The sequence below is a fragment of the Xenopus laevis genome, chromosome 1L (assembly GCF_017654675.1).
Source record: "Xenopus laevis strain J_2021 chromosome 1L, Xenopus_laevis_v10.1, whole genome shotgun sequence".
NCBI classification, from domain to species: Eukaryota; Metazoa; Chordata; class Amphibia; order Anura; family Pipidae; genus Xenopus; species Xenopus laevis.
In genome coordinates, this window is record NC_054371.1 from 86,461,818 (window position 1) to 86,750,175 (window position 288,358).

A 288,358-nucleotide genomic window follows, 5' to 3' on the forward strand; every position below is an offset into this window, starting at 1 on the left:
ACCTGTCATCTGCTGTTGTGCAGCTTATATTCAATGCTGGATGCTACAGCATGTCTAATAACTCCCCTAGATGATCCAGACTAAACTAATCATCAGATTGTCATTTATAGTGTTATAGACACTGCAGACACAACAACACCTTAGGTGTTGTCTTATTTGAATGCTTATTTTGATGTTGTGCTTATTACAATTATTTTGTATTTTTGTTGTTTGACAGAAAGCGAAGAAAGCACATTTTGAGATACAATTTAAGATGTTTGCACACAACACGCAGCATATAAAGCAAAATCAGCTACTGTTGACCATACAGTTCCACTAGAAATATCCATATTGATTGTACTGTACTGCTAAAAATACACACTGAAAGGGGCAATTTACCTTCATAAAACTTATTTTAAATTAGTACCACTGATAATGACTATTTTCAATTACTTTTTTTTCTGGTGAGCCCCTAAGAATATACACGGCAAAGCCAGTGGGGGCAGAATGATCTTACTACTGAAAAAGCAAGGGTATGGAGTGTCAGAAATATGCATTCACTCTTTGCAATTGCAAACAGATTTTAGTCACCCCCTTTAACATGTATTTCCTCACTCTTTCATCATTTATGTAAGTGTATAGCTACTGTTCTTTAACTTCTTTCAGAACAAGTGAATAGTGAGAGAAATGCTTGTTTCCACCTCTTTGAGCACAGAGATACAGGAGAAAATTCAAGTTTACAAAAGCATTATTTTCGTATTCGAGCAGCAAATGTAAACAGTAAATTGTTCCTTATTTTCTGCATGACAGATTATCTGCACAGGAATTTCATTTCCATTCTTTCCTGTAAAATTATGCTGAGTTTTGGGTGATAGTGATTTTTGCAAGTAAAAAAACCTAGTAGTTGACTGATGTAAACTTCAATCATTTCAAACAGTCTAACCCTTTATGTCCCAGATATTTTTCCCAACAGTATAAATCCCAATGGTTTGAAAGCTATAAATCCCAATGGTTTAAAAGTTAGAAATTGTCTGGTCAAAAAATAAAAATGCTATCACGTCGCTGAGTTGGGAGAAGTAAAATAGGAAAGTTGTGACCTCTGTCCCAGCTTTACTTTGGGCTATGTTTTATTGCTTTCTAGAAAAGTGAAAATATCAACTCTTTGCACTAACATCCTTCTCAATTCCAATAACCAACTACCCAATAACCAAAATAATTATTATTCATAAGATTTTAGATAGTAGGTAGGTAGTTATTTGACACAGAATCCACATGTATCTGTCCCACTTCCACATACAACTTCATTTCTTCCCCTAAGGCCAATGTCTATAGGGCCGGTCCAATGCGGAGAAGCAAGGAGTAGTTTGACACCCTAGATATTTGGAATATGAATAGTAGAAGGCCTGATTACAAAGATAAGTAATATAATTAAAGATAACAATAAGCACAACTTCACAAAGCAATAATGTTGTGGTTAGTGCACGTCATATTAAATTCAATAAGAGGTTAATAAGGCAAATCATTCAAAAACTATTTGAAAAAATGAATTAAAACATTGTTAAGAATATGACATTCTCTACTAAAATCTAACATAAGCTGATCTATCACTTTAACTGTGAATAATCAAAATAAAATTCACGAGTTGATCAGCTACACAGGCACAAATGAAAGATGAAGGTTTAATTGCTAAGAGCACTAGTAGTTTAACAACTATAAATAACGATAAACTGAATTTGAACATCTTTATGTATGAAAAATTATTCAAAGTATCTAACATAATTTACTGTATAAAGTGTGAAAAAAAAAATAATATACTATATAATAAATAAGCCTTCATAGTCTGACACTTTTTTGTAAATGAAAAGCAGAAATGAAAGTACAGTCTATATAGAGTACAATGGGTGATTTAGGAGTGCAAGTGCAGTGTGTAATGTTTGCTATGTTTGAATGCAAATTATTTTTTTCCCCATAAATGCAGCAATTCCCATAATTCAAATTTAACTGAGGATGACTGAATCTGTCCTGTTTCTTTTTGCGAACTGCATTAAAGTCAATGGGCTTTTTTGTGGTGACCACACAACCTTTTTTTTTTGCTCAACTATTCTAGGGCACAATACAATGGCATTTTTTGTAGCAAAATCTAATGAAACTACGATTTCCATTACATTACATTTCAGAATCACTTAAGAGATCACTAGATCACTATTTTTCCTATTGAACACAGTGTATTATTTCCATAATAAACAATATTTATATATATATATATATAAGATAATCAAAGGACTCACACTCCAATTCCTTTTTCGTGAATAAACGTGTTAATTTATTTTTAGTTGCATTTTTCCAACGTTTCGGCCCACATTAGGGCCTTTATCAAAGATTTATCAATATATATATTGCTTTTAAATCAGACACTAACGTTATGGTGTTTCCTCTACTGAGCTATGCTACTTATATTGAATTTTAGGGGCCCATTTACTTAGTTCGAGTGAAGGAATAGAGGAAAAATAGTTCGAATTTCGAATGGTCGAATATGGCTACTTCGTCCATCGAATGGGCTACTTCGACCTTCGCCTACGACCTTCGACTTCGAATCGAACGATTTGAACTAAAAATCGTTCGACCATTCGATAGTCGAAGTACTGTCTCTTTAAAAATTTCTTCGACCCCCTAGTTCGCCACCTAAAACCTACCGAGGCCAATGTTAGCCTATGGGGAAGGTCCCCATAGGCTTCTTAACAATTTCCTGATCGAAGGAATATCCTTTGATCGATGGATTAAAATCCTTCGAATCGTTTGATTTAATCGTTCGATCGTAGGAATAGCGCAAAATCCTTTGACTTCGATATTCGAAGTCGAAGGATTTTACTTTGAAATCCTTCGAGGGTTAATTAACCCTCGATATTCGACCCTAGGTAAATGTGCCCCTTAGAGTCCTAGTTCGAGTAGGGAAAGAATTCTCATTGTTGCAGCAAGTAAAGCTGACCTGAGCCCAAATTAAAATTTTAAAAGATTTTCTGCGGGAATGATATATCGGGCATGTACTGTAGGGGGCAGATTTATCAAGGGTCGAATTTCGAAGTGAAAAATACTTCGAAATTCAACCATCGAGTTAAAATATTTTGAATTCGAATATCTAAGTCGAAGGTTTTTTTACCGAATTTGGCAATCGAACTATCAAAGTAAAATCATTCGATCGTATGATTAAATCGTTCGATTGTATGATTAAATTTGAATGATTTCAGCGATCGATCTAAGGATTTTCCTTCGACCTCTAAAGACTTTGAAAACTGCTCTAGAAGGTCCCCATAGGCTAACATAGCACTTCAGCAGGTTTAATTTGGTCGAAGTTTTTTTAAAGAGACAGTACTTCGATTATCGAATGGTCGAATATTCAAATGATTTTTACTTTCAATCGAAGTCGAAGTAAATTCAAAGTCGTAGTATCCTATTCGATGGTTGAAGTATCCAAAAAATTACTTTGAATTTCGAATTTTTTTACTTCGGAAATTCCCTCTAATTCAATTCGACCCTTGATAAATCTGCCCCTAGGTGTCTGGTCCTTTTGGCCATAATGTGTTTTAGTTATGATCAATATGTATCAAATTAGCATGTTGATTTGATCAGCCTGTTGGATTCTTTCCATGAAAATCAGATTTTTTTGGAAATCCTATACTTCCATATCAATTCATAAATGTATTGTGCTTTCTTAAACCTATGTTTCTCTCCTCTCTCTAAGATTCATAGTCAAATATATCTCAAAACCCCTAAGTCCCTTAAGTGTTTAGTTTAAAACAAATAAACCTACTGCTCCTGCCATTAGTGTTTTTCTTAAATGCTTTGTGACTTTTTTTCCTTTTTATATGTTGCAGAACTTCAAAAACGGGAGACCAGTTGGGGTGAAAATATAAAGTTTATTTGACACGAGCTCTGTCGATTTTGAACTTGCAGCCTCGGTCACAAAGAGTCAGAACCCCAAACAAAGAAATCACAGAGTTTTTATAAACTTGGGAATGTATGGCATAAGAACTAACGGGCATAATAGGGTGTTACCATTGCTATAGCATAGAGATATCGCTTCACAGCACAGAAAAAAACACCCAAAATTACCAATGATATGTTTTTTTCCTCAAGATCAAGGTACTTCAGGTATGGGATCTGTTATCCAGAATGAACCTGGGGTTTTTCCAGATAATAGATCTTTCTGTAATTTGGATCATCATGTCTTAAGTCTACTAGAGAATCATGTAAACATTAAATAAACCCAGATTTTGCTTCCTATAAGGATTAATTATATATTGGATCAAGTACAAGGTACTGTTTTATTACTAGAGAGAAAAACATTTTGATTATTTGGATAAAATGGATCTATGGGAGCCTTTCCATAATTCAGAGCTTTCTGGATAATGATTTCCATATAACGGATCACACACCTGTATTACCAAGACTAGCTTGAGAACAAATTCCATCCAAGTCATGGGGCCTCCTAGGGGAATCTGCATACCCAGAATTTTATTATTTCTCATATATTAATCTGGAACATTCTCTGTATTTGAGTATCCAGTTAAGATGAGCTTGTTTGTGCTCTCCTCATGTAAATTTACTTTTTAAATCTTAAGATGGTCATACATGCCTAGATTTGGTCGGACAGTTTGGCAGATGTACTTATGTTCAGTTGATAGGCGGAGTAAAAAGAACAATTTAAATGTTGCCATACAGTACATGAGTGAATCTGTCCCATTTCACTTCACTGAAAAACTGCTGAAAAGTAAATTGGCAATTTTTCTCAACTTATTTCTCACTCAAAATGCTTTAAAGTCAATGGGTGTTTTTCTTATGGTGACTTTTTTGTCTTGGCGATTATTTTGTAACAGCAACTTTTTTGTCCCAGGGAATTTTTGATGCAGTTTAGTGAAAAACTTTTCAGATGGCAAAATGTAGAATTTCACCACGAATCACTAGAATCACTAGTGTACTGCCCCAGTATGGTATCTGGCCATTTGGCACATACTGTAGGTCTGTCAGAGTATTGTTTGGGGCAAGCCTGTGTATAGCCATCTTTACACATATCTCGGGCAATAAGGACATCTTTGATTTACCCAATGCTTTTGTATTTCTGTAGCTAATGAAAATCAGTTTGGATTAGTTTTCTTCTTTAACCCAAATAACAAGAGTTGTAAATCCTTATTCTTTTTAGAGCTCTTGTCATGAATAGCAGGAAGTATTCCAATGCAAGTTTTGAAGAAATAGGTCATCTAGTGACGGCAATAGTCTCTCTTGCAGAAACCTGCTGTGCTAAAGAAGCTGCTGCTGATTGCTATGACAAAAAGGTACCTTACTGCTTAGAATATTGTATTGTATTGTATTGATGCTTGCAAAAAAATATGTTTCTATTGATCGAAAACATAACTTTTCCATGGCTACACCACTGAAGCTGCTGTTCTACAAACAAAAGGTAGGACAATAATCCAGAGACAGGCAAGAACTCAATTTGCTAGGATATTGATGAATGAATTAACAATGTAGCATTTTATTCAGCTTTCAGTATGAACTAAATACTATCACTTTCCCTTGACATTTTCAGAAACCTAGATAAATATGAAGTGGGGTGATATATTTGTAATATACTGTGGCTCTGGAAATCACTTATCAAGTCTATTTTTCTTTTTAAATACAGTAGGGATGAAATAGAACAAAGGCAAAATACATATATTTAATATCAGATATCTGGGCCTTTTCATATCCATAGGGAACATAATATACTGCATTTCAATGGAGTGGACCCTTGAACTGTTGTCTTTTAACATAATATAATTTAGTGGTCTACTATTACTGATTCACTTAGAGTTCAAATTAACCTAGCAGCCATGCATTGATTTGAATAAGAGACCGTGACATAAATAGAAGGCCTGAATAGAAAGATGAATAATAAAAAAGTAACAATGAAATGTTTAGCCTTACAGGGCATTTGTTTTTATATAGGGTCAGTGACCCCTATTTTGAAAGTTGGAAAGAGACAGAAGAAAAAGGCAAAGAATTCAAAAAATAAAAAATAATGAAGACCAATTGAAAAGTTGCTTAGAATCGGCCATATTAAGTTAATTTAAATAAATACGTTAATTTAAAGGTGAACCATGCTTTTATATAGTCAACATATTTAGGTAACTGTATGGTCACAATGCCTACAATGTAACCTTAATATAATCAGTATAATATAATAATTTTGTAAAACTGGTATTACAGTTAAGCTTCAAACACAATTTGTTCCCAACAAAATTTGTTTAGAATTTTACTTAAACAGAGAGGTTACTCAACCCCTGCACTTTTCAGGACACGTATTCAGTGTACCTGTTGGACCTTACTCTACCCTTTAGCTTACAGTTCTCCTTTTGTACAAAACTAAATCCGAGACTCACTGAGCAAAGGAAATCAAGTTAGAATTTATTTGGCTATACAATTTCAACAGACTTGTTAAATTTGTTTTGTTGTTTATTCTCTAAAGGTAGATGCTTTGTCTGTTCAGTCTTGTGATCCAAAGGGGCAGATTCCCTAAAGTGTGAAGTGACTAACGCTAGCGAAAATTCGCCAGCATGACGTCATTTCTGAACTTCGCCGATTCCCTTATGGGCGCAGGCATCACTTTGCTAGCGAAAGGAGATATGCGCTAAGTGTTGCTGCGCACTCTAACACCAGGCGAATTTTCACTCTGGCGAACTGACGTAACTTCGCAAATTCACTAAGATGCGGATTTTACTGAACATTACCTCATTCGAAAGACTTGCCTTCGCTGGCGTCTTTTCCTTTTTTCTGAGTGATAGCCTGCAAAGGTCTGTAAATTTTTTTGGGGTAACCAGGTTCCCCTCTCCATTTTCTAACATATGGAACATTAACTATACACTGGGCTCATGTGTAGTGATGGGCGAATTTATTCGCCAGGCGCGAATTCGCGGCGAATTTGCGCGTTTCGCCGCCAGCGAATAAATTCGCGAAACGCCCGCGAAAATTCGCGTCAAAAATTCGCCGGCGTCAAAAAAAATTTCCGAAAAAACGGACGCCGGCGCCGTTTCGCGAATTTTTCGCCATTTCGCGAATTTCGCGCGAAATTCGCGAATTTTTCGGCGAAGCGAAACGGCGCAAATTCGCCCATCACTACTCATGTGTAGGGCATTATAGCAACTCTATTTTATTTATTAAGGTTCCCTGGACTTGTGTAATGTAATGTATTTGCTGCAACATACACGTCCATGTAACTTTATAATTTCCCGTCGTATACAAATTAGGCAACATTAGCGCATCTTTGATTTGATTGGCGAAGTAATGCTAGCAAAAATTTGCCATCATTCGGCGCCCTGGACGCAACTTCGCACTTTAGGGAATTGGCATTGTCCTAGCGAATTTATGCCGGTTAGGGAATTTGCCCCTAGAGAGAAAGCTGTGCTTGGCAGATGTGAAGCAGCCTCCGAAAGAATTTCTAACGTTGAATCATCCAATGAAAAGTTGTGTGAATCTTTCAAAGAAAAAGCTTGTGTTTTCAGCCAGGCAAGTATAAAATGAATACAGGTATGGGACCTGTTATCCAGAATGCTTGGGACCTGGGGTTTTCCAGGTGAGGGATCTTTCCATAATTTGTATATCCATACTGTAAGGGGCAGATTTATCAGGAATTGTGTTTTTTTCCAATGAAAATTAGAGTTTTCTAAGTTCATTTTTTGGTCAAAAATCTAATTTTCGGATTATAAAAAACTCAAATTTTTCGAGGTTTTTTTATATCCCAACCTTGAAAATTGCTTGTTTCCAAAAATACACCATCTAAAACCTGGCGAGCTCACGTAGAAGTCAGTGGCAGAGGTCCCTTGAAGATGTTAATAGCCTTCATTCCAGTTTTTTTCAGAGGGTTTTGCCAGAAAATTCAAACAATTCGATCAAATTTTTTTTCACTGAAAACTTGATTAATTCAAGTTTTCGGGTTGTTAACCCTGAGCTCGCTGAATCCTGTTTTTTCCATTCAAGTTTTTTCTTAAATTAGGAACCATTCGAGTTTTGAGTTCATTTGAGTTCATCCGAGGTATAAAAATTTCTAAAATTCAACCTTTGATAAATACCAAAGTGCCTAAAAGTTAAGGGGATTATTCTGACAGCAGTAGTTTAAAAATCAAAAGCTTTATTTCAGGCTATATTAAAAGCAGTGAACAGGCATCTTCATGAAACATACTTCCCGTTCTATGACATGTATGGTCATCTGACACGTTTCATGCCTCGTTCTGGCACTTTCTTCAGAGGTAATGTCAGCAGTTACTCTATGGGACAGATTTGCTAAAGGCGAAGTGGCAAATGCTGGCGATAATTCGCCAGTGTTACTGCCCACAGGGACATCGCAGATTTACTAACAGGCGCAGGAACCATTTTGCTAGCTAAAAACCAGGCAAAATGCACTGGAGTGTATAGATCTTCCTCAATCTTCTGTTACTTACATCATATTATTTAGTGGAAAGTTCAAAAAACGTTGGCATCTTTTCCTTTTTTCAGAGTGATAGCCTGCAAAAGTCCTTAAAACCTGCCCCTATGTCTTTTATAGCAACATCTATTAAACTTCAATCAAGGTCATATCTGTTTGAGCAAGTATTTCAATTCATTTCAACATTATTAGAGAATAAGAGGAGTGTTAAAGGTTACTCGAGTATATACTCGAGTATAAGCCGAGTTTTTCAGCATCCATGCTGAAAAAGTCTACCTCGGCTTATACTCGGGTCAGCCAGCAGTAGCTGAGATTACAGTCACTTTTAATCATTCCTATACCAACAGTTCGTTTGGGGAGAGACTGCAATATCACACAGCGCCCTCTGTTGGTTATATGAAAAAATAACAGTGCGCCCTCTGTTGGTTATATCAAAGAATAACAGTGACTGCAATATCACACAGCGCCCTCTGTTGGTTATATCAAAGAATAACAGTGTGCCCTCTGTTAGTTATATGAAAGAATAACAGTGACTGCAATATCACGCAGCACCCTCTGTTGGTTATATCAAAGAATAACAGTGCGCCCTCTGTTGGTTATATGAAAGAATAACAGTGACTGCAATATCACACAGCACCCTCTGTTGGTTATATCAAAGAATAACAGTGACTGCAATATAACACAGCACCCTCTGTTGGTTATATCAAAGAATAACAGTGCGCCCTCTGTTGGTTATATGAAAGAATAACAGTGACTGCAATATCACACAGCGCCATCTGTTGGTTATATGAAAGAATAACAGTGACTGCAATATCACACAGCACCCTCTGTTGGTTATATCAAAGAATAACAGTGCGCCCTCTGTTGGTTATATGAAAGAATAACAGTGACTGCAATATCACACAGCGCCATCTGTTGGTTATATGAAAGAATAACAGTGACTGCAATATCACACAGCACCCTCTGTTGGTTATATTTAAGAATAACAGTGCGCCCTCTGTTGGTTATATGAAAGAATAACAGTGACTGCAATATCACACAGCACCCTCTGTTGGTTATATCAAAGAATAACAGTGCGCCCTCTGTTGGTTAAATGAAAGAATAACAGTGACTGCAATATCACACAGCGCCATCTGTTGGTTATATGAAAGAATAACAGTGACTGCAATATCACACAGCACCCTCAGTTGGTTATATCAAAGAATAACAGTGCGCTCTCTGTTGGTTATATGAAAGAATAACAGTGACTGCAATATCACACAGCACAATCTGTTGGTTATATGAAAGAATAACAGTGACTGCAATATCACACAGCGCCATCTGTTGGTTGTATGAAAGAATAACAGTGCGCCCTCTGTTGGTTATATGAAAGAATAACAGTGACTGCAATATCACACAGCTCCCTCTGTTGGTTATATGAAAGAATAACAGTGACTGCAATATCACACAGCGCCCTCTGTTGGTTATATGAAAGAATAACAGTGACTGCAATATCACACAGCGCCCTCTGTTGGTTATATGAAGGATTAACAGTGATGGCAATATCACACAGTGCCCTCTGTTGGTTATACGAAAGATTAACAGTGATGGCAATATTACACAGCACCCTCTGCACACGGTAGTGGGACAGTGGGAGAATGCACACAGTAATCCTTTTGGCAATTCTCTGTCACTTTGCAAAGAAGTCCGGTTGATCGCTGGGGGGGTCTCTTTGGCGGTATGTACGCTGCTGGGAGACGGCTGTAGTTGTGTCTAGGCTTATACTAGAGTCAATAAGTTTTCCCAGTTTTCGTAGGTAAAATTAGGTACCTCGGCTTATACTCGGATCGGCTTATACTCGAGTATATATACGGGTATATGCATATTTATAACTATAAAAAACAGTAATAAATATACCTGCAGCGTGGCAAACAATATGTGGGTAGGACATATAGATCTCTTAAAGAACGGGCCAGAGAGCACCTTATACTTATTGATTTGGAAAAATTAGAGCAGGACAATTCTCACAACAAAAGAGTTTCAGCAATAGGTAGACACATTATGTACAAACACAACGGTGATTTTGATCAAATTATTTTTCAAGGCATAGAAAGTGTCAAACTAGGAGTAAAGGGAGGAGACATTTGTAGAATAATTGATCAAAGAGAGGGGTATTGGATATTTACTTTAAAAACACGTTACCCACAGGGGTTAAAGTGATTGGGAAGTCTCCTTTTTTTTCTAGTTATTAATATGCATATAAGTAACCTTTAACACTCCTCTTATTCTCTAATGATGTTGAAATGAATTGTAATACTTGCTTGAACAAATATGACCTGTAATATGCAAAAGCATTGTTTCAAGATGATTGATTTTAATAGATGTTGCTTTATAAGACATATCAATATGTAAATAAATATCCTACTAGTCTACTAAAAAAAATAATTAAATACTGACTAAACCGAGTAGGCTTGTTTTGCTGGATCAAGTACAAGGTACTGTTTTAATAATAATTAAATTATTAAAAAATAATAATGAATTACTTACTTAAAATTGAGTCTATGGGAAATGGCCTTCCCATAATTCTGGATAACCACATTTCCAGGCAAGAGTTCCCATACCTGTATTCTACACCATGATGTTTTGGATGAACTGTGTAGCAACACTGGGAGGGTCACACACTGGACATCTGTAAGTTGCAAATAATTGCAACTAAAACATGAGCTTGAGTGTACCTGTGACTCCTTCTGTTTTATTCCAGTTCATATCATCGTTCAGGTATGACTATCCCTCCACCAGTGCCGGGCCACGCTGGGCAGGCGCCCTAGGCAGGCCGGGCAGTTGCGGCACCTGTTTGGTGTGCGCATGCGCAAATTTACGCTCGCGTGCGCATGCGCGTATTTGCAAAATAGTGCGCATGCATGAAGTTTGCATGCATGCGCAGAAGCGCAAAAGAGCGTGAAGAAACGGGCAGAGAAGGGAACCGGACTTGGGGTAGACAACAGAGGAGGTACGTGCCTGGCGAATCTTAGTTGGATCAAGTACATTGTGCTGTTCTATTATAACAGGGAAAAGGTAATCATTTGTAAAAATGTGAATTATTTGAGTAAAATAGAATCAAAGGGGTATATTTATCAAAGAGTGTAGTTTGAGATCGCCACTGTCCACTAGAGTGAAATGCCGCCACTCTCCGTCCATTTCTATGGGATTTTGAAAGGCGTATTTATCAAAGGATGAATTTTCACTTTCACTCATTGATACTCTTTTAAAAATCCCATAGAAATTAATGGAGAGTGGCGGAGTACATAATATATATTCATAGAGATGAAAATAATTCTCACTTATTTCAGATTTTGGCAACAGAATTTCATATAATTTCATAATCATTATTCTGTTGCCAAAATGTGAAAAAATTTGATAATTATTTTTATCTCTATGAATATGTAGCAATCTCTAACGCCACTCTTTGATAAATATACCCCTATGGGAGATGGCCTTCCTGTAATTCGGAGCTTTCTGGATAACAGGTTTCCAGGTAATGGATCCCATACTTTTTACCATAATGTTAGTCTACGGATCTGGTATACTGTACAACTGCTTAAAATTAAACATGTGCATTGCTTTACATTCAAGTGTAGGGACTAGTGAATTTCCACGTATCATCTGTGGCAAATAAATTCGCAAAACTGCCGCAAAATATTTTGATATTGGAATATAAATATCTGTATACCTAAAAGAGTGCAAGAAGTACATAATAAGAACAATCAAAACAGATTTACAGATTTTATTAATGTTATTTGTTTTGTTTTTTTTGTTATTAATGTTTTTTGCTTGTATAGATTTCTCTATGATTATGCTAGCAATTACACTCAAGCTCCTTTCCTTGCGGTGGTAAATTTCATTGAAAAATATTTAAATATGATCAGAGAATGCTGCACTAAACCCAGACAAACACTATGCTTTCTGAAACAGGTTTGTACACTCCTGCTTGATCCTTTTTACTGCAAAAATATGCTACAAGATTTTGGGCCAATGTCCTAATATAATTATTAGTTTAGGATGGAAATAAAGGTTTTGGCAATCCAGATTTTGTAAAAGCAGCAGCTAAGATATCTGTACTGGCATTCAGGTCTGGACTGGGAGTCACAATAGGCCCTGCCATTTCAGGTACACAGATGCCCAATCAGCTGCCCACCAGCCCACTAAATAGTGAGTGCCTATGGCATCTTACAGCAGCACCTCTGGCATTTGCCAGAACCCACAGATGGCCAGGCTGGGCCTGCTGGCATTCTTTGGTGAACACAAGGCAATGAAGAAATCATAAAGGGGTGTCCCACGAACAGCTTGTGCAATGACCACCCTATACAGTCTGAAATGAAGGATCAAAAGCAGAAACAGCAAATCTGGAGTGTTCCCTGTAATGCCCCTCCCCTTTTTGAAAATGTTCCACCAAAAGATTCACAAGGGCCATTAGGCCACAAAGTCATGTATTCTGTTTATTTCCTTATTACTGTAGAGGCCCTGAGGGTTAAGCATCTCCACGGGCAGTTTTCCCCTTCCTGGGTTCACTGTAATTTGAGCTGATTAAAACACTGCCACCTACTGGTCAACTAATAAAGTATAAAAGGGAGAGCACATGTGCTTATAGCTCAGTTCCCAGATCCCACCTTGCAGGGAGGCTACATTACAATCACACACTATAGTCAATGAAATCAGGAACCAAGCAATGAACATAGTTTTTGCACTATGGAAGGAACCCAGCCCCCCAAAAAAACACAAGGAGAACCTAAAAGCACCATGTAGATAGTGTAAATCAAACTCAGAACCTCAGTACCATAACACCACCTTGCCACAAACACAGGCTTATGAAAGTAAGCACGAACAGGGGTTTGTACCACAGCAACATAGAAAAGATGGATAAATAAAGTGATTACAATTATATATATATATTACTGTAGTAGTTGCTTTTCTATTTTGTTCTAATTATTCCCTACACCCTTAATTAACTAAACTGTTATCCTTAGAATATATTAACAAAATGAACAAATTACTAGTAGGGGCACATTTACTTAGCTCGAGTGAAGGAATAGAAGAAAAAAAACTTAAAATTTCGAATGTTTTTTTGGGTACTTCAAGCTCGACTATGACTTTGAATCGAACGATTCGAACTAAAAATCGTTCGACTATTTGGCCATTCGATAGTTGAAGTACTGTCTCTTTAAAAAAAACTTCGACCCCCTACTTCGCCACCTAAAACCTACCGAACCTCAATGTTAGCCTATGGGGAAGTTCCCCATAGGCCTTCTAACCTTTTTTTGGTCGAAGAAAAATCGTTCGATCGATGGATTAAAATCCTTCGAATCGTTCGATTTGAAGGATTTAATCGTTTGATCTAACAAATTGCAGTAAATCCTTTAACTTCGATATTCAAGTCGAAGGATTAAACTTCGACAGTCGAATATCGAGGGTTAATTAACCCTCGATATTAGACCCTATGTAAATCTGCCCCCAAATATACAAATTATTGTTTACTTTACAGCCATTGTTCACTATCCCTCTGCAAAGCAGCTCTAGGTTAATCCGAAAGCTCTTTTCTAGCTCCCTATTGTCTACTTATGCAGTAGTTTGAAAAGGACACAAGTAGAATTACAATTTAATGTACTCAAAGTATTATTCTTTTCATAAGGAGAAGAAAAGTTATTTAAAAGGCTACTACCCATTGCCGATTGTAGGACAATAAAAAGCCACATTACTTTTTCCAAGTGCTCACTTATTTTTGTTGATTTAGCAACCCAAATTTATGTTTTTTGTGCTTGATAAATGCCATCTTTATGGGCCACTTTGCACTAAATAAAGATTCACTGCAACTCTGAGAACAAACAAATCTTGGAACCAAGCAGCATTCATAAATTTTGCATAAATATTGCTTTGCGTATGCACTGGCCCTGGATGTGGATTTCACTATATGATATCATCCCAGTCTAAATTTGTTGAGGCGTAAGTTCGCAGTGAATCTGTACATGAGGAAATTTTGCTCAACATTAAAAATCCCCATATCTGATAGAGAAGTAATTCAGTGTATGGGGCAGATTTATCATGGGTCGAATTTCGAAGTGTAGAATACTTCGAAATTCGACCATCAAATTAAAATATTTTGAATTCGAATATCGAAGTCGAAGTATTTTTCACCGAGTTTGGCCATCGAACAATCGAGGTAAAATCGAATCGAACGATTTTAGTGTATGGTCGAACGATTTTACTTAGATGTGTAAAGACTTAGAAAATGGTTGTAGAAGGTCCCCATAGGCTAACATAGCACTTCGGCAAGTTTATTGAAGTTGAAGTTTTTTTTAAAGAGACAGTACTTCGATGGTCAAATATTCAAACGATTTTTACTTCAAATTAAATTCGAAGTAAATTTGAAGTCGTAGTATCTTATTCAATGCTCAAAGTATCCAAAAAATTACTTCGAATTTAGAATTTTTTTACTTAGAAAATTCCCTCGAATTCACTTCGAACCTTGATAAATCTGCCCCTAAGAGACTTCAGTTAAAACCGCTTCACTTACTGACTGTGATGTCTAATAGACTGTGTGGACGCTATAACATTTATGGAGAGGAGAAATTTACATTTGAGTAAAAGCATATGCTTCTATTTTCATTTATTTTTTGCCATTTTGAAATGATTTAGTCAAGGATACAAAAAACACTGAATTGTAGTATTCAGCCAAATACCAAATCCACCAAAAATGCCAAGCTGATTCCAGGACTAAGGATTTGGCTGAATTCCGAACCAAATTCAAGATTGGGTGCATCCCTAGATTTCACTTTTCTCTCCTTTTTTTGTTTTTATATTTTTTTGTGTTTATATCATGCTTTGTTTGTTAATAATTTTCTTCTTAGTGCATCAATAAAGTTAAGCCAAAAAGTGCCATCAGCAGAGTTTACAGAGGTGATGCCAACAGTGTGGAAAGATCCTTGCTAAGTGCTGCAATACCTTAACTGATGACTGCATGGAGAATGAGGTGCAATCTTCTACTTGTGACTATTTGCTATGAAAAATTGTTGTTGGTCAGCAGCATGCATTCTATATCATCCCATATATCTAATGAAAGCAGTAATTCAACAATTTGACTTAGTCAAGTATGGCATTATTCTTAAATAGGTCGTATTCTTAGCAACTATTCAATTCATCTTCATTTTCAGTTTTCAAATGAGGTCACTGACCCCAAAAGCAAAAATAACTATTGCTCTGTGAAGTACCTTTGGGTAAGGGTTATTTGCTCTTTCCCCTAACCCTGTGACTTTAAATCTGGAGCCACCAAAAACATGGCTGCTGCTTGCACTGCAGTGAAACAGTTTTCAGCCACAGCCTGGCCAATCACAAGAAGTATTTGTTTCTGACCTTGTGACCTATCTGAAGGAAGTGACAGAGAAAACTAGTAAACAACTTCTACTGGGAACACTATGTTAAAAAATCAACTTATTTGCAAATATGAATGCATAGTTGTATTTCACCAATTTTAAAACACAGGAACAAAGAAAATAAAAATTGTTACATGTGCAAATGTATGGACACCTTTTCCCCTGTCCAATGACAAACACTGTGCAAGGTCCCTGGCCTAAGTTCATCTCCTCTTGACTCATATAACATCAAGAATTCCTTCTGATCAGCTGGAGAAGGATCAGCTGGAGAAGGTACTTCTGCAATAAGTCAGTAAGGGATAAGTAAGGGTATCAGGGAGAGACAGACTGTAGAACTCCAACTCATATTCTGGACTCCTGTTTATCACATGTACAATGTATCTGTAACTAGACTTTAATTTAATAGTCGCTGCAAGGTCTCAAGAGACAAAGCTTTAGTCTATGGTTAAGTCCCCATGATGGCATGGATTGTTTTGTTTTTTTTGGAACACAATATGATTTAAAAAATATATATTATCTAAACTTATTATCAAAAATGGATAAACTGCATGAGGTTTTGTTTAGAAAACAAAGAGAGAATGTCTGCAGACACCAGACATTATAGCTAACAGAATAGAATGCTCATTAACTAGCTGCAGGGCAAGTTGCAAAGTCCAAAATATGGGCTCAATACACATGATGCTGGCTACTATTTTACTCCAGGTAGTGGCATCATGACCTGAACTTCTTCCTGCATAATTTATAATTATATTGACATCATTATATACGACAACGTAATTAAATGGAACTAGAATTGAGAACTACTCAGGATTTCTCAACAAATAGGCTTATTATAAATTGCTGATTTTTAAATACTATATCAAATGCAGGACTTATTGTATCTAAGGTTGCTTGTCAGACTCCCTCAGTTTATTACATAACTCCACAGGCTCTTATTATATAAATGATCTCTTGCACTTGGGCACTGTCATTTCTGTGATACATTTGAAACATAGGTTGCTTTGCCAGCAGCTCAGCCATGCTGCATGAGTGTAGTGTAAGGGAAGTATGTGGTACTGGGGAGCTGCAGCTGGCACATTTAATGAAATAAAACTTAAATTTCAGTTACTTTTTATTCATGTCCTCACAGAAAAAACATTATAATGAGCTCAAGTAGGACACTGTGCTCTTTCAGTGGGGTACATTGCTGTATTAAAAGTCCTTAAAATATGTTCTGTTCATACAATACGTCTGTATAATAGACAGTTGTATACATCACTTATACTCATTCAATACAAGGACTGACTGAAGCAGGAGGTAAGGTGGCCTTGCTCATTACAGCTTACATCACTTATACTCATTCAATACAAGGACTGACTAAAGCAGGAGCTAAGGTGGCCTTGCTCATTACAGCTTACACTCTAAAAAGAGAGACAAGTAAGTTGATGTGTGTGTATAAAATGAAAATTCTGAGGCATGGGAGAGATGTAGGGAAAAGAATGCTAGGGAATTTAGCAGAATGTGCGGAAAAAATAACTAGAGGGGTGGGAATGAGGCATGCAGAGGAATAGAGACACAGGTATAGTGGAGATTAAATATTATTATGTGAAAAATGAACATGAAGGGCTGGGTGTAGGAAACAGGGCAAAAAGGTGACATAATTTATGTAGCATTTTTATTCTGTGGCGTTATATTGTAATGGATTTGAGGTGGTTAAATGGTACTGGTAACCCCCATAATAGATTTTTATGTGACTAGGGAATAAGCCCACAAATCAGACTGACACAGATACCATTTCCTACTTGCATTCAGTAGCAAAGTCTCCGCAGTACTTACTTTAAAAGTGACTGCTCTGAGACTTGTCTCTTGTCACTCCTGCCTGCATCCTAATTCTCAGAAAAGAGCTTTATGGCAACAGATAGCACGTGACACAAACTACTATACAGTATTTAGAGGTCTTGCAGCTAAAGTATAATACTTTACTGAAAAGGATGACTGTCCTTAGAACATTAGAACACTTCCAAGCAAATTGTCACATTCATGTTGTTCAGGGTTAGGCTGTCCCACCTGGATACTGTCTTGCTGAGCACTGCTGACCTCCTGCTGCCACTGTTTGGAAGACCACGAAAGAAATTCAGGAGGGGTTTTGGCAGCAGGTGCACTAATGTTATGTGAACCCTGGGGTGAGGTTGAATCAGACACTATGTAAGAATACAAACTGGACAATATGATTTACTGGTCCTTTAAGAAGAATAAAAAAGAGTTTTTACATCCCCAGATACATACTTGAACTGGCACGCCGAAACACAAAACTGCCGATATTGTTTATCAATAAGCTTCATGATTCCTTAGCAGAGCTTGTAAATGGATGTTGCATTTCCCAAACACCTGACATCTGCCTGGAAAGCAAGGTATTATAGCAGCTTGTGACAAATGTTTGGGTTATTGAAGAGCTGGTTATTGAAATAATGATGGTTCTGATATTACAAAACCCTGAAATACCTATATGTGAACATGTACATATTGCCTAATGAATAATAAAACTGCATGCTTTTCTGGAATGAAGCAATACACCCAGTCAAACCCAGCTGAGCAGTGATGATCAAAATTCTTGCCAGGTTTGGATTAGTGGATTCGTTACCATCAAGGTGCTGTTTTATTATTTCAGAGAAAAAGGCAATCAATTTTAAAAATTTGATTTATTTGATTAAAATGGACTCCATGGGAGTTGATCATCAACATTGACATAGGCATATGCTGGCATAGACTACTGGAAAATCCAAGGCCCACAATATGACGAATATCATTCAGGACCCTGGTTGGCTGACCACTTTATTAACATACTTAACACTTTTAGGCTGCGCCCCTCCTGTTTAGTTGAGATTGGGATTATGAACACAATATGAGACCTGTGGGTGGTGATAATGAGCATGTGGCCAATAAAACAAAGGATATTTCGGCAAGTCTAGAATGGCAGCCTGAACAAGAAATAGAGAAATAGAGAATATGGAAAATTAATATATATTCGGGTTTTACAGTTTTCATCAGGCTGATCCACAGGAAACTATAGGAAGGTATGCGGGTCCTTTACATGGGAAGGAAATGTCTGTTCCCTTTTTTCAGAAATCACAGCTCACTGAGGAAATGAATAAATATATCAACCAGGCAAAATTGAATTGTGTGGAGACTACCATACAGTAAATACCCTTTCAAAGAATTCAAGGAAAGGTAAAACTAAACAAACGTGTTTTCTTTTTGTTTTACCTATACCTCTTAAAAAAAAGTCTGTTTACCTTTAAATTAACTTTTAGTATTTTGTAGAGAGTGATATTCTGAGACAACTTGCAATTGTTTTTCAATTTTTATTATTTGTGTGTTTTTTTTTATTATTTAGCTTTTTATTTAGCAACTCTCCAGCTTTGAATTTCAGCAGCTATCTGTTTGCTAGGGTCCAAACTGCTACCAGGTAGCAGTTTGCATGCAAGACTGGAAAAAGAATAGAAGAATACCTGAATAGATAGACAACAAAAAATAACTATAACATTGTAGCATCCAGAGCAACAGTTTATTGGCTACAGGGGTCAGTGACCCCCATTTGAAAGTCAGGTTGGCAAAATATTCAGATTTAGTACTTACAAAAGCAGACCTATTAGTGAAAAATGGTCAACATGATCCAAAGGTAATTTTTTGTGTTACATTAATATTTTGAAAAGTTGTTTTTTAGTGTCAGCATCCCTTTAATTCACCTTTAAACTTTTATTATGTGTTAAATGAACCTTTTCTAAGCAATTTTTAGTTGGTTATGTGTATAGTTTTTTAATAATTAGCCATCTTACACTTTCTATTTTCACCTAGAAACTGAACATGGTTGTTAGGTCACAGTCCCCCCCCCTCAAAAAACAGATTGACTAAAAAGCTCCAATTATATTATTTTTATGTTTTATTTTTCGAACCAAGCCCTATACTATTCATTCTGCATTTTTCTTGAATAATTAAGCCACAGCACACAAAAAAGACACAAAAAATGAAAATTATTAAATGCAAGTTGCCTTAGAATATTATTCTATATACCATATACAGTTAACTGTACCCCTTAAGAATCTACAAGCAGTCATTTAGCCCACTCTCCAGCCAGTTGCTTCCTATGCAATTTAAATATACATTGATCATCAGCTGATTATAGGGCCGAAAGGGAAAAAGTAAATTAACACAGTATGAACACAGACAACTGCATTGGAGGTGGACAGCGGTGCTTATTTATTAACACTAGACAAAGTTACCCTTGGGCAGTTACCTATATCAACCAATCAGTGATTAGCTTTTTAAACCCAGCTGCAAGTAGAACAATGAATGCAGCAATTTAATTGGTTGCCAGGGGTCACTACCCCCAGTGTGGCTTATCTCCATACAGGCTTTTGTGTCATGCTAAGGCAATATTATAAGACACAGGCCCCAAATCAGGATGCATTTAAACACTCTCAAACACAACTCTGTGGGCACTGATCATATCTACATGACCTTATAGTACATTCGAAGAAATAGAGAAATAATTTTTAACAAATTTTGTTATACATTCATTTTTTATATATGTATATATTTTATAAGATCAAAATCTGTAATGAGGCAGCACAGAATCCGGCATTCTTTTTTAAGCCTTTTCTAATGAATGTGGATCTGTTTGTTGTTACAGACTGAACAAAGCTCTCAGCAGGAGAGTTCCCAAACTATCCACAAGCCAAGTGAAGGAGATGGTGAAAGCACGCTCAAGCCTAGCATCAACATGCTGTTTAATTAATGCTCCTGCAGTTTATGGCAGGGAGATGGTAAGTTAAAAGCAAGGAAGCATATACTATGGCCAATTTACAAGCCAGCTGCATCCAAAGCAAAAGCACAGGCCAATTACTAGGTGCTCTGTCGATGAGCATTTTGTGACATTCAAGAAAATATATTTCAGTGTTTCTATGACAAAATTATTATTATTATTACTAATACACATAAAGCTCCAAGTAAAACATCCACATTGATCCAATCTGAATCTTAGAGTGGCAGAGCAGTACTACTAAATTCATGGCGTTGGCAACATTTATGCAAGAAACATGTTAATTTAAAATGTAATGTGTGGGTTACAAAGTCTGGTCTTTGGCTTTCTACATTATTATTTATAAAAATAGGTTAGTTCACAGTAAGCGGAAAAACCCCAAAAGGGAAGTTGTCTTTCCCATAATGAGGCATGATGCAGCACAGATTTTGAGCGTAACAGGGCCTTTGTTAACTAAGACTAAAAAGCTAGTAAAGGTGTTGGAATTAATCAGTTATCACCTGTAAAAAATGGTAGGCCAGGTACTGAAGTTTGCCCAATAAAGTTAAAAAAAAACGGAGTGGTGCATCTGAGAGAGCTGAGCAAAACACACCGAAAAATACTGTGTGTGAAATATTTATTATTTATTGGTTTGAAGCATAGTGTGACTGACTGAAGCAAAACACAGGTTTCCCCAGTGGACTTGCCTGTTCTGGTTGTTGAAGGATGAACATTAATTTGTTTGCATAGGCTGTATGGAATTAAACAACTGCCCTGTTTTGTAGAAGATCCTGATGTGACTAAAGCACAGATACAAAGCTGCTTTAAGTTACACTGGGTGTCACTGTGTTTTCCTATATAAAAGGTATTGCCACCTCTGTTGTTTGAGAGAATGTCCATAGTTAGTAGTTATTATTCATAGGCTGTAATTATTTTATTTACCTGGATCCTTTACAGTTCTGCATAAGTTTAGGGCTTTACATTAGTAGTTTAGGTGTTTGTTTGCATCATTCTTTCAATGCTCAAAATATGGTAAACAAAATGTCAATATCGTCCCTTTGCTTCCTGTGAGAATCAACATCACATCAACCCACATGAGGAGCAATGGAGGAAATTTCTGGTATTTGTCTCTGCTTTTAAACTTAGAATAGCCTCTGCACATCTCTTAGAGCATGCTTTTAGATTTTAAACATTTTAAAACATACCTTACTTTATTTTTACCTTATAGATCTTTCTGTTTGTGCTGTAGTATTTTCCTAATTGTCGATGTGCTTGAGGGAATTTGAGGGGTCATTTACGAACGTAAATGCAGTGTGCAAAAATCACCATGTTTTTATCCATAATACAGCGTTTTCCCCCTGTCTTTGTTGCTGCAATTGGACCCAATGTGTCAAAATGATATGATTGCCCATGTGTTTTGATGCAAATCATGTTCGGTTGTGTCAGAGTGGGATTTGTATTGCTCCCAAGCATGTGTTCAAAACAGCTTTTGCATCCCAATCTCTGGGTTCATATTTGGTACGTCTATTGACACAATCCACTGTTGGGGTACATTGCAGTTCAGGGTAGAGACATGGTTTTTCAGCATCAGTAGATGCAGTTGCACACCTTTTTATGCCACAATTCTCCCCATCACCCATAATCATCCCACAATATATGCTTATATTGTACATGCCCATTTGTATCATTTAATCTTGTTGGTGATTAATCTTTTGAAAAAGCATACCACAACTAAAGAATCCTTCTGGGTATTTCTGAGTTGCACAATGGTGAAATGCTATTTGCATGTGCTGGGGTCCTAGGTCTGATTCCAGCCAGGGCACTTACCCCAAAGAGTTTGTATGTTCTCCTTGTGCTTCTGCGGGCTTCCTCCCACACTCCATAATCATACAGGCAGGTTCATTGGTTCCTGATAAAACTGATCATAGTGTGAATGTGTTAATGTGATAGGGACCTTAAAGTTGGTGCTATATAAATAACTTTGAAAGTTTTATTAAACAACAATGGCATATTACAATCTTAGCGTTGCTGTGGGTCAAGAATCTAAACTAGAGCAGTGTAGTGAGCAAAGCCCTTGTCTGTCCTCATTTCACCAGGGAAACTTTTACTATGCCAGTACAAAACTAATCTTCCCTGGCGTCCCATTACTCTCAAATGTATTGCTAACACTATTGAGAGCTTACATATCAATTGAATGACCCACTGCCACTGAATCATTAAGTTCCCCATGAGAACATGGTTTAGCAGTCCCCCCAGAGACAGTAAAGACACTGTAGAAAGTGTACATTAACCACTATGGTAGGTTAAAACGTGTAGCAGGATATCTAAGAGATATTAAAGAGAATATCTAAGATGCAGTTGACATTACCATTCGCTAGTTTGAGGTGTCATCCTACCTGTAAATACAAAATAGCATTTTTTGGGAAGCTTAAGCTAAGTTTTAAAATTATAGTAGTCATAACTTATATATGTGTGTAGAGTTGGAGCAGTTGGAGAATTTATAAGAGTGAGGTGGTATTGTACATAATTTAGTGTCTTTAAAAAAGAATTAAATGTATAATCACTAGTTGGGGGTGCTATAATGTTAGGCACCCCCCCAGTGATTATAATTTAATAAAAATGATAATAGCTTACCAATCGCAGTATCATTATGTGCCTGAACAATCAAGCAAACTTTACTATGGAAATACAACCTGACATCACAGTCTTCTACTGATATATAACAGCACACTACAGATTAGCATGTTTCCCAATTTTCTCCGTTCATTAATTATCTTTTTCTTTTCATTCTTTCGCTGTTTGGAATAGGTATAAAAAATCTAATTTGTGCAATTACCCAGCTATTCACAAGGTTAATAAAGTAATCTTCATGGTTATTAAGTTGTTTCCTTTATAATGCAAAGAAAAGTGAAAAACGCTCATCAGATGGTATAAAGATAATGTACCCTTGTGCTCAGCCTGCAGAACCAAAGGAAAACGGAAAACATATCTGATTATTTACAAATGCATAGGAAAAATGCATTTAGGTTTATTCATTATATAACTCGCATCTTTGAAACTGCTATAAAATTTTAACAATTTTTATAATTGATTTTAAACAATTCACCTTGAGTTGGACATATTGTAGAAGGAAAGCTTTATAGCTGACAATGTAACAAAAGAAGTAGCAGACCCTGTGGCTTCAGGTGGAGCAATGAAGCACAACAGGGAACAAGCTAATTACTTACTACATGTTCTACTTGGATAATCTTCCCAGAGGCATCTAGGGACAGTTTCTTAAAAATGGTAGAAGTCTAAAGAACACTATTCTTTGGGTCCCAAAAACATTATTGTAAGCCCCTGTTATTAATGCTATTTAAAAAAGGTTTGCAAAAATCTGAGCTTCATTTACTAACATTGAGATAATTTGCACCTGGGCAGTAACCCATAGCAATTACTAAGTAATGCCTATGTCTCTTGGATGCTACTGAAAGCTCCTTTTTACTTAGGGGTGTGTAGGGACCCCTACTGGGTAATCTGCCCTGCAGCTTTAAGGCCCCCACCTTTTTTCTTAGAGTGATCTGCCAGGAGAGAATGACACTCCCCTGCTACACTGCTATATAGTGTGTGTAAGGAGTGGCCACTTCCTCTTTGGCCTGTGGATGGTGATCCAGCTGGGTGAGCTCAGGGGAGCCTGGGCACAGCTAGGCCCAGAAAGGCCCATGTGCTTTGGAAGAAGAAGTCGGGGACCAGGTAACCCCGTGAATGAGGAATAGTTACACTAGGGCAGACTTGTCATAGTCTCTCTAGGAGAGAAAGGCAGAGAGGTTAGAGAGAAAGAGCAGCTGAAGCTCCAACAAGGATTTGCAGTAAGGGAGTAGCTTCCCAGAGGCTTTATGTGTTGCCTCCAGTCAGGGACCTCAGTGAAGAGGGACTGTAGGGTAGAAGCTGCTTTCCTGACAACTTCCAGGAGGGAATGTGTGAATACTGCAAATGCCTAATGGAGACCTTTCCTCTGTGAGAAATGCCTAATGCCTGCAGCTCTGTGTGAGATATGTGCTATTGCCTCAGCTCCTGTGTGAGTACTAAACCTGTGGTCACTTGCCTTGTGCATAGTTAATAAACCGTTTTCTGTTTTACTGCAAGAACCTCCTGGCGCCCATCTTTTGTAGTATGCACAGTAGCCTGGGGGGGATGTAGTTGCACTACACCATAGAGGGAACACTTCCACATGGCGAAGGCCCTGACCCTGTTGTGTGAAGTCGCGTGTAACCCATGCTTCTACTGCTAGCTGGACAGTTTAACTATTTGTGTGCTATGCAGCCCAAATAGGTGTTACATTTGGCGCCCAACGTGGGGCTTGATTCCCTAAAACCAGGCTGTGCATTGTTTTGTTCGAATCGTACGAATGGATGTACGAATTTGTCGGAGTGTACGAATGGATCGTACGAATTTTTCGAAGTGGATAAACGGAACGTACGAATTCTTCGAATCGTATGGATTTCCTTCGAAGTATTTGGCCGTGGGTTCGGGCTTGGAGGTTCGCCCCGAATTTCACGAAGGCCTGCGGATGTCAGTTGGATGGGAGGAAGATGGATGTCCCGGATGGAGCCATTTCCTGCTCATGTGTGATCCCGGATCATGGATCTGGAAGAGGAGAACCTGGAGGATGGATTCTTCTGATGTTTGCTACAGCTCTTCTATGGACTCCTGCAGAGTGAGATGCCTAGAGTGCTGCTTGCTTGTTTTTTGTGGCTGGAAGGACTGCTGGACTAAGTGGGTTCTAATTCAGGACTATTGATCCCCACCACCATTTCTTCTGCCTTCACCTACTCGCTGAGTAGTGTTTCTGCACCCAAGGACTGGCCTGTGTGGACCCTTGGGAGGGGGAGAAGTATTTTTGCTGATGTGTAATAAAGTTGACCAACTGCAACTGTTTATTATGCAATTGAAAATGTTTGATACAGTATTGTGCATGCTGTGTTTCCTTTACAGTGACCATTGTTACCAGGTATGCCTTAGGAGAGGATACCAGAAGTGGATGTGATGGTACTGTAAGTTGATATATGTTGGGGATGTTTAAACCATTGTCGGGACGAAATGGGTTTTTCCCCCGGGTGTATGTAGGGACCCCTACTGGGTAATCTGCCCTGCAGCTTTAAGGCCCCCACCTTTTTTCTTAGAGTGATCTGCCAGGAGAGAATGACACTCCCCTGCTACACTGCTATATAGTGTGTGTAGGGAGTGGCCACTTCCTCTTTGGCCTGTGGATGCTGATCCAGCTGGGTGAGCTCAGGGGAGCCTGGGCACAGCTAGGCCCAGAAAGGCCCATGTGCTTTGGAAGAAGAAGTCGGGGACCAGGTAACCCCGTGAATGAGGAATAGTTACACTAGGGCAGACTTGTCATAGTCTCTCTAGGAGAGAAAGGCAGAGAGGTGAGAGAGAAAGAGCAGCTGAAGCTCCAACAAGGATTTGCAGTAAGGGAGTAGCTTCCCAGAGGCTTTATGTGTTGCCTCCAGTCAGGGACCTCAGTGAAGAGGGACTGTAGGGTAGAAGCTGCTTTCCTGACAACTTCCAGGAGGGAATGTGTGAATACTGCAAATGCCTAATGGAGACCTTTCCTCTGTGAGAAATGCCTAATGCCTGCAGCTCTGTGTGAGATATGTGCTATTGCCTCAGCTCCTGTGTGAGTACTAAACCTGTGGTCACTTGCCTTGTGCATAGTTAATAAACCGTTTTCTGTTTTACTGCAAGAACCTCCTGGCGCCCATCTTTTGTTGTATGCACAGTAGCCTGGGGGGGATGTAGTTGCACTACACCATAGAGGGAACACTTCCACATGGCGAAGGCCCTGACCCTGTTGTGTGAAGTCGCGTGTAACCCATGCTTCTACTGCTAGCTGGACAGTTTAACTATTTGTGTGCTATGCAGCCCAAATAGGTGTTACAGGTGGTTCACCTTAACTTTTAGTATGTTAGTATGTTAGTTATTGAATGACTGACTAATTTTAAGCAACTTTACAATTAGCCTTGGTTTTTATAATTTACTTGCCTTCTTCTTCTGACTCTTTCCAGTATTCAAATTGGGGTCACTGACCCCATCTAAAAATGCTTTGTAAGGCTACAAATATATTGTTATTGATACTTTTTATTGCTCATCTTTCTGTTCAGGCCTCTCCTATTCATAATCCAGTTTCTAATTTAAATCAATGAATGGTTGCTAACAGATTGCTAAAAAAAAATTGCAAACTGGAAAGATGCTGAATAAAAAGCTAAATAAACACAAATAATAAAAAAATGAAAACCAGTTGCAGCCACAGGGTCAGCGTCTGTTTCTGGTGAAATTGACCTCTGTGGGTCTGAAAAATGTTCCTGCATTTTTCATACATTTCTTGCTGTGCATTTTCTTTTTATCCCATTAGTCCACTGAGTGTTCAGGAGCTTGACACCACTTATAGTGTATATTGAATGAGACAGCATATTTTCTATGAGCCACTATCTAAGAGACATTAACGGCCTGAAACACAGTGAAAGCAAGACCCCCTTATAATGCTCTGGTAGGCTTCAATTGTAAAAGCAATTTAAGTGTGTTGCATCACTCAACTAACAGAGACATTGTACTTCTTGCAAAACGTTAATATTGAAATACATGCCAATTTGAAATTCCGATAAGCCGGGGTCATCACAAGGTGACAGTCAATGTATGTATTTTCTACAGAGATAATACGTTTTTGGCTCTATATCAGTTTTAAAATCACAAAAATGAAAACGTTGAATATTATCTTTCTTTGGTTTCATATCACGTTTCCACGGCTTTCAGCCTACCACCAATGTGAGACTTAAAAGGTTAAGTATTCAGTTTGCAGTTTAAGGATATATTTACCTCCAACTGTGGATGGAACATTAAAGAACAACATTTTCTGCGGCTTAAATATGAGTTTTAAAATGACATTACTATTGATCTGCAAGCATTTTCTGGCTGTGTCTGTAGAAAATGTCAGTCTGTTTTACACATTTGCCTTTATTAATAGCAGTGAAGTTTGCTGAAACACTTATGCACTGCATAGATTCAGGATAATGGAGATCCGTGCTTTCTCTAATGAGTTTAGAGTAGGACGTGTATGTTAGTGCTATAGACATCTTAACATCATTAGTGGCCAACTGGGTCAGCGATAGTTTAATGAAGGACCTGGTCACGCATGTTTGCTTAGCAGCAAGTTCATCCTGCAAATCTAAAATATGCTGATGACTATAACTTGAAAGCAAGTGCCTGAAAGGACCACTAAAGTTGGAATATAATGTTTTCAGTTATTTATTTACTCAAAAGGATGTTATGTGTGTTCTACAATAGAAAACCACACAGATTACCACAGTCCAAATGGCACACAAGTTGGGGAGCACTGTCTGGGGCAAGGTGCAGCCCCTTCTGCCCATAATCTGACCCGTGATCTTTGCACACATATTGGTGGATTACCCAATATCCCCCTGCCTCACATACTTTCGGGTCAACCATGATACCCCCCACTCATAATATCAAGGAAGCAAACACCAGCCGGGCCTCTGTAGCCCCCTGAAGCTGCTGGCTCTGCTTCCTCAGTAACCTCAGCAGTTACGTTACTGACTGCATCCTTTAGTGCTCAATTACATACACATGAGAACAGGGCTTAAATAAATTGGGCCTCTTTACCCAATAATTGTAGATTAGAGCTGAACAAATACATTAATGCAGTGCCAGTGTATGTGTAAAATGAGCACATGGGCTTCAAAACAACATTAATTAGAAGAGGTACTCGTGATATTATCTTTTTTTAAAATCTGTAATTCAAACTGTTGATATTTAAAGCAAGAGTTTTCTGTAAATATTTATTTGATGCAAAAAAAATCCTTATATTCTAGTTCTAGAATGAAATATAAATATTTATAAAATAGAAAACCTTCATTAACAGAAGGTATAAGTCTGGAAACCTTTTACTAGTTACAATAGCTGCAATTCTGAGTTTGAAAATGAGCCCTAAAAGGTGGCCATAGACATAACAATTACGATCTTTCTTGGAAAAGATCTTTCCTACACGTGTAGAGCTGAATCTTCAGATATACAGGTAGATATACAGATAGAAACAATAGAATTCTACCTGTATCTGATGATTCAGCACTAACAATGGGTGATGTTTGGGTGTCTTCAAAGGCACCCGATCAAAATTTTCCGTCCAGCCCGATTGACGAGCTGACCGATATTCAAGTCTTCTGTTGATATCGGTTGGCTCTTTTCCCACAATACACGCACCGAATATCGTATGAACATTTGTTTCGTACAATATTATCTGTGCGTCTATGGCCAACTAACAGTGCTTCACAAAACAAAACCATTTTCTAAGCAGATTTCCAGTGGCTGGAGGGGGGGGCAATGATGGGGGTAAGGTAATAACGTAGCGGCTCCCAGTAGGGGTAATCCGGACCAAGGAGGAAGCCAGGGGTTAAGTCCAAGTTCGCAGTACAAATAGGGATCAGGCACACTCGTAGTAAAAGTCCAGGCAAGAGTTCAAATAGGCAAGCAAAAAAGGATCAGAATCAAAATCCAGGTATCAGTTAGTTTTGGTGTAACACATCTTGAATTTGCTGTGACCGCCGGGAGGGTAAGACGCGCCGCTGGGCATCCTGACAGTACCCCTTCCCTCACAGGGGCCACTTGACTGCCAGGAGTTCACGGTTCCCAACTTCATAGTTTTGCTCTACAGGAGAGAATTTCTTGGAGAAAATGCACATGGATGTAATTTCCCATCAGCAGAATAGCACCGGCCCCAACCTCGGAAGTGTCCACCTCAATGAGGAAGGGTAACACAGGACCAGGATGTCGGAGAACTGAAGCAGAAAAGAAAGCATCCTTCAGGGATTGGAATGCTTCTAAGGCTGGAGGAGGCCAGGAGTTAGGTTTCCCCCCTTTTCAGATAAGAGCAAGAATGGGAGAAATGCAGGAAGAAAACCCCTTGATGAACTGTCGTTAAAAGTTCATAAACCCAATGAATCTTTGGATGGCCTTGGTGCTCAATGGAAGAAGCCATTTCTGGATCACAGCGACTTTGGGGGGATCCATCTCAAAACCTTCTGGGGAGATGTAGCCAAGAAAAGGGATCTTGGACACCTGGAAGATGCATTTCTCCAATTTGGCAAAGAGAGAGTTCTTCTTCTCGAAAGATGTCTGTCACAAACTCTTGGAAGACGGTAGGGGCATTGCAGAGACCGAAGAGCATCACAAGGTATTCATAATGCCCATCCCGGGTGTTGAATGCCGTCTTCCACTCGCAAATATGGATGAGGTTGTATGCCCCGTGCAGATCCAACTTAGTGAAGAACTTAGGCCCTTTCAGTCGGTGAAATAGTTCAGTGATCAGAGGAATTCTGCAGACTTTTTACAGAAGACATCAGAGAATTCTTTGAAGAAAGACCATAGGCCTTGCAGATCTGTTGAAGGTATAGTCACCCAGTGGAGGGGAGTTGTGGGTAGACCATGTTCTTGACAAAATGGACTCCAACGAGAAATCTGCCCAGAAGACCGGGATTGTGTAAGCGAAGCCAGGGTAATCCCAAGCCAACAGGAACTGAAGGGCAGGAAATAGGAATGGTAATTTTTCGCAACCTGCACAGGCAATTCCCCCGTAATCATGGAGATTATCTCAGACGTTAGAGGTCTGTCGTCAAGTGCTGTTACCCATAGAGGTGTAGACAATGGATACAGAGGAACGTCCATATATTTGGCAAAGAGAGCTTCCATTAAATTTCTGGCAGCCCCAGAATCAAGGTATGTAGAGCCGACGATTGTCTTAGTGGCCAGACGAATCTGTTATGGCAAAAGAAACCTTCTGCGAATTCTCTTGGGTTTTACGAGGAATGCCCCCCACAAGTGTCGTCATAGGTTTACCTTGAAGAAGAGAACCCTTCTGCTTCACAGGGCAGGAATTGGCAAAATTAGTTTGGCCGCCACAGTACAGACACAGTCCAGCCAAACGCCTCCGAAGTCTTTCCTGCTCGGGGAGGCGGGCTCTTCCGACCTACATGGGTTCCTCTGGGAGGATAACAGATGGCTGCTGGAAGGACGAAGGCAACAGGGGTCTTTGGAAGCGGGGAGCCAAAGGTAACTGAAGTCTTTTACCGCGCTCCCTGTCAGATTGATGTTCCCTGAGCCGTGTATCTACCTTGACAGCGAGAGCAATAAGATCTTCCAACAATTCAGGCAGGTCGTTGTTCCGGGCCGTTTCGGCCATCACGGTTCTGAAGTCAAAGGCATACTCACTGACGCTGTGATTGCCTTGCCGAATCTGTATAAGTCTGGAAGAGGCATTTGTGATCCAACCAGGAGCATCAAATACAATGCAAAATGCTTGGAAGAAGGCCTTATCATCGCAGGTCAGAGGAGAGTCTTTCTCCCAAAGTGGTGTTGCCCACTCTATCAGTTTTCCCTCTAAGTGAGGCATCATGTACTCCACCTTGGCTTGTACACTGGAGAACTGAGAGGGTTGAAACTCAAACTGGATCAAGCATTGCGTCACAAAACCTCTGCAGGCTTGAGGATCCCCATTGTAGCGGGGTGGTGGAAGAATACGGGGTTCACCAGACGATGAGGCCGCTGTAGGAGAATTACCAGCTGCGTGAGGACTACTAGCAACCGGAGACAGTGGGGTCCATGGCCAAATTATAATGTTAGGGGGCCTAGCGACTCCCAGTGGGAGTAATCCGGACCAAGGAGGAAGCCAAGGGTTAAGTCCAAGTTCTCATTACAAATAGGGATCAGGCACACTCGTAGTAAAAGTCCAGGCAAGAGTTCAAATAGGCAGGCAGAAAAGGATCGGAGTCAGAATCAGAGCAAGAATCAAAATCCAGGGATCAGTCAGTTAGTATTAATGCACCCAGTTATTCACAGAAATAAAGACCTATAATTGGGCAACAATATGGCGACTTGGGCGTCCATTAATTTTGAATTTTGGCACCGGCGGTGACGTCATCACGACTGCGTCACTGCGCCGGTGCCACAGCACCCACATGTAACCCATGGGCGCGGCCATCATGAATTCGCCGCAACCGACAGTAGGTCAATGGTCATTTTTTCCCTACAACTTTTTCTGTGCAAAATACTTTGGAGTAAATAGGTGTTTTTTCAACATAGAGTTTTTTCACCATAGTCGCCGATGGTGAAATGTGAAACACTAATTCACTAAAATGCGAAGTTGCGACCTTTGTTCCGAACGCTGGGGACTTTTGGCTACCGATACTTCTTCAGTGTGAGCATTTCATAGCGAAGATTCACTAGTGTTCGTTTATGCTTAGCGGAAAGTCGCTACTGATCTTATGCTTAGGTCAATTTGAATGGTGTGGATACTTTAAAGTTGTATGGAGGTCTTTTTTAGAGATGTTGGAGCAAATGCTGGTAATGGGCACTTTTTATTATTATTTATGTCCAAGGGACCTTAATAAAGACAAAAGAAATCATATAATGCCCTAGACATGAGCCCACTGTAAAATCAATGTTCCATGGCCCTCAAATGTCTGGGGAAAAATGTTAACCCAAAAAAGTTCAAGTTAGGACTTTTGCAGGCAATCCCGCTTAAAGAAAAGGAAAAGTCGGCAGCGTTTTTTCAACTTTAATGCATTTTCGGCAGTCAGGATTTGATGTAAGTGACATAAGCTTAATATTCTGACAAACTATTTTCCAAAATCCCTTAGGCTCACAGTGTCATGTGATGTCTCTCTCACCTTGTTCTATTGTGAAATGATGGGTTCTGGAACAATAAGTAAATCTGCTCTCCATAGTGCACAACATCTCAGGAATCAGAAACCCTCAGTTCATAATGCAACAAGGTGAGGGAGGGGTTTTATCTTAGGTGCCCAAGGGTGGGAGGTGGGAAGTTGGTCCATCATGCCACACCTTATGTGTTGGTGCCAAAGTGTGCTGCAAAGATTGGGGGCAAGTATCTTATGCCAGGTTGGAGGATGTCCAATGTGCATTTTTGGCAAATTTATTTTGATTTCTGCCTTTTATATACACTTTGCCCAGCATGATATGAGCTTTTTCTTGATTCTGTATTATTATTATAAATATCTGTAATGGCTGAATTTGATAGACAGCCCGAATTAACTATGTAACTAGGTGATGCACCCGGAAAAGTTTTTTTACTGGGCCTGTTTATAAAGCTGTGTAAAATGCTCTACACTGACAAACAGATATAAAATAAAAGTCATATTTATGAAGCTATACATTTAATTTAGACGTTAGCACTCATTTATCATTGCCGCAAATGCAAAAGTATTCATGCAAAAGCACACGTTCCATTCTGGTCCAAATATACTAACTGAGGCTTGTGATTTTACACTAATCATCATAAGCCCCGCTGTCATCCATTAAAAAGAGCTGTTTGCATATTTTTAAATATAAAGTATTTATAACATTCTCATAATGTACTGCATGTGAACTTTGCCTTTTATTGTGCTTCAGACCTGCAGTGATTTTAATATCAGATCTATTGAGAAATTCCCATATTGTAAATGGCTTATTGAGATTGCCGGTGAGTCAGTGAGGCTTATCTGGCAAGGTGGTGCAATGCTTTTTTCATAACTGTGTCGTAATCAGTGTTCTTATGATATGATACATAAAGAAGGTTATAGCAGACACAATATTTGGTTTGGCTATACTACCAACTACTTAAGTCATACCATCTGGACAGAATTTTATGTGCAGCGCTTCTAGCATACATTTAAATGAACCATTTTCATTTTTTAGTCATTCAACAGTCTATTTGCCACATAAGCATTTTACTCATTTACTGTTTATTCCCATTTTATTCAAACACACAATTGTTTGCCATTTTCTCAGTGTAATTATTTTATTGCAGATAAGCAAGTTTCTGAACAGTACATGCCTGCAGAAATCATGCCTCCTACAATAGGTAAATTATTAAAAATGTGCCAGTACTTATTTTGTATTGCTTAGCCACTTATTTGAATACGTTTCGTTTGGTTTTTTTTAGTACCTAAAGCATTCAAACAAATAAGTTTAAGGCCAAACTGGACGTTATATTTACTATTCTATTGATTCCTATTTGTGTTTATGCTAGAGTTGTTCACCTTTGAGTTAACTTTCGTATGGTGTAGAGAGTGATATTCTGAGACAATTTGCAATTGGTTTTCATTTTTTATTATTCGCGGTTTTTGAGCTATATAGCTTTTTATTTGGTGGCTCTCCAGCTTTTTCATAAATCTGGTTGCTAGGATCCAAATTACCCATGCACTGATTTGAATAAGGGACTGAAATATAAATAGGAGAGGGCCTGAATAGAAAGATGAGTAATAAAAAGTAGCTATAACAATAAATGTGTAGCCTTACAGAGCATTTGTTTTAAGATGGGGCCAGTGAAGGCAGTGAAGGCTAGAAAGACTCAGAAGAAGAAGGCAAATAATTCAAAAACTGTAAAAAAAAGAAATAATGAAGACCAATTGAAAAGTTGCTTAGAATTTGCCATTCTATAACATGCTAAAATTTAAGTAAAGGTGAACCACCCCTTTATTAGTTAAATAATGCCAAGCAAACCTGCCAAGCATATTCAGAAACACAGATATTAACTTCTAGGATGGTGATGGCTTTTGGCTGGTACAAAATCATTGTACAGCAATTTTAATTCATACCTCCTGCACTGGTCCAAATTTGTATTAATCACATGTAATGTATCCTTCAGCCAGTTCTCTATCCAAGTACAAATGTGATGTACATAGGCCAAGTGATTTGCAAGCTTAGAGCTTGCCTTTTTCGTAATTAAAAGATGTAACATCAAATTTCCCACACCATGTTGGGTACATCATCTAGTATTTTTATGTTTATAATTATTATACTTTAACATACAAGTCGGCTCCTTTTACAAGAGGAACATAGACTAAGTCAGGCACCCACTGCCATTATCATAAACTGTTCAGTTATTTATGATTCTGCAGTCATAAATAAATAATACATTAGTGCATCAAGGAAATCAAGGGGCTAATTTTGTACCTATTAATGGCTGTGCTTTGATCTTGTTACAGATTAAATATTTGGGGCAAGGGGCAGAATACAGAGCTGTCAGGTTTATGGCACCTTTATACTTAGTATACATGTTAACCTTCCAAACTCAGTTCAGTTGTTTGCAGATTGCCTACCAGAAATGCAGACTTTTTTCAGTTGTTTTCCATGTTTTATTTTTGACTGACCCGGCATCTAATACATGTCGAAGTCATGTATAAGTCAGTAGCAAATATCCCTATACCAATTAAAAGATATCGTGGTCTGCACTGGGTTTAGCCTGATAATCTGAAAAATTCAGGGTTTTCAGGGGAAAAGATTGAGCTGTTGAGTCCTAAAAATTCATATCATACAAGTTTTCACTTGTTGTTTTCCTGACCCGACTTGGAGTTATTTTATTGATAAATAAGGTAAAATCGTGGAAGGGGTTTGGTTGAGCTTTGTTTAATTACAAAAATGATTTTATTAAATAACTCCCTTAAAGGGCAATTAAAGTCTAAAATAGGATAATGTTAGAAATGCTGTATTTTTTATACTAAACATAAACCTGAACTTACTGCCCAATAAAACAAGTGATTTATGCTTTTAAAGTTGGAGCAGGGGGCTGTCATCTTGTAACTTTGTTAAACATCTTTGCAATACCAAGACTACGCACATGCTCAGCGTGGTCTGGGCTTCAGTTGGGAGGTTAAGCTTAGGGATTGTCATAAATGATCAGAATAGCACAGGTCAAATATCTGCCAGAAGCCGATACAGCAAGACTGATTAATAATTAGAATATACAGACCAGGTCCGGACTGGGAGTCAAAATAGGACCTGGCATTCCAAGTACACAGAGGCCCAAATAGTCCTCCACCAGCCCACTGAATAGTGATTGTGTATTGGGACCTTACAGCAGCCCCTCTGGCATTTGCCAGAACCCACAGATAGCCAGTCCGGGCCTGATACAGACTGCACTGGGTCTGTGGATACAAATCTACACAGTTGTTACAGGAAAACAAACAAAGCTGCTCGTGTTCTGGGAAGTAAGGTGGGGGGCTCCCCCCTGTCAAAAAGTAGGATTGTTTCCCTGCACAGCAGTTAGGGTCATCTGAAGTTTCCTAACTGCAGCTGTCACAGCAAGTAAAACGAAGGGTGAATTTCACTGCATACAGTCAGGTTTCTTATAAACACGGTACAGATTTTTAAATTAAAGTATATTGAAGATAGGTTTCTTTTTCATTAAAGAAAGTAAAAATGGGATTTTATTTTTTTGCCTTTACATGCCCTTTAAAGTTTAATGTTTCTGGTGTTTCAGTCTGGCAGCTCAGTAATTCAGGTGCAGATTCTGAAATGTTACAATTTGCTACATTAGTTTATAATAGTGATGGCGAATCTGTGCTTAATCGAAAAATTCACAAAAGGCGAAAATTTGCAAAATACATTGAAGTCAATGGGCGTCAAAATAATTTTAACATGAACGTAAATTTTTATATGTGCGACTATTTGGTCCAAATTTTGCATGTCAACATTATTCGAATATCCATTCACTTGAATGGGTGTCCGAATAATGTTGACACTCGACAATTTTTATGCGCGCAGCTATTTTGAAGTTTGTCAAATTTTTTTGGGGTGCTGGATTTTTCTCTGATAATTGGCCCCGGCAAATTAACTCGCTTCCTGCGAAACGTGGAAATTTGCTACAAATTAGTGTCTGGCTAATTTATTCGCCCAACACTAGTTGATACATTTTTCAGCAGCATCTCTGGAGTATTAGCAGGGCTGGAACTAGGGGTAGGCAGAAGAGGCACGTGCTTAGGGAGCAACGAAGTAGGGGGCACCAAGCAAGTACCTCTTCTTTCACCTACCCCTGGTCCGGACCCTCTCTCTCCCACCGGCACTCCAGCGCAGCTCTGTGTGAACTCTCTCCCCCTCCAAGACTTGAATAATCAGGCGTGCATGCACAGTACTGGACGTGCGCGCATTTGCACTCAAGGCCGAGCAGCCAATGGGGGGTGAAGTGGTGGCCGGGCTGCCTCGAGCGCCCAGCTGCTTTGGCCTGGGCCAGAGTATTGGCAACTATTGTATCAATTCTAACAGCTGCCTGTAATAAAACTCATGGATTCTGCCCTCCAAGAGCTGCTTTTGAAAGATATATGGTGAACTGTTTAACTTCAATAATAGAAAAACGGTCACAAATACAAAGTGGAAAAAGTCTTTATTTCTGGTAAACAATCTGAAAAGAACTGAACTGGAAAAAGTGTTTAAACAACCCCTTCAAAAGTTTTAGTATTATGTAGTATTATGATATAATTTGTAACTGGTCTTCATTTTTTTAAAATATTTTTTGTGGGTTTCAAATTATTTAGTTTTTGTTCAGCAGCTCTACAGTTGGAATTTCAGCAGCTATCTAGTTCTAGTTTAACCTTCGCAAATAGGCAGTGGTTTGAATAAGACACTGGAAGGTGATTGGGAGAGGGACTGAACAGAAAGATTAAGTAATAAAATGTTACAATAGCAAAAAATTGTAGGTACCAGAACAATTGTATGTTGGTCAGTAATCCCCATTTTTAATTCTAGGGCAAATAATTCACAACAAATACAAATAAAGACTAATTGCAAAGTTAGTAGGGTGCAGGGTGTTATATAGCATATTATAAGTGATCCCAAATTGAGCATTATCCTGGGATCCCACAGCGTTTGCTGTTTAGTCTTTCTTTTGTACACTGTATGAAACTCTTACATAAGCAATATTACTATGACGATTTTCATTCATCCAGGTCATGGTATATCTAGTATAGGTAAATCTAAAAACAACTGGACTTGCTGAGTAATTATTGAAGACGTTTCACTACTCATCCGAGCAGCTTCTTCAGTTCAACTGACTGGTGTGGGAAATTCTCAGCATATAAACTCTTCCGCTAATCCAATCACAATGGTACATTGTAACTCTTCAAAGTGGTGACATCTGATTATTGATTGTGTGTAGTTACTGTGATATGATTACCCAATGTGTCATGCAACTCCTAGAAACAGGTGTTACTTATGAGAGTTGCATGAATGGATGTGTGAAGTGTTCTGAAACCGCCGGGGTATAAATGTTAGAACAGCCCTGTGTTCAGGGATGGTTTCTCCATCTTGACATGAATCGCCTCTTTCAAACCAGCGGTCTTCTTTTTCCAAGATTTAGACATTGCTATCTTCAAAGGTGTGTCCCCTGTCTTTTAGGTGTAGAAACAAAACATCAAAGGTAGAAGGCGCACACTCCCCAATAAAAAATCAAAAGCTAACAAAAGTAAGCATGTGCGAGGTGCTAATCCTCCAGGACACTACCCATCTGTAGTTTCCAGAAAATCATGCATGAAAATCAAAAAAAAGAGGAAAGCACACTCTATAATTAAATAAAAACGAATTTTATTGCATGCTAGTTAACCCACATGGCAACAGCATGTCGCCCTACGCGTTTCGACCTATGGAGGTCTTCATCAGGGGCACAAAAATAAAAAAAAAGGCAGAAAGAGCAGTACAAGCAAGACAGTTAAATACCTTGTGGCACATACAGTCAATCAGTGGCAAACGATCGCACATCAGCGCGTGTGACGTCACTTCCGGTTTGCAAAGTGAGCAAACCAACCCCAATGCATTATGGGAGTACTTCCGGAACGCAAATGCGTTCCAAAAACTGGAAGTGAACGGAACTCGCGCGTTTAATAAGAGAAGAGGAAGCTAAACACAATAATTGTGGTGCTATCATATGAAGAATGCAGTAATATAGTGTTCAAACCCATTTTGATTATGTATAACGCTCCAAACTGCAATTCTATAAGTCAAGATGCATTATGGGATACCCTCTGGAACGCAAATGCGTTCCACCATCTAAAGGTTCCCTAATAAATGAGAATGAAGGGCCATAAATGGGACATTCAATAAGTATGAAATCTGCAGAAAATCTACAACATGTGAAACAAGCATAAGAGGCAATACATCTCAAGCATTAATGCTTTAACACTTCGAGTAACGCGTCCCTTTGGTCCAACATCTCACATGGGTACATAATCAGCATGTAGTGGGGTAATGAGTTTAACCCCTAAAACAGAAAGAGAAATTATGTTATTAAATAAAATAAGTACGATATTTACCACAGCCATTGTATATATCAGGGCAGTCATACATACCAGGAGGTATATCTCTTATGAGTCTTAGAACATCTCCAAAGGCTGAGCATAGGCCATCCAAGTTACCTGGTCTGTAAAAAGCAGGATAAATTCAATGTATCATTCAGACCCATAGGAGTGACGGTGTCAAGGCGGAAAATCCATTCAGCCTCTCTCCTCAAAAGTAAGGTATTCTTGTCAATACCCCCCCCCCGGGGGAGATTATTTGATCAATTCCCATAAGACGTAAGGATGATATGTTGTGATTGTGTTCTCTACAATGTGTCACTAGCGGAGTGGTATCTTTCCCAATTTTTATGACACTTTTGTGTTTCAAAAATCTATCCTTAAGTTTCTGTATTGTTTTGCCTATGTAGTAAAGACCACATGGGCAGACAATTATATAAATCACATGTGTGGATTGACAAGTGATTCGATGTTTGATCTGAAATCTTTGTGCTGTTCGTGGATGTGCAAAGGATGTCCCTTGTAACATGCTATTGCACACCGAACAATTATAGCATCTAAAAGGTGTAGAAAGACAGCTGAGTTTTGTCCTGTAGAGTTCCCCTCCTGTGCTGAGCCATTTGCTTGGTGAGCAGTTGTTTTGTCTCCCCAATGTATAGATCTGTGCACTCTTCGCTACACTGGACTCTGTATAACACATTGCTTTGTTTTTCTTTTGGTGTTGGATCCTTTTGGTGTACCAGTGTGTTGCTAGGTTTGAAAAACACAGGTACGTGGTGTTTGTTGAAAATCCTCCTGAGTTTCTCTGACACTCCAGCTACATATGGGATGACTATGTTTCGCCTACTATGTGTCTCTGGGCGGTTATTTCTATTGGTGTTCCTGTTGGGCTTGGTTGCTGCTGTTTTGACAAAGACCTAGTCTGGGTAGCCACACGCTTTCAAAGCTCCTCTGAGATGTTTTTGCTCTTTGTCTTTGGACTCTGTATCAGTTGCCACACATTCCGCCCTGTGGTGCAGAGTTCTAATGACACCCAGTTTGTGTTCCAGTGGATTGTGGGAATCAAACAACAGATATTGAGTTAATGTCTTCTGTAAAGCACATTTACTGGCACCATAAGGTCAATAAACCCCTGTGAAGCAAGTCCTTTGTATGGACAAGATCCCATTGTACTTTTGTTCTCTGCTACCAGCCTACTGCTAATAAATAGAGGGTTGCCAAACGCAGGCAGGATTGTTTTCATAGGGGTAGCCACAATTATTTATACAAGGACCTGCCGTCCCAGGTGTGTCCTAAAGTGTGAAGAGGGACACACCTGGGAAAGTAGGATGAGACTTTGGTGCTGCTTTTATTCTCCAAACCAGTCCATTTAAGTAAAAAAAAATGGATGCATTGAGAGGTTCCTAATATATTTCCAAAACCGATAAAAGTGGGCTTTCCTTGTCCTTTAATCTGCAATGCAATTCACTTGCCTGGAAATGCATTCACAAAATCATTTTTCATGCTAGAATGATATACTGGTAATGCACTGATACCGCTCATCACAAAAATAATGATAAATAATAAATTAGATCCTTAATGTAGAATTAATATAAGGACTGCTGAGTGCAAAGTTGGAAGTTGAAATGAAGAAAGCAGCAAGCATATGGGTCAGAAAGGAATACAGGGCAGTTTTCTGAAAGAAAGCATTTGCAGCTATGAAGTATCACTTTGGGAAATATAATTAATTCATATATTTGACCCAGCAATCTCAAGAAAGCATTTATTTTAGCTACTTGTCTTTTGATTGGTCATCTTGCTAGTCAGTTGGCTGCAAATAGAAATCAATAGTGCATAAATTCAAACTACAAAGGGAATTTAATCTCCTTGAGACTTCTCTCCTTCCACCAGTATTACTTACATGTGTAAGAGAATCGAGCTTTCTAACCTGCTGATTCCTTGGCCAATGTATAATGATTTATAGATATCTATTATATTAATAATAATTTTTATATGTAACCTAACAGTATTGTAAGTGGCACAATCTGATTCTAATTCAGTCAAGTGCCCAGAACTTATAATAATAATAGGGAATGGTGGGGGCTAGCTAGCAATGATAAAAGGTTATTTAAAAGTCATTTAATAAAATACACACTGTTGAGTACAATCTGCAGCATGCATTTGTGCAGGTAACTCATAACTTCTTGACTAATGAATGACTAATGTGCAGGAATAGACAAAGATGCAACCAGTACTCAAAGCACCTACACATTCAAGTGTGCCATATAAAACTTGCCATACTTGTTCTATGAAAAACTGTATGCATAGGGGTTGCAAGGAATTTTGTTGGACCACCCCAAAATTCCTACTAAGCAAAACTGCAGGTGGATCACTGAAAATATTTTGAGATTGCAAAATCCAAAATAAATATGAAAAAAGTAAAGTAATAACAATTTACCTAAAGTCTTTGCACTGACATAAACAGATAACAAAGCTGCAGAAGTATTAAACATTGCAAGATGACATCTTGAAGATTTGATGTGGATTTAAAACACCGCCTACAATGAATTTTCATCTGCAGACATTTTGATAATGAAGAAATACCAACATATTACAGTATTAATAGATTATTTTCTTTATGGGCTCAAAAAAGTAGTTATGCGACAGAGGTATATGCTTGCCATCCATATAATTCCTTTACACTGCATACACACAGATAAGTGTTATTGTACAGGATCATGTAGCAAAGGTAACTTAATACAGGAAAAAGCATTTGTCACCCCAGTTAGATGTGTTTTTTGAAAAAGGGAAATATTTATACATAATTTGAAGCACAATAGAATATAGAGGAATATGATTTTCCCACAATAATATTAAAGCACAAGTTTTTAATAAGAAGAACTATTGTTTCTTCTATCATCTCATTTGATATGACAAAGACGTCTTCATTGATTACTCAGCAAGTCCAGTTGTTTTTAGATTTACCTATACTAGATTTAGTGCTACTCGGAATTCTTCCATATAAGTCCTGAACTGTATGTATGGGATACTGCAAAATTATTCAAAAAGAAAAGTTTCCAGCTATTTTAGAAGGAAGTGGAATTCTATGCTTTACAACTTCCGATAAAGCTTGTGTTTTGGGAGAACATGCAAAGTATCTAATTTAATCTCAAGGGTGCATGAAAACATATTAAGATTGTTTACAGTGTATACAGGGATATTATTGTCTTGGAACATCACAAGGTATAAGGTATATACATATAAGATGTATTGAATTCCATAATAGGTGTGTTGACTCCCATTTGATGACTAATATCATTAAGAGCTTGCCACCATGTTTAAGGCATTGTGGGCTGAAGTATCCTTTGGCTTTCTTCAAACCTTCCTTCGAGCCCTTGCTCATTTTTATGTCATTTTTCTTTTTTTAAAGCTCCCAAAAAACTGCAAAGTCTTTATCAATTTTAACCCTTTTCCTGAAATGTGAATGCATGTTCAAAAGAAATGTAAACTCTTGAAATATAATTAGAGGGGTTGTTCATCTTTAAATTAACTTTTAGCATAATGTAGATATAGCTATTCTGACACAATATGCAATTGGTCTTCACTTTGTCCTGTCATTTTGTTTTGAATTACTTAGATTTTTGGCACCCTAAACTTTCCTTCTCTTTTTATCCATCTTTCTAGCTTTACCCTATTAGTCCCGTCATTTTGACTAATTTTATTTCCAATAATTTTATCAGTTTGTGCAATGTCTTCCATCACTATAAATATGTTTAACTAAAAATTAGATTCCTCTGGCTTTGCTTAGCTTCTTTTTTTAACACCACTGTTGAGAAATCCTGTTCTAAGGTTACCATTTTAAATAGAAAATTAGAGATACCCATTCAAGTTGAGGGACTGCACCGATTGCAAACTGAAATTAAATGTATGTGCAGTACTTCCAGCTGAATTATATAAACATGTCCCTTATATTTTTTACATTATCCTATTCTGCAGCCAGCAGATAGACCATTCATGGTTTACTAATACACAGCTGAGCTGATCTGTAAACTCATGCAACAGCTAATAAAAAATAGAAATGCAGTGCCTACAAATGGCATTTTAGAGAATAAAAGCATATGCAATAATTGTAACTTCTATAATGTCTATGTTTGTTAGGCACATGCCTAAAAAGCGCACCCCCTCAATATTACATTTATTTGGGGAATTTAAGGCATTCATTTATTTTGGAAATAATCTCTTAAAATTTGCATAAGCGTTCCCAGTGGACTCCTATAATAAGATTAATGTGATTATTAAAAAGGAAAACAGTGGGGAGGGGGGTATTTCATGAAAACAGCAGAACAGGATTGGCAACAAGTATATGCAAAGGCACATTTATATATTTGGCTTGTTTCCTACAGCTTATAAAATACGAGGTAAAAAAAGACATGCCCTCACTTGGGTGCCTAATGGAACAGAAAATAGCACTATAAACTTTTAATGTTAGTGAATCACGCTTTTTGCATGACTTGTTCTTAGTATTGTTTTATCCTTTATTTAACCTTTGTACAGCAACTAAAGCGATTGAATGTGGAGTGTGTAAAACAGATAATAAAAAAATAAATTATTGTCTAGATCACAATTAAACTCAAGCTAATACTGTCAAATAACTTATTTGCTCAATAAAATACAGCAAATTTATGTTGGAAATGTTGCATTGCTCTTCTTTTAATGATCACAATATAATATCCACAGTGCCAATGGGGCTTATGTCATACATGCTATTTTGACCCTAACAAATATCCTTTAAAGTAATACAGAATGCTTGGGACCTGGGGTTTTCTGGATAAGAGATCTTTCCATAATTTGTCCATTAACTTTCCATAATTTCCATAATCGTTATATATTAACTCTAGTAGCAAATCAAGTAAACATTAAATAAACCCAATAGGTTTTGGTTTTGCTTCCAATAAGGATTAATTATATATTAGTTTGGATCAAGTACAAGATACTGTTTTATTATTACAGAACAAGAATAATTTTTAAACATTTGAATTATTTGGATACAAATGTCTATGAGAAACATTTCCTTAATTCTGAGCTTTCTTGATAACGGGTTTCCTGTATTAATCTCTCTTATCATAGTACAGGTATGGGATCTGTTATCTGGAAACCCATTATCCAGAAAGCTCCGAATTGTGTTTATTTCATTTTTACATGATTAGTAGACTTAATATTATTATTTAATAGGCCCTGCAGCAAGATCATTTGGTCTCTAAATGTACTCAATTTACACAACGTATGCTACAACTTTCATAACTTCCATAGTAAGCAATGACATGGCAGAGCGATGTGACAGGGGGCAGGCAGGTAGGGATAACATTTATGATTAATTGCTCTGACCCAAATGAACTGGTAGTCTTATTAGCACATTAATTAATTGAACTATTTTTATGAATGAATTATTACAGGAGTATCATTAGTTGTTTATATTGGGATCTGTTTACTGAATTACATGAATTACATAAGCTGTCACTATTTGACTAGTTATTGGGACCCACAGCAAGATCATTGGGCCCGAAAGTTTGGGAACCAGGCATTTTCCTTAATCATATATTGCAGCTACTTATCAGTCAAAGTCTCACAATGTCTACAATGTTTTGGGGGGTTGTATCATAGTAGATGTGGCTGAAAAAATTCAACACATTTATCAAGTTCAACCTTTTTTCCAAGCAAAATCTACCTACCTGGCCAAAAATGTTTCTACTAGGTGCTTCTGTTAATGGGAGGGGCAGATAAATAACTTCAAAAATTTTGATGGTGGTCCTGCCTGCTCCTACAGATACTGCCTCTGTACCTTGGACTAGGTGCTTTCTGCATGAGTGTTAAGGGGTGTACTCTTGCACTGCAGGGTCATTGTAAATGAATCCTATAATGTAATAAAAGACTCCAGCTCTACAATCCCCATGTCAGTGAATACAATGTTTGGTTTCAGATGTCCAGCATGCTTGCTATGGGTTGCTAGAACTTGACAAAACATTGTCTATCATTTACGAAACCTAAAGTGGGGAGTAGATTAATCTAAAGTTGTTATTCACCTTTGAGTTAACTTTTAGTATGATGTAGAGAGTGATATTCTGAGACAATTTGCAATTTTTTTTATGTATTATTCAGAGTCGGACTAGACTGGCGGGACACCTAGAAAAAACCCGGTGGGCCCCATTGGTCCAGACACAATTCCCACATCCGGCAGCTCCTGTACTTCCTGACCTCCCCGATCGCATGATGAAATGATGGTCAGGTAAGTGTTGGTGGTGGGGTAAGGGGGACAAATAGAGATTTGTGGCTGGGCTGGGGGGCCCCATGGGGATTTGGGACCGAGGACTGTGTGGACTTGCGGCTGGGGGCACGTGGCGCATGGAGATTTTTGGCTGGGCCTAGGACGATGGATGGGTCAAGGGGGGCCCTGATGTGGCAGTCCCGGTGGGCCCTGAACCCCCCAGTCCAACGCTGGCTTATTTATTTGTGGTCTTTGAATTATTTCAATTTTTATTTAGCAGCTCTCCAGTTTGCAATTCAGCAATCTGGTTGCTAGGGTCAAAATGAACCATGAATTGATTTGATAAGAGACTGAAATATGCATAGGAGAGGGTCTGAATAGAAAGATGAATAATAAAAAGTAACAATAACAATAAATGGGTAGCCTTAAAGAGCATTTATTTTTCAGAGGGGATCACTGACCCTCATTTGAAAGCTGGAGAGTCAGAAGAAAAAGGCAAATAATTCAAAAACTATAAAAATAAATAAATAAATAATGGAGACCAATTGGAAAGTTCCTTAGAATTCAATTTTAAATTTAAAGTTAGCTTAAAGGTGAACCACCTCAATACTCTAATATTATAGAACACAAAATTCTGAAAACTCTGCAAATAATTTTCTTGTCCTGACTTTTTACTTTTATATTTATTGCAACAACATCAATGTTCTGTGAGCAGGAACACCGCTAAAGCTGGAGCCCTCGAAGTACAAAGTGCACAAAACAACACTGGAGAAAAGCAGAACATTTATTATTTAATATGTTATTGGAAAGTTTGTCATTTTTTCACCTTAACTATAAGAATGTTATAGAAATAAATATACCTGCTATAAATATAATATGTCTAAGGTTCAAATAGAAAACTCAGTGACCCACTAGATGGCAGCAAAATGCTGTCTGAATGTTTTACTGTAGCTTGTGTTGTATATTTCATAAATCCAGATGTATAACTACAATGGCACGTAACTGTAACTACATAGTACAGATTTAAGCCTCCATCCCTCAACCTTAATTTAAATATATAGGAATAGTGATGGGCGAATAAATTTGGCAGACATGGAATCACAGCGAATTTCCGCGGTTTGCCGCCCACAAAGGTTTACACAAAACTGGGTCAAAAATTCGCCACTGAAAAATCTGCTGTGAGAAAAATTAATTATCACATGTAAAATTTGATGCTTGCTTCAAAATTATTTTGACGCATATTTACTTAATTGTGTTTCGCAAATTTTTGCTGTTTTGCAAACTTTTTCACAATTTTGTTAATTATCCTGCGAAGTGAGACAGATTCGCCTCTTTCACCAATATAGAATATTAACCAAACTACTAAAAAAACAAAAAAATTTCTATTTTTTTTTTTTTTTTTAAAGTCAAGGTAAGGTCATTAAACTCTTATTTTGCAACAACGCTTCTTTTTTTCATGCCTTTGGCATTGCCTTTTACTATAGCACTTTACACCTGTAAATTGTCAACTTAAAGAAGTGTTTTAAGATAGGGAAAATTTTTTATGCAGTACTTAAAGCTGATTTTTTTTGTCCTCTTTGACATCACAAGAAGTGAATGTGTGTTTTTGTGTCTGTCAGCAGCAAAGAGCAGTAAAGCAATTGTCAGTCATTAAGGCTTTTCTACTGCACCTTTGTAAGTCAGTGAAATTAGCACCTGAGATTAAATACCCTAAAGGGCAATGTATTGGTGCTTTGTGTTTAATTATGGCACTGGGTGCAGCTCAGACCCATCAAACAGCGCCCTCTAGCCAAATTATCATGAGAAAAATGGATATATAAATGCTTGTCTTCTACTGATCAATGTTTTGAAACAACGATTTCCGATTTATTTGGCGAAAAACATGCTAGTATTTACTCATTTCTAATAATTATCTAAATGGCCAGGTAAAGTCCCTTTAGTAATATGTTTCAGACTAAAAGCACTATATTAATGATACAAAAGTCTGTTTAAAGTATCTTAAACGAAAGTAAAGCCAAGAGTCCACTGCAAAGGCCTTCGTTATACTTGAAAGGGCTGGATGCCAACCCTGCTACCCATTTTAGGTCAAAGGTACATGGTAATGGGGTGAAGTTTGTGAATTTGATGGAGTGATTGGGGAAGGGGAAGGGTAGCTTGTGAAGAGGTTCTATTTTATAAAAAAAGACTTTACTTCTCCTTTTATAACATGTTATACTAATGTATTAGTAATGTTTTTAAGCCTAGTTTATACATGTTATCATGAATATGTACACTTAGTCTGTTGGACTAAGAAAGATGTTAAAGCACAATACAGGTATAGGATCTGTAGGATCTGTGGTCCAGAATGTTAGGGACCTGGTTTATTCAGAATAAGGGATCTTTCCGTAATTTGGATCTCCATACCTTAAGTCAGCAAAAATTATTTAAACATTTACTAACTCCAATATGAATTAATGCAGCTTAGTTGGGATTTGGGGGGCCATTTACTTAGCTCGAGTGAAGGAATACAGGAAAAAAAACTTCGAATTTCAAATGTTTTTTTTTGGCTACTTCAACCATCGAATGGGCCACTTCGACCGCTATGTTTTTTTGGTCGAAGAAAAATCGTTCGATCGATGGATTAAAATCCTTCGAACCGAACGTTTCGAAGGATTTAATCGTTCGATCGAACGAATTGCGGTAAATCCTGCGACTTCGATATTCGAAGTCGAAGGATTTAAATTCGGCAGTCGAATATCGAGGGTTAATTAACCCTCGATATTTGACCTTAAGCAAATTTGCCCCCAAGTGTTTCATGTTTACAGAGAAAAATGAAATCACTTTTACTTAAAATGGAGCATCCGGTAATTTGGAGCTTTCTGGAAAACAGGTTTCCAGATAACGGATCCTATACCTGTGACTAGGATTTGGATTCCTATAACTTAGGTTTTATTTGAAATTGTCTGTTTGCTGCTCCTCCAAAATTCACCTATGGGCATATTATGAATAAGAGACAAACTTCTTTCCAGCATAGTATGAAACATTTATTGCTTGTTTTTTACAAATTGAAATGCAATGACTCTTCTTGCTTGTTTTGCTGCTTTGCTAACATTCCTGTATGGCATTGCTATTTCACCTATGATGACAAATGAGAAAAGCATCTCTGCTACATGAGGTCATGAATCAAATCCATTGATTGCATAGTTAATAATTGCTACATTTAAAAAAAACATCACATTGATTTTGTGCTTGCACTGAGATATATGTTAACCCTCAAGCAGTCTCAGTTTTATTTTTATTGTTTTTGTCCTTTTCTTCTGCTCACATGTGAACCATATAAACAATTTAACAGACATGGGTTACAGAGCAAAAATATGATCAGAGGACCCAACTCACAAGAGCTTAAACTCTAAAGGGTTAGGGTACATTTGAAACATAAGGAATATGGAAACAATTGGTTGTTCATGATGTTAGGGGGTCATTTATTAAAGTTTGAATGCCAAAAACTCAAAAAAAATCGATTTTGTTTTTACTATAAAATCTGAACTTTTAGTGGAAAAAAAAGTACTCCAACTCAGAGCTGCCGAGTTCATGTAGAAGTTAATGGGAGAAGTCCTGAAGATATCCTGATCTGCGCTGGATTTAGTACAATAATCTGAAGATTTTGTGGTTTTTCGGGCAAAAATGTTTTGGCCGTTGGACGGGCAAATACAAATAATTCGTACAATTCAAAATTTTCACATTTTTTTTCGTTTTTTCCCGCACAGGAAATTTTCGGGAAAATGTACCTGTGAGGATTTGGTCGGAGTAGCTTTCAGAAAATATTGAGATATTTTCAGATTTTGATAAATAACCCCATAAATATCTGATCAAGATACATTGAAGAAAGCTTCCCTTAACAGGTGGGCCTTTTGGGAGAGTTTGGAAGGAAGGAAAGAGTGATACTGAAGCTCAAAGCAGAGAGTTCCAGAATACATAGAGAAGACTTGCAGTCTGCAATGGGATGAAAAGATGAGGGGAGAGTGGTAAAGATCAGAAGCAGAATGTATGTTGTGTAAAGGAGTGTATTTCAGAGCTGAAATAAAGGGAGAGGTTTCATTGTTAAGATTGAATGTGAGTAATCTGAATATAATCGAGAGGAGATTGGGAGCCAGTGAAGGGATTTGCAACCCATCCCCTGGCCCCCTTTACTACCAGCTTCACACACCAAACTACATGACCATGGCCGTGACCCACCGAAGATCCCTGTCCCCTTTATATACCCACTTTAACCCTACTGGTATATTTTACTTGAACATTGGTAACCCTAGCATCAAACTGAAAGGTTGGTTCAACTTACAATTTACTGCAAATATTCCATTCCCTAAAATAGTTTGCGGTTAAAATTGTTCACACTTACGTTTACTATAAAAGATATAATTAGAGGTGGCTGTGCACACTGGGTAATTTAGGAAAAAGGTCTATATTGTCAGAATTTGCTGACAGTGCAAGAGACTAGAGATACCAAAATTATACATGAAAAAAGAGTCTCAGTTTGCACTAATTTTGCAGATAATTTTAAAAAAGTTCATTACATTTTATTCAAACAATTCATTTCTGTTAATCACCCTTACCGAACCCAAGATCAATTAATTATTAATAACAATTGATGTATTATTTTAAGTTAATCTTTATGCTGCAAAATGATTTTAATTTAAACTATGCATATTCAGACATTCATTTATTCTAGTATTTTTTTTAAAAAAATGTATTTATTTATTAGACCACATTTTAAGTTAATCAATGCCCAATTGCTTCTATGCACAGTAAATCACTAATTATGGCATTTCATATACTGAATTGATTAGACCGGACGTTTACTATAAAAATACATTAAGCATTTGCAATCACAGACACTGATTGTACAGACTATTTATCCTCTCTTACCTGATCTTTTCTGTATTTGCCGGTACGCTTTAAATCCATGTAGTTAAAAAGGTTATTTGTAAAACCTAACATTTGTAGCAATGCATAATAAAGGAATGACAGATTCCTGCAAACTCGTGACATATATACCTGTTTGTTTTGTATTGTAAGACATTACAGATATGGGATCTGTCATCTGGAAACCCGTTATCCAGAAAGCTCCGAGTTATAGGAAGGCCATCTCCCATAAACTCTATTATAATCAATTAACTCGAAACTTTTTTATATTATTTCCTTTTTCTCTGTAAAAATAAACAGTACCTTGTATTTTATCCAAACTAAGATATAATTAATCCTTATTGGAGGCAAAACAATCCTATTGGGTGTATTTAATATCTAAATTATTTTTAAACTTAAAGTATAGAGATCCAAATTAAAAAAACATAAATTATCCAAAAAAAACCCTGGTCCTAAGAATTCTGGAAAACAGGTCCCATACCTGTTTGAAAACTGTTAAGGGTCAAAAAGATATCAAACATCTTTTTGACCCTTAACATTTTTGTTTGTAATGTCCTGCAATGTAGTGTATGGATTAAATAACCCCACAAGCATTTCATTGTTTCTGTCTATTGTAACAAGTGTAATTGCATATTAAAACTTTTATGACAGTCCTTTGCATTTCTGGTGCTTCAGTGTCCCGGGAACATTGTACTGAATGATTTTATATCTTGTCAGCGGCTTTATGAGCTTACGGGACAGAAATAATATAAGGCAGCAAACGGAGTCTTGAATACCGAATACCTAGATTTCTAATATAATCAGAAATGAAAGTAAAATGTGTGTCTCATTGTATTAACATTCAAGTTCAGCATCACCTTCTTGAGAGGAGTGCGCTGTTCTGTGCTGGCGAGCCTTGGGCACTATATTTCGTTTTCACGGAAGAGGTGATATAACCTCATAAATAAAACGTTGCTGTGTTATGTGAATCAATGTATTATGTGAAAAACAAATGTACACCATTATTTTTTTTTGAAAGTTACTTTTCATTGTCATTCCCTGACCCCTGTACATGAATAAATCCTTAACCTATAACTTAATAGCATTTCTTTTGAATAAGGCTGCTGATTTAACAGAAATATTCCCGGCACACCTGAAAGCTCTGACAAATGAAAAATTATCGTGACCTTAAAATAACAGAGGAGTTCATTTTGCGTTCTGAAACTTTGTTTTAATAGAACAGTCAGCAGGTTTAATTCTGAAGATAGTGATGCTCAAATATAATAGAAGACAGGGGAATTTATGCAGCAGAACCAAATCTTTTATTATTATTATTTTTTTTTTGCACACATTTTGCTACTGGATTTCAGATATAAGTCCACAGGTGACCCAGTCATTGTGAAAGTACTGGAGTTAATTACTTGAAAATACCTTCACTAAGAAAATGTATGACACCTCATTAATTCCTGCTGGAAAAGAACAATTCAGTATAATCCTGAGCCATGTTAATCATTTTCTCCAAGTGACCTTCAAAAGAAGGAATCACTCAGCAGACCTTTGTCATTTTGACATCTAAAACAGCCTTTACTAAAGCTAAAGTAAAACTGCAAGTCAAGGTTAAAGTCTGCCATAACTCAAAGATGAAAATTCCTTTTCTGGCCTCAAAAGTTCAACTCTCTCTCTATTAAACCCCCAAACTACAGAATAGTCTGTCCAGTATCACAAGATCCTTCTTACAAAAGAGAACTAGGTCACAACACTTGATGAAGTAAAGGGCTTCCTTTAAAAAATAATATATAGATCACTGCTTTCTACACCATAAAAAATTAAAAGCGTAAAATGACATAGTTACTGTACATACTAACATAGTTTAGACCACACATACAGGCATAATTGAGAGATGTATATATTAGCTACACAATGTCATTCAAGAACATTATGATTTCAAGAACATTAGGAAGTGCTGCAAATGTGTGAAGTTCTGCATGCTTACACAGGGATCCTCAACTTTTTATACCTCTGAGCCACATTCAAATGTAAAAAGAGTTGGGGAGGTGATGAGTAAAAAATTTCTGCATTTCACCGGCAATGACACGCATAAAAAATTTGCCACACAGCTTGTTTGCATTGTGCAACAAAAAAAAAAAGATGCGCTAAGCACACGACAAAGAGAAAGGCACTCCAGACAAACGTATACGTAATTTTATCCTTCTCCTTCCACAATGGGATCTGGGCCATTCCACTGTATGTAGAAGGACATACACAAAAATATATGGTTTATATATTTTAAAGTGGTATAGAAAGGAACCAGATATTATCCATTGGTGGTCAGATTTATTCTTCGTTGTGCCTTAGTTAGCTGTGTTTGTAAGCTATTAGTAATATATAAACTATAGATGGTATGTTTTGCTTTAACATCAACATAGTGTAGTAGTAGATACCATTACCAGTGGACCAGAGGTAATCACAGGCAAAAATCACAGACATGTTTTTAAGAAATTGGCAACTTGAGAACAAAACATGCCAGATTTGCTCAACACATTCAACAAGACTTAAAAGTATGGAAAAATTTTATTGGTAGCCCAAAGCAGAAACAAGGTTCCATGAAAGACTCTAATGTAGTTTGCTGCAAATATATTGCCCAACTTGTTTGCTGTTTCAGGACATATTGGCTCATCACTATTGGGGAACAACTCAACCATGAATAAAGTTCCTGGGGGTATGAAATAGAGCTATGAATGGCTATTTTGGTGTGCACTTGCAGCCTCCAGTAGACTCTGTTTGGCAGTATACCTGGTTTTCATACAACCAAAACTTACCTCCAGGGAAGTGAAAAATAAGCACCTGCATTGAGGCCACTGGGAGCAACATCCAAGGGGTTGGTGAGCAACATGTGGCTCATGGGCCACTGGTTGGGGATCACTGGTCTTACAGATCTTGGGACAAGAATACTCATACAAATCAGAGTACTAATCATCACAGTGAGTGTAGAGTAGTGATGAGACACTTTGAAACACTTTGAAACACTTTGAAGTCAATGGACAAAAAAGTAAAAAACACATTTCTGACATGCATTTCATTGGTTTATGGATGGTGGGATTATAGTACATAAAATTGCTGCATTTCATTCATTTTGGGATGATACAATATATATATATCAAATATATAATATTTCATATATCACTAAAAAAACATATTTTTCTAAAAAGGGGTTCTTTATACAAAACATGTTTTAAATATGGACTTTCCATGCAGGGCCTGAACTATTGAAATAAGGCTATTGGACAAAAGTGCTAATGAAAGGCCACAGCTGTAACAGAAGTATTGATTGGTGCTTCAATGCTGAGAACAAAATTTGAGTTTAAAACTTTGCCTGCCAAGCACGTATGGGATAAGTGCTGGCAAGCAAGTGCTCTAAGTGCAGAGAACATATTGTATTGGATATGTTCTCTGCACTTCTCACAGCTTTTGCCACTTCTGCAAATAATCCAAGGGGGCAATAATCCAAGGGGGCTGCCAAGTTGATACACAGAGAAGGAAGATCCCGACTTCAGCACCCCCCAAAGCCCACCTACTCACTTCCTGCTGCATACAGAAATGGTAGGTGGCTTTTCTTTACACATTTACACACACATGCATGCATTTACACACACTACACATTTTAATACAGTTAGCTTTTTTTGCTTCTATGTCTTTTTTTCTCTTTTGCGTACTCTTGTACATATTTACACACTCACATACACATGGTTACATAGATAGTTACATAGTTAAATCAGGTTGAAAAAAGACAAAGTCCATCAATTTCAACCCCTCCAGATGAAAACCCAGCATCCATACATACACCCCTCCATACTTTCACATACATTATATATACCCATATCTATACTAACTAGAGTTTAGTATCACAATAGCCTTTGATATTATGTCTGTCCAAGAAATCATCCAAGCCACTCTTAAAGGCATTAACTGAATCAGCCATCACATCACCCAGCAGTGCATTCCACAACCTCACTGTCTTGACTGTGAAGAACCCCCTACGTTGCTTCACATGAAAGTTCTTTTCTTCTAGTCTGAAGGGATGACCTCTGGTACGGTGATCCACTTTATGGGTGAATAAGGTCCCTTGCTATTTGTCTATAATGTCCTCTAATGTACTTGTAAAGTGTAATCATGTCCCCTCGCAAGCGCCTTTTTTCCATAGAAAACAACCCCAACCTTCACAGTCTACCCTCATAACCATCCCTCTAACCATCGCTCTAACCAGTTTAGTTACACATCTCTGCACTCTCTCCAGCTCATTTATATCCCTCTTAAGGACTGGAGTCCAAAACTGCTCTGCATACTCCAGATGAAGCACTCATGTTCACACGACACACACGCACATAAAGGGGGAGGCGAGGTGGCCGGCCTGGTTGCCTTGGGCGCCTGCTCTAAGCATCAAACTGTTCAGTACGCCCTTGGCATTCATATTTAGGGTGGTTTACCATTGTATGTAAGACATTGGGTGAGATAAATACAGCAAATTGCTATATTTTTAGGCAATTTGCAGAAATGTCGTAAAAACTGCTACCTTTACCGTAGCTTTGCAGTTTAGTAGTTTGCAGTAGAAAGACATAATTACCCATTTTGAATTCAACAGAATGTGTCCTTTACAAAAATATATGGTTTTCAGGGGTCACCATCATTTTGTGTAGCTTTTACCACACCTAAAACTGTTGTAGTTCATAAATTAGGGTAAATGTAAGCCTTCAAATAAGTATGCACAAGGTAGATTTTGGGGTCTTTACATGCCATGTACTTAGATAAACATATGTACACTGGGTATCAAACTATTCAGTGGACCACAGGCATTAATATTTAGGGTGATTTATCTTGGTACCTAATGATATGCGGGAGATAAAATGTTGCAAAATGAAAGCTTTCAGGTGATTTTCAAAAATGTAACCAAAATCACCAAATATAGGATACCTTTGTGGTTTGGTACTTTGGAGTAAAAATAGATTTGTACCCATTTTGGATTCAGGGGAATGTGTACTTTCCAAAAATATATGACTTTCTGGGATGAGTGTACTTTTTTGTAATTTTACCCCACATACAATGCTCTAAATGTGTTGATTTTGCAGTGAAAGGATAAATCATATGATTATATTGGGCATCAAACTGTTCAGGGGACCACACCTGTTCATATGAAGGGTATTTTATCTTGGTACTATGTATGATATGCTTCAAAGTGGAAGCTCTGAGGTGATTTTTGGAAATGTCACCAAAATTGCCATATTTAGGAAAGCTTGGTATTTTAGAGTAGAAAGACATGTGTACCCAATTTGGATTCGAATTTCAATGTGTACTTTCCAATTCCAATTTTGGGGCAGCTTATGCCACATACTTAGGTAAACCCATGCATATCAGGCATGAAACTGTTCAGCAGACCCAGCCATTCATATCTAGAGTGTTTTATCTGGTTACCTAATGATATGTGTGTGAGAGCTGTAGACTGGAAGCTTTGAGGTCAGTTTTAAAAAATGTCACAATTTTTGTATAAAAAATTATAACTTTATGAAAGAATTGCAACTGGTAGTTTGGAGTTCAAAAATATATTTACCCATTTTGGATTCATCAGAATCTGTTCTTTCCAAAAATGTGTAGTTTTCTAGGGTAAACCTACTGGAATGTTTGACCTTGAAATCAGAAGTATGCCGTTTTGTGGAGCGGTGCTTTGGAAATTTGGTAGTGTTCTGCTTGGAGATTTTGACCTATACAAGTGAGAAATCTCCATAAAACTATACATATTTGGTATTGGCGCTTTCAGGAGACATAAAACTTTCCAAATCTGTTGTGTTCTTATGCATAAAATAAATGTTGTTTCTGATATATGTTTTTATGTTATGGTAAACATGATTTTTTAGACAATTGCAAGTACACCAAAATTCTAGCATATTTTGAAAGCTTCGGTTGTCCTGAAAAAAACGATAGATTGTTTTCCTGGGTAAACTCATAGAACCCCAGGAAAGGCCCTTAAAGTGGAAGAGCGCAAAATGTTCTGGCAATAACAGTACCAAGTCGGCCAAATTGGTGAAAAGGTTTAAAGAGACATGAGCTGCAGTAATCTTGTGTGCTCTTCTGTGGCTAAGCCAAATGACATGGCATCACTCTAATTCTCTATACTTATCATTAGATTATCATTAGTTTTAAGTGCCCTTAGACTGCCTCCCTTCCCCCAATAAGGGTCAGTTTAGGTTCAAGTCTCATTGGAAAACAACTATATTGGTTCTATAATTTATACAACAGTTGGTACAAATATAAAGTCATATTAGCTAAAATGTTACCTTTGAGGTGCTTGTTACAAAATACATTATAAATACCTTGTAAATGCTGCCTACAATATGATTATTTATGGTATGATATTGTTATGCCTCAGTCATACACCTGCACACCAGTTTGTATTACTAAGCTACTAGAGGCAACTTATTTGCTGATTCTAGTGCATAAAAGGTTAAAATCTCCCATTTAGAAAATTTCCCTGTTGAATATGAAAAAAAACATGAGTCCAGATATCATGAGATAGTTTGAAAGATATAACACCCATATAATGAACCAGTCTATATAACACTATGATGATGGAAGACAAAACATTAGAGAATACTTTTGGTTCCTTGAATCATTTAGAATTGTCTATATCCAGAATCCATTACCCAGAAATCTCCAAATGACATTCAAGTAGAGTCCTCTTATCCTCTTAATTGCTCTATAACCGTTATTTGGTAAATTATTGTAAGAATCCTGTTTGTTATAAATTAACTCTGTAAATTGCTGGCACTCTATCAATAGATGATGATGCGGCTGGGCAGCCACTTGGAAAGCATGGGCCCCAAGTAATCTAAAAAGCTCTTTGCAGGAATTATCATTTCAAAGACATGACAGTAGGGATGGGTGAATTTTTTCGCCTTGTTTCGCCAAAAAAATGACGCCCATAGACTTGTATGGCGTTGTGCGTCAAAATAAAAAGACGCGTCAAATTTCGCCGCAGCAGGTGTTGCCGACATTTCGCCGGCGGCGAATTTTTGACGAAATGAAACAGGTCAAATTCGCCCATCCCTACATGACAGAAAATGTGTTTTGTCATTTCATTAATAGATTTATGTTTTAAATTCTTGATAAAGTTTAGTACAATTATCATTATTATTATCTCCCACCACCAAGAATAAGCTGAGTAATTTTCTGAATAAACAAACCCCTCCCTTCTCCTATTTGCTGCCTCTTGTTCACAGACACAGAAGAGTTCATTATATATTGGAAGGGGTAATTGCCCAAAATAAAATTGCATAAAAAATGGTATATGAATTAGCATAGAAAACATAGTAGCTAGTAAAATTGCAAAAGAAATATGCATAATGTAACTAATCCAGTTTCCCTTATACAGCTTTGCTACTGATAATGCCAATGGACCATTTAAGGTGGTGCCAACTGTAAAATTGTGTAAAACTGTGTAATAAAAAAATTTATTGCACAGCAGCTTTATAAAATTGCACTTTTTTTTGAGACCGGGGATAATGAACAATTGGGGAAATCGATCCAGAAAAGCATAAATCCTCTGAGTAGCAGGGGAAAATATTGTCATAATAAAGTGCCCAATGCAGCAACCCCAGGTATTTGTATACTTTTTTTTTTTTTTACAACATAATTTTTTTACAACATAATTTTTAACATACTTCTTTATGTGCAATGCCTCTGACATCCATGCCTAATAGCTACATCAAATAAGCCTGAAATTTGCCCCCAGCTCCATCTGTGTTTAAGTTTTAATGCAGGATTAATAAAAACAATATCTCCCATTGCCCCTAATTAACTTTTCAATCTGATGCTGAGTTTAATTGAAACTGTTGGCTCTTTTTGCCCATGATGTTACTGGCTCTGATATTACATTTGGTTGTATAATAATCTGCAGTTAGTTCAACATTTAATTTCATAATAATACAAGTTTCATCAAATGCATCTATTATTAAAAGGAACTTTTATGATGGCAGTAAAGAAATTGAGAGCATGGGAACAGAACTAAAAGTATCCGTGTTAGATCAAAGCTTGCTCTAATGCAGACTAATTGCGAGCTATGGGCATAATCTTGTATTATCACAGGTCAATCTGACATTGTAAATGTGGGAAGGCTTTTGCAATGCCATGTCCCAAGGTAAAAATGTTGCTCTCCCACATGGTTTCTCATGAGCATCATCAGTCACCTTTTGTTCCAAACTGGTAATTTGACAGACTGGCCTTGTGCTTTGCTGCTGATGAAATGAATTTTATAAGTCATGAATTATGTGACTATTTCAGCTATTATCAGACATAATATAAAATGGCCTGTGCAAAAAAATCTAAATCACAAGTTCTATAAAATCAGATCAAATATAACATTTTCTGTTAACTTGGTAATATTGGTTGTTCATGGACAGGAAAACAGCTAATTGATTGTGTACAGAGGGTGGTTGTCAATTAGTGATGGGCGAATACATTCGCCAAGCGTGAATTCACTGTGAATTTCCGAGTTTCGACACTGGCGAAAAAAATTCGTGAAACTCCCATGAATTTGGACTATTAGCACTATTAGGACGCCCATTGACTTTAACGCCGGCGTCAAAATTGCTGTGAGCGTCAAAATTTATGCAAATTGACGAGGGCGTCAAAATTTGATGTGGGCATCTAAGTTCGAGTTACGCAAATTTTTCTTCGTTTCGCGAATCGAAATGGGAGAAATTCGCCCATCACTATTGTCAATGGTACATTCTTTCTTTACAGTAGGGTTTTATGTAGGGATCTACATTAGTTAGGTCCACATTAATGAATAAATTTAATTTGTATATTAATAACAAGGTAGTTAATTGAAAACAATTTATCTGTGCTTGCAGATAACACACAACTATGCAGCTCAATTAATTCCATCCAGAATTCTTGCAGGAGCATATGGACAAACTGGCACTTTGAGTGACTAAGTGGCAGATGATATTCAATATTGATAAAGGTAAAGTCATGCACCTGGGATGTAAAAATATGTAAGCACTAGGGAAAGGAGAAGGACCTAGGGGTACTTGTGAATAAACTTGACTGTAGCAAGAAATGCCAGCAAGAAGGGCAAACAAAGGTTTTGATATGGAGCAGAGGGGTCATACTGCCTCTTTGCAAAGCATGTAAAAGGGTGATCGAGTGTTGAGTGTAAATGTGTATGTGAGGTATGTAAGTTGTATGAATGTGAAATGTTAAATGTCTATGTGATTTAATTGTGTTTGAAAATAAAAACAGTTGCGTAATTGCAGCTTTTACAATATGGACTTAGTGGAATAAAACACTTTTTATATCTATATAGGGTCACTTTCTCAAAGTTCCCCTTATAAAATCCTTTACTTTGCAGTTTAATATAGCATTACAGAACCCCCTATAAAAAAAACACTTTACCTATATAAACTCTTACTCCTGCCCATGGTCTGTAATGTAAAGTTTAAAACAAGGGAGCTCCGCTTCTCTGTTCCCTCCTGTGTGTCGTTTGGTATGGCACCACCAAACATCATGTCCTGTGTCACCATGCCTAATCTTCTGGCTGGACTGGGGCAGAGCAAACTCCTACACGTTTTTTCAAGAATGCCGCCTAGGGCTTTACTTCCCATCAATGGGACTGCGTCTCCCATCATGCTCAGCTTGTCCACACTAAGTTCTATACCAGGAAAACATACTATTCCCAAATCATAATACGCAATTAAACAATCCAAATATTACTGCATATACTTAATAAAACCTTCCAAACAATACTGCATATTCGCCAATTAAACATTCCAGGTGTTACTACATCTTCCCTTAATACATAGTAATGCCTGATACATACTGTTCACCTAGAGGATATCTTGTGAATATTTAAAGGGATACTGTCATGGGAAAAAATCAAAAAGCATCAGTTAATAGTGCTGCTCTAGCAGAATTCTGCGCTGAAATTAATTTCTCAAAAGAGCAAACAGATTTTTTTATATTTAATTTTGAAATATGACATGGGGCTAGAAATATTGTCAGTTTCCCAGCTGCCCCAGTCATATGAATTGTGCTCTGATAAACTTCAGTCACTCTTTGCTGCCGCACAGCAAGTTGGAGTGATATAACCCTCTCCCCCCCCAGCAGCCTAACAACAGAACAATGCGAAGGTAACCAGATAGCAGCTCCATAACACAAGATAACAGTTCCCTGGTAGATCTAAGAACAGCACGCAATAGTAAAAGCCAGGTCCCATTGAGACACATTCAGTTACATTGAGTAAGAGAAACAATAGCCTGCCAGAAAGCAGTTCCATCCTAAAGTTCTGGCTCTTTCTGAAAGCACATGACCAGGCAAAATAACCTGAGATGGCTGCCTGCACACCAATATTACGACTAAAAAACATACACTTGCTGGTTCAAGAATTACATTTTATATTATAGAGTGAATTATTTGCAGTGTAAACAGTGTGTTTCAGAAATAAAAACTACATCATAAAAAATGTGTGGTGTTCTGATATAAAGTTGCACTAACCTGGTAAATGGCACAAGGCCTTATAAGAAACTGCAACCACAATTGAGTGCATATTAAAACATCAGGACACAATTGTGTCATGTACAAATCTACAGGAGGCAAGTTTTTTTAGAATTGAAGGAATGAACATTGGATTTTGGGAAAAAGCATGGAAATTTGTGTCTAAAATTGCACTATTCATCCTTACTTGTGGTCAGATAGATAGATGAGAGAAAGATAGATTCTAAATAGAGACAGATGCTAAATATAGACATATACTAAATAAAGACAGATGCTAAATATAGACAGAGGCAAATGGACATAACACAGATATCTCATAGATACTGTATAGATAGACAAAGAATATAAATAGATGACGTGCTGTCAGATGTAGATAAAGACAGACATAATATAAACAGCTAGATATGGAAAGATCCATAGATGATATCATTAGCAGCAGTAATTGCAATAATTTGTGGCTGGCTGGTACCTGTTCTCTCTTCCGCACTGTTGCACTTTGACATTTTGAAATGCTAAATGAGCCATGTGATGACCATTAACACATCATACACACAAATAAATAATATTGGCAGAGATCTTACATTCTTAAACAGCTCAATTTAACCCAAGTTGACATTTTAAAATCACACATTAACCAAAGGCCAAGGCACATAATATCTGCAGTTTTAAGACTAAAGTGCCATTGACCTTTATGAAAAATCTGAAAATGATTGGAGATTATAACATTTGTAAGAAGCAAAAATTAATAACACAGAAATAAAATTTGTGTTCCTCATCTCACATGACGCTCTTAAAATCACTGTTGTTTTAGAAAGCACCAGCAAAAGGTGTGAGTGCAGCAAAGATGCATACTTAGTACCCTAGGACTTGTGTCTATATTGTTGGTAAATGATTCCTTTTGTCTTGTATGGCTTCTTTGAACATGCCAGGTGGGTCTATAGTGGTCTCAGGCAGGCAAAATGAAGCAATAGCTGGTGATAATTAGTATAATGTACTTGTTTCTTGGTTATTTTGTGCAGCTGCAGCATCTTCATCCTGGATCAGTAATGGATTTCCTGGCAGAAATATCTAGGGGTGTATTTATAACTGTGTAAGCACAAACTAAATAGCTTTTTACAAAATTCTGTAGCAGAGTAGCAAGGAAAGCTGCATTAAATGTGTCATTTGTTACAGAATTGTAGCTTCTATCCTTGTTCTAACACGGTAACTGCTTGAATCTAAGGTAATTCTGGCATACGCAGTTTTCGAAATATAATAATTTGGGACAGCTGAATCATATATAAGGTACAAGGAGGCCAATAAATCGTGCAAAGAAGCTATAATGCAAGCGAAAAGTGATATGGAAAAGGATATTGCAGCAAGCAGTAAAAAAATCCAAAATTATTTTTTAAATATGTTAATATTAAAAAAATGAAGTAGGAAGGGGTGGGACCTTTACTATCAGAGGGGGGTCAGCTGGTTGATGAAAACAAAATAAAAGTGCAGATTCTGAAATTCAAAAGAGACTAGAACATGTTAAGATTAACAAAGGTCCAGGGCCAGATGGTATTCATCCCAGGGTACTTAGCGAGCTTAGCTCTGTGATTGCCAAACCTCTTTACTTAATTTTTCAGGATTCATTGAGATCTGGCATAGTGCCGAGAGACTGGCGAATTGCTAATGTGGTGCCTCTATTCAAAAAAGGATCCCGTTCTCAGTCTCAAAACTATAGGCCAGTTAGTCTGACGTCAGTGGTAGGAAAGCTTTTCGAAGGGTTAATAAAGGATAAGATACTGGACTTCATAGCAAATCACAATACTATGAGTTTGTGCCAGCATGGTTTTATGCATAATAGATCTTGCCAGACTAACTTCATTTCTTTTTATGAGAAGGTAAGTAGGGACCTCGATTCTGGGATGGCAGTGGATGTGATTTACCTAGACTTTGCTACAGCATTTGATACAGTGCCACACAAAAAGTTACTGGTTAAATTAAGGAATGTTGGCCTGGAACATAGTATTTGTACCTGGATAGAGAACTGGCTAAAAGATAGACTACAAAGAGTGGTGGTAAATGGAACATTTTCTAATTGGACCAGTGTTGTTAGTAGAGTACCGCAGGGATCTGTACTAGGTCCCTTGCTTTACAACTTGTTTATTAATGACCTGGAGGTGGGCATTGAAAGTACTGTTTCTATTTTTGCAGATGATACTAAATTGAGCAGAACTATAGGTTCCATGCAGGATGCTGCCACTTTGCAGAGTGATTTGTCTAAACTGGAAAACTGGGCAGCAAACTGGAAAATTAGGTTCAATGTTGATAAATGCAGGTTATGCACTTTGGCAAAAATAATATAAATGAAAGTTATACACTAAATGGCAGTGTGTTGGGAGTTTCCTTAAATGAGAAGGATCTAGGGGTTTTTGTAGATAACAATTTGTCTAATTCTGGGCAGTGTCATTCTGTGGCTACTAAAGCAAATAAAGTTCAGTCTTGCATAAAAAAGGGCATTAACTCAAGGGATGAAAACATAATTATGCCTCTTTATAGGTCCCTGGTAAGGCCTCATCTGGAGTATGCAGTGCAGTTTTGGACTCCAGTCCTTAAGAGGGTTATAGATGAGCTGGAGAGAGTGCAGAGACGGGCAACTAAATTGGTTAGAGGGATGGAAGACTTAAATTATGAGGGTAGACTGTCAAGGTTGGGGTTGTTTTCTCTGGAAAGAAGGCGCTTGCGAGGGCACATGATTACACTTTACAAGTACATTAGAGGACATTATAGACAAATAGCAGGGGACCTTTTTACCCATAAAGTGGATCACCGTACCAGAGGCCGCCCCTTTAGACTAGAAGAAAAGAATTTTCATTTGAAGCAACGTAGGGGGTTCTTCACAGTCAGGACAGTGAGGTTATGGAATGCACTGCTGGGTGATGTTGTGATGGCTGATTCAGTAAATGCCTTTAAGAGTGGCTTGGATGATGTTTTGGAGGGACAGAATATCAAAGGCTATTGTGATACTAAACTCTATAGTTAGTATAGATATGGGTATATATAATTTATGTGAAAGTATGGAGGGGTGTGTGTATGGATGCTGGGTTTTCATTTGGAGGGGTTGAACTTGATGGACTTTGTATTTTTTCAACCCAAATTAACTATGTTACTATGTAACTATGTAATGCACAGAGCCTATACTGGAATTAATGCCAAAAGGGAAGGTTAATATCCATAAATAGATATTAATATTTTACACACAGTTTTTGTGTTAAACGAAACACAAAAAACACCCTAGTGTCTAAAAGCTATCACCACTGCATTGTAGGAATCCTGTTCTTATTATGACCAGACCTTGAAAACTGTCACATACCAAATGATACAGTTGAAGCACAATTCTGGGAAATGGCTTTTTGATTAAATCTTTAAAGATTTACTCATGATGCAAAATCTGTTATAACGTTAAGCCAGTACTGCTCTGAGCATGATCACCATACAAGAAGATCTGGGCCCAATTTGGTCACCCAGAAGCTTGGCCAAATCAGACTAATACAATCAACTTTTTCCCATAAAAAGGATCACCAGAGGCAATCCTTTTAGACTAGAGAAACAGAACTATCATCTGAAGCAGTGTAGGCGGTTCTTCACAGTGAGGACAGTGAGGTTGTGGTTGATCTGGCGAGGTAGTTAGTGGCTTAGTGCACAACTCTCTTACAATCTGATTTGTCAGACTGATTATTTACAAAACTGTGAATACTCATATTGAACAAATTGCCCAAAAGTCTTTAAGTCTTTCATCGATTCATCAATCCTAGATTTAATTTATCAACAGTAACAATAGTTGCTGACGAGGAATGGAACCGCAAAAGAGTCATGTGAATCCTCTATTCTATATGCATCAGGGTTAGTTAGATGTTTGGGTTGCAATATTGGGTAAACAAAAATGGCGGTGCCTTAGGTGAAGTCATAGGTAATGTAGGTTATGTAAGTGTAGGTTATGTAAGTGGTAGGACCTGGAATAGGTTAGGGATAGAAACCCTGGTAGATAGGGGTGATGGGGAGGACAAAGTATAGTTGTACGTTAACCCAGGTTAAGCTATGTTAAACTATTTGGTCATATGCAACTTTCAATAGTTAATGGATACATCCATTAAGTTTTTTAAACTTTATTGTTTTTGATGGTTGAATAGTAGTTATGTTTGCCATCAATTTTATTTCCAGTTGGTAAAAAAAAAATCAAGTTGCCGCCTTTCCACCCAAAGCTGCTGTCATCACATGTGACAAATTCATATAACCTTGTGGAACAAGATTCTGAATACTCTTGGTAACTCAACAGAAAAATGGGATTAAATTAAAAAATGTTTTAGAAAACAGTGCAGATACTAACACAGGCCACCGGGTGGTGATGTTTGACTGCAAAAAATACCTTCATGCTTAGAATTTCAGATGTTCAAAGATTCCTGAGCATTAATTTACACTAATAAAGTGGATTCATTTTCAGCGCTTGCAGTAATTGAATCTACTAATGCTCAGATTTGGGACCAAAATGTTTCCTTGATAATCTGTAATAAGCAAAGTGGTTCACCTTTACTGTTTAATGAGCTTCAGCCTCCCAATCTCTGCTGTCTGTGCCAGGCATAATATGAAGTTCATTCTGCAGGGTGACTGTCTCCGTTACATTTGCCTTTTGATATTTCTCAACACCAATGTTATTGTACAGGGATGGGACCTGTTATCCAGAATGCTTGGGACCTGGGGTTTTCCAGATAACAGATCTTTCCATAGTTTGGATCATCATACCTTGAGTCTACTAGCAAATCATGTAAACAATTAATAAACTAAACAGGCTGGGTTTGCTTCCAATAAGGATTAATTATATCTTAGTTTGGATCGAGTACAAGGTACTGTTTTATTATTACAGAGAAAAATGAAAGCATTTTTTAAAATTTGGATTATTTGGATAAAATTGAGCCAATGGGAGATGACCTTTCTGTAATTCGGAAATTTTTAAATAATGGGTTTCTGGATAACAGATCCCATACCTGTACTTTAAAGGATAATTATACCCTTAATTAAAAAAAAACCCTACCCTCCAACCCTACATAGACCCCCTCCCTGCTCCCCCCAGCCTAGGTATTACTCTGGGTAAATTCCCCCCTAACCTGCGGCTGCAGGGGGGCCCAGGAGGTATAGGGGCCCCATGAGGTCCTAATTGATATACAGTTTCAATAAATATTGGTAAAACAAGTTAACCCCTAGACATTTTGGGGGCCTGAAAAACAATTTGCTGAGGGCCCAGTAATATCTAGTTACATTACTGCAGACTGCCAGGGTAAAATGATATCTACAACTTTCTAGAAAGCTTTCAACTGCCAAATTTGTTATAAAGAAGGAATTTTTCAACCAACTTGAGATTTAAACCAAAAGAATCCTACAAAACTGATCTGACAGAAAGAAAACCAAAAGTTTTCAATTTGGACAATTTTGATTTCCGTCTTCCAAACGAATTGTGTAATCTTAAATTTATAAATGTAATTTCTGTTACAGGGTATTCAGTTTACAAATGGACTTTTGTTGGTGAATGTTATTTTTCAAGCTGTGAATGGCAGATAATGTTTTTGGGTTTTTTTGCTTTAGATTCTTATACAGATCCACCAAATAGAAAATCTATGAAAATGTTATTGCTGCAGTATGTTGCACTGAAATGCCCAACTCATTGTTCTCACCAAATTGGCGGGCAAAATATGTTAGTGAGTTCTGTGTTTACTGCCTGCCCATTCCCTGGTCCCTCTTTCTTTAGTAATTATCTGTGCAAGTACATATATTTTTAGATTTTTATGTTGTAGTCCCTGCATGGTTGCATTTCTTGGGAAAAGTGTCTGCTGATCAGGTCACAGTCACAGGGCTAAATCCTCCCCTGCCATTAGCTTTTACAGGAGAGATGTTGCCAACACCAAAGCACAGGTTGCACAGCTTGCAGCTTTTATTATAGAGAAATTGCTCAGATCACCACCTGTTTTTAAAGGGCATAAGACCTCCATTAAAAGTATTGGAGTGGGGGTGCAGATAATGGTGGAGAGGATCAAGCTTGTGACTGAGACCAATGCCCAGAGCAGGAGACACCTTTACATGCAACAAGGTACCAGCTTATGAAAAATTTGACCAGAAGTAAAAGTCAATTTTATTATCATAAAACCCATGTTAAGTCCCCACATTTTATGTTTTCCTGGATTTTACACATATTTTTGTGGTCCCTGGGAAAAAAGTTCAGAATCTGCTCCTGGAATACTGACCTGCCATACTAAAACACCAAAGACAGGAAATTTAGACTTAGATTTTGGAAAAATGGTAAAAAAAAAAAAATAAAAGATGAAAAGTTATTGGAAAAAGTCTTTATTTCTGGTGAACAATCCCAATAAAACTGAACTGAAAAAAGTGTGGAAGGTGAACAACCCTTTAACAATAGTTAAACCATGCTGGATGCAAGATTTAACATTGCTCAATAAGTGAAGAACTGCACAGGATATTTTGTAGCATATCGTCAATATGATAAATTGCAAGTTAGATGTGGCTGTACATGTAAAATAATAGTTTTGATATTAAAGTGATACTGACACTAAAAAGCAACTTTTTAAAATATGAATGTACATTAAAAGTTACCTAAAGGTCATGCTGATTGTTTTTTTGCAGAGAGTTTTGTTTTTGTTATTGTTAGTTATTGTTAGTTGAAGTTCCTAAACCTGACTGTTTTGCCAACCCGACTGTCCCATCTCAGCCTGTCAGTTAGAGCTTCTAATGCTAACGGACTCCTGCTGCACAAATATGGCAGCCCCCTCATAGGTGATCACAGGGAGTCAGTAATGTAAAAGCATTGGGCAAATAATTTATGGCAAAATTATAAGAAGCATGCAAAGTCAATTTATGGTAGATTTAATAAAAACTTACATTTCTGGTGTTGGTATCTCTTTAAGGGGTTATTTATCAAAGGTCGAGTTTGTGAGTTTTTTTGTACTTCGAATAAACTCACAACATGAATGTCTTCTAATTTATGAAAAAACTTGAATGGAAAAAACTTGAATTTGGGGCGAAAAACCTGAATACTGGAATTATTTGAGTTTTCATTGAGGAAAAAAAAATCGCTCAAGTTTTAGTTTTAATTAATCAAGTTTTTAGTCTAATATAAGTTTTCGGTCGAAACCTACTGAAAAAAACTTCATGAAGGCTATTAATATCTTCAAATAGTTCAAGGGACTTCTGCCATTGACTTTTACATGACCTCGACAGGTTTTAGCCAGTGTATTTTCAGATTCGAGTTTTCTTGAAAAATTTGTTTTTTTTTACAAAAAAATGAAAAAACTAGTTTTTTTGTTTAACCTGAAAAATGTAAAAAAAAATTTTAACCGAAAATCAGAATTTTTACTGAAAACTACCCTTGAAAACTCGAATTTTTCAGGAAAAAAAAAACTCGACCTTTTATAGTGTTGATAGGTTAACAACCTGAAATTTGCCATGCCCGTTAACATGACTGAGGGAAAGGCATGCTGCTTTTTCATCTAGCACGATAAAGTCTGACTTGAGCAGATTATTTAAATGCAAAGGAAAGGTACAACGTGAATAGGAATCACTCACATTTTTCTCTATCCTTTAACAATAGTTCCCTCTAGCGGTGGGGCTGGGCATGCACAGGGCTGGGCTTCACTCTTCTTCACTCACTAAATTTGTTTACAAACACTTGCTTTAAAATATATTATTGGTTTTAATACAGCCTAGCCTCATAATCCAGCAAGCAAATGACTCAAATACCAATCTCCAAACAGCTTACTTATATATAAGTAACAACTCAATTATATATAGTGGAATCAGCCACAATCCCACAATGATAAGATTTACAGTGCACCATCCCTGGCGATTTAGTTGTTAATCTGCATCTTAACACGCAGAAATCACCCACAAATTGTTGAGTAAAAATGTATTTCAAGATTGTTCTACTCTAGATTTACAATAGCAATGCACCAAATCCAGTACACAATCAGACCCCTTCCAGTATCATATATAAGATTTGGATTGGCTGAATCTTTATTGATCATCCAAATTGAAACAACTGTGCTACTCTAAAGCTGGGCCCCCAATGTTTTTTACCCATGAGCCCAGCGCCGGATTTCCGACCAGGCGGCCGCGCGGTCCTAACGCCCACCTCACCTCCCCTTCCCAGCGCGCCGGCGCAGCTGCTGTAATTGAATGGGGACGCACGCGTCCCCATAGTGCGGCTGGGCCCTAGGCCTGGGCCTATGCTTGCCGCAAATATGGGCCTGCATGAGCCACTTTCACTTGTAAAAGAGTTGAAGAGCAACACAATCATGAACATAGTTCCAGGAGGTCCCAAATTAGGGCTGTGGTTGGCTACTTGTTAGCCTGTAAGTGGACTGGCGACCTACAGGAGTTGGCTACTTGTTAGCCTGTAAGTGGACTGGCGACCTACAGGAGGCTCTGTTTGGCAGTACACCTGGTTTTTATGCAACCAAGACTTGCCTCCAAGCCAGGAATTCAAATATAAACACCTGCTTAGAGGCCACTGAGAGCAACATCCAAGGGGTTGGTGAGCAACATGTTGCTCTTAAGCCACTGGTTGGGAAACACTACTCTAAAACATCAGACAACTGAATTTGACAATTTTTTAAATTATTGTGAAATATATATTTTTTCTCTTAAAATATCAACAGTAACACTACAGGATTAATTTGCCTTTAAATCACTTATATATAGCATTTGTCTAAAAATACACTTTTACACTGGTTAGCAGGAAGCCGAAAATACTCCTGAATCCAATTCAACCCAGACACTGATGCCAAGACAATTTTAAAAAAAGAATTGTTTTAAAATAATTGTTGGTTTAAAGTCCAGAAAACGTAATTATGCACATTTCATTAAGAATTCTTTATCGTTAAATGGCCTTCAGAGGGAACCAGAGAACCTTAAACTTTGGTCAAGTTGATTACAGTTTAATCAGAGGCATTTCTTTAGAACTCTAAAGAATCTTAATGTAGCACACATTGTGTAATTTGCATTTGCTTCCAATGCTCTTATAAGATAATAATGAGAACTGGGCAACTCCTACAACACAATTTACCAGTGCAAACTCATTTTCTAATCCCATGGGTTAATATTAACAAGAACTGAGTTAACAAAAAAATGAAGATCAATATTATATGACATGTGAAAGAACGGAATTGGCATTGTTCCCAAGCGTTGCAATAAAAGGCCAAGAGGAAAGGTAATCAAGAATATCGTAAGATACTCCGAATGGCTTGAATGCTGTAAAGGTCAATGCACTGCAATTTTGTTATTTTTGTAAAAATATTTCTCGCCTTGTTCCTGCAATATCCAGAAATAAGTAACTTTTGTTGATTTGCGGTATTTTAGGTAACTATTTTTATACAGTATATTGGGAGATTACATCTACAGAACATAGCCAAAATAATTTGCTAAAACAAAACAAGGTGCTCTTCCCGTTAAATTCTATGGAAATTAGCATTACTCTCCTGTATGTAAGTATTCTGCAGCTGGATTTGGGGTAATATGGCCAGGAGAAAGCACAAAGTTCACTGAACTCCTTGCAAGGTGTAAAGCAAAAGCTGCTTGAAGTGCCACATAACAGATTAAAGCAGTGACATGTGCAAAGGGCCTGTAGATTCATAGGAATAATACAGATGGCTTTGTGATTGGTTATCTTGTAAACATGCTTAGTAGTGAAAAGGCAGTGATTGGAGAGAGCAGGCAATAGTAAAAAAAATTATAGCAAGATTTTTTTGTGTGTGTGTGTTTATATTGTATTGGGAATAAATCTTGGTAGTACTCTTGGATAATCAAATAACACAAATTATTAAAGAAATCAGTTTGTTATGTCCCGTGGCTGAGAGAATCATAACGCTGGTGGGATTTTCTTTAGTGGAGTTTGAAATAATGTTTTTCATCAGGAATTATGATAATTCTTTATCCTGTGTTTAAAAGAAAAATATCCATTCAACATGGGTCTTATATTTACAATATGCACATTGGTGGATTACTGTTTATCTGGGGAGTCTCTGGGTAGTCCCTAGCGGCCAATTGCTCAATTTCAGCAATTATTCTGCAAGGTAAGGCAAGTGTGACTTCAAATTAGGAGTCAAGCATAGGCTGGGAAAAGGGTGGCGCCAGTAAGCCATGTTGACAGCTCAGACCAACTATTAATATATCCTGATACACCCTTATTATAAATAAAAGGCTTTTATTGCTTATTTTTAGGGCATGTACTGTACTTGAATTAAGGACATATTATTAAGGATAATTATACTGGGTACACCCAGGCAGAAGATTTTCAGTTCATTTTAAGCAGGTCAATTTCTATAGGCAAACTATGTGTGAAACATCAAACTAATATTATGGCTCCCCCTCCACGAGTTGACCCATGCCATCGTAAAGTGGAAAACAGAGTAAACACAACTTGTTTTAATCCATTTGAGCTACTGGGCAAGCCATGTTTCCAGGAAGGATCAGAAGACCACAATACTAAGCAAATGAATACTTGGGAAAAACCTTTTAGAGTAGAAAGACAGTACACATACTTTTAGTGAGTATTTTAAAATAATTCCAGCACACGCAAAATTTCATAAAGTTACTTTATTTTCAATGTACATTTAATTTCAAAAAATATAAATGCTAAAATATCAATTTCTTCATTCTTTTGATTCCATAAAAGTCACATTAGAAAGTTTCATAAAATAGCAATATACTAAATAGACATAATTAGTTCTCGTTGTTATAGGAAAAAAAATCACTACAGTCTGTTTCTGCTGCTTCCTTCTATGTATTTGATCATTCTTTATTTAATAAAATTAAATACAAAATAAAACTTTATGTCCAATAAAGGACAAATATGTTGCTTAACCCCTTATGTGACAGAGTTGCCCAAAACAGATTAAGTGGCAATTATTTATGGACCTCTCTAACACCGGAGGATATGTGTTTGTTTTTTACCAGAAAGTGCTGATCTCTCCCCAACCTTGCCCCAGAAAAAAAAAAAATAGTTCTTACAGTAGCCATGTCATTGACTATAAATTACAGCAGTTGTGTTAACACTAAATAATCAGTATAGGTATGGGACAAAGGTGTTTATAGCTCTTAAAATGGCTCACGGAAAATGCCCTAGCCCTAAGGAAATAAGATGTCTGATTTTTTGGAAGATACACAACGTGGTAGAAAACATATTTTCTGTTGCTGCAAAATCCAGGCCTAGATTTCTAAGTAGCAACTGATTTTTCTGGTATTGAAATGTGCCTGTGAGAAGAGGTCCTAGTTAGCAAAAAATGTAATTATGTCAGTGAAAGAACATTTGTAACATTTAGAGACAGAATTGCAGACTGTCTCTAACAGAAGACATATGCATTATCCAGAAAGCTACAAATTACAAGGCCATCTCCCATAGACTCCATATAAATCAAATAATTAAAATGTTTAAAATTGATTTATTTGTGTCTGTGATATTAAAAAAGCACCTTTAACTTCATCCCAACTGATGTATAATTAACCCTTATTGGAGCAAAACAATCTTGCTGGGTTTAATTAATGTTTAAATGATTTTTAGTAAAGTTTAAATGATTTTTATATCATTCACGTAAACACCCCTTATCCTGAAAACCCCAGGCCCAGAGCATTCTAGATAACACGTCCCATACCTGTATGTGTTTTTTAGCATCTGGGAATGATTTATGTTCTACCTCTAGTTTTCATATATTTGGTATCTTAGCATGGTTCACATGTTTGTATAACAGGGTTTAAGGAGGCCTTATAATAAGATATTACATACTTTTATTTAATTTTCAAGCTTATCATGCTCGGAGATGAAATAACTGTGCAGCCATAGAAACCTTCAACTCTCCAGATATTGTGGAGCTGATGTTTCCAGAATTAATTTTTGAGCAACTCAGAGATGCTAGAGTTGGAACTTTTATGTACCTGGCAAACAGCAAAATGCTCATCCTTGTATTAGTGCTAAGAAAATGATCCTTTTCAGTAAGGTGTCACATATCAAAGGATGTTAGTCACAAGCTTTGTCCCATACCTACACCCAAACATTGCAGCACTCCTTGCATTTCATGTAATAATACATTACACACACATGTCAGCAGTTAATACAGTTCAAGTAAATGAAACATGATTTCAAACTGGAAGACTTATAAAAAATATTGATGTCAAGGTAGTTTCTTACAACCCTTGTACATGCATATAATAGGTGTGTGTTCAATTAAAAAAGGGAAACCCTAGATATTATTGTTGTCTGAGCAAATGAAGTAGCACTAATTGTAGATTCTATAGGTTAATAATATTTCCATTGACGGGTAAACCGGACAAAATGTGTCCTATTTCTATATTTGTCAGGCTTTTTATAATAATCCTTCAGTGCTCTCTTGGGACCAGGTGACTTAAATCCAGTTTGCATCTCAAGTGTATATTTACAAAACCTCAAGGAAACCCTAACTAGTTGACAGTGATATAAAAACTCAGTGATATAAAAACTGAATCCCTAAGTTGGATAATCATATTAGAGAATGGGCTTCACAGAAGAACTGAATGAAATATATAGGCATATTTTATACCATAAGATGTCTGGTTACGTAAAATTGATCCTTAACATCCTTGCCCTTGTCGCCTACCCTGGTGGGCACCTTGATTAGTCAGTAAGTGAGGTACTGCAATTTGGTTTTAGATATCTAAGCTAATTATGCAAACAATGGGCCCCAAAAGACAAGATCTGCTCTTGATCCTAAACCCTTGGTGGAAGGATTTCTCAATCAAATAGATTAAGCATCCTTGGATGCCATTACTAAATGCTATGTGGTGCTGTTGACTATAAAACTCCTCTTCTCCTACATTTTGCAGGACAATAAAATAACTTCAGGAAGGAAATATTCACGGTATATTATTAGCCGCAGCAGAAGGGTTTTGAATTAGGCATTAGAATCAGAATTCCATTATTCTTGGATGATCTCTAAATTCTGTTTCTCACACATATATACATAATTAATGCATATCAATAAAACACAAACTTTTATTAGTGAAACTGTGTCAATACTGCAAATAAAATTACCCATTCAATACGATTAACAATGATTTCTTTGTTGATCCCTATTACCAGTCAGTATTACCATTTATTGCCTACATACAGTGAAAAATACTTTTGGAACCCACAAAATAATGGATTATACATTAGTGCTGCCTCCCTCAAGGTCTATTAAAATTAATCGAGTCGACTGATTAGTTCAAATACAAAACTTTTCAAGCATTTAATCACTTGCTTAATATGGAGATCAAGATATGTTATAATCACATTGTACACAAAACATTCATACAGAAAAATAAAAGCCCAGCTCCTACATATAAGAGGTAGAACTACTTCAAACTATAAATTTCCTGCTGCAGGAAAAAAAATTCATTTTCTTTACAGTCATTAAAAAAGTTTCTTTAAAAAAAAAAAAAAGACAAATTATTATAATATATGTTCAGTGTTAGGCCCCATAATTTAAAGACAAAATCTAGAAGGTATTAAATATTTTGCTTCATTTTATACAAAGTACCAAAAAGTATTTCAAAGAAGATACAAAGACATTGGACATTTATTATATGGCAATGCATGAAGCTGTGTATCTATATTTATTTTATAGACAGAGTCCGAACATGCATTTATACAGGATGGCATGTGGGACTCTTACAAAGATCTGCATAGTTACTCCGCTCCTAACTTTAAGCATAAACATAAAATGGTGTGCTTTAGTTTCAGTAAAATGAAAAAAAGATAAAAAGCATTTACAGAAGAGATGAAAGTGGTGAGATTGGTTAAGATCATTGTTTAACAAAACGAAGGAAGCGCAGAATATTTACAAAATGCTATAGGCAGAAGCTTTCCACATTATTTGTGAAAAGTGCAAAGATGAATTCATATTTGGCTAGTGACCAAAAAACTGTGAAAAACCAAAAAAAAAAAAAAAATTGCAGGCTATGGTTCACAGCTTTATAAAGTTGTTTCTGTTCCCCGGCTCCTCCAGAAATAAGAGTCATCATCTGGCTCGATCTCTATTCTAATTTGAGGCACTATTCGTATTGGAGTACTTGGTGGGCTGTAATAAAGAGATAATATCAATTGTAATAAAGAAAAATATTATTGGAATATGTTTTATTGGGAATAGTCAGCTTTTCCTAGCAGAGCTTATGACCTTGCTGAGCCAGTGTAAACAAGTCTCCTAAGATTCTTAGCAATCATAACCTAAGCATTATTTGGAGATATAATAAGATAAATATTAGTGGAAATAATCTATAAAAGTGAAAGTCTACTAAGGAAACATCTCATATTTGCACTAAGCATTCAGCTAAGCAGAGGTCAATGGGTGGGTAATTTAGCCAATTCCAAAAAAACAAATGAATAGATGTTAATTTGATCTTCCCAATGGACAGTCGAATAGTACTGATGTGAAAAATGGCCTTACATTTAAAGATCAGCTTATTTCATACAAGATATATAGTTAGTTTACACACATTCTTCATATCAAAATAAATAACTTATTACAATATCAAAAATAATTTGCCCCTTTTCTTAAGTGTCCACAAGTTAAGAAAGCAGTAATACCATTCTTTAAATTTCAAAGAGTTGCAACAAGTAAATATTTTAATAAGTTGCTGGTTCATAAAATCTTTCATAAAAAGCTTTCATACCTTGGCATATGTGACTGAAGGAAAGGTATTCTTTCAGCATGACGTGTGTCGCTCAAGGAATGTAAAAGGTTTTTCGCCTAGAAAAATAAAAATGAATAGAAAAAGGATAGCAGATCAAAAGCTGTGTCTTTCAGATATATTTAGATGAAAATAATGAAAATTCTGGGCTAAATGCTTAAATGGCATGTTGGATAATAATCTCAATTAAATTCAAGGGAATTTGATTCATTGAATTTATTGCAAGAGCTTCTTCCAGCAGGGTATCATGCTGATGGCTGAAACATTAGCTTTTCCGCCTAAAATTCTATATAAAAAAGTGCAAAAGTTAGTTATAGCAAAAAGTGATCCTTTAACATTAGAACAATCTAAAGAAGTCCAGCATAGACTAAATATTCAAATGAATAATAATACTGAAGTATGATATTATATTTACATAAAAATGTATTTTTAAATCACTCCATTTTTCCATTGAAACTGACATTACTATAACCAATGCATCACATTGGCTCAGTATGCAATATAGCTTGAAAGTTTTATATATGCAGTCAATATATGCAATAGGCATATGTTACTAAAATGCATAAATCCTGACTGATAACGTTGCTAAACTGCTACATTATTACAGCCATTTAAACAAAAAGGAACAGTAGAAATAGAATTGATATATGAATGAATGAATGAATGAATGGAAGAAAGGATTAATTAATTTCATGATATATATTTTTATATACATAATATTGATAATTTAATACTTGATATTAATTAGTAAAACAGAAAAAATGAGTAGAAAATTAAAAAAAGGTAAAATCACTGACAGCTAGTGGTTTCCACCAATATTGTTTTTGAGGAGCGAAACAACCACAGGGGACATCACACATTATACAGACACTATTCCAACACCATCATGCACCTCCAACATGCAAAAAGTCCCCAACCTCAGACTTATTTTTGTTTTTACATGCAGATTGCAGTGTTTACATGAAAAATAGTTATTACCTCTCTAATACATGCTAAAATAGAAATGCAAAATAAATCCTGTACAATTAAACCAAATCAGTATTTGATGAAGCACTTGATCAAGATGAATAACAGTATTTTACAGTGATGTATTAGGAACCCAAGAACAAGAGACAGTGATGATGATTTTGGCTAATTTCCTGTGCCTTTTATGCAGAATTGGTTAAAGCAAATGGCAGAGCCATATTATCCATAAGTGTCTATAGAAAATCTTCAAATTTCACAAATTCTTTTGACTTTAGTTAATACCGGCATGTGGTGGTGACATTTCATTTTAAAATGATTTGAAACAAAAAAACACCATGGATAAACCTGGCCCTAATATATTACTGAACAGAAAAAAAAGTTAGAACAGTAAAAGCGTTAGATTGGATCGAAAGAAAAGGTGATATTTGGGTGCATGCAGTATCGAAAATTAATATTAATCTGAGAGTACCTTTACAACTTGAGCCTAGTTTTTATTATAAAATGCATTGCAAGTGACGTTGGGTTCAATGCAGACAGGCCATGCTGGAAACTAGAGGGACTCTCTGGGAAGCTTTCAGTTGCAATAAAGAATTGCAATTATTTAGGCTAAAAATGCTCAAGGATAGAGGAACAAAAGTGATAAAAGAATTTCATTTTTGGTGAACATCAATACGTTCAGTGAAACAGGAAAAAAAGATGAATAATGGTTAATGGTGAAGTGAGGTGTAGCTTGTTGCTGGCATGCAAGAGGTTAGAGCTACTCACTGTCACTAGGTTTGCTATCACTTAGGAATGGTTCCTTTTCCATGATGTCCATAGGAATTTTAATACTTGGTACTTTTTCTGAATAAGGAGTGTCAGACTGCGGAAAAAATGTGTAAAAGTGCTTAGAGATTATGCATTTGTGTTAACTTTCCCAACAGTATAAATAGAGGGTCTGTCTCCTTTTGCTGCAAAATGGATCAACACTGCACAAAATTACATTAAAAATGTTACACATCTCAGGGCTGGTTCAACCATATTTAAATGCTGCATTAAGTCCTCATGTATCGATTAAACCTTTGCTGTAGTTGTCAAGATTCCATGTAACACACATAATGAACATTCATTTTATTCTTTCTGGCGGACAAAGCAACAGCAAAAGTTTAAATTTCAATTCAAAAGCTTCAATAAAACCCTTACATAGACACAGGATCAGAAATCAGCAGGAATATTTTATCTGGCTTTATAATACCTGTGCTGGGGGTCAGTGGCATAACTAGAGTTTGGGGGGCCCCATGCAGACAAACAAGGGGGCCATCCCTACCTCAAAACGCACAGCCATCTTTGATTTATTCCGGCCAGAATGGCAATGTGAGACAGCTCTGTTTAAAACCTGGCAGCGGCAGGGGACCCTCAGGACCTGGGGCCCCCTGCTGGGGGTCATTTGATGGGGTTGAACTTGATGGACTGTTTTCAACCGAACACAATTTCTACAGCTATTTAGACAGGTCAGTCACATTAGGTTGATTAAGATGCACAGCCAAAACATGGCCATTCAGAAATAACTGTACTAGTTTATTTTTAGTCCAATAAAAAAAATGTTATATGAACCTAGAAATATATGTTTTGATTAAATCATTAATGTTTCTAGGGTGAGTATTGGCCTGAAACATTACATCTTTTCAGATCAAAGCCATGAGACCCTAATAAAGGCTTTTAAAATATACAGTATATTCCTTAATGGTGCTGTCTTCTACATTTTTTGTACTTGGAGCTGGTAAAAGTGGATACCGTGTTATGTGCACCTGTATATTTGGAAGTTGAAAACAATTGGTAAGTGCTAGCTGCTTGCTTTTCTTCAAATTGATGAAATCATTTTCATGTAAGCAATATAGCAGCAAATTATTTAAAACAAGGTCCAAATGTTGTTGCTCCACAATACTTCCCAAATTTTCCTAAACCACTAAAACTCCATGGAATTAAGGAATTTATATTATTTTTGTTTATATATGATATATGCCCTTTACCTAAATGTGTAGCTTTAGCCTAGGAAATAATGCTTATTTCTTCATGCTCTTTATCACAGGTAGGTTACCATGATCTCTGCAAATACAGTGAAATATCCTGCTACAACTGAAAATCTTTATTAAAATGGTTCGGTTTCTTTCTCCTTGAAGCTGCTTTACCCGCATAATTTTGAACCCAGGGGACAAAGGTTAACAAATACTGTCATATAAATAACTGTAGTCAATACCAACTAAGGTCACAAGCTAAAAAATAAATTACACAAAAAAACAACAGGATATCTGATCTGGTAGCAGCTTCCTTTTTTTTTTTTTTAAAGATATTACACAAAGGATAAGACTTACATCTTCATTGTCACTGTCCACGCTTCCTTTCTTTTTCTTCTTTTTTTTATCATCTTCCTTTTTCTTCTTGTCCTTCTCAGGGATAACATCATCAAGGAAACTGAGGTCATGTTGGGAAAACAGGTAATCCATGGCCTTTCTCACTGCCACAAGTGCAAGGATCTACACAAGAGAAAAATAGGGAATATATGTAATTATCTAATAAAAAATAGAATAGTAAAGATAAAGACACAAGGTTTTCAGTTGCAAAGATATCAAGGGAGTAGAAGAGAACATTTTGATTGCTGCGTAAATCAAAAAATGTCATGGATCAAAAATGCCATGTATCAAAATTAACATTTTGCATAATGGAACAATAACATTTTAATTTCTACTGAGACCTGATGTTAGGCACACCTGTACAGACGCACTTTTCCATACATCTCCCTTGCCATCCTCCCTCCCCCTTATGAAGCTCCTAACTGCTAATGTAGCCCCAGCCTAATAAACACTCTGAGTGTCAATATTTCTTCCCCAACTTGTGCAGCATTCAAAGCTGTACAATTACCTTACAAAACCATGGGCCGCAAAAAAAATGTACCTTAGCTACTACCAATCCATTGGTGCTCTGAACAGTATTTGAAATATAGGTTACATTCAATATTGAACATCCGTAAGGTCCAAACACAGGATCTAGCATCAGAAGACAGCCTCTGCTTTGCTGAATCAGCATTTATATAAAGTGATAAGGCTGGCATTAGTGCAACAAAGAAGTACATTGTTAATTTGCGTTGAATGACGAAAATGTATATAAAAAAAAAGCTCACTTAATTTGGGGGCATAAGCCCTACAATATAAAAAGTGAATGAAGGGCTATAAATGGCATGTGAGCAATATTTTCTTCAATTTGTAATAGGAGGCTGTAGAGATTTTAATAATACAGAGCCAGATGTTGAGTAAGGGGAGAGTGTTAAATGCATACAGTATAATTTTCATGCATTCCCCCACAGCCATGATGCACATTACAATATTATTATTCTTTAAAACCTCTTAATGCAGTGTAGCAATTTAAACAGAGTATGATGTGTTCAGAGGCAAAGTCTGAGCAACTTTCAAATGATATGATCACCCAGTTGTTTCCACTGTTCTGCTTAGAATCATTACTAGAGAATAGCTGAGAGCAATTCTCATACATAAGCTGAGATCACTACCCAGAGAAATGTACTTTGCCCCACCCCACCCAGACATGGAGCATATGCAGTGTATAATCCTGGATTTAGCAATGACATGAGTAGTCCATGTATCGGCACTGAGGACAAACAGTTCAACATTTTGTATGTATTTGCACCCACTGCCCTCCCTGATCAGTAAAGTTTTACTGTTTTCAAATACATGTAATAGCACAAGGGGTGTAAATATATAGACAAAATATGCACAATTAGGTTTTCTTGTGCTTTAAAAAAGGTTTTTATTTTAAACTGATACAAGAGAGTGTGCGTGCAACCAAAGCTCCTATTAGGGCACCTGGTTTCAATCTGGACATTTCCGGGAAAACAATTACACATTTGAAGACTTAAAGAAGAATGCAAAGCATGGTCATTTAAAAATGCATTCACAGTGGTAGTGTGGCTCATTTACTTTGGGAAAAAATGCTGCAGGTTGAATAAAGAAAGCAAATAGCTAATTTTTAATTTGGTTTAGAAATGTCAGGGACCTTTAGGGGTCACTTTGCTGTGGCTGTCTGAGCAGTTCCTGGCTTTTCACTATGCTGCCACTAAAAGTCGGTAGTGGGTTTTTTCCTCTATCCTGAACTATTATGATTATGCAGTGCTGCTAGTTATTGTATATAGTCTAGTATAACAGAATATTTTTGGTTGATGACTTTTCCCACCCCCAAAAAAAAGAAACTCTGTGACTGAAACAAGATCTGTATTTGAACATTAATTTTATAGCTTGAATTCTGGACTCACCATAACTGGGAATATTATAGCAGCCACAGTTGATTTGAGTATCCAGAGCAGTGCCAGGCATAAGATCTGAATGAATGTGAAGAGATGTACCCGGCGGAGAGGAACATGGCGTAGGTAGATGAAATCTGGCTGATGTTTTGCAGGCATCAAAAGCAGCTTGAGACGGTCCATGAACTAGAGTAATGAAAAGAAACCAGTATAGACTATATGCAGAATATACCCCAAGGGCACTGTAAGGAAACTTGAGCATTTTGAGCTCATTTCATATTATAATCATAATCATGCTATTGTAGTTCAGTACAAGCAATCCGTTTATTAAGATACAGTTTGAGCCCTGTTCATGGCACTGCATTTTCCATTAAGCTACAGTATACAGTTTTGGTGTAACTATAATTACTGTTATGGTTTGAGTTCCAAACTGACCACCACATGCCACAAAAGGCACTGATTAACCAAGATAGAAGGGCAATATATGGCACTAATGCAAATGTACAGTAATGAAGCAGTAACTGCATTGCAGTATATTAAACACAATGACAATGCTGTGTGCCAACCCAGCTTCTAATATGCTCTAATGAGGGGCTGAATGCTTAACAGATTTAACTAGCGCTACATAATTAATTCTAGCTCACAAGCTTAAATCCTGGAAATAACTTTGTACCAAAAGAGGTCATGCTGCTCTGAGTCTCTGTTACTGCCACCTTAGGAAATTCCCATAAACTGCACATTTGTACATTTAAACATCACATTTGTACATTTTGATCTAAAATGTTGTCTATTTAGGACTTTATCATTGACAGTGGCATTGCATATCACAAAATGCACCATTCTTGAGTTGATAAATAATGTGGGAATAATGGACATTTAACTCTTTAACTGATACAGGATTTTATTTATTACAGATTGCAAGTTGTCTCTGGCATTAACTAGAATGTGGCCTAAATGCAGATATTGTGCCAATGGCAATCTAATTCTATGTGAAAGTAAGGGGTTAAAACTATTATTTTAAGTGATTAGAAATAATATTTGCATAATGCTGGTGCAATCTGAAGCTAAATATGCAGTAGATGTACTAGAACAGCTGGACAGAACAGATTTGGAGTGAAACAAATTGCATACCTGAACTCCATTTAGAGATGCCACTCCCATATACAGGAAGACTCCATACAGCACAGGCATAGGGATGAACTAGAAAATGTAAACAGAAGAACACTTTTTTAATATTGCTTAAGTGCAAGCATACAGATATACATATAGCTAAGTTTTTATGTTTATTAAACTAATTTAAACTCAGGCTATGCAAGATAAGGTAGATCAGTTGTGGATTACTATAAGGGGTTGGGTGTTGGCAAAAAGGGGCAGAGTTGGGGTTGGGGACAGGGTGCCACCCAAGGGCATAGCAAACATTAGTCCACTCCAGGGGTAGACATGAAGTTATGTTCCAAGATTGTCAAGCTCATTTGGAACCACTCCTTGTAGCTTATATTCAAGAAAAATTTTAAGATCCAGATAACCCATTTATCTATGGAACTAAAAGGAGCAGCAACCTTACATGCAGTGAGCTGCTTTGTTCTTACCTTGTTTTGGTAACTGATCTTTATAAAGAAGTGTGGAACCACATACAAACACGTTTGCTTAATCTAGTTTGATTGTTCTGCTACAGCCAAGAGAGCATATTGGTTACATGCACATATGCTTACCTTCACCCCCCCCCCAATATATACACAATGGCTCATGCTTTCAAGAGTTTTAAAGAGGAGGTTTTCTAGTCCATACTTCATCTACCAAATATGATAACCTGCATTTACCATATATCTCTGTGAAAAGCTAAAACAAGATCCTAAATTCCGTAACAGTGTTGTTACCCCACATATCATCTAGTTTACACGACTAGTAGTTGCCCAAAAAAAGACTAGAAAGGTAAAACTTTAATTACCACATACAAAAACATTATTTTGTCTTGTGATATTGTAATATTTGTACAACTACACATCGGTTTTTGGTGAGCTTGTATTCTCAAAACAATTAGCCCTACAGCCAATCCTTTTACATTGAAATCTACTTTAAGTTTTTTTCACAGTTCAGCAAGTTTCAGATTATTTTGTCTTTTATTAATGCTTCCTGCGATCAAAAAGATCACAAACACCTGATTAAAGAAAAAATGACTTTGCCCGATAAGTAAATTAACTCACTTGCCAATTTTTTTGTAACCTTGACAGCTAATCTGCTCCTAATGTGAGAGTTTGATGCCAGTAATTATATTGCTTCTGAGTCAATGTTTTTTTTTTAGTGCTCAAGATCAGATTGTTCCAATAAGTCATTTAATTCCATTTACAACTTTGTTTTTCTAGAAGAGATTACTTTTACAGCCTAAAGAAACAGCGGGTAGGTAAGTAAGTAAGTAAACAGCTTCTGAAAACATTTTTATTTAACATGTATATGTGTTTGTGTAAAAACGGTTATATTCCCACACATCTCAGTTTTGCCACTTGAGGGCAGCCACATCATAGGAAATCATCAGCATTAAAGCATTATATGTTTCAGTGGTTGCCTCCTTGCTTCTTAACAAATGACGTGTGAAAACATTATATTGTCAATGATTCTTTTAAACCCCAGCTGGATGATAGGCTCTACTTTCATTGTTTTGGACACCACTATGGGAAAGTACCGGATATTAGTGATGAGCAAAAAATTTTGCCATCTACATATTTGCCACAAACCGCTGCGTTTTGCCAGTGGCAAACATTTTCGCAAAACTGCTTAAAAAATAGTTTCGCTTTGCGTGACAATACAAAAGTGGCATGCAACAAGAAAAATCCTGCTCAATAAACGCATATGTCATTTTATCCTTCCCCTCTCCTTCCACATCAACCAAAGGGATCTGAGCCGTCCCACTGTCTATACAAAAATTATACACATAAGTATATAATTTATTCATTTCAACGTGGGATATAAAGCAAACAGATAGTATCTGTTGGTGGTCAGATTAATTATTGGTTGATAGTTATGGTGTAATAGTAGATACCATTAGCAGACGACCAGAGGTTAAAATCACAGACATGTTTGGCAACATGGGAGCCTCTTTTTCTATTGGAAAGGCAGTTAAAGCATAGTGAATAGGAGGTTCCCTAACAATGTAGGGCGTGTGTGTAGCATACTGCAGTGGCATAACTAGATGTTACTGGGCCCCACAGCAAATTCATTTTAGGGCCCCCAACATATCCAGAGGTTGTTCTGTTTTATCAATATTTTTTGAAATTGTATATGAACTAGAGCATCATGGGGCCCCTATACCTCCTGGGCCCCCCTGCAGCCGCAGGGTCTGCTTCCTCTATAGTTACGCCCCTGGCATACTGAGTGAAAAATGCATGTGCTTTTGCCCTCCCAAAGCAGAAACAAGGTGCCACGAAAAAAGGGCCATAGACTCTAACGTAGTTTGCTACAAAAATGATGCACAACAAAAAACATTTTGTAGCACTGTAAAAAAATGTTGTAGTGCAAATTATTTTGGTGAAACTGGCCAGACTTGCTCATCACTACCAGGTATACATCTCTTTAAAGAACTGTATAACTATAGAACAATCCAGAGGTGCTTTAAGGCCTTGGGGGCCTGCCAATCATATTGGTGGGCACCCTTCACCCAACACCTAGCTACCAGCATCAACAGTGACAGTGACTGTACAGATAATATGGCTACGGCTTGGACTGGGCAGACAGGGATGAGCTGGTAGCGCATTTAATAATCACTTGGCAGTGTCACGGCCGGCACCCGATACCAGAACAAGTGCCAAGCACCCTGGTCTCGGCTTGGCTTCACCAGTAGTGTGACCACTGTTGGGCTTCGGGAGGAGCCCTCAGCTTACTTGGGTGCCACCTGGACTTAACGAGGGGTGCAAGGCGAGGTGTTCTGGCTGGGGCACAGCTGTTAGCAGAGTCTTTTGGGCCGAAGGTCACGGTACAAATGGAGCAGACAAGAGAATCGTCAGACAGGCAGGGTCGAGGCAGGCAGATATCAAGAATCGTCAGGCAGGCAAGGGTCAAACCGGGTAATCAAACAGATGGGGTCAGGCAGAAAGAGTAGTCGAGATGCAGGCAAAGGTCAGGATTCGGATAACAGAATAGTCAGGAACAGGCAGGGATCAAAACCGGAATAACAGATACAAGTTTCACAGGCACAGAAAGCACAAGGCTTCAGGAACCACCAGAATCAAGATTCTATCACGGGCATCAGTCAGCAGTCTGAATGAGCCTTTTATAGGGCAAGAATTCCACGCCACAGAACGTGCATTTTCGCGCCAGAACGCATTGGCGCAATCATGCCAGCGTGCCTGCGCCTTTAAGAGGCGCCCTAATGGCGCTGGGAGGAGGAAGAAGAAGGAGCGCGGCGGCATGGCGGTCGTCCACGCCGCCGCACCGCTAGACCACCTATGGGTGTCAAAAAAAATTGTTGCGCGGCGAAAAAATTTTGATGCACGTCATTTTTTTTTGCTGCACAACTCTATACAAGTCTATGGGCAGCATTTTCGCGGAGAAACTAGGCGAAAAAAAATCGCCCATCCCTACGTTTGACTGATGCACCTGCCTGCCACAGTGCCACTGTGTAAACCATTTCTGTTTGCACTGGGCTGCAGACTCAAAGCCACAAGGGTGAGATTCTGCTGGGGAAACCAAAGTTTGGGAATGCATTTGTGAACAAAATTACACTCAGTTCTCCGTGGGCACTCTGGGTCCTCTTATTCAGTTGGCCCTTTTGTCCATTTATTAAGCTGGCCCTAGAAAAATCATTGATAATACAATGTCTTAATATATGTGTAACTTTAAGAAGCAAGGAGGGTAACCAGTAATATATACAATGCACCAAAAAGCAAGTAAAAAAGCAAAAACACAAGTAAATGATAATAATGCATCTAATTTTTTATCTACCTTTAGGATAGGTGCCATGAAGACAGACACACCAGTCAAAAGGAACACCATGACTCCTGTAACTCTTTGTTCCCTACAAAACAACACAAAATGTGTATTACTGCATATTCTGACCTGTTTATTAATTAATTTCTCTTGGTAAAGTATTGACATTACTCTGTTTTACACTGTCATTATGATGCTCATGTTACAAAGATGATAAATATACAGTACCTGACACCCAAAAACTTTGGTTGTTCTCCTGGGGCTGATGTTTCCGTTTCCATTTTCAAGCTGTCAATGTGAGCAATGGAGATGACAGTAGCAGCCACATACCAGGGAAGAGCCATGAAGGAGCAAACAATCATCAAAACAGCCACCCAAAACAAGTCCAAGTGATAGCCAGCTCCTTTCTAAGGAATTCAGAAGAAAGGCAGCTAAGACATATTGCAAACTGAACATAATTTTTTCTTAATTGAGCTGCACTTTATTGCAACATAAAACACAGTACATTATTCATGAAGGTGGGCTCAACTCCCTGCACAGCCTCAATTACACTGAAAATCTGGCAAAAATGTTGGTAAAAAAATGGCAATTTGCACAGCATTGGTAAATTACCCCTGGAGTATCTATGACACATGATTCCAATAGCACATGGTTCTGTTTGTTTCTACATATACATTGGATATAACCAGTATGACCAATCAGTGGGGGTATTCTATTAAGTTTTAGCCCACTATACTAAGTGATAGACTTCAGAAAGACCAACCATGTAATACTAGTGAATTCCTTTCATGTTGGGGTCCCTTACCAGTTTGTCTAAATCAGAACCCGTGTTTTCAAATACATCAGGATTCTATAAACAATTAATAATGGCATTTACTAGGAACTTTTTGGAAAGGGTCAAATATAAAAGTCCCAATTAGATGAATGTCTGGATAGATATAGCAGTTAAGGGTTTAGTTAATAAACTCCGGTTAGGCTTAGGCAAAACTCAAATTCTTTTTTTTTTTAAACTCACATTTTTTGGAGATTTGTTAAAGCCTGATGTAGCAAAAAGCTTGACTTTGAAAATCCGCCATCTCAGACCTGCCGAGGTTGAAGTTTCTGTGTATTATGCTAGAATCAGCCCGAAAGTCCAACCATTTCAGACTTTTCATGCCAAAAGCCGAAAAATTTGGAATTTTATCGAGTTTTTAAATCAAGCTTTTTTAATGATAAATAAGGTAAAATTGGGTATGGAAGTTTGATTTTTTTTTTTTTTTTTTTTATTTAAATAATGAGATGACTTTGGATTTTAGTAAATAAGCCTCTTAAGCTATGAATTCTGATTGGTGTATGTCACCTCACATCTAAACACCAAAGTTGAGTTCTTATCCACAGATAAACACATACATTTAAAGGCCTTTGCTTACACAGATGTTTTCTTGTTGTAGAACTAGAGGCAGACTTAAATTCAGTAAGCCTAACATTATGAAGCTATTGTTTTTGATCACTGATTGCATTTAATGGATAATGAGAGGTATACTATGCCCGAAATCGGAGAGGTCAGGAAGCAACGGGTAGCATATTACATAAAAGAATCGGAGATGCCTTTGGCATGGGTGCAAACTTAATTTTCAAGAACACAATGCAGTCTGGGTATCATTAAAATTCTCATTATGTTTTGCTTTTAGTCATGCTCACTGGTCACTAATTTCCCAGGAAAGCGATCTAAGGACAAGCTTCTGTAAAGCGTAATTCACTAGGACCTCACAACACGTCAGTTCCACTTTGTTCACCTGAACAATCCACAGAGTGTGCAAGACTAAAATTGGATAAAAGCTCTGATTTCATCCTCAGAATAGGCAAGGATGTGACAGAATTAAATGAACAAGCTATTTCTATATATATGCTAATCATTTAACATAATGTATGATGTTAATGGAGTATTTCATTTTTGCTCTAAATCTTTTCTTAAGTTTAAAAATGAAAAAGAAAACAAGGAGGCAACGGAAATGTGCAGAATACAAAAAACTGATACCAATACATGGGAAATGTGGCAGTGCATAATATGGGGTATATTTATCAAAGAGTGAAGTTAGAGATCACCACAGTCTACTAGAGTGAAATACCGCCTCTCTCTATTCATTTCTAAGGGATTTTTAAAAGATTATTTATCAATGGGTGAAAGTGAAAGTTCAACCTTTGATGAATACGCCTTTAAAAATCCCATAGAATTGAATGGAAAGAGGCGAAATTTCAACCTAGCGGACTGTGGTGATCTTTAACTTCACTTTATTTATTTTTTATAACTTCTCTTTATTTCAAGCAGCAATTTTGCATAAAATAAAAGCATTTATACAACATTGGTCTTTTCTTTGTCACTTTGTGTATCTTTGTACAATATACAGTACTTGTATCAGAGTTACAATTCAGGTCATAGAAAACACTATAATCTGAGGCAAAGAATAAAGCAAAGGTTGAAGTAACAGTAGTAATGCCCCAATAAGCAGTTCCAGTGGGTCAATTAGAACCCTGAAAACTGAAAATCCATAGGAATCAGGTCAATACGGTCCTTAGGGTCAGCAAGGTCCACTTTTGCTATATATTACTAAATAGTGTTGCTTAACACCTACTGTAACTAACAACTTTGGGATCAAGGGGTAGACACTTGAGTTGGGTTGCGGAATACCTGCCAATCAGACCATACTTTGTCATATTTTGGAATTCTATGTTTGTTTCTGGCTGCCATAAATTGCATGTTTGCTCTAGAAGAGTCAATTGAGATCAGTATTTGCTTAAAGTCCAAACTAGTTTTCTAGTTTTTGGCAATCATTAGTGTTGTTGCGTTAAAGATGTGGAATAGTAGTTTCTTCTTTTATTTTGTTACAGTGTTTGGTAAGTTTAATAGCAGAGCTGAGTCTGGTGCGCTTGGAACATTGTATTGTAGGTCATCATTTACAAGAGTAAAGGTTCTTCTCCATAGCTCAGCCACCAGGGGACAAGACCACCACATGTGTAGTTGGATCCTTGTTGTCCACATCACCTCCAACACGTAGAAGAGTATTTCCCTGTTATTTTGTAGAGCTTTGTTGGCATGAGATGCCATCTATATAGTAATTTTTTATATGCTTCTATATGGTTGGTATATCTGGTGGCACCCACAAGTGTTTATTGTATCTCTTACCATTGCTCAGGGGATAAATCTATATTTAGGTCTTGTTCCCATTTAACAATATGTGGATGCTTATAGTCTGGTGGCAGGGTAAGTAGAAATCTGTAGCAGTCTGAACTCCTCTGGCTTGACCACCTGTTTTGCATAAATATTCAATTCTGTTTTTTTGACGTAAGGTTTTATAGGTTGGTGAGACCTTACTTAGAAAGTGCGTGAGTCTGAGGTAGGTGTAGTAATCTTTCTCTAACTTCACTTTTTTTCCAAATATACCCCTTTGCCTCATTCAGGCCCAAAAAGAAGCACAACCCACTTTTAGGTGATAGTTAAATGGCAATTACCTGTACATAAAAGTATTGGTGGGTGCTCTCTGTGCAATATTTCTAAATGTGTGTATGTAGTAATAAAAACAATGAATCCCTTAAACTACATGTCTGACTTTGTTCAGTATATAATGAATAAATGTTGAAGACCAGTTAAAAAGATGTTGAAAATAGGTTGCTCTGTAACATACTAAATGTTGATTTGAAAGTGATTTAAATGCTTAATACAAACAAGTATCATGATATACCTTATTCTATAAATTATATAATGAGTATGAAACAGGGCCCTTTATATGAATACATTAACATATATTGATCATCAAACATACATATTGTTCTTTTCTGCCATACAAAATTCTCCATGAACATGTTCTGATCATATTGTAGCATATAGTGCAGTTGGATAATGTCTTTGAGGACATATATGTTTAATGAGCACTAACTAAGACAAAATAGAAAACTGTTGAAAATATGCAAGGGCAGGAAATAGCTTAAGGACACCAGCAAATTGGGGATGGATTGCAACTACTGGAGAAACTATCTGTAACAAAACCTCAGTCCTCTGCATGGAAACTCTTTTCTGTGCAGTCATGAATAAATAAAGTTGGTATCTGTAGCCTTGTGTTTAATTTTTTAGTAGATGAGACAGTGCTGTTAGTGGGAGAGACAGTTTTTGGGACATGCTGGGTAGCACATGGACAACGCTAACCTTGAGTTTGTTTTCATTTCTGTTGACAATGACAGCTGTGATCTGTTGGTCCATGAAGATCAAAATAGTCACAAGAAGAGCAGGAAGACTTGCAGCAAGGTATACCCACCAGGGATTTCCTCCAAATGGTGGGACAAACCAGCCTCTGTGAGGACTTGTGGGCTGAAAGTCATAGACATTATAGATATTACAACAGATGAACATTTTCAAAACAAAATGCTGAACCACTGGGCCTAACAGTCATTGACAGCCTTTAGCTTTTGAGGGTTGATGAGGATTGTAGATCAGTAGCAATAAGGTCAGCAGTGGAGCTTTATATATGAAAGCTAGTAATATATGCTTGTTATACTGCACACACGTGGATACTCTGCAACATACTAAAAGCATTTTAAATAATAAAAAAAAAATGGGATGAGAAGAAATGATTGTATACACTTTGAGATGACACTGCTGCAGGCTAAGCAATGACAGCTGTTAAGAAGCTACTGAGAACAAATGCTATTTTGATTTCACTACAGGACATGTGCCTTATTAAATAGCCCCCAAGGAATGTAAGTTAGCATTATACATAACTTAAAAGATTTGTGTTTAACAAGAAGTAGAATATATGGGGTAGTGCAATCTAAATTGTAAACTTTTTGTTCAGAAGTTATGTAAAATGTTAGCAGAATGTATAAAAGCCATGAAATGTCTAAATACCATATTTGAAAGAACAATGAGCAAATATAAAACGTATGTACTGTAGTTCTAAATATTGCAGAATACACAATTGTTCATTTATTTAGTTTGATTTTTTTCTAGCTAATTTGTTTTCCTTATGCAAGACAACATACTGTTTTAAAACACCCAACAATGGGAGCCACTGGGAGCATAAAAGTATCAACTCTTTATAATACACCCCCATAAACAGACTGAAACTAATTAATGTCAGCCTTGCCACATTATGAGCAGTGTGCCCTATAACATTATAGTGTGCATTAATTAAGAGGACAGGTCCAAAATCTATTTATTGAATAACATGACTGCCAGTGATAGCCAAATAAGTGCAAGATTTTCAAGTTTTTTGAGCTTAACTATTACCTTAAACTCGCTGGGCACAATAAGTTTTGGGGTGTCTACTCCAACAAGTGCATCTATTCCGCAGAAAATTAGGATGGACAGTATGATGGCAAAGTCACTGATCAGCTTCCGTGCCTAAAATAAAACACATCAAAATGTAAATGACAGCATCATTTTCCATTCTATTCCAGAGGATTGAGTCTCCAAGGCTACTGGCTAATGAACAGGTCAATACTCCCTATTTCCCTGTAAATCTGAAAATGTGTGCTTTCTTTCCAGAGGAAAGAGAGAAAGAATATTGCTTAAGGTTTGGAGTGTTCTGTTAGTTGGACCCCAATGACAGAAATTTTTAACAACATTATTTGTCAAGAAGTTTTTGGAAAGAGTCATGTAGATAGATCATTTGACGTCTGGCAATTTAATTAAATGACTACAGATAAATTGTAGATCTGGGTCACTCTGGAGGTTATATTTCAGCTGCTGAGTAGTTCCCCACATGAATACACACCAATTTCCAATCTGCAAAATGATAGTGTCACTTACTACCCACCGGGCATATAGAGCAGAACACTAAATAAGGGCTAGCCAGAAATGAGATATGGGAATGCCATTTTCAATAGTGTTCTGTTTAAGCCAATACCTGCAGCTTTTTTAACAGCTTATTTTTTTGTCTGTAATAATTGATACCTTTGGTAATTAACTTAACCTAAACCAATGTTGGTGGCAAAACAACCCTAATGTTTAAATGTTTTAGAAGCCTTATGGTTTGGTGATCCAAATGTGGATCCATATGTGGAAGTATAAGGATTGCTTATTTGCTGCCTGAGCTTATATTTTATCCTTATCTGTGGTCTTTACAGATGGCTTTGTTGCCACAGTAATTCCTACTCATACTGTATGTATAAATGCAAACATATAGAAAAGGAATACTCTGTGTGCAAAGTAAGAGTTTTGCATTTTGAAAATAAATTCAATACTTTGAATCTAGAACATGAATAACAATTTAATGATTTGCTCAGATTGTACTCCATTACCATACTATAGGTAGTGACCATTTAATAGAGACATTGCATTAACTTACTGCCTGCTTCACTAGCTACATTCTTTGGCAGGTGAAGCTGCAGATCCTTAGCTACTTACATTTGAAACCTTTGACTAGTAATATAAATCACCAGATGATGTGGGCTACACTGTGATTCTGCTCCTCTGCACTGTTAACATTTGGAAAAAAAACATTAAGTGGCTCTTGGAAACAATTAAGTGCTGGATATAAATCATTGCTCTCATTCATGGCATCTGTATACAAAACATGTCTCTCTCTCTCTCTCTCTCTCTCTCTCTCTCGCTCTGCAGCTTTGGGCTTCCAAATTATTTGAGTTATGAAACTAAGTAAAGTACACAATGTACAGAGGAAGATGGGGTGAAAAGTACAAAACAACTGCCAGAGGTTGTACAATGGGACCTGTTTAGCAAGAAATAATTTAAAGTCTCTGGTGCTGGATTTTAAAAAGGTAGAAGCATGTATGCAAAAACACCTGTGGAGCTGTTTCAGATGGCTAAAAACAAGGGTACAGTTCCATGAAATGTACTGCAGACCAACTTTTTATGGTTAAATAATTTAACCATAAATAGTTGGTCTACAGTACAGCTCAGCATTTGTGCTATTGTGTTTTTTTTATTGCTTATATGAAGCAAATGGGTGTTCACACATTATCCACAAGTCAAGTGAGAAGTGGTATCCAAAAGTCAAGTGACACATTTCTCATCTGCAATAATTACAATTATAACAGATAACAGAGTACAGAGGCTACAGAGCAGGATGCATAAAAGTGGATTTTATTATATAGGTATGTAGTTATATTTTTATATAAAGGATTAAAGTATATAGTTGCGTTTTCTACTAGTAATTTGAAGAATCTACTCTATTTTCACCACAATAAGTAAAATGAGTTTAAACTACAGTAAGGGCAAAAAACATGTGAAATTTTGCTTTGTGCCTATTTTAAAAAAACATGGAGATACACATACTGTAAATTAGATGTGTCTATATTGAAACTGATGTAAGAACACTCTCAAAAGAATAAAAAGATGAAATAGTACAAAATAAAAATATTTTATAATCCATTTATTTTAACCTATTTTTTTAAATATAAGGTTGCTCAAAAATGTAATTAACCCTTTATTCTGCTGTACTGCATCATATGTTTTAATACTACACTGCCTGTTTCAGTTTTTATGGTGACAATTGTTTTAGACTTTTGAATTAATAAATACGGAATAGTTTGCTTACCGTGGTGGGAAAATAGCGACTGGTTTTGAACTTCTTTAGAGCCATTGAGCATGTATATGTACCAAAGAACAGGATAAAGGACATTAATGTTATATCTGGAATGTATTTACAGTTGTTTCCAACAAGGTTACCACCATACTTCAAACATTCCTTCTTGGTAAGAGATGACCAATTTATAGTGGTATTGTGATCCTGTGAGGACAAAGAAACGATTTTTCACATTAGAGATACATTTCAGATGCTGCAGGTTTAAAATAGTTGCCTCCTGACAAATCATTTATATAGGGGCTAAATTGTGAAATTAGAAGCTAGGCACAATCCAGTTGTAACATGAATGAAAAGTGATGTACTGTATAGCAGCATGTGTGTTATTGTGCAAACGTTCATTTATTGTATTGCAGCTGATTGGAAATGTTTGTAGAACAGGAGTGTTGTTTAACATGGGTTGGATGATTATTCTTGGAAAGTAAAATTAGTAAAATATAATTAGTTTACTCAGATACCACACAGAGTAGTGTAAAATAATACACATAAAATATGGATATAAATTATACTGGATATAAAACTAGATAGTGCGCTTGTTGAAAAAAGCATTGTGGAACTGCATATAATTTGAAAGAATATGGTTAGTTTAATAATGTGTTTGGAATAAGTAAGCCCTTTTATGACTTGACAAATTTTGGTACATACCATATCCATTTCCATGGTGGTAGAGAAGAAATCTAATGGTGATTCTGTTGTCCCATTAAACAATGAAATGTTTGCTATAACAAAAACAGATACGTTTAGATGACTGCTGTGTTAATCAAAATTGATTTATTTTTTGCTTAGGCTGTATAAGTACATTTTATTTCTGTGCTTGATACTGTGCTTGGGGCCTGTAATAAACACAATAGAGGCTGGCGTTGGTTTATTTAGGGGGCAGATTTGGCCTCAGCAAAAGTCACAGTCAAAAAAACACCCTTGCCAAACCCACGGCCTGTTCCTTCCATATGTACCCCAATGTGCTAGGTAGTTAGTCCAGCATCCTAAGTTTTATAGCCCCAGTTAAAGGTAGTACTATGGGTGGCAATGCAGATTTTGCACTATAATTTAGACTAAAGTCTGAAATGTATGTGATATTGTTATTAGTGGAGTTGGCAGCTATCTATCTATATTTATTGTAAGGCTCTGATTGACAACAGAATGGCTGAAGACTTTAAGGGCTTCAGTTTGGTTCAAAGTCTTGCCTACTTTTATTGCACACAGACATATAGAGCAAAATATAAAAGCACAACATTAGAGTAAAGACTCTAAAAAAAAGATTTTTTTAAAGAAAAATTATTAAATAAAATCCTATGAGAGTATTTAATACTGTATTTTCAAGCTCCTTTGAGCATTACTGGGACAAGTGTTTTTTGGTTTTTCGCTGCCTGACATAATGTCAGAATTGTTGTTACTGACTGATTTATGACGAAGGCCCATGGTTTACAACTGAATGGTTCAAAGTGACCTGCTATGTTTTACTTATTTCTAATTGTTCTTATCTTAATAACCAAAAGAAGGATTCAGTAAGATTTATGTTAAGCAACTAGTTGATGTATCATTTAAAATCCTAGAAATATTACCCTCGTGACACTGTCCATTTGTCCCAGCAGAATAAAACGACTTGATGCAGTACTCATCCACGAAGAGTAAACACAAGATCAGATGATTACGAAGTCTTTATTTGAATGCTCAGTATGCTAACACAAGAGGAAGACTTTCCCACAACCTGATAAAGCTAACATTTATTTTCCTTTCAGTATGTTACAAGGTTTTTCCCACAAGCAGACGTCACGATCTGTATCTAGATTAAAATTGCCTCAATAGTAAATTTAATACATTTCTGTGATCTGTAAATGGTTTCTACCTTGTAAAGTTTCCAGGTTACACAAAACTTCAACACTAATTGGCCAATTTATTAACTTTCGAATTCAAATCATCGTTCAGAAAACTCAAATTTTTGGGAGATCCGAGTTAAGCACAAAAAAACTAAATTTGGTATCTAAAATATTTCAGGTAGAAGTCAATGGGAGTTGTCCAAGCAAATTTCAAGTGATTCTTTTCAATTGAAAATGATTGTTAGAATGTGACTGCTCTGTGTTCAAAAAAAAAATTTTAAGCTTGGTAAAGTTTGAGAATTTTTTAGAATGAAAAAAAAACTAGAAAAGATGCCTCATGAACAATAATAATATGGTTTACTAAACAGAATTTAAGTAGGTGGGCTTTGCTTGGAAAGTGATTCCACTGCAATACACCAAACAACACACCATTAAAAACTACCTACTGAGTGGTTGCTATGTGTTATACCTGGAGCAAACTTTACTACCTTTGGTTACATTGCCCCACATATTACACAGTCCAATAAAAGATAAGTTAATTTGTCCTGTAACAAGCAAAACTTACTTGGGTCTGGTGGAAGACACGTGCAACCAAACAAAGTGACGTCTCCGACTTTGAAATGAGTATTGATTGGGTAATAGTCAGCAAACTTGATCATCTTTTTGAAAGCATCATATATGAAAATGAAGCTGATGAGGCAAGCAAATCCTTCTTCTGTAAAGCGAGTGAAGTACTTGACTAGTGAGCTAGCGTCGGTGGCAACCAGCACAAGACATAGGAAAGCAGACCACAGGCCAATCCACAATCGAAACTCCAAATAATCAAATTCGTTATCTCTTGAAAATGACAAATTGATTGATAATAAGACTGGGTGCAGTACAACTGAGAAGTACATGAGAGTGGTTTTACCTGGAAAGCATTATGATAATAAAGTTGTTCAAATGAAATCTACTACATGCTGACCTTATCTGAAATTACTTGTGTCAACATTTACCCAGTGAGTGAGGATAACATATGGCAGAATGGTGTCTAAAATCTTTGCTCACACAAGATTTTCTTGCAGCCACATGCTAGCACTTTATTTTATCCTGGTTCTTTCACTAGCCTGTTGTCTCTTGCACAAGTATACAAGGTGGTTCAGAGCAAATATTTTAACAAAAATTGGGGTAATGTGAAAAATCATGCATTAATGAATCCAAATCACAATACTATGAGTTTGTGCCAGCATGATTTTATGCAAAACATCTTGACAGAATAATTTAATTGCCTTTTATGAACGGGTGAGCAGGGACCTGACTCTGGGTTGGCAGTGGATGTAATCTATTTAGATTCTGCAAACACATTTGAAACAGTACCACACAAAAGGTTACTGGTTAAATTAAGGAATATTGGCCTAAAACATAGTATTTGTACTTGGATAGAGAACTGGCTGTCCAATAGATTACAAAGATTGGCGGTAAATTGAACATTTTCTAATTGGACCAGTGTTGTTATTGCAGCACCGCAGGGGTAAATGATGAGATTAATTATGAGATTAATTATGCTCATTGACAGTACATTCTATCTGTTTTTAAAAAATCTGTACCTGACCAGAAAAAAAAATATTTACCATCAATAAGATGAAAAAAAAACAGGCAGGAACACAAGTAAATTAGAAGATAATTTAAATACTATTCTAATGCAATTTAAAGCAGGGTAAAATTAGTGTACAGAAACAGAGACAAGCCCCGTTCTCTTTTTTAATGGCATCATGAATTACACAATAATTTTTGCTGTCTTTTTACATTGCAGAAATGCAATTTTGAACTTCTGTTCTCATTTGCTGTATTTTGTTGAGTTTGGGGTCAGAAGCTGTAGGATTTTGAGACAACAAGTGAATATACTGAACTGTTTTGCAAAACTCATTAGCGATCTCCCAGCAACAGGTTGTGACAGTTGCCTGGATTGAATATGAAGCCTTTCTAGGAACAGAGAGAGTATCCAAGGTTATACTAGTTAACTTAAGTAGATTAAAGCTTGTGCCTTTGTGTGACCAGAAGTACTTGGTTTAAAAAGGATTTTGTTTTCTCCTTTAAGACAAATCTTAAAGTGAGTCACTGGGTTTCCAATCCATAATTGGAGGCTTGAGAGACTTCCTGTAGATCATACTGAGGACTAACGTTCTCTGCATGTGAACATTTTGCGTAGGTGCTCTCATTTTCAAATATGCAGACTATAAGAATGTGCAAATATTACTAACCTGCTGAAGTTAAACAAAAGTCTCTCAAAAACCAAGACAGGACCAGTGCTGCTTAGAATAATAAGAGGCTGACCAGCAAAAAGGCAGAACACAGCACCTGAGATTGCTGTGCCCAAAAAGCTTTCCAAGACACCCTGTAATAAAAAAGAGCCATTAAAATCATATTTTGTCTCTGCCACAATTACATAATGTTTACCAGTCAGCTACCAGGAGAAGGGCCACCATGCACCATACACTGTAAGAGAGACAAAGTTCTGGTGCCAGCTACATACATATTTTGCAACACAATAGCCATTAACCAACAATCGCAGAAAAATTCCTTTTTGCATGATCTTTATAATTTTCACCATCAGCAGAAATCAGTATTGAGTGTCCCTTTTAGAATATGTAAAACATTCCTACCACCCACTAATGAAAGGGTTAAATCGCCTGGTTAAATGTATCCATTGTGTTTTGATAAATAAACAAACTCTGCAATGCTGACAGGCATCTATGTTAAAGCACAAAATTAAGTTATATACAGAAACCTCTAGATCAAGATAAATGTAAAGTTCCCAAGGGGATAATGTATTTGTTTTAAATTTAAACAGTTTCCCAAGACCCTTCATTTCTCTTCATCCCTTGACATTTAAAGGAGTGTGTTCCATGGCTACGCAAGCAGTAGGGAAGGAGATTTTCTAGTGTTTTTCAGAATATAGCTTGGGAACATTCCCAGGGACACTAACTTTCCTGATTTTGATAATTGTACTTCTATCCAATAACTAAGAAGATGTTTATTAATCCAACTGATATATGGAAATATTTTGACAAGCAAATACTGTACGTTCTTTGATGGGGAACTTCACATAAACATTGTTTTGTGTCAACAGGCAGCAATTACTTGTCATCTGTAAACATTATGGGCCAAATTCACAAAGGCGCGAAGCGCAGAACGCTAGCGTTAATTCGCTAGCGTTTGGCATTTTCGCTACTGCGCAAATTCACTAACGAACGCTGGCGTAGTTTCGCTAGTGTTACTTTGCAACCTTACGCCAGGCGAATCTTCGCTAGCGACGAAACTACGCAAATTCACTAACTTGCACAGTGTAGCGAACGCTACCTTTTACGCTAGACTTCCTTCGCCACCTCAGACCTGGCGAAGCGCAATAGAGTAGATAGGGATTCAAAATTTTTTCTAAGTCCCAAAAAACGCGGGCGTGTTTTCTACATGATGGCGGATAGGCTGAAAAAGATCGAAAATTTTTTGGGGCTCCGCTTCCTCCCCCCTACATTTCCTGACTCATGGCAACTTACCTAGACAGTGGGCACATGTGTAGGGCAAAATAAAATTTTTATTGGCTGATTTGAAGGTTTTCTAGGCATTTGTAGTGCAGATACGTGTTCCTCCATTGAAATTTGAATTTCGCGCCGTATGCAAATTAGCCTTCGCTAGCGCAACTTCGATTTATATAGCGAAACAACGCTAGCGCAACTTCGGAACCTTACGCTATCCCTGTGCGCAACTTCGGATTTTAGTGAATTTGCGGAGCCCTGGCGAAACTTCGTCTGGCGAAGTGCGGCGAAGTGCGGTGAAGTTGCGCCTGGCGCAACTTCGCATCTTAGTGAATTTGCCCCTATATTGGTTGGTATGAGCTACTGCACTCTTGAAAATGTTGCACCATACCTTATTACATATGGAGGCACTCAGAGTGTCAGGAATCACCAGGAATTAAACCCTACTTTTTGTGTTTAAACACTCCTGAGCCACTGGGGGTTCTTAGCACTCATTCTGGACACTTCCCTGATCAGACTCACAATAAGGCTTCCTGCAACACAGTTACTCCTCCTTTTATATTTACAATAATAACTGTTTACTTTAGTGACATTTTAATACTGGAACTTAAGCATACACAGTATGTTTTTGCAGGCAACTGTGCAAAAGGTTTTTACCCACACATAAAGAGTATGCAACTGGAGAACAGACAGATAGGTACAAAATGCATTAGGGAAGTTAGACGGTATGCTGAAAGTGAAATGAACAGTCTGCTACTGTATCACAACCCCTGAGCATAATTGCAAGTATAATTTGCCATTGATTAGAAGAGTTATATTCAAACTTAATGTGGCAAGGGCAGGATTTTCAGTGGTGAGGGGATTTTTCATTGGTTAACTGTAACACCAAAATGCTAATTTCTATGTAGATCCATAGGCTACATGTCATATGTGTTATTTCTCACATTTTTCATTTTCTGGGAAAGTCACTGTACTGATGCTCCAGTATCTCCACAAATATTAATAACAAGTTATCAAAACAAAGGAATTTTTAAGATAGAATATTTTTCTGAAAATAGTTTTTGTATGTAGGTTTTGTATGCATATAGTACACACATTTACACTTTTGTGGTTATATCACATTATTGTATCCGTTTCAGTGGTTTATTATTAACTCATCCTGTCAGTAATGCCAAATTACAAACAAAATGATTCCAACTGTTTGTATAATTGTCTGTAATAATCTGTATGCCCCCAAGCTACATGTAAGTGAATTAATATCACTAAATCATATTATTGTTTAAAATAATCAGACTAGCAAAATAGCGCATGAACAACAAGCTGCTATTTCTAACCAAATCCACTAAAGTCACTGTAACACTGCACATAACCTAACATGCACAGTATCTGTAAATAATATGATCACTGCTTGCTTATGGAGGATCGAGTAAGCAGATGCCAGATTGAAATTGCTTTAGTAATTACAGGTTGTAGATTAAGCATCCATTATCTTGGGTTACATTACAACGCAATTCCCATAAGAGAACTAATGGGAACAAAGATACAAAGTACAACTGTTAGGATATGGTCTTCATCTTAGTCTGTCTCCAATTAAATGGACAACATACAGTAGATTTGTTTACAGAAAGCAATAAAATGTGTATTGGAAAGTTGCTTATAACTATATTTTCTTTTATTGGGTTTGACTTGCCCTTTAAGGAATATAGTTCATTTTTTGTGGATTAGGCCTCCTGTATTACATTTGGAGTTCAATTTAGGAATGCATACATTTTTTTCTCATTTCATCATATCTGTCCTAAACAAGCTTACTGAAAGCTGTTCAGCACAGAGGCAAACTGGAAAACTCTGCAGCAACAAAGGAAGAGCCCAAGCACTGCTGTGCTCAGTCACCTAGCCTTTATCTTCTGTGGAGGACCTAGATTATCAAGCAGAGGCTATGGGGGAAACAAGCTTTCTCACTATTCAAGAAGGCAGTACTAAGAGAATATTTTTTGTCTGGAATAGCAAGTTAAACATTCCATTGAAAATTCCTCAACAACAATCAGCAGAACTGACCTGCATATTATCTGTAGCATCTCCAAGAAGACCTCCGAAGGTGATGGCATTAGTTACTGTTCCCAAGTAAATAAAGAGCATGGCAGAAAGAGACTGGATACTCAATGCATCGTAAAAGTCACTAGTAAAATACGGAGCTTTTCTCTTTAAATCCTCCACCAGTCCTCCACAAAACCTATGGGAAAACAGAATGATTAGTCTTAAAGTTAAGTTTCATTATTGATTATTGGCTGCAGTTTCAGAGAAGGAAGTGAGAGATTAACTGTAGATGATGGAATTCTATAACTTTTCCTATGTCCACTAGACAATTTCTAAACTAAACTGGGTCAATTTGCAGACCAGTGTACTAAATACTATTTATAATTGATACAGCCATGATTCAGTGGAATACTGGACAACAATCCCTTAATTTTTTTTTTCACCATACAGTTAAAGTTTCCACTATAGTTTTGGCTTAAGGGTGTGTGCCTTCTTTATTCTATTTTTGCAATATTTCCACTATACACTGAAAAACTTACAAATGACCACAATACCAATAACAGCTGCTGTGAATGTAGCCATAAATTGTGTTTTAAAGGTCTGCTGTTAACATTTTTAACAGTTTTAGAGGTGCTCTTGCATAGAAACAATAGTTTCAAAACAATTATGCTTGTTTAATTACTTATATGAATTTAGGCACTAACCGACCAGTTCTTCTTAGCTCTGGAGAATCCCCATGTCCACCTCCTCCGTGACCTTCATCATGAAGTGTGTCTCCATTCATTTGCACATTTTCCCCACCTGCATACATGTTTTTCCTACATGAGAATAGACTTGAATGAGTAGATAGCTTTATAAAACATATAACAAACATCACTACTTTAATAATATTTTTTGGTTTTATCCCTATTTATCCGTCATTTCCGTCAACAGATATTGTAGAACCAAAAAACAAGAAATAGTATAAAGAACCAGATGCAACAGAATACACTTTGAATACACATGCATTTAAATTTAATGGATATACTACATGGAGCCCTCTCAAGTCTACATAACAAAATAGAGAACCTTAGTCCAGAATCAGTCATCTGTGATAGGCTCAAAACATTCCCTTGCTGATAGATAATGTAATGCTACAGTTAGAGCAATTAATTATGAGGCAGGTGCCTACACTACTTATATAGTTGGATGATCACACTAAGCAGTCATTATATGTTATTAAGCTTCATGCTTGAGCTCTGTGTAAAAAAAAAATCACTTTACACAAGACTCTGCTTCTAGGGGTAAAGGGAGATAATATATATATTTTTATACTGATAATGATAATTAAACTCTAAACAACATCTATAATTTATAATTGTTAGGGTCAAAGAAAGAGGAAAAAAGGTAAAGCATAAGTGTGCTTATACTCCTGACACTCCAGCTCCCCCCCCACACACACACACACACACACACACTCTCCTAAAACATAGGTTTATGGCTAGAGTCTTGTTTTTATCTCTGCGTGTCGTAAATGTAATAGAAAATTGTCAGCTCCACCAGGACAGGGGCTCTGTTGGAGCTATATAAATAAAGTATAGCAACAATAACAATAAAAGGACTCAGGCTTTGTGTGCATATTTTCATATATAGGTTGAGCACCTTTTATCAGAAGATGGAAGAGTCTTGGGTGGTTCTATCCGTATTGCAGGGTCCCATTCACCAGGTGGAAGTACAATGACTTCATCAAGAAACTCATCAATTCCAGCAATCAAGTCCTGTCTGTCTTTTGCTTTGTAGGCAATATCATGGAAAACCTAATAAGCATAAAAATTATTACATTTCCCACCTCCAGACATTTATGCAAAATACTATAGATTACAAAAACATGGCAGATCTCACTTGCATCACTTTTTCATAATTACATAATCAAGCAATTTATTTTATTCATTCCTATTTGGATAATTTTGAAACATTAAAGAAGACATATAGGATAAATGAAAATACCCTAATTTTGTAGGCAACAATGTATACTATATTGTGCTGGTTTTACTTTTTGGTGTAAATTAATTTTCTCTTTAAAAATGCCCCCTTTATTGGAGCTCCCCATAAATGTTCTCTAGTCCCTGCCCATGTTTCAAATGAGGGGTGGGTGTGTCCTAACAGTCCATGACAAAAGCACAGTAGGAGGGGATAGCCAATCACAGTCCTACAGTCATACAAGAAAATACAGACTTCAGTTCTCTATCATGTCGGCCTAGCTGCTGATTGGTTCCTATCCTACAGTGCAGTGTGCCGAGTACTGCCAGCTCCCCTGCACAGCCAGACAATTCAGCAGACAGGAATTGGATCAGATGGGTGGGTCTAGTATGGTTTTTGCAAAAATTTGCAATAATGTAACCAGAAACACAACTTTTTAAAGAACATTCCTATATTTCTATATCTAAAAGAGTTCAATGCACTGGTAAACATTCTTGTTTTTTACAAAATATGTCTCCTTTAACAAACAGATACATGAAACCCTTAGCACTGCAGCTGATAGGTATCAGGGATGTTGGGGCTGCTGAGTAGGAGATGGGTTGTCACTGTTTTAGAATAATATGCAGAATACAATAAATTACATGAATCATGGGTATTTTCTGTATAGTAGGGTGGTCTCAAAAATGTGGTGAATTAATAATTTGTAATTCTTATGTTTGCTTTTGATTTTACATTTTTAAGATATACAGTATGAGAACAATACCTCATCAGACATTAAGGTAGCAATGCTTCTTCCAATTTCATGGTATGACTTGGCTTTTCCCTTTGGGCCCAACAGGATAAAGAGGAACCTGAAACAGAGTAGGGAATTGGAATTCAAGGTTATAATTTTAACATAACCAAGGTGTTAAATTGCAATCAAAAAGTGAATTTTATATTTACTTTATTATTTACTTTTTTATTTATATTTTAACTTTACTAAACACAAAAAATGCTAAAATAAAATTCTTGACTGTTTCCAAAACCTGCCATGTCATTTTGAGGGTAAACATGCAATGTAATATCCTTTGGACAGCTGGTTGTACTGTACACATTAGAGCACAAGTGCAGAGTAGGTTTAGGACACTATTATTTGAAGAATGCTGGGATGTGCCTCTAAGTGCACTGTCCTCCTGGGATTTACATGTTGAACATTTACTGGATTTATTTGCTGCAAATAGTTCCATGTGGCTTAGAAATGCATATTTAATTGAATTTTTAGATTGCAGCTAAAACTTACAGCTAAAGACAACAAACAGATAATGGATTTTTATAACAGAAAAACATAGTTACAAACACTACAATTTCCATTAGTATTCTGCTGAAAGGTCTTTGCTTTTATTGTTATTACCATGTTGACTACATCTGTAAGTGCTTAAATCCATGTTTATTTTAACCCCTGATTTATTGGTGTGTCAAGTAGAATTGAATGCCTCCAAAACAATGACCTGAGCCTTTGGTGGAATTCAAGAAGTTAAGAAATACATTTCTTGTATAAACTGCTGTTATGAAATTGTATTTCCCTTAATGGAATTACTGTATCATCTCCCCTTTTAAATACTGTAACTATAAAAGCTTTCAATTGAGAGAGCAGTATGAGTCATTGATTGTGTATGCAAAAATAGTTCCCTAGACTTATCAAGTATCTCTGCATCATATACAGCATTATGTTATCAGTGTATCTACACGTGTTAGCACTGCAGCAGAGACAGTGGTGTAAATTTAGGGCCCTGCCCTCCACAAAAGTTCAGGATCATCATATACACATTACAATAATACACATTCAGTCTTGACTAGATGGAAGACTAGCAAAGTATCCACTTAAAAAGTCAATACACACTTATATTCATCTTTTCCCTATACTAGGGCTTTAGTTGTAAATGTGTTCTATATGTTCTATTCAGTGTTCTTTTTTTAACTTTCATGTTACCCAAGTGACATCACTAAGCACCAATTATAAAATGAACTACCATTATATAGGTAATAATGTAGCCTCTTTACAAATATATATGAGGACATTATAGACAAATAGCAGGGGACCTTTTGACCCATTAAGAGGATCACCGCACCAGATGCCACCCCTTTAGATTAGAAGAAAATAACTTTCAATTGAAGCAGCTTAGGTGGTTTTTCACAGTGACGACATATAAAGGCACAAGGCCAAAAGGCTGTGTCTTACATAGGTCATGAAACTCTGAGGTTACTTTTAACCTCATTTTATACATTATTTCTGTTATAATACAAACGTTTCATTGAGTCATGTGACAAATTACATCACTGAGCATTGATTTAACAGATGACGTCACTAAGCACCATTTATAAGGAGCTAATTTACAGGATATGCATTGGCTCTTGTGTATAATGAGGGGATATTTTAAGATTTCGCATTGGGCATGCATATTATATGTTTTACACACTGTAAATAGTAGGGTATCATACTGTTATTATATTGTAATGCCTTTTAAAAAAACATACCTGGTAGGTACAGGAACTTCTGTCAGGGCACCAAACATAACTGCCTGTTGCAACCTGACAAAAGCAATAAAAGGGGTTTCCAGAAAATCCACCTCCCCTACAAGTACATTGGATGCTTCTGCGTCTCTTGGTATCTTTTTCATGAATTTGTTCTTTAGCTAAAATACAACAAGAAAGACATGTTACATGTAATGTTTAGTCCATTGTATACTTAAGGGGGTATAATATTCTTATAAATCTAATTTCTTATATAAACCATGCCAACCAATAATTATATTACTCTAAAAATGGTCCTCCTTAAGCACTAACAACATTGCTTGAATTTGACATTCAATGAATATGTGAATAAAAAAAGAATCTCTGATAAGAATAGATATAATGTATAATTTCTGGAGTGAAGTGTATTTGTGACCTTGATACCAACAGAAATATTCCACACTGAAAAGAGTTTGCACTTGCCATGACTTCTAAAGTTTTTTTTTTATCTTGCAGATGACTTTTACATTAAACTTGTCAATACAGTACCTAGTTAAATGAAAATTGCAAGAGTTCAAAAAATAATAACATACAAATGAACATATATGTACATGTATGTAAACATTGTTTCCTGGGTAGGGCTGTTTAAAAAAAGAATAGTCCTCGTATTATGAGTATTATAAATTAGCAATATGAAAAAATTTCTACGACATATGCCATTATGCATAGATGTGACATTCTGTTCCTACTCCAGTTATGCGGCTAGTGTTTCAGTACAATGTGTTTATTTATCTTTGTACTATAGCAGTTCCGTCAGCATAGTGCCAGCTTGGCCAATGGAAGTCAGGCTATTGTAAAAAGAGAACTGTTACAGCACTAAAAAATATTTATCTAATGTAGGAAGTAACACAGTGTTATGCCATTTATATCAACATAGTAGGCCTTTAAAGGAAGTTTTTCAATTAAACAGAACAAGAAGCTCATCTTAAGGTGACTATGCATACACAGATCTATCCAGTTCTACTGTCTCAACAAAGCAAATAAGGCTAGAAGGGAGTTGAAAAGATATACTGCAACATAACTGGATACTTATTTTAGTCGAGAATATACACTCTTCCAGTCAATTGTAAAGATGTATTCAGTTGCAAGTGACTAGCTCATTTAGGTTCATAGTCAGCAATACAAGTGTCAGTGCTTGCAAACATGTATTTTATTTAATATGTGCTTTTTCTTACTGCACTTTGTGCAAGATGCAGAAAACCATGGCCTATGAACAAAGACAAATGGGTATATTTATCAAAGAGTGAAGTTAGAGATCACCATTATCAATGGGTGAAAGTGAAAGTTCATCCTTTGATAAATACACCTTCCATAGTAATTTATGGAGAGTGGATGAATTTCACTCTAACAGACTGTGGCAATCTTAAACTTCACTCTTTGATAAATATACCCCAAAGAATCAAAAGCCGGAAAACATCTGCCCTCAAAGCATATATAACTTTCATGTTTGCAAAATATTTCTGAAAACAAAACAGGCACAACAAGCTGGGGGGCATGGATTTTTCCAGGATTGTTATGAATACCATACTAGACCAGCCATCATTTAATTTTGATGACAATGTTATTAATAGGGAAGAAAGCTGAGAACATAGGGCTGGCACTTTTTTCCAGAAATTGTAACAACCCTAATCCTGTTGACATATCACAAGGTGTTCCCAGGGTAGAACACCTGTCTCTCTGGCCTTGCACCTTAGTTATAATTTCAAAGATTAAAGAACATTACTTATGTGCCCAGGGGTTAGCAATTCCAGAGCTAAATGCAATTGTCTTAAGTTTGATCTGAAAAAGATTTGCCGTCTTTAACAACCCCTATCCACATCTTTAAAGTGACATAACTAAGTAGTCACTTTTCTTTAATTTTGAAATTATTTCCACTCTGTCACAAGGTTAGATGTCATTTTTGAAACAGATCCACCGGCTTCTTAAATGTATAATATGCTCTGGCATTTTGTAGAAATGCATATTTACCAATCTGTCTAGTGCTACTTAAGAGTTTTTGTATTTTATACAAGCAGTAATAGACCCATTACAGTGAGCACTGGAAAACTGATCAGCTGATCCCCCAGTTATTACAGAGGAGCCAATACAGCAAGATTATACAGCAATACAGCTCCGAGCATGGTCACTGCAGCAAGAATATTAAACATTTAAAAACTATTGCTTGACCACAAATATCAGCATGGGTTAAAGCATGCTGTGAGATGTAGTCCAGCAACATCAGTATTGTATTCTTAAAGCAATATTGTTCTATAAAATATTTTTCCACGTCTGTCGTGGCTCTATTGTAATGCAAAAGTATCCTCCAATAAGATTCAAACCTGATCCATGTAAATCTGGCTTTGTGTTTTGTACCTGCAAATGAACCTGGAAGCTATCATAGAACCATTAACAGCTGAACGTCCTGCAGTGGCATAGCTTAGGGTGCTTGGACCCCCACTAATGATTTTGAGTGGATAATGGATAGTGGATGATGTCCTCCCTTCTGATGGCTGTTTACAGTGTAATTCAATTAAGGTAAATGTAAGATAACAGCATGATGGCTGACACTGTGTTGGTAAGCAACATTTTTGCTAATAATATTTAGAGAACTAAATGGAGAAGTAGGATACATTTATGGAGGGTTTAGATCCCCTTTCAATAAATGACAGGCCATCTATATACACCCATCTATTAATGCAGCAGTGTGGAAAATATTGCCACTTTCTAAATATGCTTTAATAGTAATGATAATAAGTATTCAGTCTGTTTGAGCTACGGTCCCTGCAGCTGTATCTTTCAAACTGCATTTGCTTGCTGATAACAGCAATGTAATAATCTCACATATCAGTTTTGTTGAAGTAAATTAAAGTAGGTCTATAAAAATCTAATTGCATCAATTACCTTCTCTAAAATTAGAAAAGCCATAAATAGTGATGTTGCCATACAGTTCTATTCAAACACATCTTTTTTTCAGTTTTCAACAGATTGCAGTCAAGATGTTTGGCATTAATTCCCTAAAGCCCAAAAAATCCATATGGAAACATTCATAAAATAATCCTCCACAATCTCCTACATCAGAAAAATGCTGCATATATATATTTGTTGTTACTATAACATGAGACACTTAGGAGCAAATTCACTAAGCGCCGAAGCGCCGAACGCTAGCATTACTTCGCTAGCGTTTGGCATTTTCGTTACTGCGCAAATTCACTAACGAACGCTGGCATAGTTTCGCTAGTGTTACTTCGCACCCTTACGCCTGGCGAAGTTTCGCTAGCGACGTAACTACGCAAATTCACTAACGCGCGCAGTGTACTGAACGCTACCTTTTACGCTAGACTTCCTTCGCCACCTCAGACCAGGCAAAGCGCAATAGAGTAGATAGGGATTGCTTCAAAAAAAGTAAAAAAAATTTCTAAGTCCCAAAAAACGCTGGCGTGTTTTCTACATTATGGGTGATAGGCTGAAAAAGATCGAAAAAATTTTTGGGGCTCCCCTCCTTCCCCCCTACATTTCCTGACTCATGGCAACTTACCTAGACAGTGGGCACATGTGTAGGGCAAAATAAAATTTTTACTTGATGTTTTGAAGGTTTTCTAGGCATTTGTAGTGCTGATACGTATTCCTCCATTGAAATTTGAATTTGGCGCCGTATGCAAATTAGCCTTCGCTAGCGTAACTTCGCTTTACTTAGCGAATCAACGCTAGCGCAACTTCGCAACCTTACGCTAGCCCTGAGCGCAACTTCGGATTTTAGTGAATTTGCGAAGCGCTGGCGAAACTATGCCTGGCAAAGTGTGGCGAAGTGCGGCGAAGTTACACCTGGCTCAACTACGAATCTTAGTGAATTTGCCCCTTAGTATGATTGTCATTAAAAGCCATTGAGGTACAAGAGGAATGAGGTTTCTGCCCTGCAAAGCTTTAATTCAAAAGAGCAATATAAGGAAATGTTATGAAATAAACTTTCACAAGAAACAGAATTACAATGGACTTGAGGCTGCAAAAAAGGCAGACAGTCAAATTCAAGAATTCAATTGCCTGCTGGGTTATGATATCATAAAGCAGTTCTACTTGACTGAGTTTTATATCTCACTCAAAAAGGGCATAAACTTTATGTTTATCAAAGTCACTTTATAGGTCGGTTTGATTAGTTTGACTTTTCTGCTTGCATTAGTAACTCTAAAGAACATTTTCTTTTGACTCATTCACTAACATTAAAAAAAATGCACCCCACTTAACAAAACCAATAATTGAGGTTTCTGGAGTGCAAACGCCATTATATAAATAGCAGCCAACCCACTTGGCTTTCGCTTTGCAAATCTTCAGATATGACTGGCTGTGTCTAATACAATACTAAGTACTAATGAGAATGGTTTTTGTCAGCAGGATAATGAAAGTAATGTGGAGGATTACAGTGACATTGTTTGCAGGGGTGCTGTTTAAGAACAGTTGAATTTTGTACTGGAGAGAAGAGAGCTAATGTAATGGGCTCATTCTGATAACTCACAATGTTATTTGCAACTTTCTCTTGAAACAATAACATCTATAAATAAGGCAATGCTGTGTTTGCATGTCTTTAATCATTAATTAAAATCAGGGGGTAAGGATAAATAACTCTGACAATTTGTAGGCTGTGTAAAAAAATAAGCATTAATTACAAGATTTATTGCAAGATAAGTAGCATGTAATTTTATGTAAAGACACCTGTCACTTTATTTCCTCGGGTAGAGGGGTACATATAATATACTATAGCACTGTGAATATTGAATAAAGAGAGCACCTTTATGTTTGGTTTATTCCGTACAGGGCAAATTGAAAGGTTTTCCATAATAACACATTCATTTGATCTTTTACAAAGAAGAAGTAAATTAAGATTGTGGGGCAGATTTACATATGGTCGAATATCGAGGGTTAATTAACCTTCGATATTCGACTGCCGAATGTAAATCCTTCAACTTCGAATATCAAAGTCGAAGGATTTACCGCAAATAGTACAATCGAACGATCGAACGAAAAATCTATTTTAATCCATCGATCGAACGATTTTTCTTCAACGAAAAAAGATTGCAAAGCCTATTGGGACCTTCCCCATAGGCTAACATTGACTTCGGTAGGTTTTAGATGGCGAACTAGGGGGTAAAAGTTTTTTTTTAAAGAGACAGTACTTTGACTATTGAATAGTGGAACGATTTTTTGTTCGAATCGTTCGATTTGAAGTCGTAGTTGAAGTAGCCCATTCAATGGTTGAAGTAGCCAAAAAAAACCATTTGAAATTTGAAGTTTTTTTATTCTATTCCTTCACTCGAGCTAAGTAAATGGGCCCGCGTGTGTGTGTGTGTGTGTGTGTGTTGATGTACAGGTATACTGCTGCTGGATGTGAATTATTTGTAACTCTGCTCAATATAAACAATGCAGTTATTTCTTCTGTATTTTTAATGATGTTCTGAACTGTTTCTCTGCATCCTGCCATTAATTATGTAGTACCAGAAATGCCCTTTGTGTCTCAGTAGCAATTCCCACTTAATGGTCTGCTCATAATTCCATTTGATTATACCAGCTCTTCCCTCTATCTATTGCTGCAAAGCAGGCCTATGTTGCTTAGTATTTATAATCAGATTACAGAAAGCAGTCAAACAACAGCTGCTTCTTTCTCTCTCTGAAGGTGAAATCTCGTACCCCCCTTATCACACCTGCACCTCACTGAAACCTTAATCATAACCTCACATGAACTTGAGCTATTTTATATTATATGTGTCATACAGTGGGATATCAAGGCAGGAAATCTGTTGCAATTGTAATGTAAGCTTTGCAGGACTTCTGTTCACATTCAGGATATTGTATGTAATGCACCGCAAATTTAGACTAACCAGTTAAAAAAAGAAAGAATTCTACCAAGTTGTCATACTTGAACAGAGATTCCAAAAACCATTACCATCAATGTAGTTATCTAAGCAGAACAAACATATGCACTTACCTGGTCTTTGTCAGGCTTGTCAGAGATATCGTTTAGGCTGGAAGATGTCAAGTTTCTAGGGGCCATTGTTGGACTGCCTACAAAATACAACAAATACGTTATGCTTTAATAATGACACATTTGACTAAAATTCCCTAAAGGTAAAGTAATCATTTCTTACGTTAGCTTTGTATGAGTCACATTACAAGTTATATATACCTTCACGTGTAAGTATAAATAACCGTACATGTACATGGTTTAAACTGATATATTAAGCCAATATCATTATTCATAGAAATATGAGGAATATGTTTCTCGGTTACAGATCTCAACATGCCTTAATACTTTTGGGGAAGTTAATTGCATGTTATAGAATCCCCTATTTAGCAGCTTTTCAATTAGTTCTTATTTTTTATTGTTTCCCTGTCTTCAGTGACATAACTATAAAGCCCCCCCCCCCCCCCGATTGAGGGGTCTGAAACACAGGGTCTGCTTCCTCTATAGCTATAGAGAAATCCCTCTTCCCTAGTTGCCCTCATACCTGAGATTAAAAGGGTAGGGAGCAGGTGAGGTGAGAAAGTGTGAGGCGGGTGCTGGGCCCCTTGCAGATTTTTGGTGGGGTTTAACGCCTTGTAGTTACACCACTGTCTGTCTCTTTCCTGATTTCAGATGGTGGTCCCTCTCATATTCATCTTCCAATCTCTAATTCAAATAAGAAAATTGGGCCCTAGCAGCCAAATAGTTGCTGAAATTCCAGACTAGAGAGCCAAAAAACTTAATAATTAAAAACAAAAACACAAAAAACAGAAAATTAAAGGGGTGGTTCACCTTTCCATTAACTTTTAGTATGTTATAGAGTGGCCAGTTCTAAGCAACTTTTTTTTAATTATTTGCCTTTTTCTTCCGACTCTTTCCAGTTTTCAAATGGGGGTCACTGACACCATCTAAAAATCAAATGCTCTGTAAGGCTACAAATGTATAGTTATTGCTACTGTACTTTGCACTGTATAACTCATCTTTCTATTCAGGTCCTCTCCTATTCATATTCCAGTCTCTTATTCAAATTAATGTACGGTTACTAGGGTAATTTGGACCCTAGCAACCAGATTATTTAAATTGCAAAATGGAGAGCTACTGAATAAAAAGCAAAATAACTCAAAAACCACAAATAAAAAATGAAAACCAATTGCAAATTGTTTCAGAATATCAGTCTCTATGTCATGCTAAAAGTTAACTCAAAGGTGAACAACCCCTTTAAGACCAAATGAAAACTCTTTCAGAATATCACTTTCTATATCATGCTGAAAATTAACTCAGAAGTGAACTACCCCTTTAAAAATTTTAGATCAAGTTGGGACTGGAGAGATGAAGTACAGCAGCATTTGGGTTGAGCAGCTCTGCTTATGATGGTTTATGTATACATAGTAAATTAGAAAAAACAGAACATCTTCAAATCTTGTAGGGACTGAAAAAAATGGGGACCAGACTGATCATGTAAGTAACTTGACTTCAAACATAGCTCTTATTAGTAGGGATTGAAAAATCCTTAAATTTACCATACACAAAAAAATTTGCTTATTTAATATGGTAGCCAAATAAGAATATCTTTGGGCCAGCATGTGGGTGTCCATATTGTGCAAATTACTTAATCATACTTTAAGCCTACTGGAAGCCGTTGTTGAGGACCATATGCAGCTTTCATCATTCTAGTTAGTCTAGTCAGTGTATGGCCAGATTTAACTTTAGGTAACTGTATATGTACACTTAAGCCTTTTATATCAAATCCAAGCTGTACTTTTACTCTGAGAGCTTTCCTATGTAGCTATCTGCAGGCACAAGGGAAAGCTCAGCAGTGATTTTTATGGAATCCAGTTAAAAGATTCCCTTTCAGCAGCAATTATCTCTTTCCTATTCTTTCTGTTATATTATCTCCACATTTCCTGTCTTCAGACTGTGACAACGCTAAGTATATTTACACTAAACACTGCTCTGCAAATACACTCTAATGTAATTACTTTGTATTACTTTTCATGTTTACTGTGATAACAATGGACAGTAGCAAGAAAATGTTACTGGGAACCCATTAAAGCAGTGGTATGTATAGCCTTCAGAATACACACACTGATGCATATGTAGGACCCTGTCAAATAAAATCGCCACTTGGAAATGTGATATGAAGTGACCCCCCCCAGCAAGTCATTTTATATCCTGAAACTCTTGTCTGTGTATAGTCAAACTCCTCTGCGTGAAAGAGAACACAAAGCTTTCTTGATAAATAAGTCACCGGTAATGACTATACTCAACATACCTAGAAATACATTTGCTAGAAAAAATCTACCCAGGCAGCTGAGTAAATTGTATTTGAACATACTGGGCCCCTTTCATGTATGCAACTCCACCTCTTATGCTTTACAATATTCTCAGCTATACATTAGGGAAATAAATTATGGCAATATACAGAAAAGTAATTATAAATGCACAAATCAACTGAATACGAAAACATATTTCAAGCCTACCGGTATATATAGTAAGTGGGAATAACTGAAATATGCAGCTGGAAACATTTTTCACTAACATTTAAATAATCTGTACTAATACAATCAAGGTCTGAATTTTTCTCAGTATTTCTAATATCCAACTTCGAATTCCTGAATGGACCTTATTTTTTGAAGAAAAAAGCCTGAAAAAAGTAGGGTCGGGCAAACTTCGGAGCTTTCCATGAAAACTCTGAATTGTTCGCCATTCCCCATTGACTTATACTTATAGGACCTCGAGAGCTTTTAGATGCCAGGGTTTTGGATTCGGACTTTTTAGACCATCGGACTTTAATAAATTTTGAAAAATTCATAGTTTTTTTTTTGATGTGAAAACTACGAATTGTTCGAGGTTCTGATATTCGGAGCTAGATAACTAACCCCCTAAGTGAGCCGAGTACATTTTTGCATAAGATTACTACATTTTTATTCAGGGCAAAGTAGACTTTTTATAATTCCTCATCTGTCATAAACAATAACCACCACCCCCATGCAGCATACTCTCCCACACCGCAATTCTCCAACACTTACTGAGCAATCCCATGCTGGGGCTGCGCCGCACTCGGAGATCATCGTCCGACATGCGGGTTGCTAGACAGGGCACAGAAGTCTCTAGAGGACTGCGGGCTAGAGCCAGAGGCAGAAAGCAGTGAAGGATGCAAGAGCAGCAGTAGGAAGATTAAAAGGGAAAGGTGAGAAAAAGAAAAAAACAAAGAAAGACAACTAAAAGCCTTTAACAGAAGCAGAAAAAGAAAAGGAATTCAAAGCCGAAATGCACCATAGAATATAATCTCTTATGCCAAGTCGTTACTATAAAACGCAAGCATAGTGCAAAGAAGGGCTAAAATGTACATTAGCGTTTGCAGGGATAACATTGTGCATTGTTTCCACTGGGGCATAAAACAGCTGGCAGGATCACAAAGCCATGACAAATGTACCAATTCAAGTTTCAACTAGACTTTATTTTGGATTATTTTATATTTGTAACACTTATTTTTCACATTTCTTATACTGAAGGAAGAATGCTGCAGTGATAAGAGTAATAAGAATAAGGGGCAGATTTATCAGAGCGAAATTACATCTCACCACAGAAAAACTCCTCTGCTTTCTATTCATTCCTTTTAGAAGGGTATTTATCAATGGGCGAAAGTTCACTACTTGATAAATACTTCTCTAAAAAGCTCATATGAATCAATAGAAAGTGAGTTTTTTTGTAGTGAGCTCTAATCTCATATTTTAATAATTCTGCCCCTAAGTGTAATTCTTCAATAAAAGGAAATTTATCAGGGTTATGTAATAAGTTTGCAATAGGTCTTGTCACCTATAGCAACCAATAATAGGGTATCATTCATTGGTCACTTGGTTAAAAGCAAACTTCACTGGTTGCTATGGGTTTCTGTCTCCGGGAAACCCATAGCAACCAATGAAGTTTGCTTTTAATCTTGCCTTTTATTACACTGATTTCTGTAACACCTAAGGAGTTATTTTCTTTTCCCCAGGACACAAGTGCTAGAGTGCTGCAGGGCACAACATATGCCCCTTAGTGCTCACTTAAGAAGCACTTGCTCCCCAGAGAGAGCTGCACTCTGCTCCCTGCACCAAACTGAAACCCTAAAATTGCCACCAGTTCACATTGATGGATAAACTATTGCTTAAGAAAAAAGTATACTGAACTGGTGTCACTCTCAAACATCTTTTGGGTAAATAATCGCCAACACAGCAAGCATATAGTATATATATTGGGATTATCTTTCACATATGACTGCACATATGATTTGGTCCTATCCTAGCAAATGTGCCGCAGTTTGCATTTATGAAAATAGGAGAGAATAGCTAAATGTTTGCATATTTGCATTTATACCATATCATATGAATGGGAGCTACCATGTTTATTTCTCTACTGATGTCTAAATTAACTCTGCTAATTCAAGTAATGTACCAGTTATTACTCATGTTAAAAAGTGCACAGAGCCTTTAAGGATGGATTTCATTAAAGTGAAATATTAATGGAAGATACACCCAGATTGTAAATAGACATTTGTTGGATTTGGAATAAAACTGCAATATATGACTGTACATGCGTTGTTTTGGGATTGCAGACCAAAATACCTTTATCTTAAATACACAAACAACAGATGAATGTGTATTATAAATAGAGCTGAATGTTTGTGCCACAAGGAGAAAAATTATGTATTAACTGCAACAACAGCACAACATGCAAAATACTTTTTGCAAATAACTGAATGCAAAGCAACATGCTGTCATGACTTTTGCTCAACAGATGTGGGCATGTGCAATAGACTTAGGGGAACTATTATTTTTAACATTTTAATAAAAAAAATATAAAATATTGAATAACATATTCAATTAATAAAAATGTTAAAACACTAAAACAATAAATCAATATTATACACTGTTTACTTTCATATGTAGATTTTCAATCACTTATTGCAAATGCAGTACATATTCAATCCTGTTTGAAATAATAAGTAGACCAGGACTATGTAGCTGTTCTGTCACATGCTTATTATAGTGGCAGAATTAAATAGCAGTAGGTCATATGCACTGTTATTTATGTAATTTTTGATCAACAACAGATTCAGTGACTGCAGCATAATCATTAATGTTTGTATAAGTCTTTCAAGTCAATAGTTCCATGTAAATTTATTTCTAATGCATTAAAAGAATGTATGGGTGTCAAATGTTTGTGTTTGGTGTCATTCTGTTCTGCTAATAATCCCTCAGACGGAAAGCTGGAGGACTGTAGACCTATCCTACTCAATAGCTAATTGTATGTCATTGTATTGTCATATATATTTCCATTAAACAGCTATGTGGTGCAGCAACAGTTCATGTCCTTCAGAACTGAAATTTGCCATAGGTTAATATTTTTTAATGCTAGAGCAGACCTTCCAACTGGTAGGACTTGCCAACCTAGGGGGGAACAGATAATGTAAAGGAATCCAAACTTATTGGGGTTATGTATTAAAAGGTACAAAGCTTGCTCTTGGTATAATCACCTATAGCAACCAATAGGAAGGGAGCATTTCCTGATCCCCTGTTTAAAAGCAAACATCTTGCTAGTTGCTATGGGTTACTGCACCTGGGCAAACAGTGCCTTGTATTACATAGGGGGTAAAAAATAGGGGGTAAAAATAGGGGTAAAAGCTTGTTCTCTGTTGTGTAAGTGTCTACTGCTATACAGTGACTCTAAGGTAACAATACAGGTATGGGGTCTATTACCAAATCTCTTGAGACCTAACGTTTTCCATATAAATGTTCATTCTGGAATCTGGAGCGGCATACTTAAAGTTTACTAAAATGCTTAAACACTACAATACAATGGTTTCACCATCAGCAGGGATTTGTGCTAGCTTAATTAACATCAAATACAAGGTAAAGAAGAAAAAAAACAAGAAACAAATTTGGCAAAAAATTTGAATTGCTTGTTTAAATAGGATACTATGGTATATAGCATTACTGTATGTTATATGTATAATAGATTCCATACCTGTATATTTACCTTTGTAATATGCTAACTTAGTAATCACAAAATGTTGTTCCAAACCAAGCTCAAGTCCAGTAAGAGTAAACGCAACTCTAATGTTGATTATTAATACTGCACACATCAAAAGTAATACATTAGAATAAATAATGGTCAGTAGGTTTAAAGGTGGCAATATTTGTTCCACTCTTCCTTCTTTATAAGTGTTCGGTAATGCTCCTCTATGAATAAAAGTAATATCCATGTCACAGTGATGTCAATATGTAATGATATGCAAACCTTATGGTCATATTTATGAAGGAATGATTGTTGTTGGTCCATATTAAAGACTCTCATTAAATACTGAAAGTATTGTGCTGGGGCAATTAACTTTCTCAGGAAATGCTACTTCTTCCTTCATAAATAAAGCCCATAAGTTAAAGATGTCAAACCAATGACCAACTTTTGTTGAACCCATTTCAGCTGTTGGTGATTTGTTAAGTTTAGAAGTCGGAAAGTGCTGTAAGGCTGATCATTGGACATCTCTTATTGTAGAACTACCACAAAAATGTTTGGTTATGCTCTCTCAGGACACAAAGCACAATGACAATGGAATAAAGTGAATTCTTTATTAATTAAAGGCATTCATCTTTTTGTCTTGCTAAGACACTAAGATGCTACAAATTACCTTAGGAAAATATCATCTGTTTTTACAAATGCAAGGAAAGATATATATATATCTCGGTGAGGAAGTGTCCTGTGCACACATACTACTCCCTCATGCCCACTATTGGTGACAAAATATTCTGAAGATAATGCCATCAAGAACAGAAAGATAAAAATTTATATAATTCAATATTTCTTGGCATTCAAGCATTCAGTAATTTTAGTATGATCAATATTATTGCCCCACAAAATCAATAAACTAATAATATCTAAAATATTCCACTTCTCTGTTAGAAAAAGAATTCACCAATATCTATGCAAACACAAATATATACTTATGTTTAACAGCGAATGCCACCTTTGATTAGAATCACCACAAATGGTATGAAATAAAGGATCTCAAATAACCCTTTCACTGCAGAGCAGCATGCAAAACATTGCAAATGCTTGCAGCAAAATGGTTACAGCATCCTTTGCCGTAAGCACACAAATAGCAAAAAAACGGTAAGTACCATGCTATTCACCTGAGAGGAATGAGTTTTTCATCAGGCCCTCCTCTCTCACTCCTGTGAGGGTCATATTACATGATTATCAAGGATACAATAGAAACATACAGTATATGGGTTTGTTTTTGGTTTAGATATTGAAATAAATCAATGATAATGAAAGGATTGCTTGTGTGGTTTGTGGAATTAAATATACAGAGCCAGATATAGGGAACCTGAGGTTCCCAAGATCAGAAAACAATTACTGGATACTGTTATCAAAATACAGTAGAACCCCCATATTACGTTTTTTAAGGGACCAGAATAAAATCATGTAAATTCAGGGAAAATATAAAATCAAGGAAATGTTTTATGTATAATATATAGATGGGACTACAAAAAAACGATGTAAATTGAGGGGAAACTGAAATCAGGGGATGTAAAATTGAGGTTTTACTGTATATAATACAATAATATAATGAGAAAAGTTTACATGTGCTTTAAAATATGCAACACTGTATAACATTTTCAGATGAATTAATTTCTGTTAATTTTGGAAACTTTTGGTCATATTTTGTATCTATTTATGTATTCCAGTGCTCAGGTGACTGTCTCTGATTCCCTTCTGACATACAACAGAAACCCAGTCAAGAATTTGTGCCACATTTCGAAACATATACTATCACGGGAAAACTCCATTGAAGTATGAGAACAATCTGGAATTGGATTAGGAGATTGAGACATTTTTTGTCATTTAACGTTTTATATTCTAAATGTGAGTGTGATAGTCTCACAACTTTCATGGAAAATAAATTACTTTGAATCTAGAAAGGGAACATAATAAAAGTTGTGAAATGATATCTGACTTCTTTTATGCCAGAAAATAAAATACCAAACTTTACATATCTGACAAATGAAGCAGGATTTAAATACAAAAAGTCAGTATTAAAGCCATATTAGTAGCCATTAAAATAAGGACTTCTAACCTACAGCCAACCAGATGGTGAATACATTTCTGGGAGCTAAAATAAAATGGATATACCTGACCTAAACAGTAAATAAATGCAAATCTATCTACATTAGTATACTGTATAACATATAGCAAAGTAAAGCTAATTATCTAGGTTACACAAATACCTTTCTGTCATTCCCTAATATTGACTATTTGAAAACATTTAGGGCAGAGACACACAGGAAGATTTGGAGAGATTTAGTCACTCTGTGACTAATTGCCCCTTCTTCCTGCGACTAATATCCCGAAAAGTCTTCCCGCCGGCTAGAATCTAAACTTCCGGGGGGGTGGCACTCGGATCGCTTTGTTTTCCGAAGTCACCCAAAGTTTCCTCATGAGGCAACTTCGGAAAACTAACCAGTTCGAGTGCCATCCCACCTACATCTTTGGCCCTGCTGAGCAAAATCTCTTGGTTTCATTAAAGGCATCAACTATTGATACCATAGTTGCTAATACTCCAGAGAGGCTGCTGTAAATGTATCAACTAAATGTTGCAGAATTGTAACAGTTCAGAATTTGCACCTAAATTACTGAGCTGCCAGATTGAAACACCAGAGACAGAGAGATAAAACTTTAAACTTAGATTTTGGAAAAACGGTAAAGAATAAAAAATGGAAAGTAATTGAAAAAAGTCTTTATTTCTGGTGAACAATCTGAAAACAATTGAAATAAAAAAATAGTTTGGAAGGATTTTGCAGAATTTAAATCACATAAATATATTTAAATTGATCTGAGCTGTTTATTAACATACAGAATAGCCATATTTATGACATTTAAAAAAAAAACAGAATTCCAAATGGAATCCTTGGCCCAATTCTTCTGGAACTATGGCTCATGACATGACATGACTCATGTGGAGCATATGATATGAAATGGGAAATAAGAAATAATTAAGCCTATAATATCTGCAAAAGAGCCATGGTATATTAATGAAAGGTATAGATGAAATGTAATGTTACTTCTACAAATGAAAAAGATGAATTGGAGGGGGCAGACATTTCAGTGATTGGCCCTACATTACCATTATCAGGACCAGTAAACATCCTACTTGCACTGGAGACAGTTTTTCCTATATCGGCCAAGGAGCGCAGGTTGGATTTTTTCGTCTGGTGTCGGTGCTTCCTGAGCAATGTGTAGGTCACTTTGTCCTTCAGTTCTGCTTTCAACAACCCCATCTCGATTTGGTTGTCAATGATTTTCTCTGTTAATGGAAAGTAAATGTTTAGAATTGTTTGTTTCTTTAGCTGTTTATCTGTACTGCAGAGTAGAGTTTAGCATATTACAGTATTTGTGGTACCATTTTACAAAAAAATTAATATGTGTTAATCTAATACATACAGTATATAGGTATAATAAATTGGATAGAAATGATCATGAGAAGGCTTTTCCAGGATCTACATTCAAATAAGGGATGCATGGAATTCAGCATTCAGTTTGGGATTTGGCATTGGATTCAGCCAAATTCTTAGGGCTCAATTCATTCCAGATCACTGTATTAAGTAAATTTACAATTCTGGACAACTGAAAATATGGTTCAGCATTCAGTCAAATATTTTGTAGAAGATTTGGTATTCAGCAAATTCAAAAAGTCCAGCAAACTGAGTTTATATTTTCCATTTCATCATGCAAAGTATAATGTTTCCTCCCCCATTCGTCAGTAGTGATTGTGTCAAGCGTGAATGCCAAAATGTTGCTATAGGATCATGTTGTACAGGCAGAGAAACTAAGTCATGACTTTAGGGGGATCATAACTTTTACTCATTACAGACCTGTACATTACAAAATCACCTAAGGTGACTTTAAAGAAGAAAAAACATTCAAATAATGTTCATCAAGTTACACATGATGATAATGTAATGTGTTGTTGCTGAAGCAGATCCCTTATCAAGCAGTGCTGATTTTATTTATTTAATGCAAACTGCTGCCATAAACTGTTATCTGCATGCAAAAATATCTATAAAATATACCACTTAATAACCATGCCATGAGCGTTATAACTTGGTTTTAAACCTCTGGAAGATGGAAGGTCAATGACTTGGAAATGCTTGAAATAAAAATAGTAATTTAATGGTCATAGTTAAGATTATATTAAGGTGCTGCAACTTCATTGTTATAAAGTTTTAAAAGGGAAATTGCTTAATAAAAGCTATTCTTGTCATTAGATTTTAGTATTTGTTATATTTGTTTTACAGATCTACTAATATTTAGTAACCACAACCATGCTTATTATTATTGTTGACATGTAGTCCCAAGATATGCCTCCATTAATTAAATGGATGATTTATCAACCCCCCCTTTTTTAAACTAGAGATTATTCAATATCAACATAAAGTGCCAACACATTCTGCAGTGCTGTACAATAAATGGATGTATACACTGAACATATAATACAATAATACAACATGTCTATAAAGGTAACTAGGGACCTGCCCAAAAGAAAGAGCTTATATTACTATTAGGGATGTCAAAACACTACATTAATGACTAAACATGGCCTTCCATACAGACTTGTGCACTGCAGTATTTATAAGATTTGGTCATTAAATAGATGAGTTACCAGCCCTTCCCATTTTTTTAAAAGGGGTAGGCACTACAGGAAATATCATAAGAATAACTAACTAGAAAGAAAGATTTAGGTGAATAAAGTTGGAATGGGCTATGGAGACAATTACTCTGAATGCAGGCCACTGGTTGTTAACATTTGAACATATGTAACTTTTAGTTACATATGTACAGAATGGGAGCAAAACATGACTTTCAGGGACAAAACATTCTTCAGGGACTTCTAGACTATTATCAAACTATTATCACATTTTTATCACTATTATAACAACCTGGCTGTTATGATGTCCCATAGAAAAATAAAATCTGTCATACATCTTCATATTTGGTTTATTATTATTTTTTGCTCCTAAGGCCACATGTCTTTTGTCTACTTATGTCTGTTGATACAGGCTTTTATTTCAGCTATTGGTAACTTAAATTAGTTTGAAAACTACCCAATTATTTAAAGAATATGTTAAACAATAATTAGTAAAAGCTACTGATATCACCTTTTTTCATATGTGACTTAAATAAATCATTGTTTGAAATTAAAGCAAGATGTCATATACAGTTAGGGGCCAATTCACCAAGCTCGAGTGAAGGATTCGAAGTAAAAAAGCTTCGAATTTCGAAGTGTTTTTTGGGCTACTTCGACCATCGAATGGGCTACTTCGACTAAAAATCGTTCAACTATTCGATAGTGAAGTACTGTCTCTTTAAGAAAAAACTTCGACCCCCTATGGGGAAGGTCCCCATAGGCTTGCCTAAGTTTTTTTGGTCGAAGGATAATCCTTCGATCGTTGGATTAAAATCCTTCGAATCGTTCGATTCGCAGGATTTAATCGGTCGTTCGAAGGATTATTTGCACTAAAATCCTTCAACTTCGATATTCGAAGTCGAAGGATTTTAATTCCCAGTCGAATATCGAGGGTTAATTAACCCTCGATATTCGACCCTTGGTGAATTTGCCCCTTAATGTCTAGTGTTCAGCATACAGAAATACTCACCTATCACTTGTGGGAGTGAATTTGCCTCTAGGTCAAGCAGTACTGTCCCTTTTTCAATGCAAGTCCTCAGTTCAAATAAGCTGTGCAAGGACAGCGTGGCAACATGAGGTTTACTCCATCTTTCACCCCCTTGTTCCACCTTTTCTTCAAATTTTAACCACCTGTAGGCAACAAGAGTAAATGCAATATGGTTAGTTGCGTGTAGGTACACAGAAGTCACATCTATGAAGCATTATGTTAAAGAACAAATTATTATACTGTTTGTATAATAATACTATATAATATACTGTATAGTTTACACCTGGGTTTTACTTTTCAGGCTACGTCAATGCCAATCAGTTTTCCTGTGATTGGCATCACTTAAATCCACGGGGCAAATTTACTAAAGGGCAATTTGCGTTTTCTTCGTTTCGTAGTTTCTTTCGCCAAAATGACCCTTCGCAGGGATATCGCCAAATAGCCAATTTACTAAAAGGCGAAGAAGACAATTCTCTAGTGAAAAAGCTCAAGGCAAGAGAAGTGTTGGGCCATTTTGCCAGGCGAACAATCGTTAATCCACAAATGTATCAAAGTGCAAATTTTCCAATATGTTAACTTTTCTCCAAAGTCTATTTCACCAGGTTTCATCTGACAAAATGATAAGCTGAAGCTATAGCCTCAACATTATTATATTATATCCTGTATTCCAAAAAAGTCATAAATAAAAACAAAACAAAGGCATTTTGTCATATGTTTTCTTATGGAGTATGGTGGAGCCTTCCGAAACAAAAATTTGCACATAAGTAAATTTGCCTCCATATGTTTAGATTTATCGAATGGGATTTTAAAAGGAAACACACTATTCAAAAGTGACATACATTTCTCATGAAATATTGCCCACACAGTTCAGTTTTAGATAAAAGAGCTGCTACCTCTAGCTCAGTGTGTAGCATCAATTTGTCTGTCTGATCCTGTCTGATCTATTCTTAAAGGTGAGTTATCAAATTGTTCCAGACATGTTCTTGTTATTGATGATTTTAATATATTTTAGTGGGGAGATGTAAAATACGTGACCTATTCATAAAATTACTAGAAGTTATATCACAGTTATTCTAATGGAAGCTTGCAGGCTGGATGCTGCAGAATATAATTATGGCACCCACAATTCCCAATGAATACACAGTTTCAACTATGTAATTTTCCAGTATGATTGAGGATATTAAAGGAGAAGGAAAGTCAGTATTTACTTGGGGGTGCCAAAAGTTAGGCACCCCCAAGTGATTATATATACTTACCTCAAACCCCGGGCCGGTGCTCCTATCATCACAAAGCTGCACCGGTGGAGGGGTTCTTCTAGCAAACACCACGGATCGATCGGCTTCCTTCTTCTTCTTTCTTCTCGCAGGTACACATGCACAGTAGCAGGAAAACCCAAACTTTAATGAAAAAGTCGTCTATTTCGTTCTACTCCGCATGCATCTGCCCCAGGAAATTTAAAGTAAGAAGAAGGAGGAAGCCAATCTCTCCATGGGGCTCACTGGAAGAACCCCCCTGCAGTTTTTTCCTGATAGGAGTACCGACCCAGGATGTCAGAAGAGTATATACACATTACTTGGGGTGCCAAACTTTTGGCACCCCCAAATAAATATGCCTTCCCTTCTCCTTTATGTAATGTGGTATATTACATAATGGGCCCAATGCATGCGAAAAGTTGGGTAGCAATTGTTTAACCTCTTAAAAGTTAACTAATTTCATCTACTGATTTATGGAAAAGGGAATAAGAACCATGTGCACTTAAATAGTGTTTAACTAGTTTGCTTCTTAATTAGTGCAAAGGTTAAACTTGGCTGCTTAATGTGCAGTCGATTAAGCTGACATTCTTTTGTGCATGCAAAACATGATACAAGGGCTACACTCATTCTGGTAAAATTCAAACCAAAAGATTTTCTGTACAAATACCATTAAGACATATTGAAAAATAGATCATGCAGGCCAGTAAACATGACAACCTGCCTAACAGCATATCAGGACACCTTACTAATCACTTAACAGTTTTACCTTTACACAATCAATTTCCCTCAATGAGTAATAGCAAGCTTATTTCAAACATGTGACTATATACCCCAATCCAACAGTCCAATCAAAACTTTGAAATTAAATGAATTGCCTGTTTGTGTCACATACAGGAGGGCGGGATAAGGACATATCCCAAGGGTCAGACTGGGCTGGCGGGACACCAGGAAAAAAACCCCCTGATCCACGATTTGCAGGCTTCTTCCTGCCGCTTCCGCTGAAAAAAATGCTTGGCAGCGCGGTAGGGGGGTGGTGAGGCCGCCGCCGTCACAGCGGTGCCGCAGCTATGGGGGCCGGGGGTCAGGAGGGGGCCCTGGACAGCAGCCCTGGTGGGCCCCGGCCCCCCAGTCCGACCCTGCATATCCCTCACACTTCCCCTTCTTGACATGCAAGGAAAAAGTGTGTCACAATATACAAGACACTCCTGAGTCCTATTCAGGAGTGGCATTAAGTATAGGGTTCCCTTGTGCCTGCTACCTCTGAGGTTGGTGTCTTATGTTGGATCAACCTTTAAAAACACAAATAGCATAAGAGCACAGAATGCAGCTGCTCTTCACCAATGCTAAGTGCAATTTTTCTTATAATGCGCACAGCACTTGCATCTGGCATTGGTGCATGAGCCTTTTTGTGTATGCAATAAAAATATGAATTTTGGGAACACATTAACCACTAGCTGAGAAGAACAAAATTCCTCCTTTGTCACATATACTGTACATGGTAAATGGCTAATATCAGTGTGGATATAATACACAAGAGCCATGAATATCCTATACATTTTATTCTTCTAAACGGTGCTTAGTGATGTTATCGTTTATAGTCAGAGTTAGAGATGTTATTTCTATCACATGACTCACTGAAACTTGTGTATTATAATAAATACCCCCTGTTCAAAATATAAGGATATTAGTCACCTTGGAGTTCCATGACCAGTATAAAAACACTTGGCCGTCAGACTCGTGCTTTTATATGGTCATGGAACTCCTCTGTAACTTATAATAAGGGATGCACTATTTTGGATTCGGCCCAACCCCCAAATCCTTTGTGAAAGATTTGGTCGAATACCAAACTAAATCCAAATCCTAATTTATATATGCAAATTAGGGGTGGGAAGGGAAAAACATTTTTTACTTCCTTGTTTTGTGACAAGTCAAGCGGTTTCCCTCCCTGTACCTAATTTGCATATGCAAATTAGGATTCTGATTTGGTTCAGCCAGGCAGAAGGATTCGGCCGAATCCGAATCCTGCTGAAAAAGGCCAAATCCTGGATTTACATCCCTACTTATAATATCCTTATATTTTACAAGAGAGGGTACTTTATTCACTATATATTTCGAAAGGTGAATAAAATAGCATCAATAAATAATTACATATTTTGAGCTTAAATTTTACATATCAGTACTTTGTGCAAGAGTTTATAAGTAAATTATTCCAAAAGTTATAGAATATTGGTAGCAAGTGACCACACAATGGAAAGTGATCTGAAACACTATTCCACAAGCTTAGCAGTAGTAAAGTTTCCTTTTCTTCTGACTTCACCATCAGATTACCATCCTATCCACTCTGTAACGGATTGATTTTACAATTATGCCTATAATGTAACATGATTGCACATGAAGCAACAACGCTACTGTTTGTAAGCCATATTTTAAAGGGTTACTGTCACCACATAATTAGCCACCTTTAATTATAATATCATTTATACATTCATCTTTCATATGATGGTTAAAACATATGTTTTGAGGTTTTTGTTAAAACAAATGTTAATGAGCTATTCAAATATAAGGGAATTATGGTGTATTGCTTTGTCTTGCAGTTCTACCTCTGAGTATATCTTGTATCCCTGCCATAAAGCAAGACAGGGCTTCTGAGGTTTATAAAGCAAATATTAATACCCATGTAAGTACCAGGAAATGGGTTTACATCACAATACCCTTACATTAATTAAGACAGCCCATCTACATGGGTGAGGCAGAGGTTGGACGGGAAGTAGGCCCATCTATGGGGCAAATTCACTAAGAATCGAAGTTGCGCCAGGCGCAACTTCGCCGCGCTTCGCCAGGCGAATTTTCGCCAGCGCTCCGCAAATTCACTAAAATGCGAAGTTGCGCACAGGGGTAGCGTAAGTTTGCGAAGTTGCGCTAGCGTTGTTTCGCTATATAAAGCGAAGTTGCGCTAGCGAAGGCTAATTTGCATACGGCGCGAAGTTCAAATTTCAATGGAGGAACACGTATCTGCACTACAAATGCCTAGAAAACCTTCAAATCAGCCAATAAAAATTTTATTTTGCCCTACACATGTGCCCACTGTCTAGGTAAGTTGCCATGAGTCAGGAAAGGGGGGAGGAAGGGGAGCCCCAAAAAAATTTCGATCTTTTTCAGCCTATCACCCGTCATGTAGAAAACACGCCAGCGTTTTTTGGGACTTAGAATAAATTTAGACTTTTTTTGAAACAATCCCTATCTACTCTATTGCGCTTCGCCAGGTCTGAGGTGGCGAAGGAAGTCTAGCGTAAAAGGTAGCGTTCGCTACACTGCGCAAGTTAGTGAATTTGCGTAGTTTCGTCGCTAGCGAAAATTCGCCTGGCGTAAGGTTGCGAAGTAACACTAGCGAAACTACGCCAGCGTTCATTAGTGAATTTGCGCAGTAGCGAAAATGCCGAACGCTAGCGAAAAAACGCTAGCGTTCGGCGCTTCGCGCCTTAGTGAATTTTCCCCTATAAGTCCATCTATTTGATCAACATTTTCTCCCTGATTTCCAATCAATGGCATAAATAGAGTACGCTGGGCTCCCTTGCACCCCACCCTTCCCACCTCCACCCCACCCATGCGCTTGTTGATTATACTTTAATATTTGTTCTGCAGCTAGGTAGCTTGGAGTTTAAATGATTAGTTGCTAAATTGCTACCTCATCCCATATTCTATTTCAGCCATACCTTGACATATGGCAGTGGAGAGAAAGAATATTTTTAAAAATGGCTGCATAGGTCTTTACTTCAGATATAAAATATATGTTGCAATGATATACCTTTATTATTTCTTTTACAATCACCTTTTCAACCATATGGTTAATATGTGCTACTGTATGTTCAAAAGCTGATGTTTGCAAATCTATCCCTATTAATTACTCACTAATAAAAAAGATGCTTAAGCCCACATTATTTGGGCCACAATGTTGTATTTTTTAGTTGATTTTTTTTATAATAGTAATAGCTGGAGCTTTGATCTCTGTAATAAAATGCTATCATACATATTTAATTAACCCTTGTTATTAATTGGTTTCTAGAGAGGCACATTAGGTCAATTAATGCTTAGGTAAAATATCCCCCATGTATTATAAATATGTATCATAAAGGAATTCACACTCAGGGACTGAACTTTTTTTATTTATATTAGACTAACAGACATAGGATTCAGAATCAGAAATAATTTTTACTTTCAAGTACAGAAAATACATAAAAAGTATTCTAAATCACAGCAAGAATATGTTTATGATCTAAATGATTATCAAAATCCTTAAACTCCATTACTTTAGTCTCAATTTATTTCGTTAGTCTTCGTAATTTAGCCCAATGTATAGGCATCTATATTGCATGAGGCACAAGGCACAGCATACAATAAGCTCAAAAAAAAAAAATTTTAACCCGAAAATCGAGTTTTGACTCAACCTTGAAAACTAAATTATTCATGGCAAACACAACTTGAACCTTAATAAATCTGCCCCTTAATACCTCTCTTAACTTTTTAAGCATGTTGCACTTACAGGTGCTCACGGTGTCACCAGATAAATCACGTGCCACTAAAATCTGTCACTTCCACTATATATCTAGAACCTAAATTCTTTGTATTACAACATTACCTTCACCCCACATATCTGTTCTATTCTGTTGCAATTGAGCTTTTAAGGTGAAGTACAAGGCACAAGTCTGCATTCCCAAATGCATATAATGCAGTTGTGCCTAGGATGCCTTGCACCTAAAGAATATATATTCCTTGCACCTATCATTGTGACCAAGACACAAAGCACAGCATGGCAAATACCTTCCACTGATCAGGCAATACGAGTAGGATTCCTGCAAAATGACAAGTGGCATATAAGTATATGCCCCTTGCCTGCCATGCAACTCTCAGGATGAGTGCAGATTGTGTGTGTGTATACATTTTGGCAGGAGGTACATGCTAAAGTCTGTGCTGATTATTTAGCAAAATCAAAATCTAGTTTAAAATAAAGTTAACAGCCTGGAATATCCTCTAATTAATAGACAAAATTATTGACACTACAGGAATGGATTCAGCAAAATATGTCTCACCTTGCTGTCTCCTTCCATTCCATCTCTTGGCCATCGACAGACAGAAGTTCGTCCAGCTCTGTGAAGAGCTGTGGAGGTGCAGGGCTGTCATCTTCCTCACCCAATATAAACCGGATACGCTCCGCAGCTGGTGAGACTGTAGAGGTGAAAATACTTCGGTTAACGGACTGACTGATAATAACTGATTTGCAATTTATTTCTTTTTCCTCCTCTCTTAAACTGTTCAGCTTGTTGTCAAGATCTGCACTTTCCTTTGACATTTCCCCTCCTTTGCTCGTTCCTGTATACAGAAACGTGAGTTGCTTGGAATGATGACTTTATACAACTGAAGCTGGTTCAAAGGTTAATAGCTCTAAAAGCACTTGCACCCTGCTGTAATTAAAGAATTCTGCATCGGTTACAGAGAATATTGTTAAGATACACTAGTGTTTGTCCGAAGAACTTAACTGTTCTACAAACTTGGGTTAGCAACCTTAATATTTATATGGCAGAAAACCAGTTACAACCAAACTAGCCTGGGTAGCACCAAATGATAGGAGCATCCCTCTACATGTTCTCCACCCTCCTAACTAAAAGTTTGCACATTCCATTGGTCTCTTGTTTTCTGGACATTTTGCCAGTGTGGCAATGTTTAACAGGAGACAGTCTACTCTGTACATGAAGACTGAGACTGAATATATTAGTCAGGCATCAGTGCATCTCAAAAACAACTTAGGGTCAAATATTACAAATTTGATGAGGATTATAACTGGTTACTTTTCAATCAATGTTTTTGCCCCCTAAATTTGCTTGCAGTTTCAGAAAATGTAACATTTTAGTCACTCAACACCTTAGTAAAGAACTTCCCCAAAAAATCAGTTATCAATAATTCGCTGGAAAATAAATATTGAACTGTACTGTATCTGAAGAATCACTAGACCAGTAACTATATTGGCTATACAATATGCTGTTAAACATTTTCTTACCATACAGCTATGGTCTAAAGCAAAGATATACAATCTTAGAACCTTTTGCAATTGAGAAACGATGATGGTATGCTGGCAGTTGTGGCCAGGCTGCTGCAGTAGAAGTAGCTGGTTGTACAGCAATTGGACTTATGACAATAAACCTATTTGCAGTATAAAAGTTTTGCCACAGAACTGCTATAAAAATCTACATACATGTGCATATTTGTCAATAAGGTGCATAGGTCACTTTAAAAGTATCCAACAAGCAGGCTCTACCCATTGCCATTCAGGTGAGTCATGGTAAGCAATTCAAGAAGAAAGGGCTGATAACATTAGGGATGCACCGAATCCAGAATTCGGTTCGGGATTCGGCCAGGATTCGGCCTTTTTCAGCAGGATTCGGATTCAGCCGAATCCTTCTGCCCGGCGAACTGAATCCAAATCCTAATTTGCATATGCAAATTAGGGGCGGGGAGGGAAATCGCATAACTTTTTGTCACAAAACAAGGAAGTAAAAATGTTTTCCCCTTCCCACCCCTAATTTACATTTGCAAATTAGGATTCGGATTCGGTTCGGTATTCAGTCGAATCTCTCGCGAAGGATTCAGGGGTTCGGCCGAATCCAAAATATTGGATTCAGTGTATCCATAGATAACATATATGCATTAAAAATGCCCGGACCTGAATTATTAACAAGGATCTAACCCCCCAAAAAAAGGATGGATGTAAACTTACTCAGAGTGCCTCACTAAGCACTTTTGCAATTTACATACATTTTTTCAAGAGATTTTGCATAGACAGTTAGGGCACTGGCACTTCAGAGAGAGCTGTTGAGCCAAATGCATGGTTTAGCATTTTATAGCTGTCTAAAACTGCTCATATATCAGGAACCACTACCACTCTGATTACATTTTCATTAAAATTATTTTTTTATATTTTGTTTAGGTTCCAAACATTCAGATGCTAAATTATACCAACACTGTTACCCATAGTAACTAATCAGACTTTTGATCAATCACTCCTTTGCTCATCATTGTTGAATACTGATGAAAACTTATTCCTGATGGTTATTATTCATAACTGCCCTGATACACTTTAGCACTTATGTTAACAGCCCCAAGAATTCTTTTCACAATAGCAGCTGTTCCATAACGACAGCAGAACTGAATCCTTAAATGAGGACTGCTGGATTGCTTCTTAGTAAGACATTTTCCTTAGGAAAATTTCCTTAACGTCTCGTCTTTACGATATGGTAAGAAAAAAAGGTTTAGCATTTTGCACCTAACACAGAAGCCTGAAAGTATGAACTTGCATTTCCAAGCTACAAACACAACCTTCAAAAGAGCATTGTCTGCACTATCTTCTAGTGAGCCTAATGTAAACTGTCTTATAATACAGAACTTACCTGATTACACAAAAGTGCACATTAAATAAACAGTATCAGCAGAAGTCCATTTTTAGCAGTCAAGCTTTTAAATATGTGCTGTGACAGGAATCTGACAGAATTTCATATCCTCCTTTCAATTTTTATTATCTTTAACTCCAAACCCACGAGTGCTTTTCTGTGCAATAGACATGTGGTGCAGTTTTATGAGTTCCATCGCACAGTAGTTGATGGCCAATGATTTCATTCTGCCCTGCTGTTTGTACCCACAGAAAAGGAGGCCCACACTGAACACGCAAAAATATTGTTCTTAAAAATTTTTAATTTAGCATTGACCTCTCTTTTGTGGGTACAGACCCACAGGGCAGAATAAAATCAATGCACTGCCGTGCAATGGAACGCATTAATGTACCCAGAACAGAGACAAGGCACAATTTGTTCTTCTACCGGGGCAATTTCAATAAAGCAACTCCTATAAAGAAGCAAATTAACAATTAACCTTTTGCACATTGATATTTCACATGCTAGGTTTTGCGATGCTATTTTGTTGCTTTATGGAACGATTTCTTACCGTCAAGTTCTAGATACATTTTAATGAGAAGAGATTATTTCGTTATTTTTTCTGTGCCTTTTACAGTAAACTTTATGACCAAGGCATTAAGATTTTTAAAGAGGTTTACAATCAGTCACAAAAGAGTTTATTGGCATATTGTGACATTTTACATTCCATCAGTTTCTGTCACTCATTTTACTGTTAAATTCACAGTCCTCTCTTCAGATCGTAAAAGGAGACCATGAGACTAGGAAAAGATATGGCTAAATATGGTAGCTATAATTGGCCAAATTGCTGTTTCTGTTGCCAGTAAATGGAAAGCACACAATGGAAGCACACAAAATGTTAGATGGTGGAACACTGCACTGGCAAAATCCCACACTAGTGCACCCATGGTATGGCAATTCAGCATTATACCTTCAAATGCAGACAGACTAGTGGAAACACTTGCAGCAGCATTTACAGTGCCACTGTGCTACATATGTTACAACTAAAAACCTCCACAAATACATGAAAAAACAAAATGTGTGTTTTTATTGGAATGGTTCAGGAATGGGAAGGTAAATGAATAATATGTTTTGTTTAAAAAGTTATTATATTGTACTATACTTTTACCAACATGGCATATCTGTAGGTCTTGGGAAGAAGTCGAGGGCCAAAGTAAGGCCATTGACATTTTTAATGTTGCCTGTTGCTGAAGAGTTTATTATGTATCAGGACTAAGCAACACTACATTTTTAGAATCACATTAAAAATATATTTCTAGTGAATGAGATCTCAAGCTTGTGAGGTTTGAATGGTTAGAGCAATACGGTACAGGACAATTTTCAGCTGCATAGAAAAGCATTGTGCATAATACAATCAAGCAATTTACTGGCTCTGCTCTTCCATACCTGATTATGCCACAGGCCCTGAACTTACGCTTTCTAAGTTAATGAACCATTTATATGCTGTTAAGCAAGTGAACAAGTTTCATGATGTACTTAAACCTCCAGATTAATATACACTGCCTTATTTTAGACAGCTTGATAACTGAATTTAACCCCTTTAGTATAGAAAAGTGCAGGCAACAATTTACCTTTAAAATAATGTTATGTAACATTTAGACAGATAGGGGTTAAATAAAAATATGTGGGTTCAGACTGAAAATCAATGGAAATAGTAATGGTAATGGTAATTTTTAATTATTCAGCTTATCCCTATTGCTTCTCTGTTGCTTCTCTGTACTACAATCCATGTTTGCTGGTGTAAAAATGACTTGCATGCTGTAAACATTGTATTTCCCTTTTAAAATGCAAGTTAAAGCCTGAATTAAAACATTAACTTTTAGGTGATCTGAACCTTAGAGTGGGCATTTTCTGCCTCATGCATCACAAACGGATACTCACTGCAGAATACAAAGTTACATAGTTACATAGTTAAATTGGGTTGAAAAAAGACAAAGTCCATCAAGTTCAACCCCTCCAAAAGAAAACCCAGCATCCATACACACACCCCTCCCTACTTTTAATTAAAATTCTATATACCCATACCTATACAAGGGCAAGTAGAAACCTATACAAGGGCAAGTAGAAATTCTCAAATTCACACAGTGAGAATACTATGTACAATTTGAATGTCTATAGATGTCATTTCTCTATGCTAATGATACATGGACTGGCCCAAACCAAAACCCATGAGTTGGAAGACTTAGGGCCAAAGATAGGCCACCATTTTGGGTCACCATTGCGCACCACATCACCAGAATTTGTGGTCTCCTGATCACTTACCTTTTTACCTCTGATGTAAGCTGAGGGGCAGGACATATTGGAACTTTCAAGTCCCTTCTCAAACTTGACCTGGGTCACTACTATGTGACCTTTCAAGCTATTGTAAGATATTTTATATGCAAGCATTTGGCATGATTTAGATAGCATACAAAATGCAAGTATGTAATAAGGGCTTTTACACATGTAGGCATGTAGTTGTGTGATATTCATACCTAAGGACATGAGTTCCTTGATACCATTATATTCTGGCTGGTTATATTACGTATTCCACTGCATTTTTAATGCAGCATGCTGCATTTTGATCCTTTGACATGCATTTATAATATATTTGACATACATATTAAACTCACAAAGTCACAGCAATGTTTTAAAAATGCAGCATTTGGGTTGTGAGCTGACAGTGTGCATTTTAATAGAAGCACGTTCAGATGAACATGTGTAAGAGAGCTAAAACATTTGGCATGGGAAGGGATAATGCAACAATATTTACAGATCCCATGCTCACCCATTATATTCATTCACGTTCTGATGAGCAATGTTATGAAAAGTATTATTAGTTACATCTGGATTTCTTGATCTGCTCATTTTCTTAGTAATAGAATTTCCCACCATACTGCCTGGAGGCTGCCTTCGTAAGAATGAGATAACCATACTATGAACCTATGATTTGAACCTGGTTTTGGCTCACTACCTCAGAAGACATAACTGTTTTTAAAACTAATATCATACAATTATCTTCAAGATCAGAAATCAGTTTTCTGTGATATTGCTAATTCCATTAAGCTAGCTTTAGATACTATATATAGTAGGTGCGGCAGAATATGACACCTTGTAGCACACTTTTTTTAGAACAAAGGTGCAATGTGATTGTTTGCAGTTTCTTAACTCAGCTTAAGATCACTATCTGCACAACTTCTGTAAAACGCAACAAAATTATCAAAGCCAGCTACATCTATTTTACCCTTTTCCACAACAAAGGAGGACAAATACAGAGGCAGAGAATAGTAATAAAAACACATTTCATTTATAATAAATAATGTCCTGTACTTCTCTGTGAAGGTTCTTCCATATACTGCAGCACTGTTTTATTTTCACATGCCATTTGATTAGACAGTGAAAAGTATAACCGCTTGTCCAACATGAATTCAAAGAACAGAGCTTGTGCTGCACATCAGTATGCCCATTGAATTAAAGGGTTGTTCACCTTTAAATTAACTTTTAGTATGATGTAGAGAGTGGTATTCTGAGACAAATTGCAATTGGTTTTAATTTTTTATTACTTGTTTTTGAGTTATTTAGCTTTTTATCCAGCAGCTCTACAGTTTTCAATTTCAGCAATGTGGTTGCTAGGGTCCAAATTACCCTAGCAACCATGCCTTGAATTAAATAAGAGACTGGAATATGGATAGGAGAGGGCCTGAATAGAAAGATGAGTTTTAAAAGTGGTAATAACAATAAATCTGTAGCCTTAAGCTGGCCATAGATTTGAGATTTTTAAAAGATCCGATCCTCATTGTGAGACCATGATTTTTTCGGAACGATCATACAACCAATTTGCCAGGAAAACAAAAGGGAGCTGCCTGCTTGGCCCTGCAAACATAGATAGATTGCACTGGGACCGACAAAGATTTTTTGACCTGGCCGATCAATTTCCTGACAGATGTCGGCCGAAAATCGTAAGATGTACGATCGTTCAAATCCCACTAACAGGACGATAATTTCAAGGATTGTTCAGACTTCCCTAAAATCAGTCGTTCAGCAAGAAGAATCGTTGCATCTATGGGGAGCATAAAGCATTAAAGCTTAAAGCTTACAGAGCATTTGTTTGTCAGATAAAGAAGGCAAAGCATTTAAAAAAAATGAAGACCAATTAAAAAGGCTTAGAATTAGCCATTCTATAACATACTAAAAGTTAACGTAAAGGTGATTCACCCCTTTAATCATGAAAACCCTAATGTTTTTGTTATTTCTTTAGCAAAACAGAGCAATCATGAGCATATAGATAAGCAGGAGCCAATTATGCAGTGGGATTATCAGTATTCTGGTTTATACCTCATAAGGACCAAATATGAATATTGAATTTGTATATGTAATAAAGAGAACATCAATATATTTCTCCTTAAAAAAAAATGACTGCCATTTGACGAATATAAGAACCAGCTGACTGTATCCAATAAGATTTTACATTACAGCATGGGGGAATAGATTGTGAAGCATTTTACATAATCTTATGCTGTTATGTGCAGTTGCATGAAAAGATTTTATGGGTCAGATAAGTGTATTTGACCAAAGCCTTTATTACAGAATGCAACTGTTTTGCCCATCACCAGAAAAAAACTGACACAGCATACCTTAAATAAACTTGAGCGAATGTTTTCTGATTTATGAAAATATTCGAATGGAAAAAACCTGAATCAGTAAATGTGGGGTGAAACCCCGAATTAATCGAGTTTTTCTATCAAAACCCGAACATCATAAAGGTTACAAACATCTTTAAATGGTTCAAAAGACCTCTGCCATTGATTTCTCACATGACCTGGACAGGTTTTAGCTGGAGTGTTTTTGAATTCAAGCTTTTTCCAATTTCGGGGTATAATAGATCTTGAAAAATACGAGTTCTTTTTTTTAAAAAAACCCAAAAAAATTTAGTTTTTGTTTTTAAACCCGAAAATTTGAGTTTTGACTGAAAAATACCATCAAAAACTAAAATTTTTTGGGTATAAACAACTCGACCTTTAATAGATATCCCCCTAACTCTAAGTGCGTTTTCACATCCCCCCAAATGACACCCCAAATCTACGTGTGACATTATCCTAAGGTGGTGCATTTTAAATTCCAGGAACTAATCTTACAACACTTAGTAACATTAGTCGTGTGTTTTGCAGAGGAGAAGATAATCTTCATGTTGTAAAGGTAAACTTGGAGTATAAAGCGGCATGAATTCATAAACTATATACTTGTGAAACTAATCTTCTGGAAATAGGTAAAAAACTAGATCAAATGAGTATATCAAATCTCAATTTTGCACAAGCAGTTGATACAGTGCTGCACAGCAGGAGACCAAAGCTGAGAGAAAAAGTTTGATCCACAGTTCTTTATTACTAATTTAGAATTAAAAGCCTAATCCCCATATGTAAAAAAGACACTAAGTTTGCCATAGCAGTAAATGCTACCTGCTGATTGGTTGCTGTGGGATGCTGTTCCTGGGCAAACTCATTGCCCAGGAACAGGACCCATTGAAATGCATTAGAATAGAAGGGAACTACAAAAAAGAGTAAAACTGCAAGGAAGAGTGGGCAGACCCTTAGCTAGATACAAAAGGCATTTACAAGTTGTTATCTGAGCAAAAGTGGTCTAATGAAATTGATCATTTAGCCCCAGCTATGGTGGTCAGGTTAGACAGCACAGAAGCTCAAGAGACTGCATTGATGAATGTTTGAAGAAATGTTAACCCTAGGGCATAAAATCAGGGATAACAGAGCTCCGGTTTCAGTAAAATAGTTTTCAAAAGCTTTTCATGATTTTTTTTCTAGAAATGCTGCCAATACATGAGTAGTAGGTTAAGTCTGTTACTTGTACAAGACCAGCATATCATTCTTAAGCTAAGAGTTATAAACCCAAAAAAAAAAATGGAAATCAAGGTCTTGGGGCCTATAAGAATTATTATGTTTGTTATCCAGATTAACAGGTCATCATAAAGTTTAAGTGCAATTCAGCAGGCAATCCATTATAAATCTATGATTATATGTATTACATTAAGGTTCAACAGCTGCATTTCAATCATGGCATGTGACACCAGTCTGCAAGCTGTATACTGAAGGAATGCTATATTTTAAGCCTTGTTAAATTCCATAAGCACGGCACTGTAAATTTTAGACAATGTACAACTAAAAGGTAAATATTTAAGGGACTGATGTTCAAAAAGACACAGAACAGTAGCAAACTGCAGATTTCCCAGTGTCTGTTTTCATACTACTTAATTTCTTTTAAAAAAAATGGTGTGAACAAATAGATATTTAGCTACTGATATCACACTTCCAGAAAATAATCAATACAAACATCTCTGTGCTGGAACAGAATGATCAATGCAGATCTTCTGGGCTCTCCTCTAATAAATTGAAATCAAGTTGCTAAAATTAAGTCTGCCTTTACAGTGCACTGAAGACTTTATGGAAGAACAAGATCATTTAAAGCAGGTTGCCTCCAACCTTTTATGAAGTGGCATCTATAATTATGGGGTTTTTATATAATCCTTTGAGAATGAGTGAGGAAGTGCAATCGCAATCAGTTGAAGTTGTGACCTCCAAAATTATAGAAAAACGAAATAACTCTTAAAACAAGCGACCGGAAATAGGTTGCACAGTGATGCTTCTCATGGGGAGTACATTCTGGTACAGTGCAGAGCACATTCACGACATTTCTACTTTATACAAACATATCCTAGTTCTGGGACTGTCACGATTGCAATTGTCTGTTTAAATAATTATGATACCTTTAATTATACTGAAGTGGATACTGTTACAAATTGACAAAGAACATACCAATGGGATTATCTTGTACTCAGCATACCTGTTGCCCTTCCAAGATTCCTTGCAACCCTCAAGAGGCTGCTTTTTGTTTTAGCTATTAAACCATATCAGGAAAACGCACACAATCAATCATTGCCTTCCCAACATGCTCCAGTCATCTACTTATTTGAAGTTCTAACCTTTTTCTGGATATAGAGTTCTCCCAAGAAAACAGAGACAACTGAAGGTTATAGATAGGCTAGATGTTGAGTAGGCTTCATTGTTGCATCTGGCACACAACTGCATTCTGTTTCATAAATGGCACATATAACAGAGGCATCAATAAATCTGTTCTACTTTCAATTAACCCCATCAAATTAAATCCTTAAAATAATTGGAGTTAAGTGAAAGGTAGTTGAATTAAGGGCATAGCTGGGCATAATTGTGCCACTCCTGGCTTTATATAAATTTATACTACTCCTTGTCTTCTGTAATTCACCATTCAAGTCAGCTGCAAAACTTTTATATTACCATTGCCAATTATTCAATTGTGGGGTATGTCTTATTCCTGCTAATTCATCTTTGCTACTCCTTGCTTTCTCCAACTCACCATTCAAGTCAACTGCAAAACTTTTTATTACCTTTGCCAATTATTCAAAAGGAGTATGTGTTAAATTGTTATTTTGGTATCCAGCAACTTTCCTACTTGCTTGAGTGAAGGGTTGGTATGCCCATTGTATTTCCACATCTGGCTCTGTCCTATTAATAGTTTAATTACTGATGTTCTGTTAGATAATCAGACTAGGAGATTCTTTGTCTTTGAAGGACCATTAAAAATTAAAAAAAAAATTAATTTGTACATAACGAAAAAAATACACCAAGAGACATTTAACATTAAATTCAAAATCTTTATTAAGAAATAACTTACCGATACTTCGCTTTGGTTGCCGAAGTAACGCTAGCGCAACTTTGCCAGCATTCGGCGCCCTGGACACAACTTTGCATCTTAGGGAATTAGCGCTGTCCTGGTGAATTTATGCCTGGCGAAGAGGTCGCTAGCGAATTTGTGCCGCTTAGGGAATTTGCCCCATAGAGTTAGACAGAGTTGGACAGCAGTTGGATCAGCGTTGGATTGGAAACTCCCAGCAAACACTGGACATCCCATCAGGACATCACTGCTCATCATTACTTCTATAAAATAAAGCCAGTTTATACCACTTAACTATGTTTGATTCAATTGCCTTCTTTTTCTCTCTCTCCTCTATACTTCTGCATATATCCTCTGCACTCTACAACATCCGTCAAACTATCCTGAAATTGTTACTTCCTCTTCACTGCTTCATCACACTCTCTCAATCCTGAAAACCTTATTCACATAAATCCAGCACCCTTTCTGCCTTTCTCATGTGCCCTCTCTCTCAGTGGACCGACTCAACAGCTCTCAACTCCCTTGCTCCTTCTACCACCCATCACAGCTGACCAGCTAAATTGCAACCCTTGCACAATGGTTACATAGTTACATAGTTAAATTGGGTTGAAAAAAGACAAAGTCCATCAAGTTCAACCCCTCCAAATGAAAAACCAGCATCCATACACACACCCCTCCCTACTTTTAATTAAATTCTATATACCCAAACCTATACTAACTATAGAGCTTAGTATCACAATAGCCTTTGATATTATGTCTGTCCAAAAGCCAATCTAAGCCATTCTTAAAGGCATTAACTGAATCAGCCATCACAACATCACCCGGCAGTGCATTCCACAACCTCACTGTCCTGACTGTGAAGAACCCCCTACATTGCTTCAAATGAAAGTTAATTTCTTCTAGTCTAAAGGGGTGGCCTCTGGTACGGTGATCCACTTTATGGGTAAAAAGGTCCCCTGCTATTTGTCTATAATGTCCTCTAATGTACTTGTAAAGTGTAATCATGTGCCCTCGCAAGCGCATTTTTTCCAGAGAAAACAACCCCAACCTTGACATTCTACCCTCATAATTTAAGTCTTCCATCCCTCTAACCAATTTAGTTGCACGTCTCTGCACTCTCTCCAGCACATTTATATCCCTCTTAAGGACTGGAGTCCAAAACTGCACTGCATACTCCAGATGAGTCCTTACCAGGGACCTATAAAGAGGCATAATTATGTTTTCATCCTTTGAGTTAATGCCCTTTTTTATGCAAGACAGAACTTTATTTGCTTTAGTAGCCACAGAATGACACTGCTCAGAATTAGACAACTTGTTATCTACAAAGACCCCTAGATCCTTCTCATTTAAGGAAACTCCCAACACACTGCCATTTAGTGTATAACTTGCATTTATATTATTTTTGCCAAAGTGCATAACCTCATTTTCCAGTTTGCTGTCCAGTTTTCCAATTTAGACAAATCACTCTGCAAAGTGGCAGCATCCTGCATGGAACCTATAGTTCTGCTCAATTTAGTATCATCTGCAAAAATAGAAACATTACTTTCAATGCCCACCTCCAGGTCATTAATAAAGTTGAATAGCAAGGGACCTAGTACAGAGCCCTGTGGTACTCCACTAACAACACTGGTCCAACTAGAAAATGTTCCATTTATCACCACTCTTTGTAGTCTATCTTTTAGCCAGTTCTTTATCCAGGTACAAATACTATGTTCCAGGCCAACATTCCTTAATTTAACAAGTAACCTTTTGTGTCGCACTGTATCAAATGCTTTAACAAAGTCTAAGTAAATCACATCGACTGCCATCCCAGAATCGAGGTCTCTACTTACATTCTCATAAAAAGAAATTAAGTTAGTCTGGCAAGATCTATTACGCATAAAATCATGCTGGCACAAACTCATAGTATTATGATTTGCTATGAAGTCCATTATCTTATCCTTTATAAACCCTTCGAAAAGCTTTCCTACCACTGACATCAGAGTAACTGGCCTATAATTTTGAGGCTGAGAATGGGATACTTTTTTGAATAGAGGCACCACATTAGCAAATTCGCCAGTCTCTCGGCACTATGCCAGATCTCTATGAATCCTTAAAAATTAAGTAAATAGGTTTGGCAATCACAGAGCTAAGCTCGCTAATTACCCTGGGATGAATACCATCTCGCCCCGAACCTTTGTTAATCTTAACATGTTCTAGTCTCTTTTGAATTTCTTCATGTGTGAACCATGCATCATTAGTTGTATTACTAGAATTGGGACTATTAAGAAGGAAACCTTCTCTTACTGGTTCCTCATATGTGTAGACAGATGAAAAATATGAGTTCAGAATCTGTGCTTTTATTTTGTTTTCATCAACCAGCTGACCCCCCTATGATAGTAAGGGTCCCACCTCTTCCTGCTTCATTTTTTTACTATTAACATATTTAAAAAATAATTTTGAATTTTTTTTACTGCTTGCTGCAATATCCTTTTCTATAGCAATTTTAGCTTGCCTTATAGCTTCTTTGCATGATTTATTGGCCTCCTTGTACCTTATAAATGATTCGGCTGTTGCAGCAAACTTGACAGCCTTAAAAGCACGTCTTTTCTTACCCACCTCAACACCAACGCTTCTATTGAACCAAAAAGGTTTTGCTTTGCAACGACGTTCCTTGCTTACAAGTGGAATATACTGACAAGTATATTTATCAAGCAGCATTTTAAAGACTTCCCATTTTTGTTCTGTGTTTAACCCTGTGAAAAGCATTTCCCACTTAATATGTTGCAGAGATGCCCTTATACTGTCAATGTTTGCACATCTGCAATTTAGTGTTTTAGTTACTCCCTTATAGAATTGCTTCTGCAACAGCATGTCAAAGGAGACCATGTTATGATCACTATTCCCTAAATGCTCACCCACACAAATGTTAGAAATGAGTTCAGTATTATTAGTTATTACAAAAGAGAGTTATTCCTAGTAGGTTCTTGAACGAGCTTGAATAAAAAGTTGTCATTCAGCATATTTACAAACCTACTAGCTTTTTCTGTGTTAGCAACCCCATTACCCCAGTCAATGTCTGGATAATTGAAGTCACCCATAGCAACAACTTGACCCAGCTGTGAAGCCGCTTGTATCTGCAAGAGTAGCTATGCTTCATACGCGACACTTATACAAGGTGGTTTATAGCATACACCAATGATAATTCTTTTTGTTACCTTTTGCCCAGTCAAAATCTCTACCCAGAGTGATTCTACACCCTCACCAGTGCCAGCTACTGTTATTTCTTTAGCGCATGGCTTTAATTCAGGCTTTACATACAAACACACTCCTCCACCCTTTTTAATCCCTCTGTCCCTCCTAAAAAGGGTGTAACCATTTAAATTCACAATCCAGTCACATGTTTCATCCCACCAGGTCTCAGTGATACCAATTATATCATTATATTATACCATTATACCAATTCAATATCATAATTTTTAGAGCATGCAATTAATTCTAGGTCTCCCATTTTAACTGACAAACTCCGTGCATTTGCCAGCATACAGCGTAGGTTACAACTTTTACTTTTGAAATTTGCATTACTTAGTGGAGAATTATATGTTAAGTTAGTATTATTCTGTTTTCCTTGTAACAGAGGGACCTCCTTAACTGGTAAACTGTAGCCCCGCTCACTCCTCCCCCATGACCCCTTACTAACCCCACTGCCCCGTCTACCCTAGCTTCCACATAATTCTTTATCTCACCCACCCCCCCCATTGCCTAGTTTAAACACTCCTCCAACCTCTTAGCCATTCTTTCCCCTAGCACCGTGGACCCCCTTCTATTGAGGTGCAAACCGTCACAATGGTTTAACTCTGTACCTCCGAAGATGTAGTAGATCAGCTGAATGACAGTGGAGAAAGTCACAAACTGATCCTGACTTTATACACTTCAAATTCATGGTCTCCTGCTACAATCAAGCTCTATCAATAGCTAAAGAACAATAATTCTCTTCTTTAATCTCCACACTAAACACAAAAGCGACTGTTTTTCACATTTAACTCACTCTTATGCCCTCTCCACCCATTAATATAACTGCCCAATAGTGATGGGCGAATTTATTCGGCAGGCGCGAATTCGCGGCGAATTTGCGCGTTTCGCCGCCAGCGAATAAATTCGCGAAACGCCCGCGAAAATTCGCGGCAAAAATTCGCCGCCGTCAAAAAAATTTTTTCCGAAAAAACGGGCGCCGGCGTAAAAAACGGGCGCCGTTTCGCAAATTTTTCGCCGTTTCGCGAATTTCGCAAGAAATTCGCAAATTCGCCCATCACTACTGCCCAATAAAAAAATTGATCTCATTAGACTGAGCATACCGTCTGACAACAATCTCAGACTAACGTGCAGTCCACTCACATCCACTTTGCACTCCTTCACCCCCGCAACACTAGATGAAGTTAACAAATTTCTAGCCTGCTCAAAACCCACAACCTGCTCTCTTGACCCCATACCCTTTCCCCTCAAATCTCTGATACACTCTCATCTGCACTTACTCACCAATTTAACCTTTCACTCTCTACTGGTACTTTTCCATCCTTATACAAACAAGCACTAATCACTCCTATCCTCTAAAAACCTTCCCTTGATCCCAGCTCTCCTGCTAACTATCGTCTGGTTTCCCTTCTTCCATTCGCATCCAAATTACTGGAAAGGCTTGTTTACAAACGCCTGATCCAGCATCTCACTCACAACTCCCTTCTCGACTCCCTGCAATCTGGCTTCCGCCCAATATAGAACACGATTGGTCTGTGCCATGTTTGAATAAAGGCCTTTTTATTATATCAAGAAGGTGCTGTTCGTGTTCTATATTGAAGTATCTATGGTGTGTGGTGGCCACCTCTGAACGTGCACCTGAAATAAGTGGAGGAGTTGTGTGCTGACACAGAATTACTTATCTGGCTTCCGCCCAACACACTCAACTTAAACTGAACTCACCAAAGTAAACAATGATCTTCTACTGGCAAAGTCTAAAGGTCAATATTCCATATTAATCCTTCTAGATCTTGCTGCAGCCTTTGACACAGTTGTCCACCCACTCCTCCTAGCTATTCTATACTTAGCTGGTATTCATGACACTGCTCTTTCATGGTTTACATCTTATCTGTCTGACCATTCCTTTAAAGTTGCCTTCTCTAACTCTACTTCTACCAAGGCTCTGTTCTAGGCCCTCTGCTGTTCTTGCTCTATACTACTTCACTAGGAAAACGTATTCAGTCGTTTGGACTTCAGTATCACCTTTATGCTGATGACACTCTACTTGCCTACTCCTGACCTCTCTCCTTCTGTCCTTTTCCATGTTACAGACTGTCTCTCTGCTGTCTCCTCCTGGATGTCACAGCGCCACCTGAAACTGAAACTTTCAAAAACAGAACTCATTATATTTCCACCAAGATCTTCCCCCGTCCCTCAGATATCACTCACAGTAAACAACACTACCTTTCATTCCACCACACAGGCATACTGCCTAGGCGTTATACTAGACTTGCATCTGTCTTTTTCACCACACATCCAAACACTTGCAAAATCTTGTCGTATTCAACTCTGTAATATTGCCTGAATACGACCATATTCTAGAATCAGTTCAGAATCAACCAAAACACTTATTCAGTCTCTTATCATATCTGCCTTGATGACTGCAACTTACTCCTCACAGGTATTCCAACAAGTCGCCGTTCACAACTCCAATCTGTTCTAACTGCGGCTGCTAGACTTATTCATCTATCTCACCGCTCAACATCAGATGCTCCAATATGCATATCCTTTCACTAGCACCTAATCTCCTCTAGAATAAAATTCAAATTACTAACACTCACATTCAAAGCCCTTAACAATGAAGCCCCTCCCTATATTTCATCTCTGATCTCCAAATACACTCCTTCACGAAACCTTCGACTCGCTTCTCCTCTCATCACTTCTGCTCATTCTTGTCTATAAGACTTCGCTCGGGCTTCTGCTTTTCTCTTGAACTCTCTGCCTCGAGCTATCAGACTTTCTCATTCTTTCCAAACTTTCAAATGCTCCTTAAAGACCCACCTGTTCAAAAAAGCTTATTCAATGTACCTTAATTAATCAATCATTGCTGTATCATAAATCACAAAAGTTTTCTAAAATCCTAATGTCTCAATTGTACCCTAACCTTTAGTTTGTAAACTATAATTTGTAGGGCCCTCTAATCCTATTGTACTCTGTAAACCCTTGTTTGTTATCCACCGTTTATTCCCTGTTTGTTATAATTAAGCTAAATAAGCTAAAGCAATGTGTATCTTGTCGGCGCTATATAAATAAATAAATGATGATGATGATGATGATGAAATGTATAATAATAATAATAATTCCTGTTAGCTTCAACTGTTGTAATTTTATTATACACAGCAACAATTATTAATATATTTTTGATAAGTTACAGCTTGTACTCCATTGTCACTCTGTGCCAGTGTAAATATTTTAGCTTAATATTTTTACTTCCCTTTCACAATAATCAGTATATACTTTGGCATTAAGTTTCAGTGCTAGATGAAATAAAAGGCTTGTGTATTTTTGTGCAAAATATTTTCTGACTAAGATTAAACAAGTTTCCTAATTCATTTTTACAAAATTATTTTCAAATATGGTAACCTTAATCAATGTTGTAGATACTGAAGATGTTGATAGTGTCAAAATGCATGCTTCAGACATTGGTTTTTTTTGATCTCAGATTCATTTTCAGGTGTCTCCTGAAAAATTTGTACTCTTCTTTGTATTGCTTACAAACTAAATGCAGAAGCAAATATTAACCATAATCTGTAAATTTATATTTGAGTGCATTTGCCATAAAGGATAAAAACATCAAGTTATGAGAACACACAAGAGTATTCTTCAGTCCAGCTTTAAATTCAATCTTAAGCTCCATTTTATTAATTCTGATAAGGCTGGGTTTAGTAAATTAGTCCCATAGTCAAAAACACAGAACTGGAAATAATTTGGACCAATTTTATAAACCAGTGGTAACAACAAATGAAGCTACAAATCTTTCTGAAACTCTCTGCACAGCTGTAGGGCCACATGTAAAGCTGGCCATAGACGCAAAGATCCGATCGTACGAATCGTGGATTCGTACGATTTTCGGACCATGTGTGGAGAGTCCCGACATTTTTCGTCCGTCGGAGATCGGTCGTTTGGTCGATCGGACAGGTTAGAAAATTTCTGTCGCCTGCCGATAATATCTCTGCGTGTATTGCCGATCGTACGATTTTCAGTGGGAGACTGTCACTAGTGTTGTCAGACATAAGTATCGTACGATTGCTGTCAGGGGCAGAACATTGGGTGATCTGTTCTTATTTGATCGGAATGGTAAAGACTTTGATCTGAATGGTTAGCGGAGGGTCGGGAGATGGGAAAGTCCGATCGTACGTTGATTCGTACGATCGGATCTTTGCGTCTATGGCCAGCTTTAGGCTTCGTCCATTTTTATTCACAATTTGCTTGGTAGACTGCAACATATGGATGGCGAAAAACAGCGATGCTGACCTTTGTCACACCTACTTGTTCAGACTAAAAACTGGTCAGTTTATGTAGGTATAAGTGAATCCATTAATAGTCAACCCTATTATGCATGGTAATAATTGGGTTTCTACAATTAATAGAACATGAGCAATTACCATTCAATGCAATTACCTCCCATTTATCCTTTAGCGAACCATCAAACATTAGTTTCATATGCTGATTTTAATGCCAAGTGGCCAATTGACCCTTTAGAAGTAGATTAAAGCTGGTGTTAATTATTGTTAACTTGTTCAGAAGCAACATGAAGGCCCTAAGGTTATTTTAAAAAAATTGCTGAAACAACTTGTAATTAGCTGCTGTAACTTTATCATGGATCATATGACATGTACATGGAGTTACATTATATTGTTTACAGGTCATAAATGTTACGAGCAGGCTTTCAAGTGGATGACCTTCCCTTTGGCTCTGCCTATCACCCACTAAGGACGGCACACAGCTCAGATCTCCTGCTGGAAAGTGACTTACACCTTGCTCACAAAGCGACTCCAGCAGCAGCACATGGAAGACTCAATGCAACTGTCTGCAGTAAGTCATGTTTGTAAGTACACTTTAACAAACCATGCTTTTGTCACTTGTGCACAAGTCTTTAATAAATCTCAGAGTATAAGATGGGAATGCAGTATGCTGCTTATTAGGATATTTAATGACAAAAATTTTTTAAGATAAAATTGTAATTGCTAGTTCCATTCTAAAGATAAACAAGGCTACTACAGAATATACTAAAATCTTAGATAAACAAGGCTAATACCGCATATGCCAAATCTTAGGTGCCCATTCCCCTACTCTAGAATACCAATATGGTAGAGGAATCTTTATACTGTGAAAATCAAAGTTGTTACTGTAAAATGTTATATCAACCACTCCCTCTTCATGTTCTGCAAGGTCCAGACTGTATTTAATGCATCACATGTAACCCATGTTCATATGAGTGGGCAATTTGGGCACAATAGTGTGAAAGTAGCAACTAGAGGGACATTTGTGCAGTGTGAAATTAGCAACTTGTATTTATAGTATACAGAGGTTAAGGGTTGCACTGCAGAAACTTGTAAACTTAATTGGGGCTCCACAAAGGGGGGGGGGGTTTTGTCTGTCATATGGTGATCTGGCCACTGGCAATCACAACAGCGCTAAGGCATAAAAGCAATTTAACATAAGCCACATTTGTCTAGTTGCCCATTAATATGTAGGTGTAGTATAAGTGCCTAATCAGTGCAATAAATAAGTATTATTTTTTTTGATTTACAAGAAAATATCTAGTATATTTATACTTGGTTGAGATTCCTATATTACGGTGTTATTTCTCTATGTCACTATATCATGGAATAAATCTTTCACCTTTACAGGGTATTTCTGCTAATCTGTGAATGCTATTCATGGATATTCTTCAGAATGAGATCAACAGAATGCTTTGAAACAGTAGGGTTATTCTATGGGAACTTTACGTCTAGACCAATAATCCAGCTACTCACAAGGTCCGCTTAGTCTGAGTCTGCAAGCCTCAGACTAAGGGGAATATCAGGGAAACTATCAGAACTTTAACGTCTGGTAGAAGCTGTTTATTCTGAGTTGCTCAGTAACATTGTCTCTCAAGTCTAAACACCTGCTTGAGCAAAAACAAACTTGTAGTAACTCTCTACATCTCTGCTGTGGAGAAGAAAACTTGTTTTTTTCACCTTTAATGTAGGATTAAGGGATATTTACAGTTAATTCTCTAAAATCCAGGTAATCATAGAAACAATGTCTAATACCCAATATATTTTAATTACTCATATTCATTTTCTTTGGCTTACTGTCAGACATTTACTTTAATAAGTTTAAAATAACATTTTGAATTGCTCATGAATCTCACTGACCTTGACATTTCCTTCTTTGAAGTGTTTCTTTTCCTTGATGGGCTAAACTCTTGGTATGCTGCAGCCAAATACATTAGAAGAGAGGCTCCCAAACTTTGGGGGTGACCCCCTCCCCCCAGGGGGTTGGATTGTGGAGTAGAAGCTTTATAACCAAAGATTGGTTGCCCCTTCTAAATAGCTTCAAGGCTCTACTGTTCTGAACTGCACAGAAATGCACCACAGTTTATTTTACAGTTTATTTTACTAAGAGTAGGGAGTCCTTGAGTTTTTGATGGGGGACAAGCACATTTAGTTATACCACTAGCTAAACATCTACAGTTGTTTAGAGGAATTACTAATTCATACATACCTACAAACTAACACTTGACTTATGCAAAAAGTTTCTGCAAGCAGACCTTTCTAGTTACCAACACCAAAACTTATGGGGACCCCCAATTTTAGAGGAATTTTGCTCACATTTTTAAATTAGACCTACATTCTTATGGAGTATTTATTAAAATGTAAACTCAAAAATGATAATTTGGTGAATCCCAAATATAATTACATCTATATACCTGTTCAATTGGTGTCACAAAGAGGCACAAGAAGCAGATGGAACGTGTCATTCATAGGAAAGTATCATGGGGATTTTAAAGACAAAACAAATGTAGGCAACTATAATGTCAAATAGTGATTTGGATAGTTCTTGAACCGTCTACCTCAAGTATCAATCAGTATTTGTATGAAACCTGCACGTTTGGCGTATACACATTTGTATAGCACTATAGAACAAACTGGTACTTTACAAATACATGCAAATAATATGAATAAGTCCAGGCCATTTGTATAGTCCTGTTCACAGTATAATTATGATAGCAGCTGTCTAATTTTGTGGCAAAATCATTTTAATTAGGTACTTCTCATTGTATCTACTGTTGTAATCGGATTAATTATAGGAGGAAAGTTACTAAATGACCAATTTAATGCTATAATCAATGTATTTATGTATCAATTTTTCCTTTAATATAATTGAACAAAATTGCATAAAATGCTGCTCATGTGAATACTAGGAATATAAAACATTAAAAAAAACAAAGAATGGAAGGAAAGTGAGGTTCCAGTCACATGATGTAAGAGCAGTGCCCTACACTTTCCTAACCCTCACCTCCCTTTGCTTGGAAAAGAAAAACTGATCCCTTATCAGTGTGGGATTTCAGATGAACTCATTTCCTTCTGGTTCTCTAGACTTGGTCAGTTCTGGGCAGAGCAGGATGCCAACAAACTGAAATGTAACTTCCTAAGAATTATGTTTTACACAATTCAGGCAGTAAAACTGGTATATTAACCTCTTTAGCACCTTTCAATCTACAAATACCTACTGGACAATTATCAGGCTTGAAATATATCAGTAATGTGATTATTAACAAGAAAATCAAAATTGAAATGTGTGTGCATCTGTATATATACATTAGTCAGTATATATACTGAATAATGTACCCCCTATTATAAAATATAAGAATATTATAAATCACTGAGGTACCTTTTAATATAAACATATTTTACATATTATTACAACAGGGGTTACATTACTTATCAGAATACCCAGTGAGTCATATAACAAAGACTTACTGATTACACAATTAAAATTGATGACATTGCTAAGCACGGTACGTATAGAAATTTACAGAAAACTAATTCAAGCATGGTCATCTGCATTCCAAATGCTTTCAGCCACATAGAAGCATGGTTTTGCAATCATGGGTGATAATATAATTTCAGTTTGTTTCAGAATCTAGCCCAGCATGCCTACCTCACCCAGGATTAGTATATTCTACCTGGAGACAGTAACTTGCAGTTGCTAATGGCAATTGGATAGCCTTGTCCTATGCTGGTAAATAAGCACCATAGGTTTCTTTTTACTTTTCAGTACAATATGTGTGAGACTTATTTTCCATGTTTTATATGTGTGTACTGGTATGGGACCGGTTATCCAGAATGCTGGTGACCTGGGGTTTTCCATATACTGGATCTTTCAATAATTTGGATCTTCATACCTTAAGTCTACAGGAAAATCATTTGAAGTGGACCTGCCACCCAAACACAAAAATCTGTATTATAAAAGTCCTTTTCAAATTAAACATGAAATCCAATTTCTATTTTTTATTAAAGCATTCATAGCTGTTGTAAGCTCATTTAGAAATCTCAGCTGTCAATCAAATATTGTAAGCCCCTCCTCTATGCCCAAGGCAGGACAGACAATTACTTTCACTTTCCATTCAGCACTTCCTTAGATGTCACTGCTCTCCACACATCCCCCCTTTTTTGCAGGGCCGCCATCAGGGGGGGGACTAGGGGGACAGTTGTCTCAGGCCCAGTGATTTTTGGGTTTTAGGAGGGCCCGGACGCTGTACTCACTCTGTAACCAGGCCCCCACTACTGTCAGGAAGCTGTAGAATCGGGTGGGGAGGGCGGAGGTTCTTCTACATGTCTTTCCCCTCCCCAGCTTCTAAACCAGGGGTCAGCAACCTTGACTATCAAAAGAGCCATTTTGCCCCCTCTTCCACTAAAGAAAAATAGCCTGGAGCCGCAAAACATAACACAGTTTATAAACGTAAAAGTTTTAACCTTTTTTAATCTTAACTTTTACAACAACAGAATACAACAAACAGAAGTGCAGTGTGTAGGTGTAGGCCTACTTTGAAATAAATGAAACACTGAATTACCCCTATTAAATGATAGTGTTCTCATCCAGGCCGGACTGGTAGTCTGTCCGTTTGGGCAAATTCCCGAGGGGCTGCTCTACCCTGCAGTCAAGTGGGCCGCGCGGTGGCACCCTGGTATTGCAGGGTCACCGGATGCATTTTTCACGCCACTGTTGCTTTCCTCATTCCCAACCCAGTTTATACCGCCAGCCCAGGACCTGTTATCCAGTCTCCAGTGCAGACCAGCTTCCGGCCACAAGATGCCTCAAAATGCGCAAGCGGTCAGCCCTCTAGGAGGCAGCATCTGAATGAACATAGCTGAGTCCGTGTGGAGATCATGGAGATACCGTGAAGCAGCAGCCATCAGACTGCATACAAATATTCCTTTCCTTACTATGGGACCCTGTCTTAAAAGTCAATCAGCACAAAATTATATAACTTACATTGTGCAGACTGAGGAGGGGGAGCGGGTTTACATCGGCAGTCTGGCGAAGGATCGCACTTAAACATGACGTGACTCATGCATCTGCACGTCTGTGATTTATGGGGCCTTTGTAATTGTGTTTTTTATAAATAAAGTACCATGACTGCATATCTGAACAGGGGCCGTAGTAGAGAGTGTGGATACTTTTATTTGCTTCAGCAGCAATTTAGTTATCCGTATCAATGTGACACAACAGTTGCGTCCTCAAGAATATAAGTAAGACCAGATAACTTTTTATATATTTTATTAACAAAAACTCATGTCTGTTATTTAATGAAGACACACTTATAATTTAGCAAACTTCATCTAAACTCATAACGAAACTGCAAAACTTGTATCAATATCTCAGTATGTAATATTTCATGTACATCAGAATTGGCTAAAGAGCTGCGGCTGCATCTCATATTACTTATTCACTTATTTACTGCCCATACAAGGGGACATCTGCAGAAATTTATGGCTGTCTACTTTCCATATTCTCTCTCCCTCCCCCCCCCATCAGGAAGGAGAAGACCAGTAAGAACTCCTCCAGTAAATGATAAGGATATTAGAAGTCACTGAGGGGTTGTTCTGTGACCATATAAAGGCACAAGGCTGCAGGCTGAGTTATACAGGGAACTCTGAGTATCACTCATGTATTATAAGGGATAATGTACCCCCTACTGTAAATGATAAGGATATTAGAAGTCATTGAGGGGTTGTTCTGTGACCATATAAAGGCACAAGGCTGCAGGCTGAGTTATAAGGGAACATGCACCCCCTACTGTAAATGATCAGGATATCTATTTATACATATATAAAATATGCGTGTGTATAAGTAAAACACCAGAATGCATTTATGTGTGGGCTGTTTGATTTTTTTTGCCGGGGCTGCTTTTTACTCCCAGTCTGGCCCTGTTCTCATCTGTTTAATGTGACTTCTGTTTCTGAAGCTCCATGGTGATCTTCCCTCTCTTGTCTTGAGTGTGTGGCCGCGGTTCAGACCATGATCTTGCTGCGGCTCTTGGCTGTCACTCCTGGGACGTCTATACAGTCCTCGCACCTGCTTGCGGCTTTGTGAGTGTGTGAATGCGTTAAGCTAACTGTTAGCTTACCACGGTCGCACACTCAAGAAGCCGCTAGCAGGTGCAAGGGCTGTATAGATGACATGACAGGCAAAGCCACTAGACCGAGCCTCAGCAAGCAGGATGAAGAGCCGCATGAGGCTCCGGAGCCGCGGGTTGCCTACCCCTGTTCTAAACTATTGGTAGTTTCGTAGAGCCGCATGGCGATTGGATAAGCGTATCCAATCCCTGTGTAGATCTGCCGGGACCTAAGACCAAACCAATAGTATAGAAGCTGGGGAGGGACATGCAAGCACTATAGCTCCGCCCCCCCTTACCGATTCTGCAGCTCAGTGGGAGCAGTGGGGGGGGGGACTTTGAATGGAAAACAAGAAGCTGAAGAAGAAACTAAGGTAAGTTCCACTGAGCACCAATGTTTGTTTTTTTAGTTTATTGAACCCCTCTCCACAAATAATTTTTGTTATTATATTCTATGGGGCCCTGACCACCAAACTTTTATGGAGGCCCTGTCATTTATAGGGAGGCCCTGCCCACTAATTAATTTTTTAACTTATAGGGGGGCCCTGACCACTAATTCATTTTTTTAACTTATAGGGGGCCCTGACCATCAATTTTTTTTTTTTAACTTATAGGGGGCCCTGACCACTAATGATTGTTTTAACTATTAGGGGGGCCCTGACCACTAATGATTTCTTTAACTTATAGGGGGGACCTGGCCACTAATTAATTTCTTTTAACTTATAAGGAGGCCCTGACCACTAATTAATTTTTTTTAACTTATAGGGGGGCCCTGACCACTAATTAATTTAGGGTGGGGCTTGGGGGCAGGATCTGGGGTGGGTGGGGACCAGGGGGCTCAGAAAATTTCGCCGTACAGGGCCCGGTGATTTCTGATGGCAGCCCTGCGTTCTCGTCACTATTTAATTGTGTAGCCAGGGCATGGGGATGGACATTGGGTCCCCCATTCTGGTGCACAAAAAAGATTCTGAGATGATGCAAGGCTTGCCTTAATAACAGTGTCCACAAAATGGCTTTTGCCTGCTTGCTATAATTATGAATTCCCAGACTGAAGGAAACAAGTTTCAAATAATTTGTGTAGTGTAATTAAAGTTAGTTTTACTTGACTAATGTGATAAAATAAGATTTTAAAAATTTGTTTTGGGTGACGGGTCTCCTTTAAACATTAAATAAACCCAGTGGACTTGTTTTGCTTCCAATATCATTATATCTTAGTTGGGATCAATTACAGTGTACTGTTTTATTATTACAGAGAAAAAAGAAATAATTTTAGTCTATGGGAGACAGTCTTCCCGTAATTCGGAGGTTTCTGGATAATGGATCCCATACCTGTATGACTTTAACCAGCTTTGTTCTAAATCTGATTAACTTCCAGTCCAGAGGGAAGAACACGCTGACAAAACTGAAGGAAGGATATTAAAAGAAAGGACAACGGAGTAATTGGTGAAACTCCCCCTAGTGTCCATCAAAGTAACATTTATCAATCTGGTATGCCCAAACAGGTTTAATGGGATTAATGGTAGAGTGTAGCCAGTGTAGACCCTGATGTACAATAAACAGGTTATTAAAGGAAATTTCTGACTGAAACACACATGTACCATGACATAAATAAGGGAGTCAGTGCACAGGGGCCAATGTAAGCATGTCACTTCTTTATATGATTGCTACTGAAACTGCTACCATTTTTTAACCTCTGGAAATTAGCATGGTCAGGACCAGGATGCAGTCCTAAAATGTCACAAATCAAGAACAAAATTATGGCCAACTTTATAAAATCTTTACAAAGTTGCAAACCTGATGAATAGGTATACATATAAATTGCATAAAGCCACTCACATATTACTCCCAAATTATTTGTGGGAAGATTCCTGAATCTCTCATTAGCTCCCAAAAAATATTTAAATATATATATATATATATATATATATATATATATATATATATATATATATATATATATATTCACATGAAGTCTGCACTCTCGATAAAGATCATTCATTTGCCTGGGTGCACGATCAACAAATATTCTCCATATACTACAAAAAAGATTAGCACTCTCAGGTCTTAAAAATTTATTATTAAAAATGCAACAGACTAACGTTTTGGCTGACTTTGACAAAGGCTGAGGGGTCAGCCAAAAATATTAGTCTGTTGCCTATTTACTAATACATTTTTTCAAAATTTTTAAGACCTGAGAGAGCTGATCTTTTTTATAGTATATATATATATATATATATATATATATATATATATATATATATATATATATACCAACATTGGAATATCGGCAAAATATTGCAATATTGGAAAAGCAAAGTCCTTGTGCGCCTGGGTGCTTGTTTCAGAAAATTTTTAAAAATTAAATAAATATTTATTGACACATACTGACGTTTCGGTACTTTGAGAAAGGCTGCAGCAGCCGAAACGTCAGTATGTGCCAATAAATATTTATTTAATTTTCATAAGTCCTGAGCAGTGCGTTTTTTTCCTCGATCTATACACACATATATATATATATATATATATATATATATATATATATATATATATATATATATATATATATATATACACACTCTAAAGGCTAAATACGGAATACTTTTATTTAGAGCTACAAATCTGTATGGAGACGGTTTTTGCTGTACTGCCATCTGTTGGACAGCAGACATATAGCAGCCCTGAGCCTAGAGAATGGGGACGTGATTGGCATAACTACTGAATGCCAACCAACCAATGGTTTCGATCCCAGTTTTTAGGTTGGAAAACATTTCCTTTTTTTGGCTTAAACAAAACCCAAGCATATCGGTTCTTATAAGTTAGCCATTTAATGCTATTTTATAATGGCGTTTTTGCAGTGACAAATTGCCTGTGCTAATGTAAAAAGAGCCCATATTTTATAATATCTATTATGTTTTTTTTAAAATAGTATGTACCAACATTTTCCAGATATTACCCGATTCACTTCAGTTTACTGCCCCAGCAAAGCTTACATTCTATTTTATAGGGTCAAATGAATGAGAAATCAATGAACCTGCACTTGTATGTTCGGAGTGTTGTGGTACATTAGCACAGAACACACACTTGTACATGTCATAGGGAAACTCATGCCCAAAACTCATGACCAATGTGTATTTTTTAAAGGGGTTGTTCACCTTCAAATTAGATTTTAGTATGATATAGAGAGTAATATCCTGAGCCAATTTGCAATTGGTTTAAGTTATTTAGTTTTTTATTCAGCAGCTCTCCTGTTTGCAATTTCAGCAATCTGGTGCTAGGGTCCAAATTACCCTAGTAAACATATATTAATTTGATTAAGGGACTGGAATATAAATAGGAGAGGGCCTGAATAGAAAGATGAGTAATACAAAGTAGCAATAACAATAACTGTGTCGCCTTACAGAGCATTTGATTTTTAGATGGACGCTGGAAAGAGTTGGAAGAAAAAGGTAAAAAATTCAAAAACTATAAAAAAGAAAACAATGAAGGTCAGTTAAAAATTGCTTATAATTAGCTATTCTATAACATACTAAAATTCAACTAAAGGGAGAATCACCCCTTTAATAATTTCCTTTCCTCTTAAAAATGTTGTCTACTTGTTTTAGGCCCCTGACCCTGGCAGACAAAATAATTCTGTAAGACTGCAATATTATTGTATTTAGTATTACTTATTATTCTATTCAGGCCATTTCCTATTGATCTTCTAATGTGTTATTCAAACTTCTCGCTTGTTACCACGGTAAATTGTAGTCTTAGCATTCTCCGCTACTTACTGCTCCTATACGTGATATTTGTATGTAGAAATTCTAATTATACATTTTCCTCAGAATAACCTCTTGTATTTCAGTACACAATGCTGACTTTTCTCTCTACAGCCCACTGAAATTTCAGCTTCAGCTGCAAACTCACAGCGTGCTAATCCACAGCCTAAAACTTATAATATGTGTGGTTATAATTACCTAAGCCAACTTAAATCTCAGGCTAATTCTGGCCAATACATTCACGTGAAACTGCTGAGGAACAGAAAAAGGCAAGAAGTTTCTTTTTACATAAAGCAGCTCTGTCTATCCTGCAGTAGCTCTCGCCAAGAATAGAGTTTGTGTCAGGATAACAAAAAAAAGATGTCTTTGCATGGCCAAGGAGAGCCAAACTGTGCATGGATAAGCACTAGCTCTATTCAACACATTTTTTTTGGCTAATGGAGTTGTGAAAGCACAAAAATGATTTTCTTAAAAGGAAAGCTAACCCTTTAATTACCAGATTTCTTATTTTAATTAAAGGTGAATGCTACACTTTCCCCATATAGATATGTTGCAGAATGCTTCATCTGATTTAAAGGGGTTGTTCACCTTTTCATTACTTTTAGTATGGCATAGAGAGTGATATTCTTTACATTTTTATTACTTGTTGTTTTTGAGTTATTTCGCTTTTTATACTGCAGCTCTCCAATTTTCAATTTCAGCAATCTGTTTGCTAGGGTCCAAATTACCCTAACAACCATGCACTAATTTAAATAAGACACTTGATTATGAATAGGAGAGGACCTGAATAGGAAGATGAGTAATAAAAAGTTGAAATAACTATACAGTTGTAGCTTTACAGAGCATTTGTTTTTAGATGGGGTTAGTGACTACAATTTGAAAGATGGAAAGAGTCAGAAAAAGCAAAAAACTATGAATAACAAAGACCAATTGAAAAGTTGCTTAGAACTGGCAATTCTTTAACATACTAAAACTTAACTTTTACATAGCTGGAAAAGCTTTCTTCTACACTTTCCCCACCATTATGTATTATTTATATTTGTATATTTAAGTTTTCCATAACTTTTCCTTCAATCCAGTTAGATTCCAAGTAACCCCTATGAAACATTTTAGGTGTTCCAGATTGAATAATTATGTCTGAGAAGTCCCAGAATAGTAGATGGGAACCAACTAGTTTTGATTGGTCTATGAGCTTTGATTCATTAACAGCACCTCTATTAAAGGCTATTATATTATCGATTGCATCTGGTTACTAGGTAGACACAAAGCTGTTTTTACTGTTGTTAATTTAACTCTTATTCTGTACCTCCTTATTTTGCTGTTTAATTAGGGACACCATAGAAAATACAATGTGCAACAATGAATCAGGCATTTCAACACAGGGCTTAAAAACTTGCACCTGCATTTTTCCCTTAAAGGAGAAGGGAAGCCTTCTTCCACTTGGGATGCCAAATGTTAGGCACTCCCCAATGATTGTATGTACTTACCTGAAAGCCCTTCCAGAGAGCACCATGGAGTGATCCTCTTCCGGCTTCTTCTTTCTTCAAATTTCCTGGGGCAGATGCAGTAGAACGAAATAGACGACTTTTTAGTTAAAGTTCGGCTTTTCGCTCTAATGCGCATGCGCAGCCACGAGAAGAAAGATGAAGCCGGAAGAGGATCGCTTTGTGGTGCTCGCTAGCAGAACCTAGTGCAGGCTAGTGCAGTTTTCTGCTGATAGGAGCACCGGCCTGGGGTTTCAGGTAAGTATATAAATTCACTTGGGAGTGCCTAACATTTGGCACCCCCAAGTGGAAGAAGACTTTCCTTCTCCTTTAAGTTGATTTTGAATTGCATGGGCAGGTATGATGATGTAATTCTGAGACATCTGTATAATATGTTCATTTAATGGTTAATTGCTAAAGGTACCAAATTGTGGGGCGGCACTCCTATGGGGAATAATTCTATTGTGTAGCACGTTTTATCCAGTTAAGGTTTCGATTGGCGATGCTAATTGAAATGCAGGATATTACAAAGTAATAACTTCCCCCATTTCACACGTAATTAAGAAATGATTCACAGGCTGACATTCAGCTGTGTTTACAGAAGTGTAATAAAGGAAGAAAGAATACTAGGAAATGAAATAGATTGAAATTCCATATAGTTTATGACACAAATACAATTTCTATAACTTGATCAAATATGTCCTTGAGTAAAAGTGTAATTGTAATTTTAATAAAGATATAGCTTATCACCTGAAGGCTAGGAGTTACTTACATACAAATTCACAATCATATGCACAAATCTGCAATATCTCATTATGGCAAGCAATCAGGTATTTGCTTTCATTTTTTATCTGTAGTTTACAAACCAAAGATATTTGCTGTTTAATTGTTGTTGAAATAATCTTGTTGAGGCATTTTAAGACTTCTTTAACTACAAAGCAGGGGTAGCCTGGGCTACACTAGCAGCTGTAGACAATATTGGTTAATCTAAAGATGGGGTGGTGATGTATTGATAAGCAAGCCACCAAGATAATAGATTATGGAGACGGCAACAATGGAGATGGAAACAGTGAAGTAGATAAAATGTACCTAAACACTTCAGGAGTATTATATCTATATCTATATATATCTATATCTATATCTATATCTATATCTATATCTATATCTATATCTATATATATATATATATATATATTATATGATTCAAAGATAAAAGGGATACAATCTGGTACATTTTGGAATTATTTGTTGCCCCTGTGATAGCATCCAAAGCAACATCCTCTGTCATTAGTTGTTTGAAACTTTGGGGGGTTGATTTTTAAAAGGCTATTAATCTGATATTAATTTATAAACTATATATCAGATATTAAAGCATCTTTAAATCATTAATCTCTGTAATATCCAGCCCCTGGACATACAGCACTGAAACAGTACAACTAGTAGAGTATTTTTAACAATATGTCCTATATCAATATTACCTATACCCTACTATTCCCAATTGAAAAAAAAAAATGTAGTATTAAGTATCAGGACTTTGTGAACACAACAAAAAGCACACCAGGAAACCCAATAGGAATCCACTCATGAAAATATACTTAATCTCTCTATACTCACTGTCTCTTAGAATCCCAACCATTCTTCTCTGCTCCCTTCTTCTCTTCTCTTCTGCATTAGTTTTCTCCAAACTTTAATCCTCTCCCCCCTCGTCTTTCCAGTCTCCTCCCTTTTCTTGGTTTTATTCTTCCCTTTGTCCAACTCTTCACTTAATCTCCATTCCTCCCTGTGTGTTACTCCACCTTCACCCCAATACTATCTGCTACGCCAGTTATTTCTCTGTCCCCCTTTTTTTTCAATTGTCCATCTTTGTTTTCCCTCTCTGTTTAATTCTAACTTCCTTTCTACTTTACCAAAACTACTCTTCTTCCATACTTCCTGTCTACTTGGCAATATTATCCCCAACTTAAAGAGAACACGTCTCTGGGACGTTCAACTCTGTAGCTGTTTGGTGATTAACACTCTTTTGAACACGAGGTGAATGGTTGCTATCCTGTCTAGATATACTTTGTAAAGTATTATCTTCCGCTTATAAATAATTCAAACAAGCACCCAATTAAGCTATCTTCCAAACATAATAGGATAGAAATTACCAAAACGATTGTACTCATTCTCTATGTGAACTGAAGGAAGCAACTTATTGAAAGAACTGTGTCCCTGTCAGGTAGAGTGGGGTTTAAGGTGGAATTGTGCTGTGCCAGCTCTACAGAGCCTGTAACAGAGCCATGAAACAGAGGGCACCCAATGCAGAAGGGTTCTGATTTGAGCACAGGTCCTACATGGGTTATTAACCCTTAGGCCACTTGATCTCTAGTGATCGTTGCATCACTGTGGATGCTGGTAAAGTCTTTTAATCTCTTTCTTCAAAAACAACTCTCTCAGGTAAATTGAAAAACTGTCAAGGGGCCACATTCTGCAAATATATTTATTTATTTACTGTGCCTAATATCAATGAATATCCAGTTGTGTTTCTAATTCACATAAAACTTGCTAGAACTCTGATGTACCTTTCAGATCTTCCTCATTCTACTGCAGCTCACGGATGACCTTATTCGTGACCAAACCAAGTGATATTCACAGAGAATGAAGGAGTGATCTTTTTACTAATTTGATTTATTTTCTCTCCAGTGAAGGAGTTTCCATGTACTAAACAAATGATGGCACTCAATGTGCAAAAGCAAAGAAATATCCAAAGAGAAGAGTGTGAATAGGGAAGAATGGAAAACAGTTGGCGGAAATAAAGAAGGAGGCAAAACAATGAATGATCTTGGCAGCCATCAAAGGCCGCACTGTGTAGATAGCCGGAAAAGCTGCATTATAAAGCAACTTGCCAACAGAATGCTCTGAGCTTCCTGGATGTGCCTGGAGAACACACAAGCCTCCACTGTTCTACAGGGGTCCTTGGTAAGGATTCCTTATGTACAAGCTCTAAACATGACAAGAACTGCTTTGCATTGTAATTTTTACTGTTTAGTGGAAATTATGTGGAAAAACAACACAAAATGAGTATTTAAATATGATTTTGAATATGCTATGATTACAATAAGGCTAAAGATGAATAGTATTATTAAATCTTGGTTATAACAGGGTTGCGGGTGGTCCAATTTCACCTACTTGTCTCCTCAAATACATATGCCCTGGCCATTAACCAGTTTCTTAATTCACCTATACTATTTAGTCCCTAAATGCAGGATTGTTTTCTGCCTTTTGCAGTTTTTTTGGCAGATATAGTTGCCTTTGGCTCATGCAGCACCTTAAAGAACTTGTTTAGTATAAAAATAAAAATTGGGTAAATAGATAGCCCATGCTAAATAGAAAATGTTTTCAATATAGTTAGTGTAATTTATAAAGCCTGTGTATCTAACATAATTGCCAGAACACTACTTATTGCTTTGCAGTTCTCTTATTGGGTACCAGTCACTAACCAATTAATGACTTCAGGGAGGAGCATATGGGTCATAACATTTTGCTTTTGAATCTCACCTGCATGCTAAGGATCAAAAGCACATTCACTGAACAGTAGTTTTCCATTTGCACCCCCTTAAAGTTGATGACTAACTCAGAGTTAGAGAGATATAAAGCAGGAAGTAGTGTTCTGTTCTGTTATTAAAGACATCCACTCACTCCAGCCTTTATAGATGACATTTTTGCTAAGTAACTATAATAGAAACATTTTTTATTTTACACAGAAAATCCATTTATCCAGTTTTTATTTTTACATGGAGCTGTTCATTTAAAGGCCAGCCATTGGTGCTGCTCCAGTATGTATACAGAATAAGTTATGCACCGTCAGAGTGGCACTGATTTTCAAATGCATTTCAGATTTTTTATACAATATGTTTCTGTACCGCACGGCTTATTCATACAAAATAGCAGTCCAACACAATTCTTTCATGCTCCACATTTTATTTTCTCAAGCACCACTTTGAGGCTCAACATTTGGTCAGGGTCCCCATAGATATTTTATAAAATCATTGCTCTATTAGCCTTTCAATCATAGTTAAAATATCTACAGACAATAAATACAATGGCGAATTTATTAAAGTTGAATACTTTTTACAAATATATAAGAAGCACCTTGCCATGTTGGAAATCAGTACTCCCCAATAACTTGAATTGTGTTACATTTTCAGAGAGAATCAATTTGGTGGGACATTCAAGTTTGCCAATGCTGAGTCATTAAGCACCCCATAGAACAGAATGGCGTTCAACTGCTCAAAGCAACCATTTAAACTTCACCAGATAAAAACATGAGCTGTCAATCTAACAAGACGTTTCTTATAATTTCATTATCTTTTCAAAATGTTAGTGATGCTTGAACATTGATGAAACAGCAAGACATGCCGCATAAGACACTGAATTAAATATTTATAAGTTGTGTATGGAGAGCTTAATTCAACAATGTAGCATTATCAGAAGAAAAAGTCATAAGAAAACTGTAAAACCTCTGATAATAATAATAGCAGAAATATTCCAACTTTCAAGAGAAGGGCATATTGTCTGTAGAGCAGATCAAGAATTAATGCCATATAACACCCTTTAATGCTAACAATGCATACAAAGGAAAACTACATAGAAAGGTCACATGACTAATGGCATCTCACTAAACCGCTCCCTGAAAAGCATTGGCAGCATATACAGGTACTGTATTGAACATCTGGCCTGAACCCAGCTGGCATTATTCTCATGACTTTCTTTTGAATCGGTCTTAACTATTACTTATCATGAGTTATGGATTTGCAGATATTACTGTCCTTTGGGGTTTCCAAAGTGGCAATACTACAACTCCCAAAATTACTCAATATGGCTGCATCATGAAGAAGCTTCCTTGTGAAACAGTTTTGTCCTTTGTGCATGTAATGTCCAATCACTACAAGAGATTTATAGTCAAATTCCTAATTTCCTATTGTTCACATCCTAAAGCCCTTTACTGTTCACACCTGAGAACCTAGGGGTCCGTTTACTAAAGTGCGGTAAATCTGACTTTAAGTTTCCGCATGTTATCGCTGAGAATATTTTTACGCCAGAATATTCGCAGCGACTAAGTTTACTAAACAGCGATGCGCTCAGAAGTCATTGCGATCACTTGCGGTAACTACGTTAAGGAACCAGCTTACGTTAGCGGTAATTTTAGCGAGTTGCGAATTTTCTGGCGAAAAATTACGTTTTTGCGAATATTTATGCTATAAAATAGTCTTGTTTTATGGCGGTTATTATGGCAATTTTTACTGTGACATTTATGGCCAGAAATGCATCTTCAAAACTTATAAACTTTATTGACTGATGATTATACCATCCAACAACATCACCAGAGTAATACCAATCAAACATGTCTGCATCATATAAACTCTTCTGCCAATAGAATCATAGGAAATGATACCAGTCAATCTCTTTGCTTCATAGAAATGCACAGTTTAATGTAGCCAATCCCAATGAAACCAAAAAGTGTAGAGGCTGACGAATCCTTGGACTGTGATGCCACTGCCAATAATACGACTCTGAGCTGAAACTGCTGCTGTTGCACCAGATAGAAGCAGAAGCCAAAACATCCTGTCAGCAATAGCTACAGATCTCTCTCCTGTCAGCAAAGAATGATGGGTAAAAAAAAAACATTATTATGGGATATTTCCTGCCCCTTGAGAATTTTCTGGCAGAAAAAATACTTTTACGCCACTTCATATGTGGCGGTAAAAGTTTGCGAATATTCTGGCGTTAATTTTGTCTTTAGCACATTTCGCTGTTTAGTAAACCATGCGTTAATGTGTACGTAGCGTTATTTTCAGCAAATGCGATAACTGGCGAACAATTATTCTTGCGCAAGAAAATTCGCAAATTTATATTTACCGCAGGTTAGTAAACTGGCGATAACATATTTGGCGAAAATTCTGTCTATATATTGTGCGAATATTTTTAACGCACTTTAGTAAACGGACCCCCTAGACTGAAACTGCCCACATTGTTCACCTGTTCACACTTATACAAAATGCTAATGGGGCACCAGCACTGTGTCACTGTATGTATTACATATTAGAGTGGTCCTGATTTTCCTGTCTCTTGCTCTGTTCTGTTTTCCCTAAGCTCACTGTATGTGTCATACTTTGCCTGCACTTTGCACCCTGTGTTTGCCATACTCTGCCTGACCTATGATCCCTATGGTACATAAGCCTTGTATTTGTTCTGGGGGTTTGTTAGCATTTGACAATTATTGTTAGGGGCCCCTAAGGTGTTTAATCATATGCTGGGGTACTGTATTATACACAGGAGAGGAGGTGGCATATGGATTTAAGGGTATGTCTTAATACGACTTAACTTTTTTCACATATGAGTGGCATCCCTGCCGGTGCCGGGCCAAGGTAGTTTGGCACCCTAGGAAAGAGCTTCAATCAGCGCCTCCCTGTCCTGCATTACCATTTACCTCCTTCACATGATGGTTTTTAAATAAAGAAAGCAAGAAAATGTACAACACTTTTTCATTTATATTACTGCCCCCTGTACAGCAAGCCCAGCAGCCATCCATCATACTGCCCCCCCTATACCTGTGCCAGTAGCAATCCATTATAATGCCCCTCATACCTGTACCAGCAAGCTCAGCAGCCATCCATCATACAACCCTCCAGCAGACATCATATTGCCCCCAATCTTTACCTGTGCCAGCAGCAGCCAAAAATAAATCTGATCACATCATATTGCCCCCAAGTATTTATGTACCTGTGCCAGCGCTCATCAGCAACAGCAAACATATGGCCCCCGGCCCAAATCTGTACCTCGCTGTGCCAGCAGGAAGTTCACACTTTCACAGTAATAGAAAGAATGTCTTCAGTTCAGTGCAACTGTGCAAGGTTGAGAGCAGCGAGAGCCACATCAAGCAGCCCCCCAGCTCTCTGCCTCTCTCTGCCACCCAACCGCATCAGTTACGTCATTTACGCGTATATGCACGTCGCACTGCACTGCCGCACCACACAGAAGGAGCTATTACTTGCCAGCAAGAGGAGAAGGTGAAGGAGGGGGATTCCACCCGACTGAGAGACCATGATTACTGAAACAAATTATTAATTAAACGCTTCAAAAAAAAAGAAAAAAAAAAAACCCCCATTAAAAGTGCACCCCTCAATGATGGCATCCTAGACAGCCGCCTACTCTGCCTACCCCTAGTTCCGGCCCTGATCCCTGCAGTGAGCACCAACCATCTGGTTTTTTGGTGTGCTATTAATGTAGACATGGTCTTGTGGTAACATGGGTGTGGTTTAAAGTGGGTGTGGTCTAAAAACAGGGAGTGGCTAACACTGGCTTCCATTATCGGCCCTCCACCATGTAGATTAGAAAAATTCCGGCCCTCTGTACCATATAAATTGGACAGCACTGGGCTAGATCATAGTGAAGGGTCCCCATCAAATCATTTACTGATGAACTAAAGATAATACATAATCCCCCAAATGTAATAAAAGGCACTAAGGGGCAAATCTACTAAAGGGCGAAGTGACTAACAGGGGCGAAAATTCACTAAGATGCAGACTTTACTGAACGTTACCTCTTGCGCCAGACTTGCCTTCGCCACCTCAGACCAGGCGAAGTGCAATAGAGTAGATAGGACTTACTAAAAAAATAGTTGAACATCCCAACGCTAGCGTCTTTTCCTTTTTCAGGGTGATAGGCTGAAAAATATTAACCTGCTTCCCCCCTACATTTCCTAACATATGGCACAAAAACTATACACTGGGATCATGTGTAGGGCAATATAACAAATGTATTTTATTTTATTAAGGTTTCCTGGGCTTGTGTAGTGTAATGTATTGGCTGCAACATATACGTCCATTGAACTTTAACTTCCTGCCTTATGCAAACGAGGTAAAGCTAGCGCAACTTCACTTTGCTTGCCACAGTAACGTTAGCGCAACTTTGCCAGCGTTCGGTGCCCTGGACGCAAATACGGATTTTAGTGAATTAGCATTTTCCTGGCGGATCTACGCCGGGCAAAGTGTTGAGATGTGAGCGAAGCTGTCGATGGCGAATTTTCGGAGGTTAGTAAATTTGCCCCTAAGTTTGCCCAGGAGCAGTAACCTATAGCAACCAATAAGATGGTTGCTTTTAAACAGGTGACCAGTAACTGCTACCTGCAAATTGGTTGCTATGGGTTACTGCACATGGGCAAAGTTAGTGCCTTACATAACCCCCAATGACTTTAAAGCAATAAAAAATTAGGAGCCCAACAAAGTTTTGACTATAAAACATATTGTGCAAATCAGACAATGTTATGTATTTTGCATCATTTTTTTGTGGAATCATTTATAAATGGTATGGGATCCGTTATCCGCAAAGCTGTTACCAGAAAGCTCCGAATTACGGAATGCCTGTCTTCCATAGACTCCATTTTATTTATTTATTTTATCCAAATAATCCAAAGTTTTATACATTATTTCCTTTTTCTCTGTAATAATAAAACAGTAACTTGTACTTGATCCAAACTAAGATATAATTAATCCTTATTGGAAGCAAAACCAGCCTATTGGGTTTATTTACTGTTTACATGATTTTCTAGTAAACTTAAGGTATGAAGATCCAAATTATGGAAAGATCCCTTATCCAGAAACCCCAGATCCTGACCATTCTGGATAACAGGTCCCAAACCTGTATATGAAAGCTGTGAACCTAGGGTAGAACCCCAACAGAGCAATGCTTCTGTCTCGCTCTAGCTGTTTGTTTGCTACTGAACTGTAGCTGAATTGCAGTTTGTTCCAGGTCAGACACAGCCATGGCAGGTGATTCTGACCAAAAGACACAGAAAATGCTCAAACAATTTATACCTGCAGCACATTGTTCAAGCTTGTGGCCTTCCATCTGACATTAAACATGAACCTTTGCTTGTCAAGGGATGCTGGAAATTGTAGCTCAAAAACCAAAAACAAAAAGCAACAGGAGGTCCACTGGTTAGAAATGGATAATGTATTTTGGTACAGTTATATGAACTTTTTCTAAAAATATATATTATCTTTGTTAATCAGAAAAAAACATTTATGGATAATGACCTTTCCCATGAACTGTTGATGCATATTATTGTTGGCACTGGCAGCAAAGAAGTGGTCAACACGGCTGGTTCAAACTTGCTGACACCATTTCTTTCTGGGTAACCCACTGTATAATCTGGTAATCATGAAAGAAACTATTGTGCTGTTCTAACTTTGCAAATAAGATTACTCGGCATTTACTTTCAAGGGAAAAATCTGCCTTTTTGGGGGGGGGGGTTGGAGACATTAAATTAGGCCTTTACTCGTTCTGAAAAACCGATGAATGTCACAGAACTGGCAGTGAAAAATGCTTTACAGCACCTTTATATAACATACTGTGAGCATTTTAACTGTAGCATTGAGTTGTATGCCATTCAGGGAATACATTATAGAAGCTCATCATTAACCCATTTTCTACATTGCTTAGTCTTTTTTCAACATCCTCTGCTCTGGTTATTAACAAATATGTTGTCATTTATATTCTTCTTCCTGCTTCCTATTCCAATGTGAATTCCAGAAAGAATCATAAAAATTAAATATTACCTATGTATTATGTGATTATACCATAAACAGACTAACATAGTTGATTACCAAGAAGCAACACTTATTTAAGAAAAATGTCTGGTTTTCTTTATAAATGTGTTCCTCACCACCTACCACCGTAACCCTATATCTTCATCAGCCTTTATGACCATTCAATCATAAAGGCTGATGACTGGGACCTTTTTCTCATTTATTCTCAAATCGGGAATATGTGATGCCACAACAGGAATCCTAAGTAAGCTATTGCCCATAAGAACTGGTCAGCAGTACAAAAAGGAAGACCAGATTTTTTCAAGCACCTAGGTAATGTTGCTGGGGAAACAGGAGAGTAGCGTGCACCCACTCATATATCACCTCAAAAGAGCCATTTGATCAAAACAACAAAAAACATAATTCTAAGTTTGCTGTAACTATTAATAATGATAATTAGTGATTAATTTGCAATATATATTTATCCATATTTCACCCTATATAACTGTATTCACCATACAGTTGCTGTTTGCTTAACAGTTTAAACTTACGATGTATTGACTCAATTATTTTTGGAATCTACTGTTGCAGGTAACTAATATCAGGGGCGATCCTGGCCCCTACGCCGCCTGAGGCAGCAGCAGTTGCTGCTGCCGCCCCCAGAAATTCACTCTTAAAGTACCATGAGCAGCATTTTTGCTGCCCCTGGTACCTAGTGGGGCGCTGCCGCCTGAGGCGACAGCCTCAACTCGCCTCATTGGTGAAGCACCCCTGACTAATATGAAACAATTTTAAACCACAACTTTATATACTTTATATACATCTCTGTTAAAGAGATACCAGAACCATAAATTACACCAGAAATCATGTTACATCTATCATCTATATAATTATGCTATAAAAGTAATTGTCCAATGCTTTTACATTATCCATTTGATGCCCCGTGTTCCTCTATGAGGAGGCTGCCATATTTGTGCAGCAGTAGTCCGTTAGCATTAGAAACTCTAACTGATAGGGAGAAGGGACAGTCAGGTTGGCAAAACAGTCAGGTTTAGGAACTTCATGTAGCAATTACTTACAAAAGCAGATCTACCAGTGAAAATCAACATGATCTATACGTAACCTTTAATGTACATTAATGTACATTAATATTTTGAAGAGTTGCTTTTAGTGTCAGTATCACTTTAAGTCAGTGTACCTTATACTGGACATGAAAAGGGGCACTTATGTCCTGAAATGTATTGTATGAACACAATACAGATTTGTAGCCTACCCCCCTGTAAAAAATTCACATTCTCTCCAGTATTTTTGTAAATTTGTACCTTTTATTACACAACCCCAAAAGTTGGCATTGTGCTTGTAATGTTCCTTATCCTATGCACTTACTGGCATTGTAAAGGAAGTTGTATACAGGATTGTAATTGAATTGAAGGGTGTTAAGTTGTAGGATAACGATAAAAAGGTTTCCTTGTTATCGGGTTCAGGCAGGTCACCGCAACACACTAAAACTCAATGACACTCACATCCTCTCCTATTGGTTAAACTCACATTAACTCAAATGTTGATTGGATCAATGTGGTGGCATAATTTAACAGATCAGATGGTTAAATCTGATAATCACTTAAGGCAATTCAAGCACGCAAGTGGTTAGTTAAATTTCACTGGTTGACCCACAGCCAACCCACAGTTCCAACATTGATATATCCCCTGCAACTGCAGTGCCATAGTATCCTCCCTGCTAGCCTCTATTCCCAAATCAACATCAAAGAAGCCCTGCAATGCATTGATTTCTGATTATAGGCAATGACACAGGTTTCAATTACACGTTGCACATTATAACAACCTACAAGAGGCATAGTAGCAGATGAAGGCTAGGCTGAGAAAGAGGTGCATTTTGTGGAACACAGAACTCTTTTGTGTCTGAATCAATGTTATTATGTTACACTACCCCATAATGATAGGATAAGACACATAAGATATCTATGTTTAGAGTATGTAAAATTGTAGAGAATTGTAATACTTTTATGCAAGAGAGCATGCTAATAGTTAACCCTATTTTTTCAGGGTTGTGACACTGCACACTATTGTAAACTATTATTATTTGCAATCGCTATCCTACTGTTATGTGAGGGACAGCATTTTTTACTTTGCGAACACTTACTCGCATTGCGGAAGAATTGCAACCGATTTTTCTATTAGCGACCGATATTACATTCCACCAAATATTTTTTAATATATGCTTCCATATATATGTTTTTTATATACAGTATATTCCCATAAAGAAATACATACAATTACTTTCCATACTCTTTCAGTTTATGACTGAAAAAAGATATTTTGGGCAGATTTGCTTTATGATTTCAGACTTGATGTTTCTGGACTACTACTCCCAGCATGCTTTACCCATAATACATATTGTAAATGGTGGATGGTTCAGCAACATTTGAAATATCTATGCTTAAGTAACTATGTTTTCTTACAGATTTCTCAAAATTCACTGTAGTTTAAATGCATAGTGACTGTTCTCCTTTAGGTGTGTTTAAACAATTACCCAGCCTTCTCTAGAAAGACCAGATTTTAATAATGTCTTATTATAATAAACATATAGCATTATTACTTATAAACAGTCACACCTACAGGTATGCAATAAAAGTAATCAGCAACCCATACTTGTGCACCAGCAGTCACGTGAGAAATTACACAATGATTCATCTGTACCAACAGCAGGAATAGTGCTTAGTTCTACAGGTAATCATATACTTTTATTATAACTAGCATTATTGTGTACTATCACTGTAAACTGATTCAGGAGCAACAAGGTCCTGTCCCACAGAGTATGCAGTATAAGTTTGTCTGAGTTGACATTATTACATTACGAATGTAAATTGTGCATAGTTCATATTATTAAAATACCTGCTTGAAGGTGGTGTATATATTAATTCAAAAATAACTTTATTTGTAAGAACTTTTATTGCATACACTGCACATCTATAAGATGTTTTTTCCACTGGCAGACAAGTTTCTAAATACTTTCACAGGTTTGCAAAACCTATATTAAAATGTACAAAAGAAAAATTGTTTGCACTGTGCATATTTTCCTTTAATTACATTTCTCCATTTGTATAGCAGTACATACTGCTTGTGTTTGTGCAGACTGTGAGTCTAACAGTATGGAATGTGGAAATGTCTGCAAGTAAATGTGATAACAGAAAATTTTCATCTTGTATTCGTATTCATGAGTCGTATTCAGTCATTGTGAATCAGGTGCTGCATTTTAGAGCACTCCCTACTGTTATCTAGGTATCCAAAAGCATTAAATGTACGCACACTTTAAATTTCAACACAGGATAAGCATACCCAAGTAGCAACTGATACCAAGTAAAGGTGCAGCTGGAGGAGTGACTAAAGGCAAATGCACTTACTAGATCTACAGTTTATGTTCCTGGCAACAATATACTCGAGTACTGTACCCAATACATAAATTGCACATTCTTCATAATTAAATGATGTTGATATGATAATTGATATGTTAAAGCAGGGTACCCACTGATCCTTCAGGAGGCATACCTCCCAACTGTCCCGTTTTTCACAGGACAGTCCAGATTTTGACAGCTAAACCCGCAGTCCCGGGTTTGTTACTTTTATAACAATCTGAGATAAGCAGATCTCTTGGGAGAACTTAGACTCACAGTTTAAGGGTAGGACTCCACAATAATTTTTCGTTGGATCAATGCTCGGCGACAAAACGCACGCGACAAGCCAGATGGAGACGCAGGCGTCAAGATTCTAATTGGACTGAAAAGTCGCAGGTAAAAACGACATTACATCCAATGCGATATGGATGCAAAAAGTAGCGTCTTCATCCGACAGTCGGACCGTGTAGTTGTTACCTCCGACTTCATTCAGTCCAATTATATCTTGACGCGTGTGACCCCATCCGGCTTATCGCTGGGCATCGATCCAATGAAAAAGATTCAGGGATATAGGGCAGGGGCACACAAAGCTACTTGGGGAGATTAGTCACCCGAATTCTAGATTCTAGCCTGTGTGGAGGCAGTTCGGGGAGATTAGTCGCCCGAAGAAGAAGCGGTTTGTTGCTGGGTGACTAATCTCCTCCAGTAGCTTTGTGTGCCCCTGCCCTAAGGGATGGCACACGGAGTGCTTTGTTTTCCCGAAGTCGCCTGAAGTTGCCTCATGAGGAAACTTCAGACGACTTCGGAAATAAATTATTCTTCTTTGGACGAATAATCTCCCCAAACTGCCTCCCCACCAGCTAGAATCTAGAATTCCCGCAACTAATCTCCCCCAGTAGCTTTGTGTGCAAGTGGACTTTAGGTCATAGGATGGTTGAATACTAGAGTTATAATTTTAATCTTTCTGCATGGTCTGTAGGTGTGTAAGTAACTCTATAATATGAATTATACTTTGGAATTAATAATTCTAATAAATCTGTGTACCAATTTGGCTTACGTTGAGTAGCTGTTGAGCGCCTACAATGTTGTTTTTAACTGCCATTGCAGACACCCTGCATGTATAACCAAAGGTACCGTATCTTTTATACTTTTTTTGTTGTGTGTAGTTGCACATACTCTAAAAATAAGAATTTGATATCTAATGTGTGCAGTGGGCAGACTTATACATAACTTTTCCCTGTTTGTAGGCAGAGCTGTGATAGGCTAACCCATTGGAACTTGGAGTTGCAGGGGGACCAGAGTAGCCAACCAGAATGAGGCGGCTGGCCTGGGGGTGCATTATTTGGAAATCTGATACTGGATGCACCTACCACCTATTTGTAACTCAGATAAGGACCAACGAGGCTCTATGCGGAAGCTCCAATAAAGGTCTAATTTTAGGTAAGAATTCTTTCATCTCAGATTGAAAGCACATACCATATATCATCACTGCCTTCAGAACATGGGTTATTTTCAAACATGCCCCCTTTAAAGCCAGTGCCATCAATCTATTGAGTATTTTCCCTATATTTTATGAACATGGGTGGTTATAAGTTTTCCTAGTATAATCCATATAACAAGAAAAGTCACCGGGTACATGTGACTGCACCTACACAAATACTTTAATTTTAGTAGGTGTGACTGTTAAAGGGAAACAGCTAATCCAATATATATATATATATATATATATATATATATATATATATATATATATATATATATATATATATTATATATATATATATATATATATAATATATAACCCAGTAGGCAGGCGTGGCTGCAGAATATGTTGCTCATTTATAAATTATAATTAAAGGGACAAAGGAACAGTGTATTCTTTTGCCATTTGTTCATTTTTATGTTTTTTTTTCTTCTACTAACTCCTGTAAAATAACTGCTGGGCATGGCAGGTACACTTAAGTTTACTATAAAATATTGTTTCCAGGTAACCACGAAAATGACTAAACAGATACTACAGATACAATAAAAAGATTATAAAGAAACTAGCATTCCAGACAAACAGGTTAACAGGATAACAGGTTTCCAGATAACAGGTCCCATACCTGTATTGTCATTGTAGTGTTCATTGAGTAGTGTTCTCTATTAAAACAAAATTTGCTCCTCAGACTATTGTTTGTACATCCTGTCAAAGAGTACAGAAAACCTTCCATGTATTTATTTTCCCTTCATATCAGGAATCTCCTATCATCCATCACATGCAGTTACTACTACAAACATATCTATTTCTCTGTCCATTTTTCAGAACTACATGTAATACTATAATTACTCTGTGAGACACTGTAAAAATGACATTCTAATTTCAGGCATTCTCATAGTCTCTGTCCCTGGGCCACCTTGCCCTCTTCCTGTAATACAAATCTTAGCTTCTATAAATACTTGCACATAAGCTCAGCCAGGTAACTCAATCAGATCTTTTGTGCTTAATATATATCACCTGCAATCTCATAAGGCTTTGCTTAGGGCTTGTTTATTGCACATATAATACACACCAGAGGGTTTCTTTAATTCTCAATGTAATGTAAGAATAATGTAAGAATAATATTGTAAGGTCAGAATAATGATATCTCTTCTAGTGACTTATCTACAAGCTGTAAGTCCAGAATAGTCAATGGGAACAAAAAACCCCAAAACAATCTCAATACACTTACTGAGGGGCTTGAGGACGCTAGAGCTGGTCTCATCAACATTCTCAGTATCAGACTTGTCTAGGTCTGAGTAGTTTTCAGATGATTTCTCCTTGTCTTTCTTATCTTTGTGACCAGTTCTGTGCCTGTGACGTCTCCTCCTTCTATAGCTTTTGGGAACATGAACACCAATGTAGACAGTGTGGTGGCCTGGAAAACAAAAAAAGACATTCCAAAAAGTCAGATATGCCTTTATAACTCACAGTTAGTTCATTTCTCTATGGGACCAAATTATAAATGATATAGTTAATAATGTATGCCCTGTTGTAAAATATAGGTACAGCATATTATAAGTCACCAAGGAGTTCCATGACTATATTAAAGTACAAGGCCGAAAGAAGAGTGCATTTATACAGGTCATAGAACTCTGAGGGGTATATTATTCACTATATATACAAAGTGCACTTACACAAAATATCAGTACAGTGTATTAGAATTCATGTACAATGTTGTAACATTTACAGATACTTCAAGCAACATGACCTCTAATTTCTTGTTAGCATTGCACACATTGCTTTAATGCTTAAACCTTGCCATTAACACAGTAATGTACTGTATTTCAAATTAAAACTGGCTCCTGTGCTTACATGCACTGTTATTTGTAAATGTAATTGTAAATTAAAACCATATCTGTCTGTCCCTTTCTATTCTCTGCCCTACGAGTTATGACTTTTGATTGAAACATGTGAATTGTGACCAGAAATCAGCTGAACCACTGAATAAGCATATAAGGAATTTTTTGTTATGGAGAAGAGAACAGACTTTGTTAAATTGTTTCAAGAGTCAGAACTAGAGAACAGTAGGGTACATCTCTTGTATATCTCTAGTGCTCACTGACAACAGTTTATGCAGAGCAAGTAGTATATCTCTGTCGTGCCCTGGGGTCAGCAAGCCACCTAGCAGTAACCTAAACTTGCGGTAACCCTCTGTTTAAGATGAGTCTTGGGCCCTTGTGAAAAATATAAATTTTATTTTAACCTGTGGGGGGGGGGGTTGGTGAGCAGTGAGCTCATTTTCTCTGCCTATAGGCTCTACATTTATGGATGTTTGTGGCCAGTAGGGACTTTTCAAACAAGCCACAACTCAACATTTATATTTCTTCTGATGAATGGTATCTCAGCTTTTTCATCTTTTTGTTTTTTTAACAAAACTCGAGAAACATAGCTGAGCAGCATAACATAAGAAAGAGAAGCTGAAATACCATTCACCATTAGACCGTACATAAATAATGATCAAAATTTGGGACCAAATAATGTTCTTGTCCAATCCACTGTGTGCCATCTGTAAGTGTGAATTTGCAATATGCACTGCCCACCAATGAAAAATAAACACAGACACCAGGCATAGAACATGTGAGATGTTGAGTTTACCCAGCAAATCACAAATCTGTGTGACAAAGACTCTGTAAAGCAATTTGCAAGAACTTATGATCTAAAAAATAAATAAATGAATGAAAAACCTTCTGCTTCAATCTGTTTAAGAAAGAATGCAATTAAGCAAATCTTCCACCTTGTGAATCTTAATAATATATCAGCCCAAGCTGAATGGTTTTCATTTTAATCTTTTATTACATTTTATCTATGCTAAACTGGTAAATCTGTGACTGTTATGGTTGCTGCTGCATTTCTGTGAGCCAATTTACAAATATGTTTTTGACATAAAACCCATTGCCCTGAATTTGTGCAAATTGTTCTAATCTCTATCATCTCTGTGTTATCTGTATATCAGATTTATGACATTGCAGAAATCTTTCAGCCACACAAGCAGTGAATTATTGTTAATTATCATGTGCTGCATATTCTGTATGCCTCTGATATCCCAGTGTCCTACCTATCTCCTTTGGAATCAGTGGTGAACTGTAGGTTAGTGTTCCCAAGTTTGTATGCAATAACCCAACACTATTATCTTTATTGCAACATGGTTCTACTACTTTAAGCAGACACTGGAATTCTATACTTGTACTCAAGGATTAGCAATGTCTGGAATTATATAAAAATCAAGAAAAGTTATATAAGCAATAAAGACACCTAATGATGTAAAAACCCTTATCCAATCAGTAATCTCACTGTTATATAGAACACAGATCATCAATTTCCCTCTCGCCATATTAAAGAAATGCTGGTAATTGTATAAAAACAAATAGAGATCTTTTTTGTTTGATCTTTTTATTTGCAGGGGAGAACTATGGAGGGGAGGGGTTTTCATTAGTTTGGGGGTTTAGTTTTCCTTTAAGCGTAGCTTGGATGATTTCTTGGACAAGCATAATTTCAAAGGTTATTGTGATACTAAAATCTACAGTTAGTATAGATATTGCATATATATATATATATATATATATATATATATATATATATATATATCAATTATCTCCAGACCAGCACTCCCTGTTATAAAAACTCAATTGTTTATAGTTGCATAGTATCAATGCCAAACGTTTCGGTCCTCATTAGGGCCTTTTTCAAGGATCATCCTTGAAAAATTCCTAATGAGGACTGAAACGTTGGGCATTGATACTATGCAACAATAAACAATTGAGTTTTTATAACAGGGAGTGCTGGTCTAGAGATAATTGATGCATACAAAATTACCGTGCACCCCTCCTTTTACTGAAGCTGTTTGCCTTGGAGTGTGGATACTCACTTGAAGAAAAAAAAAAAAAAAAAAAAATATATATATATATACAGATGCAGCCACTTTGGTTTATCTGTTTGACACAGAATAACTAAACACAGATATCCCATTTATCTCATTTAACACAGAAAACTGTGTTACAACATCCCACCTAATCAAAGCATTCACCATTGTGAACAATGGTGCTTTGGTATGCTAATGAAAAGGTTAAATGCATTAAATGAGTTAAGATGACTTTAGATAACACAGTTTATTCAATTAACCCTGAGTCATGACGCATTTAACTCACAAATCCAAGTGGCTTCATCTGTATATATATATATATATATGTGTGTATATATATATATTATATATATATATAGTTTATGTGAGTGTATGGAGGGGTAAGTGTAGGTATAGGTGTGCACTGAAGTTCAGAAGTTCGGAGGGGTTGAACTTGATGGACTTTGGTGTTTTTTCAACCAAACTTAATTTAATTATGTGGTTTTAAGTGACTTGTCCGATGTCACAACCTACAGCCTCAGATTGAAAGAAAGTTTTCAGGCATAAGACTGCATGTCAAAGGCAAACATGCATAAGTCAGTCACAGCAATTCAAAGTCAATAATCTCACCTTTATTTAAAGCACAGATCTTAATCTCAATTTTCCCTGTATTTGTATCGGAATGACACCATTTCTGGCATGTGGAATTAATAGGAGTTTTAGTATGGCAAAAGTCAGTTGTGGCTTATTACAATATCTAGGCTTCCAGGGTTCCCTGATGATATTCACAAAAGGTAGTTGCACCCATACATGCTCCTAGCCACTTGCAACATCCAAGGCTCACCAAAGCCCACCTGACACCAAGATCCCACTCTTACAACACTTACATGTAGATGGGGATACATATTACAGATGAATATTTTCCTTCCCTGAAAATGAGACAGCAATGTGACCTATAAATAACTCCTGTGTTTCATGCTGAAATAAAATGTCAAATCTCCAACAGGTCTACACTCCCAAAACCTATCACTAAGCATTTCCATGACTATTGTGAAAGATTAAGAGAAAGATAATGAGAAGCCTTTCATAATGAGAAGAGAAATCAGGCAAACAAGTTAATTAGGATGCAGTCAGTGCTAGACAGAGAGAGAGCATACTCCTATGTTGATGAAAAGAAAGTTAAGCACTTGACATGATGTACACCAGAATATATATGGAGAATTGATGAATGGGTAGAAGGTGCATACCTATGATTAATCAATACATGCATAGGATTCAACAATACTAAAAGCATTTATATGGATGAAAAAATAAAGTGGTTTAGCACATCATCTAGTTTTTTCATAAATACATCTGTAACCGAAAGCACTGCTTAAAGGAGAAGGAAAGCTACGGAGGCATTTTATTGCCAATAGATTAGCTGCAATAGTGCAAGCTAGAATACTATATTTATTCTGTAGAATGCTTTACCATACCTGAGTAAAAAGCTCTAGAAACTCTCTGTTTGTTTAGAATAGGAGCTGCAGTATTAACATGGTGTGACATCACTTCCTGCCTGAGTCTCTCCCTGCTCTGGGCTCAGATTACAGTAGAGAAGGGAGGGGGTGGGGAGAGCAGCAAACTGAGCATGCTCTTGCCCAGGGCAATGAGGTTTAAGCTGAAAACAGGAAGTCTGATACAGAAGCCCATGAGTACACAATAGAAGGAAAGAAATGCTGTGTTTCTTTTGACAGGGGACTCAGAGCAGCATTACTTTGAGGGTTTACTGGTATATTTAGATGGACCTTTCTGATAAGGCTTACTTAGTTTTAACCTTTCCTTCTCCTTTAAGATAACAAGCAGCAGAATACAACCCAATGTTACATATTATTATTACATTACATATTATTTTGTGTATGTAAACATAGCATGTATACATACACACACATACTGTATATATATATATATATATATATATATATATGTCAGGAAACGGCTGCATATTTTTTAAATGATGTATATTGCAAAGTTGTCTGAAATTATGTTTACTTTTCAAAAAGTTATGTTTTGTGGAGTTCCCCTTTAATCGAGTGTGTAGCCCACACACAATATCATATATATATATATATATATATATATATATATATATATATGATATTGTGTAGCCAATATCATATATATATATATATATATATATATATATATATATATATATATATATATATATATATATATATATATATATATATATATATATATATATATATATATATGATATTGTGTGTGGGCTACACACTCGATTAAAGGGGAACTCCACAAAAACATAACTTTTTGAAAAGTAAACATAATTTCAGACAACTTTGCAATATACATCATTTAAAAAATTTCCCTAAGCCTAGCCCCCTGCTCCCCTGCTGATCTCTCTGACTACTATGCTGACCTGGCTGACTACTGCTACTTTGTATCAACAACCATCTGTCCTCAACCTGCATCCTCCAAACCACACAACTCCCTGCACACATGATTTCAATAAGGAAAGGAACATCACAGTGCAATGCATTTTGGGTTATGTAGTTCCTGCATGCTGTTTGTAAGCTGTGGAGTAGTTGTACAATTTGTAACATCAGTGTTTTAGTCCCTCCTTCCCTGCCAGGATTTCAAATGATGCAGAAAGAGAGGAACTGTTAAACATCTGAATTCCATCATAGAAAATGGCATTTATTCATACTTTTTGAAGAAACAGGTAACGGTGGTGGATATATTAAGGGTTTTTGTGTTATGTGGGCCTCTTTATCAAATTTTGGTTTGGAAGCCGGAGTTCCCCCTTAAAGAGATACTGACACCTGAAATTAAACTTTTTTTTACATCTATTATAATATTGGCTTTGCAAGCTACTTCTAACTTTGCCATAAAGTATTTGCATGATGCTTTTACATTACCTGTCTGATCCCCCATGTTCCTGTATGAGGGGGCTGCCATATTTGTGCAGCAGGAGTCTGTTAGCATTAGAAACTGTAACTAACAGGCTGAGATGGGACAGCCAGGTTGGCAAATTCAGAGTGTCAGAGAGTCAGGAACTTCAACTAACAATTATATACAAAAACAAACCTCTCAGCAAAAAATGATCAACATGACCTATAGGTAACATTTAATGTACATTCATATGCTAAAATTCATTTTTTAGTGTCAGTATCACTTTAAGTAAAAGACCTCATGCAAAAATTAATGATAAATAGTTTTTCAGTAGTGATGGCACTCACAGGATTCACACAACTAAATCAAAGTGTGTTAAAAAAAGATTTATTGATCCGATGTTTCAGTCACACACAAGGACCTTTCTCAAGGATCAATAAACCTTTTTCAACACACTTTGTTGTGTGAATCCTGTGAATGCCATCACTACTGACAAACTATATATATACATATATAGAGAGAGAGAGAGAGAGAGAGAGAGAGAGAGAGAGAGAGAGAGAGAGAGAGAGAGAGAGAGATACAAGAGGTCCTCTGCTCTCAACCTATTATATATAATACACAAGAATACCCTGTAAATTATTATTTGACATGACGAACTGAAGCTTGTGTATTGTAATAAATAAAGTACCCCCTGTTGCAAAATATGAGGATATTAGAAGTCACCTCAGAGTTCCACGACCTGTATAAAAACACTCGCCTTCGGCCTCCTGTTATTATATGGTCATGGAGCTCCTTGGTAACTTATAATAGCCTTATATTTTACAAGAGGGGGTACTTTATTTACTATATAATACACAAAAGCCATGAATATCCTGTAAATTATATCCTTATAAACGGTGAGTAGTGATGTCATCAGTTATAAACGGTGAGTAGTGATGTAATTTCTGTCACATGACTCACTAAAATTTGTGTATTATAATTAATAAAGTACCCCCAGTTGTAAAATATGAGGATATTATAAGTTACCTCGGAGTTCCATGACCTGTATAAAAACACTCGGCCTTCAGCCTCGTGTTTTTATATGGTCATGAAACTCCTCGGTAACTTATAATATCCTTATATTTTACAAGAGGGGGTACTTTATTCACTATATTATGGACATTGAGACATTTTGTGCCTTAAGCTACTAAAAATGCCTTACCCTTTAAACAAAACAGGGATTGTTTGTCCATACATTGCAATATATTTAAGCTGCCCAACTACGTCAAAGTCATAGTGTTGGACTGGCCAGACCAGGGATGACTTTGACGTGGTTGGCCAGCTTTAATATATTGCAATATATGGACAAACAATTCCTGTTTTGTTTAGGGTAATGCATTTTTAGTAGCTTAAGGCACAAAATGTCTCAATGTCCATAATATAGTGAATAAAGTACCCCCTCTTGTAAAATATAAGGATATTATAAGTTACCGAGGAGTTTCATGACCATATAAAAAAACGAGGCCGAAGGCTGAGTGTTTTTATACAGGTCATGGAACTCCGAGGTAACTTCTAATATCCTCATATTTTTCAACTGGGGGTACTTTATTTATTATAATACACAAGTTTCAGTGAGTCATGTGACAGAAATGACATCAGAACTTACCGTTTATAACTGATGACATCAGAACTCACCGTTTATAAGGATATAATTTACAGGATATTTATGGCTTTTGTGTATTATATATTGATAATGGGTTGAGTGCACAGGACTCTTTTTCTATATTATTTGTCTATATGAATTTTGTAGTCACGGCCTCATTGCACCCCGCTTAATGGTATAAAAATTAGTGGTGAGCACAACTTTCTCTTGTTTGTTATAGCTTATACAGGAGCAGTGGCCAACTCCATATTGTAGCTCCCATCCTTCCTTCTATAGTGAGATGATCCCACCATAAAACCTTAGACCAGGGGCCCACTCTCAGTACTATTATTCTTCATCTTCTCAATCAACCTCTATTCTCCTAGTCTCTTTTCTTTACATACTATAATCAATTATTCCATCTATGTAGTTTCTTTGTTCTCATAGAAATAGGGCATGGCCATGAAATTGGCCAAAAGTTTAGCAGCATAAGGGCCCACTGACACCTTGGCCCACCGGGAGTTTTCCTGGTATCCCTGTGGGCCAGTCCGACACTGCTGGCAGCGATGGTGTCACGCTTCCCTCCTTTGATAATCTATAATGTGTACATGTGGTCAGAAGATTACAGAGATTGTCTTGAACTATTTGCAACACATTAGAGCATTAGGCCTCCAGGCTTATCCTGCTGTGTGTCAATTATCAGGCAGGCCACAGCATTAAAGGGAGCAAAAATAGTAAAATACTGTAAAATGGCCACCAGAATCTTATAGTGCTTACTATAGCAAAGCTTTTAATGAAACAGAACAGATTTTTATGGATAAACAGACATGATAGAGAGAGAGATAGAAGAAAGTCAAAGTTCCAGTGCCTATACAATTATATTTATGTTGTTTCATCGTACATGGCTTTATTTCATTATAACATAAAGGAGGAGAACCCATTTTCATGCATCAGTCACTCTCCAACCGCCCCAGATAAATCACCAGACTCCCACAAGGGCCAATGTACCTGTGCCTAAAATGCTAAATTGTAGTGATTGCTGTGTTGGAAAGCCTTGCACACAAACAATCCTTTACTGTCAAAGAACATTTTTTCATGGGTAATCAAACATTAAAAAGCCTTCAACCCTGCTATACAAATCATTTGCTTGATGCCATTGTTATTAATAGGAAAGAAATAATGGGAAAAATATAGGAAAGCTGGTATTTTTTCCAGAAAAGGTTCCCTCCCTAGTGGTGAAGTGGCTAGGAATGGGTGGTCTGTGCAGGGACCCTCTTGTTTAAAAAAGGATACTTCCCCTTTAAAAGCCCCCACAAACTCCTCTTCACGGTAAGCAGAACTTTTACTGCATAAGACTGTTGTTCATAAGAATACTTGAAGCAGCTCTGTGCACTATATACAGTCTCACAGGCACATTTTTTTCTCAAGAAGTTTTTGTTCTTTATTGAGCTTTAACATGCTTATATATACTGTATAGGTATAGCCAAGCTGTTACAAATAGCTTTCTTTTCATGAGTTAACAGCTCAGTTAGCTGCTCCGAATATTTGTGTATTATAATACAGCCAAAAAAGTCCCTGTTTTATCTGTCTGATCTAATTCTACATTTTTAGTTTTTATCGGTGTGGTGAAGATCAAGCAACACAAAAAAGATGAACAGATGAAATGATAATTGGTCACTAAGCTTATACAGGAATGCACACCAGTTTTAGTAAGCCTTTAACCAAAAGAAACTAAATAATATTAGCTTTTTGGATTTTGCAAATAATGAATGTTTAATTTAAAATTGATGCACAAATGAATAGTTTTATCTAGCAGAGGAATAAACTTTTGAATTGCTGCTTTTAATTTTCATTTGATGTAAATAGATATATGTACATTTTACTTTAGTCCTAGAACATGACTTATTGAAAAGTTAATGTTTTACGGTAACTTCACTGTTCTCTTACATATACAATAATTTGTTAATACCTTGGGGCCGATTCACTTACTTCGAGTGAAGGATTCGAAGTAGAAAAACTTCAAATTTCGAAGTGTTTTTGGGGCTACTTCGACCATCTAATGGGCTACTACGACCTTCGACTACGACTTTGAATTGACTAAAAATCGTTCGACTATTCGACCATTCGATAGTCGAAGCACTGTCTCTTTAAGAAAAAACTTCGACCCCCTAGTTCGCAATCTAAAAGCTACCGAACTCAATGATAGCCTATGGGGAAGGTCCCCATAGGCTTTCCTAAATTTTTTTGATCGAAGGATATTCCTTCGTACATTGGATTTAAATCCTTCGAATCGTTCGATTCGAAGGATTTAATCGTTCCATCGAAGGATTATTCCTTCAATCGTTCGATCGCAGTTTTTGCGCTAAATCCTTCGACTTCGATATTCGAAGTCGAAGGATTTTAATTCCCAGTCAAATATCGAGGGTTAATTAACCCTCGATATTCGACCCTTGGTGAATCGGCCCCTAAACGTGAATAAATAAAAATAAATAAGATATTGGGGAAGGTCCCCATAGGCTTTCCTAAGTTTTTTTGATCGAAGGATATTCCTTCGATCGTTGGATTAAAATCCTTCGAATCGAACGATTCGAAGGATTTTATCGTTCGATCGAAGGAATAATCCTTTGATCGTTTGGTCGAACTATTTCCGCTAAAATCCTTCAACTTCGATATTCGAAGTCGAAGGATTTTAATTCCCAGTCGAATATCGAGGGTTAATTAACCCTCGTTATTCGACCCTTTGTGAATCGGCCCCTAAACGTGAATAAATAAAAATAAATAAGATATTTCATATGCATTGCCTGTTTAAAACTTTTCCAACATGATTTAGAGAGAATTTATTTATTTATTTTCTTATTTTCTATTTTTAACTGCAGTTACTGTCAAACATGATTTGTCAATATTGTAGCCAAGACTTATATCTGGAAAATCAGTGGAACAACTGGAATCGCCCTAAGTATTACATGCCAGTATGACTATTTCCTGAAATGGATGGCTACATATTTTAGGCAACAGCTGTGCATGCATGGCATATATAGGGTCATTTCAGATAACCTTAGTGGAAATTAGTTGTAGTTCAATAACAGTTTTAGACCACCTGGTTGCTTATCACTGCTTTATATTTTAAATCAGATACTATATGTTTTAGTAGTTTCATGTACATTAGCCTTTGGGAAACAATTACAGAGCAAAGAGTATAATCAAGCTATAGTGGATACCTAGGGCAGTGACAAAGACAGAATTTTGTTGGCTTGAGTTGACATCCCTGATTTACATTTTCAGGCACATACAAATAGAAGCCTGTTGACTAAACATGGCAAACACAAATTCTCACCAGACTGTTTGTAAGTTACTAGCCTAATTGCCTTCTCCATTATATAGTGATACATTAAAGTCAGCTGGAATTCCTCCAAAGAACAAGATACATTCAGTTCTTCTCCCAGAGCAACAGTGTTCAAACCTTTTATTTGCACCTCAGGAAGTGACAATTGTAACTGAGATCTCTAGCTCTACATCAATGGTATATTTATGCCAATCTATTCAACCTTTATTAGTACAGAGATTTCATATATAGCTAAAAAAATAAGTGAGTATACAAGAGTACAGAAAATAGTTTTGAATGGACAAATAGAAACCAGGACTGGCATAGGAAAAGTGGCAAGAAAATTATAACCGTATTTAGCTCTGATTGCTCAAGGTGGTGTATTTGTCCATTATAGTGTTTTTCTGTGCTTTGCTAGAGGCCGTATCCAGAATACCAAAGCTACTGAAGAGAATTATTCAAGAAGTATAATTGGTATAGTATCCAGGTAAATATGTTTAAGTGGTCGGTCCTTTCTGTAAGGTACCCACAAAGCAATGCTCTGTTTTTCAAATCATGCTGCAAAAATGCCATGTTAACCAAGAGATTTACAGTGGGATTCCCAAAGCTTACTTGAGAAACTGGCACTGTGCCATAATAATGCTGCAGGGATAGCCAAGACTGTTTAGTCATCTAGAAAAGAATAACAGAGGGACTTGTTTAACAATCACATCACGGCACTAGCTCAGCGAAAATCCTAAGGCAGAGCTGAGGGTGTGGGAAACAATGAGAACTGTAATAAAAACAACCTAGACCACTAGTTGTAATCTATCTAGATTTAACAAATCCAACATAATGCATTATTTGCACATGAATATTAGCCAAATGAGTCTAGAATATAAAGAATAAGTAAATTTCAATAAATTACAATATACATTTTATAGAGGAAACATGTAGTCAGGAAACAGCTCTTATGTTCAATTTTTCTTCCATAACCATACAGTAAGCAGCAAAGTATAATTCAAGCTAACAGCAACCAAATTGCCATAATACTCCGGAATGTGGCAGCGATAATCCTAATACGTGCTGTATGCTCCAGGAAGTTAGTAAACAAGCAAGCAAGGCTGGCCATACACTCCAATTTGGGCTCTTCTGACCAAGTCAGCAGCTGCTTCGCCTGTGCGTATGGCCAAGACTATAGCCTCACTGATAATAGGGGTTCAGCAGAATTATTGATAGGAAAGGTTGGGAAACCCAAAGACAGATCTGCATAGGGCCCGTCATGTGATGCCATCATTGTCCCAGATACTAAAAAATAGGATCATCCCAATTAGGTCTACTAACTAGGCAGCCCAATTAGGCAAATAGCTTTTTTTGTGTCTGTTTTAAAAGGGTAAGGGCCAGCTGTTACAAATACTAATCAAAGTAAAAATATTTTGCTGAAGATTAAAGATATGAAAGATCTATCCATATAATTAGAATTTTCTGTGGAAGGGCACAACAACAGACAGACACACCATGATGGATGGAATAATTGTATATTCCATTTCTTAAGTTAACGTTTAAGTCTGATCCCTTTTAGATTAGATGACATGATTAGTTGGCACATGAGAAAATTTATTTTTATTTGGATACCATCTGGCTTCTAAATACAGAGGACTTAACTGGCGCATCTGTCTCACATGAGTGCTGCAGTATTGACAAGTGCATTGATCTAATGCATTTATTCGCATTGCGCTTAGTCATTAGGAGGTGTAACCCAGTTACCCCAGTAACAACCTATGTGTGCATTTTAAAATTACTAACTTAGCTAGGGCAATTGCACTAAAACTGGGACTTCAGAGGTCTACACTCGCACTTCCACACAGCTATAAAGCCATCAGGCCTAGAGGCCTACGGTTCAATCTATCAGGTCAGTGATACAATCTTGCTTTTAATGTGTATGGCCTAATTTCACTAACATGCAACAAATCATTGCTGTTAGTAGATATCCCTAAACATGGCCTCTGTGTGTCAGGTTTAATGCAATGCTATACTTGACATGGGTAAACTTTGTCCATAATACTATAAAACCCCTTAACATGTAATCTAAAGTGGCAGAATGGTAAATAAGTGGCTTTTCAACTTGGCCTAAAGATATGCCTTCTGTATTATTAATATCATTCCTTTATTAGCCAACACACTGAGACTTAATTATTGTTCATCGTGGCCTGGTGAGAAGCTTTATCTCCAGAAATGTTTGGCATCTCATTAACTGCTTAATAAGCCATGTTAATTGTGACCAGTTTGATGGAGGGTTTACTCTTCAGGCTGATTATATTCTAGCTGACCGTGTGAGTATTTTAAAGTCAGCAGGGTGGAAAATAACAAACAGCTATTTGCTTTCATTCAGACTATAAACCTGTATTTAGCATTACCATGCATTGTGTTGTATGAGAGCATCATCTATAGTACTACTGCTGGTTCTATATTTTCAGTTATATTTTTGTCTCACTTGCTAGGTCCAACCAACACAATCAAGACTTCCAGCCTAAAAGGGCTACAAATTGCATAACTCTAATAAAACACTAACACAGTGGTTGTCTCTATTTACCACTAGTACATATAAATTACTGTTACTCTTCCTAGTGTCAAAAATGTAATTTGCAAGGTTTTAAAAATGTTTCCGTGATTCAAAAATATCGTCAATAGATGCATTTATTTTCTTATGCAGTTGAACCAAGGAAATACTATCAAACAATGTGTCACAAAGACTTTGTAGCTATATTTCATACAATATTTTAAACTATAATGACAGTGAGTGAAGAGGAAAATGTCTTGTGCCTTTGCTGTGCTTTTTAGATATGCCCTAAGCAAAATAGTAATAAGGTGCAGCATGGGTCACTGAACCCTCCTAAGGCATTAACCAGCAGAATGACAGCAGTTAAAGCAAAAATTGCTTTGTAAATTTCTAAGTTTTTATGTGGTCTTTGTCATTTTCATAGTTTTATCTTTGTATAGAAATAACATTTCTGTAATATTTACACTACTATGCATGAACAATCTTTTGATTTGTAAAATAAAAACCATACATATATTCAGTCCTGAATTATACAGAATGCTGTATAGTTGTAAACTAATAAACAACAATGTATTACATAATTTGTAACAAACAAGTAAGCATTGCAGAATGTAAATAAGTGTTTGGTGCATAGTAAGCCATTAATCATAGACCAGACCTATTGGTCAAGAAGACCCAAAAATTCCCTTTACTAATGACTAATCAGTTATTTCAATGGCAAAAATATTATTGGCTGCTTTTATAATTGGTCTTTTTATACACACAGAGCATTTATTAATGCATGTAATTCAAATATACTTAAGGGGGTATATTTACCAAAGAGTGAAGTTAATAGTGAAGTTCCGCCACTAGAGTGAAATTCTGCCACTCTCCATTCATTTCTATGGGATTTTTATAGGCGTATTTATCAAAGGGTGAACTTTCACTTTCAGCATTTGAAAAATGCTCCTTTCAAAATCCCATAGAAATGAATTGAGAGCTGCGGAATTTCACTCTAGTGGCAGAACTTCACTCTTTGATAAATTTACCCCATAGTGTCTTGGCAGTCTTGGGTCAGGTTTGTGGACATAAAAATGCCTTAGATTACATCTGTTAGTCCATTGGGTTCCAGTTAAATTGTTCGCAAAATTTATACATTATGGAAAACTGGGAAGGTTGGCTACTGGGATGTTGGAAGGAATACCTTTTGTTGGTGTATATAATAAATCAAACGTTGAAAAGGGGCATTATAACTAAAAGAATTTTGACCTCTGTGAACCAAGAAAAACAGTGACAATAAAAACTTACACTGGATAAGGTGTGTTCAGTTAACTAACAGCCTGGAAAGACTTGAATAGTCACTACAGCACAGCAAAATGTAGGTACCAGCACTACTATTAGATTAGGTCAACAAAGGTTGCAGTAGATTTCCATGAGTAATTTTCCAGCAAGAAGGCCTTGGTTTAAATTTCAAAAGCAAACATTTCATCATAAAACACCCTTCTCAAAAACATAGTGTTTGTACTGAGGGTTTTTTCATTATTCAGGAGCATTCTCAGTTGTGCCTCCAATGCAATATTTCTCTTCTTCAGTACAGTATTCTTACAATGAAGTGTAAGATAATAATGTTAAAAAATAAATCATATAGTGTCATATTTTACTTCTGTAATATTTACACTACTATGTATAAACAATCTTTTGATTTGTTCAGTTATTGTACAGACCTTCATAATTTTAGTCTTCTCGAAAGTTTAAATTCTTCTAATAAGAGGGGGGGCACTACCTATTATAAAGTTGAACCTTCGTGAATCGGCAGCAAAACTAATTGTTTTTTGGTATAAAAGGAATTCATTTAGTACAGGAATCCCACCAGCCTCTTGTCAGAGTTTTCCTGTTTTCACCCAATATGAGATGTAAAGTTCTGATTCTGATGTCAGGAGAGATATGCTTACTAAATGGTCAACAGAGGAATTCAGTATTATTATCACTGTTTCTAGGCAAACGAATTATCTAACTAGATAATTTTGGCTTCTGCCAAAACCAAACACATAGTCACACCTATGAGAAGGGAGAATAATGCCACAGTATTGCAAAGTGATCCTAAGTATTATATCCTTAGTCACTGGCAAATCTAATATTTCCATAGCTGGTGACAACCAAAGCCTTTTTGAAAAAGTGAAGTTTATAAGCGGGTGCATTTTGAAAACTTCTATGCAGGGTCGGACTGGGGCGCCCGCCCCCTACTATGAGGCGCCGCTCGACGCGCACACATGAGGATGTGCTTGGCGCACATGCATGAAGTGCTCAGTATTAGTCTGTCTATAAAACCCCCTGCTCTGCACTGACTCACTGCCCATTATAGTTCAAGAGAGCTTGATCCTAGGTGCCCTGTACTCTGTTATTATTGCTCCTTAGACTCCTGCTACCTGCTCCTGTCCCTGGTGTGACTTCCTGGTTCTGACAAAGGCCTGCTCCTCAAGATTCTGCTCTTGTTATCTGGCCTTTCTAACTAGTTCAGTTCCTTCTTTACCTGCTCCTTCTCCAGAGTATATGTTTGGCGCCCTTGCCTGCCGCTGTGGGACTACTGGATTCTCATTCTCATACTCCTGGCAGCACCCAAGTAGCTGTGGGCCAGGTCCAAAGTCAAAGGTGGCTGTTACAGACAGAAAGGCATGCCTAGACAGGAAACCAGTCACCCCCAGCAGTTTGGGTTTTGCCATATGTGACAATGAAGTGTGTACTTTCATTTAATCATTAATTTTATTAGTCACACAGTAAGCTCAAGGTAACTCCTGATAAACAGTATAGCCATGTAAATGGAGAAATAAAGAGAAGTAAAGTGAGAGGTATGAAACAGGGTAATATGGACTCTAACAACCAGATCGCTAATACTGCAAAATGAAGAGCTACTGAATAAAAATTACCACAAACAATAAAAAATGAAAAACAATTGCCAATTGTCTCAGACTATCACTTTCTATATCATACTAAAAGTTTATTCAAAGGTGAAAACCCCCTTTAAGCAAAACGGCAATAGTCATTCTAAAGTATTTTGTGTATTATATGTGTAGAATGACATAAAACAATCTTGCATCTATGTAAAGCAATCAGTCATCATATTTTTCTCTTCTCAGGTTCCCTTTGGCTAATTTCATTAGGATTATGTTTCAGTTTATGCCCAATATACATTAAAATATAAACTGCACCTACTGTACATGAGAGCACGCACACATGCAGAGAGAAAAAATAATTTTACACGCTTTATAAATGTACCCCTTTATGTGGACTGAAAAGCAGTGTAAGTCATTTACTGCAGAAGTATCTGCAGAATTCCAAGAAAAAAAACAAAGCTGTTCTAATTGCTATCCCCTATGGTCATGTTTCAAGAGCCAATTAATCTGACAAAGATTTCCTTTAAATGAAGCTTGCAATCTAAGTTTCCTATCACAATCCAAAATCTCAGGTGCATAATTTTACGTTAACTGGCAGTGAGGCAAATACACTCATATTCTGGAAAAAATGCTGCATTGTGGGTAAAAGGAATATAATGCCATTCTTTTGCAGTACGTCCACTGGGGGTTATTTATCAAAATCCGAAAATGTCTAATTATTTTCTGAAATATACTCCGACCAAATCCCCTTATTTATCAATAAATTTTCCTGAAAAAATTCCAGTGCCAGGAAAAAGCTCGAAAAAATAGTGAAAACCGTATGAAAATTTGAATCCTAAGATTTTTTTCAGATTTTTGACAGAAAACAAAAAATCTTTGGATTATTGCACAAAACCCAGCGTAAATCAGGATATATTCGGGACTTCTCCCACTGTCTTATATACAGGCAGGTCTGAGATGCCGGATTTTAGGATTTGGACTTTTTCCATCCTCGGTGTATCCTGAACAATACGGTGTAATCCTGAACAATCTGAGGTTTTTTTCCCACTAAATATTCAGATTTTATAATAAAAAACTAGAATTTTTAGAGTTTTTACCATTTGGACAAAGTTCGAGTTTTAGAGCTTCTAATTTAAGAAAAAGTTTGAATGTGAAAACTTGAATCAGTGAATTTGATTTGAGAAACCAGAATCAGTGAATTCGAGTTGAGAGACCTGAACACTCAAATTGATCAAGTTTTCAGCGGGAAAAAACTCAAAACTCTCGAATCGATTGAGTTTTCGAGAGAACCCCACTGAAAAAACATCATTAAGGCTATTAACATCTTCAAATGGTTCAAGGGACCTCTGCCATTCACTTCTACATGACCTCAACAGGTTTAAAATGGTGCATTACATTATACAGAGTCAGATTAACATATACTGAGAGTCCTCAAATCTCTTATGTTGTGATTGTTGATCTTACATCTTTAAACAACAATGGCTTCATCCATAGCTAAGTATTTTAAAATGAAGAAATAGCTCTAAAGCTAACACAATCCTTTTTAGAATTAATGTTAATATGGAAATTACCTTGGCCTTTGCATATAACCTAGTAAACTTTATCTACTCCTGCATGCATTGTTCAAAGATGCCCAAGCATGGCATACATGGCAAAACTGTGTGACAAAATCTTTTTCTACAAACTCATTACAAAGATCTTCATCTGGAATATCACAGAAAGAACAGGAACAGGGAAGTAACGCTTTACACAGAATTACCCCCATATGTAGTAGGTGCAACATCTGCCCAGGTGCAGTAACCCTTTGCAACCAGTAAGGTATTTTTTTTTACAGGTGATTAGACCTGTAGCAAATGTTGCACCCTTTATTTAACTGATTTTTAAAAAAACAAAAACACACTATTTGGTTACATCCAAACAATGTACATCTGTAGAAAAAGCTGAACTATTTAAAGAAACAGCTGTTCAATGCTGGAGGTAAATCCATTATTCTGTAGGGCTGAAACAAATTGTAGAAGCTAATGTTTTTTGTTCAGTGAAGAAATTGCTTACAATAGGTTATACAGGCAATTCTAAACATTGCTCAGAATCACAATATACATTGTACGTGCAGGAATGTAAGAGGTAGGTGTCATGGGCATTTATGCTATTTCTATTTATCTTGTATTTATAAGTTTATTTCATATGAGTAAATAAGTGCCCTGTGTTACAGGCTATAAAGGGTTAAATCAGTCTGTAATTTGGCTAGTAATCTTTCTACAGCTCTTAGAGGCCCTTATGCTATTCTGTCTGCTGAATCTAAAACTTCACAATATGGAAACTCCATCCCCTGCTGTAAGTATTGCCTGTCCATATTTATGGCTTCACCCATATAGCACAGAATGGGGATTACAACAAAAACAGGCTAAACAGCATCTTATTTCTGTGTGGAAAGACAATGATAAGTTAGGGACTATGTTCAAGAGATGTGTGTAAGCACTGGGAAGCAATTGAGATAATGGGTCCCGAAAATGATCAATGTAGTTAAAAACCCCATTAAGTAAAAGGAACAATCTTACACTTTTGAATAGTAAAAACCAGTATTTACCCAATTAATGCCCTTTGGACTCTTATGGAACCGTCAGACTCACTGGATTTTTGTAACCTGTTGATACAATAACACTCAGGACTGTTGGTGGCTTCTCTACACATGAACTATATGTTAGACGCGATAGGTAAATCCTACCTGTTGGGGGAACAGTTAAGAAACCTATGCATAAAACAGTACCTACAGGCTGTGATAATGTCTGAATAAAATTACTAAAAAATCTTATCCTTGAGTTCTCTGTGTTTTGACCTATGGGTTCAGTTAACCTGTTACAGAAGTTTTTAGAATGACCTTCAATATCTCCAGTCTTAAATGTTACAGAAAATCTGTCAGAAGATCTTAAACATGCAGAACATACATGGACAACCAATGGTCCACATTACTGGCCCACACCAGTCAATGGGGGTCACGGGGTGCCAATCAGAACTTTCCTCATGGTCTCTACAAAACTCCAAAAGATCTTTTTCACACAGCCTACAAAAACAGTGGCAGGGACTAAACGGCATTTATTATTCTTGGGCAAGGTGAACAGTCCAAAAATTAGCACAAACTCCAAAGATTTTGCATTTCGTACCTTGAAAATTCTGATGTTGTGCTTAGACCAACATTCTTCACACTCAACAAATTGAGTGCAAAGATTTGCATCATTTTCTTGGGGGAGAGGGGATGAAGAGTAGTTACATCGACTTTAATGTCCAAAAATAGAAAATTAAAATAAGTGGTCTTAAAAGCACTGTAATCAAGTTTATATGAATTTTAGGATTGACAAAATGTACTTTCAGATGTTCTATCAATGTAGAGATTGCAATAGTTAAACACCAAATAAATATCCTTCTCAGAATAACTTTAATCCAAACTTAGTTTTCAGTTGCCTTGCTCTGAAAACACACCTGATATTTACAAAATATTTACAGCACATTAAATTGCATTTGTACCCTCTCTGGTATACATGAAATACATCTGATATTAAGGGGCACATTGAGAGCTCGAGAAACTAAGCTACAGTCTTACTCGGCAATATAATTAGAAGCATTACTCAAAAGATAGAATTAGTTAATGCAATAAGCAAATACTCTTACAAGTTCGACTCATTTAGAACAACTCTCTACTAATCAACTCAGTAAATTACATTGTAAGTCATGCAGATGCAGTGCACACACAGGATTTGTTTTACACAGTTGTAAAGTCATTGCACCTTCTTCTAGTGTAGATTAAAACATTTAGTGAGTGGAAATCATGCCCCAATCATCAGACATCAGGTCAAGGGGATAAGATAGGAACTTTAATACGCTAGCATGATTTTTTTTAACCAGTGGTTTTCCAGGTGTTCCAGGGTGGAAAAGCAGATTGCTTTAAGCTGCTGATGACTCAAAGGAATCTTATGGATCCCTTCAACAGTAAAGACATTTCTAGAGAAAGGCAACCCTGTTAGGGTAAATTGCTATCAATGAATTTAAAGGTAAAGAAGAAAAATAAGCTGCTCTGATATACAGTAAAAGAAAATGGTGTGGGGATAAATTTTGCCGTAAGGGAGTCACTTCCCAACATCCCTTTGCGCTCATTTGCACTTGCAGCAGTGGATTTCCCCCATGCACCAAGTATGAAACAGCATGCAAGCTAGAGGGAATCCAAGGGCATGCCCCTCATGAGTACAACACTGTAGTATGGATACTAGACGCAGTTCAGTGGGCAAGCGCATCATTGTTATTAAATGAGTGAATATGATACACCATATAATATTATCTTGTTACAGTATATAATTATGAAAACTCTACTGCAATCTCCTTTGGTCCTGACTGCCTTACCTCATATCTGGAATATCTAACCTGATGATCTCCAACTTTTGTTTTCTGTGACTTTATGCTGATAGTTTAATGCCTGCAGTAGTAGTTTAAGGTGAAATAAGGTCACACACTATACTGCTCTGTCTTATTTATTATCCAAAATGATGTGCAAGCCTGCCCTATAACCCTCAATGGAAAAGAAACTACACAGGAGCAATCACAGAATTTTCTTTAAATTAATTCTTACAACTCTAGTACTTGCACACAAAAAATGCAGTGTACATAAAATTCATAATGCATGATTTTAATGATCTCGAAATTCACATCAGTATAAGCAGCTAATGTATTTAAAAGCACTATTTTTCTTACCTTCTACCTCCTCTTCATCACATACATGCTTCAGAAATGAAGCCCCCCTGTCCAAAACCGCTTCATCCTCCATCCTATAGTAGTAAAAAAGAAAGAAAGAATGCTCAGACCTCTCTTTGAGTGACTTGCCAGAACCGATCCCTCTCCTAGGCAGGTTTGGTTGTGCACTGCTACTCATATTATCTGCCCAGGCCTTGCTCTTTCACAGGTTTTTCTTCAGGCCCTGCTTGATATTTCCACTACACTAGAGCGGCCTAGTGATTGAGTTCTGCGAGTTATCTGTAATCAAAGGGCATTAGTCCCGATGTGCTATAAAGGGGTAATGCCAGTCAAAATACGTGTATTCCGTTCTTTAATCTACCATGAAAACTGATGTAAAATCCATGATGAAAGTGGCTAAAAACTTAGATGAGGTCCATGGCTGCAGAATGACACCATTGCAAGCACCCTCTCCAGACATGATGGGTATATGTGGCATGCACAGACACACTCTCTCTAAAAGGAGCTCTGGCTTATTTCTGTTACTTAATACTTCTCTGCTGAGAAGCAAGCTTTGTGTCACACACTGGTCTAGCAGAAAGCTGACATTTGAGGATTAGGCAGAGTCCCAGCTACCATGAGGCACGAGAACAGAACATCTTGTTAATTATTTGTCACTCATTTTTTAAGCTAATATCATCTTCAAAGAAGAAGGAAAAGCAGCAAATCAGAGAAGGGCTGGGTAATAGGCAGAAACGCAAAAAGTATATAAATATTCAAATTACTTCCCATCTGTAGCTCTTCAACTGTAACTACAACACACTCCAAGCACCGATCCTGTTGGAAGATTTGTAGAGCTGCAGTTCTGCAACAGCCATGTTATCTATATATTTTACAGGTAAGGAAGTGAAATGTACCTGTTTGTGTTTTGTTGTTTTATGTTTTTTTCTTACAAATCATCTGATAAAAGAAGAAGGAATTTGCATATACACATGTTTCTCATGTAAAGAAATGAATTATGGGTGTCACTATAGCCACAATCCAACCTGCTCTTGTAAGTGACCTTTTACCAAGTTACACTATATACTTTGTCCCAAGTGCTTGATTCCGCTTGTATACATGTAAAACTAAATGCATTCAAAACTGATATTGTTTAAAGTTTTTGTTGACAGAATGGGGAAGTACATTTATTATTCTGCATTCTCCTAGCGAGGTCACTGACTGAAAATAGGGTTTTATTTATATTGTTTCTAGCAAGCTAAAATAATATAAAATGTAAAGAATATATTTATATATATTACATCCATTTTGTGTGTATCTATTTTTAGCTTGCAATAAATGTTTATCTCTTTATATTAGGCTTGGGTCTAATTTGTCTGACTTTTCCTACAGTTCCCAGTGGGAATTGGTTTCTTTTAGCATGCAATTGTTTTCTTTTTTTAATGAACTGGACTTCTGACATTCACTGTTTGATTGATCATTACCCCTCTCTACATTGCTATTCTATAATTACTGCTCTTGTGTCAATATATATATATATATATATATATATATATATATATACACACTTATATAAAGCAGATACAGAAGACAACTGTCCAAACAATTATTGATGATAATAAGTTGCATAATAACATTTAGCATTCTTGCTATATGATTATTAAAATGGGCAAGTCTAGTTTTAATTTACAGATCTAAGATTATAAATTTTACATATTTACACCATTTTAAATATATACTTTAAAAAAGGAACACAACAATGTGTATACACGCTAGCCTCCCCTTTACAATAAGCACCCATATATAATCAGCTTATACTAAACTCTAAATCTCAAGCAGCAAATAATCAGAGATGAGCGACTCAAAGTTTGTCAGTAATTAACCAGTTACTGCCCTGACCTCTAGAAATGCAAGCTGCTTAATCAGTTGTCATGGCTACTGCCAATACTGTTACCTCATATTGTTATTAAAATAAACGTTGTGTGGCTAATTCCAATATATTGTAAGTTATCATATGCAGGGCCTTTATAACCTGCTGAAAAACAACTCTGTGGAAAATACTGGTTCACATAATTAACATCTAGGTGCAGATTTATCAAGGGTCAAATTTCTAATTCATGGAAGATTTTTAAAACTCCCATAAACTCTCATGAACTCGAAATTCGACCAATTGAAATTTATTAAAAAATCTAATTTTCAAAACGACCAAACCACAAAATTCTCATTTGATTCGAGTTTGAAAAACTCTGAAAAAAAGGAAGGAAGGCAACAAATTGATCCCAGGATGTCTCCCATTGACTAAAACAGCAATTTGGCAGGTTTTAAGTTGTCTGAGTTCTGAGCTCCCAAGCTCACTTTATAGCTGCACTAATGGCTCAGCTCAATCTAGTCAGTGGCTGACTCAGGATATAATTCATAAAGCTTTAATAAAAATTAATGTAAACAAGGCTCCAGGGCCTGATGGCATACACCCCGGGTTCTAAGAGAGCTTAGTTCAGTTTTAGACCAGCCCATATTTCTGATTTTCTCAGATTCACTTACATCTGGTATGGTGCCTATGGATTGGAGACACAAGGTCACCCATTCCGATTAGAAGAAAAGAGGTTCCGCCTAAATATTCGGAAGGGGTTTTTTACAGAGAGAGATGTGAAGATGTGGAATTCTCTCCCTGAATCAGTTTTACAGGCTGATACATTAGATAGCTTTAAGAAGGGGTTGGATAGCTTTTTAGCAAGTGAGGGAATACAGGTTTATGGGAGATAGCTCATAGTACAAGTTGATCCAGGGGCTAGTCCGATTGCCATTTGGAATCAGGAAGGAATTTTTTCCCCCTCTGAGGCAAATTGGTGAGGCTTTAGATGGGTTTGTTGCCTTCCTCTGGATCAACTGGCAGTTAGGCAGATTAAAAAAAAAAAAAAATAAGAAGTTGAACTTGATGGACGTGTGTCTTTTTTCAACCTTACTTACTATGTTACTATGTTACTATGTAATAGTCAAATTCAAATTCGGACCGGAGTATGATAAATCTTAAAAATCAAATTCAAATTTTTAAAAAAACTCAAGTCGAATTTTAACAATTCCCTAGTCAAATTTGACAGTTTTGGCCATAAAAAAACTTGAAAATTCAAATTTTCAAATCGACCCTTGATAAATCTGCCTACTAATTTAATTTATGTAGGTATGATATTCTAGTGGTTGCTGTTGCTGGTGAAAATTAAGGAAACTAATATATGGGTGTAAAAGTACTTAGTAAAAGGTTATCCAAAGTCCCTGGGCCCCCCCCTTGTTCTCTGACTCACAAACTCGTTCTCCTCCGAGTAAAACAAACGGGAAATTCTTTTAGTAGATGGGAGTCAGCACTAAAATATGTTCAGGGAGACAAGTACACAGCAATAAGAGAATATAGTGTAGTATATTCTATATTTATATGGCCCACATTGACCCAATTGCTTATAGTTACCAGGTCCTGTTTTTTCAGTAAGATCAAGCCGTATAGTTCTTAGCCCCACCAACTTAAAACATCAAGTTCATTATTTCTCTGGTGGGTACTTACAAACAGTGACTATAAGCAATTGTATCCATGTGGGCCATATAAATATAGAATATACTACACTATATTATCTTTTTGCTGTGTACTCGTGTCTCTGAGCTTATTTTAGCGCTGACTCTTCTACTAAAAGAATTTGCCAAATCAAAATATTGTAGCTTGTGCCATAAGAAATAATTTACAGACGAATTACAAACTGGCATGTGCCAAATTTATATCTCCACTATAATCTCGCTCTGGACTAGTTTGGGCTGACTAGACAGGATTCAGATACAGCAGTACAGCAATTTTAAGTTTTCATGGGGTATGTGTCAAAATGGCATAAATCTGGGAAAGATGGGGATTCTAATACAGTAGCATGCTTGTATATGCGTGCAAAATCTTTTGCTCTTTTTTTGAAACAGTTTCTATATAAATGTGCTAATGAATCTTACAATGAAACCTTAAATTAAGGGAAATTATTCGGTGCAGGTATGTTGCCATCAGCCATGAGGCATGTATGAGGTTCCCAATACAGGAGAAATATTGCCAGATTTTTGCACTGGGGTGGGTTCTGAAAACGACCAGTCATCGAAGCCACCCAGAACCCTCCAATGTGGCATGCACAAGAGGTGGGTGCAAAAAGTGTGTTTGACATTTCTAGAACCTGAGTGCTTAGGGAAGCCATGCAACATCACAAGCCCCACCTGAAACCTGCCTAGTGAAGCACACTGTGAGTATTGTTACAGTTTGTGTTCCAGGCATTAGAAGTTCCACAAGACAGTTGGATGAGTGATGGTGAAAACCACTGGTATATTTGTAGAGACAGTTTGTCGGGTATCAACACTGAGAAGGGGATGTTAATGCGTGTTACATTTAATTATGACATATGTAAAAGTTTGTACACTTTTCCCTGGTCCAGTACTAAACACTATTTTGGCTAAGCCCCTGAACTTGAAGACATAACTGTCAGACTTCTGCACAAATTTTCTAGAGGGATGCAAAACAACACCTAGAAAAGCCAGAGGACTTTTGGAACCAAGTCGTGTGGAATGATGAACTAAAAATTGGACTCTTTGGCCACAATCATCAAAGATTTGTTTGGAGAAAAAAAGGAGTAGTATTTTATGAAAAAACACCTTTGCTAACTGTTAAACATGGAGATGGGTTTATTGTGCTTTGGGGTTGTGTGGCAGCCAATGACACTAGAAACACTGTATGTGTATGGATTCCTCTAAATATAAGCAATTTCAGGATGCCAATGTGAGGAACAGCCAGCCAAGAAGTGGGAAAAGGGTATGACCAAATATGTCTCAGAAATATTTCAGGCATCCTATTGTATACAAATATGGTACAAAGATATTTTAATAGCTAGACCTCATCCATACAATCAATCCAGCCACATCTGGCAGCATTGATCTGATTGGCCAAATTGGATTGTATAGTCATAACCAACACATCATATACTTCTTTCAGTAAAAGTCATACAGCAACAAACTCCAAAAGCTGGATTCAATTTGCATTGCCAAATCAATTCATTTGTAGCCAGATCAATGTTGCCAGTTTGATTGAAGCCTTATACTAAAGAGAAGTAGGAAGGCACATCATAAACTTCAACATGTTGGTACAAGGGTAATAAATCCTGTTACTTTACCCCATAAACATGTGGGTGTCACATTGCTTTATCCTTGATGTTAGTATTAGTTTCATAGAATGCAGTTTATGAACCTTACTTAGACCAATTACAGTAGTACTGTAAGTACAGTGCTACACATACACATGTGTATAAATGTTCTGTACACAATAACCAATACAATTACCGTACCTTTTTAAGATGAAATAAAGTATAATTTCCCCTAGGCTAAAATGGCCATGGCCAGCATACCGTATGCTGGGAAATTTGATAGCTCTCCATTGTTTCCTTGAGTCCTAGCCTATTGACTAACTGCATGTGTCATTATATACTGTAAACTGTAACACTGTTTCGTTTTATTTTTACAACACACTGCAATTAAACCCTTTTCTTGACAAAGGCCTTTTAAAGTTTTTAAAATATTTGCCTTTTTCTTCTGACTCTTTCCAGCTTTCAGATGGGAGTCACTGACCCCATCTAAAAAACAAATGCTCTATAAGGCTACAAATTTATTGTTATTGCTAATTTTTATTACTCATCTTTCTATTCATGCCCTCTCCTGTTCCAGTCTCTTATCGATATAAATACATGGTTGCTAGAGTAATTTGGGCCCCTAGAAACCAGATTGCTGAAACTGGAGAGCTGCTAAATAAAAAGTTAAATAACTCAAAAACCACAAATAATAAATGAAAACAAATGCAATTTGTCTCAGAATGTCACTCTCTATGTCATACTAAGGGGCAGATGTATTAAGGGTCGAATATCAAGGGTTAATTAACCCTCGATATTCGACTGGCGAATTAAAATCCTTCGACTTCGAATATCGAAGTCGAAGGATTTTGCGCAATTCGTTCGATCGAACGATCAAAGGAATAATCGTTTGATCGAACGATTAAATCCTTCGAATTGAACGATTCGAAGGATTTTAATCCATCGATCGAAGGATTATCCTTCGACCAAAAAAATATAGCCAAGCCTATGTGGACCTTCCCCATAGGCTAACATTGACTTTGGTAGCTTTTAGGTTCGGAACTAGGGGGTCGAAGTTTTTTCTTAAAGAGACAGTACTTCGACTATCGAATGGTCGAATAGTCGACGATTTTTAGTTCGAATCGTTTGATTCGAAGTCGAAGTCATAGTCGAAGGTCGAAGTAGCCCATTCGATGGTCGAAGTAGCCAAAAAACACTTTGGAATTCTTCTATTCCTTCACTCGAACTTAGTGAATGGGCCCCTAAAAGTTAACTTCACTCAGGAGTTGACTCCTTTCAGTAAGGAAAACATATAATCCTTACTAGACCTAATAATTAATCAGTCTAGGAATTATATAATCATATTCAGCCTTTACTTTGTTCCTCCAGGACCCAGGGAGTAAAGCTAGTGTAAAATTCGTTCAAACGTCAACTGTATTTAATTGAAAGGAGAAGCCCTAAACTAATTATATACATAACAAAGAATCAAAAACACTTCTGCAAGTAGTGATCATTTTTATTTGAAAGGTTAGTTGCAGTTTATCTCATTGTCTTACAAGTTACTGCACTTTTATACCGAAAACTAATAATTTCTCCTGGAATAGAAGCCTTATAATAACGCAGACAAAACTGCTCTTTAGTATATAATTAGGGGATTTAAGGCACTGTTCTATTTTACATTATTAAAGAAAATGCCATGAAAAAATGTCTGCCTTGCATAATACACTTAAGGGAAACATCATCTCTTTTAGGGAGAAAAACAATAAAAAATGTGTCAGTTAACCACTAAATAATAAAAAATGAAAGCCATTTGCCTAATGTCTCAGAATGTCACTCTCTACACTATACTAAACGGTATACAAAATTGAAAGAAGAAGCCCTAAACTAATTATATACATAACAAGCAATCAAAAATACTTCTGCAAGTAGTGATCATTTTTTTTATTTGGGAGGTTAGTTGCAGTTTATCTTATTGTCTTACAAGTTACTGCACTTTTATACTGAAAACTAATAATTCCTCCTGGAATAGAAGCCTTATAGAAACGCAGACAAAATTGTAATTATAACTAGAGGGTGTCGTTTCTGAAGAAACCACGGGATGTTGGCTATGAAACGCTATAGGTGTCTTGCCCAGTCGCCCCCGGTGCCTAGAGAGTACACAAAGTCGGTAGAATCCGGATTAAAACGGTGAAATTTAAAGCCAATACAATTTTACCATTGAAATCCATTCAAACAAACTGGCTATTTTTGGCTCCGCCCACTTTTAAAAATTTGCATCCCAGTCACCCCTTCACCAAATGGACCAAGTTTGAGCACTCTTACATTAACAGTGTAAGATTGACAGGAATTTAAATATTCCCATTGAATAGCGTTTGGTAAAATGTGATTGGCTGTCTTAAGATCCGCCCAGTTTTCTGAATTTTAACCCCAGTTACCTAGTCATGGTCAGTGCCAAGTTTGGGGCCTCCGGTTTTAAAACTGTGAGAACGGCGGTAATACAAAATTTTACATTAAAGTCAAGAGGTGAAAACTGATTGGCTGTTTTTGGCTCCACCCACTTTTCCTAAATTTTGACCGCAGTCACCCAGTGAGTAATTGAGTCAAGTTTGGTACACCTAGCATTTAAACTGTGATAATAGCAGCAGTTTATCATTTTTCTTTAAGGTCAATGGCTGAAATCTGATTGGTTGTTGTTGCCCCGCCCCTTTTTTTCCTAATTATGAACCACAGTCACTCAGTGACTAACATTTCAAAGTTTGTGAATGCTGTGATTTAATGTGTAAAAATGGCAGCATTTTTATTTTTTTCTAGTGAAAATCAATGAATGAAATTCGATTGGTTGTTGGTGGCTCCGCCCACTTTTTCTAAACTTGAAGTGGAAACCCCCAGCGGCCACATTTGTGATATTCAAGGTCCCTGACATCAATACTGTGAGAATGGCAGCCTTCTTAATTGTTCCCATTAAAATCAATCAAAGAAATCTGATTGGCTGTCTTAAGCTCCGCCCAGTTTTCTGAATTTTAACCCCAGTTACCTAGTCATGGTCAGTGCTAAGTTTGGGACCTCTGGTTTTAAAACTGTGAGAACGGCAGTAATCAAAAATTTTACATTGAAGTCAATAGGTGAAAACTGATTGGCCGTTTTTGGCTCCACCCACTTTTCCTAAATTTTGACCGCAGTCACCCAGTGAGTAATTGAGCCAAGTTTGGTACACCTAGCATTTAAACCGTGATAATAGCAGCAGTTTATCATTTTTAATTAAGGTCAATGGCTGAAATCTGATTGGCTGTTGTTGCCCCGCCCCTTTTTTTTCCTAATTGTGAACCACAGTCACTCAGTGACTAACATTCCAAAGTTTGGGAATGCTGTCATTTATTGTGTAAAAATGGCAGCATTTTTATTTTTTTCTATTGAAAATCAATGAATGAAATTCGATTGGTTGTTGGTGGCTCCGCCCACTTTTTCTAAACTTGAAGTGGAAACCCCCAGCGACCACATTTGTGATATTCAAGGTCCCTGACATCAATACTGAGAGAATGGCAGCCTTCTTAATTGTTCTCATTAAAATCAATCAAAGAAATCTGATTGGTTGGTTTTGGCTCCACCCACTTTTCTTAATTTTAATCCCAGTCCCCCAGTGACCAACTGTGCCAAGTTTGAGGACCCTGCCATTAACCGTCTAAGAGCGGCAGCAGTTTAACATTTTCCTATTTATTTGAATGGCTGAAATTTGATTGGCTGTTGTAGACTCCGCCCACTTTAGGTAAATTTTAGCAGAGTCACCCAGTGACCCACGGTGGCAAGTTTGGGAGAGCTCTAGCTTTAATACTGTGAGAATTACAGCTGTTTACATTTTCTCATTGAAGTCAATAGGGAAAATCTGATTGGTTGTTTGCGGCTCCGCCCACTTTTTTGGGTCCCCAAAATAGGACAGAATTTTTCAGTTTCACCCCATGACTAAATGAGCCAAGTTTGGTGAGTGTAACTTCAAAGCTGTACAAGTGGCAAAAGTTTCAAGTTTTCCAATGAAAGTCTATGGGGAAAAAAGGGGTCGTCGGGGGGTCGCCACAGGGGCACGGAGGTTGGGATCGCTTAACAAAGCACAAGCAACCTATTCGAGTATGAGTCGAACAAGTGTGCAAAGTTTCATAATTGTACTCCTAAAACTCTGGGAGGAGTAGCGTTTAGAAAATGGTGCCCCCCCAAAATACTTATTTTTATTCGGGGTGACATCAACTATATGTGGTCCGAGTTTGGGGACTGTATCTTCAAAACTGTACAAGTGGCAGCGATTTGAAATTTTTCCCTGTCAATCTCAATGGGAAAAAAGGGGTCGTCGGGGGGTCGCCACAGGGGCGGGGTGGGGGGTGGGTCCCCAAAATAGGACAGAATTTTTCAGCTTCACCCCATGACTAAATGACCCAAGTTTGGTGAGTGTAACTTCAAAGCTGTACAAGTGGCAAAAGTTTCAAGTTTTCCAATAAAAGTCTATGGGGAAAAATGGGGTCGTCGGGGGGTCGCCACAGGGGCACGGAGGGTGGGATCGCTTAACAAAGCACAAGCAACCTATTTGGGTATGAGCCGAACAAGTGTGCAAAGTATCATAATTGTACTCCTAAACCTCTGGGAGGAGTAGCGTATAGAAAATTGCTAAATTTTCATTGGGCGTTGGTAGCTCCGCCCACTTTGGGGTGCCCCCCCAAAATACTTATTTTTATTCGGGGTGACATCAACAATATGTGGTCCGAGTTTGGGGACTGTATCTTCAAAACTGTACGAGTGGCGGCGATTTGAAATTTTTCCCTGTCAAAGTCAATGGGAAAAAAGGGGTCGTCGGGGGGTCGCCACAGGGGCGGGGTGGGTGGGATCGCTTATTAAAGCACAAGCAACGTACTTTGCTATAAGAGGAATAAGTGTGGAAAGTTTGGCGCTTGCACCCCTAAAACTGTAGGAGGAGTAGCGTTTAGAAAATGGGGTTCGCCAATAATAATAAGAAGAACGAGCTGAACTCGAAGAACAGTATGTTGGCTATTTCATAGCCAACATAATTATGGGATTTATTTTACCTTAAAGAAAATGCCATGAAAAAAATGTCTGCCTTGCATAATACACTTAAGGGAAACACCAAAACAATAAAAATGTGTCAGGTAACCCCTGGTGTATACCACAAATCTGAAAGATTCCCTATGGTTATTTCTTTAAATTGTTTGTTTTTCCATTAAGTTTTTGACCTCAGATTTTACAGTAACATGGTCAAAATGGTGATCATCAAAACAACAGTACACTGCTCATAAGCAATAGTTACAATTATATTTTGTCTTTTGTATTATTTGTCTATTTTGTATATTTTGTACTGTTCCTGTATGTAAAGTTGACAAAACGGCAAAAAGTGCCATATGTTGGCTCCTCAATATATCTTACTAGAAAAGAGGGGAATTAAATGTGTTGTTCATAGACTGCAAGCTCTATGGGGCAGGGACCTTCTTCCTACTATGTCTCATACCACATAGCACTTAACTTCTGTGTAGTTACACTTAGTTATTGCATTTATTATACTTGTTCTCCATGTGTGTGTACTTTAGTACACTGCAAGACTGTACATCGCTGACTTCTGTAGCAGTTAAATTATGTTATACATACAGTACATACATACCTACGTCAATATTAACTTTCAGTAGTATTCCAGGAAAATTGTTAATTTTACTTCATTTTTATTATTATCATAGCTACATCCTAATCTTTAGGAAGCATGTTTTTATTCCCTGACTTCAAGAGCTCGAAAAAATTCTCTGAGGATCTGCAGAGAGCAGGCTCATTCTGTTCTCACGAATATAGCAAGACAACGTTTTTGAGGCCTGCAGCTTGGGTTACACAGGCATATTTGTCTCTGAATGTAACCCTATATGTTGCAGCTCTCTGCTGTAAGAAGAATGCTACATTGGTCGTGGGTCGTGTCAGAAGGTGAGCCTCCCAGGAAGTCATTGCTGATATTTCAGCTATATTCAAAGAGATCAGATGCCTGGCTGACTGAAACACGTTTATATGACCATCCACCACATGGGGCTATGAGTGGTAATGCAAACTGTGTTATATGAATGAGAATGGTCTGACAGGACACCACACGTTAGTGTAGGTAACGTTATAAGGAAATACTGATATTACTGCACGTGACCCTAGATTGTTTGCATGATTTCTAGTAATTTATTTGTAACACTGGCCTCACATGGGGTATCATAAAGAGCAAATCAGCCAGGTTTGGCCAAGCTGTCTGACTATTCTTCCTTGTAGGGTGCCCTCAGGAGAGAGTACTTATGATATGATTATATATTAGCTGCTATGTTTTGCATTAGAAAGATTTAGAGGGTGCTAGGCTAGATACCATATTATACTCTTTATACTGTCAATAAGAAAAAGACACAAAAAAGATACAAATCTTTATAATATAATCAATCATTGGCAGGAAAATCTATGTAAAAATACAACTCTGAGCATATCTTATCACAAATTATGCACTGTGCCTAGAACATCACAAAATGCGGGCAACATCAGATCAGGACACATTATCTTGGCATTTTTATTGCAGACTGGAAATTGCCACTCTGGCACACTTTGATTCCAGATGACAACACAGCTCATCCAGGTCAGTTTAAAGTGTAGCAAATATAAACAAAAACTCAAACGGAAAATTGAAGGTGTAATAAAAATAAAGGACCCCATAAGTGTCTTTATAATACAAACATTGCTCTGTTAGGCATGGTATAGTATATGTCATTGTAGCCACCATGAGTAGTTATCCTGAGACACTGTCCATGTCTATCATATGATTTAAAGGGGAATATTTACTGTGTTATTAAATGAACCCTAAGTGCAGTCAGGGCTGGATTTACATAGCAGGCGGCCCTAGACCCACTGCCATTTGTCACCCTGTCCTCTCCCCTTCATTTGTGCACATGCTCAAATCTTCATCATCAGGTCGGGAGCACTGGGGATTGGCAAATGAGAAATTGAAAAACCTATTGTATGATTGTATCTCATGATCAGCCCTAGACTTTCTGAACCAATGCGGGTGTGGTTGGGCTTCATGCCGCCCCCCTAAAATCCTGCCGCCCTAGGCCTGGGCCTTGGTGGCCTTTCCACAAATCCGGGCCTGAGTGCGGTTATTTGGAGCATAATTGGGTGAAGAACACGTGTGGTTTCTGCACAGCTGACTCTTATGCAGACTCTGTAGAAATGAATTCAATTAAACAAACACATTCAAAATTATTAATCTTTTTAAAGAGTTACATTTTGACCCCACCCCCAATCAGTTTAGTGGCTCCTAGGCACTTAATAAGGCTAACCCCAGTATAACCTCATGTGTGTATCAAACACTGCTTAAAACTTACCAAGACTGTACATAGTTCAAGAGCTGAATAAAAGCAAAATATACCAGCACCAGTAACATCAGCAGTTTAGTGAAAAGCTCCTAGTGATAGACTGCACAACCGAGTATTATGTTACAGTGAAGCACTGCACACTAGGACATGGCATTTCCCAAGTGACTTCAGACTGTTGCTTGGGAAACATGTTCAACGTTCCTGCAAATGTCTCAGTTGTCTCCACAATGCCTGAAGATCTCTCCCTGGTCACAGTCAACAGGGGCCCTGGAATCATGGCTACTTTTTGTGAAGCTGAAAACATTTATATTGAAATGTTAAATACTAATTAACTTGGTTAGAAAGACTGCAATCACCAATCACCGGAAGACAAAACTGCATTCAACTGTTGTATTCTAAGACAACTAGGTAGCACAGCTGCATCTGTAGTTGGCCTTTTTTGATAGAAGTGGCAATATTGTTGAAAAATTCAGGTCCAAGGTGGTTGATGAAATGTGCTGGATTGATACTGAACGCATGCAGCTCATACTACAATAAGAAATATAGTTTGAAACTAGCTATACAATGGTGTGTTCTCTAATAAAACTCTATAAGAATGAGTGAAGTGGTGTATTGTCATGCAGCTGTATCTGTGCAAGGAACAGAATAATTGCAGGTATCTATTAATACACTGAAATGTCCACAGTCAATATAGAATATTTTTAGAACTTTTGAATCACATTCCAGCACATGTTTGAAAAAAAAGCATAGTATTGTTAAGGTGAAGCTTGAGGACCAAAAAAGAGTAAGGATAAAAACGCAGTTCACGCTTCATTTCACCACAACATTTTACTACAGCATTCTGATATTTTAGACTGATATAACAGGCCTTGGCTTTTTGCATTATGGCTTTTTTAAATAAGCGTTGAGGAGCTTGTTATGTTACTTTGCAGCTGAAAGCACATAACTTCCTGTTTGGCTGGGACTTTTTACAAAAAAATTCTTACTTATGCAGAATCATATACCCTGCCAGAAAATCATAGGGATTCAAAGAATAAAAACTTACAAGCTCATTTTATTTATAGTAAAGACTCAGGCAGCCAAACAATACGACTGTATGGTATTTGCCTACATAATGAAATCTATAATGTCTTTATTAATGATTAATTAAAAAAGATGATAAATCTATTTATTCAGCAGTGCTAAAGGAGAAGGTTTTGTAAGCTAAGCCTACAGTATGTGGTATTCCTCCATATTGGAAAGGGATGGCTGAAGATAAAGAGGTAGCATAAACAGAATATGGAGGGGCAAAAAGGTAGACTTTGAAAGACAACTTATGAAGGGTGAGCAAAAATACAACAAAAATGTAATGTAATCATCATTTTTAGCATATTTTACATGTCCTAAAATTATCTGTTCACACCAGAAATGAAACTGAAATTTAGATGTCCTCAATTTAACTGTCCACACCAGAAGTTTTTAGCATATTTTACATGTCCTCAAATTATCTGTTCACACCAGAAATGAAACTGAAATTTAGATGTCCTCAATTTAACTGTCCACACCAGAAAGTAAACTATTTAGAAAATAAAGATTTATATACACAGCAATAACTTTTATTTACATGTGCCTCAAATCTCTTTCATCAGGCCATCCAGAAAATGCAGATGCAGTGAAAAAATATCTTTAACAATCTAAAATGTATTATTTTCTCCTGACATCTAGTCACTGGGACAATATGAAGCGACATCTGTCAACATTCATAATGATAAAGCAAAGATATCTAACATAATCACCCAAACAAATATTATGAATTCTTAGCTGGAGCCTCCAAATGAGGTCATATACTAGAAAGTGCATATATATTAGAAAAAGCATAGCCTTAGAAGCAGTAAGTAAGGGTTTCTAGGTTAAGACTCCAAGAGAAAAAACTCAATAATGCCCCATTGCATTGCCAGTCAGGGTTACATTCCACTGGCTGAAATGTATGTCTATTATATTCCAACATCATTAACAACCAGTTTTTGGACAAGCTTAGCCCTTCAGCCATTTGTTTAGCTATGCTTGACCACAGTTGCTAGGTCACTCTTGTTCTCCCTTTGTAGGCCACTGATAAACTAGAATGATTTGTGTATTAAAGTAACTATGTTTGTTATGTAAGAGCACTGGCATGTCAAGGTTTTTGATAAGATATATTCAAAGGTTCAATTCTCAGCACCAATGCATGTTCTTTTCAACTGTAAATGGTCTTGTATTCACTGGAAGCAAATCATTTACAAGGAACGCATTTGTGGTTATACAGTAATTCACTAACAACCTTTAAAGCCAATTAATGGTCTCTGTATGCATTAGATATCCAACCGCCAGCCCTAAATAGCTCCTCAACTACATCTCCCGGCAACCAGGGAAAGATGGAGGTTTTAGATTTGTCATTGCTGGTGCATACATTTTAGTTTGAAGAACCTCTAGCTGTTCAGCTAGTCGTAGGGAGGATATTTGCTCTGTATACAAAACATCTGGGACAACATCTGTGGTTTGACCCACAAAACATTTCCAGGTCTTAATAGTAAGAAAAAAACAGTCAGCAATAAACCTTAAAACCACAAAGTATTTGACATGCACATTATTTCTTCCAAAACATTGTTTAAACTAGAAAAATACTATCCATATCAGCACATAGTATGAGCAAAGAACTTCTAGACAGAAAACTCCTTTACTATATATTTCCTTTCACACACAGCGAAACTAAATAAATAAGGCAGAGTTTTATAAGTCATTCACAAGGACAGGCTTTCGCACTGTGATCATGTATTCCTTGGGGAAAGAAGCGAAGGGAGCAACATAAGGGTTTCAGTGTAACCGATGCAGAGCTCACTTGCATTTTACAAAATATGTATCAATCTATTTGAACAGAAGAAGATCTGCTGTCTTGCATTAAGCTGCTTCTGACTTTCAAAAGCAAAAATCAGTCAAGCCAACTACAGATATGGAATCTATTAGCCAGAATGGGTTTTGCAAGTATAGGATGCTTTGATAATGTGGAGCACCATGCCTACATCAAAATGGCTAAGTGGCTAAATCAAAACATAATGCTTGTTTTATCTTAATTAAGGTAACATTACAAACAAGCCCCTTTCTGCCGGGAAAAGGATACGTTATCCTGAAACCTGCATAAAAATTGTTGCATGTCAAAATTATTCAGCGCCCATTGACTTTAATGCATTTGGACAAAATAGATGCGCGTATAAAAATTTTGAGACAAATCCACCCATCACTAATCTGGACATGTATATATTGTTATTGTAGGGATCTCCAAACCTGTGCTCTACAGATATGCAAAGCTACCACATGTAGCATCTTTCTGCTTACTTTTGAGTTGTTAGGAGTTGAACAGTAGTTTATCTACAACCAAAAAGCCACAGGTTTGAGAAATAGCCCCCACTGGTTTAAAAAGGATAGTGCTGACATGCAAGCTGTACTTAAATGATGGTCAGTGGCTCCTCATCAGCATCCTACAAGCAACACTATTGCAATATCTGCACAGCCAGCAGAATGCTTGTGGTATGCAATATCCAAGTGTTAGTAACGGTGTCTTGTAACATTCTCTTCATGCCTATACTGTTCTGCTCCACCACATTTCATTGAGCAACATAACTTTCCCTATACAACACTGCCCCTACAGCACTACTACAAAATGACACCTGATTTTCTTAAAAATAAATAAATAAATTTAAAACAATTCGCCCACCAAAATCCACAAGCAGTTTACTTTTTAGGAACAAAGTAATCTTGTGTCCACTCTCTATGGAGCTTGGACAGAAATATGCAATTTACTTAAATTTATACTATGAACATTCATACACGTAGCCGTCTGTTGAATACAATAATGTATTTATTATTTTATAGCACAACAATTTATACAGCATAAACAGTGAGATTAAATATGTAAGTTCTAAGAGTTTCAATACACAGTTGGAATGATTGTATGGACATACTGTATATTCAGTAATTCAAAATGACAGAATAGGAAGAGTAGAAGACTACATTGCTTGCCCATTAAAAAAAGGTCATGTTTTGCATGTATAACAAAACTCCAGAAACCTAAACATATATATACACTTACAGAAACCCTACAATTAAGTAAATTGTTTGGCATGTACTTTTATGGTGCATACTTCCACCCATCACGTGATTCACATTTATCCTTCTAGGGTTTATTTAAACATTATCATCATGAAATTCTCAACCCTTGGATTAGGGCCATAAGTGAGTCCTCTGCTGTTTATAGTATGGGTACATTTGGGTAGGTCTCTATGATCCTCTTAAACATCTTACTGTGGGAATGGTGAAATTAAGTTGCACAGATATCAGTCGGGAGAATCCAATCTGATATCTGTGTACCATACTGTAATGTCGGCCCAAACATATGGTACAGTATGGTCATATCATAAGCCGATTGGTCCAATACTGAACAGTAGCAGCTAATGTATGACCACCTTTAACCTAACTTCCTACAGAAAAATATATCAATATATTGATATATGGCATATTTTTAAAATGTGTTTTTCCAGAAATGTTGCTCTTACACATTTAAACAACCGTTTACAGAGAGATTTTGCATCCTATCAATCAATCACAGCCCCAACCCAGCAGGGTCAGTTTCATCAGGATCCAAATGACCTGCTTGTATTGTATCAGCTTCAGCTGTAAAGCTAAGGATGTTCCTTAAACATGCAATGTATGGGGCCCAATCTAGATCCAAAATCTTTTTTCAGCAAGTTCTCCATTGAAGCATTTAGCTAAACATTTACTAGCATTTTGCTAATTTTAAGTGATGAACCAGGGCTTAAAATCAGATCAAATATAGATTATAAGGCAACATAGGAAGTAGTGTTTAAAAATATTTATATCACGTCTAGCTTACTAGTCATGTAGAATTTGTGAGGAGTAATAACTAGCAACAAGAATCAAGTTTCATTTCATTTACACACATATATGATTTAACTCATGCTAACTTTACACTGGGTAAGGAGCAGATATTGATATTGTAGGGAATACTGTATGGCAACATGATGTATTCAAATGCATATTTTGGTCAGTAGACATACAATACACAACTGTGTTAAACATAGCTGAGGTCTTCTTTCCTGAGATTTGCTGTCATGTGCCTGTATATTAGACTTACATGTAATATACTTAGTATATATGAAGATTCCAAGCAAACCGCACTTACTTTGTAGTTTACTTTTCCAAGGTATGGGTGCATGTCAAATAACCTGTTCACCAAGGTTATAACTTGAACACATTTCTCTCCACAGACAGCACTCCAAATTCTTAATTAAAATTCGCCTTTATTTGTTCCATCTTGGGGCAGCAAGATGAAACAAATAAAGGGGAATTTTAATTAAGAACTTGGAGTACTGTCTGTGGAGAGAAATATACTTAGTATATTACAGAAATCTTTTCTTCCCACTTAGAGTAAAATTATTCCAGTAAGATGGCAAACTGATTTTTACTCTGAGTGCAAAAAAAAAGGTTCCAATAAGAGGCAACTGTCTGTAACGTAATAACCAATTAAATCTGCCTACAGCTGAGGATTGCATTATAAAAGGTTTGCCTTTTGCAAGCAGACCATTAATCATTTTTTGTTACTTTAGCAAATGAATCTGACCCCGGAACTGTTCTTAGACTGCCTGAACTCTGAGCTTCTCTCCTGAAATGCATGTGATCCAAGTGTTTTATAAAGTTGCTGTGCACACATAAAGCTGCCTTTTATTACACCAGGAATAAGTCGGTCTTGTGCGAATTGCACATGATCTTTTGACATACTGCACATGGTTGCTTTCTAAAGTATATATGATCTGCTCCGTCTTTTATTGCTGAACTATTTCAGGCTCCAGGTTAACCCCCTATCAGATAGGTCAAAGGATAAGTGATTTGGGAAGCTGTAGATGGCATTATTATGTTCTTCTATTGCACATGATCATTAAGCTGTTTACATTGCACATGATTCCTAAGCGGTTGTGAATTATATGTCACTTATGTGCAGCTTTGGATTGTACATAAGTGATCTCCCATTGACATGCTGTGTTATGCCATAATCAGCCTTGCAGTACAATCAGGGTCACATCTGTGCCAGGAAGAAGGTCTGTGCCCACAATACATCCATGTATTTCTAAAGTTCAGTCCTCTAGCTATATCTGACCTATAAACTTACCTTACTGCTGTAGGAAAAAGGTTTTCAGTCTATAAAGGAAGATCATCAGTTTAATTGTGGACACCCTTAATATACCCAAGCTGCAGGGCATGTTGATATGCAGAACTAACTGATTTCTATGCACACATGTCGTTTATGAGTAAGCTGTCTGTGTTCTTTAAAAAGATTCAATGTTGCACAATAAAGGAAACTTGATTTCCAAAGCATGTTTCTTGCTTCTATATTAAGAGTTAGTTTCCTGCTCTGTCTGATGGTTCAGTCCTTACCTTAGGTAGGTAGAGGTGCCCACTGTGTGGGTGATGTCACCAGGATCCAACAGGTGCTGCCTTCACATGCGCTCCTTCTCCAGCACCACCAGGGGAGTGTAGAAAGTACCCACCCAAGAAAGCAGCAGTACTGGTGGGGACACTTGATTTAAATAGACAAAGAGTCTTCAATTCTTCTGTTAAAAGTAGCTGCCAGTCATAAGATATTCTTCCAAGCTGAGTAGGCTGAACCAGCTTCTGTCTTCCTAGAGAGAAAACAGCTAAGGGGAGAAAACCCTCCTTATCTGCTGGTTCCTTTTTTTCTTAACTGCCCCCCTGCCTGCTGCTGTCAGTAAGTGTGGCTAGGACAGAGCAGAGACTTGCACTGTAGGAGTTGAATGGCTGCTAGGGAAAAGCACGAGGTTGTACATAGAAAAGAATGCACAGACAGGGGAACAGCTGTGAGGCTGCTGCTGACACTCCACTGTAGTCTCATATTTAAATAGTGGCATGGGTTTGTTTCTCCCCCTGCCCTGTGAGGCGTGGCTAAGGGAAAGCAACCCCCTCCGCCTCATAGAAGCGTCTCACTTTCTCCTCAGGCTGACCGGGAAGTTATTATAATAGAACTTTGCTTTGAAATCAGCCTACAAGCCGCTGTATGTGCTGCATTCATTATACCCTCCCTATTTCCGTATTCTACAGTTATTTTCCTAGCACTGTTGCTCTGTCAAACATTAGGCTTCCAGCACAAGGGATACGGCGTGAAAGCAACTTCAGGTTTCTCCTCCCCCTCAGTCAGGCTTGTATTTATTAACCATGAATGATTTAGTGAGAGCCGGGAGGTACAGGAAGGCGGGTGAGTCGGAACTTGGAAAGTGCCACTACCTTGACGCCAGTTATGTCGTGTCACCTGCTTGGCAGTTGACTTTGTGTGTTAGCTATTTCATGATAATGAAGGTGACGCCAGAAAGGTTTTCTGAAACCTAGTGTTCCCATCAGCCTTCTGATACAGGCACTTGCTATACTTTGGGTCACCACTGCAGGCGCATGTGACTACTGTACCAAGGCTTTATGGGTAAAAGAAGTGCCAGAGCTGAAGAACCCCAGAATTGCAAGATTCTATTTCATTTAGTTACACAAAAGCAGCAACATTTGCTTTGCACAAGTGTGTCTTGTTTTTTTGTACCTTCCTAAGAGACAGATCCACTGCTTTTTAGGGCAATGGCACATGGAACAATTTGTCTCCTGCGTGGTAAATATGCATTATCAGAGACAACAAAACATTGATTCCTTTCCTCTAGCTTCCACTTGCCTGAGTATACTGATATTGCCTCATAAGGAACCTTCAAAGTACTCCATGTTGCAAATGTTTTCCCACCATAATTTACATTGGGAAAGAACCTACAGACATATTTTTACAGTGGGCGACAAAATGGCCCATCACGCAAATGTCAAGTCAACCCAACTAATGGCCTTACAAAATTACAACCAGAATGAAGTTGTAGTTTAACAAAAGCTGAAAGGCTATAGGAATATCAAACATTCTACCTAAGTGCAATGTCAAGGCAACCCAACAATAACCTTACAGTTCAACAACCAGGATGGGCGTTGTAGTTTAACAAAAGCTGAAAGGCTATAGGATTATCAAAACTCCTAGCTAATAAAAACAGGGTCGCAAAGCCATGTACATAATAATTTCATTTTCACGTGCTTGGTGAAAGCTTGCTGTATTCCAAAGGCCCTTAGGGGTGACATGACATTAATTCTTTGTGGCCACAGTATTCCAGTACATTACTTTCTCAGGAAACTGTGCCATCAGTGCAGTGTTATATGGGTTTAATGTGTGACCAATTACAAATTAAAATATTTGCATTAACATTTTACATGGCAGGAGTTTTAGAATCTATAGCACTGACACAAAAGTACCAGTGTCCCTGTGCTGCACACTGCGTCTGCATCTGACGCGTCGGATCAATGCTACAACTTCATCTGACATTTCTATCTCCTACCTTATTTCCATCTAATGCGTTTTGTCGCAGAGCGTCGGATCGCGACGAAAACGTCCGTGTAGCCCTACCCTAAGTAACCTATAACAACCAGTGGGATGCAAGCAGTGAAGTAACTACAGTGCTCCGGACCCCCTTGCAAAAAATCTTCAGAGGGCCCGGCACACTGCACCTACCAACCCGCCTTTCTGCAACACCCTTCCCACTTCATGCATCTGCCCATTCCCACCTCATGCCCGCCCACTCCCACTTCCTGCCCACTGCCACCTCATGCCCGCCCACTCCCCACCCAGTGCCAGAGCAGCCTGTACCCCCCTTCCATGGCCAAAAGTAATAGTTATTATGTATTGTTAGTTCTACTTTTTATTACTTATCTTTCTATTCAGGCCTCTTATGATCATATTCCAGTCTCTTATTCAAATCAGTGATTGGTTGCTATGGTAATTAGAACCTAATTATACCTCCTGGGCCCCTCTGCAGCCTCAGGGTCTGCCTCCTCTGTAATTACGCCCCTGAATGCAAGTCAAAACCTCCTGCTAATTGTTCCAGGTATAATAACTCACACATAGCAATCTTTACACCCATTATTGAACAACTCCCACTTTCTTATCTAGTACTGGGTCCATCAAACATTTTGCTATTGGAATTAGCAATCGGCATCTGTATTTTTGTTGTTGTATTGCTCAAGAACCCCAAATAATTCAACTCTGAATATGTTTTTACATTTAAAATAGGTTGATGTCTTTTTAATCATCATCCAACCCAAGGCTGCATCTGGCCTGTTTCTTTGCCATATGCAACTCATAGGTCTGGTATATCCCATTGTACTTCAGAGATTGCACAGGCTGAGATATTCTCCATACACTGGTTGCTTCATGCCCTCTGTCACAATGATTGAAGTTATGTGACTTCTGTTTCAAAATGGACCAATTACCTTCATCTTCTTAATTAATGGAGATTAGATGTATGGTTCCTGCCCAATAATTAGGTGTATGTCTCCTTTATGACATAAGGCGAAAAGCACACTGTGCTGCACCTCAGGTTTTCTTCACATGCATTAGTTTTAGGTTTTCCCAACCTTTGGTAATTGTTGCCAAAGAGCTCAATTTCTACTTCATCAGTCACAGCATTTGTTTCTAAAAGGCCTCTGGCTTGTCTAGATGCTGTTTTGCATATGTACCTCAGTCATTGACATTGTGGTGAAGTTGCAGGTAAGGATTCTTCCCGAAGGCTCTTCTGTGCAGATAAATATACAGAAACAAGCCTGTAGAAAACATCTTATTGAAAAAACTCTGTAAAGTGTGACACAGGCATGGTATTGCACTGTTCCATAGTGTGATGTTGCTTGTACAAACATGATCCATAACTCTGAACAACACTCCAAGAGGCAGATTCACTAAAGGGTGAATTGTTGCCAGCGACCGATTCGCACACATTGCACCACTTCGCCAGGTGCAAATTAGATACAACTACACTAATTCACTCATATGCGAAGTTGCACCCTGATGCCGAACACAGGTGACTTTTCACTAGCATTACTTCGGCAGTGGGAACATTTCATAGCGAAGATGCGCTAGCGTTGTTTGTGCCTAGCGAAAATTCGATAGTGATCTTGCGCTTAGGTCAATTTGCATACGGCGGGTAATTTGATAAAGACAAGAGACTTTATATAATGCCCTACACATGAGCCCACTGTAAAATGAATGTTCCATATGTCTGGTGAAAACTGGTTCCCGGTTCAAAAAAGGAAAAGTCGCCAGCGTTTTTGTAACTTTAATGCATTTTCGGCACACAGGATATAATGTAAGTGACAAAAGATTGAGGAAGATCTAGGTTCTTTTTAGCACTTCGCCTGGTGTGAGGTGGCGAAGTCAAATTTGGCGAAAGAGGTAACGTTCAGTAAAAGCCGCACTTTGCAGACGCTAGCGATGGTATCTTGCTATAGTGAATTGGTGCCTGCACCTCTTAGTGAATTGGCAATGTCCCTGTGGGTGGCAATGCTGGCAAATTGTCACTAGCGTTAGCCACTTCGTCTTTTCGTGAATCTGCCCCCAAGTCTTTAGGAAGTTAAAGCTATACTGACATGTTCCTATGAAAGTCCTTCAGAACATGTCAGTATTGCTAAGGAGTTGTGGTACCAAAATCTTTTTGGCCCAAAGTCCTCCTAAGCCACTCCCAGCCCAGCAGTACCAGGCAGTAACTGATCAGTGGTATGAGGGGGGGGGCACATGGATCATAACTGTTTGCTTTTGAATCTGAGCTGCATGCTGAGGATCAATTGCAAAGTCACTGAACAGTTACTGTATGTCCCATGTGGCCCTCCTTAAAGTCACTGACTAACTCAGAGTTAGGGGTCCATTTACTAAAGTGCGGTAAATCTGACTTTAAGTTTCGCATGTTATCGCTGAGAATATTTTTCCGCCAAAATATTCGCAGTGACTAAGTTTACTAAACAGCGATGTGCTCAGAAGTCATTGCAATCACTTGCGGTAACTACGTTAATGAACCATCTTAAAGGGGTTGTTCACCTTCAATGTACAAATCTTATGAAACCACTAACAATGCTCTCAATGTGTTAGAAAAACCATTTTCCATAACAAAAAGTAAAAATGCCATTGTAAAAGCTAATTTTTATACCTATTAACTCAGCCCTTCTCCTGTCTCTCTGACCAGTTTTCTGAAGTGATGGGAGGGGCCTATTTTGAACCTGACACACCAAGAACTTCCTATATGATGACATCATCATGCCGAGGCTTTGCCCTTACTTGTTTCCTATTGGATGTTGATACTGCCCTCCTCCTAGTAATTTATTGGGTGCTTGTGAACTGTAACCAGTCACATAATTTGAATGGTCATTGGTTGATTACTCAATTGTAATGGCAGAGGTTAACAGACGCAGCATATAAACAAACCTGCCTTGTAACAAACAATCACACAGCCATGCAGACAAATGCTGCAGAAAAGGAAGGCGCAACATTGTTCTCCCAATTCTGGCACTCTCCTTCTGCCTAGACTAAAACTGAATGGAGTGCCAAAGGGGTGCAACCTCTGGGAATAAATACTGGCTTTTCTATATTTTTATCTTTTAATACCTTTGGCATTAAGCATAATGTCAGTTATTTACAAAATTGCAACAAAAACCAGCAGTGACTTGCTTAGAAACGTATGTAACTTACACATCTAGCAGGGACAGTAGGGCTGCACCTCACCCTTTTAAAACCAAACACATATGAAATCCACAGCCTGCATGGCTAATTATCAACTCATTTAGATGCTGCAGACTGAACTGATTTCTGTGCAGCCATGTATCATGCATCTAAATGAGTTGATAATTAGCCATGCAGCCTGTGGATTTCATATGTGTTTGGTTTTAAAAGGGTGAGGTGGCAGCCCTAAGTGATTTTGTGCGCTCTCCCGGGGGCGGGGGCAGTAATTTACCTAGGAAAACTATACCTTTTTTAAGTGTTTAAGTGTTCCACTTCTGGAACAAGATTTAGAGCTCTAAATACCAAAAAATTAAAAAGTTATATTTTCCATGATATAGGGATCTATACCAGAAAAATATTTTACTTTATGCACAAAAATTCAACTAATTTGGAAAGCCTCAAGCTCATACAAATAATCAGCTGCTGAATAATGATTTTTTATGAGGTAAATACACAAAATAATACATGCCCCCCCCCCCCCAAATAATATATTTCTGGAAAGTACAAGCGTCATCTCCCATAGTATCCATTTTAAAAATGATTTCTTTTTTCTCTGTAATAATAAAACAGTCGCTTGTACTCGAGCCCAACTAAGATATAATTAATCCTTATTGGAAGCAAAACCAGCCTATTGGGTTTATTTAATGTTTATGTGATTTTCTAGTAGACTTAAGGTATGAAGATCCAAATTATGGAAAGATCCATTATCCGTAAAACTCCAGGTCCCAAGCACCTTGATCCCCCCATCTGCACAGTTGAAGTCTCTGCAGCACACAGCCCACACTCCCCCTCCCTCTCACAAACTTGTAACAGTTTCTCTTCAGTACCTGAATGCTGCTCAAATTCCCCAGCACAGGAAGCAGTGGCAGATTGACAGCAGACATAGCCAATAGGAGTTAAGTTAGCTGCCAGTACAATGTGTGATGTCATATAAGGAAGAGGAAGTGAACACTGTAATGTTTTTGGGGGTCAGTGACCCCCTCCCAGCACAGGGTCTGTGTGGAACTGAAGGATTAGTACAGGGACACATCTGAGGTGAATATCTCTTGAACTGTACTTTTTCTGTGAACTATTTCTATGGAAAAGTTTGTTCTATTCATGTGAACTGTTAGATTTGTCATTTTGTTACAAAGGTGAACAACCCCTTTAAGTTAGCAGTAATTTTAGTGAGTTACGAATTTTCTGGTGACAAATTACATTTTTTCGAATATTTATGCTATAAAATAGTCTTGTTTTATGGCAGTTATTATAGCAATTTTTACTGTGACATTTATGGACAGAAATGCATCTTCAAAACTCATAAACTTTATTGACTGATGATTATACCATCCAACAACATTACCAGAGTAACACCAATCAAACATGTATGCATCATATAAACCCTTCTGCCAATAGAATCATATGAACAAGAAATCATACCAGTCAATCTCTTTGCTTCATAGAAATGCACAGTTTAATGTAGCCAATCACAATGAAACCAAAAAAGCGTAGAGGCTGACGAATCCTTGGACGTGATACCCGCTGCCAATAATACGACTCTGAGCTGAAACTGCTGCTGTTGCTGCAGATAGAAGCCAAAACATCCTGTCAGCAATAGCTACAGATCTCTCTCCTGTCAGCAAAGAATGATTGGTAAAAAAAACTATGGGATATTTCCTGCCCCTTGAGAATTTTCTGGCGAAAAAATACGGTAAATATCGTAAATTTTGTCTTTTGCACATTTCGCTGTTTAGTAAACCAGCAGTTAATGTGTACGTAACGTTATTTTCAGCAAATGCGATAACTGGCGAAAACTAGAAAATTTATATCTACCGCAGATTAGTAAGCTGGCAAAAAAAATTTTGGCGACAAATTTGTCTATATTTTGTGCGAATATTTTTACCACACTTTAGTAAACGGACCCCTTAGAGAGCTGAAAAGCAAGAAGTAGTGTTCTTTTATGTTAGACATCCAGTCACTGAACTGTTCCTTTAAAAGGGTTGTTCACCTTCCAACACTTTTCCAGTTTACCAGGTTTATCAGATAGTTCACCAGAAATAAAGACTTTTTACAATGACTTTCTATATATTTTCTAATATTGAAGTGAAGAAAGTTACATTTTTCACCCTCTAATGCAGCTCGGGGGGGTCGCCGACCCTGTTAAACTGTTGGAAATTGATACATTTAGCTGATTCTTTTCTTTTTCTTATCAGTTTCAAGTCTGCACCTTAAATACTGAGTTGCCAGACAAACATCAGAGATGGATACAATAATTCTCACCACCGCACACCTGTTAATTAACTTCTCTGCTTCCAGTGGTGCTGGTACTCCGTGGACCAGGCAAGGTCCCTTATGTAGAGATACAGGAAAATACGGATCCGCACACACTTTATCATCAAGCAGATGGGGATAACCCCAGGTTTATTGTGCCACCAACAAGATCAACATTTTGGGGGGGTTTAACCCACCCTTCACCCTGATGAAGGGTGGGTTAAACCCCCCCGAAACGTTGATCTTGTTGGTGGCACAATAAACCTGGGGTTATCCCCATCTGCTTGATGATAAAGTGTGTGCGGATCCGTATTTTCCTGTATCTAAACATCAGAGATGGGACATTAAACTTAGATTTTGGAAAAACGGTAAAAAAAAAGGAAAGTTGTTAAAAAAGTCTTTATTTCTGGGGAACAATCTGAAAACAACTGAACTGAAAAAAGTGGTTGGAAGGTGAACAACCCCTTTAAAGGAGAACTAAAGCTTAACAAAGAAGTGAGATAATAATGATACCAATTACATATTAGGATTCTGCACCCAAAAGGCAACCCTTTTGAGTGAATGTCTGTGAATCAATAGATGCCCCAAGCAGTTCCCCATCTGTTTTTTTTCTGATTCACTGCACATGCTCTGTGCTGCTGTCAGCCGGGACAAATTCATTTTATACTACATATACTGAATATAAAAATGACAATACAAGGCTGATTACGGGAAAACAATTCCCCCAACAATGTAGGTCTCTATAAAAAATATAACAGCTCATATGTAAAACCTTGCTTCATGTAAATAAGCAATTTTCAGAATAATTTAGAAGTATTTGCAATTGGGCAATCCTAAATAGAAAACTGGGATCCTACAATTCACGGTGCATACAACCAAACCATACGTGTCAAATGAGCCAATTAACAGACACAGTTATGTCTTTTGCTTTAACACTTCTTGCTGTTATAGTTAGAGCTGCAATTTTTCTGATCAGGTGAACTCAGAGACACAGACCATCACAAAATTGTGGTTCAAGGTAAGAGATGCAAAAGGGTAATATATAATTAAATCTATATATATTCCAGTTTGGTAAGATTCTTAAATATGCCACTTAATATGATAAAAACTATCTGTTTATATCATATATCAAGTAGATGTTAAGTTTTCCTTTAATAATGAATTCAGACTCTCCTTTGCAGCTTTGAACCAGTGCAGTTCCTGCAGCAGAATTTAATAATCAGCCCTTTAGCATCGGCTTCTATTACATCTGCACCTGATTTTAACAACCTCCTACAAAATCCAAGATGGTAACCCCATGTGCACAATTTTGAAAGCCTGAATCATTACTATTATATAGATACAAAAACTTTAGGCTATTGCAGCCTAAAGTTCAGTAAATAAAATACAACATTTATACCCAAATTTAAGGTTTAGTTCTCCTTTAACTGCCATTTATTGATGGACATTGGAAATTGCAAGCTGGAAGCATTTTACAGTCATTTTGCTTTTTTGCATTATAGGCACCAATATCCTTATTCATTTGCTTAGAGGAGCCCATGGTTGTTGAGGGACAGCCAAAGATTTGGGGTGCCAGAGATTGTATTAAGCTCTGCAACTCCTAATGGCTGTTATGGCCTAATTAGAAAATTAGGGGCAGGGACCTTTCCAAAACAGTGCTAATCACTTATTCCAAAAGTGGAAGTCCAACATTTGCACATGCCACAATTTCTATTTTCTTTGTTCCTATGTTTTAAAGTTTGTGAAATTAAATGTACATCTGCATTAGCATTTGCATAAATGTTGTTTTTTCATTTACAAAATTAAACATGTTATTTGACATAGGTGCCCAATTTTTTAATTCAATTCTAAATATGTATATTTTTTGTCCACCACAGGAGAACTGCAACAAAATGGGGGGGAGAAAAGACTGCAGCAGCTCTTTGTATATTCTGTACAATTTCTGTAATGCCAATGCCCTGATCCAGTAGTAAAGGCAGGACATCAGAACACTTAATTTTAGACCTAGTTGAGACTTTATTGAAAAAGTATTTCTCTGCAGCATTATTTGCAGCACAGACCAGAATAGGCACTATTCTTTTACATTTCTGTGGAAAAATGATCTGCTAGAAAATGGTACTGTAACTAAAATTCTCTTAATATGTTTTATAATTTACATTTTTATTTTGAATATTTTGAATAGCCCCCTTGACCAGGAAAATGTTCAGTTTTAAATGCAGGCTTAACACATTGGGCAGAGCAATGCTATGGATGTGTGGAATGTGATTACATTTTTTGCATTTTAAGCTTACAGAGAAAGAAAAAGATACAAGTAAATTATGAGAGAATAAATAATTTCAAACATTCAGTTGCTTATACTGTAATTTCAAAGGATACAACTGAACACTTTAACAGTCTTTAGTCATTTCAGCTTGGGCACTCCGGTAGATAAAATTATTGTAGTCAGGGATCTACAAAGCAATGAAAACAGAAATGCATTCTTCCACCAAAACAATGCTGTCTTTGTATTTCATGTTCCTAGGAGGGAGCAATCACACTGACACTGATCCCAGTTTGTGTGAGGCAGCACAATGATTTTAAAATATATGTACCAATATATATAGTTATAAATACTGGAGGCACTCACGGAAATAATTATAAATGGGATGTATTCAATCTTCACATATTCCCCCACATCGGCACGTTGCGGTTCCCTCCGAACCATCATCAGGACACCAATATATATTTAATGGTAGAATGACCAAAGAAATGTGTAAAGAGTTTTGCTATAATTTCTCCCCAATAAGAAATGATATCTGAAAGGAAGATGTTTATAAACATAGAAGGGTTTCTCTGTTTAAAGGATTTTGCTTCTGACCCTGAAAGCTATAGTGTTCTGGAAGGACCAGTAATCCATTCCAGTGTTTCAGTTCACATGTTGGAGCTCACTTTCCACAGGAAGTCTGTCCTGTGGAAAACTATTTAATCATAGTTACGGGTTAGGAAGGTCTCTCAGAGCAGGCCTAGGGTTCAGTATATAAAATATAACATTTATTAGCTACTGTGAAATCCATGTGTGAGTTTCTATGCCATATGTTGCTGTTGATGTATTGCTGTCATAAAGTGTAATTTTAATATCACAAACCGCACCAATCATTTGTTTCTAAATCTCTAAGAATACAATGGAGGAAGGGCCATCAAGTAAATGTCCGATCCATTGTGGCTAATTGTACTACAGCAGAAAAATCCCCTGCAACCTAGGATTCGCAGATCACCACTTCCGTTATGGACACTTCTAGCATGTAATGTCTGATTCATTAGAACTATGTTTTATAACATGGCAACATAAAAGCTAACAGCAAGCAATGTTCCCTCTAAGATGTGAGCTTGTGCACACGCATACAAATTTTTAGGCCACCACACACAAGAAATTGTGGTGCACTTAAAGAATTTTGTGTGAAAAAAGAAAACTTTGTATTCATTCTGACCTTTGCACACAGTTTTTAAAACCTTCGCACACAAGTTTAAAATGTGTGCCCAAAAGAATTTTTTTGCACATATAGCCAAGAAGGAATTAGAGGGAACATTGTCTGCAAGGCAATATGCTTGTTTTACTTTTAAATAGCTGTAGGAAGAATTTTGCGGGTTGAAGCTATTTGAAATCTTCGGCTTCTCACATTTCTCTTTGTAAAGGTTCAGGCTCTGAATTTGTACAAATAGTGCATTAACAGATGAATTTTAATGCATGAATTTGTGTTCTGGTGAAGTTTAGTGGTGGGCATTTTTTGAAAATGTGTAGAATGGAAAATGCACCATGGGCAATCTCTGTGTTGCAAATTTCTAACACTGATGTACTGTAACTAAAAACCCATCTTCAAATAATTCAAGGGACTTCTGCCATTGATTCCTACATGACCTCAACAGGTTTTACATAGTGAACTGTATTTCTGGATATGTGAGTTTGAAAAAGAACTTGAATTTTCATGGAAAAAACAACTTGAACCTTAATAAATCTGCCCATATGTGTTCTGATCATGGTTATTTACTCCCAACAATTATTGGGCAATTAGGCTTAATGGTCATATAATTAAATGTTGAGGTCATGATGAGCCCCTCCTTGCAAGTAGGTATGGGCACTACACATCTGGAGGGAACCAAAAAATGTCCTTTTAGTTCTACATCATTGCATTAGGTTAGGGTTTATTTCATAGGGTGATCCCTACTTATCCTAAACTCTTAAGCCCCATGGATTTCTATGATTTGACCCTTAAAATAAGTTTGGTAGTAGCTTTGAAGAAGGTGTTAATCTGTGAATGCATCACTTATGCCAACACAGAGCCTCTGATTACAGATATGCGACCTGTTATCCAGAATGCTCGGGACCTGGGGTATTCCGAATAACGGATCTTTCCGTAATTTGGGTCTTCATGCCTTAAGTCTACTAGAAATTCATTTAAACATTAAATAAACCCAATAGACTGGTTTTGATTCCAATAAGGATTAATTATATCTTAGTTGGGATCAAGTACAAGCTGCTGTTTTATTATTACAGATAAAAAGGAAATAATTTTTAAAAATTTGGATAAAATTGAGTCTATGGGAAACAGCCATTCCGTAATTTGGAGCTTTCTGGATATCGGGATTCCGGATAAGGGATCCTATACCTGTACTAATAATCACTTTCCAATAAGTATTTGAATATGAGAGTTTTTACAACTGTAATATGACTTTGCAGAGTCTAGTTCAACAAAACTACATTTGCTTTAAAGTTATTATAATCATGTAGAAGCATTAGCCAGCAAATTTTCACATAGGCACATGGTTTATTTTAGCTACACCTGTTAAATATGTGTGACGTGTTTTCACTTCCTTTAGCATCCCTCTATGTTCCTACCTATTCCCTTAATTAACAAATCTCGCACGCAATAAGAATCACAGGGATAAGTCTCTATTGTCCAAACTGCAGTGCTCTAGTTTAGGTTAAACTATAACTCCAAGATTTCAGAGTTGTACATTAACAACAGGTGAAAAGCCATCATAAAGGCTCTGGTTTTTATGTAGGGGAAGCTGTATGGTGTCACAATTCACGGTAATAGTATTGTACCATGCTATTACTAATTTTTTTGTGATAATGTAGACATGAATTTTCAGACCGTTGTTAGTACTAAACTCTTTCTAATAAAATTCCAGTTATGTTAAACTTGTATCTATGCAATATTTAAAGGCAGTCAACTTTTTATGGATTTGTAATATGGGATTCTGTATTGTGACTCTTAGATATATTTGTATTATTTAAATAAATTGGAGCATTTGATGTGGTGTCCTTTTAAGCCTTCAGGATATAGGGATGGCCCTCTTGGAGGCAAAACATTGGGGGCCCATTTGTTAAACCTCGAATGTATCTGGTTGAGATTTTAAAGGGGTAAACTAAATTTTTTTTGAGATTTATCATACCCCAAAGCTGCTAAAAATCTGAATACAAAAATACTCCATCTCAAACCTGTCAAGTTCACGTAGAAGTCAATGGCAAGTTTATCTTGACATTGTGATCTGGGCTGGATAATCCAATAAAGTCTGGGTTTTTGATAAAGTTAATTAATTAATTAATTGCGACACTCAATTTTGGCTTGATGTTTTTTTCACTCTGACTTTTTCGAGAAGAATTATTGATAAATTAGTTCAAATCATGGATGCGAGTTTGTTCGACTTTGTTTTAATAAAAAACTGAGATAAACTTGACTTTTAGGTGTTGGGGAAGTGAATACTTTGTTATATTCCTTGTACTATTAATGTGTCATTCTATAACAAACAAGAGCTTTATTTCAAATACTCTAAAAACACTACTGCAAAACATGGTGCATAAAGGGGAACTGCTGACTGCACAAATGCAGTCAGAATAACAAAATAAAGAAAACTAGTTAAGAATGATATATAGTGAGCAGGCATATCATAGGGTAAAACTAGATTCACTCAGGCCAGAATTAAGTAAATGCACCCAGAACAAAACCTAGAGTGTTATTAGGGTTTTAGAGAAACATAATCCCTATGTAGTCTTATTACAGCTCTGTTTATCTTTACATGAAACTGCTCTTAGACCTCTATTTTAAAATACTTCTAGAATTACAAATGAAAAGTGATACTTTTCCTGTTTACCTGCTATTGTCAAGGCACAGATTTCTGTGATCAACTTACCAATTTGTACAATTTTTTTTCAGAATATCTTTTTTTAAACTGTGCAGATGGATAGAATTACACAAGATTTCTCCAGCTTCTAACATGATGAACAGTGTCACTGTGAGAAAATGGAGTGAAACTGTGAGAGAATTAAAGGGAAAAGTGTTAATATATATATGAGTACAAGTCTTTTCTCTTGCAATTAACTTAGCAAGTTTAGTAAGTGACCAACGACCCTGATGGGAGAAGGCACAGAAGCTGATATAAGCTGATAAATGTACTACTTGGCTCTGATTTTTTTATAAAATGTATTTGTTTGAAAGGACCTTCCTCTTTCTGGAACCAAGGGTTGTTCCCTCTTTTGCTACTATAGCAGCCTATATTCTTATATTTTAGGACAGTGTTGGTAGGATTTGCTTCCACCCAGCCAACAAAATGATGTTTGGTGCTGATTTTAGGGATCAGATCTGGCCTGCAGCTAGAATTCCAATTAATGCTAAAGGTGTTTAGTTGGGTTGAGGTCAGGGATCTGTGCAAGCCAGTCAATTTCTACCTTTCTCATCTCAAACCAATTCTATATGGAAAGAAGGAGAATAATTACCAGCACACAGTTTACCCTTAAAAATAATTGTTACAAAATAATAAGGTGTTCGTACCACCCTTTGGCCAGAATATGTAAGCTCACATACCACATCAAGGTCAGGGGCGATCTGCCAATGAGGCGTGCTGAGGCGCTTGCCTCAGGCGGCAGCGCCAGCTAGGTTTCCAGGGACGCAAAAAGCCGCTCCTGGTGCCTTTAAGAGCCAAATTTCCAGTTTTTAAACCGGAAATTCGGCTTCACTAGGACGAGAGCCCAATTGCGCTCTCTGCACTAGCGTTGCTGCCTCCCCACCCGGAAATGTAATCAGGCTGGGGGGGCGGCATTACTTGAGCCGCCTCAGGCGGCATTTACCACAGGATCGGCGCTGATCAAGGTCCCTCATTATATGGGAGTCCTAAACTGCCTATTAGCATTCTTAAAATCATTAGTCCCTCAGCAAAATGTGACTGAGTTGTAAGACCATGTTACTTTCAACTAAGGAGCTCTAGTGAAAAAGCTGGGAGCTTTTAAGCCACTGGCAATTATGTTCCTTCTTTTTGTAACAGGTAATAGCATTTTATCATTTGTAGTAGCTGGTCAACTCCAGAATGTGGGTTAGACTGAGCACTGGCTCAAGGGTGCTTTTAACAGCTGGTCAGAGCTACAGTGTGGATTAGACCTAGCACTGGCAATTTATTTCTGTGTTTTTTGTACAATTCTATATACAAAGAAACAACAATGCACTTCATTAATGAGCAGTGACATGCAAGGTAACAATTAACTGTGGATGTCTGTTATTTTTTTGGAGGGGAAAATAATGGGTATACAGTACAAACTTAAAAAAAATAAAAAGCAACTGCATAGCTTAAAAAATTCACTTACATTCTGTAGGTCAGGGATTTTTAAAATAAGACTAGTAAATTTCTGCTTTAATATGTCAGAAATAAAAGCATAAAGAAAGGTGACTTTTGCTTTGGCAAATAGTACATTTTTACCCTGTTAGCTATTAAATGCATGAGTCACTTCAACTGAGAACATTCATTCTACTCTACACCAGTTCTAATGGAGGCAGCCTGCAAGCAGTAATTTTTCCCACTACTACAGAAAAGATATATATATATAGATAAGGTTTGACCTTGTGAACAGAAACTTTTTTTTTTTTTTTTAAATGTCTCCTTTGTTACTTGGCAGTTAACTCTCAGTTGAGATATAAACGCCATAAGAAGAATGTGTATTTACTAGGAAGATGATTTTCCAGAAATCAAAATTCCATTCTCCGGAATGTGCTGGCTGACCAAAAGCAATAACTTTGATTGAGACCTGCATATTTTCATTTGAAATATTTATTCATTGAAGTAATCTTTTCCCAGCATTTTCCACATTCTTCAAATCTCCAGTCTTATTTGTTCCTTTTGGTTTTACATTACATTTTATAAGAAAGAAAACAGCGTACATACAAAGGTTATTGGATGTAGAACCTTTGTCAAATGATGTGCATATGTTATCTCTAGGAAAGCTGGTAGTTACATATAATTGAAATGATAAGTTCATTATTAGTTTTTCTCTTCTGCAATACATTTCATGGTATATAGTTATATGGCAGTTACAAATACAAATTGTTCAGTGGCAGAGCAAAGTAATGGATTATAAAGTACAGTAGTATTACCTGGATCACATTAAACTTTTCCAGTGCAGTAACAAAATAGGTATTTCCTTTCTAGTCATTGCAATCAAAAAACACAGGATCAGCATTTATTTCCATAAGAGAGTAACAGTGAACCCACATTTATTGACTATTGACCTGCTAATGTGGTATTTTCCATTCTCCCCAGTGGTTACTTATACAAATGCAAAGTACAAAGAAGAGACCAAAAAAAGAACATTTCTTTGCACTTTGCCCCTAGCCCTATTTGAATTTGTGACTTTTGCTTTGAGGCACAACCCTTTGCACTCCTAGGGGCAGTTTTACTAAAGGGCGAAGCGACTAACGTTAGCGTGATGTCACTTCATTACTTCGCTGATTTACTAACGGGCGCAGGAGTAACTTCGCTAACGAAGGTGACAGACTCTAGCGGTAATTCGCTCCCTTACCCCTGCTGAAGTTGCTCTCTGGCGAAGGGATGTAACTACGCAAATTCACTAAGATGCGGATTTGCCACCTCAGACCAGGCGAAGCGCAATAGAGTAGATAGGACTTCTTAAAAAATTGTTGAACATTTTTCTAAGTCCCAAAAAATCTGGCGATTTTCATTTTTCAGGCTGATAGGCTGCAAAAGATCGTAAATTTTTTGTGGGATAGCTGGCTTCCCCCCTACATTTCCTAACATATGGCACATAAACTATACACTGGGCACTTGTGTAGGGCATATAACAACTCTATTTTATTTTATTAAGGTTTCCCAGGCTTGTGTAGTGTAATGTATTGGCTGCAACATATACGTCCATTCAACTTTAACTTCCCGCTGTATGCAAATTAGCCAACGCTAGTGCAACTTCACTTTGCTTGCCGCAGTACCACTAGCGCTACTTCGGCGCCCTGGACACAACTTCGGATTTTAGTGAATTAGCGTTGTCCTGGTGAATCTACGACTGGCGAAGTGTTGCAATGTGAGCGAAGCAGACACTAGCGCAAATTCGACGCTTAGTGAATCTGCCCCCTAGAATGTAGCTCCCTCTCTTTATGCAGCATCAGTATTTTGTGCACCATTAACAATTTGTAAGCAGGGGAACATCAGAAAAGCAAGGCACTAAAAAACCCTGTACTTACTGCCTGCTTATACTTTTATGCTTGAAATAAGTTTTCTAAAGGAGATAGTTAAATTAAAATTATTTTTTTGTGATTAGGAAATCAGTATTCTGAGACAATTTGCATTTGGTCTCTTTTTTGTTTTACTTTTATCTATTTGATTTTCTGTTAATCGTATCTCTAATCTGAAACAAAAAACATTACCTGCCTGTCAGTCTAGCAGTGTTATTAATGAAGTTTTCTGGTTTACAAATTAGAGGTCAAAATAGGTAATAAAATGTATATGTTCATACTAATTACCTAATTTGACTACTCTCACCACAACTGGGCTTGTTGTGCACTATATAAAATATATATACTTTCAGTATACACTCAAAGTAAGAATATTTTCATGATGAAGAGACAATTGGGCTCTCTCGCTCTCTCTTTTGTTTTTTTACTTATTTGCTTTTCCATTATGCTTGTCACTAATCTGAAACAGAAACCCTTATATGGCTGCCACTTCAGCAGGGCCAAAGGACCTGAAAGCAGATTCATCCTGAGTGTTACTATTCATTTGCGGAAAGAAGCAGACTGCAGTTTTGGGATATACTAAATTATCCTTTTTGTCTTTATGGTATACTTTACTTTTGAACCATGTTATCATTTTAATCAAGGAGAACCACACATAATACATAGAATTGTTTTATCATTGTACTTGATGTATACCCTATTACTTGATCTACCCCCTACTAGCAATAGGTGTGCTTTGGCCTCTGTATCTGTAATGTCAGTTCTGGGAGATCTGAAAATTCATTTACTTGCTAAAGGTCAGTTTGCAGGCCTAGCAGTCCATCATTTTTTTTAGACATTCTGGTTACCTTTGGCTACTTATGAATGTTAGGTATAAATACACAGCCTGAGATGTGATTTTGTGTGTACACAGAGCAACAGATTAAGGTTTCAGCTCAACACAGACTCCATGGCTTACAGATTTAAATACATCTTCTAAGTTTTTTGGTACTAATAATAGAGTTAGAGGTAATGCTAAACACAGTAATAATAATAAATAATTGTACTATACATTTGTCTTCAAAATCCTGAAAAAGTTAATAATTTTTCCAAATATTCTCTTTATTGTTATGCATTAAGCTGTTAAAATTCTGTATCAATTGGTGTTAGGACAAATTATGGGTGATTCTTCTGAAATCAATAGATTAATGGCATTTAGGAGTTTTGAATGCATTTACTCTCAACACCACTTGAAATATAGCCCTGATTATTTTCAGTCACAACTACAATATCTTAAATTTTACTGTTACTGCCCTCATTATTTTACATGTTATTGAATGTTAGATTCTAGAGTCCATGCACTGCAAATATTCCATTGATCTTCCTAGTGCAAGAAGACATATCATATTGACAGTTAACAGAATGCCAGGGTTCCCCATCCCCTATACCAAACACAGCTTGTGCAACATATTAAACTTGTTGTGCATGCAATACTACACCAGTAAGCAGTCCTGAGGGTCTACTTGTACCTGTTTCCTTAGCAGGCTGCCTGCTATCTAGAACTGATATAAAGAGCTCATCCGAGAGCCTACCCTATACAGCACTCCATCACCCTTGAGAAAGTTGGGAGGGAACGAAATGTGTTGGGAACAGATTTAACAGACTTTACTGATGAACAATCCAGTGGCGTAACTAGAGTGCGCTGGGCACCCCTGAAAAAAATCTTCAGAGGGGCGCGGCTCACTCCAATCCCCATCCTGCTGCCCACTTCCTGTCCTGCCTCTGCCCTGCCCATGCCCCTCTGCCCGCCCACGACCCAACCTGACTCCACGCACTTCCATCCAACTTGCTTCCCCCTTCCTCACCGGTAAGAGGGGGCAGCTGGGAGGAGGGTTTTTTTTTCATTACTATAGTAGAAGCAGACCCCACAGTCTGGGCCCCCCTGTTCCCCAGACCCCCTGTGACTGCGGGGTCTGCTTCCTCTATAGTTATTCCACTGTAACAATCATTTTCTGCAAGTGCAATATATCTTTCTTTGATTAAAGGTGCTGATACAATTTTAGAAGATGAGAGCGCCCCCCTACTTTTATGTTTATTTGTAAACTTTGCCAGCTTGGAACCAGCAGACTAAGGAGGCAGCACCCCACGTGGAAAATTTGTTGGAGATAATTTACATTTAACCCTAGGAGCATCGAACATTTCTATTTGACGTTCAGAGTATTTGTTATTCGTGTGCATTATTAGTTTCTACACATAACTGCATTAAACCAGTTAGCGCCCCTTTTCTCTTATAAACATCTGGAATTGTGCCTTATACTGTATATAAAGCGCCAGACCTCACCAGTTTCAGTACAAAATTAACCATGTATTCATTCTTGCTAAGTGTACTCTATAGTTACTGTGTTTCCTAGAGGCAATCAGTTGTTTATACAGTAGTGTATAGCATACATAGAATAATTTAGTAACAATATTGTGGTCTGGTAGGTAGGTAGGAATGAGTAAATGTTGAATAAGCATTATATTGGTGCTTGACACAACAATGTTTGAATACTTCTGCTTGAGATGACCTTATGTCCTTTGTATATTTACAGTATGTGAGAAAAAAAAATGAATCCACTATTTGTACTTTACTGTAGTATTCCTGGACGTCGTTTAGTGGCACTAGTATAGCACCAGCTATATATAGAATTCACTATAAGTGCTGGCAATAGCACAAATAAAGAGGAGGTTTACCTTTCCTCTAGAGTTACATGTACGTAGGCCAATTCTCACTACCCATGAAAATGAATCTGCTAGTCATAATCTACAGTATGTTAATTCTGTGAATGTTATCTCCTGTACATAAAACGAATCGGTTAAAAGGCACAACTCATTTCTTTGTTTCAGTGTGAAAAAAATTTATGGCACTTGTACTGGATGATAAATAGCAAAGTCCGACTGAAAATTACTTTAAATCCTGAAGTTAGGGCAAGGTAATCTGAGTAGTCTGCTTTGCCTGAGCAAAGATTACGCCATTGATTTTCATATATAGGAATGCTTTTAAAATAGTAGAGCATATTGCTAGCGGCAGATAAAATGATCTAGTTAAATTGGGATTTGAAAAAATCTGTGAAATAAGATGTAATGTTGGGCAAAATATTGTTGTTGTCAGTTTTGCATTATAACGAAAAAATTTTAATAAAGTGAATATAATTTTCCAACCGGGGGCATACCCATAACTCTGGTATAATAATTTTTGTGTAACAGTAGCACCAGATTAGTTCCATGTTTAGTGTTTTACCCACTTTAACCCTCTTATGTGATAATGAACACAAAATTTGCCCAGGTGCAGTAACCAATAAAAACCATTAAGATGTTTGCAAAACCAGTTAACACTACATGTTGGTTGGTTGGTTGCTATTGGTTATTAGACCTGAAGCAAACTTTTGCACCTTTTATCACATAAGTACAAAATAGGCTCTTTTACACATTGAAATGTATGTATGTTTGTTGTTCATTTAAACTTACTTAATAGTCCTGCAGTCTTATTGAACTCTCTTTGAACTTTGGGGAAATTGTCAAAAATTATTTTGATTCTGTAACTCTAGCACCCAAGTCTAGTCCTCCCTGAGTTACAGAAGTCTTCCTCTATGAACAATTGTTATCTAATGCTGATTTGGACTGAGACTTAGGAGAACTAAAGCCTAACCAAAGAAGTAAGCTAGGAATGTTATATATTATGTTTTGGGCTTCTGTACCAGCACAAAGCAACCACAGCCCTTTAGCAGGGGAGATTTGTGTCTCCAAAGATGCCCCTGTAGCTCCCCATCTTCATCTCTGCTGATTCAGTGTACATGCTCAGTGCTACTGTTAGTTACTCAGTTTAGGGACTGAATCAATATACATTATACATAGAATATAAATGTCACAATATAAGGCTGATTAGTAATGCATTCACATTTTTACTACATGGCACAACAAGGGTTTAGTTCTCCTTTAAAGGTCACAAGTTCTTTTTGAGCATGAGGGGACACTTTCATCTGGTGTGTAATTTTTCAGCTAGGAAATATTTTCTAGCAGAAATATACAGTAACGTTGTGCAACAAATCTGATCATACCTGGGAACGACTGAAATGCCAATGCAGTCCTTTCTTGAAACTACTTTAAACTGCTTCTTCTGGAAATGGATACAATATAAAAATATGCTTTGAGTAGGTTGCTTTTATTATAATATTTACTTAGCTTTCAGACTGTTTAAGCATGCCTGATCAGTATTTAGACAATTATAATTACAAGAGTAGGGCTGACTCAAAGCACACAAAGACAGATTCTTTGAGACAGACAACTAATTTTTCTGGGGTGTGTGGCATTCTGAGGCACATCACTGAGAACATCCGGCCTCGTGTTTTTATATGGTCATGAAACTCCTCGGTAACTTATAATATCCTTATATTTTACAAGAGGGGGTACTTTATTCACTATATAATCTACAGTGTGGTCATTTCTCTAAGGGACCAAACTGTAAATAGCAACAAGGAAAATAAGTATTGAACACGTCAAAAGTTTTCTCAGTACATATATTACTAATGGGGCTATTGGTATAACATTTATACCAGATGTCGGCAACAACCATGGTTAGCCACACATACAAAGAAATCAAATCAAATTAGTCCATAAATTAAGTTACAGTATGTGTAATGACACAGGGAATAAGTATTTAACACACTTACTGAAATGTATTTAATACTTAGTAGAAAAACCTTTGTTGGTAACGACAGCTTGGCTTGTTCAAATGTTGTGCAGCAAACTTTAAACGAGCTTTAACAAGCCTTTTCTTCAGCAGTGGAGTCTTGAGCGGTGAGCGTGCATAAAGGTCATGTCTGTTGAGTGTAATACTCCTTGTTTTCTTTGAAACAACTGGACCTGTTAATTCAAGGTTTTTCTGAAGCTCTCCGTGAGTGACCTTTGGCTGTTGGACAACTTTTCTTTTCTTGAGTATTCTTTTGACTCCTCTGTCAGAAATCTTGCGAGGAGCACCTGGTCGTGGCTGGTTTAGGGTGAAATTATGTTCTTTCCACTTCTGGATTATGGCCCCAATGGTGCTCACTGGAACATTCAGAAGCTTAGAAATATGTCTGGAACCAATCCCATCTGTATGTTTTGCAACAATAAGGTTGTGAAGGTCTTGAGAGAGCTCTTTGCTTTTAACCATCGTGAGACGCTTCTTGTGTGATACCTTGATAATGAGAAACCTTTTTAAAGGACATCAATTAGGACTAAACCAGCTGATATTAATTTACACTGATAGGGGCAGGATTGCTTTCTAAATACGGACAGATTTCAACAGGTTTCTTGGCTTTCCATGCTTTTTTGCACTTCAAAACTTATTCCCTGTGTCATTCCACTTTATTATACATAACTTAATTTATGGACTTATTTGTTTTGATTTCTTTGTAATATAAGCAATTATTATCTTGTAAAAAAGCGCCTACCCTATTCCTATTTGTACCAGCCATTTTTCTGCAGCAAAGAGATAAAAATCTTTACTAACCTATATATATATATATATATATATATATATATATATATATATATATATATATATATATATATATATATATATATATATATATATATATTATATATATATATATATATATATATATATTATAACTCTACATTATATGAATAATGAATTTCTAAACATTCTGTATTAAAAGTCACCTTGAAGTTACAGTACATGACCTACATAAAATCACTAAACCTATGCTTTTATATACACTCCTCTGTGACTTATAATATCTTAATTATCTTATATCATATAGATTAAAGTAGGGTGTGTTTTACCTACTATATTATGTCAGTTTCTATAAAATAATCCACCATGGTTAGTGGTTAGAGATTAGCTCTGTCACAAACAGAATAACACATTTGCATTTTATAATGAAGGTAAAAAAAAATAGTACTGATCATTTTAAATTAAAAGAATATGCAGAATACTTTTGTCAATATAAGCCTATATATTTAGCTCCTATTGAGAATGGGTTTAATTGCCCTTTCAAGGGGAAATGATGAAGAAGAAAATATATAGTGAATAAAGTACCCCCTCTTGTAAAATATAAGGATATTATAAGTTACCGAGGAGTTTCATGAACATTTAAAAACACAAGGCCGAAGGAACTCCGAGGTAACTTCTAATATCCTCATAATTTGCAACCAGGGGTACTTTATTTATTATAATAAACAAGTTTCAGTGAGTCATGTGACAGAAATGACAACAGAACTCAACGTTTATAACTGATGACATCAGAACTCACCATTTATAAGCATGTCATTTACAAGATATTCATGGCTTTGGTGTATTATATTGATATAAACTTATTTTCACAATGATATAATCAATGCAGTGAATTTACCTATTGGCTACTGGCTCTGAAAAATGCAGAAACTGGCAGATAGACTAAAGCACATTTAAAAACAGAAGCTACATTTCCAATGTGGTTAGGGGAGATCTTTTCTAAATATTTACTTCTATCTTCCCCTTCATATTTTCTAATTCTACTATGTTTTCAAAATGACACAAACACAATAAGTAATCAGACTACATGAAAAATGTCGCTGACATATAGGTAAACTTAGAGTTAGATACATTTATAGGAACTACAGCATGAAACAAGTATATCTTTAATGATCAAAAGACTTTTGGTGATTGCTGATATAATACACATTAGTTTTTTTCAGTTTTCCCTTTTGTTATTAGATAAATATACTATACATACTTCTAATGATAAAATCTTGAACAGATGCTATATCTTAAGCTACCCAGGTTGTTTCCAGTGTCTTAGTCGTATACTTCCACTAACAACTGTGTCAACAATTTGTGTAATTTATGAGCTGTTGCTAATATGTAAACACATATTTTTTTTTTTATATATTATGAATATTTAAGTGTGTGTTGTAAAAGGGCACACTGAGAATCATATTTCAATTGTGTAACACAGCAAGCATAATCACCTGCTAGGAATAATGTAATAACATCTTTCCTCCACTTGGGATTTGTGGATAAACCCTATTAGTCCAAGTAAATATGAAAGAGAAAAAGAACATTTTTTAATCATGAGAAAAGGTATATAAGGTGGCCAATTGCAAGTTGTGCTTCTGTTTGACTCAGCTCTGAATAGTGACAGCATGGGATCATCAAAACAACTCTCAAAAGATCTGAAAACAAATATTGTTCAGTATTGTTCATGGTTTAGGGGAAGGCTACAAAAAGCTATCTCAGATGTTTAAACTGTCAGTTTCAACTGTAAGGAATGTAATCAGGAAATGGAAGGCCACAGGCACAGTTGCTGCAAAACCCAGGTCTGGCAGGCCAAGAAAAATACAGGAGCGGCATATGCGGAGGATTGTGAGAATGGTTACAGACAACCCAAAGATCACCTCCAAAGACCTGCAAAGAACATCTTGCTGCAGATGATATCTGTACATCGTTCTACATCTGTATGGCAGGGTGAGGAGAAAGAAGCCCTTTCTTCACTTCACAAACAGAGTCGATTGTTGTATGCAAAAGCTTATTTAGTCACGTCACAGTCATTTTGAAACAAAGTGCTTTGTAACATAATAACATAGTAAGTTTGGTTGAAAAAAGACATGTCCATTCAAGTTTAAATCCTTTTATTTTTTTTTTAACCTGCCTAACTGCCAGTTGATCCAGAGGAAGGCAAAAAAACCCATATGAAGCCTCTCCAATTTGCTTCAGAGGGGGAAAAAATCCTTCCTGACTCCAAAATGGCAGACTAGTCCCTGTATCAACTTGTACTATGAGCTATCTTCCATAACCCTGTATTCCCTCACTTGCTAAAAAGCCATCCAACCCCTTCTTAAAGCTATTTAATATATCAGCCAGTAGAACTGATTCAGGGAGAGAATTCCACATCTTCACAGCTCTCACTGTAAAAAACCCCTTCCGAATATTTAGGCGGAACCTCTTTTCTTCTTATCGGAATGGGTGACCTTGTGTCAGCTGGAAAGACCTACTGGTAAATAAAGCATTAGAGAGATTATTATATGATCCCCTTATATATTTATACATAGTTATCATATCACCCCTTAAATGCCTCTTCTCCAGCGTGAACATTTGGCCAGTCTTTCCTCATAGCTAAGATTTCTCATACCTTTTACCAGCTTAGTTGCCCTTCTCTGAACCCTCTCTAATTCAATAATGTCCTGTTCGAGTGATGGAGACCAAAACTGTACGGCATATTCTAGATGGGGCCTTACCAGTGCTCTATAATGTGGAAGAATGACCGCTTCCTGCCGTGAATCAATGCCCCTTTTAATACAGTTCAAGACATCATTTGCCCTTGATGCTGCTGACTGGCATTGCTTTCTTTGGACTGATGAGACAAAAATTTAGTTATTTGGTTATAACAAAAAGAGCTTTGCATGGTGGAAGAAGAACACTGCATTCCAAGAAAAACACCTGCTACCAACTGTCAAATTTGGTGGAGGTTCCATCATGTTGTGGGGCTGTGTGGCTAGTTCATAGGGATGTAGCGAACTGCCGATTTGGTGTTCGCGAACGCCGTTCGCGAACACCGGCAAAAAATGCGAACGTTCGCGGACAGTTCGCGAACTTCGAACACCCGCTAAAATCGTTCGATTCGAACGATCGAAGGATTTTAATCATTCGATCGAAGGATTTTCATTCGAATCGAACGATCGAAGCCATTCGATCTAATGCTTTTCATTCGATCGAATGCTTACAATCGTTCGAACGAATGGAAATTGTTCGATTTTTAGCGGTCGAAGGAATTCGAATGGTCGAATGGTCGAACGACTTGTATTCGAATCGAACGCGAACTCAAAATGCGAACGTTCCCAAACGTTCGCGAACATTCGGCGGACGCGAACGGTCGAAGTTCGCGCGAACTAGTTCGCAGCAGAACAGTTCGCTACATCCCTACTAGTTCAGAGACCCGGGGCCCTTGTTAAAGTGAGGGTTGGATGAATTCAACCCAATATTAACAAATTCTTCAGGATAATGTTCATCAGTCACAAAATTGAAGTTACGCAGGGGTTGGATATTCCAACTAGACAATGGCCCTAAACACACTTCAAAATCTACAAAGGCATTTATGCAGAGGGAGAAGTACAATATTCTTAAATGGCCATCCCCCAACTTGAATATCAAAGCAAATCTATGGGATGATTTGAAGCAGGCTGTCCATGCTCAGCAGCCATCAAATTTAACTGAACTGGAGAGATTTTGTATGGACAAATGAAAAACAATACCGCCATCCAGAATCCGGACACTCATCTGCTTGATAATTTGCAACTGCCCCTAAATTTAGCTTCTCAACAGCTGCTCAGAGCCCACTGAGCATGTGAGTGTCGCAGACACTTTCCAGTATGGTGTTATATTACTTCATGACAGATTATATTCTGTCACCTAGTTTATTATCTTTGTGTAACAATAACTTTAAGTGGTTATTTATCAAAAGTCGAGTTTGTGAGTTTTTTTATACTTTGAATAAACGTACAAATAGGAATGTTTTTTGGTTTATGAATGGAAAAAACTTGAATCAGTGAATTCGTGGTGAAACACTTGAATACTCGAATTGATCGAGTTTTCTGGGGAAAAAAACTCATATTAATTGAGTTTTTGAGCAAAACCCACCAAAACATCATGAAAGCTACAAAAAATTTAGTTTTGACTGAAAAATACCCTTGAAACACAAATTTTCTAATAAAAAAAACTCAACCATTAATAAATAACCCCCTAAGGATCAGGCTTACTCTTTCTTTTAACCAAGCTAAAGATAGGGCCAAATTATAATTGGAAATTAGATCTAGCTAGAAGAAAATATGGCAGCTGTGTATAAATGTTAGCATGAAATTTAAGAAATGTTTGTCAACATGAGCCAAAAGTCAAAAGACTTTTGTCAACATGAGCCAAAAGACCTGCTTCAAAAAACACGCTCTTTTCATTAAAAGAGTGCTCAAGTTTCATTAAGTTCATAAAGTTTTGAACATTGACCATGAACTATTTTTTCAGTCCCTCTTCTTGGACTCTGTGTCACATTCTTTGAGTGATAATAAAAAGTATTGACTAATTAGCCCCTCCCATTAGATGCTGCCTGCCAGGCTTATAAAAATTAAATAATACAAGATAGAAAAAAGATAGAATAAACCCCTGCTGCACCCATGGGGTTATAGAAAGTTAAAAAAAAAATGAGAAAAATTGAGTGAACATTGACACTGTTTAGAACGATACGTTTAACTTGCGGCAATTGTCAGCGCACGATTGTAGCCTGATCTGATGAACTATTACGTGACATCGTTAGTCAGCACTATATTAGTGAAGGGAGGACAGGAGAAGGCACTTAGGCAAGGTTTTTCCATCCAGTTCTCAGTGTAGAGAGCAGAAACACAAAGGGTCACACGTACTCTGTGAGTGCACCCTAAATGATACCTTTCATTTTTATTATGAACATCAATACTTACTGAGAATAAAATGAAAATGTGGACACGGGCTGCAGCATAAATAAAGTGGCAAGATGCTGATTGCTCCCTCTCAATCACACTGTCCACACAAGTGTACTCTGGAACTTGGGCGGGTAGACTGGTCTAAAGTGTCATTTCTCCCAGCTTGATTCTGCATGGACTATATCAAGACTAAAGGTCTCTCTTCACTGGTGTAGGTGACCACACTGCTCATGTTCTGTATATTTATATTTGATTATAAATAGAGATTTCTCTTGGCTCTTAGGAATACTTAAGTATTGATTGATTACTATTCTTATTCTCGTGTTTGGTGTTATTCTTGGTGTATAATGTGTGTTTGTGTACAATAGGAAACGAGGACGACATTAGCATCTTGCCACTTAATGCCGCTTTATACTGCAGTCAGTGTCTTTGTTTTACATGATATCCTCATAAAGTGTTTTTCAAATATTGAGGGTTTTCATCTTCCTCTTCAAAAGAGATTATTATTATTGTGTATTTTTAGAGCGCCAACATATTGCACAGCACTGTGAAATAAGTGTGTTTATACAAAGAAATCACATGGATTACATACATAGAGTTACATACAACCAGTACCGATCCAAAAGGTGAGGAAGGCCCTGTGCAAAAAAGCTTACAATCTAAAGGGGAAAAGAATGAGACACAAAGTGTGGGAGTGAGCACGATCAGAAATAAGCAGGTGAGAGATGTAGCATATGGTATTGCATTTGGTAGCTAAACAGAGTGAGGGTAGGCTTCTCTAAATAAGTTTTAAGAAAACATTTGAAAGCAGACTTTGGGAGAGAATCCCAGAGGAGGGGTGCAGCCTTTGCAAAGTCTTGAATGTGAGCATGCAAGGAGGTAATAAGAAAGAGTTGAGGAGCAGGTCAGTAGCGTAGAATAGTAAGTGGTAGGGTGAGTATCTAGAGATGAGTTCAGAGATGTAGGGTGGGGCAGAGTTATGAAGTACTTCGAATGTCAGGGTCGTTAGTTTGAATTTTATTCTGAAAGATAGTGAAAGTGGCAGTGCAGGGATTGGCATGGCAGAGGAGGAGCGCTTGATGAGGTTTATAAGCCTGGCGGCAGTGTTCATTATGTACTGGAGAGGTGACAGTCTCTGGCAGGGAAGAAGTAAGAGAGAGTTACGGTAGTCTAGACATGATATGCTGAGAGAGTGAATAAGAATTTTGGCAGCATCTTGGGTGATAAATGATCGTATTTTGCATATGTTACTTAGGTGAAAGTGACATGATTTAATAAGTGACTGGATATGAGGATTAAAGGACAGGGCAGATTCTAGGAGAACCCCAAGGCAGATATGGTGATAGTGGAATTGTTAACTATGATGAATACTTCTGAGATGTTACTGGTGTTGGTTGGGAGAAAGAAAACCATTTGTGTTTTAGAGAGGTTTAATTTAAGGTAGTGTTGTGACATCCAAGAAGAGATAGCAGACAGGCAGGAGGAGACCCGAGTTAAGAGGTCTGGGTTGAGATCAGGATAGGAGAGATACAGTACATTTGAGTATCGTCAGCATAGAGGTGGTATTGGAAACCATACAAGTTTGCCAAGGGAGAAAGAATAGAGAGAAAATAATAAGCGGCCCAGGACAGAGCCCTGAGGAACCCCACAGAAAGAGGTAGGGCAGAAGATTATACTCCAGTGTAGGAGGCACTGAAAGAATGATTAGTGAGGTAAGAAGAGAACTATGACAGGGCCATGTCAGGAAGGCCAAGCAAATGGAGGGATTGGAGGAAGATGATCCACAGTGTCAAATGCAGCCGAGAGATTAAACTGTATTAGTAGTGAGAAGTGGTTGTTGGCTTTTGCTGTTAAAAGGCCACTAGTTAATCGGGTTAGGGCAGTTTCAATGGAGTGTTGTTGCCTAAAACCAGATTGTATTGGGTACAGCAGGTTATGTCAGAGAGGAATGGCGTTGGTTGTAAACTAGTCAGTCAATTTTAAGAGATGAACGGTAGCAGAGAGATAGGTCAGAGTTATCCAGATTGGAGGGATCAAGAGAGAAGGAAAGAGAAGAAAAAAATTCCAGTTGAATGTGAGATATTAGCGAGAGATACATTTCTTTCTTGCAACTTTGAGTTAATATGTCTGCCTTTACTAGTAGTATATAATTATGTTTTAGTTCACCTCTCTGTCACTCTCCAAAAAAAATTTTTTTGCTGTGTCTGCTAATGTTACTGTTATGAACATAACTGAACAATTTTGGCTGACCACACCTTCTGACCTTCAGCATGTGATCATGCTGACACAGATATTACCCATAGCAACTGATCATATCTTTGCTTTCATATTGTAACTTGTAATAGTCTGATCAAAAGACATATCTTAATGGTGTCTGCAAATAATTGCACTGATACAATTTAATACCTTTGTTGGCACAAACTGAATGACCCAGGGAACATACTTGTATCATTTATATGCACTGCTTGAAAATGTTTCCATCGAAGTTGCTATATTGACGTGGGTTTACTTAATTCAATATTAATGTTTCCACTGTTATACACGCAGCCCTACTCTCACGCAGCCCTACTCTCTGTTATTACAGTAGTTATAAGTCCAAGAAAGTGAAACAAAATGTGTTTTTAAATAAAGACAGCAGGCATTCTTTCCAAAGGAAGTTCCCACCTGAGACAGGGTCCTCATGATCCAAAACATGTTGGGAGACGTTAGCAGCAAAACACCATACGTTTTCTGTTTTAGTGTTCTAGAACATGCAGGTATAATTTCTATGCAATATACAAATAATGTTTTCTTTTGAGATGGTATATTGACGAGTTTTCCTGGTTCATTAATATGTTTCCACTGTTGTACACACAGATCTACCCACACTATATCAGTGCTTTATCTTGTGTTATTATTAAAAAAGGGCCATGAGTCCAACAAAATGAAATATAAATTTCCATAAGGATATCAGGTTTTCATTCTAAAATTGCGGCAAGATATTTTAAAACAAAGAGAAAAGATATTTGTTATTTTACTGACCCTAAAAGCAAAATTCATTTTTATTTTAAGCGATAGACCAATTCTCTGTTTTGTCAATACCTAAATGATGGATGAAGTTAAACTACAGACAATTATAGCATGTGTGGGACATGGAAAGAGTTGCACTGTCAGGCATTACTTTTTCAGAAACGTTCAATCTTTGTCAGCTTTGTCTCATGGAATCTTTAGTATCCCTCTTTTTAGCAAATGGTCTCTCTTTATTCTCTCTTCATGCAGAGATAAGGGTTACAGGCACTTACATTTAACTCCCCCCACCTTTAATTTTCTAGTATTTATTTTTAGAGATTAGGAAACATGGTTAATTTTATATAAATGTAAATAAAACAACTGTATTGATTGCTGCTGGCAACATGTTCACAAATAGCAATGTTGCCCAAGGATTTTATTCTCATACACTCATGTACATATGTTTTACAAATTATACATTTATTAACAAAAGCTATTGACACACATAGGGGGTTATTTACTAAGCCCCGAATGCAAAACTCACGAAAAATTCGTGATTTTTTTTAATAAAATCAGGCTTTTAAAAAATCACAAATTTTTCGGAATTTATTAAACCCCGAGGCTGGAAAACTCAGAATCTGAAATCCCGGCATCTCAGACCTGTCAAAGTTGCATATAAGTCAATGGGAGAAGCCCCAATGATTTTATTGTTGTGCGTTGGGTCTCGTGCCAAACCCCGAAGTTTTCGAAGGTTTCGGTCAAAAATCAGAGGTTTCGGGTAAAGAGTCAGAAAAAATCGTGAAAATCGGGTGAAACCTCCAAAAAAATAGTTAAAATCTGAGTTTTACCACAACGCAAATTTTTCTGGATAGAATACCTGTACATAAAAAAGCAAGTCTCCCAAATGTAACATGAGGCATGTGGGTTCATAACACTTCCTTGACCAATTGACCAATTTGGGCCAAATATGTGTACATATATACTGGATACTTTAGTCCCAGACAAAGTGGTGTTGCTTTAGACTTGTCTCCTTGCTTTGAGTCACTACACATACCATGTGCAGATGTCATACTATTTTGTTACTATAATATTATTATAATACACAAGAGCCCTGAATATCCTATCAATTATATCCTTATAAATAGTGTCTAGTGATGTCATTGGTTATCAGAGCATAGTGATGTCATTTCTGTCACATGAGTCACTGAAACTTGTGTATTGTAATAAATAAAGTACCCCCTGTTGCAAAATATGAGGATATTAGAAGTCACCTCGGAGTTCTATGACCTGTATAAAAACACTCAGCTTTCGGCCTCATGCTTTTATATGGTCTTGGAAATCCTCTGACACTTATAATATCCTTATATTTTACAAGAGTAAAATACTTTATTCTCTATATTATGCTTTAATGTGTGCTCTTGGAGTCAGAACTGCGAACTCATTATGAAGTCTTCAAGTATGTGTGCAAAGCTGTTAAGATGGGCGTGTTAAAAAGAAAATCAAAGCTCATGGGACTTGCATATACTTTTACAGCCTCCTTTATGGCATGCAATAGAAAGATTCCCAAAATAATGGTCTTTTCATTTTGCTCATGTTTATTCTACTTTAATAGAAAGCCAAAGATCAGTGTTTAAAAATTAATTTAACAAAGCGGTTAGGTAATTAATGCTAATAGGCAAAAGATAAGGTAATTATGCCAAGGATGAAATAGCAAATATGCCATGCCAAAGTTTAAAAATAAAAATAATCCACTACCATTAAACTACAGTTATCAGAAAGCTGTATTAATTTTTTGTTGGCTTGTGTTCAGATGCAGTGGTTGTTTATAAGAAAATCAAGAAATCATGATGCGTTTCCATTGAGAATATAAAATGTGAAATATGTTTGTTGCAGTAATGGTATCATGTATACTGTATGTACAGTAGGTATTGGACCTATTATGCAGAATGCTTGGGACCTGGGGTTTTCCACATTAGGGATCTTCATCTCATAAGGGATCCATCATTTGCATCACCATATCCTAAAGTCTGCTTAAACATTAAATAAACTCAGTAGGATTGTCTTGCCTCCAACATGGACATATGCATCTTAGTTAGTATCAAGTACAATATACAGTTTTATTTTTATAGAAAAAAAGTTAATAATTTTGAAAATTTTTAATTACTTTCTTAAAAGTGGGAGATGGCCTTCTCGTAATTCGGAGCTTTCTAGATTACTGATCTCATACCTGTATATCCTAATTCTAAAGAATAATGCAGTTTATTGTATATGGTAGCATTTTCCTATTCATGTTTTAATGAGCAAGCAGAATTTACCAACCCGCCTCTAAAAGGGACACAGGAAATAACATCTCCACCAAAGAAAAAGCCATTGGTATTGCGAGCCATTGGTATTGTTTAGTAGAAATCACCATTTTTTTTACTCACAATGTAGTGTTCCCCAGAATTGCAAAAATATTAATTAGATATTGATGTCAGGCTTCAGGTAGTGATGCAGTTGAAGGAGGCCCACTCGCTTCACACTGTCATGCTGGCAACCTGGGGTTTTCCAGATACGGGGTCCTTCCATAATTTGGATGACCATACTTTACTAAAAAAATTATTTGAACATTTAATAAGCCAAATAGGATTGTTTTGCCTCTGGTAAGGATTAATTAGACCTTAGTTGGAATCAAGTACAAGGTACTGTTTTATTGGTATAGAGAAGAAAGTAACCATCTTTAAAAATGTAAATTGTTTCATTAAAATGGAGTCTATATTTATAATTCAGGGCAGAGTTTTTGGATAAATGATCCTATACCTGCACTGAAATTACTGCACAAGTTCACTAGCCTTAATAGTGTAGCGCTATAGTTAACTGCTTCTGAGTTTAGCAGTTTTAGCTACTTTCCTTTGTGGGCTGATACCACAGATGAGCTCTCTTTCTCAGGGGCAAGCCCTCGCAACGCGGTGGAGGCAGGGTGTAGTGTTACTGTAACTGGGTGCGATAGCACAATGATGGGCGTCAGTAGTTCTTTAACGGTTGAACATAGAATTGTATTATTGAACAATAGCACATAGATCTTTCAGCACATTGATCCACAATGGAGCATAGAATATACACAGCAGCATAAAGGAAGCATATACTCACAGCACGTATAGGCTGAATCCCCACAGGCTAGGGAATATACAGCAGAGAGTAAGTTGACAGTGTGTGATGGGTATTGCCCAGTTTTCAGGATATCTTCCAGTGGCAGACTAGGGGAATTCCTATCATCCCTATCTCAACACTTAGGTCCTTACTCCGGGTCAGTAATACCCTGGAATCTTAATCCCTCTAATCTCCTCGGCGGAGCCTTGAGCTGCTCAACTAAATAACCTCTCTATCACTCCTAGAGTGATCTATAATTGAGTATAGCTGTCTAATTACTAGGGCCAAAGCGCCTAGGGTCAACACTACCCATTCCCTTCCAGCCTGCTTGGTTGGGCTAAAGAAATGGACCCAGCCCTCATGGTTCCTAAACCTTTTATACTCTGGCACAGTGCCATCTGGTGTACACTGTGTGAACTACAGGGGTTACATAAGCACAAGGTCCCCATAAGGACCTTTTAGGCGTCCATATAACTAGGGATGTGCCTGTCTGTAAAGTTTAAGGGTGTCTAAGATTTTCACATCCCTACATTGGTTAAAAAATCCAATGTATAAAAAGACATTCAATACCTGTTTTTGCAGCAAACGGGGTGATCCCAAATTTATTCCATGGTGCTATTAACACTTTACATTGATCAAACGTTTCGGGACCGCATGGCCCTTCCACAACCACAGAGACTGTGCAGATTTATAGACAAAAAAAAGCGACCCCTAGTGGTGGTCTTCACATAAAGTTCTCTGATATAAAATTAAGAAATGTCTATTTTTCAATTAAAGTCCATGTTCATATTTTTCTCACCACATTTTACTCTAAGGATAAATACTTTTTGAAAATACATAATCAGAAAAACTTCTATAAGTGAACACTTTTTGTGTTTGTTTTTGTTAACCAATATATAGCTATCCTGTAAAAAAACCTTAATAAAACCATGTATATCATGTCCATAACCATGTATATACAAATATACAAACAATATTGTGATCAAAAGATTACTAGTAGTTACTCACTGACTACGATACAATTAGAAGGAGGTTGTCTCTATCTCAGTTGTACACTGAAGAATTTTATCTTTCTCATTCTATGGCTGCAAGAAAAACATGTGCATGTTAATTATTTGGGAGTCCAGCTACAGAAAGCAGTTAACGATCAATTCATAAGAAGCAGTTTAAACCCCAACTTTCATTCAATCCCTCAGGGGCTAAAGTACCCAGCTTCCAGATCCAGAAACACTCACGTTGCAATAGTTTTCTTTATCAATATTGACATAATCAGATATAATTTCTTCCAGCACTTGTCATCGCAATTGTGATACATTATGTTTACACTCAGTCCAATATTGACCTTCAGAGGTAATTTTAGAGTGTGCATTCCGGATGGAGCTGCAGTGTTCATTCAGTCACACCCTTATCATTCTGTTGGTTTTAGTAAAAAAGTAATTTATATACTACAAATTATTTTCCTTTAACATGACTGGGAATAGACATTTACTCTAGTACTGAGATAAGCCATGACAAATATTGAAAGCATGTTACTGCTGGAGGTAACAGGTCGAAGTTCAGTTGGTATAATAAGTCATTGTGCTGGTTGTCCATCCCATACAGTATACAGTCATGTTAATAAAGTATTCATTCAATTTGTAATTTACCTATCTTGTTTTCTTATTTAGTCTTTAGTACCTTGGTTCCATGTAAAAGTAAATGTTGCATTTTTTGGTATTAAAGAATTGAATCCAATCATGTGACCCATGTATTTTAATATATCACCATCAAACATCTTACATATGAATGTCAGTGCTAGTCTGATCATCTTAATACACTGTATGTATACATTTACAAAACTTTGGACCAGATTCAGTTCAGAAAATATCTTTATCACATAAAAATTTCATGAAAATCTCTGGGAAAATTAGGAATTGAATTAAGAGAAAAATTCTCATTGAAATGAATCTGGGCCTATGTGTCATGTAGAGTCTCCCAAATAAAAATACTGAATGAAAAAAATTTTCATGGACTAAAACAAGTGATCAAAAACAATTCTGAATTCTTTATGATCACTAAAATACAATAAAATCACTCAAAAAAAGCATTTTTTATGAATACTGTGTCATATACTGTGTCAGTGTCATATTGCAGTTTCAGTAGTTTCACATGGCCAATACCAGTATGCAGAGAAGAGAGGAAATGCAGTAATAAAAAGCATTATCTTAGCTATGGAATCATTTACTGACTGTCACTTAAACTGGAAAAGGTAAAGAGATATTACCCCTGGTATAAACAATATCCTGACTTAGATGGGTACCTTTAGTCCAGCCCTTATCATGTCACATCTTTACAATGACCGGAACCACTGGTGTATGCTTAAAAATAATTGCCAAAATACATATTTATTACAAAGTGACCTGTAACTAACTGACCATTGTTAGCATTTCATGAATGACATGAGGGAGCTAGGGCTCTGGGAGCTAGGACCCAGCCTGAGCCTGTCAGCCTAGACATCAGGACCGGGAATACCTGTTACTATCTATACAGACAGACACAATAAGCAAACAACAACTAATGCTCAAATTAAAAAACCTAAAATATGATGCAACTTCTTTAGATTTCAGGTCAGAATAAAATTTATATTTCCATACTTAAAATTTTACATTAAATATTGCTGCTGGGAATCAACTGGAAGACATTTAGTTATAAATATACCTATTATAATGTGACCTTTTTGTTTCTGGGAATTATTTTTCTTGATATCCTGTACATTTAAAGACCCATGCTATATCAGAAGTCATCTTTACCTTTCATATCTGTATAAATGTGGATATAAATTGTATATATAAATGTCCATCAGTGAAACATATGAACACTTATGACCACTTAAAAATAATAACAGTAATCTTTAGCACAGCATAAATAATGATATTGGTCTAGAGAAAGTTATGTTCTTAACAAACGTCTTCTAAGCAAATGTTTCCCCACTTTTGTTCTGGTAATGAAATCGACAGTTGTGTAATTTAGTACGGACGTGTACTCGAGTGGCCGAGTTCATGAGCAGCCATCCGTGCTGGCAGTTGTGTATCACTGATTGTTTGGATTAGTATTATCCGTGCATTTAATATTTTGATAGAGAAAGAAAGCATCTGGGAGCTGATCACTGACCCACTGCCCAGCATTTAATCCTATATGTCCATTCTGGCACCTACCCAAATTCACCTCATTTTAGAAAGTATTTATTAATCTGTTAATGTATTTGCCTTGGCAAGATAAAGTTATTGTAATACCCTTTTTATGTATCTTGTGCACTACCTAATTTGTAATCAAACAGCAGACAATACATCGCTGCCAAGTGAAATGAATTTGAGTGTGGGGTCAGCAATTTTATTGAAGCTATGCTGTTTTATGTAAGCCAATTGCTGGTATTTAAACCATATTAAAGGGGAAATACACTTTCATTTTTAATTTTCTCTTTGTTATGGTTATAACAATGGCTTACAGTTTCAGCCTTGCCACAACAGCCATTTCTATAGCCTTCCTGTTATTTAAAGGAGAAATAAAGCTTAAATAAAAAGTAGGCTAGAAATGTTGTACTTGTTGTGTTGTAATTATGTTTTGAGCTTCTGTACCAGCCCAAGGCAACTACAACTTTTTAACAGGGAAGATCTGTGTCTCCAAAGATGCCCCTGTAGATCCCCATCTTCTTTTCTGCTGATTCTCTGCATATACTCTCTACTCAGCAGTTGCTGAGCTTAGGAACCAACTCAAAATATACAGTACACATAGAATATAAATGTCACAATTTAAGGCTGATTAGTGATTAATACATATAATTACTACATGGCAGCACAGAAACCAGCACAATCAGCATTAAAATTTAATAATCAGCCTTGTAGCATCAGCTTATATTACAGGCCAACCTCATTTTCTGCTTGATAATGTGCAACTACCCCTAAGCTTAGCTTCTCAACAGCTGCTCAGAGCCCACTGAGCATGTGACACAGACACTTTCTAATCCTGGATCATTGCAAGCTGAAACTTTAGCCTGGTGCATTAAGTGCCGCATAGAAAATATGACAATTGAGCCATATTCATTTTTAGGGTTTAGTTATCCTTTAATATTCCTCAAAGGGAGCAAATAACAGGACATTGTATGGAATGATCATGGCTGTGGATATCTGAAAAGGACCGTAAATGGGGATCTCCATTTCAGAAACGTTCAATATGAATGTCCAAGGCATATTCAGGCCCTATTCATATTCCAGTCTCTCAAATCAATGCATAGTTGCTATGGTAATTTTTTGTCCTAGCAACCAGACTGCTGAAATTGCAAACTGAACTGCTGAATAAAAAGCTAAAGCTAAACTCAAAAACCACAAATAATAAAAAAATTAAAACCAAATGCAAGTTGCCTTAGAATAATTTGCATAATACTAAAAGTTAACTTAAATGTGAACAACCCCTTTAATGGGCTTTAGAATTTGTACTGGAGTACTTTGTATTTTTATTTAGTCAACCAACAAATATTTTTGCTAACTCAAATTTTTATATCTGCCATGAACAGCACACTCTCTCTGTGCACAGTTGGTGCTATATTTATATTCTTAAATGTCTGTATTATGTGGCGTGTCCCTTATGTAACCTCCTGCACCAGTCTGTGGCATACAGATGGCATAGAGTTGCACATGGAAATGGAGGCAAAAAAACTGGGTGTCCTCAGGATTTTATTTTTACATCAACTTTCTAACACAGGGGTCCTCAACTGTTTTACCAGTGAGCCACATTCAAATGTAAAAAGAGTTGGGGAGCAATACAAGCAAAAAAGGTGTTACTGGGTGGTGCAAAATAAAGGGTATGATTGGATATTTGGTAGCCCTATGTGGACTCCTAGTTTACAGGAGACTTTGTTTGGCCATAAAGGAATTTACAAGGAATTAAACAATAAGCACCTACTTTGAGGCCACTTGGAGCAACATCCAAGGGGTTGGTGAGCAACATGTTGCTCATGAGCCACTGGCTGGGGATCAATGGGGATCACTGTTCTAACGTAACTATGCCATTGCCCAGTATGAGGTTTTATTTAAAGGCTTTTAGAGTATCTAAATAGTACAATTTTATAAAAGTATAAAGGCTATGTATTTTTTTCTTAGAATTCTACAGAGACCAGTTTTCAGGTATCTTCTAAACAATGTGCTTATTCTGTATTACAGGCATGTGATCCATTATCCGGAAAGCTCCGAATTACGGAAAGGGTGTCTCCCATAGAGTCCATTATAATCAAATAATCCCAATTTTAAAAAATTATTTCCTTTTTCTCTGCAATAATAAAACAGTAGCTTGTACTTGATCCCAACTAAGATATAATTAATCCTTATTGAAAGGAAAACTAACTTATTTGGTTTATTTAATGTTAAAATGATTTTCTAGCAGACTTACGGGGGAATGAAATATCACGCGCAATCGAATAAACTGTTCGCAAAGCGAATTGCGAGTAGTTTGCGCACGAGAGTGGGTATGTAATAATTCGGTTTGCGACTGTTCTGCTACATTTGCGACTGTTTCCGCCATTTCCCTCCACTTTGCGAACTTTTGTTGTTGCGCTCTATTGCGCTGTTGCGCTATCAATGTAATAAAACTTCTTATCGCAAATTGCTTATATCGCGCTTGGTTTTTGAACGAGTCGTGTCTGTAGTCGCTGTTCAGTGCAAATGTTATTCGCAATCTAATCGCAATGTAGTTGTGTTCACGTGACTTTACTATCAGTGTTGTGAGAAGAAGGTGTATGTACAACTTTTGCAGAAAGATATTCGTGCAGCAATTCCACCGTTCGCATTGCGTAAGTTTTTTCGCTATTCTTCATTTAATTTAAAAATGTGGTCAAGTTATATGTGGTAAAGATATATGTCAGCATTTTTTTATATATGTGGTAAAGGTATATGGTTATTAGTTTTTTTCCAGTGAAAACATCTTTCATTGCGACTCAACTTATTTTTGCATTCGCTACTGTTTTGTGCTTATGTAATATATCTGTGCGAAAAATATTGCATTCCGATTAGCGCAAATATACTCGCAAAAGTGCGAATGGGTGCTGCGATAACGCCAAATATTACATTTGGGGGTTAATCTTTAAAGATCAAAATTATGGTAAGATACGTTATCCAGAAAACCCCAGGTCCCGAGCATTCTGGATAACAGGTCCCATACCTGTATATGAAAAATCTATTCAGCATCCAAGCAATTTACATAAAACATTTAAAAGGCTAACATTCTACATAAGCACTCCATTATTTTAAAAGTGGTTAGGGGTTGTACTAAGAGTTATTTCCCAATATGTGAATTGTGAGTACAATGAATTTGAGTAAGTAATGAAACAGTCTTAGTATACCTTGTGTGTACATGTATATGCCTGTATAAACGTTAATATTTTATGTGCATACAGTGCTTAACATTGCAATAGTAAATCTATTTAGACATGGGAGTGCTATTAAAAATATAAACACACTAAAGTAAATTAATAAACAGGGTGTAGTAGTGAAATATTCATAAATTATGTACTGTACCTGCCATAAACAGCTGACTATTGAATATTAGGGTTTGTATATATCTGTAAGCATGCATGCCTGCCTTCGGATGTCTATTTATGGAGACATAAAGTGCTGACAAAGATGCATTCTAAGCATTCTTTATTATATAGTTAGCAACATTTTACTTTTACACTAAAACCATTTGAATGTCTTTCTAGCCTCTAAATAAAGAGATTGATGTATTCTTTTCTGAAAAGCTCCATCTAAATTTATGTCTGTTGGAACAATTCAGTCACTCATTTCATCCAAACCCCTCTTAAAGGCATTAAAAGAATCAGCCATCACAACCTCACTGTCCTGACTGTGAAGAACCACCTACGTTGCTTCAAATGAAAGTTCTTTTCTTCTAGTCTGAAGGAGTGGCCTCTGGTACGGTGATTCTCTTTATGGATAAAAAGGTCCCCTGCTATTTGTCTATAATGTCCTCTAATGTACTAATGTCCCCTCACAAGCGCCTTTTTTCCAGAGAAAACAACCCCAACCTTGACAGTCTACCCTCATAATTTAAGTCTTCCATCCCTCTAACCAATTTAGTTGCACGTCTCTGCACTCTCTCCAGCTCATTTATATCCCTCTTAAGGACTGTAGTCCAAAACTGCACTGCATACTCCAGATGAGGCCTCACCAGGGACTTATAAAGAGGCATAATTGTTTTCACACTGTCCAGAATTGGACAACTTTTTATCTACAAAAACCCCTAGATCATTCTCATTTAAGGAAACTCCCAACACACTGCCATTTAGTGTATAACTTGCATTTATATTATTTTTGCCAAGACAGAACTTTATTTGCTTTAGTAGCCACAGAATTACACTGCCCAGAATTAGACAACTTGTTATCTACAAAAACCCCTAGATCCTTCTCATTTAAGGAAACTCCCAACACAATGCCATATAGGGGGCCCATTTACTAAGGGTCAAAGTGAATTTTCAAATTAAAAAACTTCGAATTTCGAAGTAATTTTTGTGTATTTCGACCATCGAATAGGCCAAATTCTACTTTGACTTCGATTCGAAGTGAAAATACTTCACAAATTCGACCATATAGAACATATAGCCAGTATTTGGCTAAGTTTTTAGAAGTCAAAGTATTTTTTTGTGAAATCGCTCAAATCTTTCGAATCGAACGATTTAACTGATCGAACGAACGATTTTTACTACGAAAAAATACTTTGACTATTGAAGTATCAAATTCGATGGTCGAATTTCAAAGTTTTTTAACTTCGAAATTCAAACCTTAGTAAATGGGTAACCTAATTTGTATCATATATATGGGGGAATGTAATAAAAGAGCAAAACAATTTGCACCAATAAGAATAAAAATCCACATCTTGTAATGTATTGTTGTTTATTAAACTGTTATTACATTGTGAATTTTAATTGGGAATTGCTAATTTTAATTGCGCACTCTTAAGAAGTGCTTGAAGGTGTCATAATCTTTTGGAGCAAACATAATGACTTTTTCAATAAGAAGTTTAATTACATTGACTGCGCATTGGCGCAAACAATAAAATTCGCAAACGGTCTTCCACTGTCGGAAGTGGTTGATAAACAGTTTCCAGTTTCACAAAAGTTATATCAAATTCGCGCAAAGCAAAATCTGTTTGCACAAAGGCATAACTTTTCGTATTGCGAATAGTTTTTCCGTTACAGACTTTTATTACATTCCAGGATGGGTGTAAGGGCCCGGCATTTGGAGCGATGTTGAGCCTAATTTAAAGCTTTTATGCGGCACCATAGAACTCTAGAACCTACGTCTTCACACGGTCATGTCTAGGCCACACCCCATTTTGTGTATATTTTACCAAGGTTGTTGCAGACATTGACTCAGGCAACAAAAAATTGATTGTGAGGTTTAAATTCTTTTGCTATTCTTATATTTTAACAGAAGCCGCAGGTTAGTTAACATGTATCGAAAACAATAGCAATTGAGGTGCTTCAGAGTTGAATACAATGTAACGACTGCAACAACCTTATGCACTTCCAGTTAACCCGTTCAGCTACAGAACACTCAGGGGCAGATTTATCGAGGGTCGAATTTTGAGGGTTCATAAACCCTCGAATTTGACCCTTGAAGTAAACATTTAGCGCAAATTGATCGAACGATCGAATAAAAATCGATTCGAACGATTTTAAGCGATCGATCGAAGGATTTTTATTAGAAAAAAAGCTTAGAAAAGTGCTGGGGAAGGTCCCCATAGGCTAACATTGCAGCTCGGTAGGTTTAAAGTGGCGAAGTATGAAGTCGAAGTATTTTTTAAAGAGACAGTACTTCGACCATCGAATGGTCGAATGGTCGAACGATTTTTACTTCAAATCATTCGAATCATTTGATTAGATCAAATTCGATCGAATTTGACCAATTCGATGGTCGAAGTACCCAAAAAAATACTTGGAAATTCAGGGTTTTTTTCATTCGAATTCTTTACTCGAGCTTAGTAAATCTGCCCCTCAGTGTGTTAAAACATAACTTTTATTTAGAATTAGTTAAAACCAAGCTGCCATACACCATAGACTCACTACTGACAGCCCTTGTTAGTAGTGCTGGTCCATGTCCATAAAATAACGTTTAATTAAAAACACATAGAATAGACAAGGGGTATGCTTTGTTATTTTACTCCAAATCTCCAGAATTTCACTGCTACAATAGCCCAGTATGACACCAGGGTGTTGATTACTAAATCCTCCCTTTGATATGCTCCGTGATAGTATTCCAAACTATTGTTCCTATGGACCCCACGCAGGACTCTAATAGGAGCAATGAAAACATTTTTAATCAACAACAAGGGTTGGAGATATTGATAAGAAACTACTACGATGTGAAGCGGAATGGATTTACTGGCTGAACAGCAGAGCTCATCAAAATGACGATTTAGTAATCAACTCCCTGGCATCATACTGGGCTATTGTAGCAGTGAAATTTTGTAGATTTGGAGTAAAAAAGGCAAGAAAGCCTGTATTTTCAAGAAATGGACTGGGACACATCAGCCACAAAGATGGGTCACATTAAGAGGCAGATTTATCAGAATGTGAGATTAGAGTTTGCCACAGAATAACTCAGCTACTCATCTATTATTCCTATGTGATTTTTTAAAATGTATTTTTCAAATGGTAAAATTTCCTCCACTGATAAATACACTTCTAAATATCCCATAAGAATTAATAGAAAGTGGGTGAGTTTTTCTGCTGTAAACTCTGACATTTTGATAAATCTGCCACTTATGTGTATCCATGTATCTCCAGCCTCTATGCAGAAATGGAGCAGCACAAGTCATGCAACACAGCCTTGGCACCAATAATGACATATAATGAGCTCTATCATGCAAGTTTACACCTGTCATAAACTACAGAACATGAGGCCATGGATGTGTTGTAGACGTACTTTGACCCATGCTGCTAAATAAACCTTCCTTTACATCCCAAGCATCTTACTAAACATCTTTCAGCAGCAATGTTATCAACTGAACAGGTACACAGAGCAAATAAATATTAAGAGAAGCCAAAAAAACAGATTATTTTCCTGGTATTGCTGGGAAATTTTCCAGTGGCTGCATCTGTAATCATAAGTACCGTAATGTGCATAAGCTATACTATTTCAGTGAGATTACTTTAAAGACTATAGCCAGTACCTAAAATGTAATGACCTATACAGAAAGTCTAGTACAATCACATCAAATGCATTCTTTCACTAGTATGGTAACTTGCAAATGAATAGACTTTAGCTAAACTTAATGGATGACCAACATGGGTAAAAATGAATTATCTTGAAAAGATAAATAATTTAAAAAATGCCATTATCAGGAAGGCATCTTTGTTCATTAATACAAAACTGCATACATATGTGCTTCCGTGTTATAGTGTTTTATACAAATGTCAAAAATTGTGGTGCCAACAAAAAATACTTCATTAAAGCTCCAGCATGTTTAACCCTATTCATCAATTTGCTGCATTTTTTTCTGTTTCTGCTTGATTGGGGAACAGAAAACAGAACTCCTGCCTCAGTGTAAATCATAGTACTATTGTGACTGGATCACACTTTCACACATATGAGTTTCAGCAAACACCTTATTGAAGTTCTATAGAACCATTGTGATTGGATTTCTGTGGCTTTACTACCCTTCAAGATTAGTTAAATGCCGGTTGAACTGAAGAAGAACTGAACGGAACTGAAGAAGCCACTCGGATTAGTGGTGAAACATTTTCAAGGGAAAAAAACTTGTAATGTCCAGTTGCCTTTGACTTCATTTGACTTCATTCTATTATATACTGTATATATCATGACCTGGATAAATGAGAATCTTCATAGACATAGTGAAATTTAATAAATCATAATAATTAATCAGAGGCCCCAAGGCCAAACAGGCAAAAATTCTGCCCATTACACCCTGCACCACCCATACATAAAGTTGGTACACTGTATTTGTTGTGAGTTGATCAGTGGGCAGGAAGACTGGGTATACTGAACGGCATGCTAGAAAATGTTATGCACCCTGATGGCAAAATGACAAATTGTGAAACTTTGGCCCTCAGGACGCCATATAAAAAATATTCTACCATAACCCTTGAATGTGTGATGTTCTTAGTATATAGTTTTATGAGCAACTAAACCTAAAAGGAAAGAATATTTGGAAAAAACAGGAAATGGAGACTTTCCATAGACATGTTAAATGTAAATAAATTCTAAGTAAGTCAGTGTAAGGATTCATTTTCATTTAGGTTAGACTATGAGCTAGTAAAGTAACCCTTAGCAACTGATAAATCATTTGTGTTTTTTGTTCTAAAAGCACTAGGCCACTTACATCTAAGGGTTGCTATTGGGTATTGCACTGTTCAATGTTGCATGTATGTTAGTAAATGGAAAGGAACCATTGAAGTAAACAGCAGGCTACCACTCCACATGAGCCTAAAAACCTCTTCTAGAAGCTTAATGTCACCAGCATGTCTTTCATACAAAATCATTTGCTTTTCAGGTTTAGTGGGTCTTTTTTTGTTGTTTTGCTTATTATTTTAAAATATATAGAGATTTTTCTATTTTAGAACGTCTGACTAAGAATGTGTGTGATTGCTCAGCCAGCCTCCCATTTCCAGGGAACTAAAGTGTAACAAATAAGTAGGGTAGAAATGCTACAGGTCTGTAGCTACAGGACTGTACCAGTCCAATGCAACCATGCATAGCTCTCCGTCTTCTGTGTTGCAGATTCACAACACATGCTCTGTGGTTCTGCTACCCGGCTTAGGGTCAGGCCAGCTTGGTAGTGCACATTTATCTGTTCACCGCATTCCTCAAAAAAAGGTGCTTTATTCCTTTCTCCCACCCTGCACAAGGGAGCATAAAGGATTTTCTATTATGAGCTCCTGGCCGACTCTCTGGCGGCTGAAAATGCAGCTCTGTAATAATTGCTGGCTCTTCCCTTTGAAGTAGAGCAGTGATTATGGCTAAAGAGGTGATACCATAGTATCCACTTAATTGCCACTATGGTAATAGTAAAATGCTCTACACTGACTGCCTGCACACAGACTAATGATCATAAAATGACTGAATAAGTGGCCAGTTAAACCTTGGTTATTATGGGAAATAGATTTAACTGGCAAAATGCAAGCTCAAATGCCTCTGTTTGCATGGCAAGGTTTGAAAACATTTGGGGGGTATTTACTAAAACTCAAATTTATAAAAAAAAAAATTTTTAAACAAAGTCGACCTAACTCCCATACACAAATGCATAAAGTATTTATCAACTCATAATCAGCTCAAAAAAAACTGTGCAGGAATAGTCTTGACTAAATCGTGCGGCAGTTTGAAATGTACGAATTTATTGAGTTTGAGGCCTGAATCGCTTGATTTTTTTCATGAAAACCATGACTTTTTTGGATTATCGTACGAAACCCTGTGCAGATCACAATGTCAAAAACATTTTGTATTCAGTTTTTAGCAGCTTTGGGGTATAAGAAATCTCTAAAAATTTAAGTTTTTCTTTCTCTAAAAAATTGAGTTTTCCCCTTTAAAAACTCGGCCTGAAAAAAAGTTTTGTAAACAAAATTAATCTTAAAGGGTTTGTTCACCTTTAAATTAACTTTTAGTATGATGTAGAGAAGTGATCCCCAACCAGTAGCTCATGAGCAACATGTTGCTCTCCATCCCCTTGGATGTTGCTCCCAGTGGCCTCCAAGCAGGTGCTTATTTTTAAATTCGAGGCTTGGAGTTAAGTTTTGGTTGCATAAAAACCAGGTGCACTGCCAAACAGAGCCTCAATGTAAGTTGCCAAGAGCCCTTATTTGGCACCCCAAGAACATTTTCCATGCTAGCGTTGCTCCCCAACTCCTTTTACTTCTGAATGTTGCTTATGGATTCAAAAGGTTGGGAATCCCTGATGTAGAGAGTGATATTTTGAGACAATTCGCAATTGGGTTTCATTTTTTATTATTTGTGTTTTTTTAGTTATTTAGCCTCTTATTCAGCAACTCTCCAATTTGAAATTTCAGCAATCTGTTTGCTAGGGTTCAAATTACCCTAGCAAACATGCACTGATTTGAATATGAGACTGGAATATGAATAGGATACGGTCTGAATAGAAAGATGAGTAATGAGTAAAGGGAAAATGAAGACCTATTGAAAAGTTGCTTAGAATTAGCCATTCTATTACATACAGAAAGTTAACTTAAAGGTGAACCACTCCTTTAACCAATTAGCTATTAATGTGTTTGTGTGTTTTTTTATGTTTTTAATATTTGCCTTTTCAGTTTCTCCCCATCTTTTAGTTTGTCATTCTTCATTGCCAATCTAAAGAAATTGGGAACAACAACAAAAAAATTGCACAGAAGAACCCCATTTTTATGTTTTCATGGGACCAGAAAAAATTAAGTCAAATCCAGCAAAATAAGGGAAGTTCTTATACATTATATATTTGTTGTACAACAAAATACAGTGTAAAATAAGGGGAGAAAGGGCTGTAAAATTGAGGTTTCCCTGTATCTTGAAATACCACTGTCTACATCATATTTAAATTTTAAGTTTTAGGTGTACTTCCCGTTTAACCACTATGGTTCTGAGGAATGCTATGACGTATTTAGTGATGGTTGAATCTGTGCTGAGAAATTGGCGAAACGCATTGAAGTCAAAGGGGCGAGAACTTTTATATGAACGACTGTTTGGTCTAAATACATTAAAGTCAATGGGCATCCGAATAATTTTGACGTGCAACAATTTTTATGAGTGCGGAAATTTTGAAGCGAGACAATTAATTCGGTTGCGGCGAAACGCAGAAATTCACTTCAACTTTAGGTCCCCCGAATTTATTCGCCCATCACCAGACATATTACATTTGTGCTTATAAATAGACCAGTGCATGAGATGTAATTTATCCCTGTAAAACCTTTTCTCCTTGTCTGGCCTAGTTACGTTTTAGCTCAGATCTGCTTATGTTTATATAATTACCATTTGCTTTTGTGGATGTCAGAGTAACAGTGTATCGCCACTCCTCACCGTAATCATTAAAGCATTTATTGTAGGCAATACATTGGTCTGCAGAGACCTCTTGTGGTTATTACTGCAAAAAGTGGCTCAAAGTCATTCTGTTGTTTTGTAGCTACCTCTCACATTTAAAAAACTAAGTTTAAGCACAAAATGTTTGCAAGATGGTACAAGTATGGGACCTGTTATCCAGAATGTTCGGGACCTGGGGGTTTCAGTAATTTTGATCTTCATATCTAAAAGGGGTTGTTCATCTTTGAGTTAACTTTCAGTATGATGTAGAGAGTGATATTCTGAGATAATTTGCAATTGGGTTTCATTTTTTTATTCATGATTTTTGAGTTATTTAGCTTTTTATTCAGCAGCATTCCAGTTTTCAATTTAAGCATTCTGGTTGCTAGGGTCCAAATTACCCTAGCAACCATGCATTGAATTGAATAAGAGACTGGAATATGAACAGGAGAGGCCTGAATAGAAAGATGAGTAATAAAAGTAGCAATAGCATTACATTTGTTGCCTTACAGAGCATTTGTTTTTTAGGTGCAGTTAGTGAACCCATCTGAAAGTTAGAAAGAGTCAGAAGAAAACAGCAAATAATTCAAAAACTATAAAAAATAAAGACAAATTGAAACATTGCTTAGAATTGGTCATTCTATAAAATACTAGAAATAAAGGTGAACCACCCCTTTATGTCTACTAGAAAATCATGTAAGCACAAATTAAACCCCATAGGCTAGGTTTGCCCATAATAAGGATTACGGATATCTTAGTTTGGATTAAATACGAGGCACTGTTTTATTATTACAGAGAAAAATGTAAATTATTTGAATAAAATGGAGTATTCCTATAAGTCCAAGTTTTCTGGATAATGGACCTTATACCTATACAAAGACATTAAACTTTAAATTAAACTTTAAAATTGTGAAGTCTTTATTAATAAGTAACTTACAGAAACTCTGCTTGCTCTTCATCGTGCGGCGCTCGATTTCTCCTCCCTGCCTTCCTTATAGGAGATAGCCAGAGAGGAGAAATCGAGAGCCACATGCTGGATCAAGGCCCTGTCGCCTTTTTTGAAGAGGAAGCAGAGTTTCGGTAATTTTTTTCTTAGTAAAGGCTTTGTGATTTTAAAGTTTAAATTGTCCTGGTGGTTTTTATTTTTCATTAGTATACTAACCATTTTCTTTTAAAAAAAAAATGCTAATACCATTGGTTTTAGTCTTTATCCCATGAATCACCTGTTGGCAAGCCTTCCAAATAACTTTAACTTTGTTTAAAAAAATCCCCCAGAAATAGTGTCTGGAAACTTAACTTTTAAAAAATGATATCTTTTTATAATAACACAGTTGCATTTTATGTTTTTTGTTTTTTAAATTGTATTTCACGTGACCATTACTCTCTTCTGAAGGGATTAAAGTAGTAACCATGATATAACGTTGTTTCTTTCTTTATTATTCATATGCTAAGCTACTTCTTGCAACCAGCAGCCATATTCCACAAATGAGAGAGCCATCCATGTAACCATTTTGCTTAAGAGATGGCATAAACGGTAGCTCAATCTTATATGAGCCTGTAGCATAACTTTATTAACACTTCTGCTTTAGAAGATAAAGATCATGTTAAATGACAATGTGTCGGTATCATATTACTATGGGATCTGTATGAGCACATACACATTAATACATATCTTAACACCTAACCTACCTTTTTGATTCCATTGGTCTGGTCACCTTCTATTCTTAAGGCTGTGCAGAGCTCTAACACTAATCATGGAGCTCCAAATTAGTAGATCACTTTGGATACTTGTCAGGATTGTGCATAAACTGGGATAATTAATTGACAATATTCTTATCATGAGCGTTACCTTAATCTCCTCACTTTTCCGGCGCCTAAGACACCCTTAACCCTTTGGAAATATATTACATATTTAGACTTGGTCTGCTCTCTTGAATTCTGCTTCTTATTTGATCCAGACTGTAACACCAAAAAAAGGCAGAGCAGCTTTGACAATCCCCACCTCAGTGATCTCGCAAAACACAAGTCAAAAATGGACACAATTAACTGAAATCCCATAAAGTAAATATACATAAAGACCTGAACCAATATATTCCAATCAACCTGGATCTAGTCATGGAGAATATGACAACAGACCTGCTGTAATGGACTAAACTGCCCCTCACCCCATGGGTGTACGTATCCACCCCATGGCCTCCGTTTCGCCTCTACTCCCTCCATAGTGCTCCAGTAGAGATTACCAAATGTTTAAGTAAAAAAAAACATGGAAAAAGGCTCTAAGAATGCTTTGTCACAAACGAGCAACCCCTTATTATGTGGCAGCCTAGCAATCACCAATTTATATATACATACTATATGCCTCCCAGGTATACTATATTTATTATTGATTTGCAACCAATCCATATAACCCGAATACTCTCAAACAGGACTGCAATCCTACCTACAGAATTTTTTATTTTGGCCCAAAGAATTATTGGGGTACCTTCTATCTAACTCCTCCTTTCTCACATATATGGAACTACACCAAATATGTAAAACAACCCCTTGAAGACGTTTCACCAGTCATCCAACTGGCTTTCTCAATTCAGAATAACTTGTATATAGTATCTTGCTACACTTTATATCCTCTGGAATGTTGCTTCAATCAGCATAGGTTTAATAACTCATCAAAGATCCAATCTTGCTAATACAATCAACACCTAATTTAATGACATCATTGTGGATTATGATAAACAGATTATGCTGATTGGAGCAACATTCCAGAGGATATAAAGTGAAGCAAGATCCTATGTACGTAAGTTGATCCTATGTATTCTGAATTGAGAAAGCCAGTTGGATGACTTGAAACGTCTTCAAGAAAAAACACAGCAAGTCCAGTTGATTTGACTTATTTCTATAGATATACCATGACCTGGATGAATGAGAACTTTCACAGACATAAAACAACCCCCTTTAAATAAATAACTTAGATGCTTTAAAAGAGCAGTTCTCTTCACTCTCCCCATCTATCAATTTTCCTATCATAGTGCTGACAATCCCCTAATATACAGTAGCTAAGTTAGTCTCAAACCTCCATTGATTTCTGCAAGATGCAGAACCCACACTATTTGCAACCTCAAAAAACAAATGGCTCAATAAAATTCCTGACTTCAATCCAGATGGCTGGGAGGAGGCAATTCATAAATGTTACAACTTTCTGATCTCCACTAGATTAATTCATTACAAAACACCTCACCAGCAATATATAACTCTGGCTTCATACAATGAGAAAGATACTTCCATGCAATTTTGTCCTACCCTCCAATAAATAGATACTATAATAAAGAACCTTGAATTTTTGCTAATTCTATCAACCTTACTCTGTGCAATAATAGATGACTTCATAACATCTAACTACCTCTCCCTGCCATTCTAAGACAAAAAATGATGCAATGCCCTGCATGGAAACATCTCTCCCCATACTGTTAACAAGACTTCCCTTTGATGAAACTAACTACAGATTCAAGAGGTATCCAAAATAAAAAGATAAAATCTGGCCCTATTGATGTGATGTTTTCAAATACTTTTTTTGCTGATTTGTATGGACAAGCTAATGTGCAGCTTTGATTACAAAAACCAGATCATCTTAATGTAAATTCAAGTCTGATGGTGCTGATTGGTTTACCTTAAAAAAAAATGTGGCAAGGACTATTTTAAGGCAGTGTTATGGTGACACCTTCTGGCAAAAAAGTGTTTCCTACATCTAAGCAATAGCAATTAAACTATGTCAGAGATAACACTGTTAACATTAGACCCTGATGCATTCTTAGACAGATTAAACTGTTTGTTTTGACCCTTAGCATATAATAAGTACAAAATAGCATGAGAGTGACATGTTCTCTCCATGCAACTGAACCATGGTGACGTAATTGAGCCTAAGCTGTTTACCAAGATTTACTAAACACTAGCACAAAAACTGTCCCCAAATAAATACAAACTTGTCACCAATTTCAATCACCACCCAGAGAACAAAAAAAAGAAATTGTGAGAGATGTGATATCAGTTTTTTTAACATAACCAGTAAAAATGATTGAGTTTGTTGGGAAAGAATTATATTTATAAACTTATTATTAGTTAATTAATTGATAATGTGAAAATAATTGATTACTAATATTACTTCTCTAGCTATAATTCATTTGAATAATATATTCATAAATTGCTAATAAATAATATTTTATCTAAACAATTCAATAGTGTGGTCAATATTATATAGCAGATGATGCAGTTGGGTTGCAAGAACTCAAAGAAATCTTAATTTAGTAAACATGAGAGCAGTGTTTACTATGTTGCAACAAAATTTGCAGCATTAATGGGTGCTTAGTTAGAACCAATTTATATGAACTTTGGCCCTGAGAATGACAATTCAGAATGTAGAGTAGAGCAGTAAAGAGAGAGTAAAATTCATGGTCTGATACTCACCACTGAGCTTTAAAAGAATCCAGTTTATGTGCTGATTAGATCTCTGAAGGTGATCAATGTAGAGCAGATTTTTTTATCAATTAATATGAAGCAAATTAAATGGTTCTAGGCAGAAAATGATTAAAGAAAAAATAATATTAACTGTAACTTGTAAAAACAAAAAACTTTTCATATTGTTCCAAACCAATTTTTATATTGCGGTTTTCTTAAACATGCAAGCATCTTGATGAACAATAGGTGGCAGCATAGAACACAGAGTTGAATTTATAAATGAACACAGATATGACACCCATTGGCACTTCAGAATGGGTGTTCAGAGATTTCTCTGCTCAACATACTGATATTTGTGCACCAATGCATTTTATGGAGCATTAAAAAAGCTAAAACATTTGCTATTTGTCATATGTGCTGGCATTAGCTCTTTATGATGGGCAATTCTTTTTAATGGTCCCAGTGAAAAAGCCTTGTGGCATCAACACAGTGGGCATGCCAGGGTTTAAAGATCCTTCACCCCAATGCTTGGCTGTACTCTATTTATTTATTATTTATCTCTTGAAAATACAAAGCTCCAATAAGAGATATATATCTTCCATTTCTTGATAGAAATTCTTGAAATCAGAGAGAAATAGGCCAGTAATAATTTACTGGAACTTATGGTTGGACAGGCCCAGATTTGTGGCAAGGCCATCCAGCCGCATTCTAAGGAGCACTAAGGGACACACAGCATGAGGGTAGGCGGGGAGCGCTAGGACTGGGCGGCCCGTGTAGGGAATTCGGGCCTTTGATCAGAATAACAGCTACTGTATGACTTCTCCTACTTCCCCCAAATGCCTGCACTAAATGCATTTAGCTCACTGCACTACAACAAAACATATGCAGATCAGCATAGTGAAAGATCAGGGGAACCGATTATCATGGTGTGTGCAGCCATGTTTTTGACATGTTTTTATAAAAGGGAAAGCAAACACTTCTGAAGAAAACAAATTTTGTGGTTCCAGTGGCAGGATGGGCCTGTCTTCTGGCAAAAATAGGTAATAGTGGATTTCCTTGTTCTTTAAATTCACTATCCCCCAATGGTATAAATTAGAGCATGACCCTAAGCGCATTTTTGTGTTAATAGATCGCTTTCGTATTTATGAACTTGTAACACACTAATCATTTCTGTATTTTCTTATCTAAGCTTTGTTATCAATACCATGAGTCATAAAGCATTTTACATCATTGTAATGTTTGTTGAGCCTTTTATTTATTAACACGTATCGTATTTTCCAATTAAGAACAATGAATGCATCATTCTGCAGAAGTACAGGACACATGCAGAGTGTGATGACAGTGATCCATATTCACTGTAGATATTCTGTCTACAGCTTAAATCAGGTTCCTGGCTTAACTGCATTTTCAGCATCACTATACTCTGATGTGAAGATGTGATATTTAGCTGTCAAATGAGTCTGTATTGGTGTGCAGTTCCATACAGTTAGTAGTCCTGGTACTTTGTGGCATCATTCTGAACTGTAAAATTACAGAACTGTTATTGGTCCCTCTCTCTATAATAGGTGGTCCTTTTGGATTTTAATAATGCAACTGTAGGAGGTATTGTAAGCCTTTAACAAAACTCTTGAGTAAGAACAAAACACATGTTAGACAATTAATGGGGGAATCTTTTTAGTTGCACAAAATGCTGTCTACTGGCTATAATTTCTAGGATTTCACTAAGACATCTCAATGGCTTTTGAGACGCTCACATCTTACCCAGTGAATTTGCAACTGCTAATGGGGACTTCTTGATGATTTTTTACCATGATTATGAATTATGAAAGTTAAGTATCATATTATCATTTCTACAACGGATCCTTTTGTCCTGGCAAATGTGAAGGGTGGTGCAATAAAATAATGTGTCTTTTGATTACAACTTCTAAGATTCCCTATTGAGCATTTTTCATGTAAAGTCTTAAAAACATATTTTATTTTTATACCTAACTAACCCTAGGTTTGGATGTTCTGCCCAGCTATTAAGTAGTAGGTTAGAGTATAAGGGTAGGGATAATACACTGCAAATTATTTACTTAGTGCACAAATCCTTTTGATGCTGGGAGACCATGTACTATATGTGCTAAATATGTGCCCTCAACCTCCTAGCACAGTGTTTGAGTTGGGGGGAAAAGGAGCACAACCTATACTTTTATTTAACCTTACTTTACTACACATGGAGTAAAGGTATAGTATGGTGATGAATGGTAATATGTCCAAATAAGAAAGAGTCTGCTAATCCTCCAATTTATTTTTACCAAACACTTACTGCATAGTGGGTAGGGGAATGTGATCAAGCTCCAGTGAAAAATTTCCCTCAACCCATTGGTGTATCCCCCAGGGCTTGGAGTGGTTTGTATATTTACAAATTTGTATTAGGTGGTGTGACATGCGGTTTGCACATTTGGATTTGTTTACTTTGACTAACTGTAGTTCCTATTTCTATAAAAGGTTAGCGGCAAAGTGTTTCAACCTGAATTCCCCTTTTGGTTAATATGCACATTTAGAAACAGAACAGTTTACATTGTAAAGAGACATTATTGATTTTTTATTTTACTTTCTGTTTATGTTTCATAAAACTGTCGAACTGAAATTTTGCTGAATTAAAATAAGCTCTATTGAGTTCTGTGCAGGGTCCTGTTTGTATGTAAGAGAATGTGTAACTTATTTAGAATTACAATACATTTATAAAAATGTACAAACAAATGACTAACTTGCCCTCTGCTTTTGGCATGTGCAACATATAACAAGGCACAATTATTTACAATATGTTTTCATAAATCCCATCAAAATGAAAGTGAAAACTTTTATATTTTTACAGCATGGGAAATTCCAGTGTCTGTATATGAAGACACAACATGCATAGAAGCATGAAGACTGAATTCTGCACTTATAGGAAAGGGGAAGATTCTCAGAAAAGAATGTTCCCAGAAACTGATATGACAGGAACATAGGAATTCAGAAATTGTTCTTTACTGAGGCATAAAGCTATGTAAAACATATTTCACCCAAAAAGTAAAAAAGTTGTTCAATACATGTCTTATGTATAAATCTACATTGTAGTCTTTATGAGAGACTTTCCCCCCAAGCATTATGATTGCAAAAGTAACCCCTGTCCATTTGGATTGCAGAAGTAACCATTATCCCTTAAATCCAAACCAAAAATGATGCCATTATTTTGCACTCAGAGAAGTCTATGGGACAAAGACTTCTGAGGATGAAAAATGCTATGAAATATTGTTGTTGTTGTTTTTTAACTCTACACTCTAATCTACAATCTATTGAGCTAAAAATGTAAGGACAAATTTAAATATAGTATGGATAAATAAAAATATAAGCAAAAATCCACATATTAGGTACACAAAACTCCACAGTAACATTTAAACATAAAGCAGCAGTTAGTGAAAAGTAAGAAATTAGTACAGTATAACAGTAAGCATATACATAGATAGATGCACCTTAGTGTATATTGTCGTGCTACTACAACCATCTACATTTCATAATTAAAGGGGAAATTGTACACAGTACATAGTTGCTCTTTGGTACAGATAGTAATGTGAGATAGAAATAACTGTAAGCATAAAGCAATCAACTTAGTTATTCATTTGAGGTTAATGAATATTTTAATTAAAGCAGGTACTTATTTTTGAATTTGAATATTGGTATTAAATATGTGGGTTTTATTATTCATTACCCTGTATTTAGTAATATAGCACTTAACTATATGGTTTGAACAAAATAAATGACAGAGATACTATAGTTCCCTGGATGTCTTGTAGGGCATCAACAATATCAGTGCACAGATAAGCACATCCATTATGCAGCGGGATCATAAGCTATGGTGATCTTATTATCCACATTGCATGGACCAAAATGATTCAATAAATTTATTGAAAAAAGTATGTTCAGAACAAGCTCTATTCATTGAACTCATGTTGAACAAGAGGTTATCCTACCCCTTTAAAGATGGCTGGCAAGATCAATTTGCTTTACAACTTTCTAATTTTATGCCCCAAGCTTAGATCATTAGCACCATTGTAGTACCACTATAGACCTTGGCAAACTGGGCAAATTAAAGACATGATTTGTATATGGGGATATTTGCCTGTCCAAGCAGCAAAGGCCTACACCTGGTTGTACTGAACAATCTGCCTGCAGGGTGATTGATCTCATCAGAGGACATACAATATGTTGGCAATAATTTAATTTCCTGACCAATTTGTGGATCTTAAAAATTATTCCTTACTAAACATAAAATCAAATTTGTTTTCTTAGCTAAAGCAGATTCTTGAATGTCCATTTCTGGAGCCAGTTGGTTCCCATAATTAGAATTACAGGATGCCTCTTGTTGTTTTGCCCTTTATGAGGAATTTTATGTAAGTATTTATTTATATAACTATATTGTGTGGAATAATAAACAAGGGATAAGCATATGCAAGCTGATCTTCTTTTCTGGTTCTCTGGCGCCTTTGATGATTTCTCATCAGTGGAAACATTACAGGAAGCAGACTGCGGTGGGATGTGTTGAGACCATCTAAACTTGTTGGGTTACATAATGGGAAGTAAAAAAAGAATATGCACAACCACAAAATAGGGGATTTTTAAATAGACATGGTTCTTTCACTTTTCATATTGCAAATTTTAAGGATCTGGAATTTTTTTTAAATAAGCAAGGTGAAAACTCACTCTCATAATGAGCACCTCAGCTTGAGACGCCTGTAAATGTCCCTATGGACTGGATTTCAGCAAATATTCGCTAGCAATGGCCACTTCGCCCTTTAGTAAATCTACCCCATTATGCTTCCTTGAGCACAGAACAGAATTCAAGTCCATATGGGTACCTCTATTTGGCGCTTCTTCTTCTTCTAGAAGAACAGTGTGTACACAATCACCCAAAACCAAATGGCGCTCATGCAACTCAGCAACGTGTAATGTTTATGGAGCTTTGTTAAGATTCAAAACCGAAAAAGATTCCTGGGTAAAGGTTGCTCACACAAAAGAAAGTTATAAATGATTGATATAAGTAGTAGTAGTATGGTTATATGGAGGTAGTTACACACATAATGCTACAGACACAGCATGTGCAACAATGAAAAAATAAAAGCAAAAATTTATTTTGTTAACCTCCTTCAAGGACACTTTCCAAGAACACTAGCAGTGTTTGGTGAGGTCATAAGGATGAACCCAACATATTGCATGATGCTGAGTTGCTTCAGTGCCATTTGTTTTTAGGTTTGCATTTTTAGATTTCGTCCTAGTACAGTGCTTTGGATAAGAGTCTGCAACCCTGGGAGTAGTTACCCTAGGGGTGAAGTGATCTGATATGTGAACTCAAGCTAGCGATCCTGGTGACAATTTCATATGATCCTGGTGTTCTAACATACTTAGGGGCCTATTCACTAACTTCGAGTGAAGGATTCGAAGTAAAAAAACTTAAAATTTCGAAGTATTTTTTGGGCTACTTCGACCATCGAATGGGCTACTTCGACCTTCGACTACGACTTCGAATCGAAGGATTCGAAGTAAAAATCGTTTGACTATTCGACCATTCGATAGTCGAAGTACTGTCTCTTTAAAAAAAACTTCGACCCCCTAGTTCGGCAGCTAAAAGCTACAGAAGTCAATGTTAGCCTATGGGGAAGGATTTTAATCCAACGATCGAAGGAATATCCTTTGATCAAAAAAACGTAGGAAAGCCTATGGGACCTTCCCCATAGGCTAACATTGACTTCGGTAGCTTTTAGCTGCCGAACTAGGGGGTCAAAGTTTTTTTTAAAGAGACAGTACTTTGACTATCGAATGGTCGAATAGTCAAACGATTATTTCGATGGTCGAAGTAGCCCAAAAAAAACTTCGAAATTCGAATCCTTCACTCGAAGTTAGTGAATCGGCCCCTTTGAGTCCCATGGAAGAAAACCATTATATAAATTATTAACTCACTGACACTCTGGACCTTACAAAAAGTTGTTAAACCAAGCTTGCTTTTGGCAGTGTAATAATGTCTAAAACTTCTAAAGTGTCAAAAACTTCTTAAAAGGAAACTGTCATGGATAAACATGTTTTTTCCAAATGCAGTAAATAGTCCTGCTCTAGACTTCTGTACTGAAATCCATTTTTTAAAAGAGCAAGCTAATTTTTTACATTTAATTTTAAATCTGACATTGGGCTAGACATATTGTCTGTTTCCCAGGTGCCCCCAGTCATGTGATTTGTGCTTTGAGAAACATCAGTCACTGTTTACTGCTGCATTGAAAGTTGGCTTATATCACCCCCCCCAGCAGCCCATCAGCAGAACAACATGAAGGCAACCAGATAATAGCTCCCTGGTACATATACTGTAAGAACAGTAGGATTATAAATTGGATTATAAATAAAATTGTATATGGTGGTGTAATTCTGCAATGTAAACAGTGTAATTTAGGAATAAAAACTGCACCATAAAAATCATGACAGAATCTCTTTAAATGCATAGTCTACACTCCTTATTCAACACAAGTTCTGTGAATTGGGCTGGGGCTGACCATACTTTTGATTTTGCAATTTCTTTAGCTAAGCAGGGCATACAGCGACAATAAAGCTACTCCATGTTTGGCTTATATGAATTAGATAATTAGACCAGCAATCAACCCCCTCCCTTTCTCCTTTATATCCATTATGCAATCATATTATTTACAGTACATTGCAAGGACCAGGCATGGAGTAGATTGAGTTTCCTTATTTGCCATATTTAGCAAAAAAACAGAATTTTCATGATTAAAACAACAAGCCAAAGGTATGTTAAGCACAAGCTCTATTAATTGAAGTCATGTTGAACATGGGGAATTCTGCCCCTTTAAAATAGAAAGTAAATATAAATTGCAAAACTGCTCAGAGGACAACTCAGAGATAACACCTATTTGTTTTTTGGGAAAAGATCTCCTTTAACTGAGTAACGTGCCAGCACATATTTTTATTGTGTGGATCACTTTCCCAGCATAGTCTCTTGCAGGAGAGGCCTACTCATAGACAAATATGTGGCTAGACTGTGTTAAGCTGATACTTACACCCAGTGAAACATATCTTAAAGAGTGAAAAGGTGCAAAAAAATAAAAAGATGCAAGTCTTTCGTCTGTATCTAAAATAGACTACCCTGAGATGCATTACAAATAACTAAAAGTCAGACTAAAGAACTGTGTTAATGGACAGACATTTACTGTGGTTTTATAGTTATCTGTAAAGGGAATTTCTATTGAAAGCAGTCTATATGAATAAATGTACCTGCATTTGGAAGCAGTAGTTGCCTGTCCCTCGCTGCACTATTGGTTCTGACTTTTGACAATGTAGCAATGTAGCAGAAGCCACCTGATTGCATACCTGTCTTGGCTGGAAAAGAACTGATGTATGCTACATTGTTTTAAAAGTCAGAACCAAGGGGCAAATTCCCTAACCGGTGAAAATAAGGCAGTGCAGCTTTGCAGCCATCGCACCACTTTGCCAGGCTTAAATTCACTAGGAGAACTCTAATTCTAAAGTGCGAAGTTGCATCCAGGGCGCCAAACGCTGGCAAATTTTCACTAGCATTACTTTTGCAATCAAAGCGAAGATGCGCTAGTGTTGCCTAATTTGCATATGACGGGAAGTGATAAAGTTACATGGACGTATATGTTGCAGCAAATACATTACAATACACAAGTCCAGGGAAACTTAATAAATAAAATAGAGTTGTTATAACGCCCTACACATGAGCCCACTGTATAGTTTATATTCCATATGTTACAAAATGGTGGGGAGAACCCGGTTACCCAAAAAACATTTTTATGGACCTTTGCAAGCTATCACTCAGAAAAAAGGAAAATACGCCAGCGATTTTTTGGGATTTAGAAAAAGTTTGCACTAAAAATTGAGGAAGTCCTATCCACTCCATTGCACTTCGTCTGGTCTGAGCTGGTGAAGGCAAGTCTGTCGAATGAGGTAACGTTCAGTAAAATCCACATCTTAGGGAATTTGTAGAGTTACGTCCATTTGCCCGAGCGAAAATTTGCCTCGCGTTAGACTACGAAGCACCGCTAACGTCTATCTCCTTCGCTACCCTGGCGTTAGCCACTTCGCCCTTTAAAATTAGAATTTTTAAAAAAAATTTTATGATGAAAACTCTCCAATTTGGACATGTTAGTAGCCCTTCTGACATTCAAGTTTTTTTCGTAGAGAAAACTCAAATCGAGTGTAGTCTAATTTAATTTGAGTCTTTCGAGTCGGTAAAATTTGTCTGAGTTTTAGATATTCAATTTTTTTTATACAAATAACCTCCCAGTCGAATTTCGAGTATATTCGAATTTAATAGAGTTTGAAAAAGCTCACATAAATTTGAAATTCGACCTTTAATAAATGCAGTTTCGGACTGGACCGGAGGGACACTGGGAAAAAACCCAGATCGGATTCTCAGTGGCGCAACCCGTTTTTGTTGGGGGTCGCGGTAAAATCAAAATTTCACGCTTGTGCACTAGCGTATGCACACTAACGTGGCGCTGCACAAGTGCGCACTGACGTGCATACACACATACCCAGCACCAGAGCGGCATGGGGGGGCCAGAGAGGGGCCAGTATCCCCTGTGGTCCCCAAGCCCCCCAGTCCAACCCTGAATAAATGTGCCTCCCAGTGTATTACATGCATATAGGCACAATTATTTATACATTCACTTGTAACAATTGCAATGCATTGTTCATAAATAAGCCCTGTGAAGTTTTATAGACTGCTTGGAAATGGCTTTATTGACAGGAATTATATGAATTATCTAACTAGCAGTCAACTGAAACATTATCCTCCTGAATTCAAATATGTTATTGTTTGTTCAGTGTGAGATTTCTTGCTTGAAGTAGAAAACTCTACTTTCACTTCTGCACCTTTTCCAGGAAATGGAGCACACTTGTTATCAAATCAGTGATGCAATTGTCAAGAAAGCACATGTACACAAAGGCAGAGGTAAAGCGTATATAAATAGATGGGCATTGCTTCCAATCACAGATTCACACTGAGAGATCTCCAAGAAGGCAGCATGGCCAGCAAATATGCTATCATCCTCTGTGTCCTCATTCTCTGCGCTGCTCTTATAGAAGGTACAGTGATTTGGTGCATCAATTTTAGTCCAATATAGGACAAAAGGAACAGCATAACATGTAACTAATGATGCTTTTCATAACTTTGTAATATATATATGTACAGAATTTGCATGGTAATAGCCCTTGCCTACAAAAATGTATGTTCAGTGCTACAAATACTAACTAGCACCACATAAGAACAGGTGCACAAATAGATGGCATTTACAGAATTTTCCTTTTCATGCATTTGCTGTGTGTGCACTGCACTGAAGTTAAGACCAATTTTTATTGTGTTTTCACTGATCTCCTTTTCCATGGGGACAGACCTAATGAGAAACACTTTGCTTGTAATGCATAAAACTGCACCACACAGGAAAATTATTTTGCCCTAAAGATTATTATACAATAATGCCTATGAGGATTTAATATTATTCTGGTGAGATGTGGCCCTGCATTTCTAAAAAAAAAAAACAAAAGGTAACAAGGGTATTTTGTATATTTTTTAGGGCAGGGTACTGGTGGGAGACGCTGTTTATGCAAAAAACTGTCCAAAAAGCTCCGTCTGAAAGGCCTGATAAAAATTGAAGTCTATCCGGTGCATTCTAGATGTGAAAATGTTGAATATGTGTAAGTAACCATGATTTTCATTCTCTATTACATTATTTAAATGTATGAAATTTGAAAGAATATCATTTTAATTATAGCAGTAATTATTACATATTTAAATGCTAACCTGTGCAAATATACTGTATACCGAACTGTATCTCTATACCACCCTCTTTGTATTGTCAGGTAAATTCTCTTAAGGTATAGTTTAACTTAAAATTAATTTGTAGTATCATGTAAAAATTTGCCTTAATTTTTGTTACTATAATATATATATATATATATATATATATATATATATATATATATATATATATATGTATGTATGTATATATATATATATATATATATATATATATATATATATATATATATATATATATATATATATATATATATGGCCTCAATGTGGCCAATAACTATGGACATACAGTGATTTGGTGTGCTGGTCCATTTGAAAGTTTATATGGAAATTCCAATCAAGCATCTACATATTAAAATAGAGTGTAGACACTGTTGAACTGTTTACCTTTATTGTACAGTTGGTTTTATATTGTGTATTCAGATGTTGTATACTAAACATGGTATAGGTATGAGATCCTGAATATGAACCCCATTGTCCAGAGAGTTCTGAAATGACAGGAAGGCATTCTCCTGTAGACTCCAAATTAGCAAATAATTCACATTTTTAATATGATTTTCTTTTTCTCTAAAATAATAGAACAGTACTTGATGGTAATTAAGCTGTATAAATCCATATTGGTGGCAAAACAATCCTGTTGGCCTTATTTAATGGTTGAATGATTTTTACCTGACTTAAATTCAAATGACAGAAAGATTCCAAGTCCCAAGCATTCCAGATAATAGATCCTATACCTGTAATGTTTATCCCTGAATTTTCCTACCAAATACAGTATGTTATTTAAATATGGCCATAAAAGTAAAAACAATTTGTTGTTTGTGTTGTTGTCATGCTTTATATGAAGATTTATTTTATGAGCCATTTAAGTACTAATGCAAAATGTAAATTTTAATGATGGACAGATTTTGTGTTTCTTCTGTTTGCTCCTTTGTGTTTCATTAGGAAAGGTATACATATTTTTTGTAGGCACATTGCAGCACATTAAAACCCAGTCTCGTTACAGGGCCACCATAAAAGGCAGCAAAAAAACGAAATGCCTCAGTCCGAAAGCAAAATTGTTGAATGAAATTCTGTCTGCAAAGGGGTATGTATTAATATATTTATATTTAAATGTGATACCACATTTTTACACGAAATGATAGAAGATAGAATAAACATGGGTTATTAAAGCTCAGCTTTAAAAAAAACTTCCATTTCCCTGACTTATTTTCCAGTTTTTCTGGCAGGTTGAACAGAAGGTAGTCAGTACAACATGTCAGTTCTCTCTGTAGTGCAGGTTCCCCAATGGTCACTTTCCTCTGGCAAATACAAAAAATCCATAATGAAACAGTACCACTTGTCTTTTGTAGAATTAAAATGCCTTTATTGCAAAATGGTTTGGGGCATTATGCAATAAAGGCATTTTTATTCTACAAAAGACAAGTGGTTCTGTTCCATCCTGGATTTTGATGGAAATAATTTGTACATTTCTGAAAACTTTTCACAAAGTATGACCTTTGACTGTCTATGAAAGTTTTCATTCATCCAGGTCATTGGATATCTAGTAGAAATAAATCTAGAGCAACTGGACTTGCTGATTAATCATCGAAGACATTTTACTACTGATCCGAGCAGCTTCTTCAGTTCAACCGAACTAAAGAAGCTGATTAGATGAGTAGTGAAACGTCTTCAATGATTAATCAGCAAGTCCAGTTGTTCTAGATTTACTTCTGCTAGATATGACCTTGGAATATGTTTTCACATTTTCTTTCTTGAAAAATTTACCATCCAAGGGGAGATTGAGCTAAAAACTACTCACAACCACCGCAGTAAATTGATGGTTTCCATGTGTGGAATTTAAAGCATTAAAACCAATAATAATTGCTAAGTCTGCTTTTAGCTAATAATTAATTTCATATTCATTATTGACATATCAGAGACATCATGTTTCAGCTTATTAAAAGATAGACCTGGCACCTTTGTGGGGGAGATGCAGTGTTCAACCTTTAATGCAGATAAAAGTTCTTGAGCTTAAAACAAATTGACATTTGTTTCATTATTTTCTTAGGAAACTACAGTCCATTAAAGTAATTAGATATGAGTAAAGCTGTGATGTGACAGGACTCTATGCCATCATGTGAAAGCTACATGGATTCTGCTGGCTGGAATGTACAAAAGAAAATACTAAAGCAGCTACCGAAATATTCTCTTTATCCTAAGCCATATACAGTGTTACAAATATAGATGGGGTGCATCTTTACTAGATCTTTTTTGTATCATGAACCCAAGTGAAGAACATTTAGGGGCTATTCAACCCCTCAGTATTTCTAATATCCAACTCCGAGCAACTCTGAATCCCCAAATGGACCTTATTTATGAAGAAAAATAACCTGAAAAAATAGGATCAGGCATCAGGCGAGCCCCGAAAACTCAGAATTGTTCAGAGTTTTCTGCAAAAACTAAGATTTTTCTGAGTTTTCGAGAAAACCCCAAATCATCGGATATCGGTACGGCCATCAGTGCAGACACTGTGACCCTCCCCATTGACTTATACAGGATCTCGAGAGATTTTAGATGCCAGGGTTTCGAATTTTTTAGCATCGGTCTTTAATAAATCTCAAAAAAATTGTAGTAGTTTTTTTTTTGCTCCAAAAACTACTAATTATTCGAGGTTCGGATATTTGGAGTTTGATAAATAACCATCTAAAATCACAGCTTTCACAAAAAATTAAGATTAAAGCTAATTTGACATGTTTCTATTGAAAAAGACATTTTATACATGTAAAACAAGCTAAAATATAATTGCAGCATTGCAAATTAATTACCTGTAAAGTGTAAATATTGTACAGAAATGAAATCTTTGTATTGTTTTCCTTTCTCCCAAGCATAGGAGCCAACTTCTTACTGTGTAATAAAAGATGAATGATTCCCTTTTGTATTATGTTGGATTCAACATGTTGTAAATTGCTTACATTTATGTGTATTCAAGGGGTTTTCTATGCATTTTTTTACTATGATTAAAAGAGTATCTGTTTTTATTCCACTTGTGTTTTTTTGCTTTATTCTCCATTCAATATTAAGAAAGAATGTTTGACATATGACATTTAAGCTGTTATTTTAATAGAAATGGAAATACAGAAACTGAATTTGTTATGTGGAAAACTTAAAACACTGGCTTTTCAGATAGTCTTTGCTTAATATACAGCACTATATCTTAAAGCTAATAATAACATTTAATATTTAGAGGGTTATTAAAATTCAAATTTATCTCATTATTTTAATTTAAAAAAAAAACACGACCAAACTTCCATACCCGATTTGATCTTAATTATTATATAAAAAGCTCAAATTAATCGGTTCAGGGAAAACCCTAAAAAATTGTATGATAAATCATATCTTACGGTTTCTCAGGCTTTTTCCCCAAATCGTACATTTTTTTTTGGAGTTTTTGCCCCAAAAAATATTAGTAAAACGGGACAACCTCTGGATATGTTGGGGGTCCTAAAATGTATTTGCTTTGGGGCCCAGTAACATCTAGTTACGCCACTGGGACAAGCCCTACACCCCTCAGTCTGTCCTTTATAATGTTCTCAAGACTTGGAAAATTCTTTATTAGTTAAAAAAATCTTTTACCTGGGGTCCACCACAATCCACTATTGGGGGAAAACAGAATCTTAGCTAAGATCAAGGTCAAGGTGCTGTTTTATTATCACAGAGATTTTTTTTAAAAAAATGTGAATTATTTCATTTAAAAATTTACTCTATGGGAGATAGCCTTTCCCTAACTCTGAGCTTTCTGAGTAATGGGTTTGCCGATAATGGATCCAGACATGTCAAGCCAAAATCTGACATTATAATATGCTCATCCTGGTCCATCCTGCCTTAAGATATTGGTAATATAGGACATAGGACTGGCCAGATATGGGATGACTTTGACGTAGTTGGCCAGCTTAAATATATTGCAATAAATGGACAAACAATCCCTGTTTTGTTTAAAGGGTAAGGCATTTTTCAGTAGCAGTATGCACAAAATGTCGCTGTCTTAAATATATTGATAATGGGTTGAGTGCAGAGGACTCTTGTATTTGTCTATATGAATTTTGTGGTCACAGCCTCATTGTACCCCCCGCCTATTGGTTTTAAAAAATTAGTGGTAATCACAACTTTCCCTTGATATATATATATATATATATATATATATATATATATATATATATATATATATATATATATACAGTAAATTTAATTTATAATCAATAAAATAGGTTTAATATGTATAAATTTCTTTATAATTTTGAAAAGGAAGTGGTAATTCTAATAGCAAAAATATGTAATTTATTTATAAACAAGCTATATGATTAAATAATGCAACTACAATACAGGTGAATTGAAAAAGTGTACTTTATTATTACTTTTTTTTCTTTTTTCTCTGAATGCTTTGCTTTAATCAATAGTAAAGCTGGGTATATATATTTCATAAAATATAAAAAAATTTAGTTATATTCTGCGAAGCATTAGTAATTGTTAGTTCTGATTAATATGTTGCAAATGTATAAAATGCGCAGTTTCAATTATCGGAAGCATTTGTAGTAAGGGCCATTCTTTTCATTTAGCCAATCGATTTGTGGTCCCTGCAGCAATAAAATAAAATGCATTTATTATGATTATAATATACAGTAACTATCTAAAATAATATAAATGGTATTAAAAAATACGTAATAATAAAAACGAATTTAAAAAAAATGAAAACCTTGCCAGACTTAAATGTTCATTTATATATTAGAAAACTGTTTTGGAAACTCATTTGGATAAAAACTTTTTGAAAAAAAAATTTCAAATTAAAACATTTTTTTTGAAAAAAGGTTGTATTTTACTAATACAACTCCCATTGATTCTACATGAACTTGCAAGTTTATAGATACTGAATTTTTATATTGGACCTAGAAAATTTCTAGATTACAGAAACTCAAATTTGCATGAGGATCAATTGGTCCCTTATAGGGGCAAATTTATGAGTGTTAAATAAGAAACTATAACTCACTACAGTAAAATTCCACCACTTCCCATGCATTCTTATAGAGGTGTATTTATTTGTAAAAGTTAGAGTTCACCATTTGATAAATATGCCTCAAAAAGTCCAATGTGATTGAATACAAAGGGGCAGATTTATCAAAATGTGATTTTAGAGCTTAATAAATAAAAACTCACCCACGTTCTGACTATGAAGATTTTCATTCATCCAGGTCATGGTATATCTAGTATAGGTCAATCTAAAAACAACTGGACTTGCTGAAACGACTTGCTCACCATTAGATAAATATGGTTCTAATAATACCATAGGAGTGAATAGAACATGGATGAGTTTTTGTTTATTAAGCTTTAAACTCACATTTTGATATATCTGCCTCAAAGTGTCCAAATTTTACTATGGTGAGTTCTGATTTTACACTTAAATTAATCTGGTAAATAGATAAATCTGCCCCATACTGTACAGGAGAAAGCCCCATCCTTGACACTCTGTAGAACCAACAAAATACTGAGTTATAGGCACAGTGATTGATCCATGATCAGTTGAAGTATTGATCTTACTTTTGGTCTAAATGCACAGTTCACTTTAGATTTATTAGAAATATTTTAAAGCCTTCCTGTGTGTTGTCTACCACTAACCTCTAGCAAAGAGGGAACCTTTTAGCTTCATGGATTGCACTGTCCCACTGTTCAGAAGTTCATTATGCATTTCTCGTTTGAATAACCACTTTTTTCTTTATGACTTCTTTCTGCTTTCAGAACACTTACCATTTCTTTTTCATAGCAAAAATAAGTTTGTTGATGGTTTTTGATTCAGGATTGATGCAAATGAGATGGCCAGATTTCAGTGTAGCACTGCAATAAACAACATTATATAAAGGTTACACCATTTAGTTACAGAGATATAGTAGAAAAGGGATTAGAACTGTTGTAAACCAATCAGTAAATAGCACAGCTATCTGATTTTAGATCAAGTAAACACAGGAAAGCCTTGCAACACCTGTCTGCTCCAATTAGGGTTTTGGTATATTCATTAGGATGTGTCACTGGCAAACCAGTAATCTGATTGGCCATGAGGCAGAATAGCCTGGTAGATGCTGGGACACTGCTGGGACAGAAGAGAGAAGCACTCCAAAGGCTGGTCCCAGTTCCAATCTTGTGGAGAAACTACTTGGAATACTTAAAGCAATGAGGCTCTGCTGAGTTTGGCCAAGGGTAGAGACCTATAGCTCCAACGCCAACAACAAGGGAGGATTAGCTTCCAAACCAGCTGAAAGATGCTCTATCATGGAATCACCACTGGGAGGATATTGTCAGTAGTATTAAACATAGCCCATTTAGAGGTGAGTCTAAATTACCAATCTTTAGGGAAAAACAGCAACATCGACTACTTTGCTTCTAAACATTGGAAAAGGTAGAATTTCCTGTAAATGAATAAGAGCAATTGAGAATGGTATTTTTTGAAAATAATCAAATTTTCCCATCAAGAGTACCTTAAATCAGTATTTCTAAACTTGTTTTTCAATATACAGAAAAGAACTGAACAAGAGATGAAGAAATACCCATATGGGGATCACAAAAGGTAAATTGGAAGAAAAGGACACACTTTATTTCTTAACAAATCTTAAAACACATGAAAGACATTATAAACATAATGGTGAGGCCAAACACATTCAGATCTATTTGTACCTGGAGCGTGGCCAACAATATTTGTGGGTGAGGACTTTTGGAGTGTGTTACTGTTACGTATGTATGTGTTTTTTTTTGTGAGTTCCAAACAGAATCATTTATGCTATTGTCTTTAAAACATGCGTCAAGTGCAAGAGGATGCAGCATGTTGTGTCAAATAATACACAGTAAAACGCAACTCAGTTTGTAATGGCATCATTTAACTAATGCGTGGTGCACTCAATCTTGCATCTCAAAATCACATCACATGCAAAAGAAAAGCCTGTGTGGAAGAGCCCTATTTTTTTTAATGTGCCCGGCTGTGTGTATTATAAATGTTTGAGCTTTGAGGTGAAAGGATATTTAAATTACTATTTTGTTTAACAAATGTATATTCACCATTGCCTGCTAGCAATTAACATAAACAGATATTTGTGACACACATTCACTCCCTTTGCACCCCAATACAATTAAATCTGGATATTTCTGATCCTCACCTTTATGGCCATAAATAAATGTGTTTAAAACTATGTATTTACTATTTGATAAGAAATAAAGTATGTATTTTTATACCAGTTTGCCGTTTTTAGCCCCCTATATGAGTATTATATATTATATTATTCTTCCGTCACTTGTTTTTCATATATTGGTATATCTTATTTGTAACCTTGTTAATGTTAATTGAAGCTCCCAGTGGATTTCTGATTACTGATGTCAACTTGTGGTGCATCCGGTGATCAGTTTAGGCTTTATTATTCATAAATATATTATATGAATATGAAATTCTCAGAAGCCCTGTTTCCTATTGTAGGAGGAACTTTCATTGTATTCTGGGGCATCATGGGAACCTAGCCTTGCCTAGCAGTTTAGCCAGACAGGCCAACTATGTTTTGCAATGTTTTTTGAATTGTTCATTTACTTATCCTTTTTGGTATATACTGTACAATTTATTTTAATAGCTACTATATACTGTTGTGAAGTTTTGTTTCTGTTTAAGTCCCTCAAAGTCTATAGTTTGTAAAGTGGAGGCACTGTGCATGTATCCACCAAGTTCCCAAATCTATCACACTACTGCCATGCAGGGCACCCAGGTTATCCGTTCCCAAGCAGGTTATCTCTGTGAAGTCTTCAAAATCATCAATTTGTAATTGTAACATAACTGGGTTTAATAAGCTGGGAATGAAGCTGAAATATGTTCTGCCTGTTAATTAAGCTACCAAACAATGTTTCTTTTCTTAGTCAGTATGCCTTGAATGCAGAACTTTTCTGACATTCCAAGTGACAAATGACCCTTGTGCTGGATTTTTGTTTTTTGCTATTGAAAAAAGCAGCAGAAATTGCCAATATCTGGAAATAATATCCATAGACACTTTGTCACTTGTATACTGAAAAGTGCAGTGTGAATTCCACATTGCCCCAATATTGCGATAACTATATTTTACAGAATGTGAACAGGCACTGAGAACTTTATTGCTGCTCCGTATCAGGGACAGTTGCAGAAGCAAAGCACAGAATGGGGTCTGTACATAAATCAATACTGTTTCCTCAACAGTGGTGGATGAGCACTGAATTAAATTCTAATGCTAACTGATATTTCAGACACATTAGGTGCATAGGTTAGGTCCACCACCAATAGTCATATACTTCTTGTACCCCAAGAAGGCACTTACTTGGGAGTGCTTTTTCTGGACACAATAAAAAGTAGAGGGCCAAGTGAGCCCACCATTTTTCACCTACCACTGAGTAAACTACAGTGACACGGGAAGGGTTATTTACCAAAATCCAAATTTATCTATTTTTTTTAATAAAGAAACCATGATCAAACAGTAATACCTGATTTTAACTTGATAAAAACTTGATAAAATCTAGTGAAAACCCGAATCATACGTTTATTTTTTTTTAATAACTCGATTTTTTGGGGCTTTTTCCTGAAAAGCAGAATTTTTCGGATTTTTGCCCAAAATGGTCGGATTTTTGGGCTAATTCCAGTGCAGACCACAGAAACTTCAAAATAGGATATGGACCTCTGCCATTGACTTATACACAACCTCGGTAGGTCTGAGATGGCGGATTTTCAGATTCTGGCTTTTTGCTGCATCAGGCTTTAGTAAATCTGAAAAAATGTGAGTTTTAAAAATGTTATTAAAAATTAAATTTTAAAATTTGAGTTTTGCCCAAAAAAGCCCGACCGGAGTATAGTGAACAACTCCCTCAATATTATTATGGATGCAATAACCTGTTTTATAGGTGCTACAAAATTTTGTGCCCCAAATTATATGGTGGGAAGGTATATTCAGATGAAAGCATGCATGAAATTGGGAAAAATGCTGCATGATGGGAAAGAATTAGTGCATGATTTTGTTTCTTTTTGCACTTTCTTTAATGAAAATTCTAATTAGAAAACAAATGCTTTGCAAACTCTTGGAACCAGAGGCAATCTGATATGTAAGTAGTACAAAGGATACACCATTTGTAGTGAGTATTGACTTACATAATCTCCACATTCTCACAGCCAGGGGATACTGGGAACACCTCAACTTTTTTTAAAGATTTGAGGCCAAATCTTTTGGCACCATTCCCTTTGCACAGGCAGCGTCGTTTCCCACCAGGGGACATACCTAGTAAGAACAGCATATTTTGTCAATAGTTTTACTTTGTTTTGTTTTTTTCAATCTCTTATAGAAACAGAGAAACGTTATATTAAAATGCTCAGGTTGTTCTGGTATAACATGAAAATTCAGTCATTTTAAGCTTATCTCCTTTCTTGAGACTACTGTACATAGTTTTGCTAAAGGGACATGTGTACTGTATTGGGGGGAGTTACCCTACTCACTGACTATCAGAGTAACAGAAAGTAATACAAAGTAGCAGTGCACCCGCAAGTTAAATTATAACAATTGTAACAATCATATATATCTATTGAGAAGTAACAAAGTAGAATACATTGTAACTTTTGTATCCACTGTGCAAACCTCCAGTTAACTAGTTCAGGTGCTGTAGAAGTTAAACAATTAAAACATAACGTTTATTAATCTCACATCCACCTATGCCAGGGGTGGACAGTGGGGGACCAGCTCCCATCTGCTCCCTACGTAGCTAGGCAGTCACTCTCTGGGAAACTAACGAAAGGGTGGTCTGGGCACCAAGTGGCAACGCCATTCATGAAGGATACATTGGAGATCACTACCAGAACTTAAATTTGGGCATTATGCCGCTTTTATAATGATAAGAACAAGGGGTTAATTTATCTATATCCTACTTTTGATCACACTCTTGTGGTTAGTGACTGAATGGTGATCAGCTCACTATTTCCCTACTTGTCCATCCTATGTATTTTTTATCTATTTGTACTTTTATGGACATGGTCCAGCATCATTGAGGTGTATCCCCAATGGTGAGTTTTGTCAGCGTGGACTCTTTTAATGTGAGATTAATAAACGTTATGTTTTAATTGTTTAACTTCTACAGCACCTGAACTAGTTTGCACAGTGGATACAAAAATTACAATGTATTCTACTTTGTTACTCCTCAATAGATATATATGAGTTACCCTACTCCTCCCATGGGAACTGCAGGGATTAATATTGCAGTTTATTCCTTACTCACTGGGCACTAACACTATAGTGACTTGCGCTCAGATCCTCAAAGCTATCTGTTCCAATTAATGTTTAGTAAATATAGTATATGTAGCCTGCCTTTGATAGCTGTTCCTTAACTGCCAATCCCAAAAAAAATCACACAAATTTACAGAAAACGTGCAAGTGCTACTTTGCTGCTAAATAGGATTAGAAGAGAAGAACCTATAATTCATGGCTACATGCAGTAAAGGAAAACAGGGACATAACTAAATAAATAAACAAGTAATCTAAATTGCCCTTTGTCTTTGTTTAATGTGAATATTACGATGTAAATGTTTATTTAGTTTCTACTTGTTTTCATTTGCTTGCTTTAAAAGGGGTTGTTCACCTCCCAAACACTTTTTTTTCAGTTGAGTTGTGTTCATCTGAAATAAAGACTTTTTTCAGTTGCTTTTCATTTTTAATTTTTTTACCATTTTCCTAAAATTTAAGTTTAAAGTTTGAAGTTTCTGGCAGCTCAGTGATCCAGGAGCATCTGAACTGTTACAATTTGCTACATTTAGTTGATACAATTAGTTGATCCATTTCTCAACAGGATCTGTGGAATATGAGCAACTATTGTATCAATTCTAACAGCTGACTTTAGTGAAACTAATTCTGCTCAGCAGGGACAAAGAAAAAAAATGTATCAACTAAATCGTCAGATCATTTCACTAATGTGCCCAAAAAGTACTGCTATGGCTAATCGATTCCTTGTATAAATTAGTTAAATGATGTTAATGGTTCACGGAATGTCAGGCTCAATGGTCGGCCCCTATACATTTTCACCTCCCCAAATCTGGCCCTCGTTGCAAAAAGTTTGGACACCCCTGAGTTAAAGGGTCTAACTTCAATATTAGAAAAACAGTCAAATAGAAAATAGAAAGTGATTGGAAAAAGTCTTTATTTCTGGTGAACAATCTGAAACCAACTGAACTGAAAAAAGTGTTTCAAGGTGAACAACCCCTTTAAAGCAAGCCCAGTCCAATTACTAGCCAATTACGTGCCCAGTCAAATTGTCTAAGGTTGGCCGGCAATAACATTCCTATTTCAGCTTCCATCACTGGCATCACAAGGATTACATTGCAGCAAACAAATAATTTCTGTAGAATATCTAGTACAATAATGCTTTTTAATGGCACTTGCTAGTGCGCAAAAAAAAACCACACTAGTGTTGGTGGTATTTGCAAGTAAGCAAATTCCTCTGGATTTGTATCTCAGGCAGTTTTTGGTGTTTTTTCCCAGAGGCTAACCCCCTCCCATGAAAAAACTGGAGAAATGTCCACATTCCTAAGCCTTATCCTTGGAATGCTGTAGGTTCCCTTGCAAGGAGGACGACAGACTAATCAGAATTATATTATACTTAAAACAACTAATTCATAGCTTTATCTAATCCTGTTGTTCTTTCAATTGTCCTTCAAATTGTATAAATATTTTATATATGAATTTGCTTCAGAAAATCAGTGCTGAACTATACCTTTTTTGACAATTTAGGGGTTCATCTTTAAATAAACTGTTAGTATGATGTACAAAGTGATATTTGTTGACAATGTGCAATTGTGTTCAAATGTCATTTGGTTGCTTTTCAATAATTTAACTATTTGTTTAGCAGTTTGGAATTTCCGTTAACTTGTTATAAAGGTCCTGTTTACCCAAGCAACCAGGCAATGTTTTAAATGAAAGGCTGCAGCATGAAAAGAACAGAGGCTGAATAACAAATAGTATCAATAACAATAAAATTGTGGCCACACGCAGCAATTTTTTTTTCAATGACCCCATGTGAAAGCTGGAAGGAGTCAGAAGATGGCAGAAAATGCAAAAAAAAATATTTAAAATGAAGACTAATTAAAAAGTTGCTAAGAACAAGTAGTGTTTTATCACACCAACAATATTATAATGTCAGAACCAAAGTGTCTGCAAATGAACTGCAACTGAAGTATAACTTAGCAGCAAGTAGTAAATATAAGAAACTTACCATGAACATAGGCCAGGATGACAAGCAGACCAACAATCACAACAAGTGCTTTATCCACAGCCATTTCAACTTGTTGCAGTCAGAGACTGATGTGAGACAGTTGTTGGAGAGACAGATGACAGAAAGGTGTTTATGGAAGGAAGGTTGTGTGCATTTATATTCCCTGATCAACAGTACATCTGCTTACAAAATAAATGAACCAAGGGAAAACCCGTAACAGAGGAAAGCTTTGTGAAAAGAATAGTTCTCGGTTTCCTGAAAATGCAGATGTTATAGGAATGGGAGTCGCTGCCACTACTTAAAACAGAATTCCATTCATCACACTACCCCACACACATGCACACATACAGACACACACAAAACTACAATAAAATAATGCTTTATAGATTTAGTGGTGGTATGTTTATGGCACTATCAGTGTTATGTTGAACTAAGACTCCCTACATTTACAGTGTACAGGTATGGGATCTCTTATTTCTTATGCTATTAACTAAGAAAACCTATTAGATGTAGCATCTGGAATTATCAATCAATTTTAATTAAATCCAGAAACAATTTAGTTACTTTCCATTTTTTATTTGTTTATTTTTTTTTTAAAGGTTTTTATTTAAGATTTTCTTAACACAACAACATATACACAAACTTCCATTGCTATTATCATATAAAATAAGATTACATGTTTGCCGGGTAATAGTAAGTTATACTCAGCAGGAATACAGAATAGGACATACACCATTAGTTAATGGGAGGAACCTTAAGGGGAATTACCATTTTTTTTTCTGGTTTTCCAAAATCTATGTTTAATGTCTGCGTCTCTGGTGTTTCCGTCTGGCAGCTCAGTGATTCAGGTGTAGATTTTGAACTGTTACAATTTTGCAACATTTAGTTGATACATTTCTCAGCAGCATCTCTGGAGCATTAGCAACTATTGTATCAGTTATAACAGCTGCCTGTAATGAAACTCTAGGATTCTGCTCAGCAGGGAAACAGATAAGAAATGTATCACTAAATATATAAATTTAGAGCAGTTTACAGTCTCCCAGAGCAGCTTTAGAAAGATGAAAAATTAGACGTACACTTCAATATTAGAGAATAGAAAGTAATTGGAAAAAGTCTTTATTTCTAGTGACCTGTCTGAAACCAACTGAACTGAAAGTTTTGGATGGTAAACAACCCCTTTAATGTAATATTTTTTATTTCCTTTTTCT

The 288,358-nt window shown here is 36.8% G+C and overlaps 3 protein-coding genes and 1 pseudogene across 7 annotated transcripts; 2 read left to right on the forward strand and 2 right to left on the reverse strand.

Annotated features, from left to right (window-relative positions):
* Nucleotides 1-5,186: 5,186 nt before the first annotated feature.
* On the forward strand, nt 5,187-20,753 carry LOC108719632 (annotated as a pseudogene).
* A 50,252-nt stretch (nt 20,754-71,005) lies between these two features.
* Nucleotides 71,006-213,487, reverse strand: slc4a4.L (solute carrier family 4 member 4 L homeolog). 5 transcript variants are annotated; one of them, XM_041591074.1, is made up of 28 exons: nt 213,030-213,487; nt 194,084-194,157; nt 173,451-173,636; nt 128,767-128,902; nt 122,409-122,569; nt 119,879-120,058; nt 117,885-117,926; nt 113,742-113,837; nt 110,698-110,774; nt 104,709-104,866; nt 102,958-103,045; nt 101,877-102,031; nt 100,940-101,053; nt 100,257-100,431; nt 96,930-97,063; nt 95,255-95,526; nt 93,518-93,591; nt 92,828-93,019; nt 90,559-90,672; nt 89,479-89,640; nt 85,527-85,705; nt 85,314-85,386; nt 81,510-81,578; nt 80,391-80,564; nt 78,442-78,603; nt 76,856-76,952; nt 75,107-75,183; nt 71,006-74,514 (listed from the first exon to the last, which is right to left on the reverse strand). In XM_041591074.1, the coding sequence occupies exons 2-27, from the start codon at nt 194,154-194,156 to the stop codon at nt 75,140-75,142; spliced, it is 3,387 nt and encodes a 1,128-aa protein (XP_041447008.1). In that variant the 5' UTR covers nt 194,157; nt 213,030-213,487; the 3' UTR covers nt 71,006-74,514; nt 75,107-75,139. The 5 variants fall into 5 exon arrangements, with proteins under 5 accessions (XP_041447008.1, XP_041447009.1, XP_018108064.1 ...); XM_041591075.1 differs by lacking the exon at nt 113,742-113,837; XM_018252575.2 differs by lacking the exons at nt 113,742-113,837; nt 117,885-117,926 and having other exon boundaries at nt 119,906-120,058; nt 213,030-213,486.
* Nucleotides 213,488-274,044: 60,557 nt separating this feature from the next.
* Nucleotides 274,045-277,900, forward strand: LOC121403335 (C-X-C motif chemokine 11-1-like). The gene is made up of 4 exons (XM_041591080.1): nt 274,045-274,153; nt 274,642-274,762; nt 275,887-275,967; nt 276,931-277,900. The coding sequence occupies exons 1-4, from the start codon at nt 274,093-274,095 to the stop codon at nt 276,965-276,967; spliced, it is 300 nt and encodes a 99-aa protein (XP_041447014.1). The 5' UTR covers nt 274,045-274,092; the 3' UTR covers nt 276,968-277,900.
* A 1,345-nt stretch (nt 277,901-279,245) lies between these two features.
* Nucleotides 279,246-287,338, reverse strand: cxcl10.L (C-X-C motif chemokine ligand 10 L homeolog). Its single transcript, XM_018252587.2, has 4 exons — nt 287,151-287,338; nt 284,050-284,176; nt 280,659-280,745; nt 279,246-279,493 (listed from the first exon to the last, which is right to left on the reverse strand). Exons 1-4 carry the CDS (start codon nt 287,212-287,214, stop codon nt 279,472-279,474), a joined length of 300 nt encoding a protein of 99 aa, XP_018108076.1. The 5' UTR covers nt 287,215-287,338; the 3' UTR covers nt 279,246-279,471.
* Between the last annotated feature and the right edge of the window lie 1,020 nt (nt 287,339-288,358).

Coding starts and splice junctions, on each gene's coding strand:
- slc4a4.L (XM_041591074.1), bottom strand. CDS start 194,156: ATGGAGGATGAAGCGGTTTTGGACAGGGGGGCTTCATTTCTGAAGCAT. Junction 128,903..173,450: donor TAGCGTCCTCAAGCCCCTCA/GTAAGTGTATTG, acceptor TCACCTCTACAG/TCTCACCAGCTGCGGAGCGT. Junction 122,570..128,766: donor GAATGGAAGGAGACAGCAAG/GTGAGACATATT, acceptor TGTTGCCTACAG/GTGGTTAAAATTTGAAGAAA.
- LOC121403335 (XM_041591080.1), top strand. CDS start 274,093: ATGGCCAGCAAATATGCTATCATCCTCTGTGTCCTCATTCTCTGCGCT. Junction 274,154..274,641: donor CTGCGCTGCTCTTATAGAAG/GTACAGTGATTT, acceptor TATATTTTTTAG/GGCAGGGTACTGGTGGGAGA. Junction 275,968..276,930: donor GAAATTCTGTCTGCAAAGGG/GTATGTATTAAT, acceptor TTATTTTCTTAG/GAAACTACAGTCCATTAAAG.
- cxcl10.L (XM_018252587.2), bottom strand. CDS start 287,214: ATGGCTGTGGATAAAGCACTTGTTGTGATTGTTGGTCTGCTTGTCATC. Junction 280,746..284,049: donor TGTGAGAATGTGGAGATTAT/GTAAGTCAATAC, acceptor TGTTTATTGCAG/TGCTACACTGAAATCTGGCC. Junction 279,494..280,658: donor TTTGCTATGAAAAAGAAATG/GTAAGTGTTCTG, acceptor TTATTGCTGCAG/GGACCACAAATCGATTGGCT.